The sequence below is a fragment of the Pan paniscus genome, chromosome 4, assembly GCF_029289425.2.
Source record: "Pan paniscus chromosome 4, NHGRI_mPanPan1-v2.0_pri, whole genome shotgun sequence".
NCBI lineage: Eukaryota > Metazoa > Chordata > Mammalia > Primates > Hominidae > Pan > Pan paniscus.
The window spans coordinates 152,269,061-152,557,418 of NC_073253.2; the positions used below are offsets into that span (position 1 = coordinate 152,269,061).

Consider the following 288,358-nt stretch of genomic DNA (forward strand, 5'->3'; position numbering starts at 1 on the left):
ATCAAAAAGCTCTTTTCTGTATCATTCAGATTCTAGTGTGTGGGTCTGCTATATGCTTATTGCCTTTTATTTTAACTATATTCTTGGGGATCAGGCTGCCCTGCCATATTCTGACTTCCTTGAAGGAAAAACGTAAACCTTTTTGTGGTGCCTGTGTCACAGCTTGTGTTTGCAATACAGCAGGCATATGTTCATTCATTCATTCAGTCTACAAATACTTATTTCACACCCACTGTAAGCCAAGCATTGTACTAGGCCCCTGGGATAGAGGCCATGAATGATAGAGTTTACTTTCCAGTTGAGGGTTGGGGTGGATAGATCACACACACAGAAAAATGTAAGCAAGAGAATTTCAGATTGGAACCAACTATGTAGGAAATAAACTGAGTTAGAGATGGGAAGATAGTTACTTAGATTTGGTGGTTGGGGAAAAGCTCTTAGATGAAATTTAGGCTGGGCGCGGTGGCTCACGCCTATAATCCCAGCACTTTGGGAGGCCGAGACGGGCAGATCACTTGAGGCAAGGAGTTTGAGACCAGCCTGGGCAACATGGGGAAACCCCATCTCTATTAAAAATACAAAAAAAAATTAGCCGGGCGTGGTGGTGTGCGCCTGTAGTCCCAGCTACTCGGGAGGCTGAGGCAGAGAATCGCTTGAACTCATGAGGAGGAGGTTGCAGTGAGCTGAGATCACGCCACTGCATTCCAGTCTGGGTGACAGAGCAAGACTCTGTCCCAAAAATAAATAAGTAAAATTAAAAATTTAAATTAAAAAAAAAAGAAATTTAAACTAGAAACCAAAAGATGAGAAAGGGGAAGCTTTCTACAAACAGTCTTAGAGAAGTATTCTGAAGAGAGGAAATGGCCTGAAAAGGGACTGGAATCAGAAAGAACATGGGCTGTTCTAGAAGCAGAAACATCAGTGTGGCTGAAACAGAGAATAAGGAGTGGTTGGTGAGGTCAGCAGACTTTCAGTTCAATGGCAAGCTATGGAAAGGTTTTAAATAAGAGTAATTGAATCCAGTTAATGATTTAAGAAAGAAAAAAACGACAGGTGCGGTGGCTCACGCCTGTAATCCCAGCACTTTGGGAGGCCTGAGCAGGCGGATCACGAGGTCAGGAGTTCGAGACCAGCCTGGCCAACATAGTGAAACACCATCTCTACTAAAAATACAAAAATTATCTGGGCAGGCATGGAGGTGTGTGCCTGTAGTCGCAGCTATTTGGGGGGCTGAGGCAGGATAATCACTTGAACCTGGGAGGCAAGGTTGAAGTGAGCCGAGATCATGCCACTGCACTCCAGCCTGGGTGATGACAGAGCAAGACTCTGTCTAAAAAAAAAAAAAAAGAAAGAAAAAGAAAAAAAGAAAAAGGAAATACGGAAATACTTAGGCTACTGTGTGAGGAGAATGAACTACCAGGAGAGCAAAAGTGGACTAGGTGGCTACCAATTAGGAAGCCATTTCTTGGATGGATGCATGGACAGATGGATGGAAGGAAGGAAGGAAAGAGAGAAGGGAGGAAAGACAGAAACAGATGAATGAGAGATAAAAATAACTCTGATTACAGGTTGGGGCCGGTGGCTCATGCCTGTAATCCCAGCACTTTGGGAAGCCAAGGTGAGTGGATCACTTCAGTTTAGGAGTTCAAGACAAGCCTGGCCAACATGGTAAACCCTGTCTTTACAAAAAATACCAAAATTAGTCAGGCATGGTGGCAAGCACCTGTAGTCTCAGCTACTTAGGAGGCTGAGGCTGGAGAATTGCTTGAGCCCAAGAGGCGGAGGTTGCAGTAAGCCATGATCAAGCCCCTGCACTCTAGCCTGAGTGACAGAGCGAGATCTTGCCTCAAAAAATAAAAATAACTCTGATTACAAAAGAGCAAGCCTCATGAGACTCACTTGACCTAGATTTTTTAGCTTAAACTGGTTTTTAAGTCAAATTTCAAAAAGCAAAACCAAATTATTTTTAGTGAAGGAACATGCTGGAATTAAAATGTGGTTTTCTAAAATGATTGCCTCGAAACAGATGGTATATATTTAGCTATACACTTGCTAGCATATTGGTTTGAAATATATATTATTGTTTTATAGTCATAATACTTCCACCAGCATCATAACCTTTGACAAAGCAATTCTATATCTAGACCTCTATACCTTGAAAATACACAAATGCATGTAAGTTTTTGTATAAAGGATGTTCCTTACAGCCTTATTTGAAACAGAGAAAGAAAATAAATATATTTCAATAGGGAAATGATTTAATAGAACATACATGTTTATTCTACTCAATACTATGTAGCTATCGAAATAAAAGGTATTCTCCCAAATATTCTGACATGGACTAATAGCCTTCTACAAATGGTTAAAAAAAAAAAAAGTAAGTTACAACCTGTATCTGTTTGTGTGTACATGTGTGTATGAGAGACAGACTGGGCATCGTGGCTCACTGTGACTCATGCCTGTAATCCAGCACTTTGTTATTTTTGGAGGTTCTTGTTTTGGTTTGGTTTTTTAACTTCTACCCAAAAGTTACTATGCAATCTCAGCATTTTAAGAGGCTGAGGTGGGAGGATTGCTTGAGCCCCGGAGTCAGAGGCCATCCTAAGCAACATAGTGAGACCCCCATCTCTATTTTTAAAAAACAGGGCCAGGTGCAGTGACTCACGCCTGTAATACCAGAACCTTAGGAAGCCGAGGTGGGAGGATCACTTGAGGTCAGGAGTTTGAGACCAGCCTGGCCAACATGTTGAAACCCTGTCCCTGCTAAAAATACAAAAATTAGCAAGGTGTGGTGGTGGGCGCCTGTAATTCCAGCTACTCGGGAGGCTGAGACAGGAGAATCGCTTGAACCTGGGAGGCAAAGTTTGCAGTGAGCCAAGATTGCACCATTGCACTCCAGCCTGGGCAACAGAGTGAGACTCCGTCTCAAAAAATAATAATAATAAAATAAATAAATAAATGAGAGAGAGAGAGAGAGAGAGTGAGAATAGAGAATGGTGCAGAACTGTGCTGTCTAATACTGTAGCCACTAGCCACACGTAGCTACTGAGCACTTAAAATGCAGCTAGTCAGAACTGAGATGTGCTTTAAATGTAAAGTGCACACTGAATTTTTACTGAATTCTGAAAATTTACAATGAAAGAACATAAACTCTCTCCCCCATTTTCTTTTTTGAGACAGGGTCTTCCTGTGTCATCAAGGCTGGAGTGCAATGGCGTGATCTTGGCTCACTGCAGCCTTGACCTCCCAGGCTCAAGCAATCCTCCTACCTCTCAGCCTCTCAGGTAGCTGAAACTAGAGGCACACATCACCATACCAAGCTAATTTTTGTATTTTTATAGAGATGCGGTTTTGCCATGTTGCCCAGGCTGGTCTCAAACTCCTGGACTCAGGTGGTCTGCCCATCTCAGGCTCCCAAAGTGCTGGGATCACAGGTGTGCACCATCACGCCCAGCCCTCATTAATTATTTTTATCTTTATTCCATATTGAAATGATAATAGTTTAGATGAATGGAGTCAAATAAAATATATTCTTAAAATTAATTTAATGGCCGGGCACGGTGGCTTACGCCTGTAATCCCAGCACTTTGGGAGGTCTAGGCAGGCGGATCACGAGGTCAGAAGTTTGAGACCACCCTGACCAATATGGTGAAATCCCATCTCTACTAAAAATACAAAAATTAGCTGGGCATGGGGTGGCACGTGCCTGTTATCCCAGCTACTCAGGAGCCTGAGGCAGGAGAATCACTTGAACCCGGGAGGCGGAGGATGCAGTGAGCCAAATCCCACCACTATACTACAGCCTGGGTGATAAAGCAAGACTCTGTCTCAAAAAACAAAAAAATTAAAATTAAATAATAATAATAATATGCACATTTAAACAGATGAGCTCATACCACCACCACCACATGTGAATAGTTTAAATAGCCTTTTTTTTTCAGTCTCACTGCTCTCTTTGTAAAAAGAGTCACACCTTAAGCAAAAGAAATTGGAATGTTAATTCACGAGAGATTCATGACTATGAGTAGGTGAGTTGCTTGGAATAACCTTTGTAAATGCAGTCTATATGGCTGAGAAAAAGATACAGAGGCTCTATTAGGTTGGTGCAAAAGTTATTACGGTTTTTGCCATTACTTTCGATGGCAAAAACTGCAGTAATTTTTGCACCAACCTAATAGAAGCCTAAAATTAACATTTCTGATTGATATTCTCCCTTGCACAGGTTTTCCACTGAAAATCAAGCAAAATCCAAGCCCTCCTAAAACTTAAGAACCTCCCAGCCTACTGGGTAGCTGCCTCTCTCCTCTGCCCCACTTTCCAACTGAGTTCCAGAAAATGATGATAGAAAATCTTGCAAGTGACTACTCTAGGGCATCTCTACTTATCTCTAGAAGCATCCAGACTTTTTCAGTAGAAATCAGGACACAAAATTAATTTGTGTTCAGTTTAATTTTTTAAATCAATAAATTATCATTGGAAGTAGATAGGAGGGCCCTTTGAACTTCAAAATATATTTTGAGATGGTGGAAATGTTTTATATCTTGCTTGGGGTAGTATTTACATAGGTGTATATTTGTGGAATTTTTTTTATTTTATTTATTTTATTTTTATTTTTTATTTTTTTTGAGATGAAGTCTCACTTTTGTCCCCCAGGCTGGAGTGCAATGGCACGATCTCGGCTCACTGCAACCTCCGCCTCCCAAGTTCAAGCAGTTCTCCTGCCTCAGCCTCCCTAGTAGCTGGGATTACAGGCGCCTGTCACCACGCCTGGCTAATATGGAGTTTCACCATATAGGCCAGGCTGGTCTCGAACTCCTAACCTCAGGTGATCTGCCTGCTTTGGCCTCCCAAAGTGCTGGGATTGCAGGCGTGAGCCACCGTGCCTGGACTATTTGCGGAATTTAAATTGTCTGCTTAAAATGAGAGCATTTTGGCCAGGCGTGGTGGCTCATGCCTGTAATCCCAGCACTTTGGGAGGCCGAGGTGGGCAGATCACTTGAGGCCAGGAGTTTGAGACCAACCTGGCCAACATGGCAAAACCCTGTCTATACTAAAATACAAAAAATTCACCGGGCATGATGGTGCGTGCCTGTAATCCCAGCTACTGGGGAGGCTGAGGCACGAGATTAGCTTGAGCCTGGGAGGCAGAAGTTGCAGTGAGCAAGATGGCGCCACTGCACTCTAGCCTTGGAGACAGAGGGAAAATCTGTCTCAAAGAAAAAAGAAAAAAGAGAGAATTTTAATGCATTTAAATTGTTCCCGTTTAAAAATTTATCCACATGATGGCAGAATGAAAAATAATAATAAAAATAAAAATTCAGGCCAAGCACAGTGGCTCACTCCTGTAATCCCAGCACTTTAGGAGGCCGAGGCGGGCAGATCACGAGGTCAGGAGATCGAGACCATCCTGGCTAACACGGTGAAACCCCGTCTCTACTAAAAATACAAAAATTTAGCCGGGCGAGGTGGCGAGTGCCTGTAGTCCCAGCTACTCAGGAGGCTGAGGCAGGAGAATAGCATGAACCCGGGAGGCGGAGCTTGCAGTGAGCCGAGATCACGCCACTGCACTCCAGCCTGGGCGACAGAGTGAGACTCTATCTCAAAAAAAAAAAAAAAAAAAAAATTCAATAAGTGATTTCCATATATACATTCTCTCATAACATTAAAAAAGGAAAAAAAACAATTTTCATTTACATAAATTGACTTGATGTTATCTGAATCAATTAATGAGCAATTGACCTGCTTGGAATTTCTGCCTTGGGAATTCTAAATCTAGAAGTGATGGGCAGATAAAACACAGTAGACTTTACTTTTTTTCAGTCTAAAAAAGATCAGGGACTCTCCCCCTTTTCAGAGCCTGTGGGCTTTCTGTGGGCAGCTCTGGAAGAAAAATCCTAAGGCATTTCTAAGAGCAAACCACACATTCAATTTTATTGCATTTTTTAATTTTAATTTTATATGAAGTTTTATGCTTCAAATATATAAAACACACACACACACACCAAGGGACTAAGATGTTATTTCACAGCACTTGCTTGCCTCAGTCTTTATGAAGAACACAATTCCAAACTAATGGACAAGTTCCTCCCTGTACTCTAGGTCATTCAAAGGAGGCAAGCTCCTTTGTCAAATCAGGAGCTCCATCAGCCGATCAGGAGCTCAGATGCCAGCGTGGGAGTTTCTTAGTGGGATCTAGTATTGCTAGAAAAGCCTTGCTTATGCAGCAAAAGACAGGCACATGGGCCTCTTCCCTTAGAATGTATCTGTCTCACATGCTTGGGAACTGCTGTGCAGGAACACCTGGTGTGGCCTGAGGCAGTGTATATGTGGCTCCCCAACATTGGTCTATGTTGCACTGTTTTTAATTCTTTTTTTTTTTTTTTTTTTTTTTTTGAGACAGAGTTTTGCTCTTGTCCTCAGGTTGGAGTGCGATGGCACGATCTTGGCTCACTGCAGCCTCTGCCTCCCGGGTTCAAGCAATTCTCCTGCCTCAGGCTCCCAAGTAGCTGGGATTACAGGTGCCCGCCACCATGCCTGGCTAATTTTTGTATTTTTAATAGAGACGGGGTTTCATCATGTTGGCCAGGCTGGTCTCAAACTCCTGGCCTCAGGTGATCCACCCGCCTCGACCTCCCAGAGTGCTGAGATTACAGGCATGAGCCACCTCACCCAGCTGTTTTTAATTCTCTAAGTTATCATTTGCCATCTCCTTGGCCCTTTGTAGTAATTCCCCTCCCTTTTTTGTTTTTCTGTGTCCATCTTTCCCATTCCAAATACTTGATGTAAAGGGAGATTCCACCTTGAAAACCAGGGTTCCAGTCCTGGCTTGTTGCTACACTCTACTGCTGACCTTGATCTTGACCTTGACCTTGTCTTCATTTATTACTTTGATGAGGAGGGCAGACAGAAAAACATTGCTATAGTGCTTAAATTTTTTTTATTACAAAAGAAAATGAAGAAAATAATTCAAACTATAGCAAAAACATGAAAAAGGGAAAAGTGAGTCTTTACTATTTGTCTCCATCAGTAACCATATTCATTTGGGTATATTCTTCCATGTTTTTAAGGCAAAAACAAATTCAACAGATATATATATATACTATTATGGAACCCTTTTTATTTTCCTTTGAACTTAACTACGTAGCATTCTCTGATAAGTAATGTAAGCTCCAGACAGCAAGGATTTTTGACTGCTTCATTCACTGCTATATTTCTGGAGACTAGAATACTGTTTGGCATAAAGTAGGTGCCAACAAATATTCACTGAATGCACCGGACGTGGTGGCTCACGGCTGTAATCCTAGCACTTTGGGAGGCCAAGACGAGCAGATCACTTGAGGCCAGGAGTTCAAGACCAGCCTGACCAACAGGGTGAAACCCCGTCTCTATTAAAAATACAAAAATTAGCCAGGTATGGGGGCGCACGCCTGTAATTCCAGCTACTCCAGTGAGTATCTGGACAGGAGAATCGCTTAAACCTAGGAGGCGAAGGCTGCAGTGAGCCAAGATTGCACCACTGCACTCCAGCCTGAGCAACAGAGTGAGACTCTGTCTCAAAAAAAAAAAATTAAAAATTAAAAAAAAAAAACAAAACAGAAGGGGACCAAATATACACATCCCTGGCTCCATGGAACTCCCAGTTGACCTGACGGGGAAAAAAAAAAAAAAAAAGAAGAAGTAGTATATATACATATATATAAGTAGTATATAAATATATATAGTAGTATATAAATATATATATATATATTTTTTTTTTTTTTTTTCACTGAATGAATGAAAGGACATGAATCCTCCTTCCTGTCAGATCAACTAGGAGTTGAATGGAATGGAGCCGGGAATGTGTCTATTTGGTCCCCTTCTGTGGTCCCAGCACCAAACAAAGTGCCTGGCACACAGTAAGCATTTAATAAGTATTTGTTGATGTAGCAAAAAAGCTTAATGATAAAACCACCTAATTCTTTTTACTTGCACCAGTGTATTGACATAACACTGTAATCAACAATTCCCTTATTCATTGTAAAAATCTCCGCAAACGCCATTGCAATGATCAGCCTTGTACACATACCCTTATTTGAAGATTTTGGTAGGATAAGAATGTCTTTTGAGGGGGACCATTGATCTGCTTCAAATGTGTCCTGAAGTTTCTTCTCACTAGGATTTCATGGCATTAAGACACTTATGGGCTGGGCACGATAACTCAATGCCTGTAATCCCAGCACTTTGGGAGGCTGAGGCGAGTGGATCACCTGAGGTCAGGAGTTCGAGACCAGCCTGGTCAATATGGCAAAACCTCATCTCTACTAAAAATACAAAAAATTAGCCGAGTGTGGTGATGTGCACCTGTAATCCCAGCTATTTGGGAGGCTTTGGTAGGAGAATCACTTGAACTCAGGAGGTGGAGGTTGCAGTGAGCCGAGATTGTACCATTGCACTCCACCCTGGGCGACAGAGCAAGACTGTATGTCAAAAAATTTAAAAAGACAGTTAAGATTAATTTTTTAGCCTGTATGAGAGCTGCTCCCTACAATTAATTTTGCAAAATGATCTCCCTTACGTATCTCCCTACAGAATATCGATCTGTCCCGAAACTATCTAGATGCAGCCCAACACTCTAATTCACACGAGACTGTCAGAAAGACTTCTAGAAACAAGCAGGCTGGCGACAGCCTTGCTGGCCAACATCTTCTGCATGAAACACAATCACAGCTTAGTCATCACCTGGGGAGGACCGGTTTTTAGGCAGTGATAGGCCCATATTGTTAATTCATTCCGATGTGCTGAGGATGGCTCAGCAGAAAGAAGGAAATAGACAAAAGAGTAAGACCCCAACAAAGGCCTGAGTTGAACAATGTTGAGAAACAAAGGCCACTTTGGCCTGGATAAGAGTTAATATGGGGCTGGGCACAGTGGGTCACACCTGTAATCCCAGCAATTTGGGAGGTCGAGGCGGGCAGATCACACAGTCAGGAGTTTGAGACCAGCCTGGCCAACATAGTGAAACCCTGTCTCTACTAAAAATACAAAAATTAGCTGGGTGTGGTGGTGCACGCCTGTAGTCCCAGCTACTTGGGAGGCTGAGGCAGGAGAATCGCTTGAACCCAGGAGGCACAGGTTGTGATGAGCCGAGATTGTGCCACTGCACTCCAGCCTGGGCAAAAGAGTGAGACTCTGTCTCAAAACAAACAAACAAACAAAAGAGTGAATATGGGAGCTTCTGGGTATTTGTGAGTTCCCTAAGAAGTGAACTTGCAGTCACACTCTCTCTGAGCTGTCTAATGGAAGTCTTCCAGAAAGCTACCTTTCTGATTATTTAATTTTTTCACTCCAAAAATATTTAGTCTGGGCACGGTGGCTCACGCCTCAAATCCCAGCACTTTGGGAAGTCGAGGCAGGGGGGATTGCTTGAGCCCAGGAGATTGAGACCAGCCTAGCCAACATGGTGAAACCTTGTCTCTACTAAAACTATGCAAATTAGCTTGGCGTGGTGGTGCATGGCTATAGTCCCAGCTACTGGGGAGGCTGAGGCAGAAGGGTGAATTGTGCCCAGGAGGTCAAGGCTGCAGTGAGTGAAGATCATGCCACTGCACTCCAGCCTGGGCGACAGAGTGAGATTCTTTTTTCTTTTTTTTTTTTATTATTATTATACTTTAAGTTTTAGGGTACATGTGCACAGAGTGCCTGTTAGTTACATATGTATACATGTGCCATGCTGGTGTGCTGCACCCATTAACTCATCATTTAGCATTAGGTATATCTCCTAATGCTCTCCCTCCCCCCTCCCCCCACCCCACAACAGTCCCCAGAGTGTGATGTTCCCCTTCCTATGTCCATGTGTTCTCATTGTCCAATTCCCATCTATGAGTGAGAACATGCAGTGTTTGGGTTTTTGTCCTTGCAATAGTTTACTGAGAATGATGATTTCCAATTTCATCCATGTCCCTACAAGGACATGAACTCATCATTTTTTATGGCTGCATAGTATTCCATGGTGTATATGTGCCACATTTTCTTAATCTGGTCTATCATTGTCGGACATTTGGGTTGGTTCCAAGTCTTTGCTATTGTGAATAGTGCCACAATAAACATACGTGTGCATGTGCCTTTATAGCAGCATGATTTATAGTCCTTTGGGTACATACCCAGTAATGGGATGGTGGGGTCAAATGGTATTTCTAGTTCTAGATCCCTGAGGAATCGCCACACTGACTTCCACAAGGGTTGAACTAGTTTACAGTCCCACCAACAGTGTAAAAGTGTTCCTATTTCTCCACATCCTCTCCAGCACCTGTTGTTTCCTGAGTTTTTAATGATTGCCATTCTAACTGGTGTGAGATGGTATCTCATTGTGGTTTTGATTTGCATTTCTCTGATGGCCAGTGATGATGAGCATTTTTTAATGTGTCTTTTGGCTGCATAAATGTCTTCTTTTGAGAAGTGTCTGTTCATATCCTTTGCCTACTTTTTGATGGGGTTGTTTTTTTCTTGTAAATTTGTTTGAGTTCAAACAGAGAGCCAAATCATGAGTGAACTCCCATTCACAATTGCTTCAAAGAGAATAAAATACCTAGGAATCCAACTTACAAGGGACGTAAAGGACCTCTTCAAGGAGAACTACAAACCACTGCTCAAGGAAATAAAAGAGGATACAAACAAATGGAAGAACATTCCATGCTCATGGGTAGGAAGAATCAATATCGTGAAAATGGCCATACTGTCCAAGGTAATTTATAGATTCAATGCCATCCCCATCAAGCTACCAATGACTTTCTTCACAGACTTGGAGAAAACTACTTTAAAGTTCATATGGAACCAAAAAAGAGCCCACATTGCCAAGTCAATCCTAAGCCAAAAGAACAAAGCTGGAGGCATCACGCTACCTGACTTCAAACTATACTACAAGGCTACAGTAATCAAAACAGCATGGTACTGGTACCAAAACAGAGATATAGATCAATGGAACAGAACAGAGCCCTCAGAAATAACGCCGCATATCTACAACTATCTGATCTTTGACAAACCTGAGAAAAACAAGCAATGGGGAAAGGATTCCCTATTTAATAAATGGTGCTGGGAAAACTGGCTAGCCATATGTAGAAAGCTGAAACTGGACCCCTTCCTTACACCTTATACAAAAATTAATTCAAGATGGATTAAAGACTTAAACGTTAGACCTAAAATCATAAAAACCCTAGAAGAAAACCTAGGCATTACCATTCAGGACATAGGCATGGGCAAGAACTTCATGTCTAAAACACCAAAAGCAATGGCCACAAAAGCCAAAATTGACAAATGGGATCTAATTAAACTAAAGAGCTTCTGCACAGCAAAAGAAACTACCATCAGAGTGAACATGCAACCTATAAAATGGGAGAAAATTTTCGCAACCTACTCATCTGACAAAGGGCTAATATCCAGAATCTACAATGAACTCAGACAGAGTGAGATTCTATCTCAAAAAACAAACAAACAAACAAAAAACAGTAAAAAAATTTTTTTAGTAAGTTCCAATTGTGTGTCAGAATTGTGCTAGGCGCGGGGGGCAACAATAAGCAAGACAGATCAAGTCTATACCATCTTGAAATTTAAGTTTAGGGACCACTCTCTGTCAAAGGATCCGGCACTGGCAATATAGATTGCTGAAGGCCTTTGCCTTCTTTCCACCAGGCAACAGAATTTGTGTCCCCGTCACTGCTTCTTCTTCTGTGAAAAATATAGCTTCAGTTTGGTCCACGAATAGAGAAGTTGGTCAGAGATATTTTCTTTCAAGCACACAACAAGCAAAACTTGGCCAATACACACCAATGAAATGCACTTGCTTTTTCCCTGGGAGCTCCTGCCACATCTCAGCCCTGCAGGGCAGTCTTCATAAGGGGGGCAAAAGAAGGGCTGTGCACTGGCACTGACAGTTGGGCAGGTAGTGCTCAAATAAGCCTAAACCTCAACATTCCAAGGGAATCTTCAAGATCAAGGTAGACCTGGTCCAGTCATCTCTTAATCTTTTAAGGATCACTGGCTGGATGTGGTGGCTCACGCCTGTAATCCCAGTGCTTTGGGAGGCCGAGGCAGGCGAATCATGAGGTCAGGAGTTTGAGACCACCCTGGCCAACATGGTGAAACCCTGTCTCTACTAAAAATACAAAAAATTAGTTGGGCATGGTGGTGCATGCCTGTAATCCCAGCCACTCAGGAGGCTGAGGCAGGAGAATCGCTTGAACCCAGGAGGCGGAGGTTGCAGTGAGCCGAGATTGTGCCATTGCACTCCAGCCTGGGCAACAGAGCAAGACTCCATCTCAAAAACAAAAAACAAAAAACAAATAAGGGATCACAGATCTCTTTGAAAATCAGTGGCCCCTTTAGACTTTCTGTGCCAAAAAAGTTATGCTTTCACCTCAGCACCCAGTTTTCCCTAGTTTATCTGAAGTTTCATGGACATATGATGTGCCCGAATTTCCTGGAGCTCCAGAGACCCCACGTCAAGAATTCCTAGTGTATATAAAAGCCCGTTTGAGCTCTAACATCCATGATTAACAGTCTCTGGGTTGGGTAACTCTGTTGGCTTAAATACAGAGGCAATGACATGCCTGTTTAAGTTCAGTGCAGGTCCCAGTTCAATTCCCATGTGAGTCATTATCTTCTGAAAATGGGAAAACTCTGCCTCATAGCAGTGGACAGAACCTCCAAAACCAGTCAGCTGACACAGCTCATAGTTTCTGAAAAAGACAACACCAAGCTCAAAAATAAGGTGGTTGGATCTATGGCATTGCAAAGCGACAACCCAAAGGTTGTGAGGGTTGCTGCCCGCTGCTGACATAGCAATAATACTCATTGGGCTCCTCCACTTCATATACGTTCTCTTCAATGGTATAGATGTTTTCTTCTGAGCGAATTCCCTCTGCTACTGCATTTGCCAATCCTGAGGGAGGGAGGTTGGCCAAAGAGATGAGGCTGTGGAAATAAAGGGTTGCGGTTGAGTTAAGCATTTCCCAGGTAACACGGAATAGAGTTAAGAGAATAGGCTTTCCCAAAGAGACAGCAACTAAATATAGTGCATGATCTTTGATCAGATGCTGGACAAGGGGAAAAGCCAAGAAATAGCAATAAAATACTATGGGGAAACAATTGAGAAAATGTCCATTAATTTTAATTTTCTTAGGTATAACAACAGCATTGTGATAGCTAAGAGAATATTTTTATTTCTAGGAGGTGCAGGCTGAAGTTTAGGTGAAGTATCAAGATGTCTGCAATTATGTACACATTTAGATTTTTAAAAAATGGGCCGGGTGCCGTGGCTCACGCCTGTAATCCCAGCACTTTGGGAGGCTGAGCCTGGCAGATCACGAGGTCAGGAGTTCGAGACCAGCCTGGCCAACATAGTGAAACCCCGTCTCTACTAAAGATACAAAAAATTAGCCAGCGTGGTGGCATGCACCTGTAATCCCAGCTACTTGGGAGGCTGATGCAGAGAATCGCTTGAACCCGAGAATCAGAGGTTACAGTGAGCCGAGATTGTGCCACTGCACTCCAGCCTGGGTGACAGAGCCAGACTCCGTCTCAAAAAAAAAAAAATTATTAATGCTTTAGATAGCATTCAATGGACAGAGGTTTTTGTTTTGTTTTGTTTGATGCTGGGTCTTTCTCTGTCACCCAGGTGGGAGTGCAGTGGCACAATCATGGCTCATTGCAGCCTTCATCTCCTGTGCTCCAGCAATCCTTCCACCTAATGTTTCCATTTTTTTGTAGAGAAGAGGTCTCATTATGTTGCCCAGGCTGGTCTCGAACTCCTGGGCTCATGTGATCCTCCCACCTCAGCCTCCCAAAGTGCTGGGCTTATAGGCGTAAGCCACAGCACCTATCCCAGAGTCATTTTTGTAATCCAAATATATTGTATTCCATTCATGTGCCAAACATCACTAAAAGTCTAAAATCTAGTAAGTTATGTAAGCCATACCTATTTGAAATGGATGTGTGGGTGTGCATAATCAGGAACGAAGGTCAAGACAGGAGTCTATAACAGACTAGCAGTTCTTAGCCCTGACTGTTCACCAGAATCACCTGGAGAGCTTTTAGAACAATTTCTATGCTTAGGCTTCATCCCCAGAGATTCTGATTCAGTTGCTCTGGGATTGGCCCTGCATTAGTACACTTCAGTGCCCGGGTGATTCTAATAGGAAACTAAAGTTGAAAATGCCTGGGCTGGTTTACAGAAATGCTGAGAACAGATACTGGGTTTCTTGCTCACTTCTGTAATGCCTAAGTTCAGCCCAGACCCTGGATATAATAGGAGCTCAATCCGTTGATGTTTCGGTTCACTGGAAAAACCATTAATATCGAGATGAATAAGCATGTTGTATTATTAGGGTGATAAATTCTATACCTTAACTTTAGAACTAAAGAAGGTAGAGGTGTCAGGAAGTACACACAGCAGCATATTACATTTTCACTTCATAACTAGACCTAGAGAAAGAAGGAAGTATAAACTCAGATCTCAAAGCCCCAGGACAGGACTTCTCAGAGAAAAGATCAGACATGTTAGAGTAGGGACTTCCAAGATTCTCACCTTTCCCCAACCCCATTCCATTATTCTTACCTTAAATTCTGTGTCTTCTCTTTGCTATGAGAATACCCTAGTAAGGGGGAAAGAAAAGCCAATAAAAATGCCTTCATAAAATAAATGAGACAAGAAATCAAATAGGTTCACCGGAAGCACGCATTGTTTAGGGAAATCTGGTCTCATCTCAGATTGAGTTAAATGAAACTCTCAACGTGTGACTTAGATAGTTATATGGGCTGTGCTCGAAAATAATAATAAAGATGCATTTTTCTTATTTAACAAATATTATGAGACCTCTACTATGTGTCTGGCAGTTTGCCTGGCACAAGGAACACAGGAACATAAAAGTGAATTGTGAGCCCTAATTTCACGAAGCTCACGCTCTCCTGCGGGAGACCAAAGAAATAAAAGAAAACAGTACCCCAGACCCAAGACCAGCCTGACCAACATGGAGAAACCCCGTCTCTACTAAAAATACAAAATTAGCTGGATGTGGTGGCCCATGCCTGTAATCCCAGCTACTCGGGAGGCTGAGGCAGGAGAATCACATGAACCCGGGAGACAGAGGTTGCGGTGAGCCAAGATTGCGCCATTGCACTCCAGCCTGGGCAACGAGAGTGAAACTCCGTCTCAAAAAAAAAAAAACAACAACAACAAAAAGGAAATAGTAAATAGGAAAACAAAATAATTTCAAATTATGATGTATTATAAAGGAAACCAACATCATAGTGAAACAGATAATAGAGAGGGTGGTCAGGGAAGGACCCTCAGAGATGAACTTTAAGCTCGTTTCTGAAATGAGTCAGCCAAGTAAAGAGCCAGAAGGAGCATTCCAGGACGAGGGAGCCCCTTGTAAAGATCTTGCTGAGTGCCTGAAACTGAAAACGTGGCTGGATTAAGGGAGCCGCCCAAGATAAGGTCTGAAAGGTAGGCTGGGGCTAGGTCCAATAAGACCTTTCCAGCCATAATCAGGAGTCTGGATTTTATTCTAAGACGTGTAGGAAACCTTAGATTTCCTTGAAGGGCAGAGATGTGATCCTTATTTGTTTTGGGTTTCTTTTACCCTCTGAAAACAACTACGTTATCTCATCATTTCTGTGTTGTGGGTCAGGAATCCAGGTGTGGCTTACTGGGTACCTCTGGATCAAGGTCTTTCAAGGTGTCTTCTGGGGATGCAGTTTCAAAAATTTGAAACTTAAAATTTTCCTTTCTTTTCTTTTCTTTTCTTTTTTTTTTTTTTTTTTTTTTTGAGACAGGGTCTTGTTCTGTTGGCCAGGCTGGAATGCAGTAGTAAGATCATATCTGATTGCAACTTTGAACTCCTGGGCTCAAGGGATCTACCCATCTCAGCTTCTGAGTAGCTAGAACTATAGGTGCACACTACCACAGCTGGATAATTTTTTTTAATGTTTTTGGGCTGGATGCAGTGGCTCACGCCTGTAATCCTAGCACTTTGGGAGGCAAGGCAGGTGGATTTCTTGAGCTTGGGAGTTTGAGACCAGCCTGGGCAACATGGTAAAACCTCATCTCTACTAAAAATATAACAACTAGCCAGGTATGCTGGCACATGCCTGTGGTCCTAGCTACTTGGAGGCTGAGGCAGGAGAGTTGCTTGAACTTGGGAGGTAGAGGTTGCAGTGAGCCATGATCACACCACTGCACTCCAGCCTGGGTGAATCTCAATATGTTGCCCAGGCTAGTCTCAAACTCCTGGCCTCAAGTGACTCTCCTGTCTTGGCCTCCCGAAGTGTTAGGATTATAGGCATGAGCCATTGTGCTCAGACATTGATTTGGGTTTTAATATTGGATTCGAAGGAGGAATAAAGAAATGAGAAGATAAATTAAGTAGAAATAATGGTGTCTTGGAGTAAGGAATGGCCAAAAGAGATGCAGAATAATGAAAAGACTTTAGATGTATGTTGGAGGAAGACGGCAGGAATCTTCTGTTGTTGTTTTTCTCTGAGACAGGGTCTCCCTGTGCTGTGTCACCCAGGCTAGAATGCAGCAGCAAGATCATAGTTCACAGCCTCAAACTCCTGGGCTCAAGTGATCCTCCTGCTTCATTCTCCTGAGTAGCTGGGATGATAGGCGTGCACCACCATACCCAGCCCTAAGGAATCTCAACATCTAAGGATCAGGCAGAAGAAGATCTGAAAAGCAATGGATCAAATAGAAGAACGTCATTTCAGAAGCCAAGAGAAGGAGAACTTTCTAGAATGAGTGATCAATTTAAAAGGTTGACTATAATAAAGATAAAGGTATCAGGCTGGGATCGGTGGCTCACGCCTATAATCCCAGCACTTTGGGAGGCCAAGGCGGGCAGATCATCTGAGGTCAAGAGTTTGAGACCAGCCTGGCCAACATGGTGAAACCCCCGTCTCTACTAAAAATACAAAATTAGCCAGGCATGGTGGCGCATGCATGAAATCCCAGCTACTCAGGAGGCTGAGGGGGGAGAATCACTTGAACCCGGGGAGGCAGAGGTTGCAGTGAGCCAAGATCGCACCATTGCACTCCAACCTAAGCAACAAGAGTGAAACTCTGTCTCAAAAAAAAAAAAAGAAAGATAAAGGTATCTGTTAATATTTAATTTAGAAAACTGAAGGTCAGTGGTGAGCTTGACCATTTCCGTTGTGCTTTGGAGCAGAAACTAGATGATGGTGGGTCAAGGAGTGCAGATGGGTGAAAAGTAGAGACAACTCCTTTGAAAAATATGGCTGTGAGAACGAGTTGAGAAATGGGACTAGCTGGAGAGGAATGCATGGACTAGAATATATATTCTGCTAAAGAAAATAGCATAAACAGAAAAGGAGAGAGATGACTCAGAAGAAAGGGATAAAAAGAAGGATGAAGTCTTGGCCTAGGCAATGGAGATTAAACAGCCCTTTCATATTTCATCAGTTAGGAGAGGGGCAAAGAAGTTTTGAGCAGCACTGAGGTATGGATGGTCATCTCAGAGAGTACACTAGAAAGATGGAAGATTGTGGGGCATTATTGAGTGTCAGTTTGTTTTTGTGAGGTCATGACTTAAAAAGCTGTCACCTTGATTTTAATATTTTCTCCAGCAACTTCCAGGGAAAAGATTGGAAACGAAAGAAGGCCTTTCTTATGTGTACTTCTCAGTAGCCATGTTTTTTTGGAGTGGCATATATGTGTGTGTACAAAGCATCAGATTCCCTCTAGATCCCATTACTCTTTATACAAACTAGAATAATTGCTAATATGTATAAATTATGGTCATATTATATATATATATACACACACATATATATATATAAAGTGGTCTCTAATATATATAATAGTAAAGCTCAAAGTTTTACTTTGAGCCATGGCAGAAGTCAAAAAAGTAGTGAGTGTTATCAATGCTCCTTAACATTCCCTAGTCTGTTTTGAAAATACTCAAGTGAGGCTAAGTGCAATGACTCATGCCTATAATCCCAACATTTTGGGAGGCTGAGGTGGGAGGATTATTTCAGCCCAGGAGTTTGAGACCAGCTTGAGCAACATAGCAAGATCTCATTTCTATTTCTATTTTATTTTGTTTTATTTTATTTTATTTTATTTATTTTTTGAGATGGAGTTTCACTCTTGTTGCCCAGGCTGGAGTGCAATGGCACGATCTCAGCTCACTGCAACCTCTGCCTCCTGGGCTCAAGCGATTCTTCCGCCTCAGCCTCCCGAGTAGCTGGAATTATAGGCATATGCCCCCATGCCCGGCTAATTTTGTATTTTTAGTAGAGATGAGGTTTCTCCACGTTGGTCAGGCTGGTCTCGAACTCCCGACCTCAGGTTATCCACTCACCTCGGCCTCCCAAAGTGCTAGGATTACAGGCGTAAGCCACCGTGCTCAGCCTCTATTTTTAAGTATGTATATATTCATCACGCCTATAATCCCAGCACTTTGGGAGGCTGAAGTAGGAGGATCGCCTGAGCTCAGGAGTTTGAGACCGATTTTCTGGGCAACACGGCAAAACCCCGTCTCTACCAAAAAAAAAAAAAAAAAAAACTAGCCAGGTGTGGTGGCATATGCCTGTAATCTCAGCTACTTGGAAGGCTGAGGCACAAGAATTGCTCGAACCCAGGAGGCAGAGGTTGAAGTGAGCCAAGATCACACCACTGTAGTCCAGCTCCCAGGTGACAGAGTAAGACTCTGTCCCAATAATAATAAATATATATATATATGTGTGTATACATATATATATGTATTCATGTGATCAATTCAAAAATTCCATGGCTATCTCTGAATAAACCCAGGTAAGTGTGGGTGGGGTAGTTTCTTTTTCTGAATAATCCATTTAACAATAATGGCAGAAACCATAAAGATGAGGAGCAGGACAGTCCTGGTTTCAAATCCAATATCTCTCAATTAACTGTGTAAATGCAGGCAAGCGACCTAACCTTTTAGCATGCTGATTCTCCATTAGAAACATATTAGTACCTATCTCATAGGGTAGTTACGAGAATTTAATGCACGTACAGCACTTGGCAGCTTCAGTCCACAGTTAGTGGGGTGACCAACTCACGTTTTTCTTGGACTGTTCCAGTTTTAGCCCTAGAAGTCCCATATATCTTAGGAACACCCTTTAGTCTTGAGCTAATCTGAGGTGATTGCTCACTCTACACACACAGTCCCTGTTTGTGTATTAGTAAGAAAGGCTGCTATGTCGTATTACGCTCTGGGGCATAAGGACTTGGTTTCTGCCCTACAAGAAAATAAAATAGACACAATTATAAAAGTGTGTGAGTGGCCAGGCGCAGTGGCTCACGCCTGTAATCCCAAAACTTTGGGAGGTCGAGGTGGACGGATCACAAGGTCAGGAGATCAAGAACATCTTGCCCAACATGGTGAAACCCTGTCTCTACTAAAAATATAAAAATTAGCCGGGCGTGGTGGTACATGCCTGGAGTCCCAGCTACTCTGGAAGCTGAGTCAGGAGAAACAGTTGAACCCGGGAGGCAGAGGTTACAGTGAGCTGAGATCGCGCCACTGCACTCCAGCCTCCATCTCCAAAAAAACAAAAGTGTGCGAGGTTTTTGGGGTACTGGAAGTATTTAGATCTTGATTGTGATGATGGCTTCCTACTGTAATTCTCCATCAAAATTCATCAACTTCAACTTTTTTTTTTTTTTTTTTTTGGAGACTGTCTTATTCTGTTGCCCAGGCTGGAGTGCAATGATGCAATCACCGCTCACTGCAGCCTCCTGAGCTCAAGTGATCCTCCCACCTCAGCCTCCTGAGTAGATGGGACTACAGGTGTGTGCCACCATGCTCAGCTCATTATTATTATTATTACGTTGTAGAGCCAGGATCCTGCTTTGCTGCCCAGGCTGATCTTGGTCTCAAACTCCTGGGCTCAACTGATCCTCTCACCGCAGCTTCCGAAAGTGTTGAAAATACAGGCATGAGCCACTGCACCTGGCTATTGTATTTATTTATTTATTTATTTGCTTATTTATTTATATTTTATTACTTTTTTTTTTTAAGACAGTCTCACTCTGTCACCCAGGCTGGAGTGCAGTGGCACGATCTGAGCTCACTGCAACCTCCACCTACCAGGTTTGAGTGATTCCTCTGCCTCAGCCTCCTGAGTAGCTGGGATTACAGGCATGCGCCACCACACCCGGCTAATTTTGTATTTTTAGTAGAGATGGGGTCTCACCATGTTGGCCAAGCTGGTCTCGAACTCCTGACCTCAAATGATCCACCCCCCTCAGCCTCCCAAAGTGCTGGGATTACAGGCGTGAGCCACTGCGCCGGGCCTGTTTTTTTGTTTTTGTTTGTTTGCTAGTTTAAAAAAAAAGGGGGGGGGATAAGTAACTTAGAAAAAGCTATGTGCTAAGTACCATGATGGAGGAAAACATTCCCTAACCCCAGTCATGACCCAGTGTTAAAGGGACTTGCAGTCTACTGCCAGAGAGGTATGCCTGAGAAACCAATAACAGAAAACTGCACAGAAGGAAGTGTTTTTTGTTGTTGTGTTTCGTAACAAACCTAGACATATTCATGAATTAAAGAAATTAGTTTACTGGAATCAGCCTGCCTGGATTTGATTTCCGGTTCTGCCAGGTACTGATGTTGAAACCTCGGGAAGGCAGCTTACTCTAAGCTTGACTTCCCTTCACTGTAAAATGGGGATGGTACTATTCCTTATCTCATAAGACAGTAATGATGATAAAATGTATGTAAAACATTTAACGCAGTGGCTGCCTGACACACAATAAATATTAAATAAAAATTAGCCATTATTGTTAGGATTTGGATGGACAAAAGGGTATTTAGTCTAATCATCTTTGGGTATAAACATGAATTTGCATTTCTATCTAGGTTTTTACTGGTTCTCACTGAAGAATTTGTTATCAGAGGGAGAGAGAAACAAAAACACTTACATTTGAAAATTAAAGCGCCGAAGATAAGAGCCAGAGCCAGCCCAGCACAGATCCCTGCTCCGATGTAGATGCCTATTCTGATGGTTGCTCCAGAGTCCCGTAAGTCATTGGCCAATCTAGAGTCCCGTAACTCACTGGCCAATGTGGATATTTGCTATGGAAACACAAACAGGATTTAAGCAGAAAACAGCTAGAAATCGCTTGTGTAATCAGTTTCAAGATTTGTGAATTGGACCATCCCTTTTACAACATCACAGGATGGCGGAGTCCTTCAAATCACCTTTGATCTGTCACCTTGTAGCCAACACTCAAGCCAACCCAAGAAAGGGTCTCCCTTAACCTTTGGAGTTAGCAAGGAAACAAAATGTGCCCTTCTGTGTTGTGGGTAGAGAAGGAGCTCTTAAAAAAAAAAAAAAAAAAAAAAAGAGAAGAAGCTCTTAAGACCCTTTCCCTGCCCCTGCAAAAATTGGCTTTAGAGTGGAGTCTTGTTGGTTCAAGATCCCCTAAGATTCCCCAGAGAGTTTTAGAGTAGTTTACATTTAGTGTCTTGCTATGAAACGTCTATTTTTCACAAAAAGACAGTGATTCAATAGCCAAGACTTTACAGCTAGACGGTCGTGGATTCAAATCCCAGCTCTGAGGCCGGGCGCGGTGGCTAATGCCTGTAATCCCAGCACTTTGGGAGGCCTAGGCAGGCGGATCACCTGACATCAGGAGTTTGAGACCAGCCTGGACAACATGGTGAAACCCTGTCTCTACTAAAAATACAAAACTTAGCCAGGCGTAGTAACACATGCCTGTAATCCTAGCTAGTGGGGAGGCTGAGGCAGGAGAATCACTTTAAGTGGAGTACTCGAGTTGAGATCATGCCACTGCACGCCAACCTGGGCAAGAGAGCGAGACTCCATCTCCAAAAAAAAAAAAAAAAAATTCCCTGCTCTGCCACTAAGGGCTGAGTAATCCTGTAGAGTTATTAGGAAAACTAAGTGAGAGAAAATGTAAAATGCTTAGTACAGGGCCTGGTACATAATAAATGTTCAATCAATCGTAGCTATTATTGCTATTGCTCTAGTTAACTTGATTTTCTGATAACTGAGAGCCACACAAAATAAATCCTGTTTCTAAAATTTCAGTCTATGGGTTTTCTCTTTTTCTCTCTTTAAAAACAATGATTAGGCCAGGTGCGGTGGCTCACGCCTGTAATCCCAGCACTTTGGGAGGCCAAGGCAGGCAGATCACGAGGTCAGGAGTTCAAGACCAGCCTGGCCAACATGGTGAAACCCCATCTCTACTAAAAATACAAAAATTAGCCAGGTGTGGTGGCGGGCACCTACAGTCCCAGCTACTTGGGAGGCTGAGGCAGGACAATCGCTTGAATCCGGGAGGCAGAGGTTGCAGTGAGCCAAGGTCGTGCCATTGTACTCCAGCCTGGGCGACAAGAGCAAAACTCCATCTCAAAAATAAATAATAAATTAATAAATAAATAAATAATAATTATAGGCCAGGCTCACACCTATAATCCCAGCACTTTGGGAAGCTGAGATGGGAGGATCACTTGAGACCAGGAGTTAGGGACCAGCCTGGGCAACATATTGAGACCCCATTTATACAAAACACACACACACACACAAATAATTATAAGCATTTTTAAAACAATGAATTTAAGGAAGTTAAATCTTCCATTTATTCAATATACATTTACAAATTGATTCAATACACATTATTCCTGCAATAACAGGAGTCCTATATGCAAGATATTGTGCATTAAGCATTGTGGGCACATACAGGTCCTTAAAAAGCACTGTTTGATTGCAAAGAGAGAAGGAGCAAATACAAGATGCTGAGCATCAGTTGTGAATACACAAGCAAGAAACTGAGTCAAATAAATGTGGGCTCCTGGATATGTCCTCAAGTAATTTTTTTTTTTTTTTTTTTTTTTTGAGACAAGGCCTTGCCCTGTCACCTAGGATGGAGTGCAGGGGCATGATCACAGCTCAATGCAGCCTCAACCTCCTGGGCTCAAGTGATCCTCCTGCCTCAGCCTCCCAAGTAGCTGGAACTACAGGTTTGCAGCACCATGCCTGGCCAAATTTTAAAAAATATTTTTTGTAGAGACAGGGTGTCACTATGTGGCCCAGGCTAGTCTCAAACTCCTGGTCTCAAGCATTCCTTCCACCTTGGCCTCCTAAAGTGCTGGGATTACAGGCATGAGACACTGTGCCCGGCCTCCTCAAAGAATTTTTAAGTCATTGCTGCAAGCTTGCCTTCTAGTGGTTTTTCTTTTATGAGGGAGTTTCGCTCTTGTTGCCCAGGCTGGTGTGCAGTGGCGCGACCTCAGCTCACTGCAACCTCCACCTCCTGGATTCAAGCGATTCTCCTGTCTCAGCCTCCTGAGTAGCTGAGACTACACAGGCACACACCACCATACCTGGCTAATTTTTTGTATTTTTAGTAGAGATGGGGTTTCACCATGTTGACCAGGCTGGTCTCAAACCCCTGACAGGTGATCCACCCTACTTAGCCTCCCAAAGTGCTGGGATTACAGACGTGAGCCCAGCCAGTTTTTCTTTTATTCTGAGAAGGTAGCAGGGACAGTAAAATTGAGGTTAATTAAGGTATGGCTTTATTTATGGTTAAATACATAAAATTGGCTGGGCTCCATGGCTCATGCCTGTAATCCCAGCACTTTGGGAGGCCAAGTTGGGCGGATCACCTGAGATCAGGAGTTCAAGACCAGCCTGACCAACATGGAGAAACCCTGTCTCTACTAAAAATACAAAATTAGGCCGGGTGCCATGGCTCATGCCTGCAATCTCAGCACTTTGGGAGGCCGAGGCTGGTGAATCACCTGAGGTCAGGAGTTCAAGATCAGCCTGGCCAATGTGGTGAAACTCCGTCTCTACTAAAAATAAAAAAATTAGCCGGGTGTGGTGGCTCATGCCTGTAATCCCAGCTACTCGGAAGGCTGAGGCAGGAGAATCGCTTGAACCCGGGAGGCGGAGGTTGAGGTGAGCCAGGATCACACCATTGCACTCTAGCCTGGGCAACAAGAGCGAAATTCTGTCTAAAAAAAAAAAAAAAACCTCTTCACTTTGAATATTCCTGACTGGTGTCTTGCCATATTTAAAGAGATAAATTTAAATACTCTTTCCCATTAGGGTTGCAATGGAAGCAAGAAGAATGGTATTCTAGGGAGATGAAGAATCTTTGAACCTTCCACAGGGTAGACAGTTGTGAAATTGAAGAATAAGAGGGACAAAATGCTAATGTTTCTTCTTTGTGGTTTTCAAGCTCTTACTATATGCCAGGCACTTTACACACATCACGTCAGTCCTTCATTACAGCAGGCCTATGAGGTTAGAACTGTCATCATCAGCATGTTACAGCCCAGGAATCTGAAGCTAAGGGAACTTAAGGCTTTTTACCCCAAGGACAAGGTGGGCATGAAGGAAGTCTAAAGCCATAATTTCCCCTCCAAGTTGAGCAAAACATAGCTCACAAAAAAAGTTACTTACTGTTAGATTTATATCAGGGAGGCTCCCCAGTGTCTGTGTCTCTGCTATAAAAAGAGAGAGAGAGAGAGAGAGGAAAAATAGCCAACAGTATAGTTAAGAACGTTTTCTTTTATCTGAGTTTTTAAAAAATCTTAATGATGCCTATAATCCTATTTGAAATGAATTCTACTCCGTACTTGTCACAATAATTAACGAAGAGAGACAAAATTTACTGAACACCCAGGAATCAACTTTAGGATGGCCACATTTTTTCATCTAGATAATGAACCGTACTGTTTTATGAAATAGAGACTTCTGCCAGGAAGTCCTACATTAAATATGTGCTTTGTTTTTTTCACAGGACCCTAATGAGTTCTACAAACATCTAGCAATATTGATAAGACTCAGGCATTATTTATTTATTTATTTATTTAGACACAGAATTTCACTCTGTCACCCAGGCTGGAGTGCAGTGGCATGATCTCAGCTCACCGCAACCTCGGCCTCCCTGGTTCAAGCAATTCTCATCCCTCATCCTCCCAAGTAGCTGGGACTACATGCATGCACCACCACGCCCAGCTAATTTTTGTATTTTTAGTAGAGACGAGGCCATGTTGACCAGGCTGGTTGTGAACTCCTGACCTCAGGTGATCTGCCCACCTCAGCCTCCCAAAGTGCTGGGATTACAGGTGTGAATGACCAGGCTTGGCCTCAGGCATTATATTCTAATTAGATTTTAAAAGACAACAAAAATTCATTTCCTTCTTTTTTTTTTTTTTGAGACAGTCTCACTCTGTTGCCCAGGCTGGAGTGCAGTGGCACAATCTCAACTCACTGCAACCTCCATGTTCTTTTTCTTTTTTTTCTTTTTGCGAGACAGAATCTCACTCTATCACCCAGGCTGGAGTGCAGTAGCATGATCTCTGCTCACTGCAACCTCCGTCTCCTGAGTTCAAGCGATTCTCCTGCCTCAGCCTCCCTGGTAGATGGGACTACAGGGGCGCACCACCACACACAGCTAATTTTTGTATTTTTAGTAGAGACGGGGTTTCGCCATGTTGGCCAGGCTGGTCTCGAACTCCTGACCTCAAGTGATCCACCCGCCTCGGCCTCCCAAAGTGCTGGGATTACAAGCGTGAGCCACCGTGCCGTGCCCAGCCTCCATTTTCTTAAATAAGTTTTGCATTTACTCATGAGAAGGGAGAGGGTTGCCTACAAATGAAAATAATCACTGTGGCCACAATGTAATAGGAGCCAGGCCTTGTGCTAAATAAACACTTACAGTGAAGAAGCTCATTTTAGAGATACTTAGAAGCACTTACTTTAGAACTACGCTTCTAAAGTAGAGACTGTTAGTCCCATTGCACAGATGAAGAAACTGAAAATTAGGGAAGTGAAGTGACTAACCCAAGGTCACATGACTTAGCAAATGACAAAATGGCCTTCCAATTTAGGTCTGCATAGCCTTAAATGCACATTCTTAATTATACTGCCTTCACCAGACCTTACCTCAGTGCTGTCATTATGAAGAGGGTCATGTTGCCCAGGCACCCGCTCACCATCTTTCCTTCCTGTTCATTTGTTTATTTCTTCATCTGCTGATCCATTCCATGAATATGCACTATGCCCTTACTCTAGGCACAGGGGACAGAGCAGGAAACAAGAGGGGCACAGGCCCTGACCTCATGAACACTGAATTCTAAAAGTAAGTACATTGCCAGCTTTTGGAAAATTAAGCATGCTTACTCATTTTTATGGCTGAGTCAGAGATGTTGAAACTTCTTAAATGTCACTGTCACCTTCTGGAAGCCTTAATGTGTATAAAGGGTTTGACTAAATGCTGGTTTAACAAACTATAGTTTAAATATTATAAAGGCATAGCCTCAGCCTAAAATTATTGAAGGAAAGAAGATTATGTTCCAATTACTTTTGCCCTAATTACCAGAAAAAAATTTAAAGTATAAAAACCACAGGCCTGGTGCAGTGGCTCACACCTGTAATCCCAACACTTTGGGAGGCCGAGGGCAGGCAGATCACGAGGTCAGGAAATCGAGACCATCCTGGCCAATATGGTGAAACCCCGTCTCTACTAAAATACAAAAAATTAGCCAGGTGTGGTGGTGTACGCCTGTAGTCCCAGCTACTCAGGAGGCTGAGGCAGTGGAATCGCTTGAACCCAGGAGGTGGAGGTTGCAGTGAGCCAAGATCACACCATTGCACTCCAGCCTGGTGACAGAGCAAGACTCCGTATCAAAAAAATAAAAAAAGACCCTCATCAGTACAACTGCTAAGTAAACATGAATCTTAAGTGCACATAAGATTTTCAAATGTAAATCCAGTTTCAGACTCCTTATAATTATTTTTCTTGATAAAAATGGTAAAACTAACTTTTTAAAAACTTCATTTTGCTATGAAAATGATCAGTAAAATCAAGCACTGTTGTGTCATTACAGCTTTTTTTCACACAGATTTGGCCACCAACCAAGACGGATGGGACAGTTGAAGGGAGTGGCAATGTTCTTTCTGGAGAAACCAAGATTTGCCTGGTGGGGCAGGTAGCAGCGGAGGTGAGATGTGATGGCCTTAACAGTGTATAAATTTAGTAGTTACCATCTATTTGGCACTTATTAGGTGCCAGACATGGTGCTTAGCACCGTATACATACAATCTCATTTAATCCTCAACCACAATAAGTAGGTACTACTGTTTTCCCCATTTTTCAGATGAAGATACTGAGTCTGAGAGAGCCACTTTGCCCAAGATCACACAGCTATTAATTGGGAAAGCTAGGATTTAAAGCAGATCTACTCTAGAGCTGAGGACTCACCTGTGACCCAGTCCTTACTCCTTCAGGTAGAAGACAAGTTGCATTTGTTCTGTGTTCAAATTCCAGGCCCTTGGATCTCTTACTTTTAAAGGCTCTACTCCATTTTTTTTTTTTTTTTTTTTTTTTTCTGAGAAAGGGTCTCGCTCTGTTGCCCAGGTTTGGAGTACAGTGGCACCAACTCGGCTCAGTGAATCCTCAACCTCCTGAGTTCAAGCAATCTTCCTGCCTCAGCCCTGCCAAGTAGCCGGGACTACAGGCACATGCCATCATGCCCGGCTATTTTTTTTTTTTTTTTTTGAGATGGAATCTCGCTCTGTTTTCCAGGCTTCAGGACAGTGGTGAGATCTCGGCTCACTCCTCCCAGGCTCAGACAATTCTCCTGCCTCAGCCTCCTGAGTAGCTGGAATTATAGGCATGCACCACCATGACCAGCTAATTTTTGTATTTTTAGTAGAGACAGGGGTTTCACCATCTTGGCCAGGCTGGCTTAAACTCCTGACCTCAGGTGATCCGTCTGCCTTGGCCTCCCAAAGTGCTGGGATTACAGGTGTGAGCCACTGCACTCAGCCTAATTTTTTGTATTCTTAGTACAGATGGGGTTTTGCCATGTTGCCCAGGCTGGTCTTGAACTCCTTAGCTCCAGTGATCTGCCTGCCTTGGCCTCCCATAGTGCTGGGATTACATGTGTGAGATACTGTGCCCAGCCCCATTTTTATATTAAATGCTCCCACATCCCACATTTAGAGTTGGTTTGCCAGCAGCCAATTTACATAATGTTACATATTATAGACAAACCATTAAATATTCATTCATTTCAATTTTTTATTTTATTTTCCTATTTAGGAGCTACTGACCTATTTTTGGTTGTTTCAATATTTTTTCTCAGTCAGGCCCTTGAGAAGCTTAGAGGTTCGAGGTATTATTCCTATATTCCCATTTTTGTTGCCCTAGAGGGAAGGAACTAACAAGCAAAAAATAAAGGGAAGGCTGGGCGTGGTGGCTTACACCTGTAATCCCAGTGCTTTGGGAGGCCGAGGCAGAGGGATCACCCGAGGTTAGGAGTTCGAGACCAGCATGGCCACCATGGTGAAACCCCGTCTCTAATAAAAATACAAAAATTAGCAGGGCGTGGTGGTGCGCGTCTGTAATCCCAGCTACTTGGGAGGCTGAGGCAGGAGAATGGCATGAACCTGGGAGGCAGAGTTTGCAGTGAGCCAAGATCGTGTCATTGCACTCCAGCCTGGGTGAGAGAGTTAGACTCCGTCTCAAAAAAAAAAAAAAAAAAAGGAAAGAAAAACTAAAGGAAAGAAGACTTCTGTCTGTGGTAGAGACAAGTATAAGGAAATGCACCACCTCGACAGGGAGTGAACTCCGCCTACAGCAAATGCCCATTCAGTGGTGATGTAGTAAAAAGTACTGGCCGGGCGCGGTGGCTCACGCGTGTAATCCCAGCACTTTGGGAGGCCGAGGCGGGTGGATCACAAGGTCAGGAGATGGAGACCATCCTGGCTAACACGGTGAAACCCTGTCTCTACTAAAAATACAAAAAAGAAAAAAATTAGCTGGGCTTGATGGTGGGCGCCTGTAGTCCCAGCTACTCTGGAGGCTGAGGCAGGAGAATGGCGTGAACCCAGGAGGCGGAACTTGCAGTGAGCCGAGATTGCGCCACTGCACTCTAGTCTGGGTGACAGAGCAAGACTCCGTCTCAATTAAAAAAAAAAAAAAAAAGTACTGAAGCACAGGATGGGAAAGTGAGACTAAATGACCCTTGAAGTCCCTTCTAGCACTATGGTTGTAAGATTCTTTAAAATATAACAATGGCATACAATAAGTATCTGGTATAACTTTATTATTTTCTGTCCCCACCATATTTAGTTTCCTCTCTAATTGCATAAAAGATGTTGGCTACCAATCACTAAAAACTAACCAAAGACTGAAACTTTGGAGAGCTAAAACCAGTAACTATAGTAATAATAAACAGTTGAGTGCTTTTTATGGGCCAGGTAGTATGCTGAGCATTTTACATACATTATCATGTTTATACATTACAACCACCTCATGACATGGGCACTGGAATTATCCTCATTGTAGAGATGAGTAAACTGAGCTTCAGAGAATTTGAGCAACTTGACTGAGGTCACAGGGCTATCAAGAACAGCTGAAATTAGAACCCATTCCACCTGTCACTGAAGTACTTTAACCATAATCTCACTGTGCCTCCTGATCTTATAATATTAACGACAACAGCTAACATGTACAAATTGTGGTCAGACATTGGGATAAACGTTTTAGACATTTTCTTATTTAAAGCCCATAAGGTGTGATTTATGAGATTTATGACATTATGAGGTGGGACTCACCTATTAACCTCATTTTACAGAAGAAAAAAAAAATGGAGCTCCAGAGAGTTTAGAAGAGACCAGGACACTGACAAGAAATACCTTAAAATTAACCTTCATGATCAATGTGACTTGACTTCTGCTTTATGCCCAGTGTTCTCTTCTGGAGCACCCTGAGTACGTCCTTGCTGAATTACATGAAGAATTTAACTATTCTTTCTGTGGCTGGAATCCAGGGAAGCTGATGGGCTTTATTCTAGCTAGAAGGCATCCTAGAAATCACCTAATCCAATGTGTCAGTTCCTAAACACAGACTGGCACCAGTTCATGACCAAACATCACCAGTCCAGGGTCAGTCAGAAAATGTGGACAAAGTAATGAGCATTTCATTCAATTTAGTTAATATTTAAGTAAAATTAAAGACTATAAAGTTTATTAACTTTTTTTCAAGTTAAAATTTAAGTAAAATAATCCTAAGCCAGACCATCTTTTTCCCAGCACAGGTGTGTCTCCACCACTTCCCTCTTTTCAAACACTATTTCAGGTGCGCGGAGATATCCATGCCTCCACTCTCACACTGTTTTCTCATCTTTTTTTCCCACATTCAAAATCCTCTGAATTCAGAGCCAGCTAAAGATTCCCTCCTCTGCCCCATGCATAGTTACCTGGGCCATGTCCCCTGGTGGTAAGCATCCTTGGAAAGGTTGCAGTAAAGTCTCTCTGCAGAGTCGGTGCAGGGGTGACCTTGGCTAATGTCAGAAACAACATAAGGATGAAAATTATCTGAGAGCAGAAAGCTTATTTCAGGGAATCAAAGGGGCAGCAAGAAAAAAATGCGAAAGACAATTAAGAAAGAGAAATACACCCTCAGTTTCCAAACCTGCCTGGATACCTACATTGAGAGTGTATCACACACTTCAAATGTTTGACAAAGGTAAGATGCAGTCATCATTGTTACATTCTGATTATTAATAGCAGAACTAACAGCCACACAAATGGCCATAATTACAGGTTGAAGACTCCTTATCTGAAATGCTTGAGATCAGAAATGTTTTAGATTTTGAATTTTTTTTTTTTTTTTGAAACGGAGTTTTGCTCTTGTTGCCCAGGCTGGAGTGCAATGGCATGATCTCAGCTCCCTGCAACCTCCGCCTCCTGGGTTCAAGCAATTCTCCTGCCTCAGACTCCTGAGTAGCTGGGACTACAGGCATGTGCCACCACACCCGGCTAATTTTGTATTTTTAGTAGAGACAGGGTTTCTCCATGTTGGTCAGACTGGTCTCGAACACCCGACCTCAGGTGATCCACCCACCTCAGCCTCCCAAAGTGCTGGGATTATAGGCATGAGCCACCACGCCCAGCCATGTTTTTATTTTTTTATTTTTTAGTATCTGCACTATACTTATGTTCCAATGAGCTTTTCCTTTGAATGTCATGTCAGTGTCCAAAAAGTTTTGGATTTTAGAGCATTTCAGATTTTGGTGCATTTTAGGTTTTAGATTTTCAGATTTGGGATGCCCAACCTATAAAGGCTTTTAATAAAATATTATCACATAAAATCCTTCTAATGGCCCACATGATCGGTATTATTGTCATATTTTATAGAAGAGGAGCTCACAGCGTTTCAATAACTTGCTCAGGATTATATAGCTAGTAAGAGGCAGAGTTAGATGTAAACTCAGCTCTATCTGGGCACAAAGTACATGTTATAGAAATCTCAAGTCTGTTCACCTCCCAGCATACATGCATAACCCAGCAGTTCACCATGCTGGCTGCACCTGGGGTAAAATCACCTGAGGTAGACTCTGTAAAAAGCTAATGCTTAGCATCTACCTCCAGAGATGCTGATTTCTCTGGTTTTTGGTAGTGGGGTTTTTTCTTCTGCTTTTTAAGAGATAGGGGTAGCCACAGTATATCGGCCAGGCTGGTCTCAAACTCCTGGCCTCAAGTGATCCTCCTGCTTCAGCCTCTCAAAGTATTGGGATTATAGGCATGAGCCACTGTACCTGGCATCTATAGTTGTTTAAAAACTCTCTATGTGATTCTAATGAGATCTAGGCCTTTCTTCCCATCTATACATTCCACCCATGAGTTTTGGCTTTTCTTTTTTTTTTTTTTTTTTTTTTTTTTTTTGAGACAGAGTTTCACTCTTGTCAGCCAGGCTGGAGTACAATGGCGAGATCTTGGCTTACTGCAACCTCCGACTCCCAGGTTCAAGTGATTCTCCTGCTTCAGCCCCCCGAGTAGCTAGAATTACAGGCTCCCGTAACCATGCCCGGCTAATTTTTTGTATTTTTAGTGGAGACAAGGTTTTACTATGTTGGCCAGGCTGGTCTCGAATTCCTGACCTCATGATCCACCGGCCTCAGCCTCCCAAAGTGCTGGGATTAGAGGTGTGAGCCACCGCGCCCAGGCACACCCATGAGTTTTAAAACAGAGAGAAGGTGTTAAATATCACTGAGCATCACCAATGGGGCCTGTTAAACTTTAGGTCTTGGTGGCCCTCCTCCAGGGCTATAATTAGGGAAGTCAGAGGTGAGAACCATCAGTACCTTTAATATGATCCACAGATAAATCTTATTCATAAAGACAGCATGCAAATGTCCACTCACCTGGTTTGATGACCAACTTCAGGTTAAATTTTTCATCATTCATTAGGCCTGGGATTTGGATCCGGCAGCAGTAGATCCCACTGTCTGCTAGAGTCACATTCTCTATGGTCAGGGACATATCTCCTTTGCGGAAATCCCCATTTAGCCAGTATCTGGATGTCCGATAATTCACATCCCTTTCATCAGTGCTGAGCACCACGTTGCCACATTTAAACACAGGACAGGCTCCTTTGCCCCAGCAGACGGGCACGAGGTTCCCTGGGGCGGCTGGGGTGTACAAGCAGGGCAGATAGGCATTCTGACCCACCTCTGCTCTGTATTCCACTTCTGAGGACCCTGAATAGAGAGAGAAGGAGAGCCAAGACTCAAGCGGTGAGTGAGGTTACTCCATTTCAGGAAAACTGCAAGCCATGTCTTACAGAATAAAGAGGAAGCTACTGCTGCAGTCCTGTTTGGAGGATGATTCGCTGTGACAATGCTTCTCAGATGTGAAGGCCATCAGAATCACTGGGAAGCCTTGCAAAAACACAGATTGCTGGGCTCAACTGCTAGAGTTCCGGACTCAGTTGGCCTGTGGTAGAGCCTGAGAACTTTTATTTCTAACAAGTTCTCAAGTGTTGCTGAAGTGGCTGGTCTCAGAACCTCACTTTCAGAAACACTGCCCTAGGAGAGAATTGTGGCCCAATTCTGTGAACACGGGAGAACAGGGCTGATGGAAACAGACAATCAGAAAATTGGTCATGGTCAGCCAGGAAATGGCCCGCCCATCTGGGCTGCTTGCTTGTTCATCAACAAAGGGAGGCTCTCCTAACATACTTCTCTTTTTAAGCAGCAAGTGCACAGTAAATAAAAACCCTTGGTTAAATAAGGATCTTGTGTATTTGAAACTACTCATGGAGTTGTTTTAAGGTTTAAAGTTGTGAAAAGAAATTAAATTTTGGGACCCCAAACTCATTCAGTCAAAGGGAAAAGTCAAGCTGGGAACTGGGTCACAGAAACCTGCCTCCTCTTTTTGATTCCTGAATAAGATGGCTACAGGATGAAAGGCTGCATACCTCCCCCATATTTTGCCCACAAGGAAATTCCTGGTCAGCTGTGCAATGCAGATTGATAGCTCATCTTTACCGGTGCGGTCACCCTGGCCAGACACAAATGCGTTATCTGATTGTTTCCCTACCCCATTTTGTCTGTGTTATCTAATGTAAAATGCAGATTCCCCATATTTTTCCTCTGCCCCCCTTTTATGTGAAGACTGAGTGCTTCTCAATATCCCACCTTGTCCCCTTTAAATCTGGAGCCCTCAAAATCATCTTCTGAGAAAGTCGTAGACCTGTCTCCCAGGTGCCTCCTTAACTTTGGCAAACAAATCTCCTAAAATGATTGAGACTTGTCTCCTCATTTTCCTCAAATGACAAAGTTAATTCCATTAAAAAAAACTATATATATTTTATATATGATAAAACATTCATTATATATTTTCTTTTGATTTTTTATGTCCCCTATGTTTTCATATGACTCAACTACAGTAAAAACATTCAAACACTATCAAAGGTGTATGAAAAAGTGGCCGGGCACGCGGTGGGTCACGCCTATAATCCCAGCACTTTGGGAGGCCGAGATGGGCAGATTACTTGAGGCCATGAGTTTGAGACCAGCCTGACCAACATGGTAAAACCCTGTCTCTACTAAAAATTAAAAACATTAGCTGGGTGTGGTGGTGCACGCCTGTGATCCCAGCTACTCGGGTGCCTAAGGCAGGAGAATCACTTGAACCTGGGAGGCAGAGATTGCAGTGAGCCAAAATGGCGCCACCACTGCACTCCAGCCTGGGCAATAGAGTGAGACTCAATCTCAATTAAAAAAAAGAAAAAGAAAGGAAAGAAAAAGAAAAAAAGGAAAGAAAAGAAAAGAAAAGAAAAATATGCCTTACTCTCCCAACTCTTTACCATTCCCTGGTTCCTTTTCCTAGAGCCTATACATTAAGAAATGTCCACATATTCCTGCTCCCCGACAATGCACACACACAAATAGAAGCCTAACATATGCATTATTATGCAACTTTTTTCTTTAATAACATTATAATTTTGAGACATTCTATACCAGTATGTTTTGTCAGACTCACTGTTTGTATCATGATTATATCGCATTTATTTACCCACTCCCTCATTGACGGACATTTAGGTTGCTTCCAAGCTTTTGCTATTACAAACAACATTACAATGGCCATCCTTGTATCTCTCCCTTGTCCTCTGTACAGCACCATTATGTCATTGTAAATATCCATGCCGAGACTTACTTGTAAGTAGCAGCAGCAGCAGCAGCAGGACACAGTCAAAGGGAAGATGTGAAAACATGGAGCTTGCAGAAGAAAAGTCAGAGGACACCTCTGTTAGGCACAGTTTTAAGTCTCCAAATGGACTGGGTACTTCTTCCAACTGTCTACTCCACAATCACATGAGCAGTAGCCGCCCCCGCTGAGTGCTAGCTCAGCACACCCGGGTGTCTGATTGCCAATGATTCTTATAGTAACACTGCCAGGTCTACAGTCACATTAAAGGAAACCAAAGTTCTCTGTCATGCCACACTACACACATCCTGTAAGTGTTCTGATGTCTGTCCTGTGATATCAACAAAGAGGAAGCAATACTTCAGTGGAAGAAAACGTTACTCAGTCATGGCACATAAAGAGAACCCTCTAATAATGTCTCAGATGAGATAGACCTGAAATGGAGCATGTCCGAGTCCATCTGACTAGCGGGGAACACAAAGTACAGATGCATCATCCATGGATTCATTCACTCAAATCAGTCCCTTCATCAGGCCTGTGACCAATGTTTATGAAGCCCCTACTTTGCACCAGGCACTGGACTAGGAAGTGGAACACAACAGTGAATGGCATGTTCCTTATCCTCACATTTACAGACCATCGCAACTCTCAGCATAAGCCTCACTCTCATCCTTCTTCTGACACAGATTAGGTTGTATCCTATAACCTTGCTGAGTCTCAGTTTCCTCATTTATATAATTTATAAAATGAGAAAATTGTATTAGATAATACATGCATGGCTCTCTGTTCTAATATTCTGACTTTGACCTTCAAACTTCCAACTCTTCAATTTAGAAAAAACATGTTCCTTTTGGCAACAGTTCCTTTCCTCTACTCCGAGTGGAATTAAGAGGATCTTGGTATCCTGTTTCATCTCATGCATACAAGGTGCCCCCTCTCCCCTACCCCAAGAGGCTTTGGCCATGAATGATCAGAAAGTGTTGAGTTCCAGCCACACTCCCATAACTGAGGTAACAGCTTAGACTCACGTAGCCTCAGCTCTGGGAGTGTGACCTTTATCTGGACACCTTAAAAGCAAAAGCTTTTTTTTATAAAAGGGAAGTGAGCTCACAGGCTGAGTGGTTTCTGAAAAGCCAGTGGCCTTCCTCTATGTCTTGCCTTCCTGAGTTTCTTTGTCATTCACATTTATGCCATTAAATGCATTGGGTATAAATACCAAATGTGTTCAATATAAACAAATGGCATTTAATATAAATATGCAACTTGTTCAATGTGTGTACTTCCCATAGCATTGCAGAGTGGCAGTTACTCAAGAGATCATAATCAATTTCTCATTTTATTTTATTTTATGTTTATTTATTTATTTATTTTTTTGAGATGGAGTTTCGCTCTTTTTGTCCAGGCTGGAGTACAATGGCATGATCTCGGCTCACTGCAACCTCTGCCTCCCGGGTTCAAGCAATTCTCCTGCCTCAGCCTCCTGAGTAGCTGGGATTACAGGCATGTGCCACCACCCCGGATAATTTTGTATTTTTAGTAGAGACAGGGTTTCTCCATGTTGGTCAGGCTGTTCTTGAACTACCGACCTCAGGCGATCCACCCGCCTCGGCCTCCCAAAGTGCTGGGTTTACAGGCATGAGCCACCGCGCCCGGCCAATTTCTCATTTTATAGACAAAGAATCTGAGACTTCAGAAAATTGATTTGCCGAAAGGCACATGATTGGTGATTTAGAATGAGAGCATAAGCCCCCTAAATGACAGATTTTTTCCACTATAAATTATGTTTTATTAATTTAATGTTTGTCTTCCCACATAACTAATAACCAGCAAATGCCCATATTCAAGCGTAAGGTAGAATAGATTAAATATGGGGTCTGGGGTTATTTTTATTAGCAGCATGAACTTGGTCAAGGCTCTTAAAAGCATCAGCCCTCAGTTTCTGTGTTTTGTTTTGTTTTGTTTTTGTTTTTGTTTTGAGACAGAGTCTTGCTCTGTCACCCAGGCTGGAGTGCAGTGGCGCGATCTCGGCTCACTGCAAACTCCGCCTCCTGGGTTCAAGCAATTCTCCTGTCTCAGCCTCCCAAGTAGCTGGGACTAAGAGCGCACACCACCATGCCCGGCTAATTTTTGTATTTTTAGTAGAGACAGGGTTTCACCATATTGGTCAGGCTGGTCTCGAACTTCTGACCTCAGGTGATCTACCTGCCTCGGCCTCTCAAAATGCTGGGATTACAGGCATGAGCCACCGTGCCCAGCGATGTTTTGTTTTTACCACTTTGTTTTCTGCTCATTTCTAGAATTGCTACTGAGACCAGCTTTATAAAACATTAACAATTTATTAGTTCATTAAAGTCTAGATATGAAGGGGTCTAGAGATCTCCTTTAACTCTCTTGTGTGTGTAGGGAGCTGGTTCTGAACATTTTCATGTTCACTTAACTTTTATTTCCTGTTTATTTTCTTAAAAACTTTAGATAATACATTCAAATAGTTAAAAAGTAAAAGGAATATAAAAAGCTCAAGAAGCCTTGATCCCATGATCCCATCCTTCCATGTTTACCCCCATTTCTCCCACCTATGCTATAGGTTTTCATTTTTTTTTTTTTTTTGACATAGAGTCTCGCCCTGTCACCCAGGCTGGAGTGCAGCGTCACGATCTCAGCTCACTGCAACCTGCGACTCCCAAGTTCAAGCGATTCTTATGCCTCAGCCTCCTGAGTAGCTGAGATTATAGGCACCTGCCACCGTGCCCAGCTAATTTTTGTATTTTTAGTAGAGATGGGGTTTCACCATGTTGGTCAGGCTGATCTCGAACTCCTGACCTTGCAATCTGCCCACTTCAGCCTCCCAAAGTGCTGGGATTACAGGCTTGAGCCACCGCACCCGACCAGGTTTTCATTTTCGTAAGTTTCTTGTGTATACTCCCAATGAAAACCCAAGAAAATAAAATATATATTCTCATACTCTCTTTTCTTAGACAAAATACCATATACCTTTTTTGAAACTTGCATTTTCCTATTGTTATTTTATTTGCTGAAATTTTTATTTTTTAAATTTTATTTATTTTATTTTATTTTTATTTATTTATTTATTTATTTTTTGAGATGGAGTTTCACTCTTGTCTCTCAGGCTGGAGTGCAATGGTGCTATCTCGGCTTACTGCAACCTCTGCCTCCCCTCAGCCTCCCAAGTAGCTGGGATTATAGGCACCTGTCACCATGCCCGGTTAATTTTTGTATTTTTAGTAGAGACAGGGTTTTACCATGTTGGCCAGGCTGGTCTCAAATTCCTGACCTCAGGTGATCTGCCCGTCCCAGCATCCCAAATTGCTGATTACAGGCAGGAGCCACCGCACCTGGCCCTTTATTTTTTTTTTAATTTGTTTTAATTTATTTTTAGAGACAAGGGTCTCACTAGGTTACCCAGGCTGGTCTCAAACTCCTGGGCTCAAGGGATCCTCCTGCCTCAGCCTCCCAAAGTGCTGGGATTACAGGTGTGAGCCACCATGCCGAGTCTGCTGAAATATTTTTAAACGAATCCCAGACATCGTGCTATTTCACTTTTACGTACTTTAGTGTGCAATCTTCCTTTTTAAAAAATGGGCATTCTGAAGCCGGGTGTGGTGACTCACGGCTGTAATCCCAGCACTTTGGGAGGCCGAGGCAGGTGGATCACCTGAGGTCAGAAGATCGAGACCAGCCTGGCTAACACGGTGAAAACCCCATCTCTACTAAAAATACAAAAAATTAGCCAGGCATGGTGGTGGGTGCCTGTAATCGCAGCTACTTGGGAGGCTGAGGCAGGAGAATCGCTTGAACCAGGGAGGCAGAGGTTGCAGTGAGCCGAGATTGTGCCACTGCATTCCAGCCTGGACAACAAGCGCAAAATTTCGTCTCAAAACAAACCAACCAACAAACAAAAATGGACATTCTGCTAATATAATCATAATATCATTATCACACATAACAAATTTAATGATGCCTTAGAAGCACCTAGTACTTCAGTCTATAGCCAAATCTCCCTGATTATCTCAAAAATGTCTTTTTTCAATCAGTTTGTTTAAATCCAGATCCAAACAAGTCCCAGCATTGCATTTGTTTGCTATGTCCCTCAAGTCTCTTTTAATCGAAGACAGTCTGCCCTCCACCCCCTTGCCATTGGTTATACAAACCAGTTATACAAACCAGGTTTTGTCCTGTGAAATGCTCCACATTCAGGGTTTGTCTGTTTCCCTGTGGGGTCATTTACATTATTCCTCTTTTCTTCGAATTTGCTGAAAATGAAAGTTTGCTCTAGAGGTTTAGTTGGAACGTGGTTTGACTTCTTGGCAAAAACACGTCACAGCTGGTGCCTTGTGCTTCACATTTCATCACAATTGTCTGGTTGCTCCACAGCATGCAACTTTCTTTTTTAAATGTATTTAAATTTTTTTTTTTTTTTTTTTTTTTTGAGACGAAGTCTTGCTCCATCACCCAGGTCAGAGCACAATGGTGCAAACTCGGTTCACTGTAAACTCTGCCTCAAGCAGTTCTCCTGCCTCAGCCTCCTGAGTAGCTGGGATTACAAACACGAGCCACCATGCCCAGCAAATTTTTTGTATTTTTAGTAGAGACGAGGTTTCACCATGTTGCCCAGGCTGGTCTCGAACTCCTGACCTTAAGTGATCCAACTACCTCGGCCTCCCAAAGTTCTGGGATTACAGGCGTGAGCAACTGCGCCCAGCCTAAAATCTTTTGTTTCAGCTCATGTAGAATGTCCTCATTCTTTTTTATTTTTTCGCTCTGTCCCCAGGCTGGAGTGCAATGGCGCGATCTCGGCTCACTGCAAGCTCTGCCTCCCAGATTCATGCCATTCTCCAGCCTCAGCCTCCCGAGTAGCTGGGACTACAGGTGCCCGCCACCACGCCCGGCTAATTTTTTGTATTTTTAGTAGAGACTGGGTTTCATCGTGTTAGCCAGGATGGTCTCAATCTTCTGACCTCATGATCCGCCCGCCTTGGCCTCCCAAAGTGCTGGGATTACAGGCGTGAGCCACTGCGCCTGGCCGAATGTCCTCATTTTTTTATTACAGCTCTGTAGACTCCATTAGATGAACTCACTGGGCCAGGCACAGTGTGCATAGAGTGTAACTCTAATTATGCAAAATTAGAGTTACTCCTTTATAGATAACTAAAGGGCTACTTGACAAAGTTCATAAAATGGAAGTTAGAGCCAGATCAGGAGACAGGATAATATGGGTTATTTAGATGGCAGCACCCGGAAAATCTCAGTCCAACTAGAATCTTCCCTACACAATTGGGAAGTGGAGTGGAGTAGATACTGGGGAGTAACCACAATGACCACTTAAGGTGGGGACCCTATATGTACTTAAATTGAGTTGATAATTAACTTGGTTAAATCACATCTCAGGTTACATAGACCTAACTGAGATTAGTTCAAAATTTTGCAAAGGAAGAAACAGGTTGAATATTAAGGGTAAGAGGTTAAATTAAGCAATTGTGAGCTAGATGTTCTGACTTCCAGATTGTAACTAGCCACGTGAGTTCCCATGAAGGGTACTGTCACCTTGTGTGTTTGTATAGTACTTTAAAAACCTTTTTAAAAAATTATATAAATCATATTCACTGCAGAAAATTTTGAAAAATACGAATTAAAAAATAAATAAGTAAAACAAATGTTGTCATAATCTCAGTACCATGAAATAGCCACTTTCAACTTAATGAGTCTTCTTTCAGATTCTTTTTTTTTTTTTTTTTTTTTGTAGAGATGGGAATCTCACTGTGTTGCCCAGGCTGGTCTTGAACTCCTGGGTTCAAGTGATCTGCCCATCTCAGCCTCCCAAAGTGCTGGAATTATAGGTGTGAGCTACTGGGCCCAGCTTAAGTTAACTTTCAACACTTTTGCCCTCCTCACCAGGTCCCAGCACTATGAGGGCTACGTCAGACCACCAAGATCCTGGGCATACCTGGAAGAAACTTCAGGTTTTTCAGGGTCTTCAGAATAACGTGTTTACAAAGATAAATAAATTTCCCCTTTGCTATTGACTACCTCTCACAGCATGACTATGGCGTGTTGTTATACTGATTTTGATGCACCCATATGCCAACAAAACTCTCTTACCAAAGACTCCATACATTATTATGCTGCCAATGAGAGAAAACCCAACTCAAGCTGGCTTCAACTATAAAGTGAATTTATTAACTGACATTATGGAAAAATCCAGGTTCAGGCAAGGCTTGATTCAGTGGCTCTCAGAGAGGTCACCAAGAACCTAGTTTCTGACTGATGTTAACATTCAGTTGCCTCCAGGGCTGCCTCTTTTCTCAGATTCTACACAGTGCCCCTCTCTTGCACCCACAGAGCACACATCTGTGTGAATCACTCCCCTATTGGTTAAGGGATTTATATTCTTTCAAAGGCCCAAGTCTGGGTCTGAGTCACAGACTCATTCCTGAAAAATCACTGTCCCCAAAGGGTCAAAAAGCATTAATAGGCTTAGGCCTGGGTCACCTCCCCACACTTCATGTTCTGAAATGAGAGAAGAGTGATTCCCCCAAATAAAAACTGCAGTGCATTTCAGGAGGAGAGACAGAAGTTGGACAACAAAAACAAACATCCACTAGAGACCCCTTACACAAAAAGGGATGAGGCAGGAGATGGGGAAAGAAACTTTCTCCTCCAAGTATATATGGTTTTTTTCTTACCTAAAAATGACATTTTACTAATGCAGCGTTTTTTAAGTTACAAGGACATGCTCTTCACAACCCTGAAGAGATGATAAAGAGCTCCTGTGTTTATAGAGAGTTTTTTATTTAGTAACCATGAATGGATGCCAGAGAGATTAAGCTTGACGTCACACTCAAGTGAGTGCAAGGCCAGCTTAAAGCCCCTTCCAATATAGAATACAGTGGCCCAGGAAGGACAAGTCAGCATTCTGAGCTATCACAACATTTATCCAGCAAGTAATTTTTTAAAAATTATTTTAGTGACAGAGTCTCTCTCTGTCACCCATGCTGAAGTGCAGTGGTGCAAGCATTACTTACTGTAGCCTCAAACTCCTGGGCTTAAGCTCAATACTTACAGTTTATAAGTACTTACAAACTATAAATTTATGCTATGTAATGTTCTTTATTCTGTTATATTTTTCCATTAAACAATAGTTTAACCTTAAAGCCATATTGTGGCATCTACATATCCATTGTTTTATAAAAAATTAAAAAGTCTGATGGTAGTAATACTGGCAGTGGCATGGAGCAATGCCACTGAGCATTCCCTATTCAGCCTCCTGAGCAGCTGGGACCACAGGCATGAGCTACCACACCCTGTTTGTTATTTTTATTTTTGTACAGAAGGGGTCTCACTTTGTTGCCCAAGCTGATCTTGAGCTCCAGGATTCAAGCAATCCTCCCACCTCAGCCTCCCAAAGTGCTGGGATTACAGGCGTGAGCCACCGCACCCAGCCTTATCCATTAAGTAACTTCTAAGGGAAATTGACGCTGCTCCTGCCTGAGTAACTAAATGTCTTTAGAGTAGAGGAAATGGAGAGGGGTGTAGAAATACTACACCCTTAATAGCTCAGCTAGGCTCCAATGACAAAAATGAAAAGAATGAAAAGGGGTTCCTCACCCAAAAAATTCAGCTGAGCTATGTGAGTTACTGTGGGAAATCTTATCTGCAGTCTCATCTTGAAAGTGAAGGTCCCACAACCTCCTACAGAGGCCCCACTGGTGGGGGAGCAGCATGAGTGGTCTCTCATTCTGAGCATGTTTTCCAGTGTGGCATCGCCCTTATCTTTCTGTTTGCTGGTTATTAGCCTTTTACCCTGGGTTCAGATAGTTAAGCTTATCATAGTCTTCAATACATGGACGTACTCATCGTCAGTCCCTTGAGGGCCTTTGCTTGTTTTTGTTTTTGTTTCTGTTTTTCACTTTACTATTTCCCCCGCATTGTCTCTGACCCACATTCTCATTTTTCTCTTCTCAAAGGCATCCACCTTACAGGGGAATGTTGAGCAGCTTTCAAAAGCTCACATTCCCACCGACAGTGAGAACTCTTTTGATGTTCTATGCTGCTGCCAATATCAGTACCATCAGGCTTTTTCATTTTTTCCAAAACAATGGATATGTAATGATGTCACAATATGGCTTTAAGGTCAAATTACTGTTTAATGGAAATACAACAGAATATAGGACGTTATATAAACATAAATTTATAGTTTATAAATACTTTGAAGCAAAAACTCAAGTAACTAGGACTCCAAAAAACAAATAATACACTGCTAGTCTCCATAAGTCTCTTCTATTCCCCATGCCAAGACCATGTACTTCTTCCTGATCACAAAATCTTCCCAGCTTGGCACAGTGGCTCGTGCCTGGGAGGCTGAGGTAGCAGGATTGCTTGAAGCCAGGAGTTCAAGGCCAGCCTAGGCAACATGGCAAGACTGTCTCTCCAAAACAAAGTAGCTGGGTGCAATGGCTCACACCTGTAATCTCAGCACTTTGGGAAGCCAAGTGGGAGGACTGCTTGAGGCCAGGAGTTCAAGACCTGGACAACAGAGTGAGATCCCATCTCTACAAAAAAAAAAAAATTATTTATAAAAATCTTCCCTCTCTCCTACAGGAAATCACCCTGAATTTTGCAATTATAGTCTTTTTTATAGCTTTACCAGCTATGTGTGTATCCCAAAATTATATGTATAGTTTTCCTTGGGTTTGAACATTATGTGAATAAAATCATATAGTCTGTAGTCTTTTGTGTTTTATTTAAGTCAATAGTATATTTGTGAAATCCATTCATGCTGTTTGTATCCCTGTAGGTTGTTTATGTATTTTTACTAAACAGTTTTTCTGGGAATGAATATACCTCATATTCTTTGTTTATTCTAATTTATTTATTTATTTATTTAGAGACAGAATCTTGTGCTCTGTCTCCCAGGCTGTAGTGCAGTGGCTAAGTCTCACCTCAGCACTACCTCTACCTCCCAGGTTCAAGCGATTCTCCTGCCTTAGCCTCCCGAGTAGCTGGGATTACAGGTGCGTGCTACCACGATCAGCTAATTTTTGTATTTTTGGTAGAGATAGGGTTTCACCATGTTGGCCAGTTGGTATCAAACTCTTGACCTCAGGTGATCTGCCCACCTTGGCCTTCCAAAGTGCTGGGATTACAGGCATGAGCCACCACACCCAGCCACGTTCATTCTACTTTAGAGGGACACTTTATCTTTTGTTTAGTTATCATAAACAATGCCATTCTGCACATTCTCATAGATGAATCCTGGTACACAAATAGAGAAGCTTCTCTGGACTACATTTCTAGAGCAGAATTACTGTGTCAGAAGGTATAAACATCTTGAACCTTACTAGAGAATGCCTAATTAGTTTCTAAGACTCCCAGCAGCAGTATACAGCAATTTCTTTATCCTACATTCTCAGCAATGCTTGGTATTATCAAAGTTGGCTTTTTTGTCTTTTTGTTTGTTTGTTGCCAAATTGGTAAAGGTATAATAACATCTCACTGTGGTTTTAATTTGAATCTTCATAGTTATTAATAAGTTAAGAATCTTTTGTTTCTTATTTTTATTTTTTTAACCTTTTTCATTTTTTGTTTTTTGAGACAGAGTCTTACTCTTTTGTCTAGGCTGGAGTGCAGTGGCACTATCTCGGCTCACTGCAACCTCCACCTCCCAGATTCAAGCAATTCTCTTGCCTCAGCCTCCCAAGTAGCTGGGATTACAGGGGTGTGCCACCACATCCGGCTGATTTTTATATTTTTACTAGAGACGTGGTTTCACCATGCTGGACAGGCAGGTCTCGAACTCCTGACCTCAGGTGATCCACCCACCTCGACCTCCCAAAGTGCTGGGATTACAGGTGTGAGCCACTGTGTCTGGCCATTTTTTTTTTTTCTTTTTGAGACAGAGTCTTGCTTTGTCACCCAGGTTGGAGTACAGTGGTGTAATCTTGGCTTATTGCAACCTCTGCCTCCTGGGTTCAAGCGATTCTCCTGCCTCAGCCTCCCAAGTAGCTGAGACTATAGGCACCCACCACTACACCTGGCTAATTTTTGTATTTTTAGTAGAGACAGGGTTTCGCCATGTTGGCTAGCCTGGTCTCGAACTTCTGACCTCAGGTGATCCACTCATCTTGGCCTCCCAAAGTGCTGGGATTACAGGCATGAGCCACCGTGCCCAGTCAGGATCCTTTATTTTGATTAGGAACTATTTGGACTTTTTTGGACAAATGCTTATTCAACTCTTTTGCCCATTTTCCCATTGAGTTTCTATATTTTTCTTATTATCTTATACAAATAATTTATATATTCTGGTACTAGTTATCTTCTGTTTTAATCCATTGCAAATATTTTCTCCCACACTGGGCTTTTCACTTTAAACTGTGTTTTCTTTTTTTTCTTTCTTTTTTTCCTTTTTACACTATCCATGTGGAAATATACGGTATGTTTTCTTGAACTTTCTTAATTTTAATATAGTAAAGTTGACTAATCTTTCCTTTTCTGAGTAGTACATTAGTACTTTTTAAGAAATTCCCCTCTTATCCAGAGATTATAAAAATATTTGCCTACATTAACTTAAATCTTTATAATTTTGTCTTCCATGCTTAAGCCTTTAATCTTCCTGGAATTTATTTTTGCATGTTTTATCCCAGCCCCATTTATTGGAAATTTCTTCATTTTCCCACTACTTTGTAATGACATCTCTACCTATTTCAGAAATCACATAGCGCAAGATGACTGACTAGAGATGCCTGGCACTCCTCTCCCCCAAAAGAAAGGACCAAGGCAATAAATAATAACTGAGATTTGACCAGATGTCAAAGGGACAGCACTAGAGTAGAGTGGGAAAGTAGAGAGGCACCTGTGATGACTAGCAACCCAGGAGGACACTATGGATGCACCCAGCTTCTGCAGCCCCCATCTCCCCAGCCCAGACTGGCCAAGAAACAGAAGAGACTTTCCCTTACAAGGAAACAGTAAGTAGAAGAACCCCAGCAGCCCCCACTGCCACCAAAAATACCTACAGTTCTTACTACAGGAGAATCCTACAAGGTCCTCACAAGCCCTGAGCCCAGTTAGGAGAGGTATAGGGAATTAATGCAGCTGTGTACTCTGGATTAGGATACAAGGTATGCACTCCCCACCCCTACTCAGTCCCCCGACCTGGTGTGAGCCAAACTGGTGCAGCATAGTGCCATCTTGAGACCAGAGCCACATCTGGAGTGCATCCTCCTCTGCGGGCCAGTAGCCACTACATCTCTCCAGCTAGGGCTCCATCTTCATTCTGCCAAGCCCACACAGGTGACTAAATGTCACAACCCCAACTCTGCAGAGGCTGGGCCCAGGATTAGCTCTGACTCTGGCCTTGCCCAGCAGGGAAACCAACCCCTGCTGCTCACATATTCAGCTAGAAAAATAGAATAGTCTGGCAGTCCTGCCCCCGGCAAACCCACCCTAAAGCCAGCCAAACTACTGTAGGCCCTCCCCTGAGCAAGAGAGGTCCCTGAACCGTCCAACAGCTGACACATTTGTAAGCTAGCAGGGTGGCTACATGCCTGCACCCAAAGCCTGAAAAACAGCCCTGTGGCATCTAGCACCCCCTCCTACAATTGCAGACATACCTCTAGCTTGCCCAAAGGCCCTGCACCCCAAATCAGGACCTCAGAAATAGCCCTGTTGACTGCCCATGGCAGGCGCATACCCAGGCAGGACAAGCAGCTGTGTGACCATGTCTCAGGCTTAGAAAACAGCCCAATGAGCCATTCCTGGCAGTCAAGCCCCCAGGCCAAATGAGCAGCTGTGCACCCACATCTTGGGCCAGGGAAACAGCCCCACAGGCCACTCCTGTCTGGCATGCTCCCAGGCTGATCAAGCTGCTATGTGCCCATGTCCAGGGCCTAAGAAATAGCCTTGCAGGCTGCTCCTGGCAGACATACCTCCAGGCCAGCCAAGCAACTGTGTGTCCCCTCACATCCTAGGCCTGAGAAACAGCCCCATGGTCCACCCCCACCAGACACACACCCAGGCCAGCTGAGCAGCTATGCACCCCATCCTGGGCCTGAGAAATAGCCCTGTGGTCCACCTCTACCATACCATATGGCCAGCCAAAAAGCCATATGGCCACATCCCAGGCCTAAGAAACAGCCCTGTGGACCACCCTAAGGAGACACCCCCTAGGCCAGCCCAAATAACCTTTACTCACTTCTCAGAACTAAAAAACAGCCCCAAGGACCATCCCCAGGAGACACACCCCCCCAGGCCAGCAAAGCAACCAGTGTACTGGACTCAAGAAATAGCACCATGGGCCACCCCTGGATGATCGGCCTTCAGGCTAGCCATGAAACAGCACACTGATGCCCTTAGTTAAAGTAAAAGCTCTGTGGTCCCAACCCTGATGAGTGAGACCCCAAGTTGGCCAACCTACCATGGGCATGTAGGCACACTGACCTGAGAAATAACCTGAAATAACCTGAAAGCCCACTTCCAGCAGAGCTGCACCACCACTGCCACAAACTCTCTTAGCCTATGCCACTGAGACACATGCAAACATCACTAACATGGATTACAGCTGAAGAAACTACATGGACACTGCACTACTGCATCCACCTAGAACCAAAGCCAATGCACCCCATTGAACCAACACTCCAAGACCATCTATGCAAATAAGTCATTGCCTACTAAACCTACTGCATAGAATTGGAAGAGGCAAATGTTTCACTGACTTGCATAGAAATCAATGTAAGGAAAAGCAAGAAAACATGTCTCTTCCCAAAGAACACAATAATTCTCCAATAACAGACCCCAATACTAAGGAAGTATTAAAAATGCCAGAAAAAGAATTCAAAATAATAATTCTAATAAAACTCAGTGAGATACAAGAGAATACAGATATACAATTCAATGAAATCAGGAAAACAGTTCATAATTTGAATGAGAAATTCAACAGATATATATCATTTAAAAAAGAACCAAATAGAAATTCTAAAGCTAAAGAATTCAATGAATAAAATAAAAAATACAATTGAGAGTTCTGACAATAGAATGGACTAAGCCAAAGGAAAAAAAAAAAATCCCTGAACTTGAAGACAGGTCTTTTGAAATAATATAGGCAGACAGAAAAAAAAAAAAAGAAGAAGAAAGAAAGAATAGAAAGCTTACAGGGTTTATGAGCCATCACTAAGCAAACAAATATTTGCATTACAAGCATTCCAGAAGCAGAAGAAAAGGGAAAAGTTATATTAAAAAAAACATATTTAATGAAATATTCCAAGTCTTGGGAGAAAGATGGACATCCAGATCTAGGAAGCTCAAAGAACCGCAAATACATTAGATTCAAACAGGTCCTCTCTAAGGCACATTATGTCAAATTATCAAAAGTCAAAGATAAATACAGAATTCTAAAAACAGCAAGAGAGAACTGTTGGGTCATATGTAAGGGAATCTCTATAAGACTAACAGTGAATTTCTCAGCAGAAACTTTACGGGCCAGGAGAGAATGATTTAAGGATTTGAAAGAAAAAAAAAAAAGCCTGCCAGCCAAAAACTTCATACCCAGCAAAGCTATCATTCAGAAATGAAAAAGAAATACAATCTTTCACAGACAAGCAAAAATTGAGGGAACTCATCACCACTAGATGAGCCTTATAAGAAATGTTCACGGGAGTCTTACATCTGGAAGTGAAAGACAAGAACCACCATCATGGAAAGATACAAAAATATAAAACTCATTGGTATAGCCAATACCCAAAGAAGAAATAGAAAGGAATAATACCTTATCACTAGAGAAAACCACTCAACTGCAAAAATAGTAAGAGAGAAATTAAGGAACAAAAGATACACAAAACAAAAAAAATCAATAAAATGGCAGGAATAAGTTCTCATCTATCAATAATAATCTCGAATGTAAACTAATTAAATTCCATATTTAACAGATAAAGACTGGCTGAATGGATAATAAAACAAGACCCAACTATAGGCTGCCTACAAGAAACTCATCTTATATGTAAAGACATAGATTGGAAATGAAAGGATTGAAAAAGATATTGTTTTGCTTTTGGACAAAGATTTTTGCTCATGGAAAAAGATATTCTTTTTCTTTTTTACTCCTGCTTGCTTTTGAAAAGCAAAAATATAAAACTCATTGGTAGAGCCAATACCCAAAGAAGAAATAGAAAGGAATAATACCTTATCACTAGAGAAAACCACTCAACTGCAAAAATAGTAAGAGAGAAGTTAAGGATTTCTGATTTGGAAAGCAAAAGCAAGCGAGAGTAGCTATACTTACTTATATCAGACAAAACAGACTTGAAGTCAAAGCTGTATAAAGAGACAAAGAAGGACAGTATATAATAATAAATGGATCAATTCAGCAAGAAAATCAAACAATTGTAAATATATATGGACCCAACACCATGCACCCAGATATAGAAAGGAAATATTGTCAGATCTAAAGGGAAAGATCGATCCCAATACAAAGCAGTTGGGGACTTCGACACTATACTCTCAGCACTGGACAGATTTCTAGAAAGAAAATCAACAAAGGAACACTGGATATAAATTGCACCATAAACCAAATGGACCTAACAGACATTTACAGAACATTTCACTAGATAGCTGCAGAATACACATTCTTCTCATCAGCACATGGAACATTCTCCAGGATTGTCAGCCAGGCTGGAATGCAATGGCAAGATTCGGTTTACTGCAACCTCTGACTCCCAGGTCCAAGCAATTCTTCTGCCTCAGCCTCCCAAGTAGCTGGGATTACAGGCACCTGCCACCACACCCAGCTACTTTTTTTATTATTATTATTTTTAGTAGAGATGGGTTTTCGCCATGTTAGCCAGGCTGGTCTCGAACTCCTGACCTAAGGTTATCTACCTGCCTCGGGCTCCCAAAGTGCTGGGATTACAGGCATGAGCCACCACACCTGGCTAAAAAAAAATTTCAAAATCAAAATCATATCAAGTATCTTACCTGACCACATGGAATAAAACTAGAAATCAATAAAAAGAGGAATATTCAAAACTATACAAATAGAGGGAAACTAAAAGACACGCTCCTGAATGACTAATGCATGAAGAAGAAATTAAGAATAAAAATTTTATTTATTTATTTATTTATTTATTTATTTATTTATTTATGACCAGGTCTCCATCTGTCTCCCAGGCAGGAGTGCAGTGGTGTGATCATGGCTCACTGCAGCCTTTACTTCCCAGGCTCAGGGGATCCTCCTGCCTCAGCCCACTGAGTACCTGGAAATACAGGTGTGCACCACCACACTTGGCTATTTTTTGTAGAGACAGGGTCTTGCTATGTTACCTTGGCTGGTCTCAAACTCCTGGGCTCAAGCATGTCTTGCCTCGTCCTCCCCAAGTGCTGGGATTACAGCATGAGCCACCGCACCTGGCCAAGAATGAAATTGCAAAACAAATGAAACAAATTAAAGAGCAAGTAAAACAAATTAAGAGAGAAATTAAGGAACAAAAGATATATATAAAAGATATATCACTCTTGGCCAGGCACGGTAGCTCATGCCTGTAATCCCAGCACTTTGGGAGGCTGAGGCAGGCAGATCACCTAAGGTCAGGAGTTTGAGACCAGCCTGACCAACATGGTGAAACTCCATCTGTACTAGAAATACAAAAAATTTAGCCAGGCATGGTGGTGCATGCCTGTAATCCCAGCTACTTGGGGGGGCTGAGGCAGGAGAATCGCTTGAACCCTGGAGGCGGAGGTTGAGGTGAGTTGAGATCATGCCACTGCATTCCAGCCTGGGCAACAGAGCGAGACTCCATCTCAAAAAAAAAAAATATATATATATATATATATCTTTGTTTCCTTGAAACAAATGAAAATAGAAACACAACACATCAAAACCTATGGAACACAGGTAAAGCAGTATTAAGAGACAAGTTTTTTGTTGTTGTTTTTTGGGGGCTTTTTTGAAACAGAGTCTCCATTCTGTCACCAAGGCTGAAGTGCAGTGGTGTGATCTCGGCTCACTGCAACCTCCATTAAGAGGCAAGTTTATAGCAATAAATGCCTACACTGAAAAACTAGAAAGAGGGCCAGGCATGGTGGCACATATCTGTAATCCTAGCACGCTGGGAGGCCGAGGTGGGAGAATTGCTTGAGGCCAGGAGTTCAAGACCAGCCTGGGCAACATAGTGAGACCCTATCTCTACAAAAATAAAAAACGTTATTAGCTGGGCATGGTGGTGCATACCTGTAGTACTGCTAGTCAGGAGGCTGAGGTGGAAGGATCCCTTGAGCCCGGGAATTTAAGGTTGCAATGAGCCATGATTGTGCCAACAATGCAGCCATGATTGACTCCAACCTGACAGAGTAAGAACCTGCCTCAAAAAAAATAGCAATAATAAAAATTAAAAAAAAAATTAAACTAGAAAGATTTCAAATATGCTATCCTACAAAATAAATTCAAGAGAGAAAAGAAAAAAAGAAGGATTTCAGTAAACAACTTCATGATATATCTCAAAGAACTACTAAAGGAAGAACAAACCAAATCCAAAATTAGAAGGAAAGACATAATAAATACCAGAGCAGAAATAAAAATACAAAAGATTAATCAAACAAAAGGTGATTTTTTGAAAAGATAAACAAACTTAATGAACCATTAGCTAGACCGACTAAGAAAAAAAGAGAGAAGACCCAAATAAAATCAGAAATAAAAAACGAGATGTCACAATGAATACCACAGAAATACAAAGGATCATTAGAGCCAGGTGTGGTGGCTCACACTGGTAATCCCAACACTTTGGGAGGCTGAGGTAGGACAATCGCTTGTAGCTAGGAGTTTGAGAACAGCCTCTAGCCTGGGCAACAGAGTGAGACTCTATCTCTACAAAAAAATTAGTAAATAAAAAAAAAATTTTGTTGTTGTTGTTTTGAGATGGAGTCTCACTTTCTTTCCCTGGCTGGAGTGCAGTGGCACGATCTCGGTTCACTGCAACCTCCCCCTCCCAGGTTCAAGTGATTCTCCTGTCTCAGCCTCCCAAGTAGTTGGGATTTCAGGTGCCTGCCACCATGCCTGGCTAATTTTTGTATTTTTCATATAGATGGGTTTCACCATATTGGCCAGGCTGGTCTTGAACTCCTGACCTCAAGTGATCCACCCACCTCAGCCTTCCAAAGTGCTGAGATTACAGGCATGTGCCACTGCACCCGGCCAAAATTTTTTAAAAGGATCATTAGAGACTACCATTAACAACTATATGCTCCTGAAAGCAAAGGCAAACAGGAGTAGCTATCCTTACACCAGACAAAACAGACTTCAAGTCAAAAGCTGTATAAAGAGACAAAAACCTAGTGGAAATGGATAAGTTTCTGGACATATACAACCTATCAATATTGAACCAAGAAGAAACAGAAAACCCAAACAGACCATTAACAGATTGAATCAGTAAGAAAAATTATCCCAACAGACTGGGCATGGTGGCTCACATCTGTAATTCTATCACTTTGGGAGATCAAGATGGGAACATTGCTTGAAGCCAAGAGTTCAAGAGCAGCCTGGGCCAACTAAGCAAAAGCCCGTTTCTTTAAAAAAACAGAAGAAAGGAAAAAAGAAAGACAGAGGAAGGGGGGAGGGGAGGGGAGGGGAAGGGGAGGGGAAGGAGAGGGGAAGGCGAAGGAAGGGAATTCTCCCAACAAAGAAAAGTCCAGGATCAGAGGGCTTTACCACTGAATTCTACAGAAACCTTTAAATGATAATTCAAACCAATTCTTCTCAAACTATTCCTAAAAATTAAAGCAGAGGGAACTCTTCCTAACTCATTCTATGAGGCTAGCATAACTAATAACAAAACTAGACAAGGACACAACAAAAAAAGAAAACCACAGGCCAATATTCCTGATGAACACAGATCTAAAATCCTCAATAAAATATTAGTACACTGAATCCAACAATACATCAAAAAGATAATACACCATGATCAAGTGGGATTTACCCCAGGGATGCAAGGCTGGTTCAACACACATAAATCAATAAATGTAATATATTACATTAAAAGAATGAAGGACAAAAACCACACGATCATCTAATAGAAGCAGAAAAAGCATCTGGTAAAATTCAACACACCCTCATAACAAAAACTCTCAATAATTAGATATAGTAGAAAAGTACCAGGCTGGGCATGGTGGCTCATGCCTGTAATCTCAGCACTTTGGGAGGGTGGATCGTGTGAGTCCAGGAGTTTGAGACCAGCCTGGACAACGTGGTGAAACCCCGTCTCTACAAAAAGTTTTCTAAAAGTTAGGTGAGCACGGTGGCCCATGCCTGTAGTCCCACTACTCAGGAGGCTGAGGTGGTAGGATTACCTGAGCGTAGGAGTAGGAGGTTGTAGTGAGCCAAGATTGTGCCCTTGCACTCCAGCCTGGCCAACAGAGCAAGACCTTGTCTCAAAAGAAAAATAAATAAAAGTACTTCAACACAATAAAGGCTATACATGACAAACCCACAGCTAAGATCATACTGAATGGGGAAAAGCTGAAAGTTTTTCCTCTAATAATTGGAAAAAAACAAGGATGCCCTTTTACTCAACATAGTGCTAAACACATTCAGTAAAGTTGCAGGACACAAATCAACATACAAAAATCGGTCACATTTCTATATAAAAACAACAAACTCATCAAAAAAAATTTAAAAGTCAATCCCACTTACAGTAGTTACAAAAAAATACCTAGGAATAAATTTAACCAAGGATATGAAAGACCTCTACAAGGAAAACTACAAAACATTGATGAAAAAAAGTGAAAAGGATAAAATAAATGTAAAGACATCCCATGCTAATGGATCAGAAGAATTTATATTGTTAAAATGATCATACTACCCAAAGCAACCTACAGATTCAATGCAATGCCTACCAAAATACCAATGACATTCTTCAGAGAAATTGTTTTTTTTTTTTTTTTTTCTTGAGATGGAGTCTCACTCTGTCGCCCAGGCTGGAGTGCAGTGACACGATCTTGGCCCACTGCAACCTCCGCCTCCCAGGTTCAGGCCATTCTCCTGCCTCAGCCTCCCAAGCAGCTGGGACTACAGGTGCGCACCACCACGCCCAGCTAATTTTTTTGTATTTTCAGTGGAGACGGGGTTTCACCATGTCAGCCAGGATGGTGTCAGTCTCCTGACCTTGTGATCCACCCGCCTCGGCCTCCCAAAGTCCTGGGATTACCGGCATGAGCCACCACGCCTGGCTGAGAAATTGTTTAAAAATCTTAAAATTTGCATAGAACCACAAAAGATCCTCTGAACAAAAAGAACAAAGCTGGAGGTATCACACTACCAGACTTCAAAACATACTACAAAGTGGTTGTAACCAAAACAGCATGATACTGTGTGTCAAAAACAGACACATAGACTAGTGGAAGATAATGGAGAACCCAGAAATAAATCCATGTATCTACAGCCAACTGATTTTTGACAATACTCACTGGGGAAAGGACAGTCTCTTCAATAAATGGTGCTGGGAAAACTGGATATCCATATGTAGAAGAATGAAACTAGACCCTCACCTATAACCCTATACAAAAATAAACTCAAAATAGATCAAAGACCTAGATATAAGACCCCAAACTATAAAACTACTAGAAGAAAACATAAGGGAATTGCTTCAAGGCGTTGGTCTGAGAAAATATTTTATGAATAAAACCTCAACCACACAGGCAACAAAAGCAAAAATAAACAAATGGGGTTATATCAAACTAAAAAACTGTACATCAGGGCCAGGCATGGTGGCTCATGCCTGTAATCCCAGCAATTTGGGAGGCCAGGGGGCGTGGATCACCTGAGGTCAGGAGTTCGAGACAAGCCTGGCCAATATGGCAAAACCCTGTCTCTACTAAAAATACAAAAATTAGCCAGACATCATGGCATGAGCCTGTAATCCCAGCTACTCGGGAGACTGAGGTGGGAGAATCACTTGAACCTGGGAGGCGGAGGTTGCAGTGAACCAAGATCGTGCCACTGCACTCCAGCCTGGGTGACAGAGTGAGACTCTGTCTCAAAAAACAAACAAACAAACAAAAACTGCACATCAAAGGAAACAATCAAAAGAGTGAAAAGACAACCTACAGAATGGGAGAAAATGTTTGCAAGCTATTCATTCATCCAGTGGAGGATAAATGTCCAGAATACACAAGGAACTCAAACATCTCAATAGCAAAAAATAAACAATCTGATTTTACAATGAGCAAATGATCTGTACAAACATTTCTCAAAAGAAAATATATAAAGATGGCCAACAAGTATATGAAAAAAATGCTCAACAACACTAATTATCAGAGAAATGCAGTCCGGGCTCAGTGGCTCATGCCTATAATCCCAGCACTTTGGGAGGCCAAAGCAGGTGGATCACTTGAGGTCAGGAGTTTGAGACCAGCCTGACCAATATGGTGAAATCCCATCTCTACTAAAAATACAAAATTAATCAGGTGTGGTGGCACACACCTATAATCCCAGAGGCAGAGGTTGCAGTTAGCTGAGGTCACGCCATTGCACTCCAGCCTAGGCAACAAGAGGGAAACTCCATCTCAAAAAAAAAAAGAAATCCAAAGCAAAACTATAATGAGATATCGTCTCACCTCAAGACGGCAATTACGAAAAAAAGAAAACATAAATGCTGGTGAGGAAGCAGAGGAAAAAAAACTTTTTTTTTTTTGAGACGGAGTTTCGCTCTTGTTGCCCAGGCTGGAGTACAATGTTGCAATCTCCTCGGCTCACCTCAACCTCCACCTCCCAGGTTCAAGCGATTCCCCTGCCTCAGCCTCTTAAGTAGCTGGGATTACAGCCATATGCCACCACGCCCGGCGAATTTTGTATTTTTAGTAGAGACAGGGTTTCTCCATGTTGGTCAGGCTGGTCTCAAACTCCTGACCTCAGGTGATCTGCCCGCCTCGGCCTCCAAACTGCTGGGATTACAGGAAAAAAGAACACTTAAACACTTGGTGGGAATGTAAACTAGTAGAGCCACTATAGAAAACAGTATGGAGGGTTCTCAAAAAGCTAAAAATAGAACTACCATGTGATCCAACAATTCCACTACTGGGCATTTATCCAAAGGAAAGGAAATCAGTATATCAGAGAGATCTGCACTCCCATGCTTATTGCAGCACAATCACAATAGACAAAATATGGAATCAACTTAGGTATCCAACAACAGATAAGTGGATTAGAAAATGTGGTATATATACACAATGGAATACTATTCGATCATAAAAAAGAATTAAATCTTGTCATTTGCAGCAATGTGGATGGAACTGGAAGATATTATGTTAAGTGAAATAAGCCAGGAATAGAATATTAAACACTGCGTTTTCTTTTCTTTTCTTTTTTTTTTTTTTTTTTTTTTTGAGACGGAGTTTCGCTCTTGTTGCCCAGGCTGGAGTGCAATAGCACGATCTCAGCTCACTGCAACCTCTTCCTCTCAGGTCCAAATGAGTCTCGTGTTTCAGCCACCTAAGTAGCTGGAATCACAGGCTTGTGCCACCATGCCTGGCTAATTTTTTGTATTTTTGGTAGAGATGGGGTTTCTCCCTATTGGCCAGACTGGTCTCAAACTCCTGGCCTCAAGTCATTCACCCACCTTGGCCTCCCAAAGTGCTGGGATTACAGGCATGAGCCACCATGCCCAGCCTGGATTTTGTTTAATATCTCTTAATAAAATTTAACAATTTTCTCAATGGAAACCTTCAATTGACTTTTTTATTTATTCCTGGTACTTCATATTACTAATCCTATTTTATGTAGTATCTTTTCTTCCCCCACCAAGACAGGCCACTCTGTTACCCAGGCTAGAGTGCAGTGGCATGATCATGGTTCACTGCAGCTTCAACCTCCTGGGCTCAAGCGATCCTCCCACCTCAGCCTCCCAAGCAGCTGACACACGCCATCATTCCAGCTAGTTTCTTTATTTTTCATTTTGCAGAGACGAGGTCTCAACTACATTGCCTAGGCTGGTCTTGAGCTCCTGAGCTAAAGCAAGCCTCCTGCCTCAGCCTCCCAAAATGCTGAGATTACAGATATAAGCCACCACTCCTGGCTGAGTATCTTATTTTTAAGTTATTGTTTGTTGCTGGTATACCAGAATAAAATTGATTTTCGAATATTTTTTCCTCAGCAATCAGTAAACTCATTAATAAGTTACCTGTGGGTTACACTGAATTTTCTATGTTAACAACCATTTTCTGCAAATAACGACAGTTTTGTTCCTTCCTTTTCAGTACTACTTTTTTTTTCCTTACCATGCTGGTTAGGAAATCTAGTATGTATTTAATAGAAATTTTGATAGCAGGCATCCTTGTTTTACTCCAGCTCTCAAAGGAAATTTACAGGTTTTCATCTTGAGTATAATACATGCTATAGGTTTTATGGAGCTACTATTTATTATATTAAGGAAGTCTTCTTCTATTCCTAATGTTCTAAAGGTTTTTTCTTTTTCATGGATAGACGCTAATTTATTTATTTATTTATTTATTTATTATTTATTTTTTGAGACAGAGTGTCACTCTGTCACCCAGGCTGGAGTACAGTGGCGCGATCTTGGCTCACTGCAACCTCCACTACCTGGGTTCATCCAATTCTCCTGCCTCAGCCTCTCAAGTAGGTGGGATTACAGGTGTGGGCTACCAGGCCCAGCTAATTTTTTTGTATTTTTAGTAGAGACAGGGTTTTGCCATGTTGGCCAGGCTGGTCTCAAACTCCTGACCTCAAGTGATCCACCCGCCTCAGCCTCTCAAAATGCTGGGATTACAGGCATGAGCCACCACCCCTGGCCAATGCTAAATTTTATAACTGCCTTTTGCATATCTTTTGAGATGACCAAGTGATTTTTCTTCAATTTATATTGTTGTGACATATTACTTATCTATTCTATATTCCTGAGATAAACACAGATTAACCATAATACATTACCTTTTATTTTTACATATTATTGGGTCCAATTTGCTAATATTTTGTGCTAGCCTCATAAAAACAGTTGGGACATACTTCCTGTTTTTCTATTCTCTGAAAGAGTCTGTATAAGACTGAAATCATTATTTATTTATTTATTTATTTATTTATTTACTTCGTATTTTTTTCTGGCAATGTTTGGCAGACTTGCCAGCAAAGTTATTTTTTGTTTGTTTGGTTTTGTGTTTTTGTTTGCTTATTTGCTTTTGCTAATCAGCTGACTTTAAGATTCACCAGTATAGCTATTTGAACTTTTAAGTTTTCTTTGTGAGAAGATTTTGACTATTGATCCATTTTTTTTAATTGTTAGAGAATTATCCTGGTTTCCTATTCCTCAATCTGTATTGGTAATTTTCTAAGAATTTGTCCATTTTGTCTAAATTCTCTAACTTATTAAAAAATCCGTATTTTACTTTTTTACTATAATAATGTCCCCCCTTTCATTTCTGCTATTATTTGTGCCTTCCTCTTTTTTTTTTTTTTTTTTCATTATCACTCTCCCCTGCAAGTAGCAGTGACTCAGAGCCCCAGAATTAAGCACCACTTAAGCCTCCAGGGCACTCCTGCTGCCCTTTCAGATCAGATGCTTCTGCACAGATATTTAGCGGGCCCTGAGTATGTCGCCTCGAGGCAAATGAGTTTCAGAAAGAATTAGGATGGGTCTCCACGGCACGTGTTACCTATGCAACAAACCTGCACGTTCTGCACATATACCCCAGAACTTAATATAATAAGTATAATAAAAAAAAAAACTAAAAGAATTAGGATGGGTCTTCTCTTTCATTCTCAGCATTAGATGGTACCTACGCTATGGGGAGATGTGTATTATGTTTACCATAGTTAAGGAAATTGAGTTTTATGGAAGTTTTTTCTTTTTTGAGACGGAGTTTTTCTCTTGTTGTCCAGGCTGGAGTACAATGGTGCAATCTCAGCTTGCTGCAACCTCTGCCTCATGGGTTCAAGCAATTCTCCTGCCTCAGCCTCCCGAGTAGCTGGGATTACAGGCATGCGCCACCATGCCCGGTTAATTTTTTTTCTTTTTTTTTTAGACGGAGTCTCACTCTGTCGCCCAGGCTGGAGTGCAGTGGCACAATCTCGGCTCACTGCAAGCTCCGCCTCCCGGGTTCACGCCATTCACCTGCCTCAGCCTCCCGAGTAGCTGGGACTACAGGCGCCTGCCACCACGCCCGGCTAATTTTTTGTATTTTTAGTAGAGATGGGGTTTCACCATATTAGCCAGGATGGACCCGGCTAATTTTGTATTTTTAGTAGAGACATGATTTCACCATGTTGGTCAGGCTGGTCTATGAACTCCTGACCCCAGGTGATCCGCCTGCCTCGGCCTCCCAAAGTGCTGGGATTACAGGCATGAGCCACCGCGCCCAGCAGGAAGTTAATATACGAAACCGAGATATACAGCTGATTAAACAGTAGAGCCCTAGGATTCTGGGGTGTTTTCCAACACCAACCATTTCTCTAATTCAACAGACAAAGTACGTATCTAATGATTCAATTTAATTCTGACACTAACTACCCAGAGTTAGGGTAAGTTAGGGTAAGCAGTACCTCTGAGTTTCTTCATTTTAGTCTACTCTGCAACCAGCTACAGCTCTTAAATCTGAGGTAAGAGTGCCACTTACTGGTAGCCTCATCACAACGCAATTTGAAACCCGCTCACAAATTTAATTCTAAGTGCCAGTGGTATGCAAAAGAAAAAAGGCTCAGTACAGTATGCATATATTAAAACATTACATTGTACCTCACAAATAAACAATTTGTCAATTAAAAATAAAATAAAACTTAAGTGCTTTGTAGCCATTCTCCTATTTAATCCTTGGATTAATCCTATGAAGAAGCTTCTGTAATTTATATTTCTGTGATTTTTTATTAGTAGCTTTGTGAAAACACTCCAAAGTTTAGAATCCAATTACCTACATCATAGCCCACCAGCCAAATCCAGCCTGCTGTCTGATTTTGTACTCTCACATCTAAGAATAATTGTACATGCTAAATAGTTGGAAAAAATCAGAATAACTCACATATGAAAATTATTGAAATTCAAAATTCAATGTCCATATAGAAAGCTGTATTGGAACCGAGCTCTCTTGTTTATGCATTGTCTATGGCTGCTTTCAACCCACAGCAGTTGAGTAGCTGCAATGGAAACTGTACAGTCCTCAATGCCTAAAATATTTACTAATTGAATCTTTACAAAAGAGTTTGCCAATTCCTGACCTAGATTCCAACCTGAGCAAACCTAAACTCTAATCCTCAATTTTCATTACTCATAAAATGGGGATAATACCTACTAAGAGTTTTTAGGAAGATTAGAATTATAAGCACAGAATCTCCTTAAGATACTCATAGAAGTCTAAGCTAAGACATAAGCACCTTAATATGTTCAAAGGGAACTCATAGTTTCCATCTATAAATCTGTTCAGCCCAGTATCAAGTAGTATTTGCAAGCATGGATTTTAGGGTCAAAATATTGGCTCCGCTCTTGGTTTCGCTACTTACTTACCTACATGACTTAGTAACAACATGAGGGAATGGAGAGGCAATGAAGTATGAAGGTTGAGTGTTCAGGCTTGGAAAACTAGAATGCCTAGTTTCCATCCTGGCTTTGCCACCCACTAGTCAGTTAACCTTGGGTAAATTACATAACTTCTCTGAGCCTCCACTTCCACATCTGAAATATGAGTGTAAAAAGAATACTGATTTCATTCAGTAGTTGTAAGGCTAAAATGACTTTATTTACACAAAGAGATTAAAACATTGCCAGCAACTTACAGCCATAAATACCATCAGATTTAGAAGGTTCTTCACAGGATTGTTCTAAGGATTAAATAAGAGAATGGCTACAAAGCACTTAGCACCATTTGCAGTACTTAGAAATCTATCAGAGGACAGCTAGTACCCTTCCTACTGATTCTCTGTATTTTAGTAAAATCTGATGAGAAATCAATTGCAAACATAATTTCTCATCAGATTTCAGATAAAAACCCAACTCCTTCCCTTGGTTCTCTAAATCATGCACATCTGTCCTCCACCTGCTTCTGAAGCTCCAACCTCCTCCCTCACCATATTGCAGCCATAGTAGCCTTTCTCATCCAAATTATGCCAACTTTCTATCTCCTCATGAGATATTTGCACCTGCCATTCCCAGTAACCTCAGGGCTCAGTGCATGAGTTGAAGCTGCCTTTCTTTATGTTTTTGAGACATGGTCTCACTCTATCACCCAAGCTGGAGTGCAGTGGCATGACTGTGGCTCACTGCAGCCTTGACCTCCTGGACTCCAGTGTCCCTTCTACTTCAGCCTCTGGAATGGCTGGAACCAGTCATGTGCCATCACGTCCAGCGAATTTTTAAATATTTTTGTAGAGATGGGGTCTCCCTATGTTGCCCAGGCTGGTCTCGAACTCGTGGACTCAAGTGATACTCCTGCCTCAGTTTCTCAGTGATGGGATCACAAGTGTGAGTCACCGTGCCTAGCAAAGTTGCCTTCTAAATTCCTTAACAAATGTGAGGTTAGGCATGGTGGCTCACGCCTGTAATCCCAGCACTTCGGGAGGCTGGAGGATTACTTGAGCTCAGGAGTTTGAAACCAACCTGGGCAACATAGTGAGACCTCCTCTCTACTTAAAAAGAAAAAAAAAAGTTTTAGGCCGGGCATGGTGGCTCACGCCTGTAATCCCGGCACTTTGGGAGGCCAAGGCGGGTGGATCACGAGGTCAGGAGATCGAGGCCATCCTGGTCAACATGGTGAAACCTCTTCTCTACTAAAAGTACAAAAATTAGCTGGGCATGGTGGTGCACGCCTGTAGTCCCAGCTACTCGGGAGGCTGAGGCAGGAGAATCACTTGAACCAGGGAGTCGCAGGTTACAGTGAGCCAAGATTGCGCCATTGCACTCCAGCCTGGTGACAGAGTGAGACTCCATCTCAAAAAAAAAAAAAAAAAGTTTTAAAAGACAAAAAAAAATGTACACATTCCTTGAAAAGGGAAGATAATGTGGACAAGGTGCTTTGAACAGGCAATAGGAACATAACTGGAAGCAAGATTCTTCTGAAGGTGCTGTAATGGCTGAGTGGTTAAGACACAAACTTATCACCTTCAAAAATTAACTCGTCTTATTATCTTTCTTACATTTTCCTTTGCCCTTCCCACACATCCCACACTTAAACTAGTATCAGGCAGAGTGGGGACCACAGTAAGTATTCATCAAATGAATATCATGAATAAATGAATAGCTGGGGAAAAACTACTCTCATAAAGAGAATACAAATTTGTACAATCCGTTTATGTTTGTTATTTATATTAAGTTCACATGTGCCTGATTTGTAGTAGATCTCTCGTTATCGTTAGCTCAGCACCGCTTCCTTCCTCTGAGAGACAGACTGACTCTTCCATAAATAGACATAGCAGGGACTGTGAAATTCTTATGGGATCCAAGTCCCAGTTGATTTGCCCAGTTGGAATCAAGTATACAACCCCTAATTCCTCATGTCTAGCTCGTTAATTAACCTCCCCTCATTTTTTTTAAGTTTGCATTTGAGAGGGAACTCCCAGACAGTGGTAAACATAGAAATGCTTAACCCTTGGGAACTGTCAGCTGCCATGTTCTCCACCTACATCATTAAAGAAGTTCATCTGTAAAGAGAATGAAGCTAACAGGAAGGATGGTCTCCAGGGCTACTAACTCAAAACTTCATCCACTTTCTGACCTTCTCATGGTTTATATATTCAACTTATCCTTCAATCAACATATCCCATATCCTTTCTTTTTTTTAATTAAATTGTAAGAGAGAGAAGGTCTCACTATGTTGCCCCCATTGGTCTCAAACTCCTGAGCTCAAGTGATCCTCTCACATCAACCTCCCAAAGCACTAGGATTATAAGTGTGAGCCACCGTACCCAGCCCATACCCCATATCCTTTATATAAATTCATCTTTTTGCTTAAATTAGTTCAAGTAGGGTTTTTGTCAGCAGTAACAGAGCACTGATTAATGCAACATTCTGTAACCACTGCACAAGAGAATCATCTTCTGATTTCTTAAAACCAATGCTAGTACCCCAGTCCAAAAAATGAAATCAGAATCTCTGCAGTGTGGGACCTGGGCATTAGTCATTTCAAAAGCTGCTTAAAAAGGTGATCCTTCCAGATATCTCACTTCAATGAATCAATCTTTCAAGAATATTCATTACAACCAGATGTGCAGAGATATATTTTAACACAAGATTAAAAAGACCTTATATAAGGCCACTAGAGCTTTTTTTTCATTCCACTCTAATAGCAAGAGTTCATATCAGAACACTTTAGGAATTTATGTCAGGTCCTAGTCACAGACCTGCAAGATCAGATCCTCCCCAATAGCATTTTTTTTCTAATTTGTTGTAGAGACACGGTCTCGCTATGTTGCCTAGGCTAGTCTCAAACTCCTGACCTAAAACCATCCTCCTACCTCAGCCTCCCAAAGTGCTGGGATTACAGGCATGAGCCACTGTGCCTGGCCCCCCAGTGGCATTTTAATCCCTCAACGCCCCTCCCCCCAACACACACACGTTCATATATAAGTAGTGTTGTGGCTCTTAAGTGATTCTGTTTTTTACATGCAAAGATTTTCAAAGTAGCCAAAAACTGGTTTTGCACCTCAACCCAACACCTTCCTCAAGGTTCTCAGAGTCAAAGAAAGAGAATTTTCTTTGGAGAGTTGTTCAAGTGCTAAGCAATTTCCACCTTTCTCCCTCACAAGGTGATGCTCCCCACTTCAATTTAAGCTTGAGAGCCTGAACTATGTCCTCTGGAGTCTCTGAGGCCCAAAGGTCTATACCAAACACATTACGTACCAGAAAAAAACAAAAGTTGAGACTAGCCAACCAACTGCCTATCTGATAAAGAAGTGTCTACCTAGGGATAACTTACAGTCCCTGGATCTGTGAAAGCACAGTATGCACATTTCATAGAGAACTGACCTGTAGTCATATATATATACATACATACACATATATATATATATATACACATACATACACATATATATATATATATATATATATATATATATATATATTTTAGACAGAGTTTTGCTGTCACCCAGGCTGGAGTGCAGTGGCACGATCTCGGCTCACTGCAACCTCCACCCCTTGGGTTCAAGGAATTCTCGTGCCTCAGCCTCCCGAGTAGCTGGGATTACAGGCGCCTGCCACTATGCCCGGCTAATTTTTGTATTTTTAGTAGAGACGGGGTTTTGCCATGTTGGCCAGGCTGGTATCAAACTCCTGACCTCAAGCAATCCACCCACCTCAGCCTCCCACAGTGCTAGGATTACAGGCATGAGTCAGTGCGCCAGGCCCCTTATAATCATTTTAATGTGAATTTTGCTAGCTCTAGGACCAATGAAAGTTTAATTGAGCAAATCCCTATGCTAGAAACCAGGGGCTACGGAAGAAATAAAAAAGTAGACATCTGGGGAAAGGCATTGCCTCTCAATGGTGCTTTTTTGTTTTTGAGATGGAGTTTTGCTCTTGTTGCCTAGGCTGGAGTGCAATGGTGCAATCTCAGCTCACCACAACCTCTGCCTCCCAGATTCAAGTGATTCTCCCTGCCTCAGCCTCCCGAGTAGCTGGGATTACAGGCATGCGCCACCAAGCCCAGCTAATTTTGTATTTTAGTAGAGATGGGATCTCCCCATGTTGGTCAGGCTGGTCTCGAACTCCTGACTTCAGGTGATCCACCAGCCTCAGCCTCCCGAAGTGCTGGGATTACAGGAGTGGGCCACTGCACCCAGCCTCAATGGTTCTTAATCTTGAGCATGTATCATAATCACATAGGCTTCTTAAAATACAGCTTGCTGGGACCTACACCCAGAAGTTTCTGGTTCAAAAGGTCTGGGATGGAGCCAGAGAACCCTCATTTATTTTTTATTTTTCTGAACCTATGGATTATACTAAAACTTTTATTTCTAGTAAGTCCCCAAGTGATACCAATGCTGCTGGTCCAGGACCACACACTTTAAGAACCACGGGCCTACATTAAGAAAACGGCAGGCAGAGATCCTCAGACACAAGGTCAACTCTCCACTAACACCTTGGTGGAAGAGCAGATGGACAGTCGGGGGAAGAAGAGAAGAACGTGCTCATATAAAGTCCAATTAGCTAGGGGCAGAGTGGAGTTACTGAAAGGAAGACTTAGTCCTCACGGTCATTCAAAGAACCAGACTGACAATCTTTGCCATCTTCGGTGGCTTCCAAACTTATCCTGGATACGACCGTCCAACCAGCAGCTGGGAGAAGAGAATGGAGGATCATGCAAGAAATGTTTATGGGGCAAGCCTGGATTCCTATGCCCACATTTCACCGCCTACAACTTAGTCGTATGTTCTCACAGAGATGCTGTGAGTAGGGAAATGTCCCTGGCTGGGTTGCCACATCTTGACAACATATCTTCAAAGAGCAAGAATCTTTGGCAGACACCTAGCAGTCTCTGCCATCACACCCCTTTCCCATTATGGACTTAAACAAGTCTGAGCTTAGCTTTAAAGAAAATGTGTAGCTAATGACACAGACATCTTAATTACTAAAATTAATGTCTGTAACTTAAAATGACCAAAGGACTTATTACCTGAGTGACTGAAAAAAAAAAAAAAAACAATTTATGGGACTTCCCTGCAACAGTCCATTCAGGATAGGGAGAAAAGACTGAGCTAGTGGGTTTACAGAAGCAGTCATGAGGAAAAAATGAAGTTTCTATTTTATAACTCTACTGGGCTCCTCTCTATCAACATGTTACGCTACTTTTTGGAGCTTAAGCAAAATTTTTAATGGAATAAGTCTAAAGATTTCATAGTTTTACATTTATAGAGCTTGATATCCATTTATCTATCATTCTTAAAGCAAATGCTAAATCCCCTTTTCAAAGACGAAAACTTTGCTATTATTGAGGTTATCATCAAAGTTTTACTGCAACTCTAAAACATAGGAATGTCCCATACAACAGCAGCTAACACTTTGCTTTTTAAAGTGATTCTTCTTAGTGCAGGGATACTCATTTGTCTATGCTTGTTATACAGCGAAATTACTGCCTATGACATCTCATAATTGAAAAAGTTGGAGTCAAGATTAAAGCTGTTTACATTTTTAGTGAAACTTCTCTTAAGACTGTCCAAAAGAAAATGAACTAATATATGATGCTATTATCAAAAGGAAAAAAAGAAAAAGAAACATCTTTCATGGTCTTTCATTCATCTCATCAATTAGGACACACAAGGCAGCATCTTTCTCTATAATCTGATCTCTCCTATGACCTGAATTTTCTCTTTGATGTTCATTCTGTCCAGTACAATTGTTGCTATCATCAGCATCCATTGGTTCAGTTTTTACTCTCATTCCTGCTTCTGAATGAGGCAAATCATCAGGCAAAGAAGCCAAGCAATTCTGAATCATTTCAATTACTCGTTCCAGGTGCTTTTGAAATCTCTCAGCTGTTTCAAGCCGTTGACGTTTCTGGACCTCCATCATGACTCTCAAGGTCTCTCTTGCTTGGTGGGGTCGGTATTCATTTATAAGATGATGCACGTGTACAAAAAGCAGCTTAAGATCTTCTAGTTTCTCTTCTCGCTTTATACTCCCAGGGCTCCTTATTAAAATATCTAAAAGGTCCAAGAAATTAATAAGGATAGACATATTAAGTTTTCTCAGTTCTTTCTTGTGATCAAACTGCATAGGATGAAGCCGTTCGATGCCCTGACTTTCCAAAGGGCGGATGATAAGATCATCACATTGGAACTGATTGCCAAACATCATGTAACTGTCTTTTATTGGAGGGGGAGGCTTGGGAGCTAAGCCTTCTTGAATATTTTCATCCGTATATTCCTTGATATATTGCATTGGAGGTGGTGGAAGTGCACTCACTTGCTGTGGTTCACCCATTGTGGACTATCAAGAACCTATGGACACAGACCAAAGATTTATTAGAGCCACAAGACAAACCTGTTACATTCCATAACTACAGATGGAATATTTTCTTCCTTTTCTTCCAGCAGTTTGGGGACGAAGACAAGATGATCTCCTTGGTTTCTAAAACTAACATTTATGATAGGGAAAGTCTGCCATCTTTTCTAAGTAGGCATTATATTCTCAACCATTCACATATTTTCCATTCTCTAATAATTTCATCAGCATTAAAAAATATGTAGCATCTTCTCATCTCTAAAGAAAATCTTCTGGACTCCATGCCCCTCACCACTTATGCCCCATTTCTTTACTCTTCCATAACCAAACTACACAGGTTGTCTCCCAATCTCATATCACAATCACTTTTGTTTTATGTTACAGATTTATTTCCAATAGCAAATACTTAATTGTATCTCTCATAAACACTCTGACAAAATTAACATTGCTAAATCCTAAACACATTATTATCCAAAGTTCCTGAATGAAATGATGATTCAGTTCCATACCCTTTTTGTCACAGTATACTATGCAATTTTATATGGACACATTAACTTTTGTTTGTTTTTTGAGATGGAGTCTTGCTCTGATGTCCAGGCTAGAGTGCAGTGGTGCAATCTCGGATCTCAGCTCACTGCAACCTCCGCCTCCTGGGCTCAAGCAATTCTCCTGCCTCAGCCTCCTAAGTAGATGGGATTACAGGCATGCACCACCATGTCTGGCTAATTTTTGTATTTTTAGTAGAGACGGGATTTTGCCATGTTGGCCAGGTTGGTCTCTTTACTCCCCACCTCAGGTGATCCGCCCACCTTGGCCTCCCAAAGTGCTGGGATTACAGGCGTGAGCCACTGCGCCTGGCCTGTATGGACACATTAACTTCTCTACAACTATCACAGAAATGTCAAACCCCAGGTTCAAACCCAGTATCTATGGCCATAATAACCTCTACTTATTCTACCTTAAGCCTAGGTATACCATCCAATGAGAAGATCCTTAAGTGCTCCTTTAGATTGGTGTTATCAGAGTTTCAAGATACAACACACTCTAACATCGGGTGGGGCAAGTATTCTACTAGAAGCAATATTATACTTAGAATTCGTGAGGTACTGAGGGCAGCTATGGCGCAGCCCTGAGTTTTCACTATGCCACAGTGGTGCATAGGATGATGCAGCCTCGCCCTCCTAGGCTCAAGCGATCCTCCCACCTCAACCTCCCAAGCAGCTGGGACTACAGTAGCATGTCACCAAGCCCGCCTAATTTTTGTATATTTTGTAGAGACAGAGTTTTGCCATGTTACTCAGGCTTGTTTCGAACTCCTGAGCTCAAGCAATCCTCCTGCCTTGGCCTTCCAAAGTGCTGGGATTACAGGCGTGAGCCACCACACCCAAACATTTTAAAACTTTTAACATAAATTCAGATTACAGAAAAAGTGCACGAATACACAAAAAACACTTCATATTCTTCACTCAGATTCTCCAAATGTTAACATTTTCCTTCATTTGCTTTATTGGTTTTTCATTCCTTTACCCCTGAATACTTCAGTGTGTTTTCTCGTGACAAGAATGTTTTCTTCTACCCAAAGCACAATTACCAAAATCAAAGAATTAACAGTGATCTGGTACTTCAAAATACATTTTTTTTTTTTTCCTGAGACAGTGTCTCGCTCTGTCACCCAGGTTGGAGTGCAGTGGCGCGATCTCGGCTCACTGCAAGCTCGGACTCCCGGGTTCACGCCATTCTCCTGCCTCAGCCGCCTGTGTAGCTGGGACTACAGGCGCCCGCCACGACGCCCGGCTAATGTTTTCTATTTTCAGTAGAGACGAGATTTCATCATGTTAGCCAGGATGGTCTCGATCTCCTGACCTCGTGATCCACCTGCCTCGACCTCCCAAAGTGCTGGGATTACAGGCTCACGTGAGCCACCACACGGTCCCACGAATTAAGTTCTATTATCAATTTCATTTTAGAAGTGAGGATCCGAAGTCTCAATGAGGGGAAGGGTTGCCCCAGATCAAAAGGTTAATAAATGGCACAACAGGAATTCTTATCCCAGGTCCCTTTAGCTCCAAAGGGCAAGCTCTCTTATATCCCTAAGCCGTGAAGCATCTAACTGTACAATAAGGACTTGCGTATCACAAAAATTATATTTCTTTCTCTACTGTCTCTCTAGATGGAACTTTTCAAAGGTGATGGAGGTCTTATTTTTAATAAAACCAGAGCCAAGCATCAGAGCTGGTTCTTAACTCAAGATCCAACATCTAGTGTTTGTTCTACTGGGGGAGAAGGAGCTTCACCAGAAGACGACAGACATTCCAGGGTCCCAGCCCCAGAGATTTGATTCATTCTGTCTACTGTGAATGGGCCCTAGAATGTCGCTTTTAAAACCTCTCCAGATGGACCTGACGATTAGGCTTGGGATCTACCGCCCTCGCCTGCCCCCATATCTCAGCTGTTTCATAACTGCTCCCAGAAGAAGGAAGGGCAGGGAGGGCTACTCTCATGTTACAAAGAGCCGGAGAGGGCAAATGACTCGCCCAAGGCCACACACCTTAGAAAAACAGCGGCGCGGGGACTAGACGCCGGGTCTCCCAACCTCCACTCCGGCTCGGCGTCCCAACACGGAGGAAGCCCCGAGACTGCCGCGCTTGAAGCCCCGAGACTGCCGCGCTTAGAGCCCCCTCCTCCAGGCTGTCCACCCTGAGGCCTCCGCGCTCTCGGAGAGACCGCACTCTCGGAGAGACTCGGGAGAGAAAGACGAGAGACCGCCTTTGGAGGCCGAACTCAGTCATGCCTCCCCAGTTCCCAGCCCAGCACAGAGGAAGCTGCGGGGTCCGGAAGAAAAAAACGCACACAGGCGGCGGCCCCAAACCGTTGCCGCCCACTCACCTCAGCTCTGGCTTTACACTGGTAGCCGCCTTCCCCTCTGCAGCCGAAACCAACTTCCGGTCTCCTCCGGGAAGAAGCCACCGACTCTGTCCTTGATTGGCTGTACGAGCTGTCCTTTAACGAAATTCTAGATCCGCCTCAGACCGATCCCTCGCTGTTGCGCCTACGTATATTTGACTCCTCCCATCCCCCCGTTACTGACTCTTAAAAGTCGTAGCTGAGGGTTCCGTTTATTTCTTTTTTAATTAAGGTATAAAATTAAACAAGACACCTTATTGCTTTATTTTTTATAGACCCCTTATTGACCAGAAACAATCTTATGTTTTAATGTTTAACATGCTCTTGTAAGACAACGTGAATTTAGAAATTTATGACACGAAAATAACCTCCAAAAGAAACGCTTGCTATTGCGCCTGTGTATATTCCACCCCCTTCCCAATTACCACTCTTTTACTGACTTAGTCGCTGCTGGTAGTTCCATTCCTTTTGTCCTTTTTTAATTTAACGCATACAATTAAGACGTCTTACATACAAATTCGAAAATATAGACATGCAGGGTTTTTTTGTTGTTTTTTTCTTTGAGACGGAGTCTCTTTCGCCCAGGCTGGACTGCAGTGGCGCGATTTCGGCTCGCTGCAACCTCAGTCTCCGGGATTCAAGCTATTCTCGTGCCTCAGCCTCCCGAGTAGTTGGGGTTACAGCTATTTTTTTTTCTTTTTTTGTATTTTTGGTAGAGACAGGGTTTCACCGTGTTGGCGAGGCTCATCTCGAGCTCTTGATACCAAGTGATCCGCCCGCCTCGGCCACCCAAAGTGCTGGGATTGTAGGCGTGAACCACCACTTCCGGACTCCCCCATTTTAAATCCCCCGCACGTATCAATTTATTTCCTGAAGAAATCCATCTACGTTGAGCATAACCCAATCCAGCTTTTCTTCTCACCGCTGACCGCAATGTATCCTGCACCAGTGACTTCCAATGGTCGTTCGCAGTCCTCATTTTACTCCATCTGTCAGCAGCATTTGGCACATTTGATTATTGGATTGCCCCAGGACTCAGTTCTCCAACCACTTCTCAGTCAGATATCAGCCGGATGATTACATGCAGGCCCTGGAACACCGTTTCCTCTGCACTTCAGACCCTCATATCCAGTGGTGACAGACATCTTTCCCCAGTAGCACTTTACTCAATTGCAAATGTTCAATCGAAGGAATCACCTTTTTCTCCTTTCTCACATACCCCACCGAAACTGCCATACCAGCCTTTTGCATTAGATCTATTTAAAAATAAGTAAATAAAGTTCCAAATATGACTGACCACCGTTCCCACTGCTATGGTCCTATGCCATGCCACCATTATCTCTCACCTGGACTTCTTTGATTTTTTGTCCTCCCTTAGTCTATTTACCACACCTTCTTAAAATATAAGACCGGTCTTATCACTCCTCTATTCAAAATCCTCCAAGGCTTTCTATGACTTTTAGAATAAAATCTGACATCCTTCCCCTGGCCTATATCACAGGCCCTACAAAATTGCCAAGTACATCCCGGCCTTGGGGCCAATGCATTTCCCTGGAACTCTTTGCGTAGATATTGACACGTCTCATTTCCTTCTTTCTTTCTTTCTTTTTTTTTTTTTTTTTTTTTTTTTTTTGAGACGAAGTCTTGCTCTGTCACCCAGGCTGGAGTGCAGTGGCCCAATCTCGGCTCACTGCAAGCTCCACCTCCCAGGTTCACGCCATTCTCCTGCCTCAGCCTCCCCAGCAGCTGGGACTAGAGGCACACGCCATCACGCCCAGCTAATTTTTTTGTATTTTTAGTAGAGACGGGGTTTCACCGTGTTAGCCAGGATGGTCTGAATCTCCTGACCTCGTGATCCGCCCGCCTCGGCCTCCCAAAGTGCTGGGATTATAGGCGTGAGCCACCGTGCCCGGCTTCATTTCCTCAATTCATTCAGGTTTCTGGTCAAATGTGACTTCAAAGAGTTCTTCTGGGGTTACAGTACTCTATACAAAATAGCGCATCCCATCCCAAATCTTTCTCTTGGGAGATGCCCCTGAAACCCTTACTATGTATTATCTTTTTTTCATAGAACCTCTCATCATCTGAAATCATCTTATATAGTATATTTATGTATTTTATTGCCTTTCTTATCCATCAAAAATATCAGGTTTATGAGCATGGGACCTTTGTTTCATTTACTGCTGTTGTGTTTGAACCTACATACAACGGTGCCTGAAATTGGCAAATACTCAATAAGTGTTTATTGAATAAGAAACAAAATGAATACAATCATCACTTTCAAATAAATTCATAGTGTGGCTTTGGTGGTTATACCACAGTCTCTTTAGCCAAATCCTCATTGTGTTAAATTATTTTTCTCCAAATTTGAGCCAGTGTAACTACACAGGATGATGAGCATCCCGGTGCATATATGTTTGCATGTGTCCAATTTTGTTCTTTGAAATAAATTTCTAGAAATAGAATTACTGGGCCCAAAGGTGCAGTGTCTTAACAGTTAGTAGCAGAATCAAGGCTAGAATCTTGGACTCTTGACTATCAATCTAGTGTTCTTTCCAATAAACTTCAAATGAATAATGGATATGAAGTCCATATCATGAGAAGGGCTAGTGACAATATGATGTGTGTTAAACATTTAATTATATGACTCTATTGGTAAAATCTCAATGGAAAGCTTATTACTTAAAGATGCCTACTACAGCTTAACAAGGAATATGCTCATTGAATAAATCTGTATATTGTGTGTCTGTTGTGCCAGCACTGGTCTAGAAGGCTAAAAAGACAGACAAAAGCCAGTGGGGCCTTTGAAAAAAGTGTTCTTTCTAGAAGGTGTTCTAGAGAGACACAGACAAGAAGTATACAAACAAGTAAAAACTTCGAATAGTGATAAGGGCTATGGGGGAAAGTATAATACAGATTAATGTGATAGTGATGTGGGTTGGGGAATAGCTACTTTACACAGGGTGGTCAGGGTAGCCTCTCACTGAAGGTTAACTTTGGAAACAAGATATGAAGGAGTGAATTGTGCAGAGATCTGGGAGACAGCAAATGCAAAGAGTGTGGGGCTGCCATGATCTTTCTGAATTAGAGAGAGGAAGGGAGCCTGTGTGCTCCATAGCTAGTGAGTAAAGAAAGAAAGAGCGGGGGAGATGAAAGGGTAGAAATGGGCAAAGACATACAGTAACCGACTTCTTGCCTCCCTTAGGATCTTGGCACGTTATAAAAAACATCGCTGTCATTTGAACCTAAATGACAAGCAGAAATTTTTAGTTTCCACCCTATTGATTTTTTAAAATTTAGATTTATTGAGGGATACTTTACATAGAATAAAATTAACTCTAGGTGAATAGTTATAAGAGTTTTGATAAATACATACTGGCATAAAACCACTACCACCCGGATTAACATGTAGAATATTTCATCACCCCGAACAACTTTTTTTTATTTCAATTCCTTCCCTTTATCCCCATCCTCTAGTAACCACTGATCTGATCCCTGTTCATATAGTTTTACCTTTTGCAGAATGTCATATAAATGAAATTAGAAAGTATGTAGTTTTTGGTGTCTGGTTCCTTTCACTTAGCATAATACTTTTGAAGTCCATCAGTGTTGTTCAATGTATAATACTTTGTTCCTTTTTACAGATAAGGAATATTCCATTGTATGAATATACTGTAATTCATGTATCCATTCACTGGTTAATAGACATTTGGGTTATTTCAGTTTGAGGTGATTCTTAACAAAGCTACTATAAACATTCCCATGCAAGTCAATTGTATGGACATATGTTTTCATTTCTTTTGGATAACAACATAGTGACAAAATTGCTGGACATTACAATAATTATATGTTTAACTATATGAGAAACTACCAAGCAGTTTTCTAAAGAGGCTGCTTATTTTTCATTTCTCAGCAATCTATCGGAGGTATAGTTGCCCTCAATCTGCAAATTGGTATTATCCTTTTAATTTTTACTTTTTGCTATTCTAATATCTGTATGATGATTTTAATTTGCATTTCCTTAGTATTGGGTATCTTTCATGTGTTTACTGGCCATGTATATCTTTTCTTTGGTGAACTGTCTGTTCAAAATTTTTGCCCATTTTTTAAACTGGCATGTTTTCTTACTATTGAATTGTAAGGGTGCACACACACAAATACACACAAGATATAAGTCCTTGATAAGATATGTCTTTTACAAATATTTTCTCCTAGTCTGTGGTTAATCATTTCATTTTTTAAGTGTCTTTCAGCAAGCAGAGTTTTTTTATTTTGGTGATGACCAGTTTATCAATTATTTTCTTCTATGGCTCATACTTTTTGTGTCCTTTCCAAGAATCTTTGCCTAACTCAAAGTCACAAAGATTTTTCCTCTGTTTTCTTCTACAAGTTTTCTAATTTTAAGTTTTACGTTTAGGTCTATGATCCTTTTGGGGTTAATTTTTGTATTTGATGCCCAGTAAGGGTCAAAACTCCTTTTATTTGTTTATTTATGCTTATAGAAGTCGAATTGTTACAGCAACTTGTTAATTTTGTTGGCCTTACTACCTCTGTCATTGGTAGGCAGGTTTATAGATAATAATCTCTGAGAGTCTGTTAGTCAGTTACATTGTGTCTTTGGCTTGCTGATCAGCCCGGCAGAATCACTGGAAGATAGCAAGTAAAATTTTTTATCTCCAAGCTGGGCATGGTGGCATGCACCTGGGGTCCCAGTTACTTGGGAGGCTGAGGTAGGAGGATTGCTTGAGCTGATATAGCGCCACTGTACTCCAACCTGAGCAACAGAGTGAAACTCTGCCAAAAAAAAAAAACGGAAAAAAAAAAAAGGCTGGGCATGGTGGCTCACGCCTGTAATCCCAACACTTTGGGAGGCTGAGGCAGGCACATCACCTGAGGTCAGGAATTCGACACCAGCCTGACCAACATGGAGAAACCCCATCGCTACTAAAAATACAAAATTAGCCAGGCATGGTGGCACACGCCTGTAATCCCAGCTACTCAGGAGACTGAGGCAGGAGAATCACTTGAACCCGGGAGGCAAAGTTTGCAGTGAGCCGAGATTGCACAATTGTCCTCCAGCCTGGGCAACAAGAGTGAAACTCCGTCTCAAAAAAAAAAAAAAGAAAAGAAAAGAAAAATTTCATCTCCAGTCCCTGTTTCTTCCTGATTTTTATAAGCTCATATACTGTATATGGTTTTAACGATGCACTTTTTTTTTTTTTTTTTTTTTTTTGGAGACAAGCTCTTACTGTGTCACCCAGGCTGCAGTGCAATGGTGTGATCTCGGCTCACTGCAGCCTCTGCCTCTCAGGTTCAAGTGATTCTCCTGCCTCAGCCTCCCGAGTAGCTGGGACTATAGATGCACACCACCACGCCCAGCTAATTTTTTTACTTTTATAGAAATGGGGTTTCACCATGTTGTCCAGGCTGGTCTCGAACTCCTCACTTCAGGTGATCCACCTGTAGCAGGACGAGCCGCTGACAAAACTCCTCAGACACCGGATTAAAGAAGGAAGAGGTTATTTATTCAGCCGGGAGCATCGGCAGACTTGCGTTTTAGGAGCCAAGCTCCCCGAAAAAGAAATTCTCGGCCTTTTTAAAGGCTTACAACTTTAAGGGGTCCACGTGAAAGGGTCGTGATACATCAAGCAAGCGTGGGAAATGTGACTGGGGGCTACATGCATCAGCTAACAGAACAAAAAGTTTTACAATGCTTTTTTCATGCAGTGTCTGGAATTTACAGATAACACAAGTAGTTTAGGTCAGGGGTTGATGTTATTGTTACTTTTTTTAACTCCTAGGGCTGGGTGGTGTTGCCAAGGTTGTCTGGCTATTTATCTTACTTTTGTTTTTTTCCAACTTGTTGCTTTTTCTCTCTTTCCTCCTGTCTTGTGAACTAGGCAAGGTGAGGGGAGGAGGGCAGCAGGAGTAGTAGTGGTCTCCTGCCTTATACCCACCTTGGCCTCCCAAAGTGTTGGGATTACAGGCATGAGCCACCGTCCCTGGCCTTAATGATGCACTTTGGTTGAGAGTCATTGCTAATGTATTTTTTTCTGCAGTCTGCAGTATAGTTTCAATTCCTAATCACTATTTTTTTGTTGTTGTTACTTCATGGCTGCTAATGACCTTATCACTAAAACGTCAACAATCCAGATCTGTGTGCAGCACATGGGTGGGGAGAGTGCTTGTGGTTTGCTTTGCCTACAGCATTTTTTCTTACCAGCAGGGGGAGCAGCAACCTTGGCATTTGGAAATATTCCCCAGCTTAAACTTTTCTATGGGAAAGATTTGTGTCTCACATATTGGGTCCTCCTGAGTTATCACTTGCAGGCTGAAGAACCTAAAATGAATTTGTAATCCTACAAAAAGGCAGGTAAGCCCTTTTGAATTTGTTGTAGCTGTTACTATTAAAATCTACATTTACCTTATGTGGAATTTCACCAGAGGAAAAAAATAGCCATGCCATCATCATACCTGTTCTTTGAATTATCACAAAATATACCCATTACGGCCGGGCACGGTGGCTCACGCTTATAATCCCAGCAGTTTGGGAGGCTGAGGTAAGTGGATCACCTAAGATCAGGAGTTGGAGACCAGCCTGGCCAACATGGCGAAACCCTGTCTCTACTAAAAGTACAAAAATTAGCCAGGCGTGGCTGTGTGTGCCTGTAATCCCAGCTACTCGGGAGCCCGAGGCAGGAGAATCGCTTGAACCCAGGAGGCAGAAGTTGCAGTGAGCTGAGATTGCAGCATTGCACTCCAGCCTGGGCAACAGAGCAAGACTCCGTCTCAACAACAACAAAAAATAACTGTTTTATTGATTTATTGATTGATTGATTTTCTATACACTCCCTAAAGGATCTGGGCTCTGTCCGATCCATTTAAGTTCCCTCTTTAAGATCCATCTCAAAGATGGTCTTCTCCAAAAGGTTTCTCTCAGTTCACCCAAATAAAAATTACCTCTCACCAACTCAAAGCCTCTTTCCTTTACTTCTTACAGCACTCCTCTAGCTGAAGTTGTAATTATGCGCCTGTTTTATTTCTATGGCTGTAGCTAAGTTCCTGACTTATCTGGGCATCCCCTTAACAATCCCTGGAATTACCTCACACATGGCCAATGTTGAATATATTTTTGTTCAAAGACAGATTTGAGCAAAAGCAAAAGAAAAGAAAAAAATCTCCTGAATGGTGTGTGTACAAATGTGAACTACCTGCTTTCAGTGTAGCTTCATATCAGGATCAAGACTAAGTGGAGGTGTGTAAGGAACACGCCTCATGCACAAAATTAAGGAGGAGCAAACTCAGTAATCAAGATAAATAATATCGGCTGGGCGCGGTGGCTTACGCCTGTAATCCCAGCCCTTTGGGAGGCTCACGCAGGAGAATTGCTTGAACCTGGGAAGCGGGGGTTGCGGTGAACTGAGATCACACCATTGCACTCCAGCCTGGGCAACAAGAGCAAAACTCCGTCTCAAAAAAAAAAAAAGATAAATAATATCTTAACACAATATTTTAAATAAAAAAATTAAGGGAAAAACTCATGATCTACAAAATATTACAATTTCTTTTCAGCTCTCGCAAACTCCACCTCCTTGGTTCAAGTGATTCTCCTGCTTCAGCCTCTCGAGTAGCTGGAATTACAGGCATGCGCCACCATTCCCAGCTAATTTTGTATTTTTAGTAGAGACGGGGTTTCTCCATGTTGGTCAGGCTGGTCTCGAACTCCCAACCTCAGGTGATCCGCCTGCCTCGGCCTCCCAAAGTGCTGGGATTACAAGTATGAGCCACCACGCCCAGCCAAAATATTACAATTTAAATAAAGACAGGATTAGTAGTTCACATACCACCATTTAGAGAAGAGAGGTTTTTCATGCAACTGTAAAAGGCCAGAATTATTTTCCCGAGGGTATGGGTGGTAGTGCCCTCTTAGACAGGATTTTAAAGTTTAATGATGCATTTATTCACCCCCTATATATATTATATATCATATATATTTTAATATAGATTTGTAATGTATATTAAAATATACATTACAAAAATACAATATATATTTATATATTATATAAATTATATATTATGTATTATATATTTTATATATTATATATTATGTATTATATATTTTATATATTATATATAATGTATTTTATATAATTATATATTATGTATTTTTATATATTATATATCTTTGGCGAATGGATGTATTTATTAGGAAATAAATATTTTGAGAAAGGGTCTCACTCTGTCACCCAGGCTGGAGTGCAGTGGCAGGATCTCAGCTCACTGCAACCTCTGCCTCCCAGGCTCAAGTGATTCTCCTACCTCAGCCTCCCGAGTAGCTGTGACTACTGGCATGTGCCAACACGCCCAGCTAATTTGGATATTTCTTGTAGAGACAGGGTTTTGCCATGTTCCCCAGGGTGGCATTCACCCAATATTTATTGCTCACTTACTACATGCCAGCTACTTTCCTAGGTGCTGCAGACACAGTGGCCCAACCCATGGCAAGTCCAGGTGCTACTTCCCTACAGTTATCTGGGAAAGTCTTTACCCACTTGATTCCACCCTGCTTCAGGTCCAAGATGAACTTCTCTTAGAACTTGGGCTTCTGACAGAGACAGATTTTATGAATTCTGACCCCTGGGGGTTTCTTTACCCCATTCAGTCTCCAGTCTATGTATTGCACAGAATTTGACTATCTTCCTTCTAGTCTCCTTTCCTTTGTCTCCTTATCATCTTCCACCACCTCTGACACCTGAGTCCCAGTTTGTCTTCCAACATGTGTTAACCTGAGAATCCCCCCAAATCAATCAGGGTAAAGCAGAATGGAAAAGAGTCTGGCCTGAGATTCCATAGACCTGATTTCAACCAGTCAGATGGGTAACCTCAAGCAAGACACATTATTCTCAGTAAAGTGAGAATCTCAGGTCAAACCAGTGGCCTCCAAGTCACGGAAATGCATTCCAGGTGTCCCCTGAGGCAAAGGGGAGCCAAGCTGGTGGGGCTTCAGGCTGCCCACTCTACCCCTACTTTCAGCCAGAGGACCCTCACCTTCATCTCTTTTGTTTACTAAGTTCCATTTATGATTTTATATTTTTAATTTTTTTAAAAGAACAATAGGTGCAAAAGTTTGACAAACACTGAATCATATAATCTCCAAATTTCTTTGAGATTTGATATTGATTAGTACTGTTATTATCTCCCTATGTATTTATTGTTGATTACATACAAATTAGAGAAAGCAATCTCACAGATTTCAAAGCGCATTTGAAGAGTCATGTCTGATGAGGGAACAAAACTTTTCTTCCAAGGGGTTAAAAAGATGCCCTGTAATTCCATAACCAGTCTACCTTTTTCCCTTTTCCTATAATTAAAAACTATTTTTTTTTTTTTTTTTTTGAAATGGAGTCTCGCTCTGTCACCCAGGCTGGAGAGCAACAGCACGATCTCAGCTTCTGGATTCAAGCAATTCTTCTGCCTCAGCTTCCCAAGTAGCTGGGATTACAGGTGCCTGCCACCACACCCAACTAATTTTTGTATTTTTAGTAGAGATGGGATTTCACCATGTTGGCCAGGCTGGTCTCGAACTCCTGACCTCATGTGATCCTCCCACCTTGGCCTCCCACAGTACTGGGATTATATGCATAAGCCACCGTGCCCAGCCAATAAAAACATACTTATAATGGAGACGGGGTTTTATCACGTTGCCCAGGCTAGCCTTGAACTCCTGGACTCAAGGGATCTGCCCGCCTCAGCCTTCCAAAGTGCTGGGATTACAGGCGTGAGCCACCGTGCCCAGCCAACCACTCTACTTTACTTTTTAAATAGACTATTCTTTAGAGCAGTTTTAGGTTAACAGCAAAGCTGAGTGGAAAGTATAAAGAGTTCCTATATACCCGCTCCCCCCACACACTCACAGCCTCCACTATCATCGACATCCTGCACCAGAGTGGTGCATTTGATTTTGATGAGCCGACATTGACACATCATTAGTACCTGAAGTCCATAGTTCACAATGGTCTTCACTCTTGGTGTTGTACACTGTGGGTCTGACAATATATAATGACACATATTCACCATTATGGTACCATAGACAAAGTTTCACTGCCATAAAAATCCCTTGTGCTCTGGCATGTCCTCCCTCTCACCAAACCCCTAGATATCATTATCTTTTGTTTGTTTGGGAGTTTTTTGTTTGTTTTGTTTTATTTCATGATTTAGATTCATAGTCTCACTCTGTTGCCCAGGCAGTGGCACAATCATAGTTCACTGTAGCCTCAAACTCCTGGGCTCAAGCATTCTCCCACCTCCTTCTCCTGGGTAACTGAGACTACAGGTGTGCACCGTCATTCGTGGGTAACTTTAAAATATTTATTATTATTTTTTGAGACAGGGTCTTACTATTTCACCCAGGCTGAAGTGCAGTGGTGTGATCATGCCTCACTGCAGCCCCAACATCTCAGGCTCTGATGATCCTCCCACCTCAGCTTCCTGAGTAGCTGGAAGTCAGGAGTTTGAGACCCACCTGGCCAATATGGTGAAACCCCCTGTCTCTACTAAAATTTAAAAAATTAGCTGTGCATGGTGGCACATGCCTGTAATCCCAGCTACTCGGGAGGCTGAGGCAGGAGAATCACTTGAACCCAAGAGGCAGAGGTTGCAGTGAGCTGAGATCACGCCACTACACTCCAGCCTGGGGAACACATTGAGACTCTGTCTCAAAAACAAACAAACAAACAAAAAAACTACCAGACTGTTTTCCTCATTGGCTTTCTTTACATGCCCACTAGAAATGTGTGGGTGGTATAGTTTCTCTGGTTTTACATCATAATTTGGTGTTGTTCCTTATTTATTATTTTTGTTTTAATCATTCTAATATGTGTATAGTATTATCTATATGTGTATAGTATTAAACCATTGTGGTTTTAATGTGCATTTCCCTAATGACTAATGATGCTGAATATTTTCTCATGGGCTTATGTACTATCTGTATATCCTCTGATAAAAATTTATCTTGATATCTTTTCCCCATTTTCTAATTGGACTGTTTGTTTTTTTGAATGTTGAATTTTGAGAGTTCCTTATATATTCTACATACTAGTCCTTTGTGGAATATGTAGTTTGCAAATATTTGCTCCAGTTTTTAGCTTGTTTTTATTCTTTTCCCCGGGTCATTCATAGAGTGAAAGTTTTTAATTTTGAAGGAGTCTAGTTTATCAATATTTCCCTTTACTAGTTATACTTTTGGTGTTGAGTTTAATAACTCTTTTCCTAGTCCTAGTTCCCAAAGATTATCCACCATGTTTCTTTCCTAAAAGTTTCATAGTTTTCTGTTTTTTAAAGTAAGTCAGTGATCTATTTTGAGTTCATTTTTTAAATAAGGTGTGAGCCTAGGCCAGGTGCAGTGGCTGACGCCTGCAATCCCAGCACTTTGGGAGGCTGAGACGGGCAGATCACCTGAGGTCAGGAGTTCGAGACCAGCCTGGCCCACACGGCAAAACCCCATCTCTACTAAAAATACAAAAATTGGCCAGGTGTGGTGGCGCATGCTTGTAGTCTCAGCTACTCAGAAGGCTTAGGTGGGAGGATTGCTTGAGCCTGAGAGATTGACGTTTATGTGAGCCAAGATTGTGCCACTGCACTCCAGCCTGGGCGACAGAGCAAGACCCTGTCTCAAACAAAAACAAAAAAACAGAAAAGAAATAAAAAGAAAAAAAACCTCTTTGTCTTTTCTAGAAAGTGTATGCATACAGTGCTAGTTCCTTTATTTACCTGTATCCCGCACGTTTTGATATGATTTCTATTTCTATTTTATTTCTGGAGTCTCACTCTGTTGCCCAGCCTGGAGTACAGAGGCATAATCATAGCTCATTGCTACTTTGAACTCCTAGGCTCAAGCAAACCTCTTGTCTCAACCTCCCAAAGTGCTGGAATTATAGACATGAGCCACCGTGCCCTGCCAATTCAATGTAATTTTTATTTCCCTTTAGACTACCTTTTTGACCCTCTTTGACCTCTTAGATTCTAACAACACAGTTCTAAGTGTTTGGAGATTTTCCTGTTACCTTTCTGTTATTGATTTCTAGTTTGATTCCACTGTGGTCAGAAAACACATTATATTATTTCAATTCTTTTAAAGTTGTTGAAGTTTCTTTTATGGCCCAGGATGTTGTCCTGATCTTGGTATACGTTCTGTGGTATCTTGATGAGAATGTGTATTCTGCTGTTGTTGAATGGAGTGTTCTATTAATTTTGATTAAATCTTGTTAGTTGATAGTGTTACTGATGTCTTCTGTATACTTACCAATTCTCTGTTTAATTGTTCTTTAAATTTTTGAGAGGGGGTGTGGAGGTCTCAAACTACAAATTTGGTTTTGTTTATTACTTTCGGTTCTACCGAAAATATACATATTTTGCAGCTCTTATAATTGGTTGAAATACTTTTAGAATTGCTATGTCTTCTTCTTCCCTTTAATATCCTTTTTATCATTATGCCACCCCGTGGTAATTTTCTCTGCTCTGCAGTCTATCTTATATTAATATAGCTATTTCTGGTTCACTTTGATTAATGTTTTTGTAATGTATCTTTCTTCATTGTTTTACTTTCAAAATGCCTATATCGTTATATTTGTAGGGAGCTTTTGTTGACAGCATGTAGTTAGGTCATGTTATTTTGTTCATTCTGCCAATGTCTTTTAATTGGTGTATTTAGACCATTTACATTTAACGTGATTATTAATATGTCAGGGCTTATGTATGCCATTTTATTTTTCGCTTTATGTTCTCTGTGTTTTTGTTTCTATTTTATTTTCTTGCCTTCCTGTGGTTTACTTGAGCAGTTTTTAAAATTCTTTTCTGGTTTATCTATAGTGTTTTTGAGTATATCTTCTTTTTAGCTTTTTTAGTGATTGCTGTAGGTATTCTATTATGTATACATAACTTTTTTACAATCTATCGTGTCATTTTACTAGGTTGAGTGAAATATGGAAACCTTACCTCCCTTTCTATCCCTTTACTCTCCCACATTTATAATATAATGGCCTTAGATATTTCCTCTACAAAATTTTAATCCCATCAGACAGCTTAAACTGTCAAACATAACTTAGAAAATGCAAGAGAAGAAAAATCTACTGTGTTTTCCCATGTTTTTGCTTACCATGTTCTTTCTTCTTTATCTTCCACAATCTCTCCCTACTTTTTATAAATCATTTCCTTACTGTTTACAGAACTTCCTTTAGCCATTCTTGTAGGATAGGCGTACTGATGACAAATTTTGTTTTCCTTCAACTGATGATGTCTTGATTTTCCCATTATTCTTGAAGTATTAATTTGCTGGGATGGGATTCTGGGTTTTCAACTCTTTTCTTTCAGCACATGAAAAACAATGTGTCACTTAACTTCTGTTTTCCATGGTTTCTGATAAGAAATCCACTGTCATTTGAGTTGTTTTCCCCTGTAGATATTACACCATTTTTCTGTAGCTACTTTAAAAAAATAATTTTTTTTTTTTTTTTTTGCTACAAGGTGTTGCTCTGTTTCACAGGCTGGTGTGCAGTGGTACAATCACAGTTCACTGCACCCTCAGCCTCCCAGGCTCAAGCAGTCCTCCCAACTCAGCCTCCTGCGTAGCTGGGACTACAAGTGTGAACCACCATGTCTAGCTAATTTAAAAAAAAAAAATTTAGAAACGGGTTCTTCCTATGTTGCCCAGCCTGTTCTCAAACTCCTGGGCTCAAGTGATCTTCCCACCTTGGCAACATTTTTTGTTTGTTTGTTTTCAGAATTTAATTGTGCTTTGTCTTAGCATGGATTTCTCTGAGTTCACCCTATTTGGTGTTATTTCAGCTTCTTCAATCTGTAGATTTATGTCTTTTGCCAAATTTGATGGCTTTCAATCATTATTTCTTCAGCCTTACCCCTTCTTCTCTCTTTCTAGGACTCCAGTGACACAATGTTAGATCTTTTGTTATAGTCCCACAAGGCCTTGAGGCTTTATTTTTCTTCTAATCACTATTTTCTATGTTGTTTAGATTGGGTAGTTTCTATTATCCTCTTTCAGTTCACTGATTTTTTTCTCTTCTCCTCCATTCTGCAGTTCAGCCCAACCACTGAGCTTTTTTCTTCAGCTATTATAGTTTTAGTTCTAAAATTTTCATTTGGTTCTTCTTTTTCATCTTCTTTTTCTTTGCTGAAGTTTTTTTATTCTTTGCTGAGGATTTCTATTTCTTTCATTTGTTCCAAGCACATTCCTAACTCCCTTTTCATGGACGCCTTAACATTTTTATGATATTAACTTAACATCTCTGTCTTTTTGATGTTGTCACCTATAGGTTGTCTCTTTTCATTCCATTTTGAATTTTCCTATTTCTTGGTATGACTAGTGATTTTTGGTTTAAGTCTGGACATTTATTCATTGGGAGACTCTGAATCTTATTTAAATTTACTTTTAACAGGCTTCTTCTGACTCTATTCCAGCAGGAGATGGGGAGGGGGGCGCCACCTTGTTGCTTCTATAGCAGTTCAGGTTCCCTACTTGGCCCCCAGGGTGGACTTACCATGACTACTGGGCAAGGGTGGGAGTTCCAACTCCCCATATGGACACCACTAGCACAGGGAAGAGGAGGGAAGGGCTTCATTACCAGCTATCAGGAGTGAAAGTCAAAGTCCAAGCTCCTTCCTTGGCATTCTCTGATACCACACACTTGGGGTATAGGAGGCCTCGTTATAGCCTCATGAGGATGTTAATCTCAACTCCAGCTCAACCTTTGCTGTCATGAGTAAGGGTGGGGCCACAGGGTTTTTGTTTTTTTTTTTTCTTTTCTGTGATGTTTGGCTGAAGTCGACTTGTAATTGTGTAAAAGTTTTCTGCTTTTCTTGGCTGCCCCTGTCCTGGTCCTTTATTTATTTATTTATTTATTTTTTCCTGATCATATTTTTTGTTGGGATTTTTTTGGTGTAGGTAGTTCCAGCTTCTTCACCTCCAGGTTGTGGAATATATGAGGCAAAAATTAACCAAACAAACAAAAAACCCAGGGAAATAACCAGCATGTTGTTCCTCAGTTCCTGAAGTTCCTAGCTTTCTTTCCACCTTTCAAGTCTTCTGCTGTTTGTTTTATATGTAATGTCCAAAATCTTTAGTTGTACTGATCAGGAGGAACAGAGAAAAACACGTCTACTCCAACTTTCTGGAAGCAGTAAGAAGTGAATTGTCGAAGCAATCAATTAAATATTTGTTTCCTTTTTTATCTCTACATGTTTAGAATTTTCTAAAATAGACCAATTAATTTGGGAGTAAGCAAATATACCTAGTTTTAAAATTATTTAAATTCAAAATTGTATATGCTACGTTATATCCTTCCTGGTTATATCATCAACACTTTTCATAAGGTTAGTGAAGTCTCAAGGAGGTGACCCCAGCGCATTACACTGACATAGTGTTGTAAGTTGTGTTCTCTGTGAAGCAGATTTTGAGACAGAGTTTTGTGGGAAGGATGTTTGTTAAGGAGTGCCCTTAGGACCAGCACCTGTGGAAGGGAAAAGGGTGGAAGTAGGAGTACACAGGGAAGGAAGGTGAATTTTGATGCAGGCTCCTCAGGAAGCTCTGGAACTAGAATAGCCCTTCAGACTTGGTCTGTATTGGGCTGACAGCCAGACTTTCATACTCTGCATCGCTCAGTTCTTGATGTGGGCTCTGGAAAGAGCATCACATTGGGTGAAAGAAATCTCTGCAACTGGCACAATTTCCAAACTCACTGCCGGCTGAAACTTGTCTGCGGGCAGCATTCTCAGCAACTGAGGACACAAGTCCTTCATTGAAGGAGGGTCTGGATAGTGCATCACCACATATACCCCACATGGATATTTCTTTTTTTTTTTTTTTCTTTGAGACAGAGTACCGCTCTGTGACCCAGGCTGGAGTGCAATGGCCGATCTTGGTCACTGCAACCTCCACCTCCCAGGTTCAAGAGATTCTACTGCCTCAGCCTCCTGAATAGCTGGGATTACAGGCATGCACCACCTGCCTGGCTAATTTTTGTATTTTTAGTAGAGACAGTGTTTCACCATGTTGGCCAGGCTGGTCTCGAACTCCTTACCTCAGGTGATCCACCAGCCTCAGCCTCCGAAAGTGCTGGGATTACAGCCATGAGCCACAGCACCCAGCCATCACATGGATATTTCTAATGGGAACGTGTCTTTCAAAACATCTCCTCTAATCTCATTTTATAGATCCTGCAGCAAAAGACAGGAATTACATAAGGACACATATTAACAACTACCTTCCCAAATATTTTTTCTCACAGCAACTACAGTGACCTTTACAAAATACAAATCTGATCAAGTCACTCCTCAACTTAAAATGTTTCAGTGGCTTCTCATTACTAAGGACAGAAGTCAAAGTAGCATATGCGAACCTCAAAGCCTTGCACAGTCTGTCCCCTGCTGCTCCCTCTAGCATCTCGCCTTCCGTTCTTGCCCTGCCAGCCATGATGACATTTGACATTTTGAGGCACCTTGCTTCTTCTCACTATAGACCAGTTTCCTGTGCTTCAAAGACTCCACCCTAACATGACAACTGCATGAGTGATCTTATACTGCTTTTGGCAAAATATCGCTTTGTCATCTTTGTTCTTATGTGTGTAATGCCAGACTTTAAGTTTGGAACATTGGTTAGTAATCGACCATCCACTGTCTCATTGCACTTGCAGCAGCAGAATTGTTACCATGGTGACAAATATTGCTGTTAAAAATATTGGCTTTTATCTGATAGGGGTATTGACTTGATGCCCCAATTGATAACTCCCTCTGAGGAAGAGGCCTGTTGCTTTGAAATACATAGGTATTTATGCATCTATCTCTTGATGAAGTATCAAGATAGAAAAGGAAATGCAGAGAAAGTGCATGGCACAGCACGCTGTGGTGGGCAAGTCCCCATCTCTACTTTACTTAAATTGCATTTGGGTGGATAAACTATATTCATGCTGAAGAAGCCCTCAGACAGGGGAGGGTGTATAAAACAAGACTAGAAGAAAGACAAAAGATAAAGCCATAGTCTACACAATTATGAGATTAAACTGTTTGTAGCTAGGATAATTCAGACTCTGGCATAGCTGTAAATCTGGAACTCCAGACCAAAGGCTTTGAAAGGAGTTTCCTTTTATCTCTCTCCTCTACCCCACCTGCCAACCTTTCACACTCCCGGGTGGCTTTCCCAAAGGCCCTCTCAGACTTTAGAGCATGTGCCTCTCTCTCTTTCTCTCTCCTTCTACCTGTACCCACTGTTTCAAGAGTCAACTCCCAGAACATCTTAATCTCAGCCTCTATGGTATTTATCAAAAATCACAAGATGAGATTTTCCAGCCACCCACTAGAGCAACAGAGAAGGGATTCCCCTGATACTGACAAGCCACCGCTCCTCCCAGAATACATCGTTTCTCACCTCCTCCATCTTGGCTACACATATTTGGTGTTCAGAAAAGGTCCCTAAGTTTTGCCGGAAACCCAACTTCTGTCCTCCAAGGTACTGCTGCTGCAGAGAATGAGCAAAGACTTGCAAGGCTGGGCAGGTGCTCCCCTCCTGGACTTACATGGCTCTCAGAATCATTTTTCTCAAATCCAAATTTTATTATTTGGTGTTAATAATTTAATGTTTTCCATGGACTCATTTTACAGGTTTTTTAAAAATGGAAAGACAATTTTTTTTTACAGTAAAGGTTTTTAAAATTTATAATCCCATTTCTAATGTAGTGTGATTTTTTTATTCTGGGAATTAACTTGCACACGAACACATAATTTACATCATGTTAGTACACAGCATTTTGGACTATTTTACTTCTTAATATATTTAAACATTTTTCCGTGTTTCTGTATTCTGAATACTTTTTATGTCACTTAGAATTTTTATTTCGTGCTTATTGAAATATATCTTTCAGATTTAGATATTCTGTCATAAATCTCTCGTGTGTATGTGTAAAAAGGAAAACATTGGTGAAATAAATTGATTAGGGCATTTCTAAGGCAGTGATAGTGACATGCAATTGACACCTTGCTGACAGAGATTTAAAAACAATCCTGATTTCAGAGATATTAAAATAAAGATACAATAACAACACCCCATGAATACAACCTCTTCTTTAAGAAATAGAATAATCACTATTCTGTTGAAACTCCTTGTGTGTGCCCCTCAGATCAGACATCTCTCCCTTTATCCTGTAGATAGTCACTATCCTTAATTTTGTGATTATTATTTCCTTGTTTTTCTCTATACTTTTAGCAAATATATATCCCATTGTTGAATCTTATTTTTGAGCTGTTCTACAAATTGCACTATATCATATATATTTTTGTGACTTGCTTTTAGTATCCCGCATTATGTAAGATTTATCCATGCCAGCCATGCATGGTGGCTCACGCCTGTGATCCCAGCACTTTGGGAGGCCGAGGAGGATGGATTGCTTGAGGTCAAGAATTCGAGACCAGCCTGGCCAACATGGCAAAACCTTGTCTCTAGTAAAAATACAAAAATTTAGCTGGGCATGGTGGTGCATGCCTGTAATCCCAGCTACTCCAGAGGTTGAGGCATGAGAATTACTGGAGCCTGGGCAGCCAAGGTTGCAGTGAGCCAAGATTACCCCACTGCACTCCAGCCTGGTCAACAAACTGAGACTCTGTCTCAAAAAAATAAAAAATAAAGATTTATCCATGCTAACATGTATAGCTGCTATTCATTTTCACTATTGTAGATTATGCACTGTAGTCCATTCCACAATTTATTAACTCTCCTGTTTGATGAACATTTGGGCAATTTCTAGGGTTTTGCTATTACAACTTGTTTTACTGTAAACATTCTCCTAGTTGTCTACTGGTAAGCATATGTGAGAATTTCTCCACTGTCTACACCTTGGAGGAAGACTTGTTGAGATTAGATCAAGAGTCAGCACACATTTTCTTAAAGGCCCAGATAATATTTTAGATTCTGTGGGCCATATGGTCTCCATTGCAACTACTCAGAGCTGTCATTTTTAGCATGACAGCAGCCATAGACAATATGCAAAGGAAAGTCTGTGGCTATATTCCAATAAAACTTTATTTACAAATCCAGGCAGCTGGTAAGATTTGGACCTCAGAACATGGTTTGCCAATTCCTGATCTAGAAGAATAGATTTCCTACTCTAATTGCCTACAAATACTGCTGTATTGCTCCTTCCTACCCTGAATATCCCCTGAGGGGATGTGAATCCTGTCTCTGCGGAGGCTAAGAACTGGACTGAATGTCCATGTTCAGGGGCATTCAGGGAAAGGAGGAGAATGGGTGAGGGGACATGGTGGTGGCCATGCATCCCATCTCTTAGTCTGTGGCTTTGACAGTCTCGGGGAAGCAAAAGGGATTGAGGCAAAGCCGAACACTCACATTGGCTCTGCTGGCCGTGGGCGGGTGGTGGAGCTCTACTTGCCTGGAGGCTGGGGTCTCCAGCTGTAGCATAGCCACCATCACAGAAGCCACTGTGAGGTCACCACCAGGCTATGGGCAGAAAAATTCAAGCAGGAGATTGTATTTCTTTTGGAGTTGTATGATTTCCTTTATTATTTGAACTGCAGTAAAGAAAGCTGGGATGGGCTCCTCTAGGGATACTTCCAGATCCCTGGGCGGTTGTAGCCCTGGCTCCTCTTTAAATGGATTTGGTTTCAAAGATGATCATCTCCGTCTTCTCGGATGTCATAGTGCCACTGATCATCTCCAGCTCCTGGCCACCCTGGGCTTTCTCCACTTTGGCCTCTATGTTTTGCTTCTCCACCATCTTAGCTACGATATCTACCTCTCTGTCATGTGATGTGACCCTTGTTTTTGAACCAGGAGTGGCCCTGAGGCTCCTTAAAAAAGAGCTGATCTTACTGGCTTTCTTATGTAAAGCTCCTGTGCTAGATGCAGATTGGTTCTTCCCCAGTTCCTGAGTTGTTCTCGACTCCTTTTTGGTGGAGCTGTGGGTGGAGCTCTTGCGAGAGGAGCCATGTCGCTTGCCCCTTACGTTGCTGTGCCCTTTTTCTTTTTTGTCATCTCTCGTGTTTTTATGGCCAGATGCGGACCGGTGGGAAGACGCTTTCTGATTCTTGTCCCCCGCTCTCCTGCGGTGACTTTCACCTGCCTTGTGGTGATGAGAACTTTTCCTACTGGGATGTCTGTCCTTCTTTTCTCTTCTTTCCTTTTTTTCATTCCAGGCTTCAGCACTGGGCTGGGAAACTTTCTGGCTTCCATCTCGTTCACTCATGTAGCCTTCGCTTTGCAAGGTGGAGATGAGGGGTCCCACTGCTGGTCCTTCAGTTCTTTCTGCTGCACACTTGCTGGTCGTCATACTGCCTGCAAACGCCGCACTCAAGCTGCTGTCTTGGGAGAGACTGGCGGCCCCCGCCATCGAGGTGGAAGTACCTTCTGAGGAGGTGCTTGCAGCACCTACCAAGGCCAAGCTAATACCATCTGAGGATATGTTGGCAGCACCTGCCATGGACTTGCTGGATTCGTTTTCTCCTGGATTTTTGATGGCTGCTCCCGTCAGCACTGTGGTCACTTGGCCTGGGCCTGCAGATTTGGTTGTTGCTATGCTCATAGCACCTGTTACAGGACTCGTTGCTGCCCCTGCTATTGCCACATCTGTTCTAGGGCCTGTTGCTGTTCCTGCCACTGCCATGCCACCTGCTGTCCTTGCTGCTCCTCCTTCAGCAGCCCCTGGAGTGCTCGTGGATGGAGAAGCCGCACTAGCCGTTCCGTGGGAGGCATGTTGGATTCCCTCTCCCCCAGCATAAGCAGAAGAGGTGGCTGCAGATACATCACAAGGCTTGTAGAGCCCAGTCTCACTCTGATCCCCTTCTCTGTGGAGCTCTGCAGCCTATACCAAGGGGAAGAGAAACAGATGAGATAGAGATGACTGAAAGGGAGATCAGAACTTTCTGCTCCTCTCTTATCCTGGAGTTAATTCAAGGGCTTATAATTAGAAGAACCTGGGTCAGGTGTGGTGGCTCACGCCTGTAATCCCAACACTTTGGGAGGCCAAGGAGGGCAGATCACTTGAGGCCAGGAGTTCGAGACCAGCCTTGCCAACATAGCAAAACCCCGACTCTACTAAAAATACAAAAAATTAGCTGGACAGGATGGTGCATGCCTGTAATCCCAGCTACTCGGTAGGCTGAGGTAGGAGTATCGCTTGAACTCAGATGGCAGAGGCTGCAGTGAGCCAAGACTGCGCCACTCCACTGCACTCCAGCCTAGGCAACAGAGACACTGTTTAAAAAAAAAAAGAAAGAAAGAAAGAAAAAAAAGAAGGAGAAGGAGAACCTCTAAAATCATTAAGTCTAAGTCTTTTGTCTTTCTTTTCTTTTTTTTTTTTTGAGACAGAGTCTCGCTCTGTCGCCCAGGCTGGAGTGCAGTGGCACGATCTTGGCTCACTGCAATCTCCGCCTCCCAGGTTCAAGGGATTCTCCTGCCTTAGCCTCTTGAATAGCTGGGACTACAGGTGCCCACCACCATACCTGGCTAATTTTTTTGTATATTTAGTAGAGATGAGGTTTCACCATGTTGGCCAGGCTGGTCTCGATCTCCTGACCTCTGGTGAGCCGCCTTCCTTGGCCTCTCAAAGTGCTGGGTTTACAAGCATGAGCCACCGCACCCGGCCTAAGCCTAAGTCTTGCTCTCATTTGTTGCCAAGTTCCATCTACAGCACCCCTTCAATGGTCACTCAGTTTTGGTTGAGCAATTCCAGTACCAGAGAAAGTACTGATACAATTCCTCATCCTTGGACATTGTATTTTACACACTTATTTTTACGTGCTCTGCAGGACAGAGTTCCAGAAGTGGGATTGCACAGTCAAGGGATACACTCACTTTACATTTTGGTGACTACTAAGATTGTGCACGTGCATACACACACACAGGGTGTGCTGACTGACACAGAAATCAGTGCCTGGTAGTCACAGGGAGACAGACTGTGACTCAAATCGAAGAAAGACTTCTTCATTGTTAAAAATATGGTACAGCACTTTGGGAGGCTCAGACAGGTGGATCACCTGAGGTCAGGAGTTCAAGACCAGCCTGGCTAACATGGTGAAACCTCATCTCCACTAAAAAAAAAAAAAAATTATAAAAATTAGGTGGACGTGGTGGCAGGTGCCTGTAATCCCAGCTACTCAGAGGCTGAGGCAGGAGAATCTCTTGAACCCAGGAGGCAGAGGTTGCATTGAGCCGAGATCGTGCCATCGCACTCCAGCCTGGGAGATAAGAGCGAAACTCTGTCTCAAAAAAAAAATTGCACAAAAATCTGTACAGTCTCCAGTTGCACATTGGAGACTCAGAAGGGTTGGAGGGGGTGAGGGATGGTAAATTACTTAGTGGGTACAATGTATATTATTCAGATGATGGTTACACTAAAAGCCCAGACTTCACCAGTATGCAATATAGTCACACACACAAAGCTACACCTATACCCCTTAAATTTATACAAATAAAAGTTCCACAGCAAATCAGACCACTTGGGTTGGGGTATTAAGTGTTCAAGAAAAGATTGACGATCAGGATGGTGTAGAAAGGATTTCAACCCTGGGTGTGAGACCAGAGTAGCTGATACCTAAGGTCTCTGAAATTCAGCCTTATGGGACACACAAGCCCTCCCACCTCCCAGTGTGGTAAGTGCCCTAGTAGTGGCTTATTTGGTCCTGAGCCCTTGCACATGCAATACTTTTTCCAGGTGGGCCTCAGAAGGCACCAAAGGCTTTGTAGGACTGGCTTTGAACTGCTCCCCCAAAGAACCTGCCCCATGTTCTCGAGCCTTCAAGAGGCTTACCACTAGGCTTTTGTTGTCTTCGGATGGTGCGTCCCCAGATAGAAGTGTTGGGGTACTGCAGTAACTCTCTACTGGTGGCCTCAGGAGATAAATAAGTTTTTCCCAATAGCAAAAGAGATCTTCCCGTGTGTCAGAAGAGGGACACAACTGCAGATAAAAAGTACGGCCAGTGGCGAGTTTCAGGCGCAGCTGCTGTTTCTCACGATCGTGGATGGAGATCTTCACAAATTTCAAGGGAAGCAGTCTTGTGAGCTCTAGAGTCTTGACGGGCCTGCGACCTCTCCCCTTGGCAAACCGGCCCCGTCTGACATGCTGTTCACAGATTTTAGTTGGTTGGGCCAGAACCATGACGTCAGGCAGTGGGAGGATGGGGCTGGTGCAGACGATGCCCACTGTCACCATTCGGACACGGTTGTGTACATCAATCACCTCTCCCTTTTTGTTTATCTGAATAAAATTACTCTCGAACATTGGTGCATACTTGAAAATGTCGTACTCTCCTCTGTTGTACAATTGTCGTTGCAGGTCCCCCATGGAGGTTTTGAACGCACTCATTGAAGAGTAGCTGTGGGCTGTGTAATAAGGTAAACAAGATTCATTGCTCATGGTTCTCTTCGTTTAAGACAGCTCCACCAGCCACAAATAGAGTCCCCGAGAGAGAGAGGGAGAGAAGGTAACTGCCCATCTCCCTACAGGACTTCTGCCTAAATCTCCTGGCACCACCACATTCATCCCCTGCAGTCCTTTGTGACCTGTACGCATCTCACACCCCTTTGTCCTAGCCTCCATGTAGCTATCCCCTCAGGTCAGTGTCACCAGCCTCCCCCACAAAACAAATCAATGCCTCCACAGGGGAGAGGCTGACCCTGCCTGGGGTGTAGGTGTGGGTAGGCTGGGTGTTCTTTTCAATCAAAATGCTGGGACACATAATTTATGAAGCCATTCTGCTTTTATAAATATCTGGGTTGTTTCCAGTTTTGCTGTTGTTATAGTTACCCCTTCAAGGATCATCTTCTTGCAAAAATTTTTTTGCTTGGGCTGAATTACTTCCTGGGGCTAAAATCCTGGGTGTGTATGGTGTGCTTGCTAAGGGCAGAGATGCTGATCTCTGTGTCCCCAGTGTGTAGGTAGCACAGTGCCAGCAGGCACTCAGGGATAGGTGTTGAATGAATGGTCTGAAGGGACTCCTGCTCCCCATCAGAACTACAGAACCAGGGTTCCATCTGTGTGCTGATTTTCATGATATGGAGGATTTTCTCACCTAGTCTCTCATTTGAAGCGGTTAATTTTTTTTTTTAATGGAGTTTCACTCTTGTCACCCAGGCTGGAGTGCAGTGGCACAATCTCTGCTCACTGCAACCTCTGCCATCCAGGTTCAAGCGATCCTCCTGCCTCACCCTCCCAAGTAGCTGGGATTACAGGTGCCCACCACCACACCCAGCCAATTTTTGTATTTTTAGTAGAGTCAAGGGTTTTTCACCATGTTAGCCAGGCTAGTCTCGAACTCCCGACCTCAGGTGATCCACCCTCCTCAGCCTCTCAAAGTGCTGGGATTACAGGTGTGAGCTACCCCACCCGGCCGGAAGCAGGTTTATTTTTTAAAACATCATTTTAAAGTGAGAAAACCGAGGCTCAGGATTGTCTTACTTGAGGTCAGAGTCCAAAGCTGGATTCTAGGTCAGAGCTTTTTCTCTTCCTCAAGCTGCATGGCTCACTGATAATCTCATTCTGCATCATAGCTAGTGTCATTGGTAGTTAGTGATGTGTGTGGGGATTTACTGGGAACCACAGGAATTCTTGGAGGTCTTGAATCACCGTAGGATTTCCCACACTGATATGTCTGCTGCTTCAGTCTTGATGCCTGCTTGATAAACCACTGACGTTCTGTTTCTTTTTAAAGCTCTTCTGAGAAATGGTGGCAAAGACATCTTTCTGGAGTTTTTGTTTTGTTTTGTTTTACTTTGCTCAAGGTGAAGAATCCAAATTCCCCCTCCCCCAGCTAGAGAAATACTTCTGAAATAAACATACATTCCGCCAAACTCAATCATTACCATGTGGAGGTCTTGAAATAAACTTCAACCACAAAATGTTATTTTTATATCCCCCAGTGCCAACTGCAGTGCCTGGCACATTGCAGCTTCGCAGTAAATATAAACTTGCTTGTGCCCATTGAGATTCATTCTTCCATTTATTTATTCAAAAAAGTTTAATGAGCAAGTATTTTGTTTGGGACCAGCTAGAAAGTGGAAATGCAAAGATAAAGTTTCCTATCTCTGAAAAGCTGAAATATTTTTTCTAAAGATATTGAATGACTTTTTGGGGAAAAAAAAGAAAAAACAAAGTGGCATATATTCTGTTATAAGGGAATCATAACTAAAAGTCAACACAATTATGTTAAAAAGTAAGAAGTTAGAGCTATATATAGATGTAGCCATATATTCTTCTCATATGTTCATTTCTGATGAATAATTAATAATGACAGAACTATAATTGTATGATTGAGAACCTGCTATAAGCCAGGCATGCTGTTGCCACCATACATTCTTCTAAACATTTTAATTCTGGCTGGGTGCGTTGGCTCACATCTGTAATCTCAGCACTTTCAGAGGCCAAGGCAGGAGGATCACTTGAGACTACGAGGGAGAGATCAATCTGGGTAACATCACAAGACCTTCAGCTCTACAAAAAATAAAAAATATTAGCTATACATGGTGGCATGTACTCAAGAGGCTGAGACCTGTCTCTAAAAAAATAAATAAATAAAAATTTTGATCCTTACAACAAGCCTAAAATGTACAGGTCTCTCCGCATTGCACCCCCAGCCCTCTTTTTCTGGAGAGTCTCGCTGTGTAGCCCAGGCTGGAGTGCAGTGGCAGCATCTCAGCTCACTGCAGCCTCCACCTCCCAGGCTCAAGCGATACTCCCACCTCAGCCTTCCCAGTAGCTGGGACCAGAAGCACAGCACCACCACATGCCTGGCTTTTTTGTAGAGATAGGGTCTCACCATGTTGGCCAGGCTGGTTTTTTAACTTCTGGCCTCAAGTGATCTGCCTACCTCAGCATTCCAGAATGCTGGGATTACATGCGTAAGCCACCACACCAGGTCAGGTTTCTATTTTATAGAGGGAAAATGAAGGCTCAAAAAAATTACAGGCAGATTGGACACAGTGGCTCACTCCTCTAATTGCAGCATTTTGGGAGGACAAGGTGGGAGGATTGCTTGAGCTCAGGCGCTCAAGACCAGCCTGGCCAACATGGCAAAATCCCATCTCTACTAAAAATACAACAAAAAAAATTAGCTGGACACGATGGCACATGCCTGTAGTCCCAGCTACTTGGGGGAGCTGAGGCAGGAGGATCGCTTGAGCCCCAGAGGTGGAGGCTGCAGTGAGCCAATACTGCACCACTGCACTCAGCCTAGGTGACAAAGTGAGACCCTGTCTCAAAAACAACAACAAAAAAAGAAGTTACAAGAAATTTCAGCAAGGTCACATAAGACCAAAAGCACACCGACATCCCAAAATATGGCAATGGTTAAACTATACTAGACTGACTAGACTGGTGACACTAATAGGACAGATAGAATACAAACATACAAATGCAAAGCAGCATAAATTTATCCATTCACACCATTAATATAATTAATTGCTTACTTTGTGCCAGACCCTGTTTTAGGTGCAGGAATATAGCAATGGACAAAATAGACAAATGTTCTTGGTCTCATGGAGCTGGTAAACAGACAGTAAACAAGTAATTTTTTTCCTGGTACCTGTGTTCTCAATGATAAACCAATAAATTGAATGGCATCTCCAATGCTGGTAAGTGCTGCAGAAAAGTAGGCAAGCAGGATGAGAGTGTGTGTAGGGGAGGGGAAGGTGGTGGTTAAAGAATGCTCAGTGAGAAAGGTGTTGCTGTTGTTGTTTTTGTTGTTTAAGAGATGGGGTCTTGCTCTGTCATGTTGCGGGAAGTCAGGGACCCCGAACGGAGGGACCGGCTGAAGCCATGGCAGAAGAACATAAATTGTGATGATTTCATGGACATTTATTAGTTCCCCAAATTAATACTTTTATAATTTCTTACGCCTGTCTTTACTGCAGTCGCTGAACATAAATTGTGAAGATTTCATGGACACTTATCACTTCCCCAATCAATACCCTTGTGATTTCCTGTGCCTGTCTTTACTTTAATCTCTGAATCCTGTCATCTTTGTAAGCTGAGGAGGAGGTATGTCGCCTCAGGACCCTGTGATGATTGTGTTAACTGCACAAATTGTTTGTAGAGCATGTGTGTTTGAACAATACGAAATCTGTGCACCTTGAAAAAAGAACAGGATAACGGCAATGTTCAGGGAACAAGAGAGATAACCTTAAACTCTGACTGCCGGTGAGCCAGGCGGAACAGAGCCATATTTCTCTTCTTTCAAAAGCAAATGGGAGAAATAGGGCTGAATTCTTTTTCTCAGCAAGGAACATCCCTGAGAAAGAGAATGTGTCCCTGAGGGTAGGCCTCTGAAAGGGCCGCTTTGGGGGTGGCTGTCTTTTACGGTCACAGCTGTAGGGATGAAATAAGCCCCAGTCTCCCGTAGCGCCCCCAGGCTTATTGGGACGAGGAAATTCCTGCCTAATAAATTTTGGTCAGACCGGTTGTCTGCTCTCAAACCCTGTCTCCTGATAAGATGTTATCAATGACAATGCGTGCCCGAAACTTCATTAGCAATTTTAATTTCACCCTGGTCCTGTGGTCCTGTGATCTCACCTTGCCTCCATTTACCTTGTGATATCTTATTACCTTGTGAAGCATGTGATCTCTATGACCCACACCCTATTCATACACTCCCTCCCCTTTTGAAAATCACTAATAAAAACTTGCTGGTTTTATGGCTCAGGGACGTCACGGAACCTGCCAACATGTGATGTCTCCCCCTGACACCCAGCTTTAAAATTTCTCTCTTTTGTACTCTGTCCCTTTATTTCTCAGACTGGCCAACACTTAGGGAAAATAGAAAAGAACCTATGTGACTATCAGGGGCAGGTTCCCCCAACACTGTCACCCAGGCTAGAGTGCAGTGATGTGGTCACAGCTCATTGCAGACTCAAAACTCTTGGGCTCAAGTGATCCTCCTGCCTCATCCTCCCAAGTGGCTGGAACTACAGGTGCACCACACCATACCCTGTTAGTTTTTAAATTTTTCTGCAGAGGCAGGGTCTTGCTATGTTGCCCAGGCTAGTCTCAACCTCCTGGCCTCAAGCGATCCTCCCACCTCAAATCTTCCAAAGCGTTGGAATTACAGGAGTGAGCCACTGTGATTGGCCCAGAAGTGACCTTTGAGCAAAGACATAAAGGAGATCAGAGAAGAAGCCATGAAGATGTCTGGGGAAAGAGCTTCTCAGTCAGAGGAAGCAGCAAGGGCCAAGACCCTGATATGAGAGCATGCCTGGTATGTTTAAGGAGCTCCAAGCAAGCTACAGTGATGAAAGTAGAGTGAATTAGGAGGAGGGTCATTGGAGATGAGGCTGAGAGGCAACTGGGGTGGTGGTGGATAAGCAGATCATGTTGGATAGACCTTGTAGCGCTCTGAGAGGTCTTTGGCTTTGCTCTGAATGGTGGATGATCCAAACCATAAATATAGAAGATGATTCTGGTCACCATATTAAAAAGAGATTGTAGAAGTGCAGGGAAGACAGTAGTAGAGATGGGGCAATTCCTGCAAGAGATGATTTGGGGTAAGACGTGTGTGATAGCAGTGAGAGTAATGAGAAGTGCTCAGCCACCATGCATACTTTGAGGCAACTATTAGGTATGCTGATTTGAACAATTTCCAATAAATATTAGCAAGTAAAAAAGCAAGTTGCTTGGCCTGAGATACTGGGCACACAAAAAAGTATGTCGCAAAATAGCATATGTGGTACATCATATGTTATTTAATGAGAAATTTAAAGTGTGCGTATGTGTGCGTATGAGTGTGTGTGTGTGTGTGTGTGTGTGTTTGAAAGGAACTGGTAATAGGAGCTACCTTCGGTCAACTTGCTCTCTCAGGGAAGTAGCAAGATGGAGACTTCATTTCTAGGACATTCCCTTCACAGAGTAAGACTTTCATCAGTCATGGATAGCCTTCTTAGGGTGTTGAAAATGTTCTAAAAATTAAATTGAGAGGGCTGTACAACTCTGTGAATATATACCAAACATTACCAAACTACACACTTTCAATGGATGAATTTTATGGTCAATGAAACATATCTCAATAAAGTTATTGAAGATAATAGCAACACATCAGTCTTGACTTATAGATCCAATCCCATTGTCTTCCATCATTCTCTTAGATAATTAAATAATCCCTGGGCAGGCATGTTAAACAAGGCTTTAATATGACATCAGAAGTACATATTGCCTGCTTTACTTGATTTTTATTTACAAGATTTGGGTAATGTTTCTTGATGAGGAATGTGGTAGAGCATGGATAAGCTAGAATCCAAATTTTAGAGAGCTTACAATCAGTAGAACACACACTGAAAAAACAGAAGAAAACAGGAGGGCAAGTAAATACACAGTAGAGTGATAACAAATTGGTTGAATGAACGGTGACTCTAATACCCTTTACCACTATATTCAAAACCAACAATAATTGTTTCTTAAGAAGAAAAACAATCAAAATCACAATTCTAAGGATAGTTTTGCATACATTTTAAGTGAGCCTAAGGTTGAAGAGCTGTGAAGAGTGATAACACAAAACAGTATATACAAGGCACAGTATATGCAGACATACAAGATTATAGAAGGCTGAAGTCTAAACGTGCATTGTGGGAAGTGGTTTCAAGTCAATAACTTTTATTCTTCATCTATGATTTTGAAAAGCAAGGGAAGTAGACAGCTATATATAGCCTTTTCAATGAGTGTGCAGCCCAGGGGAGCATTGTGAGCTAGGCAGGATGTGAGGGTGGGGAGATTTCCATACCATACACAGCATGTACAGGCTGGGTAAATCCCCTGGCCTAAAATACAATCCACAGTGCTTTTATGTCAATGTTGCTCAGCAGAGGTGGCGTGGGCTGAGCTGCGGTCAGCCTGGGGCACCTAGGACTTCAGGAAGCCAACCTGATTTCTGCCTTATCTTCTGGCTCTGAAAAGACTACAGTCACCTAACTCTTCCCCTGAGGACCATATGCAAATCAGCCTGCCTCTCTGCCTTGGGTTGAAAAGGAAAATGAACTGGTATACATACAAAAAAGAAGTCAGACAGGGGATCAAAATAATTTTATTTCTCAACATGATGATCCAACTAGCTCCGCCTGTCTTCCCCCTCCTATCTCTCATCCTGTCTTGCTTCTTTCCTGCTCCCTGCTCGGCATATTTGGCCCCACTACCAAGCGGAATCCTTCCCTGCTCACACAGGCTTAGGACAACTTCACTGTCTCCACTCCCTGTTTTGCTCTGTTTACAAATCATGAGATGTCCTGCCTCCGTTTACATATTATTTATTTAATGTTACATTGAAGAAACTTGCAGCTAAATTCACACACACAGACACACTCGCACCATAATAAAACACTTAACATTAAAAATAAAGATCAGGCTGGGCGCGGTCACTCACACCTGTAATCCCAGCACTTTGGGAGGCGGAGGCGGGTGGATCACTTGAGGCCAGGAGTTCGAGACCAACCAGGGCAACATGGTGAAACTCCATCTCTAATAAAAATACAAAAATTAGCTGGGTGTGGTGGTGCGCACCTGTAATCCCAGCTATCTGGGGGCCGAGGCACAATAATCGCTTGAACCTGGGAGGCGGAGGTTGCAGTGAGCCAAGATCACGCCACTGCACTCCAGCCTGGGTGCTGCACTCCAGCCTGGGTGACAGATCGAGACTCTGTCTCAAAAAAAAAAAAAAAAAAAAAGATCAGAAACTGTCTACAGGTAGAAGGAGGTAACTGATCCAGTAGCTGGGATAAAATGATTATTCTAAGTAAATATTAAATTTAACTCTGAAAAAATACTGGAAGAATGTAAAATAAATATTAACATTGATTATTTCTGAAGGATGAGATTAGATGTAATTTTTATTTATTTGCTGGTCTGCTCTTTCCACCAAGAATATATTTTACTTTTGTTACCAGAAATATATATTTCAAAAAATTAGCTCTAAGTTTACTAGCCATTTCAGTCATTATTGTCTTCTACGAATCAAACCAATGATTTTTGACAAATGACATATTTTTCTTTTATTTTAAATTGGAAAGTAAAAAATCCTTCCATTTTATCATCTTTTAAATTATGTAAATTAAAAAGCAAAACATTTCTTTACCTTTCCAGTTTTATATGCTGGAATTTTGATATACAAACTTCCTGCTATCACCATGTACATTTAAACATACATTAATATAAACACAAAATATACCTGGAAAAGGTATAGAACAATATGTATGGCTTGTATATAAAAACAAAACATAAAAACATACAAGCCAAACATATTGTTCTGCACCTTTTCCATGTTAACAATATATCCTGAAGTTTTTTAGGTTGATACATTATGAATATACATTATTGGTTTCCATAACCTTGTAGTGTTCCATTGTAAGGATGCACCATAGATTATTTTACTTGTCTCTCATTGATGCACAGAGAAGTAGTTTCCATTACAAAAAAATACTGCAATAGCCAGGCGCGGTGGCTCACCCCTGTAATCCCAGCACTTTGGGAGGCCGAGGCAGGTGGATCACAAGGTCATGAGATCAAAACCATCCTGGCTAAAGCGGTGAAACCCCGTCTCTACTAAAAATACAAAAAATTAGCTGGGCATGATGGCACATGCCTGTAATCCCAGCTACTCGGGAGGCTGAGGCAGGAGAATCACTTGAATCTGGGAGGCGGAGGTTGCAGTGAGCCACGATCACACCACTGCACTCCAGCCTGGCGACAGAGCAAGACTCCGTCTCAAAAAAAGAAAAAAAAAACACTGCAATAAATATCTTGTACAGATACCTCTCTGTGCTCATGCTATTTTTCCCCCTTAGAATTGATAGCTCTAGCAAACGTAAGGTGTTGTTGTTGTTGTTTTCAGAAGAAAGAAGTTATGTAGGTGCCAAAATATTCTGGATATGATTCTTAAATGGACATTAATAAACCTGATTAAGTTTGGATGGGAACCACAAGGAAATTAAAGGGCTTCAAAGCCACATCCAAAGAGGACAATTGAAGGATGTCTTTGGCCTGGACACAAGAGGGCCCTGGAGTTATCCAAAGGGCAAGTCCTCGGTCTAGAGAAGGTTGGAGTTGTAGGACTTCAAAAGATAAAGCAACAAAGATGGGTTTTAGGTAACAGTAAGAGAGCAATCATTTATCAATGATCCAGCAGCCATTCCCCTACCTCTAGTGGCAACACTCTAGTGTTCCTCAGAGAACCATCCCTCCCCCATCTGTGGATGGGTAGGTCCATGTGGCTGGGTAGGGCTGACTCCACCCCACTCCCAGATCCAGGAGTGTGTCCAGGCCAGGAAAGGGTCAAATGAATATTCCATTGTCTTGGCTCTAATGATTGAGGTACCTGCGAGCATATCATGTGAGCTAGGCCAATGACTCAAAATTCTGGGACTTTTACTAGAACTATAAGGAAAGAGATCTAGCTCCACTGATAAGATGTTAGCCCAGCAGCCATTTTGCTGCCATGGAGGACAGCTTGCCCATGCATGAAACCAGCTCAGAACTAAAGAATGAAAACCAAAACCTCTGATGTCGTCGTTAAATACCAGCGGACCCAGCAGTGCCAGGTTGAATTGATTTTTCCTTTGTTACAGAAATTGGGTTAAATTAGGTTTTTTCCAACCCAGTTTCAGTTGCGGCCCCAAAGCCCTGTATTAATGTGATAAAGGGAATGAAGTACCTCCATCCACACTTGACGCATTAAGAGGCAAAACAGATTCTGCCAGTAATAGCGTTCGCCCACCTTCAGCCTTTAGAAAACAAGGCATGAAAATGCAAGAGAGAGAATGTTGGGGGCTCTGTGTTTCCTCTCACCACTAGCCCACAGGGGAAGGTGGGTGGGTGCTTATCTACCAGAAGCCAACCAAAAGGGACTTTAAGAGACTCTTCAGGGAGCTTGGTGTGAGTCCCAGAGTTTTGCAGCTATAAGGACTAGTGTCTAAATCCCATTGGAGAAACATAATGGTGGAAGTTTGTGGAAGAGCTACTTATTCGGTGTCAGAGGGAAAGGGGGCTCTACTTGGGGCAAATGGTATATCCATCATTGGCTGGGACAGGAGGCCTGAGTCTTCCAGTAGAACCATGGGAGGGAATAAGTGGTATGTGGTTCCGTTTCTTTTTTCTTCATTTGAGATGGGGTCTCATTCTGTCCCCCAGGCTGGATTGCAGTGGCATGATCTCAGCTTACTGCAACCTCCACCTCCCAGGTTCAAGCAATTCTTCTGCCTCAGCCTCCCAAGTATCTGGGACTACAGGCGAATGCTACCACACCCAACTAATTTTTGTATTTTTAGTAGAGACAGGATTTCACCATGTTGGCCAGGCTGGTCTTGAACTCCTGACCTCAAGTGATCAGCCCACCTCAGCCTCCTAAAGTGCTGGGATTACAGGCGTGAGCCACCTTGCCTGGCTCTTTTTTCTCTTTATTTAATAGAAATGAGGTTTCCCTGTGTTGCCCAAGCTGGTCTTGAACTCCTGGGTTTAAGGGATCCTCCCACCTCAGTCTCCCAAAGTGCTGAGATTACCAGCGTGAGCCCCCATGCCCAGCCTCTGTGGTTCATTTTCAAGGAAATTTTACCCAAGAGGACGACCTATGTCCCGACAGGACAAATGAATCCCGACAGGAGCTGGAACAGCTAAAGCCCAAGGGCTGGCTGAGGGTTGGGCTCCTTGGCCAAGGAGAGTGGCATCTCCTACATCAGGGAAACAGTTGTCAGAACCTTCAGCTGGAAAATCTCTGAAAACAGCAAAGCACATGAAACATGCAAGAAAAAGCAGCAACTGTTCATCCACCACATCCCAAGGACATCATCCCCAGATTACTGCTGCAGCTTCATGAATGTTGCACCCTTTACCCCTCTTCCTCTTTTCCCTCCAGCCTGAGCTTCCGACTCAGGTGTGTCAGAAACCAGGTTTGTGTGTGGGAAAAGAGAGGTTAGGACATGGTGGAAAAGCCAACATGCTTCAAATCCTGAAGAAAACCCATGCAAAGTTAAGGAAAAGCATCAACTTGAATACATGTTTGGAGTTTTGATTATTACCTTGAACTGAACTGGGCTTTCTTTTTCTTTTCTTTGTATTGTTGTTGTTGTTGTTGTTGTTGTTTTGAGACGGAATTTTGCTCTTGTCACCCAGGCTGGAATGCAGTGGTTCAATCAACTCACTGCAACCTCCGCCTCCCGGGTTTAAAGCTATTCTCCTGCCTCAGTATCCCAAGTAGCTGGGACTACAGCCACCTGCCACCATGCCCAGCTAATTTTTGTATTTTTAGTAGAGACGGGGTTTCACCATGTTGGCCAGGCTGGTCTCAAACTCCTGACCTCAGGTGATCCACCCGCCTCGGCATCCCAAAGTGCTGAGATTACAGACATGAGCCACCGCGCCCAGCCCCTTTTTCTTTGCTTAACTTTTTATTATGGAAATTTTCAAACGTGCGTCGGTGCAAGGAGAGTAGAATAATGATGTACCCATTAGCCAGCTTTAGCGATTGTCAAGTCATGGTCAAACATTTTTCATCCCTTCCCCTACCAATTTCTCCCCCTCCACTGGATTATGATGAAGCAAATCATAAACATTTTATTGTTTTATCAATAATTCAGTGTATGTTTCTATACAAAATAAGGACTATTTTAACATGATAATAGTGCCATTATTACATCTTTTTTTTTTTTTTTTTTTTTTTTGAGATGGTGTCTTGCTCTGTTGCTCAGGCTGGAGTGCAGTGGTACCATCTCAGCTCACTGCAACCTCCGCCCTCCAGGTTCAAGCGATTCTCCTGCCTCAGCCTCCCAAGTAGCTGGAATTACAGGCACACAGCACGACACTCCACTGACTTTTGTATTTTTAGTAGAGACAGGATTTCACCATGTTGGCCAGGCTGGTCTCGAACTCCTGACCTCACGTGATCCGCCCACCTTAGCCTCCCAAAGTGCTGGGATTATAGGTGTGAGCCACCACACCCAGCCCATTATTACATCTTAAAAAATAACAAGTTTCTCAGTATTATCAAACATCTCTTTAACATTCAAATTTGTCTAATTGTCTCATAACGTCTTTATACAGTTGATTTGCTTAACTCTTAATCCAAAGTCCAAACATGCTCATATGTCTCTTAAAGTCTCTTTTAATCTAAGGGTTCCCCCTTTGATTTATTTGTTGTTTTGTTTTGCTTTTGTTTTTTGAGACAGAGTCTGGCTCTGTTACCCAGGCTGGAGTACAGTGCTGCAATCCCAGCTCACTGCAACCTCCACCCACTGGGCTCAAGTGATCCTCCCACTTCAGCCTCCCGAGTAGGCGGGACTACAGGTGTGTGCCACCATGCCTGGCTAATTTTTTGTAGAGAAAGGGTTTCACCATGTTGCTCAGGCTGGTCTTAAGCTCCTGGGCTCAAGCAATCCACCCCCTTGACCTCCCAAAGTGCTGGGCTTACAGGCATGAGCCACCGTGCCCTGCCCTCTATGACTTATTTGTTACTGATACTGAGTCATTTGTCCTTAGCATGTTTTGTATTCTGGACTCATCCAATTGCATCTCCACAGTGTCATTTGTCAGGTTCGTTTATCTCTTGTATTTCCTGTAAACTCGAATTTATATCTCGAAGTTTGATTAGATTTGTGTTTGATTTTGTTTTCTCTTGGCAAGACTCCCGAGTTGCCAGTTTTGTGTACTTCCTCTTGCTTCACCTCAGGAGACATACAATGTCTGGTTGTCCTTCTTTTAAGATTAATCAGTGTGTTACAGTGCTGTCAGCTTCATATGACAGTTATACATTTTCCTATTGGCTTTTTGCGTAATAATTTTAACAGCCATTGATGATCATTGCCTACATTTATTATTTCATTGGCATTGCAAAACGATAGTATTCTGTCACTCCTTCATTGATTAGTTTCTCGGAAAAAAGAACTTCCTCATTAAATACTTGATTACTGAATTGAAAGATAATTCTTCAAGAAAAGCAAGCAATATGTTTTATTTTTTTCCTTTGTTTCCAGTTTTCAGAAAAACAAGTTGGTTCTTCAGCATCCTCCAAAAGTGGTCAAAAGGTTGGGATGCTTTTTTCAATTCTCTTTTGAACTCATTGTTTTAACATTTTTGCTGTTGTTCTTCAATTCATGGCAATTATTATTCCTTTTGATACTCAAATTGTTCCATCTTTGGCAAGTGGGAACTCCTTGAATTTGGCTCCTATGAAGTGAACTTTTTAAAACCAAAACAAACAAAGGGACTATTTGTTTTTGTTTATGTTTTCCTTAAAGTGAGAAAAAAATATTGAGCCTCCTAAGTTTGCATTTAAAAGTTGGCAAAGATGAGTCTCAGTTAGTGGGTTTGATGGCTCTATGAGAAAGAGAATAAAATTACTTACGATGACACTCCATGTAGACTGAGCAAATGAAAAACTCCTAAGTATTGCAACAGCTACTGATGATATTTTGTTTTCCCGGATGAGAACACTTTGTGAAGTCTGTAAATCTTTTCATCTGAACCAAGCAGGTGTAAAATGTACTTTTCTCAGAGGAGTTTGTAGTCTAGTTTGAGAAGATAGCACTGTATTATCTAGGTTTGCTGGTAGTGACAGAAACCTCAAAATAACTGAGACTTAGAAAATAGATATTAAAAAATGTAATCCAGGGCTGGCATGGAAGATCCATGGTCACCAGGGTCCCAGGCTCTTTCTATCTTATACTCCATTGTCCTCAACATTCAATTTCCACCTCATGATACTAGATAGCTGCTTCAGCTCCAACTGTTACCTCAATATTCTAGTCAGAAGGCAGGAGGAAAAGGGAAAGAAAAGGGGATGACAGATCCCACTAAGGAAATTTCCTAGAAGTTGTGCACACGACTTCTGCTACATTCAGTTGACCAGAAGACAGTCATACAGCTACACCTAGCTACAAGGGAGGCTAAAATTTGTAGTCTTTATTCTTGCTGGCCAGATGCCCAGATAACTGTCAGGGATTCAGTTACTCTAGTAAGAAGGAGAGAGTAGCTATTTGGGAATAGTAGCAATCCCTACCTCAAGCCCATACTCAGAAAAAAAAAATACTATCTTGTTTGGGCAGTGTATTTCCACACATATGTCTTAAGAATCTCAGAATGGGGGAGGTAATTTAAAATATATCAGTACCGTACCCTCCTGGGTGTCTTGATTATGCTGGGGCATCCAGTATATGAAATAAAATTAGGCTGTTGTCTGGTAATTTACATTTAAAAATAAATATTGGAGAATTTCACTCCTATACAGCAATAATTATTGTTTCATTTATTATTTATCCCTACCCACTACATGCAATATCTGCTTACACTAAAATCTCTTGATTATTAACATAGTAGAGGTAACTGTCACACATTATACTTCAACTATGTACTAACTCTAAGGTAACATGTATGACTAGCACCTACCATTCATAAGATGTATGGGATTCAGTCCTCCAAAGGACCCTCACAAGGAAGCTAAGGATCAGAGAAGTCATGGCTTGCTCAAAGAGAAACAGCTTAGTAAGTGACAGAGCTGGGAATCCAACACAAGTTTGTCTGTTTTCAAAGCCCACATATACTTTGTTTATTATGCCATTCTGAAGGATTCACTTATTTTTCACTCTTCCACAAAACGTCAGGACAGAAAGGCAGTCATCTATATGTAGCATTGAGAAATTTCTATGGGCTTTAATTTAAATCTTAAAAACTAATAAACTTCAGCAACATATTTCTTCACTTTAATGTGTGAGGGTTTTGTGCTCATTACCTCTTTTAATTGTCCAACCCAATTTGGTGATGATCCATTCAACAAATTTTTCTTGAACATCTGTTTTATGTGTCAGGCACTGTGATGGTTGCTGAGTATATCATGGTAAGCAAAACCACACATTGTCCTTACTCCTTGTGCTACATGTTTTAACTGCTGGATGGATTAAACCAGGAACTATAAAGATTAAACTGTAATCCTTACCACAATTTTGAGTTTACAGTTTTTCAAATATCATTTCAAGCCATTAGCAAAGGCTGTATGTATTTTTTACATATGCCTCCTCGTTTTGTGAATTTTGAAAGGATGTGGTTTCGGCCTTTGACATCAGAGGAGAAGCTCAGCTATGTTGGCTGAACGTTGATAGAAAGATAACGTTGAAGGCAAGTTGCCCTTGAGCAGCTCTCTGAAGATCAACTGCCTCCACATTGCATTCTTTGCCCCAAAACTCTTTCCTTTGGTTGTGCTAAGAGGTGATGCCCAAGGTGCACCACCTTTCAAGAACTGGATCATGAACAACTTTATCCTCCTGGAAGAACAGCTCATCAAGAAATCCCAACAAAAGAGAAGAACTTCTCCCTCGAACTTTAAAGTCCGCTTCTTTGTGTTAACCAAAGCCAGCCTGGCATACTTTGAAGATCGTCATGGGGTATGTGAGCAGTTTCATTTGTCTTTTTTCGCATAGCATTTTATGTTTGGACTGGGCTAATGCAAAAGTATATACATAGCATAAAATAGAACACAGGAAACACAAACATGCTTATTGTAACAACATAAAAAGTACAGTAAAAGTAATCAGAGGAGAATGCAGAGAGCAGTCAAGAGGTGAAATGGTGGTGCTAGGTGATTTCAGTTCTAAAAACTGTAAATTTAACATTCATCAGCTTTTTCCCCCTGCAAGGTTATGTTTGGTTTTTAAATTATGAATAACATTTTAGGTAGCAAGTATTATGATTCGATAAAACTTGAACTTTCTATGAAACATACTAAATTTAATGAAACATACTAAATTTAATGAAACATAGATTAATACAACACTAGCATTCAATGGGATGATCTACCCCAGCTTTCTTATTTTTTAGTGGAAGAAACTGGTGTTTAGAATGGTTAAGTTTTGGATTCGGTGTTAACGTTTTCATGAATGACTCTGTTTGTCTCAATACTCGTCGCTTGCCTGATCTTGAAATAAGATTTCCCAGGCATTTAATTATCTAAAAGTTGTAAGGCACAATGGCAAACCTCTTCATCTCTTGATAGACTTCTTAGGACACCAGGGTTATTAAGAACAAAGTTTCTGCAGTGCAGACCAGCGGTTCTTACCCAGAAGGAGTATGGCTGCTTTGCTAGGTCAGTCTATCTCTTTATCTAAAAATAGTCTCGTGCTTCTTAACATCACTAATAACAAAAGCAACAGGAATAATCCTAATAATGTAGTTTGGTAGAAAAAGCATTGGACAAAGGGTCAGGAGACCAAACTCTACTTCTCAGTAGGTGATCCAGTCTGGGCAAATATCTACCTCCTATTTCAGGTTCTTTCTTCATAAAATGAAAAAACTGGAAATAACAACCTTCAAGATCCCTTTCTTCTTCAAAACTTCTTTGCTTTATGCAGTGGCTCTTGTTTAGCCCTATGCTGCAATTTTTCAAAGCATGTTTGATTTCTTACTGTATGGTTATATTATTTTTACATCATTAGTGGGGTAGGACAAGGATTATCACTTATATTTTACTGAAGGGAAAATAATATTAGGTGCCTGATGGTCACTTAGAAACAAAAGTGCTCCAATTCTTTGTTGGAGTCTGACTTAGTAGGTGGTGGCATGAGTTTGGGATTCTTTGGCGTGCCAGGGTTTAAAGCACTTCATGAGATGGAGCTCCAGAGGAGGTCAGGCTGGGTATAGAGCCTATGGATGCCTCACTTTTTAAAGTTGCAGGTGTTGCATGTCTTTTGTGAATTACAAAAATACAGAAAACAAAAAAGTTGCAGGCGAAATAGCTCTGCCTCTTTAGAAGTGAAAAGAATTGCTTGTCTTATTATCAGACTCTTACCGATAACAATTTGCCAGTCAATCAGAAAACACATGGAATTACGTGCAAGTCCTCTTTGCTAGGTGGCCAGGAGCCCAGTTTGTGAACTTGGGGGATTTATCATGTAGAGCTAATAAATTGCATGGCATTACTCAATGCTTTTTTGTGAATGGAACATTTAAAGTTTTTGTTTCATATTGAAAGAACAGTCATGTACCTTTAAATATTTTTTCAAAGTCCATTTTGCAGTTTTCACCAGTTCGTTTTTCTGATTCAACATAGTATCATCTCATTTAGTTAGTATTAATAATTGCTTAGCCCAACTGCTATTTGTGAACTGATTGTGAATTCAGCTCAATATTATTTGCAAATAATCACAAAACCAGATGGCCTTAATTCAGAATATTATTGGTCATAATTTGCATGTAGACAAGGTTGTAAAATCACCCTACTTCTTTATCTGAGCATTATGGAAAATTTCAAGACAATTACTTCATTCTGGGGAGCCCTAGGCTACAGTTTCTAATTCTTCCATGTGAGATATAGAGAATACATGTCCAAACATCAAATTTCTTGTTTTCTAATGCCTTTTTTACTCTTATAAATAACATTTTAAAAGTATTTCTTTAATTATTTAATTATTATAGAAGTTTATTAATTAGAAATTTATCCAAGTTCCCTGAGAAAGGTAATATATGTGAGTTATTATTGTTCATGTCTTAGGTATACTACATGGTTTCAGGCCACCAATTTGCACACAAGGCTGCATTAATATTACTCATAAGTAAATAACATTACACTTATGGGAAGAACATTTTCATTTTTAAATTAAAGGCTTCATTTTCAATCTGTAAAATGGGTGTGATAATAGTACCCATTTCATAGGAAGATGGCAAAGACTCAGAGGTATAATGTCTTTAGGCTGAACTTTTTGAAATTATTTGGCAGATCGAATATCAGATATTAGAAGTTTCAAACAATTCAACTTAATATATTAGGTACTTAGCATAGGCCCTGTCATCTGGTAAGCATCTAGTAAAAATTAACCATTATTTGTATCCCTTTCATGTCTCTACAGAAGCTAGCAGGCTGTCATAACAATTCATTTTCAAATTATGGGAGATATTCAAGGATTCTTCAAAGTCAAGCTAAGATCAGGGTCCTGGATTCCTTCTATTCTGTGGCTAAATATAAGTTTTGTGGGGTAGATATACACGCATTATGAGCTGTTTGGCCAGTTATTGCCCCTCTTAGGGTGTCGGGTGTCAGAGCTTCTTTTTCTCTTTTCTCATGTGTAAAATTATGATTCTTGCAGTTCTCATATTCTATGAATTTATAACACCATATGAAAAATAACCCTTCTACATACTCAAGAACACATTCTGTAATTCTAGAAATCAAGTATGTTTATTCTAACCTAAAAAATCATGCCTATTGTCATTATAATACTAATTGATTGAGGTTTTACTTTAACATGGACTTAGTTCTGGTGTTCGATGCCTGTTTTTCCTGTTGAGATGTGCAAGTGTTTTCAGAGGGGCCAAGAAGCGCCTTCATCTTGCTGGAGCCGTGGGCCAGAGAGAAGCATAGATTTGGCAGGTGGTAGCTTGCAGACAGACATGATTTCAGAGGCTCTCCTGTGCCTGTCAATTTTTTTCCAAGTTGTCCCTGATGCCTGAAATTCTATGACAGAGGACAATGAGAGATAAGGGCACATGGATGTGCTGGTAAATGCTTAGGAATCCGAGTACGGGGCTTGTTGGAGAGCCCTGATTCATAGTGTTTGCCAATTCCTTTGGTGTAAATATTCCCATCATGGCCCATTTTAAACTATCAATGTGATGTCTGCTGGCTCACAGATTCCTGAAAACTTAACAATTAGCTACCTCGGGCCAGTACAAGCCGAGTCCAGCACACCGTTGGCAAGCCTAAGTACAAATGATCCTTGGAGAGGTAGCCACCAACTAAACAGCATACTTATTTGCACGTGACTGATATCGGATCCTTTTCAGTGGTAAAGGGAAAGTGGAGAGCCTCAGGCACTTTGAGTAAGCACAGGATGGAAGAGGCAGCCTAGATGGGAATAAAGCATCATAGATTGGTGTGGCTCATGTGGCCACTTTCTAGATGTGGGATCTCAGACCAGACATTTGACCTCTTTCTGCCTGTGTCCTATTTGTAAAGTAAGGACCCCAACACTACCTACTTCAAGTGATGTTGAGTATTTCATGAGAAAAGTGTGTTATAAGCTTTTTACCAATTGCTACATGGTAAGGTGATTATTACTCACAATTTTGCCCAAGCACCACCTTGATCTTCTGAAAGCCCCTCTGGAGAACTGGAAAGGTTCTCCTATTTTGATGACTCTTTGCCCCTTAGGGATCAAGTGTGCTGTGCTCCTTATGATGTGGGAGGCATTATCATTTACATGGAACAAGAGAAACAGTCAAGATCACCATTGCAGTAAGCATCTGGGTGAGGGTCTCCACTCCTCACGGCCTTTTCCCTTTAGCCTACAGTCTTATCTAGCAACAGAACCATCTCCTGCTTGCAGCAAGCATCCTTTCTAAATTAAAGATGGTAGGTGGGGAGATGGTCCCCTTTCCTTGCTTTTGAAAGCATTACTGCTAGTGATCACAAACACTGCTTCTGGAATCAGACAGATCTGGGTCAAAGACTAGCTCACATTTGATCTGTGTGATTTTGTGTAAATTATATAATGCTGTGCAATTCTCTAAAAAACTACCTTTTTTTGTTTTTTAGACAGAGTCTTGCTGTGTCACCCAGGCTGGAGCACAGTGGTGCCACCTCGGTTCACTGCAACCTCTGCCTCCCAGGTTCAAGTGATTCTTCTGCCTCAGCCTCTTGACTAGCTGGGACTACGGGTGCGTGCCATCATTCTTAGCTAATTTTTGTATTTTTTTTAGTAGAGACGGGGTTTCACCATATTGGCCAGGCTGGTCTCGAACTCCTGATCTCATGGTCTGCCCACCTCGGCCTCCCAAAGTGCTGGGATTACAGATGTGAGCCATCGCGCCTGGCCTATGTTTTTAAAATAATTAAGCAAGGCCAGACACAGAGACTCATGCCTGTAATCCCAACACTTTGGGAGGCCGAGGTGGGCAGATCACTTGAGCCCAGGAATTTGAGACCAGCCTGGGCAACATGGTGAGACTCCGTCTCTACAAAAAAAAAAAAAAAGCCAGATGTGGTGCTGCATGCCTGTAGTCCCAGTTACGCAGGAGGGTGAGGTGGGAGGATCCCTTGAGCCCAGGAGGTTGAGGCTGCAGTGAGCTGTGATCACGCCACTGTAATCCAGCCTGGGCAACAGGCTGAGACCTGGTCTCAAAAATAAAATAAAATAATTAAACATTCTTTCATGATCTTATTTCCTTTTAATAAGATGGAGGTCACCTTTATTCTAATAAGATAGTAACTAACATTTACTGAGCACTTACTACATGTCCAACACTGTGCAAAAATGTGAATTATTTCACCTAACCATTATAACCACTCTGTAAGTTAGGAACTGTTATTACCCCAATTTGTAGGTCAAGAAATTGAGACAAAGAGGGTTTAAACAACTTGCCTGATGTCCCACGTCTCTAGAGTCTACATTACTCTCTGATAAATAGTACTTATTACCATAGTTGTTACTCATAGGTAATCAGGGATTCCATTGGGTTATTACACAGTATGCAATACATTCTTGCTCTGAAGTCCCCAATGTAAAGGACAGTCCTGAAAATTGGTACCCCCTGCCAAATGGGTCTTCTGCAATGAAATATTTTAGGACCTCTATGTTTTCCACAAATGCCCCAGGACAAATCTTTGTCTTTATTCACTTCAAGAAGCCCCGCTATGTGTCTTAAAAAAAAAAAAAAGAGAGAGAGAGAGGCCGGGCACGATGGCCCATGCTTGTAATTCCAGCACTTTGGGAGGCTGGGGCGGGTGGATCACCTGAGGGCAGGAGTTCACGAGCAGCCTGGCTAATATGGTAAAACCCCATTTCTACTAAAAACACAAAAAGTTAGCCGGGCATGGTGGCAGGTGCCTGTAATCCCAGCTACTCAGGAGGCTGAAGCAGGAGAATTGCTTGAACCCAGGAGGCAGAGGTTGCAGAGAGCCAAGATTGTGCGATTGCACTCCAGCCTGGGCAACAAGAGTGAAACTCCGTCTCAAAAAAAGAGAGAGAGAGAGAGAAAGCCTTGGCAAGCTTTGCCTCCTAAAGTTCCCCTAGAATCTCCCCAGATTCCCACAGGATATCTCTCACCTGGGACAGTCAGGATATCTCTCACCTGGGACTGCTACCACCTCTCATGGTCTCCCTGCACCCGCTTCACCCCTGCCTGCCACTTCATCCTCCACATGGCAACCAGCACCAGCTTTTCACATGTGACTGTAGTCAAGTCCTGATGACCTTCATCAGACGCTGATGTGTCCCTCCAGCGGCTCTCCCCATTGCCCTAAGGATGGACACCAGCAGAATCTACCACATGGTTTCGTCTGTCTCAGCTCATGTCTCACTTTCCCTCATGTCTGGAATCCAACCACACCAGGTTTTCTTCAATGTTAAAGCCTCCGTTTTAAGTGTCACTTACTTGGGAAAGCCTTCCTTGATGTCCCTAGACTAAGTCATGTCCTCCTGTCCTGTTCTACCACAGCACCAGGTGTCCTTTCTTCACAGCACATGCTGAAGTTGTAACTACTCATTTGTTAATGTGATGATGTATTAATGTCATTTACCCACCTCACCCTCCATTGAACTATCAGTTTTATGAGAGCAGGCACCCAAGTTGATAAAGATGGCCTTGCCAGTGTCTACAAGAGTGTCTGGCACACACTATTCACTCATGCATCATTTGTGGAAGGAATAAAAGGAGAAAGGGAGAAAAGAAAGGAGGGAGTAAGGACATAAGGTATGGATTCAGCTGGAGAGGTTAGAGACACAAACGAAGCTCAAATAGAGAAGGTTCAATACCCAAATAATAGAGACCAAGGCAAGTGACATAGGACTTCAAAAGGGAGATTACTGGGTGTAGAAACAAGTAACAAAGACTCCCTGGAGGCAGTAGTGTGTGGCCTATCCTTGGACAAGGAAGAGGAAGATTCAGATATTCAGGTGGTTGGAATTTCAAGTGCTGGGTCAGAAAGGCACATGTAGGAACTAGCAGGAGGGCCGGGTCCCAGCCCTCAACTCTTTTTAGGAGAATTAAGCAACTCTTTTCTCCTTTTTCCTCTGCCTGTCTTACCCCTCCTTCCTTGCCTTTTACAGCTAAAGCCTCTGTAGATAATATTCTTTTTTTTTTTTCTTGACCCAGAGCCTTGCTCTGTTGCCCAGGCTGGGGTACAGTGGTGTGATCACAGCTCACTGTAGCCTCAGCTTCCCAGGCTCAAGTGATCCTTCTGCCTCAGCCTCCTGAGTTTCTGGGACTAGAGGCATGCACCATCATGCTTGGCTATTTAAAAAAAAAAAATTTATAGAGACAGGGTCTCACTATATTGCCCAGGCTGTTCTCAAATTCCTGGGCTCAAGCAATCCTCCTGCCTCAGCCTCCAAAAGTGCTGGGATTACAGGCATGAGCCACCATGCCTCGCCATGCAGATAATATTCTTAAAACTACCCAGGCATTTTTACTTGTGACATTGAGCAGTCATGGGCTCTCTTCTCTTCATTCCCATGTCATTCAGTTGCCTTCCAGCTGGGCTTCTGCTGGCATTTGAAGTTCTTTACAGTCTGTTATCCGCACAACACCTAGAATGAACCTTAAAATTTTAAATCAGATACTACTTTCTACCTTAAAACCCTCCATGGCTATTTAGGGTATTTAAATAAATTCTCAACTATGCCCTTCAAGACCCTTCATCCTGTGGTCCAAGCCTGCCTTCTTTATTTCACTTCACACCACACTCCCTTTATGTGCTTCTGTCACATCTGCCTTCTTCCTGAACCATAAGCACTCCAAGCTCAAGGTCTCAGCAGGGCCTTTGTACAGGGCCAGGACTAGGGTGAGACAAGTGAGACACACACATAAAATGGCACTCATTCTCAGGATGCAGGATCTTTGCATTAGCTGTTTCCACTGTCTCAAACACCCCAGATTTTTGCAGGAGGGTTTGTTTGTTTGCTTGTTTGTCTGAAACATGGTCTTGCTCTGTTACCCAGGCTAGAATGCAGTGGCGGAATCTTGGGTCACTGCAACCTCTGCCTTTCAGACTCAAGTGATCCTCCCGACTAGCTGGGACTACAGAAGTGCATCACCACGCCTGGCTAATTCTGTTGTTGATTTATTTCCCACCTCTTCAAAGCACATAGATACCTTAGTATCTGCATTTATTTGTTAGGTTTATGGATCTGCTTCCCTGTTTAATTTCTGTCTGTCCATCTAATGGAAGGGCAGTTCCATGAAAGCAGAGATCTTGACTGTCTTCTTCATCACAGTATCACCATCATCTAAAACAGTTCTGGGCACTGGTTAGTTGTAGTAGGTGGTCAGTAAATATCCGGGAAATGAATGAAGGTCACATAACTCATGTTGCATTCAGAAAAGCATCTGAAAGCTAAAAATGTGGGCCTTGTCTAGCCACACAGAGACAAGGAAGGGCCCAAGCAAAGTACTTTGCAACTGAGACATGCACAGTTTGCATCTGTTTTAATGGAGTGTCATCATGAATTGATCTTTGCCTGTGTAATGTGAGGTTAATGTTTTATGGAGATAACCGTTGTATTGATATTTTCTTTTCTCACAATAAAATTAGATTTGATTCCTACTGTTCAGGGACTGGTACACCCATTCATCAGTTTCTGCAGTAGAAATAGCCCACAGAGAAATACTGTAAACATGAGAGTTTAGATTCTGACTCAGTCTGAAAGAAAGCAGAAGAGCTCAGTTTCAGGCTGGGCACAGTGGCTTATGCCTGTAATCCTCGCACTTTGGGAGGCCAAGGCGGGCGGATTACCTGAACTCAGGAGTTCGAGACAAGCCTAGCCAACATGGCGAAACCCTATCTCTACTAAAAATACAAAAAATTAGCCAGGCGTGGTGGCATATGCCTGTAATCTCAGCTACTTGAAAGGCTGAAGCAGGAGAATTGCTTGAACCCAGGAGGCAGAGGTTGCAGTAGGCTGAGATCGCACCACTGCACTCCAGCCTGGACGACACAGCAAGGTGCTGTCTCAAAAAAGAATAAAGGAAAAGAAGAAGAGCTCAGTTTCTTGAACTACAAGCTCCATGTAAAACAAGACATGTAAATATCAAACGTGGAAATCGTGTCTACAAAAAACTATTTTAAAGCTCTTCGCAAATGTTCATGGACCAAATAGTAAATCCTCATTCCACCCTCATTTTCTTAACCAACTAATAATACATTCCTCCCATTCATCAGTGAATTATGAGGCCTACTGGAAAAAGTAGACCTTCCAGGACATAATTTTCATCCAGAGGTCAGTTTGGGTTTGGCTTCATGACACTCAGAGGCCTCACTAAAAGTGATCCTAAGGAGAAAACAGGTCTGTAATGCCTTCCCATGCATATAAAAGTCCCCTTTTGGATCAACAGTCTTCTCAGTTCCTTGAAATTCAGTAAAAGTTTTCTGTATTTTAATAAAATAAGAGCTAGATACAGGTTCTTATGTCTTATGTTGCCATATAATTCCTATTAACCTAAAGTTATTTGTAAGTAGGCTTCTCATTATATTTTTCCTTTTCTGATATTTAAAAAGTCACAGAAATTATAACTGTTTGTTATAAAAATTCAACTATAGGGATTCTTCCCCCCAAACTTCATATATTGTGCCATATCTTTATTATGATTATTATTGGTTTGTTTGTTTTTATTGACTCTGTATCAAGGAAACGTTTCTGTGTTGGTACATTTCAATTTATTCATTTGTTCAGCAAACATTTTGTAAATAGCTGCTCTGTGCCAGGCACCACCCTAGATGTGAGGAACGCAGTGGTAAGTAATGGAGGCAGGTGTCTTAGGTTGGTGCACAAGTAATTGAGGTTTTTAATTGAGGTCAATTACTTGTGCACCACCCTAATAGCTTGCATTCTAGGGGATGGGACAGACAGCAAGCAAGTGTATAACTGCATAGGGCAGATAGAGAATGTGGTAGGTTCTATGGCAAGACCAGGCAGCCACTCTGGCTGAACTGGGAGGTGGGGTGGTCAGAGAAGGAATTTATAGCTAAACTGAAGTTTGAGGAAATAACTAGTTAAATGAAGAAATGGGAAAGAGCATTCTGGGCAGGGTACGGCAAGTACAAAGACCCTGAGGAAGGAAAAAGCTTGGCTTGTGTGAGGAACAGAGATTTGAACATGCAGAGTTCAAGAGAGGGGCACAAGACGAGGGGCAGAAGCCAAACTCTGCAGGCCCTTGTGGATCATGGCAAGGAGTTTGGATTTGATTCCAACTCCCATGAAAAGTTTCCAAGGTTGAAGCAGTGGGTGTGAGTCCCTCCATCTAGAAGTGAACTGACAGCTATGGGGTCAGCAGATTATACAATGGCCAAGAATAGAAGCCAGGAAGCCGGGTACAGTCTCCTGCAGTGGTCTCCTGGGCCATTGTGTAGTGTCCCATCCTACGAGTTGTTCTTCAGTTGTCTTATGTTTTTTTATTTATTTCTTTATTTTATTTTTTTATTTTTGAGACGGAGTCTCACTCTGTCACCCAGGCTGGAGTGCAGTGGCACAGTCTCGGCTCACTGCAACCTCCGCAGTGGTCTTATGTTTTAACTTTTTTGTGGCATCCTTCTTCCTGGGGGTACTTTGTCCAGAATCATCTCACTCCATGTTTTGATGGGAAAGTGCCTGGTGTATAACCTGCGTCAGGATCAACACTGAGCTCAGATAGACAGTAGCAGCAAAGACTGAAACCAAATTAGAATTGAGTTAAATCAGCTTTGATTAATCTCAAGACAGAGCAAGGAATATTCTGATCCTCATATTGTCAAAAAAAATTAATGAACCAAGTACATTCAGAATGTTTTCTATAATTCAGTCTGAAGACATCAATTTACTATCTGTGTCAGCACTGGTCTTTTCCCTCATGCAGACGTATCTTTTGCAGAGTTATAATCATAATGCATGACAATTTTATATTCTACTTTTCTATCTATTCTTTCATATAAATGTATTTCCATATATCTACAATGCCTCCAAAGTAATCATTTTTTATATATATGATTTTTTAATGGTTGAGTCAGTTCATGGCAAGAACATGCTTATCTATTTTATATACGTGGAGGAATAGGTGAACTTATCTGTTAGCTATGGTTCAACATTCAGGTTGTTTCCAGGTATAATGAAAACACCAAAAAAAAGCAGTACACATAATATAGGGCTGTCTCATTTTTAAAATCAGCTTCTTAGGATAGAGTGCCCCAAATAGGATAATTGTGTCACAGGGTAAGAACATTTTCTGGTCTTGATCATTTGTTGCTACATCATCTTCCAAAGAGATTGAAGAAGCAGTGCGTGGGCCACCAAAAGCGGCACCATGTTTGTTTTCAGAACCATTAGAGAAGATTATGTTTCTAAAAAGGAACTAATAGAAACAAAAGAATCTCACTGATGTGTTTTTCAAGTACTCCATTTTGAATGTTTTAGTGAGAGAGAGGGGAAAATATGTGATCTTTTATACATAGGTGAGATGGTTTGATTTAAAGTCAGTGTCACATGTATGTAGATGAACCCACCACCTGCATAGTTGGATTTAAGGGGTGCCAAAAGGTCTCCTACTCTGCAAAACCTGAATCCCCGAACTGACTGTCACAGAGTAAGGGTGGTCTGAAAGGTTCCCATGAATGAGCTCTTTGGGTTAGGTCATGAAACACCTTATCAAGGAGCAAATGAAATACAAGAAGGTGTCACAGGAGCCACTTTTGACTGTTCCATAGAAGTTAGTTTTAGTTTTAGACAGGGCCTATGACACTGAAATTCTCAGGCTGTAATTCCAGAAAAGCAGATGAGGTGAGCAAGGAACAACAGGGCAGCCTAATAGAAAAGAGATTTGGATCCGGGTCACCGGGCTAATTCTTTACTCTCTCTGGGATTTAGCTTTCTTGTCCATAAAATCAAAGGATTCAGCTGATCAATGCTTTTTCAAAATTTAAAAAACATTTTAATATAAAATTATACAAGTCATCACCATCCCCACATATAAAACAGAGAGAAGTGGAAGTTCTCTGCTTGAAGCAGGGCAGGGAAACTGCCCAGAACCCTATGCCCCTTGGCCTGTCCCTTACTTTCAGGGATGAACAAGTTATCTTCCAACTCTGTGACCCGTCCCCCCGGGGTGTAAATTGAATAGTAGAAATGAAAAGACAAAGCCAGTTTAGAAAGTCACCTTGAAACCTCATTGTCCTCATCTCTCACGTTATAAAGTTGGACTGAATGATTTCTAAAGACTCTTGCAGTTCAAAAACATGGAAACTTGGCTCACATTTGTAATACCAACACTTTGAGAGGTTGGCGTTACAGGATTTCTTGAGGGCACGAGTTTGAGACCAGCCTGGGTAACATAGTGAGATCCCATCTCCACAAAAACAAAAAATAAAAAAATTAGCTGGGCATGGTTGTGCACACCTATAGTCCAGCTATTTGGGAAGCTGAGGGACGAGGATTGCTTAAGCCCAGGAGTTCAAGGTTGCAGTGAGCTATGATTGCACCACTGCACTCCAGCCTGGGCTACAGAGCGAGACCCTATCTCTCTTTGTTTTTAAGTGGAAATTGTGTATCTCTGCCAATTATATCAGGAATTCACAAAAAGTGATGGAGATTAGCCAAACATGGAAATCTTTCCAGGAAGTAATACCTTTAGGGTGATTAATAACTGTGTGTCTCATAAGAAAGCATGTTGTCAAAATACAAGCATGACCCCAAGAACGCACCCTAAAAATGAAGTCAGACATTTCATGTGTAACCAATATAAAATCTGAAATAATAACAGCCAATATTTAATGAGTTCTCGCTGTGTTTCATAGCATCAAGGTTAAGTGTTTTATATGTCTTATATCATAAATATTCACAATAACCACATTCATTATGTTATCCTATTGTTATCCCCATGTAATTTATGAGAAGGCTGAGGTTTAAAGAAACTAAGTATCTCTATCTAGGTTACACATATAGGACAAATATTAAAAGTTGGATTAAATGTTCTTCGATGGACATTTTCAGATCTAAGCTTGTTTGGGTCTGATAAGTTTTTTAATAGAAGCTGAAAAGGCAGAGTTGGGGCAAGGATTTCTTGGTGAGTTTCTAACGTAATCCAATAGAGGTGTTGAGTCGGGACCAGCAGGCTTGCTCCAGATTGCCCAGCAGACTTACCCGAAAGACAGCAGAAACATCATCAACAGCAACAATTTTTTTTTAAAAAACCACAATAGTTAGCATCACTACAAGAAGAGGACTGAACACTTTGTTAAGTATTTTCTCATTTCCTCCTTACAATTCTTTGAACAAGATAAAAGTAAAATTTTGTTTTGGTGAGGAAGCAATGGAGCTATGAGGACGGTAAGTAATTTGCCCAAGGAAGCAAAGTGAAAAGTGTAAAGGCAACAGCATGCCTTAGGACATAAGGATTCCCTATACTTTGCTCCTACATACATTAGTGTGACCTGTCCTGATATCTCTGTGGTTACCCAAGTAGAATTACATTTTGCAAGAAGGTAATTCTACTTACCTTCACGATTGCGAGCATCTCAGCCAGTTTCTCGCTGCGAGTTTGTGAATTCGCCAGTCTTTGGTGACTTTGCAGAGTGTGTTTCCATTCACCTGAACTCTATGGGCTGACAAACATGAGTTCCTGGGCTTGTAAACCTGAGGATCTGTTCCTGGGGTGGCCTCTGACAAGGAAAGATGCTGTATCTGCCTCAGCACTATTTAGTTTTCCAGATTAACAACTAATAGCAGCATTAACCACTTATTGAGCCTTTTCTGGGAATAACATTCTGGGAAAGCTATATCCAAAGTGGTAATACAAGGAGTACCAGGAGGAAGCATTAGCCTAGCGAAGTGACCCAGAAAGGGAGTTTGAGGGAGCTAATACCAAACCTCACCCTTTTCCACAATCCATGCTGAGGCCATTTCCATGACAATGATCCAATTTGGTGTTTCCCAAAGTGGGGTACTATCAGGAGCACACAAGATGGCACATGGACAAATCTGGTTTTAACATGTCTTTAATAGTTTTGTATCTACTATAATTTATGTTAGAAATAAGTGTTTTAAAATTTATGGTGGTGATTTAAAGTTTCCTCCTAGAATAAATTTGTTTATGTGGAAAAAATAAGTCAATTGAAAGAATACTATTGAGCAGACAATACTATTTGAGGGAACTAGGGTATGGTAGAAATTGCCAAGCTAAGTTGGAAACTGAAGTCTGGGAGCACTGAATCCTTGGGATAACAACATGAATCATAATTCATTATAATTTGCTTTTAAGTAGTTCCAAGAGTGAAATGTATTTACCTCCACTGGACATTTGGAGACGCAGAGGTGATCCACAGAGTCCAGGGCACTTGAAGATATTGGGTTGCTGCAAAAGTAATTGTGGTTTTTGCCATTAATAGATATAAGCACAGAGGAGCAGGGAAGATGGTCAAAAGAGATCCCAGGCCCCCACGTTCTGCCAGAGCACAGCGAGCAAATGAGCCTCCTGCCACAAACTGAACCCACATTTCTCTCAATCCAAGAAAAAGCTGTTCTAATTCCAAACAAGCTCATTGTAAACCTCAATAACATGAAGTTAGTATTGTTCACATTGCTTTCCAACTGTGTTTCAGATTGATATAACTGGTTCCTAACACATAATTAACTGCTGTTGGAATGAATCCTTGTCCCCTTGCCTCCGTGCCTGCTGGACTTCATATCTGTGTATTAATAGTCAGTTTTGTTTGGCGATCTTGTGAAAAATGCACACTAATTTTTAATCCTTAAAGAGATAATACATTCACATAATTTTATTTTTATTTTTTCAGATACGGCCTTTCGCCGTGTGGCACATTTCAATAATTTTAAAAAAACAGTTGCAAAATGTTATGCAGTAACAAATCTCCCATCTTTGTCCCAAGTCACATTGCTGTCCTACATCACAGCAACCATGATAGTTAATTTCTTATAAATTCTTCCAATAATACTTTATATATATACTTGTAATACTAATAAACATTCTTCTTTTCTTCCTTTTTAAATAGTAGTAACATACTCTGCACACACTTCTTAACTTTTAGTTGGTTAACAATGTATCCTGGAGATTGATCCACACTGATACACAAAGATATTCTTCATTCTGTTTATAGTTGCATAATACTTCATTGTATGCATGAAAAATTTCTTTTAATGAAGGTTGGTCTGTTTCCAGTTTTTGTTATTATGCACAATGAGAAATGAACAGCCTTGTAGATGTGTCATTTTCCATAAATACTTTTATAACAGTGGTTCTCAACCAAAGGTGATTTTGCCCACCAGGGGACATTTGACAAAACCTGGGGAAATTTTTGGTTGTTATAAGTGGGGAGGAGGGTGCCACCAACATCTAGTGGGTAGAAGCTGACGGTGCTGCTAAATATCCTACAATTCACAGGACAGACTCACAACAAAAAATTATTCAGCCCAAAATGTCAATAATGCTGAGGCTGAGAAGCTCCAGTCTGTAGAAAACATTTCTAGAAGTGGAATTGCTGAGTCAAAGGATATCTGCATCTGTTATTTTGTTGACTATGAGCAAATTACTCTCTACAGAAGTTGTACCAGTGAACATTCCCCAGGGCCACATGTGAGAAGCATGTTTTCTCAAAACCTCACAAACACCATTATCTTATGTTTTGATCTTTGCTAATCTGATAGGGGTTTAAAAAATAGTACTTAAGTATAATTTATTTGCATTTCTGTTGTTATAGTGACATTAAGCATCTTTCCATATGCTTAAATATATTCCTTTTGTTCATTTTCCTATAAGTTTATTAGTATTTTATTTAATTTGTAGGAGCTCTTTAACTACCAGCTAAACACTTTGGGCAGACTAGTTTTAACCTACATTTTCATTGTCAAGAGATTTTTATCCACCTGCCAATTTTTCTGGAAATCTTATTCCAAATCATTTCCATTAAAAGTTTTGTCACAGGGTTCACAATAATCACTTTCTGCTGCATACTTGGTTTTACTTGCTGTTCCTTCAATCAATTAACAGATATTAATTGAACATCGCCTCAGTGCAAGCAGTTATTTCCTGAAATGCAATGAAGTTTTTATGCACTTATGTATTCTGGCTACTGGTCCTTCAGTGCTTAAAAAGAAGACACAAAAAACACGTTCTTTCAAACTCATTTAACATTTCATATTTCTTATTCTGGGAGGAAGGTCTTTGAAGGAACATTCACAGCTCAGAGATACTGAGAGAAATAATACAGAGGATGCCTTGAGAATCTACTTTATGCTTGGAAAATATCACTTAGTTCTTGCTCTTAATTTCCACATAAGTCCTTTTCTCTCTGCTCCCTTTTGTAAGAAAATCTAAACACACATGTTTTCAACATGCTAGGATCATATTACCTTGATCTAGTAAGAATGGGGCTTGGACATTATTCCTGAGTTATCATTTCACTTATAAGATAAATATACCCATATAAAAGCACACTGAATTACTTTATTAGACTCTATGAAGAAAAAGGCTATCCCTCAAGAAGAACATGAGACAGACTGTCATGTACTTGAACCCCCATGGATACAGATGAGCAGGTGGCAGGTGCTCTCTAGCTGCTGCTCACTGCTAATGGGGTTATGCGGTTACAAGGGCGTGCATCATTTTGCACACCCAGCATTTGATGCATACCCCTTATTCCTCTCCCATAATCATCTAAGTTGACACTGTGATGTTTTTGAAACTTCTAACTGTATTAAAATATTATTTTCATTTCTCTGCTTTTCCTCCTGCTTCACACTCTCTGTAAAAACTTCAAATATCATAAGAATATATAACTTTGTGAAATTCTGCCACAGTGGAACCTACAACAAAGAACCAGTGTTAGCAGCTTGGAATGTTTTTCTTCTTGTATTATTTCTTTGGATATTGCATATACTAATACATAATCTCTTCTTCCAAAAATGGGATGATGCTCCATCTGTTGCTTTAAATCTGCTATTTAACACTTGGTATATACTTTTGTCCCTCTGTATAGATGAACTTTATTATCTGTTAATGGTTACAGAGTAGTCATTATGTATGATGATGAATTTAACCATACATAGATGGATGTTTAACCATAACTAATTTAACCATTTGTCTATTGATGGATATTTAAGTTTTTCCAGTTTATTTTAGTGTAATAAATAATGCTTCTGTGAAAATCCTTTTTATTACATCTTTATATATTTTGAACAAATGTTTCCATAGAATAAATCAGATTAGGGAAATGTATTTATTCATTTTAGTTAACTGTTTTTAATATTATAAAAGAAATACACATTCATGGCAAAATATTCAAAGAGTACAGAAGGATACAAGGTAAAAAGAAAAGCTCCTTGGGAGGCCAAGGCGGGTGGATTGCTTGAGACCAGGAGTTCAAGGCCAATCTGGACAACAGAGCAAGACCCTATCTCTTAAGAAAAAAAAAAAAAAGGAAAGAAAGAAAGCTCTCTTCACACTCCCTACTCCCAACCCCCAGGACCACCCACACAGGTATCTGCTCTTAATAGTTTCTTATGAGAAAACACATTTTAATAGACGATCCTAAATTGCCCTCTGAAAACTGTATGTAAGAATAATTCTTTTTCTTTTCTTTTATTTCCTTCTTTGTTCCTTTCCTTCTTTCCTTTTGAAAATTCTCAATTTTTTCATTTGGGTGGCCAGGGTGTTACTATTTTAAAATGGCAGGTTTTAAAGGAAGTGAAATTGTTTTCCTCATAGCACATCCAGCCACATGGTAACCCACAGTGCGAAATGCTGAGGTGGAGAAAGCCAGCCAACGGTGGGCCAGTGATGAGTAAGAGGTCTTATGGAAAAGAAGAGAGAAACTAAGGCAGGTGTGGGATGGATCCGTTTCCTGGCTTTAAGGTGGTCCAGGGAGCCTTGAAATTAATGGTCTTAGCTCCAGACTTTCCCAGAGCTTTAGAATAGAGGGAGGTTAGGTCTAGCTGAAGATGGGCTGGGGAGGGAGGAACTAGGAACAGCTCATTGCAAATTGCTCTGGTGTTTTACAAGATGCTAATTTTTCCATAGAGACAGTAATGAGCATATCTTTTTTGTTTTGTTTTATCTTGTTTTGTTTGAGACAGTGTCTCACTCTATCACCCAGAGTGCAGGGACATGATAATGACTCACTGCAACCTCAACCCCCCAGGCTCAACTGATCCTCCTGCCTCAGCCTCCTGAGTGGCTGGTACTACGGGCATGTGCCACCACACCTGGCTAACTTTTAAAATTTTTTTGTAGAGACAGGGCCTCACTATGTTACCCAGACTGTTCTTGAACTCCTGGCCTCAGGTGACCCTCCTTCTTTGGCCTCCCAAAGTGTTGGGATTATAGGCATGAGCCATTGCTACTAGCATTTGCTAGTAGTTTTATGTACTTTTTAAAAATTCTCTTAATTAACTTAATGATTCAGAGACTATTCTTATGTCGCTTTTGAAAAATGAGGCAACTGAGAGGTTGAGGCACTTGCCTCAGGTTGCACAGCTGGTAAGGAATGAGGTTAGGATGCAAACCTGAGTCTGCCCTACTTGAAAGCTCCAGTTCTCCCCTACTCTGCCTTACCAGAGGAGAAAAGTGAAAACTGCTATTTTTTTAGAAATGTGGAGATGTCCTTTCCCCATGGGTAGCAGACACATAACTTCTCATCGACACATCTGCTGGGCTAGTCCAGCAGCAAAAGAGCCAATGTTGTTGGAGCAAAGAGGAGTGGCTATTCTGAGGAACCAGGGAGTGTGTTCCACCTTTGCAATCCAGCATAAGCATTGCTCAGTCAAATGGGACAGAAACAAAGCTCTGCGAGGCCATGGCTTGGTGAAATGGTTCACACAATTGATTTTCCAGCGCTGAGTTCAGGGAATGATAGCCTTCTGTGGAAAGTCCCAGCAAGTGCTAAGCCAGGAAGCGTAGTAGTTAGGTTATCAGGCTCTGGAGTCATAGAGTGGAGCTTGTACGCTGCTCTTCTACGTATTAAGAGGGCTGGCCTCTGTGAACTTCAATTTTCTCATCTGTAAAATGGGGAGATAATATGTTGTAGGATCGTGATGAAACAGGATGGAGTGTTGAGTGCCTGGAATATAGAAAATTTTCAAAAATAGTATCATTTTCATGTTTTTTCCTGCTTCTCTCTTTGAAACTTATAATCCAAGGTCTATTTCATACAAAATATTAACATAAAAAGCCGCCCTGCCCCCTCATCTATCTATCAAGCAATGCACATTTATGGGAAACCTGATGCTGACCCATTTGTAAACAACCTGTTTCTGGGTTGGGGTTTTGTACATAGCAGAGCAGCTCCTTCTCTGTGAGATCTATTGAAAGTCAGCCCTTAATACAAGGGTTTGTTAACAAAGAGAGAAAGAAAAAGAAGGAAAGAAAGAAAGGAAAGAAGAAAGGAAAGAAAGAAAGGGAAGAAGAAAGGAAAGGAAAGGGGAAAAGAGAGAGAGAAATAGTAACATAAAAAGAAAAAAGATATAAAAGCTGATTGCACAAGCTTACCCTTGTGAAGATTTGTAAGCATCAGCATCTTGAATTGTGTCTGACACGTGTCAGATGCTTGGGATGAAACATCAGACTATGAGGATGGCATATCTTTGAACGTGGCCAAGAAAAGAGACGAGGGTAAGCAAGGTCCCGTGACTTTCGCCCCAAGTAATGCAGACAGAATAACAAGTAAGAATGAGAGCAGGTTGTACTTGGCCTCTCCCTTTCTCTGGTGGCTTTTGTGTGGTTTCCTTGGAAAGTTTTACCCTGGCATTTTTCAGAAATAGCACAGTTGTTTGGGATGATTATAGGCAATCACCCTTTCCCAGAGACTGAACTGTGTCGGGCTCATTGACCAGCCACTCCCCAGGGACCAACTAGGGAGGACATAGCTGGTCCTGCTGTTTACCAAGTATTGGATTGTGTGAGATGCCAGAAGAACCAACCTCAGGGTCTTTGGAAAGACTGACCAACCAGTCAGGATGGATTGTGGTGGTGGATCCCAAGCACTCATTTGGGAATGAGAGTGACATTGATGGTGGAACATGAAATCCATCCCAACAGAAGAGCAAGCCTGAGAGCAAGCTCATCTGACAGCCTGTTAAGGCACAGGCACAAAGGAGGCCATGTGAGTTGGGAGGAGAACTCCTCCTTGGAAATCTTGGAGTCTCGCTGTCCACTAAGGTAACCACTAGCACCTGAAGTCTACTGGCATATGGGTCTACTGAGCACCTGAAGTATGGCAAGTGCAAATTGAGATATGCACAAAATATACAATTTCAAAGACTTAAGTACAAAAAAACTCATTAATTTTTGTGTGGATAACAATTTTTTTAATATACTACAACCAAGTAAGATTTTATTTTCACAAATGCAATGTTGGCTCACTATCCTAAAGTCAATTAAGATAATATACAATATTACTTGAATAAATGTCAAAAAAGAACATTTCAATAAACAAAGAAAAATATTTGACAAATCCAACACTCTTTGTGATAAAACCCCCAGTACACTAATAGAAAAAAAATTTTGAGTCTTGCACAAAGTCATCTATGAAAACCTACAACTAACATTATACTTAATGGTGAAAGACTGAGTGCTTTATCTGTAAGTTTGGGAACAAGACATAAATTTCCACTTTTTTTTTCTTTTTTTTTATGGAATCTTGCTCTGTCACCCAGGCTGGAGTACAGTGGCACGATCTTGGCTCACTGCAACCTCCACCTCCTGGGTTCAAGGGATTCTCCTGCCTCAGCCTCCCGAGCAGCTGGGATTACAGATGCGTACCACCATGCCTGGCTAATTTTTGTATTTTCTTAGAGACAAAATTTTACCATGTTGGCTAGGCTGGTCTCAAACTCCTGACCTCAAGTAATCCACCTGCCTCAACCTCCCAAAGTGCTGGGATTACAGGCATGAGCCACTGTGCCTGGCCAGTTTCCACTTTTAACACTCTATTCGACACTGTTCTGCAAGTACTAGCCAGATAAATTATACTATAAAGTGAAATGAAATTCTCCAGATTGAGAAAAAAAAGTAGAACTCTTTTTCATTGCACACCACATAATTTTCCACAAAAAAAAAAAAATTGTAAGGAACTTCCTAAAAACCCACTAGGACTATTAAACAAATTCATCCATGTCAAAAGATACAAGATCAACATATAAATTAATTTTTTTAACTTTTATTTTAGGTTCAGAGGTACATGTGCAGGTTTTCATATAGGTAAATTGCATGTTGCAGGGGTTTGGTGTACAGATTATTTCATCACCCAGGTAATAAGCATAGTACCCAGTCAGTAGATTTTCAATTCCCACCCTCCACCCTCGAGTAGGTGCAGGTATCTGTGGTGCCCTTCTTTATACCCATATGTGCTCACTTTTTAGCCCCCACTTACGAGAACATGCAGCATTTGGTTTTTAGTTCCTGTGTTAGTTCACTTGGGCTAATGGCCTCCAACTCTACCCATGTCGCTGCAAAGGACACAATCTCATACTTTTCTATGGCTGCATAATTCTCCATGGTGCATGTTTACCACATTTTCTTTTCTTTTCTTTTCTTTCTTGAGACAGAGTCTTACTCTGTCACCCAGGCTGGAATGCAGTGGCACGATCTCAGCTCGCTGCAACCTCTGCCTCCCGAGTTCAAGCAATTCTTGTGCCTCAGCCACCCAAGTGCCTGAGATTACAGGTGTGCACCATCATGCCCAGCTAATTTTTATATTTTTAGTAGAGATGGGGTTTCACCATGTTGCCCAGGCTAGTCTCGAACTCCTGGCCTCAAGTGATCTGCTGCCTTGGCCTCCCAAAATGCTGGGATTACAGATGTGAGCCACCATGCCTGGCCTCACATTTTCTTTATTCATTCTTTTGTTAATGGGCATTTAGGTTAATTCTATATCTTTGCTATTGTGATTAGTGCTGTGATGAACATATGTGTATATGCGTCTTTATGGTAGAATAATGTATATTCCTCTGGGTATATACCCAAGAATGGGATTGCTGGGTCAAATGGTAATTCTGTTTTAAGTTCTGTCAGAAATCACCTAACAATTTGAAATGATAATATTTTAGATATTGGGTTAAACAAAATTTATTGTTAAAATTATTACTTGTTATGTTTTGCATTTTTGAATGTGCCTACTGGAAAAAATTTTAAGTTACATATATGGCTCATGTTACATTTCTATTGGACAGTATCACTTTAGAACTTCACATAGAATTTTTATCCCTGTTCACAGTTCCAGTTAATATTTGCCTCCACTATCTGCCCTCATCACAATGCTGCTAGGCTGTTAACAAGCCAGACTTACCCAGTATTTTTCTACCCCAGGATTTTGCCCTGGCTACTTGCTCTACCTGGGATGCTCACTCCCCCAGACCTTCTCCCGGATGGCTCCTGTTCGACTTTTTGGTCTCTTCTTAGATGCCCTTTCTTTCTCCGGAGAGGTCTGCCTTGGCCACAGTTTGGTCACATCGACTGTTCTATTCTCTTTCCAGCACTTCTTTGTTTTGTCTGCCTTCCCAAGTATACTACGAGCTCTGTGAGAGTCTATCATGTTCATCTGTTCATTTCCTGAACTCAGAATAGCACCTCACTCATAGCTGGCCCTCCATAAATATTTCCTGAATGGCTAAATGTACTAGCCTTAAATCTGTTTAAGATTGTTTAAACTGTGTTCCAACCTGACACCCTTTGTTTTGAGCTAATTAAGCTCCACTGAGGGCCAGCCACTGCTGGGCACTGGGTATATGGGAAGATGCCCTGGTCTCTGACCTTAGGGAGCTCAGGACCTAGTAGGTTCCAAAGACAAAAATGTCAGCAAATGGAGTTGTCATATCACATGCCATGAGCCTGTTGTTTTTATTTCACTATGCATGCCCTAAAGAAAGAACCCAACAGAGGTCAAAACACAGCAACCTCAAGCTCATGCACCCTGTTTACCAGTAGCTGCAGACAGTTCTTGAAAAGGCAGCTCCGCTGTGCTCTACTATTTGTGAAAAACAGGTTAACCATTCCAAAGAACTGTGATTATGGTCAGGACCAGAGCAGGCATTTCTAACAGTAAATGAGAAGATAGTTTGAGCCCAAAGGGCACGTTTGCAGAGGCTTTTGCGGGAAGACAAACCTCCTAATTTAGCATTAGCCTACAAAAGCAAGTTCTAGACTGATATGTAGAGCAGACACTCATTTTCCTTTATATATACCCTATAAATGTGCAGGGAAAAGACAAATATACTCCAAATGATTAACCTTGGCTACCTCAGGGTTATGGGGAAGGGTGGGATAATAACACACTATAAGTATTTTCTTCACATGCCTCTGTAGTATTTTGTTTTGTTTGTTTGCTTGTTTGAAACCATGTCCTGCTGAGTCACCCAGGCTGGGGTCGACAGCACCATCACTCTCACAGCTCACTGCAGCCTGGAACATATGGACCCAAGTGATTCTCCCACTTCACCCTCCCAAGTAGCTGGGACTACAGGTGCACACCATGAGGCTTGGCTAATTTGTGTAACTTTTTGCATTGTCTCACTATGTTGCCCAGGCTGCTCTCGAATTCTTGGGCTCAAATGACCTCCTACCTCAGCCTCTCAAAGATCTGGGATCGGCTGGGCATGTTGGCTCATGCCTGTAATCCCAGCACTATGGGAGGCTGAGGCGGGCAGATTGCCTGAGCTCAGGAGTTCCAAGCCACCCTGGGCAACATGGTGAAACCCCATCTCTACTAAAATACAAAAAAAATTGGGGACCAGCGCAGTGACTCACGCCTATAATCCCAGCACTTTGGGAGGTTGAGGTGGGTGGACCACAGGGTCAGGAGATGGAGACCATCCTGGCTATCACGGTGAAACCCTCTCTTTACTAAAAATACAAAAAAATTAGCTGGGCATGGTGGCACATGCCTGTAGTCCCAGCTACTCAGGAGGCTGAGGCAGGAGAATCGCTTGAACCCAGGAGGTGGAGGTTGCGGTGAGCCGAGATCGCACCACTGCACTCCAGCCTGGGCGACAGAGCAAGACTCCATCTCAAAAAAACAAAAAAGAGAAAAAAAAAAAGATCTGGGATTACAGGCATCAGCCACCATACTGAGCCTCTACAGTGTTTTTATTTGTCACAATAAACATAAATAGATTTTGTACTTTCAAAAATGGATAAAGTTGTTTTTACTTAAAAAACTAAAAGCCAAACACCACAAAGCTTTCCTGTATTTGATAGGGTCTGCTTCTCGCATCTTGAATTTTTTTTATCTCAGTTCTGTTCCTCAGCTACTAAATCAAAGATCAGCTTCCGGGCTGAGGACCCAAAAACAGGAAGTAAAGACTGAATTCACTTTGGGAGAATTTGATGATGCAATGGGTCCCTGGATACAAACCAAGCACGCTCATATATCACAAATCTCTTGCGATAGTTAAGGTTTCCTTAACTTCTTTAATTGGGAAGGTACCCTTTATTGAGGGCACCTGTTATAAGCCAGTTAATTTGTTTACATCATCCCATTTTATTCCCCAATCAACTCTCAAAAGGTAGGTATTATCCCCACTTATCAGATGTAAAAACCAGGGTTCTGGGAAGTTTAATGAATTGCCCAAAGTCACAGAGCTCTTATAGTAAGAGGCAGAGACCTACTTTGAACATAGCTTTCCCAAACGTGTGCTCATTTCACCATCATTTGCTACCTCCTTAAAAGAATAAGGTAGAATGGGGTTTGGGCCACAATCCTGAACACCATAATCCCAAATATTGAAATACAAAACATAAAAATACCCAAAAATATAATTCTGGAAAAAATAATTTTAAAAACTTTTTAAAAAGACATTTGTTTACATTTTAAAGTGGATTTATTTGAGAAACATATAAAGACATGACGAAACGCTTCATAGGCCACTTTGTGCAATAAAATAGGCAATAATAATATACATTTTTTTGCAAACATAAACACCCAAGTATACTAAGGACAGTCACATGGGTATAACAGTTATGAGCAGACAAACTGTATTCCTAAAGAAACAGCTGGTATTCAAGGGGAACGCCTTCAGCTTTCGCCCATTCAGTATGATGTTGGCTGTAGTTTGTCATAGATGGCTCTTATTATTTTGACGTATGTTCCTTTAATATCTAGTTTATTGATAGTTTTTAACATGAAGCAATGTTGAATTTTATTGAAAGCCTTTTCTGCATCTATTGAGATAATTGTGATTTCTGCCTTTAGTTCTATTTATGTGATGAATTACATTTATTGATTTGCATATGTTGAACCAACCTTGCATCCCTAAAGCCTACTTGATCATGTAAAAAAGGATTAGCCTTTTTTTTTTTTTTTTTTTGAGTCAGTCTTGCTCTGTCACCTATGCTGGAGTGCAGTGTCATGATCTTGGCTCACTGCAACTTCTGTCCACCTCAGCCTCCCGAGAAGCTGGGACTACAGGTGTGCACCACCATATCCAGTTAATTTTTGTAATTTTTTGTAGAAACAGAGTTTCACCACGTTTCCCAGGCTGGTCTCGAACTCCTGGGCTCAAGTGATCCACCCTCCTCAGCCTCCCAAAGTGCTAGGATTACAGGCATGAGCCACCACGCCTGGCTGGATTAGCTTTTCGATGTGCTGCTGGATTTGGTTTGCAAGTATTTTGTTGAGAATTTTTGCTTCGATGTTCATCAATATTGGCCTGAAGTTTTCTTTTTTGTTGTATCTCTGCCAGGTTTTGGTATCAGGATGATGCTGGCCTCATAGAATAAGTTGTGGGGGAGACGCTCCTCCTCAATTTCTTGGAATGGTTTCAGTAGGAATTACATTGGCTCTTCTTTGTACATCTGGTAGAATTAGGCTGTGAATCCATCTGGTCCCAGGCTTTTTTTGGGTGGTAGGCTATTTATTACTGATTCAATTTGGGAGCTTGTTATGGATTTGTTCAGGGAATTAATTTCCTCCTGGTTCAGTCTTGGGAGGGTGTATGTTGTCCAGGAATGGATTCATTTTTCTAGGTTTTCTAATATGTGTGCATAGAGGTGTTCATAGTAGTCTCTGATTATTTGTATTTCTGTGGGGTTAGTGGTAACATCCTCTTTGTCATTTCTAGTTGTATTTAATTGGATCTTCCTTCTTTTCTTCTTTATGAGTATAGCTAGTGGCCTATCTATCCTATTAATTGTTTCAAAAAACCAACCCTTGGATTCATTGATCTTTTGAATGATTTTTTATGTCTCAATCTCCTTTGGTTCAGCTCTGATTTTGGTTATTTCTTTTCCTGTATCTTAATTACAGAGGTTATGACACAAATGTATACATTTGTCAAAACTCACTGAAATGTACATTGGTAAATTTTATTATATGTAAATTATACTTTAATAAAGCTGATTTTTAAAACAAAAAAACTAATATGCAATATATTTCACCTTCAAATTTTTTTAAAAAAGAAACAGCTTATATAACCATGGTCATCTGAAATACTATGATAGACAACCTAAGTCTTTTAATGAGATTAATCAAAAACAGCAGAAGAAAATTCTGTCCCAACTCTCAGAGACAGACTAATTTGCCTTCAGTATTTGTTCTCTTAGGGTCCCTGGCTGATTCAATGGTGTCCACCAACACTGAGGGCAGATCTCCCCCATCTCGCCCATTCTGATACACATACTAGTCTACTCTAGAAACACCCTCACAGACACACCCCAAAATAATGCTTTATCACGTATCTAGATACGTCTCTTTTTTTTTTTTTTTTTTTTTTTTTGAGTCTTGCTCTGTCGCCCAGGCTGGAGTGCAATGGCATGATCTCCACTCACTGCAAGCTCCGCCTCCCGGATTCACGCCATTCTCCTGCCTCAGCCTCCAGAGTAGTTGGGATTATAGGCGCCCGCCACCACACCTGGCTAATTTTTGTATTTTTAGTAGAGGTGGGGTTTCACCATGTTGGCCAGGCTGTCTCGAACTCCTGATCTCAGGTGATCTTCCCGTGTCGGCCTCCCAAAGTGCTAGGATTACAGGCGTGAGCCACCATGTCCAGCCTTAGATACTCCTTAATCCAGTCAATTTGACACCTAAAATTAAGTCTACAAGTCCACCCCTTGTCGATTTGGCACCCATACATATCTTAAACGACACGTAATTTCCAAATGAAGACAATAACAAAGTAATAGTTCTGCCTAACAAGATGCAACTAACATAATGAGGCTATCCTGTGTACAACAGAAAATTCACTAATCGTGATTTTTGAGATTTTAGATGTTAAGGACTTAGACTTTAGGGATTTTTATCATTCAGGATTTCAGCATTCAGGACTATGACATTCAGAATCGTGTCTTTTGGGATTGATTGGTAGTGGGTATAATGACGTATTTTGCAACTGGTTCCATAGCTGAATTCCATAGCTGAATTCTCAACGGCAGCTCAAATCTAGGTACCTGTGAGAGGCTTCTTCCATCCAGAAGCACTTTCCTAACTGTCTTTCCTTGGAGCCTGATAGACCACCAATGGAAGTTGTTCCATTGGCTAAAGCATCAAATCCCCTGAGATCCATTCTCCAAGCACAAGGATCCTTAGAAATAGGTAACATGTAACATCATTATAAATCACAAATACCATCATGTGAATTAGTTATCAGGGAAATACAGCTAGCAAGTTTCCAAGGAAATGAGACACAGGCCCAGTAGTATTTGATGGGGAAGTTGGGGAGGACATGGAGAAGGGATAGTTGTAGAGCAGAGTCAGGAATGTCCTTTGGGAGTGTCATTGTGGGACTGCGGATAATTAAAGGACATGGAGAAGCCAGAGGCAGAAAAAAAAAGGTGCCACTAAGGGTATGCACCACAATCCAGGTCAGGTCCGAGCTCAATTACTATGCTAATATGGTCATGGATAGACACAGAGAAGAGAAAATTGTCATATGTGTGTCCATGGATTTCTCTACGCATCTCAGCTACAAGTTCTGCCAATGCTGCCATTTGTCACAAGGGCAGTGGGGTACATGACCCCGTGTCTCACTGAGTGGAAACCTGTCACCAAGAAGAAGACTCTAAAGGCATGTGTCCCCAGGAGTCTGCTCAGAGTGTTTATCCCACACTTAGGGCCAGGAGGCAGTTTTGGATATTTGGTTTGGAGGGTTGGAATTGGTTTAAAAAGCCAATGGATCTTATCTAGCAGTAGATTTCTGGAGCAATCTGGACAAAAATATTGTCTTCTTTCTTACATGAATGGGATGTTCTTCTCTCCCCACAGAAGAAGCGCACGCTGAAGGGGTCCATTGAGCTCTCCCGAATCAAATGTGTTGAGATTGTAAAAAGTGACATCAGCATCCCATGCCACTATAAATACCCGTTTCAGGTAAGTCCATCAGGTGGGTAGTTCCCCATTCCCTGGACCGTGGTTAAAATCTTCAGTCACAGCCGGGTGCAGTGGTTCAAGCCTGTAATCCTAGCACTTTGGGAGGTTGAGGCAGGCAGATCACGAGGTCAGGAGTTCAAGACCAGCCTGGCCAACATGAAACCCCATCTCAACTAAAAATACAAAAAATTAGCTGGGCGTACTGGCGGGCGCCTGTTATCTCAGCTACTCAGGAGGCTGAGACAGGAGAATTGTTTGAACCCAGGAGGCAGAGGTTTCAGTGAGCCAAGATCGTGCCATTCACTCCAGCCCGGGCAACAGAGTGAGACTCCGTCAAAAAAAAAAAAAAAATACTCAGTCACTGTGAGAGAGGGTGGACACGGATGACTCTCTGCCTCTCTGCTCCAAGGTTAGGACTTAGACAAATCCCATTAGGAAACGTATGTGTTCCTTCCATCAGTGACATTTATTTGTTAATTCTTTCACTTATTGAACAAAAATTAAGCACAAAATCTTGAAAAGGTGGTTATTCCTTATACCCCTTTCCCTCATGTCTTCTCTTCCTCAAGGAAAGTCCTAATTAGTGAAGGAAGAAATAAAGCTGCTATCAGGGGCCCAAAACCTAATTGCTTTAAGTGCAGTTTACCTGTGATTTGAGGCAACATATTGCAATTGCTGGGTATGAATTGCTTGGAGATTCTGAGGCAAAAAGATTCAGATTTTATAATCTGAGAACTATCTGGAATCGCACTGTCTAGTACAGTAGCCACTAGCCACACATGGATGTTCACATTTAAATGTATTAAATGATATTAAAAATTCAGCTTCTTAGTCACACTGGGCACATTTCACATGTTCAATAGCAGGACATGGCTGGCAGCTACTGTACTGAAACAGCACTGGTTATAGAATGTTCCTATCACTACAGAAATTTTTTTTTTTTTTTTTTTTTTGAGACAGAGTCTCACTCTGTCACCCAGGCTGGAGTGCAGTGGCGCAATCCTGGCTCACTGCAACCTCCACCTCCCTGGTTCAAGTGATTCTCCTGCCTCAGCCTACTGAATAGCTGGGACTACGGGCGTGTGCCACCACTCCCGGCTAATTTTTGTATTTTTAGTAGAGACGGGGTTTCACCATATTGGTCAGACTAGTCTCAAACTCCTGACCTCGTGATCGATCCGCCTTGGCCTCCCAAAGTTCTACTGAACAGAGCTGGTGGAGGGTATCTTTAAAGTCCTTATCTTATATATGAATCTTGGCACTTCTGGCTTCAAAGGCATGGATATCTCCTTGCACATCCCAGGGTACCATTCTTGCTTGCCAACCTGAGGGATGAACATATTTTTAACATGGCATAGAAAAGAACTCTTTTTCTACTAGAAAAGTGACCCTCATGAGTTGGAATTTTGAGGACTGAAAATAAAAGGAATAGCACGTATTTTTCAGTTGTTCAAAATCCCAATGATAATGAGTGCCTAAAAGAGAGGTGAAATATAAAGAAGACTGCAGTTTAGATAACAGTATTGTACCAATGACAATCTCTTGGTTTTGAAAGATGTGTTGTGGTTATGTAAGATGTCATCAGTGGAGAAAAGTAGGTGAAAAGTACACAGGAACTCTGTACTATTTCTGGAACTTCTTGTGAGTCTTAAACTATTTCAAAATAAGAAGTTTTCAAAACTCTCATTGCACATTTGTCATATAATATCTTTCTCTTCCATGTGCCAGATATATTTTTTTAATCACTAAAAACTTAAGATGAGAAATAAATGTGCTTTCTAGTCAAGAGGAGAACTTTCTCCTGCTGTCTTAGTTTAGCGATTGCTCTCTTGGGGCATGGAATCTGAGACGAGCAGCTGAAACTGCTTACCCTGTGTTTTTGTAGCACCCAAACACCTGGATAAAAAGGATACTGGCCCCCTAATTACCCAAATGTTTGCCTATATGACGATAAACACCCGAGACCCCACTCTCAGCTCAGTAGGTCTGCTGTCAACTATCTCCATGCACGCTGCTCACCTTGAACTCTGTGTGTGTGTCTCCAGGTGGTGCATGATAACTACCTCCTATATGTGTTTGCTCCAGATCGTGAGAGCCGGCAGCGCTGGGTGCTGGCCCTTAAAGAAGGTAATTAAACTCCTTTGCCATTGAATCACTAACACTCTTGATCCTATAGTAGGGTTGGGTTCCACAATAGAATAGAGTGTGGTGGGAGAGCAGCTGATGGCTGATTTCTCTTCTGGGGTTGGTGGAAGTTCCCAAGTTTTCATCCTGGGCCCAGGAGGCAATAACTGGTATCATTCAGGGATTGACCAAATCCAGCCTGCTGTCTGTTCTTGTCAGGCTCTGAGCAATATTTGTATATAACTCATTTCAAATAGTTTAATAAGTACCTACATAAGATGCTTGATTTTGTCTCATGGTCAGTAAAACCTAAAATATTTACTGTCTGGCCTTTTAAGAACAAGTTTGCCAACTCCTCGTATGGTATGAAGAAGCAGAGCATAGGCCCTCATGTGAGATGACCTGGGTTTAAATCCCAGTCTGTCACTTGCTATGTACACTTGGGTGAGTTCCTTAATTGCCTGTGCTTCAGTTTCCCATCTGTTTAAAAGGAAGAAAAGGAAGGGATAACAGCACCTGCCTTTGGAGCTGATGTGAGCAAAGTCCTAGAAACTAGGTTGGCCCATAGACAGCACGCAATAAATATCAGCTAGCTTTCAAGCTTTTCAGACCATTGGTAAGGGTATTTCTTAAGCCTTACCTGCCTGATGGCACAGTTAGAGGCAGCAGTGTTTAAGCACATGGGATGTGGAGCCAGGCATGAAGGTGAAAATCCCAGCTCTGCCAATGATTAGCATGTGACCCTGGGTAAGTTCCTTGACCTTCGTGTGTCTCTATAAATTTTGACTAAAAACAGTCATGGAGCTGTTGTGAGAATTGAATGATTGAGGACTTAGAAAAATACCCATCTCAAAGAAAGCCCTGGATCAATGTTACCATTATTGTTCTTTAGCCTGAAGCACTGGATGTGTCAGAAGATCTGGGTTCAAATACTAATCTGCCTCTACGAAGCTATGAGGACCAAGGATAAGCAAACTATTTGTTATCTCTGGAGCTGCAATTCCTCTATCTGAAAAAAATGAGAATAGAAATACAAGTTGTATCTTATCCCGAGGTTGTTGTGAGCCTTAAATGGGTTATGAGCAGACAAGTGCTGGGTGAATGGGGAAGTGCTCTCCGTTCTTACAGTCTTGGTACATACAGCAAACACAAAAGTAAGAAGTAATCAAAATGGGCTGGGTGCAGTGTCTGACACTTGTAATCCCAGCACTTTGGGCAGCCAAGGTGGGAGGATCACTTGAGCTCAGGAGTTCAAGGCTACAGTGAGCCATGCTCATGCCACTGCACTTCAGCCTGGGCAACATAGTGAGATCTCATCTCTACTAAAAATGAAAACATTAGCCAGGCATGGTGGCACATGCCTGTGCTCCCAGCTACCCGGGAGGCTGAGGTGGGAGGATCACCTGAGCCTGGGAGGTCAAGGCTGCAGTGAGCCAAGTGAGCTGAGCCTGGGTAACAGAGCAAGACCCTGTTCTTACCCCACCAAAAAAAAAAAGAAGAAAAAAAAGGAATCAAAAGGGCCCCAGCTATGGTCATTGGCCATTTGCCCTCTGTGAAGGGATTTTATACACAGGGTGTTAAAACTGGAAGGAATATTAGAGATTAGATATCTAGTTCTGTGGTTGGTTCATTTATTTATTTATTCATTGAGACAGTGTATTAGTCCATTTTCACACTGCTATAAAGATATGCCCGAGAGTGGGTAATGTATAATGAAAAGAGGTTTAATTGACTCACATTTCCGTATGGCTGGGGGGCCTCAGGAAACTTACAATCATGGTGGAAGGTGAAGGGGAGGCAATCACCTTATTCACAAGGTGGCAGGAGAGAGAATGACAGAAGGAGGAACTTGCCAAATACTTATAAAACCATCAGGTCTCATGAGAACTCACGTATTATCACAAGAACAGCATGGGGGAAATACCCCGTGATCCGATTACCACTACCTGGTCTCTCCCTCAACACGCAGGAATCATGGAGATTACAATTCAAGATGAGATTTGGGTGGGGACACAGAGCCAAACTATATCAGACAGGGTCTCACTCTGTTACCCAGGCTGGAGTGCAGTGGCACAAGCATGGCTCACTGCAGCCTCAACCTATTGGGCTCAAGTGATCCTCCCACTTCAGCCTCCTGAGTAGCTGGGACTACAGGTGCATGACACCATGCCCAGCTAACTTTTTTCTCTTTTTTTGGTAGAAAAGGGGTCTCACTATGTTGCCTAGGCTAATCTAGAACTCCTGGACTCAAGTGATCCTCTTGCCTTGGCCTACGAAAGTACTGGGATTACAAGCATGAGCCAGTACACCCAACTCTGTTCTGTGCCTTATATATGTATTTGTTTCAGTAGCAGACCCCCCTTTTTTTTCCAACCAAAATCTTACTTCAAAGCCACAAACCTAGAAGGGAGAAAACCAAAGTGGCTGTGGTTAAAGGTAGGAGAGGTGGGGGGTGGTAATTCCACCTTCTCAACCTTCTCATTACCCTTAAGGCACCTTTGTAGAGCTCAGTGTTTAACAATCTCATTGCATAGCGGGGGAAACTGAGGCTCAGATAAGGGTTTGCCCAATTTAAGAACACAAAACTAATGCAAGGCAGAGCCAGACGCAAGCCTAGATGTGCTGATGCCTAAATGTAACATGAACTACCCCAGTAAATAGCACAGTGCATTTATGCGCTCAGATCAACCCATGCTTCTGAGTGGTCTGGGCAATACTCATTCAGGCTCACTCAGCCAGGTCTAATCTCGAGGTGTTATAAAATTGGTAGCCCTTGATAGGCTGACCTGGAAATAACTCTTCTGTTGGTGCCAACCTGTTTCAGAAACAAGGAATAATAACAGTTTGGTGTCTAAATATCATCCTAATTTCTGGATGGATGGGAAGTGGAGGTGCTGTTCTCAGCTGGAGAAGCTTGCAGCAGGCTGTGCCCAATATGATCCAACCAAGAATGGTAAGAGACTGGGAATTCCCTCTAGTTTTTGTGAAATGACCATAAAAAAGTAAAAGCTTTTGGCCTTTAATCATTGAGGGTGTCAGGAACAGAATGCAAAATTCTACATTTTCAGAATTTTCCAAGAGGAATCATCTGTCTTTCCTACCAGCCTGTTGGTGCTTCCATCTCAAAGCTGATGTCTACAGCTCCTAACCACTTGAAGTGTGCTCTTTGGACCAGCAGCATCAACATCTCCTAGGAGCTAGTTAGAAATGCAAATGATCTGGCCCCACTCATGACCTACTAGATCAGAATTTTCATTTTAACAAGATCCCAGGAGACTTATGTGCACAGTACAGTTTGAGGAGCCCTGCTATAACCTGCATTTGAATGGCATGGTCTATTTAAATCTTAATTAAAGAGGCAGCCTTAAGAGATATAAAATATTTATGTCTTACAGTGACATCATGTCACACATAAATTTAATTACACAAATTCAACTCTATACCCTTAAAGGTGAGAGGAATTTTTTTTTCTTTTACATTTTACTCTGTGATTTCTCCTTGCCTCCTCTTCAAACTTGCCCTTGACCTCCACAGTCTCAGAGAGGAGAAGGCCACAGTCTAAATGCAAAGTGAAAACAAAAAAAGCTGTTTTTTTGCCTTTGACAGTAAAGGCTCAGGTCCAGGGGATTGGGCTGCAACTGGATTTTATTGATGACTTTGGAACCCTAACCTCCAGTCGAGTACAACTCCACTCAAATGCATTTCACATTTATTATGCTCTTGTTCCTCTCAACCATCTGGGGTACATGGTGTGATGTTAAGGGAATGGGCTGCCTTGAGCAATTCAGTATGCTCCGGGTCACACCACTGGAAGTGCTCTGCAAATCCATTGTCGAATAGGAATAATGGCCCATGTGGATTGTTTTCCTTCCATTTTCCTCTCTTCTCAACCTCTTTTGCCATAGTTTCCCTTTCTCATTTATTCTTTTGTGCACTAAAACTTAATACTGAAAATTGGCAACCCAAGGCGGATGTAACACATGGCTAGGTTTTCTGTGGCTTCCTGATTCATAGGCCCTCTCATTGCCACTTTAAAAACCACCACTTTTCACCCTGTACCTTGGGGAAAAAAGCTCTTAGACATAATCGATCCCTGGGCCCAGAAGAACAATACTTAACAAGTTTTAGAAATTGGTAAGTATTCAAGTGATCCTACACATTAGTCCTGTTTACCATATTCATGTGGGCCAATATTTAATAAAAATGAAATGGAAAGTTTTCTATGGATAGGATCCACCATAATAACAGAACGGCATGGGCTTACCTCTGTGAGTGAAAGCCCTTTCCAAAGTCAGTGATCTGGTCTCCAAATTTCTGCCAATGCCTTGCTGTGGGCCCTCAGATGAGTCACGTGGCCATCAAGGGCCCCAATGTCCTCATCTCAAAAATGGCAGGGAGTTCTGAGGGGCTTAGGATGAAATAATATCTAAGCCCTTTTCCAATTCTGAAATTCTTTGACTTGGTATTTCCATTTTGTAGTTTTCACCATGCATGCTGCAGCTATTCCTCTTCGGGGTGCAAGTATTTCCCTCCTCCAAGTGATACACATGTGACTGAGGTGCTAGGGACATCTGAATGACTCACCAGAATGCCAGTGCGGGAGGACTGGTCATGCAGAGCTGTTCCCCATGTGAAACCAGGGCCTGAGCACTCTTGGGGTCCTGCTGTGGTTGTCATGCAGTCACTGTGCTAATGGTTTTGCTTTTGCATTGCAACCCATTGCCATATCCTCCTCTGAGCATCTCCTCACTCTACCCTCTTCTGATTTGGTTAAATAACTTCATGGATCTGAGTTTTGCACAGTTGAGAGCAGAGTTTTCAAGAAGCACACTGCACTGTGAATGCAGCTTATGGTCATCACCCTGGGTGAAGGCTCACAGGATTCCTGGTACCAAGCACATTGGCAGTGCGGGTCTATGAGCACTGGGCTTTGGATAATCCCTCTGAGCCTCTAAGAGCATTTTCTCACCTGCAATATGGGGATAATGATAATAGGTAGCTATGTATAAGGCTGGGAGATTCAATGGTGTTGTGGAAAGCAGTACAGCTGCCAACATTTACAGAGTTCTTGATAAATGGTAATTGTGTCTACTTGTCTTCCTTATTGGTGGATGAAAGAATCTGAGGCTGAGATATAGCCTCAGAACTTGTGTGTGTCTGGGAAGCAGCAGAAGTGGATGAGTAAAAACAGACCCAGCCACACCCAACCCATAGTAACACCCATTTCTGCAACCAGAACTGGCCCTGATCTCCCCACTGTGGGGAGGGAAAGGAAGGAAGGGAAAAGCAAGGCCAGAGGACGAAGAAAGAGAGACCAGTCATAGAATGTCCAGGGCTGGAAGTGGCCAAGGCTCACAGCTAGTATTGGTGAAGCCAGAGTTAGAACACCAGTCTCCCAGCTCCAAGTTGAGTTCTAAATAGGAACCATACTTCCTATTACAGGGGTTTTCCTTCTTCTGTGGTCATTGTATACCCAGATCACTACCCCAGCCTACTCTTTCTTGCCAAGTCTGCACGGGACTGGGCTCCAGTGTCAATGTGTGACTCTCCTCTACCACATCCCTGATGTGAGCTGTCCAACTTCAAGTCAACCTCATACAGAAATGAGGAACTCATCGTCTACCTATGCAGCCCATTCTCTTCCCATCTCTCGTTATTAAGGATGTCTTTGTATTAGCCTGAAGTCTGTGCAGTGCCTCCCGTACCACAGAGAGCCCCAGACACAGCCACACACCTTTGATTCATTGAGTCCAGGAATGGCCTTTGCAGAGCTACAAAGGAGACATAGTGAGAGATGCATATGAAGAGATGAGAGGAAGGAGAGAGAGAAAGAGAAAGAGAGAGGAGAAGAGAAGAGAAAGGAGGAAAGAGGGAAGAGAGAGGAGAGCTAAACAGACGGAGACATGGAAACAGAGATAAGCAGAAAGACAAAGACGGAGAGATGCTGGGGTTGGTATAGTTTGAAAGAGGCAGAAAGAACACATATTCAGATGCCTTAAGGCAACTAAAAGTGGATTCCAGCCCACTCAAAAAGCAGCACAATGACCTCCCACCTCAGCCACCCCCTCCTCAAGCCCACAACCATGTCAGGAAGCTAGTGAGTCACTGTCCCCCTGAGTCACCAATTCCCACTCCTGAGCTTAGCAGGTGGCAGAGACATTCCCGGAAGTCTCTATGCCTACAGGGAAGGGTGCAAGTCTAACCCCACTGGCAGGCTTTTCCTGGGAATACAGAGAGAGAGGGCCCCCGAATATGGACTTCTGGAAGCTTCTGGTGTGTACTAGAAAAGGGAATCAGAAACCAGCAGGCCCAAGGAGATAAAAGACAGCTTCTGACAAGGCCAAGTCAGGTTTCACTGTGTCTTATTGCTCCTTCTGGCCCCCTTTCTTCTGTTGTTTTCCCTGGGCACTTTTTCTCAGAAAAAACCCCTGGCTGCTCACTTCCGGTTGGGTCCATTAGTTTTCATGCTCATTTTTTCTTTTCCTGTTTTTCTCTTTTCAGCTTCAAAGAAGCCTCTTCCTCCTACTCCTGAAGACAACAGGGTGAGTGAAAGCGCTAGCTCCGGGTGCAGGTGGGCCCACAGGCTACCTGATTGGCATGTTCCTATTTGCATGTCCCCCTCTCCCCACAGTTTTCAAACCCTGGCTGCATGCAGCAGGCTGTCATGATTCAGCAGAACTCAACACATTGGGTATTTTTGGGCTTGAACTCTCTTGGGGGGTCTGTCCACTTAAAGGACCATTCAGCTGCTAAATCTCCATCTCACTTTATTTATTCAACAAATACTGATATCAAATTGGGTGGCCATTCACCTGACCACTTTGGAGTATAGTAGCAGCTCACTCTACATAAAAGTGTGTCTGGCATGGTGGCTCACGTCTGTAATCCCAGCACTTTGGGAGGCCAAAGTGGGAGGATCACTTGAGCCCAGGAGTTCGAGACCAGCCTGGACAACAAAGTGAGACCCCCATCTCTAGAATAAATTTTTAAAAATTAGCTGGTGTGGTGGTGCACACCTGTAGTCGCAGCTACTTAGCAAGCTGAGGTGGGAGGATCACTTGCTCCCAGGAGGTCGAGACTGCAGTAAGCCATGACTCTGTGCCACTGCACTTCAACCCGGGTGACAGAGCAAGACCCCGTCTCCAGAAAAAAAAAAAACAAACAAGGTGCACATCTACTCTTCGCAAGCATTTTGGAGACATACATTTGTTGATATTTTATATATTTCAAAGCACTTCCACCCCTTTATTATCTATTTTTAAACTTACTATCCGTTCTATCCACTTCAGAGGGTTTTAGTTTTATTCTCATTGTAAAGCTTGGGAAATCAAATCCCAAGACAGGTCTTGAGGCTTTTCCAAGGCCATTCAGCAACTTAGTAGGATGTAAGGTTTCTGGCGTGGTGGTCTTTAACTCGAGTGGTGGTTCTCAAAGTATAGTCCATGGACCAGAAGCATCTGCATCACCTGGGAGCATGTTAGAAATACAAATTCTTAGGCCCCACCCCCAGACCTGCTGTGTCCAAAATGCTGGGGGAGGGGCCCAGGAATCTGCATTTTAATAAGCCTCCTCACTGATCTATAATATACTGACTTACAAGTCTTAGATGGCATAGTACCTACTCTAGGGCAGCTTATTTTGTTAAGGAGATGAAAAAAAAAAGATGGGGGAAAGGATCATGACCTTTAGGTAGGGGATATGACCCTGACCTTATGATAATATTAACACCAATATCCACTTTTCTTTTTTTTTTTTTTTTTTTGAGATAGAGTCTTGCTCTTGTCACCCAGGCTGGAGTGCAATGGCATGATCTCGGCTCACTGCAACCTCCGCCTCCCAGGTTCAAGCGATTCTCCTGCCTCAGCCTCCCGAGTAGCTGGGATTACAGGCGCTCACCATCATGCCCGGCTAATTTTTGTATTTTTAATAGAGACAGACTTTTACCATGTTGGCCAGGCAGGTCTTAAACTCCTGTCCTCAGGCAATCAACCCACTTCAACCTCCCAAAGTGCTGGAATTACAGGCGTGAGCCACTGTGCCCGACCAATATCCACATTTGAGTACTCGCTCTTCATTCCAGAGCAAGTTCTTTAACAAGAGCTTTCAGATTCCATTTCCTCATGCTTCTTCCTGAAGAATGAGCTCTGCCTTTTTTCCCTTCAGCCAAAATGGTGACATTTCAAAACTGGCAGCGTCCCCATGAAGGAAGCTCTAAATCCTCAAAGCCCCAGCCTGGTGTTTAGATCTTTCATCAGCCTACTCCCTCACAACAGGAAAGAAATGTACTGAAACTGTAGCAGAGAATGAGCTCTCTCTCCTTTTCTTTCACTGACCTTCTTCTGCAGAACTATTTCACCAACCCCTTTGAAGGCCTGGTTCGGAACCCTACTGCCCTCCCTTGCAGACGGTTCCCTCAACAGTCCCGCCTAAACCCACACCTCCCATCTTAAGTGAGGCTGCTCTTGTGTCTTTATTTTTGGTATCAATGAAGGTGAAAGCCATAAAACACTGCTGGTCCTTCTCTCCCTACACTCTGCCATTTGGCTTTTCAGCCTTCTTGGAGGAGCATCGTGGATACTGTTTTGAGTGTTCTGACCACAAAGGTTTTGGAATCATTGTTCTACTTTCAACCACATGTCTAAATCCAGTGCAACGGTTCTCTTGTCTGAGCCACTTGAAGTCATTTCTCTCCTCACCTTCTTGTTCTGCTGCCTGAGTGGTAATGACATCTCAGGTTGTCATACAGAGAAACTGTTTTTAATCCAGTCTGAGCCAACAGGTCTCATGCTCTATGTGAGAAACACTGTGAGCAGGGCCAGTCCTCCGGGGTCAGGGGATGGCTATTTTGGTTCAAGATGGAGAATATCCATGGTCAGAGTGAAGGACAATCCTAGGCCTCTTTTGCCTATGGATACAAACAAGGTCGTATGTCACACTGAAGTACAAATTCCAATTCTTCTTGGCCCCCTGCATCCATGGGAACTCAACTCTTCCTCTTACAGTCCCTCCCAGTCAACCCAGGGCTTGCTGAGGGGCCACTAGAATGTGTCTGCACGTATCCTTTCTTGCTGGCTGCCTACTAAGGCACCCTATCCCTGCCACTGCTACCTGGGCTCTCTGTGAGGGCCCCTCAGCCCCGTGGAGCTCTTCCCACCTGGGGCCAGCAGAGGTCCTGGGGGGTCAGGTTGTGCTGAGGCCTGCAGCAGAGTGGCCAGGAGGCAGGATCCTCATTCCTTTCATGCCTCACCACATCATGGAGGCTCCCAAACAACCCTTCCTGAGCCCACAGACTCAGTTTCTCCAAATGCCATCCCTTGATTTTCTCACTCAGATCTAATGGTTCCCAACCTTATCAAACTCAATGCTGCCTTTTAATGACAGATATTTTGTAAGGCTCCTTTTGTTATCCGGAAAAGAAATTTATAACTAATATAACATATAAATACACAATTTTTTAAAATTAAAGTACTTAATTAAAATTTTTTGTTGCTTTGAGACAGAGTGTCACTCTGTTGCCCAGGCTGGAGTGCAGTGGTGCAATCATAGCTCACTGCACCATCTGTCTCTTGGGCTCAAGCCATCCTCCCTCCTCGGCCTCCGCAGTTTCTGGGACTACAGGCACTTGCCACCACACCTGGCTAACTTTTGTATTAAACATACTTTTTAAAAAGAATCAACAAATGTTCTAATGTAATATTTAAAAAGGAAAGAAAAATAATATATATAACAAAATATGTGTTTCTATATAAATATTGGGACATGACTGCACTGGAAGACAGAATGAAATAGTCGATTTCTTGCACCGGTAGGTAGGATCCCATTGGATTTGGCATCTTGAATGCAACTGATACAAAATGTGGTATTGGGACTCAACTACAGCATTACCACCAGTGATATAATTTTCCAAAATGATGAACAACTCTTAGTAAACTTCTGAACCAAAGCATAGTCTTCCCTCAAAGTACAAGGTAGTTGCATTCTTGGGAAATCCAGTACTTTGGATAGGGTACAGCTAGGATCTAGGCTCAGGATGTTCTCATATAATTACTGTATAAGCTGGTTTCTCACCACATGAATGTTTACCAGGATATTCGAAAGTTGTGGGGAATGAGGGACTCTACAGAGCATTTTGCATTAAAGGCCTATAGCATACCTCAAACTGTGATGTTCAAAATAACCCCCATATTCCAAGCTTGCATGATTATTAGAAAAAAAAATACATGTCCAGTGTGCCCCTACAGAAAGGTACTATCATAATTTGAGGGCCCTGCTCTGACCTTTCTCTTCACAGGTATTAACCAATGAGTTGACCTGCAGTGGGATGAATGCCATAGCTCTGTTTCTTCTTCAAACATCCTTGAACACTATTCCTCCCTCCATAAGCTCTTAGAGCAAAAGCCTCAGGCCATCCACTCTTGTCCATAGCACCCCATTTACACATCCTCACAAGCTCCACAAATATCTAGATTTCAAATTCCAATCTGCAGCCGGGCACAGTGGCTGATTCCTGTACTCCCAGCACTTTGGGAGGCCGAGGCAGGAGGGTCACTTGAGCCCAGAAGTTTGAGACAAGTCTGGGCAACATAGTGAGACCCTGTCTCTATTAAAAAAAAAAAAAATCCGATCTGGGCTCAGCTGAGATGACATACTACATCAAAATGACAAGACTCTTTTTTCAGCTCCAGTATTTTTATGCCACCAAATGCTTCAATGTACTCAGAGAACTTGTGACTTCCTAACACTAAACCACATTCTAGTGAGGAACTTAATATTTCCCTACATTTACTCTCACAAAGTCTGCTAACCCATAGCAGGCATGCCCATCCTGAACTCTGGCGACTGTGTGCTTTGTGGTCTTTCCTTCATGTCCTCAATATGGACATGAAGAAAGGGACTGAGGAACAGAGACATCAGCAATAGAGCCTGTAGGAGAAGGAAGGGAGACAGGTGCTAGAGTAGAGAGAGTCTTAGGGCTAATTCAAGTGGTAGATTGGCCAGGTCCATTTCTCCATCTGGGCCTCAGTTTCCTCATCCTAAATGAAAAAGTGTATTAAATGATCTGTTAGAGGAATTCCAGCTCCAATAACCTATGATTCCGTAGATCTAGATAAACCCACAAATCATATTAGTAAAGCACAAACTGAAAGATTTCATGTTGACTGCATCTCCTTTGCCAAGGGCATGATGCATCCAGCAGAGAGGCTGCTGCATATAACATAGTGCAGATAGAGAAACCAGCCGACTTTTGTGAAAATCACGTGGCTGCTTGGAATTCACTGTGGTCAGAATTTACCTCATAGAATGAGCAATGTGATGAATTCCAAGCACTGATGTCTTTGTGTCATGTTCAGCGCTGTAACTCTAACTCATAAAGAAAGTCAACCAGAGGAAGGCAGACTGTCTCCCCAGACACCCCGAAGAAAGGAGGCATTTTACCTCCTTTTTTATGTCTTTGCTTGGTTTTGTTGTCTCTCTTCCCCAGCGACCACTTTGGGAACCTGCAGAAACTGTGGTCATTGCCTTATATGACTACCAAACCAATGATCCTCAGGAACTCGCACTGCGGCGCAACGAAGAGTACTGCCTGCTGGACAGTTCTGAGATTCACTGGTGGAGAGTCCAGGACAGGAATGGGTAAGTCATCTTTGTGGCTGGTGTCCCCGTGTTTGAGGTGTGGTGCGAACAAATAAAATGCCAGGATGATTTGTCCTATCTCCCACAGTGTGACCACAGCACTGAGGTGGGAGAAGAGAGCAGAGGCAGAAGGAAGAGGGAGGAAGAGGAAGTAGTTGAGGCTCATTTTTCCTCTTCTCAGAAGTGGCTCTGAGGCAGTCACTTGCTATGCTTGCTCCCTGCACCCCATATCAGGCACTCCAGACCCAAACTCATCTAAAAAACCCCCTGGATTTTTCCACTGACATCTATAATTTGGGAGCTTGGCAATTTGTTGTGCAAAGTGCTATTGTTCCTGAGTGTTAAGTGAGGCTGAAGGTACATCCCATTAGGAAGTGCTTATTTTTGGTGAAAAGAAAAGGTGTGTATAGAGATGGTACAGATTGATAGTTATGTTAGGACACATCAGAAAGAAGATACTAAAGATTTAGTTACAATCGCAGTCATCGAACTAGCCATCCACATGACTCAGGGAGAAAATAAGGTTGTACAAATACCACTTTCCCACTATGCAACTTTTGAATGAAAAAAAATACCGAGCATGAGATTCACACTGCCTTTTAAGGTTTTATTTTTTTTCCTCTTAATATATCCGATGTATTAACCCATGCTCTGGAATATTTTCCAGAATCTGAGTTCAATAGTTGCATCAATCCAGCCATAAATGTACTCTAAATTGCAAATTCCCTTGTTGAACACTTAGGTTATCTCCAATATTTTGCAAATATTAACAACACTGCAACGAACATCTTTGTATATTAATATTAAGGGTTTAAATGTTTTCAAGGTATGAGGTTATTATTAATTTTAAAATATAAAAAAGAAAACTGTCCTTGCAACATATAGATCACTTATGTCAACATTTTACTTAACTAACAGTAGAGAGAAATATACATAAAAAATAAGCCACCTTCCATTTGCCCCCATGTCAAGTCCAAAAGTAATCCCTATTCGGCCGGGTGCACTGGCTCATGCCTGTAATCCCAGCAGTTTGGGAGGCCAAGGCGAGTGTATCACTTGAGGCCAGGAGTTTGAGACCAGCCTGGCCAACATGGTAAACCCTGTCTCTACTAAAAATATAAAAATTAGCATGGTGTGGTGGCTCAAGCCTGTAATCCCAGCTACTCCACTGGCTGAAGCATGAAAATCACTTGAACCCAGGAGGGAGAGGTTGCAGTGAGCCAAGATAGTGCCACTTCACTCCAGCCTGAGCGACAGAGCAAGACTCTGTCTCAAAAGAAAAAAAAAAAGTGATCACTATTAATACCTTCTTGTGTATCATAAATAAAAGTTATACCTATGCAAATGCATCCTTTTTTCACTTGTACCAAGTGGATCCATTCTGTTCTGCATCTTGCTTTTAATTTTTAATGATATTAATACACTTTGAAGATCTTTTCATACCAGCACATGCAAATCTACCTCATTTTTAAAATAGTTGCATGGGCCGGCCGCAGTGGCTCATGCCTGTAATCCCAGCACTTTGATTGGGAGGCCAAGGCGGGCTGATAACCTGAGGTCAGGAGTTCAAGACCAACCTGGCCAAAATGGTGAAACCCCATCTCTACTAAAAATACAAAAAATTAGCTGGGTGTGGTGGCAGGTGCCTGTGATTCCAGCTACTTGGGAGGCTGGGGCAGGAGAATCACTTGAACCTGGGAGGTGGAGGTTGCAGTGGGCCAAGATCGCACCACTGAACTCCAGCCTGGGAGACAGAACAAGAGTCCATCTCAAAGATAATAATAATAATAATAATAATAATAATTGCACAATCTTAGAATGTATGATTGTATTATAAGTATTTAAATAATCCTTTATGGTGGGACATTTAGTTGCCAGTTTATTTGTTTCCTCTGCTGTTTCAAACAAGGCTTTAATGAAGATCTTGTATTCATGTATCTTGGCCATCTTTGGAATACAAACATATATATATAATATATATTTATCACATTAGTTTTCCTTTTCTTTTTTTTGAGACAGGGTCTTGCTCTGTCACCCAGGTTGGAGCACAGTGGCACTCTCACAGTTCACTGCAGCCTTGACCTCTCAGGCTCAAGTGATCCTCCCATCTCAGACCCCTACAGAGCTGAGACTATAGGCATGCACCACCATGCCCAGATAATTTTTAAATTTTTTGTAGAAATGGGGTCTCATTATGTTGCCCGGGCTTGTGTCAAACTACTGTACTCAAGAAATTCTCCCACTTTGGCCTCCCAAAGTAGTTGGGATTATAGGCATGAGCCACCATACCTGGCCTATATGTCACATTTCTAACTGTGCAACAGTTAAGTCAGAGTATGTGATATCTTAATTTTGCCACATAATTTCCTCACAAAGCTTGCCAAATTTACCTTCCTGCTAACAGAGTTGTGGAAGTGCCAAGACTGGGTATCACTGAACTTTTTAAAAAAAGCCAATCTGATGGGTTAAAAAAAAAAAAAAAGAGGGGCACAAATATCTTTAAGGATAAGACTTTACCTTTTACATACATCAGAATTTACATTTTCAAGGTGCCTTCTCTTTAAGTAGGCTTATCAACCCCATTACAGGGGGAGGAAAGACAGAAGTGAGACAGGGTAAAACGTGATGAGATTCAGAACCATGGTTTGAGAGGCAGTGTAGTTTGCTAGCTAAGAACAGACCCCAACTCCCCTCATCTGGAACCTCCCTTTCTAGTTGATTCATGAAGACAATTGAGCTGGTCACATCACCTTCTCTCTGTCCATTATAGACAGGCCCATATCCGAAATAGGTTCAAGACTGTCTACAGGGTCTACAAACACCTAAGGGACCTAGGAATTCATTAGTTCAATCAACTGACTTTACTTAGCACACCTAATGTACCAGAAAATTTCTTCTCCTAGGTCTTACTTCCCCAAATGACAGTCAAACCCTTCATTTGGTGACCTGTGGAAAGGCTTAACTATGCACTTCAAAGGGCATCAAAGAGGACACCCCAGCAGCCAGTCAGCATTATGGGAATTTCCCCAGTTTGCTTTGTGATAGTGTGGTATAGTGGAAAGCACACAAGATGGGGAGAAAGAGGACTTGGACTTTATCAGCTACTCTTGTCATATGTAGCTGAGGATTCACAGATGACCATGTCATATGTGTGACCATGTCATTCACAGATGACCAAGTCACTTTTCCTCTGCGAATCCATTTCCTGAACTGTAAAATGCAGATGATAATGTCAGCTTTGTCTACGTCACAGTGTTGAGAAAATCAATGAGATAATGGAAGTGAAAGAGCTTTGGAAATTCTACATATCCACATACAACTGTGAGAGTTACCATTTGTGTAGATGACCCAGCTTTGGGTGGCATATTCTATTCAAAAGCAAAATATTATTCGATCCATTAATATAATTGTAAAAGTATAGTATGGCAAAAGTAGACATAATTAAGGGGATTCCAAGAGTGATACAGAAGGAATGGCAAATTTCAGAATAAGCTGACTTTCTTCCGTTGGAATGGCTGCCTTGAGCACTGTATGAAGGATGATTCTGAGGGCAGATGTCCAATTCTCCAAAGAAAGTATGCCATGATTGATTAGCAATGTCTGCCAGAGCAGTAAAATATAAGATGATCATCCTGTATTTGGCATCTACAGTCTTGATTTCTTCACTCTTCACAACTCTGCACTGTTTACACATTTCCCATAAACATAATCACTAGATTGAAAATTGGCCTTATTATAAGAAAATTAAAACATGTTATGGAATAAAGAGCAATAAACTATCAGGCATCTTTTTTTGTTTTGTTTTGTTTTTTTGTTTTTTTGAGACAGAGTCTTGCTCTGTCACCCAGGCCGGAGTGCAGTGGCACGATCTCAGCTCATGGCAACCTCCACACCACCGCCCCCACCCGCCACCACCCAGGTTAAGCGAGTCTCATGCCTCAGCCTCCCAAGTAGCTGAGACTACAGGTGCATGCCACCACACCTGGATAATTTTTATATATTTTCTAGAGACAGGGTTTCACCATGTTGCCCAGGTTTGTCTAAAACTCCTGAGCTCAAGTGATCCACCCACCTCAGCCTCCCAAAATACTAGGATTACAGGTGTGAGCCACCACACCCAGCCTATCAGGCATCTTTTTACAGATTGACAGAGTATGGAGTATCTGCTTAAACTAGATTTTAAGTATAATCTAGTTTAAGCCCTTCATTTGACGGGTATAAAGTCAGAGGTCCAGAGAGTAGAAGGGATGCCGCTTTCACCCTGTGGTATTAAATGAGATAATGAATGTGAAAGTGCTTTGAAAACTACAAAGTTGTACACAAATGTAAAGAAGTTTGATATTCTTATTTTGTTTATTATGTTTTTTGTTTATGCACAATTATTAATTCTTGCTCAAAAGTGACTCCTGATCCCCAAATCTAGCCTGGCTTTATCCTTTTTTCTCGTGTTTATACCGTTCATATCTGAAGAAGCTCAATTAGGGAGGCCTTAAATTAAAAAGCTTACAATGCCAACTGGTAGTGTCTTTTAGAATCTGTGGTTGGAAAGTCATCTTTTATATTTTAATTATTTTGGTTTCCTGACTATAAAATGATAGTACTAAAGTGGAAAAAATGTTGATTATCACACAAAAATGTTTCCTTATAGAAAATAGACACTGAATATTAATCTTTTTTTCCAGTAGAGGAAATTTCACAATGAGGAGAACAGCAAACAGAGCTTTTTAAGTAAAATCGCCACTTCTTTTTTTATTATGTTTCATATTTTAGTAGTGAAATCAACCTGCCTTTAACAGACAAGTTGCTATTATTTTTTACCAATTCTTTTTTTTTTTTTTTTTTTTTTTTTTTGAGACAGAGTCTCGCTCTGTTGCCCAGGCTGGAGAGCAGTGGCACAATCTCGGCTCACTGCACCCTCCACCTCCTGGGTTCAAGCGATTCTTGTGCCTCAGCCTCCCGAGTAGCTGGGACTACAGGCATGTACCACCACACCTAGCTAATTTTTTTTTTTTTTGTAGTTTTAGTAGAGACAGGGTTTCAGCATATTGGCCAGGCTGGTCTTGAACTCTTGACCTCGTGATCCACCTGCCTCGGCCTCCAAAAGTGCTGGGATTACAGGCATGAGCCACTGCCCCCGGCCTACCAATTCTTGTATTCTAAACTTTAAAATGTCTTATCGCAAATGCCAAATAATGTGATATTCCCCGATCTTTAAATGACTTTTAATGGATTAAACCTATAAAATGATATAAAACTTAGTTCTATGTAAGTCTAAACATTAATTTTCCTTTTAACAGGCATGAAGGATATGTACCAAGCAGTTATCTGGTGGAAAAATCTCCAAATAATCTGGAAACCTATGAGTAAGATATTTTATTTGTTTTTGGAAAATACAGTCCTAAGGAATCCTCCTTAAGTTAGGAATAAATTATTGGTTGACTGTAAAAATACCAGATGATCCCTACTGCAACAGCAATGTTCACACATACCATCCAGCTCTTGATACCTAAATAAGGCTTTCCACTAAAAAAACCAGGACTTTCTGGAGAAAAGGCTTGGGGTAGGGATAGAACAAAAAGGAACTTGGAACATCTTTTTGTGCCAGAAAGTAAAGAAGTACTTAAAAAGAAATTTTTCTTTTTTAATTTTTTTTTTTTGAGACAGGGTCTCACTGTCACCCAGGCTGGAGTGCAATAGTGTGATCTCGGCTCATCGCAACCTCAACCTACTGGGCTCAAGCAATCCTCAGCCTCCCAAGTAGCTGGAACTACAGGCACATGCCACCATGTCCAGCTAATTTGTAAATTTTTTGTAGAGACAGGATCTCACTAGGTTGCCCAGGCTGGTCTTTAACTTCCGGGCTCTAGTGATCCTCCCATTATGGCCTCCCAAACTGCTGGGATCACAGGTATGAACCGCTGTGCCCAGCCAAAAAGATGTGGGCGTGCCAAATGAGCACAAAAGTTGGCTCTAACAGGCTCCATTTGATGAAATCTGGGACAATTTGAGTATCAAAATAAATAATGACTATTAAAATAAGTAATAGACTACAAACCATTGAATAATATAAGAATCTGTAATAAATAGATAGACTGATAGATAAATAAAGAAGTAAATAAATAAAAAGGAAAGGGTTTTTTCTTATAGTAGAATGCCAACTAATGAATGATAAAGTTTAAAAATCATCATTTTGTAACCCAGAGTATCAACTGATTCAGGCAAGAATCCTCAATGAATCTCACCACTAGCAGGTTAAAGTTTGATGAGCTATGGCATATTTACATAGTCTCAAAGTATCTCCTCAGAAATCACTTGTAATTACAAAGTGGAGGTAACTAGTAGGCCCATCTTTAACAATCAATCCAAATGCACATAAATAATGGAGCAAAAAGATATCTTGTGTCCCCTTATGTGATGCACTGAGAAGGCAGTCCCCTTATGTGATGCACTGAGAAGGGCACACATCACTTCCGTGATATTCCTGCTCAAAAAATGCACAACATGAATTTATTTATGAGGATATATTCATAAGGATATATTAGACAAATCCAAATTAGGGAATATTCTCTAAAATTAATGTCCTGTGCTCTTCAAAAAAAATGTTAATATCATGAAAGACACAACAGGCTGAGAAATTGGTCCACATTAAAAAAGACGAAAGAGGTCGGGCACAGTGGCCCACGCCTATAGTCTCAACACTTGGAGGCCGAGGCAGGTGGACCACCTGAGATCAGGAGTTTGAGACCAGCCTGACCAACATGGTGAAACCACCGTCTCTACTGAAAACACAGAATTAACCGGGCGTGATGGCACACGCCTGTAGTCCCAGATACTTGGGAGGCTGAGGCAGGAGAATTGCTTGAACCCAGGAGGCAGAGGTTGCTGTGAGCCAAGAGTGCACCATTGCACTCCAGCCTGGGCAACAAGAGCGAAACTCCATCTCAAAAAAAAAAATAGTAATAGATTAAAGAGACATGGTAACTAAATACAGTGGTGATCCTGGGCTGGATCTTGACCCATACAAAAAAAATATTTTTTGTTATAATATACATTATTGGGACAACCGATACAATTTGAATAAGATCTGCAGTTAAGTAATAGTGTTATGTAGATCTTAAATCTCATGACTTCGGTAATTGTACTGTGGTTAGATAAGTGTATACTCTGTGTCTTAGGAAATAGACACAGAAGTACTTAGGAATAAAAGTCAATTCTCAAATAGTTCAGAAGAAAAGTCAATCTATGTCTATCTAAAGGGAATAGTAAAGCAAATGTATAAAATATCAGCAATTGGCTCATCTGGGTTATGTGTATATGATGGTTCTTTTACACTATTTTACAGCTTTTCTGTAAGTTTGAAATTATTTAAAAATTTTAAAAAATTAATTACTCACTAAATATAAGATACCAGGCCTAAACAATAAAGCTAATGAGGACACCTATTAATGCATTAGGGTTCTTAATTCAAATGTGGTCGAGTTATTTGTTGCTGAAATTCTAGTAGATTCTTTAGTGAAGAACCGTCATTTTCTGGAGTCTCTCAACCTGGTTTGTTTTGATCAAGTATGTGTGAGTAGCCCTTCCCTCAGTGAACAGAAGAGTCATCAGTTCTAAGAATTTTTGAGCTGAAATAAAACATATAGGGTATATGCTTAAATAAAATAAAAAATATTTATAGGTAATACCTTTGAAGAAAAAACAATAAGCATTTATTTCAAATGACCACTAGGCTATGTAGTTTTGTTTGTTCAACTTTGCTTTTAATCAGAATCTCTTTGTTTATGATCAAAGGAGCAAACTCAAAATTCCAACAGGATAAGCAATAGGAAATGGTGAGGTCTGGAGCAAATAAAAAAAGTCATTCACCCACCTAAAGGTATTTTAAGCCATTTTAAAAATAAAACACTATACCATGCAAACAAAACAATCTAGTTATACTGTGCACTTTCAGTTTGCATTCTCCAGATTATGAATCTCAGCTGGAAAATAACATGACTTACAAGCAAACATTCAGATATTTAGTATATAACTGGATATATGAAAGATTCCAGTATGATAACTTTTTATTCGTGAACTTAGTGTTGTCTAGTTTCAGGTGAGATCTGCCTAAGTACTTAAAAATGTACCACCTGGTAACATAGTCATGGGTTGGTAAATTGAATGGATTCAGGTCTCCTGCCTTGGTTTGCAGCCATGACCTTGGGCAAGTTACCTCACCCTATTTGAGTTCTGATCCCTTCTCCATAAAATGAAGGCTCAGACAAGATGAAGGAAGGCAAATCATGACTCTCTTGCTGGCATTCCCTTCCCATGCACTGAACTCAGGCAGACATCACCCTTTGATAGTGAAGCTATTTACCCACCATGCTGGTGACAACATTTTCAATGCACAGCTCTAGGCAGCCACTACTATCGCTGATGGCTTGTGTGTGAGATGAAGCCTATATTTTCCCAATCCTCCATTAGATAATCTCTAAGAGCCCATGTTGGTGTCATGTACTGTTCTGTCTTATAATGTTCAAAACCTCTAACGAATCCATGAATTCCTTTAGTCATGGCTACTCTCAAGTAGCCAAACAAGTTTGTTAAGTGGTATTCCTTCCCTACCCAGAACTTCTCTCCTCCTGCATTTATTAATTTTCAAAACTGATTATTAACTGATGATCAGTCTGCCTCCTCTTACCTAAAAAGCAGCCAGAGAGGTAAGGATGTGGCTCAAATATTGTTAACAACATTAAAAAAAAACTTCATCCCTAAAAATCATTTATATTCTTCTTTATCATTTTATAGTTGTTTTTCACCAGACAACAAAATTATAAAAATAATGCAATTACTTGGCAGAATGTCTGGAAGAGCAGTCTTAAAGAGGAAAATACTACAGTTGTTTTAAAAGGATATTTGCTAAACTTTCAAACTGGTATTACAATTTTATAGCTGCACTAGCACCCTCCTCCTTATAACGAACCGCCTACTGACTTATGAAACGAAGAGGAAAATTAATGTTTTCTAAAACTGTATTTTAGAAAATTTCCAACATATACAAAAGTAAAGATAATAATATAATGAATATCCATGTTCCCAAAATCCAGCATCAGCAATGATCAATATTTTGCCAATTCTGTTTCATATGTTTCTTTCCAATTAAACATTTTAATACCTGGAAATGAATCATGCATTTGCTTTTGAGTTTAAATGCACATATGTGTGCAGGCTTGTTAAATAAATAAAATACACTTAAAATTTTTTAAAGCACTGGTAGAAATAGAAAATGACCATATGATTTTCTAGCATTGTCTTTTATAAGTAAATAATGAAACTTTATAATATGTCATTGACATATGACTTTTCCTTGCTTTCAGGTGGTACAATAAGAGTATCAGCCGAGACAAAGCTGAAAAACTTCTTTTGGACACAGTAAGTCTCCTTAACCTGTCTTTTGACATAAAATAAAATGAATTAAGTGCAGTGTCTCATGCCTGGAATCCCAGCGATTTGACAGGCCAAGGTGGGAGGATCACTTGAGCCCAGGAGTTCAAGGTACAGTGAGCTATGATTGTACCACTGCACTTCAGCCTGGGCAAGATCAAGACCCTGTCAAAAGAAGAAAGGGAGGAAGGGAGGGAGGGAGGGAGGGAAGAAAGGTAAAAAGGAAAGAAAGAAAGAATTGTACTGTTTTTTCAGCTTTGCTGTTTTATGCCAGTGCAGTGGGTCGACATGTTGGATTAACGATAGTTTTCATGTCTGGTGAAAATATTCTGGGAATTTACAGGACTAGCAAACCACAGGATAAGAAACCTGGGCTTGGCATTGACATGCAGACATCACCACTGCTGCAGCAGTCTTTGAGAGTGGTGATGGCTGGCCATGGGGTGCCATCAGGGCTGGTCAGTCATGCCTTCTTCTCGGTGTGGGTCAGAGGTGCCTGTGACTCTGATTCGGCCTGACTGGGCTGTGAGTCCAGAGGAAACATAGCACTTGTTTTAACTTACATTTCATCAACAGTTATCCTCTAAAGCCATGCAGTGTGCATAGCAGGACCGATTTTACTCAGGCATGTCAAGATTAAGGGCAAAAGGAAAGAGAAAAGTAGAAAACACAGTATGGTGGGGCGGGTACTGGGCTCTAGTTCCTGTTATGTCACCAACTCAGTGTGTGACTTTGGGGACCTCTCTTCTTCCTTCTGGGCCTCGGTTTCTCGGTGAGTAGAAGGAGAGAATTGGATTAAGTCAGGGATCACAGTTACCCAGCCCTCATCCTGCCACTTTCTGCTCTTTGTCCTGTGAGCAACACAGCTGATCACAGTCCACGGCATTGGGACTTTACTGGGAAACAAGACAAATGCAGAAAAAAGAGCAAGCGAATAATCTAAAATAAACTAAGGTAAACTCCAGAGGAGTTGGGAAAGATTCCATGAAGGAAAAGAAGTTGAGCTGAGTCCTTGCTGAACTCTGGTCTCTCCTTGGCTCTACATCAACTCAGCACTTAATTATTTCCTGTGGGTTCCCCCAAAAAACACACATTAGAATTGCTAGGAAATGTTCAAAAATACAGATTCCCAGGTCCCACCCCAGATCCACAGAATCAGAGTCTCCAGTGTTAGTTCCCGGGAATCTGTACTTTCTCAAGTTAAATTTACAATGCAAATGTAGCCAACTCAAACCTGGCGCCGCCAGGCTGTGTTATTGGATAAAAAAGTAGAACTTGATTAATATGAACTAATTGAGTGGAGTGCAAAATTAGCTAAAACTCTGAATTACACTGTGTTTAAACAAGTGTAGTTTTGTTATATTAATCACACATCAGTTAATGACGTCTATGGAGCACTTCAAACAGCCCACATTAATGACTTCTAAAAGATGATTCCTGTATTACAGCAGTTCTTGTGAGGTGCTAAGTGCTAAGTACATTTTGCTTGCTCTGGCAGTTGAAACATTCCTCCTTACTGATATATATATATATATATATATATTTTTTTTTTTTTTTTTTTTTTGAGACAGAGTCTCCCTCTGTCACCTAGGCTAGCATGTAGTGGCATGATCTCGGCTCACTGCAGCTTCCACTGCCTGGGTTCAAGTGATTCTCCTGCCTCAGCCTCCTAAGTAGCTGGGATTACAGGCATGTGCCATCACACCTAACTAATTTTTGTATTTTTACTAGAGATGGGGTGTCGCCCTGTTGGCCAGACTGGTCTCGAAACTCCTGACCTCAGGTGATCCGTCTGCCTTGGCCTCCCAGAGTGCTGGGATTACAGGCATGAGCCACCATGCCCAGCCTCCTTACTAATATTTTGAGCTACTTTACCAAATTCTCTTCTCCTCCTTAGGTAAATATGAGGGCAAACTTCAATGGGTCCCTGTCAGACTCAGCCCAGATTCTGGATAGAATTGAATGACATTTTCTTGCTATTTTTCACTTTTTTTGTATGCTGTTTTTGAAACAATAGCTGTATTATTTCTAGGTGTATTTAGAGTCTTTTTATCTAATAAGTATAGGACCTTTAAGAGATGAATTGCTGCATAGTATTCCATGGTGTATATGTGCCACATTTTCTTTGTCCAGTCTATCATTGATGGGCATTTGGGTTGGTAAAAGGATGAGTTCATGTCCTTTGCAGGGACATGGATAAAGCTGGAAAACATCATTCTCAGCAAACTAACACAGGAATAGAAAACCAAACACTGCATGTTCTCACTCATAAGTGGGAGATGAACAACGAGAACACATGGACACATCACACACCAGGAACATGGATACATCACACACCAGGGTCTGTCAGTGGGTGGGGGGCTAGGGGAGAGATAGGATTAGGAGAAATACCTAATGTAGATGACAGGTTTATGGGTGCAGCAAACCACCATGGCACATGTATACCCATGTAACAAACCTTCATGTTCTGCACATGTACCCCAGAACTTCAAGTATAATAATAATAAAAAAAGAGATGAATTGATTCATTACACCTTTTTATGAACTAAAACTCCTGGTGTACTGCCCCATACATATTTCGCCACTAGACTATAAACAATTTATCTTGTTCCTGCTGTACTTAGGCACCCAAAAGTGTATCTAGCCCCTTGTAGTTGTTCAATAAATATTTGTTGAATGAATGAATGAATACATTGAAGGCTTAATAAATGTTTTTAAACTAACAACTCCACTTAAGGGGGACCTGGGTGATCATAAGCATCACTGCAGGAGCTTTTTAAAAATACAAATTCCTGGACTCCAGGCCTATCCAGTCAGAACCTCAAGAGGTGGCACCCAAGTTATTCTGGGACTTACCCACATTTGGGAGCCACTAAAAAGCATCTCCTAATGTGCCATATCAGTTCTTCCAATGTTGCCTCCTCCCAGAAGTCTCTCATGCCTTCCCTCGCCCTAGCTATGGAACGTGGTTTTTCTTGCCTTTGAACCTTTTTGGGTCAAATGTTATTATCAGTATTATTACTTCTCCAGTGGCTCTGTTCTCACTCTGCCTCCAATCTCAGCAGTTTCTCTTCTGTCTTTACCCATCTAGGTAGAAGGTAAATTCCTTGCAAGCGGGTAACTCACTTAGAACACCTTACAACATCTCACACATAGGGTGACCTGAAGTTCAGACATTCTAAAGTGTCATTGAAGACTCAATGTTGACTTAATAATTGGTTTGTTTCAAGAGAAGAAAAGCACCACCTCCAGAATGAAAGATGGTGGTATGTCAGAGATACTCTTAAAGTATAATGCAGCGTAACAAGACTATGAATTATCAGTCCATCTTTTCACAATAACTTACCCTGTGTGTTGAGATTATCTTCTGAAAGGTCACCTTCAAATTATATGAACAGAAAGAAAGAAAAATACTCCTAACACAACCAACATGTCTCACATGGAGACTGACAATGGAATAATTACTTCCAATAAGTAGCAAACATAGCATGTGACAATAATGGCCAATAATAACTCTAATAGTTCTTGTCCTAGTATTGTATTCCAGGAGAAATTCTAGGCACATTACCTTAGTTCTCCCAACAACCTTCCAAAGGTCATTTTACAGATGAGGAAACTGAAGCTCATACAGTTACTCATCTTTATAAGTTCCTTTTAAGGCCAGGCGCAGTGGCTCATGCTTGTAATCCCAGCACTTTGGGAGGCCGAGGCAGGCGGATCACTGGAGGTCAGGAGTTCAAGACCAGCCTGGCCATCATAGTGAAACCTCATCTCTACTAAAAATACAAAAAATTAGCCAGGCATGGTGGCGGGCACCTGTAATCCCAGCCGAAGCAAGACAGTCACTTGAACCCAGGAAGTGGAGGTTGTAGTGAGCTGAGATTGCGCAACTGCACTCCAGCCTGGGTGACAGAATGAGACTCCATCTCTAAAAAAAAAAAAAAAAAAAAATCCTTTTAAACCCAGAGATTCTGGAATTCAAACAAATAGCATGGGCCACTGTCTGTGTGTGTACACAGATATGTGCCCACAGGCAAACCATCATTTTAGTTGTGGGATAGAAGGATTTGTGTTGTTGTAGTTTCTATATACTTTGTTCCTTATACTCCAAGTGTATGCCCTCCGCACAAGGATCTTGTCTAACTCTGACCTTCACTTAGGGCCCTCATTGTGACTAAGTTAAGTGAATCATAATATTTGGTTTCACAAATGTTACCAGCGCAAATTTACAGCGGGGTAGGAACAGAGTGTTAGATATGAAGTACTTAAAATAGACTTCAGATTTTTTAATTTCCACCAAGAATGAATAAAATGGTATGTCCATTTATTAGTGCTTATTTCATCAGTGCTGGCAAAACTGTCAGGGTGGCGAAAGTTACATTCTCAGGGCACTCCCTTCTTCCCACCTCTCTCATGAAACCAGGAGCTTAATGTTCTTTTTCCTTCCGCCCTGCAGCCAAATTCTCATTCTGGAAAGGGCCTAAGAAATATATTATCATTAAGAGAATCCTTATACACTGTTGGTAGGAATGTTCATTAGTTCAGCCCCTGTGGAAAGCAGTTTGGTGATTTCTCAAAGAACTAAAAATAAAATTATTATTCAACCCAGCAATCCTATTACAGGGTATATACCCAAAGGATAATAAATTATTCTACCTAAAAGACACCTGCACTATTCATAATAGCAAAGACATGGAATCAACCTAGGTGCCTATCAACAGTGGATTGAATAAAGAAAATTTGGCACATGTACACCGTGGGGTAATATGCAGCCCTGAAAAAGAACAAAATTGTGCATTTTGCAGCAACATAGATGCACCTGGAGGAATTATCCTAAGTGAACTAACACAAAAATGGAAAACCAAACACCACATGTTCTCACTTATAAGTGAGAGCTAAACAGACATCAAGATAGGAACAATAGACAGTGGGGACTCCAAAAGTTGGAAGGAAGGGAGAGTGGCAAGGATAGAAAAACTACCTATTGGGTAATATGTTCACTATCTAGCAAATGGGTTCAATAGAAACCCAAATCTCAGCAACATGCAATATGTCCATGTAACAAACCTGCACACATACCCCCTGAATCTAAAAAATTTTTTAAAGTTATATATTCCCATTAAGACACTGATGAAGTTTTCAGGACAGTTTTGTGCCTTTGTAGGGAAATGGAGAAGCAGCTTCTAACATTCTTTGAAAGGAGGCATCCTGGAGTAGTAGACCAAGGCTGGGCTTTGCTCACATACCAGAGTTCAAATCCCAATTCTGTCACTTTCTAGTTGTGGGTCGTGGGAATGCCACTTAAGCTCTCTGGCACTCAGTGTCATTGGCGGTTAAGGATACCAATATCCAGATGGCAATATTGTGGTAAGAGTTGGGAAATATCTGTAAAGAGTCTGATACATGGGGAACTCTAAAAGGGCAGAGCTTATGTCTCTGTCTCCATTCATGGTTCATGTCACACGAGAACAGTCTGGGATCCATGTAGGAGACCAAGAAATATCTACGGAAGGACAGGAGTAAATGAAACGGTAGCCATTCTTACTGAAATCTGCTCAATGCCAAGTGGGCCTACAGTATTTCCTCCTTCTGTGGGCAAGAAAGTGGAGCTGGAGGCATAAGCCTGGTTTCCTGAGATCACTAATTTTCCATTCTTTCTAACCATTCTAGGGCAAAGAAGGAGCCTTCATGGTAAGGGATTCCAGGACTGCAGGAACATACACCGTGTCTGTTTTCACCAAGGCTGTTGTAAGGTATGGAGTTAACTCTGCTCAGGAAAGTGGAGAGAAACACTTCTGAAGTGTGTGAGCACTGGGGTACAGACAACAAAGTTAGACAGTGCAAGAGGTAGAGGCTCACTAGAAATGGTCTGTTTTCCCTCTTTACTCCAAGAAAACCAAATCCATGGAGATCAAGGATAGAACTTAAGAGACTTAGAAAGTGACAGAGCTGGGAGTGGATGCCAGGTCCTCTTTCAATTAGCATCTCCAATTTTAGAGTTCTAAAGACATAAAATACTTGGCACTGTATTGGATGAGTATATAATTTAATACATAGAATAACAGAAGAGATATTTCTATCTGGAAGCAAAAATATATGAACTCCAGTTCTGGCTCTGCTCATAAAACTACCTACCATTAACTGAGTCTTTATTATGTGCCAGAAAATATGCAGACCATTTCCAATCCTAAGAAGCCCTGAAGGCAGGTATTACTATGCTCATTTCACACAGAAGAAACCGAGGTTCAGGAGCTGATGGTGCCTCCCTATGGCCATGGGTCTGAAGGGGCCAAGCCACATCCAGGCTCCAGCCAATTGGACTGCAAGATCCTTCCTGCTTTTCTGCCCCTCTGTACCTGTTTCTTCTCTGTAAAACAATGTCTAAGAACCTATCTAGGTCTCAAATTCCCTTCTAATTAGAACACTAGTTAGAACTAAGCTGTTTGACAATGACCAAAGTGCAGTCAGAATTAAGCAAAGAGACAAATAATTTTTAAGGTGTCTTCGGAAAATTTTTTTGGAAGACTGAGGATGTGAGCAGGACGTGGAGCAAGGGCAGGTGGCAAAGAGGAAGGGCCCGATCCAGGGATGGGAGGGAACACAGTGTACATCACAGAGGGGCCGTGCCTCTACCATGGCTGGGAGACAGTAAGGAGGTGACCTGCAACCCCACAGGTATGACGGAGAAGGGATGAAACATAAAGTCTGTGTCGAGGCTCCCCACAACTACCCCCAGCTTCAGGGATTCACTAGGAGGCCTTCCAGGACAAAGACTTATTGAGATTTAATACAGCAAAGTGATACAAAGCAAAATCAGCAAAGGGAAAAGACACATGGGACAAAATCTAGAGGAAACAAAACACAAACTTCCGAGAGTCCTCTCCCACTGGAGCCAAACAGGACGTGCTTAATTCCGCCAGCAACAAGTTGTAACCACACGTTAGCAGTCTACCAGGGGAGCTCATTAGAGACTCAGTACCCAAGGCTTTTATTAGAGGCTGTTTCCACAGACAGCCCCTGCCTAGCACATGCCAAAGTTCCAGATACCCAAAAGGAAAACAAGCGTTCACCATAAAACACATTGTTTCTAGCAGACGGTTTAGGCACAGCTCGCCACCCTTATCAGTTAGGGAAAGAGCCCTCCCAAAATCCAAGTTCCCAAACACCAGCCAAGGGTTAACCATGCAAGCAGGTCTTTCTAAGGAGGGTAGTCAGGCCTGTTATGTTCATCCTCTGCAGCTTATTTGACTTAGGCTTTCTCAATGTATGCTAACAATCAGTTAAATTCATAGAATAGGCAAGGCAAACACATAGCAAATATTTCCATTCCCTCATTTTGTGGCAATGGAAGAACCATCACCAATCCATCACAGCATTGCTGTCCACTGGGTCCAGACACAACCTCAGAGTCCTTTTTAACACAGTACTGCAGCACCCAGGCCCAATCTGTCAAGACAGACTTATAAGTTGAACAATATCTGCCACCTTGTGAGAGGTTATAAGACAAAGATAATAAGAACTTAATACTAGTAGACTTTTTTGTGTCTCAACGTTGCTTCTTAATAATCATTACATTTGTGTTTCATTTGTTTAAGTGAGAACAATCCCTGTATAAAGCATTATCACATTAAGGAAACAAATGACAATCCTAAGCGATACTATGTGGCTGAAAAGTATGTGTTCGATTCCATCCCTCTTCTCATCAACTATCACCAACATAATGGAGGAGGTAAGCTCTAGAGCAGGGGTGGACCCGGGCCGCCCAGCAGGAGGTGAGCAGCAGGTGAGCAAGCATTACTGCCTGAACTCTGCCTTCTGTCAGATCAGCATCATTAGATTCTCATAAGAGTGCAATCCCTATTGTGAACAGCACTTGTGGGATCTAGGTTGTGTGCTCCTTATAAGAATCAAATGCCTGATGATCTGAGTTGGAACAGTTTCATCCTGAAAGCAACCCCCTGCCACACCCATCCATGGATAAACTGTCTTCCACAAAGCCGATCCCTGGTGCCAAAAAGGTTGGGGACTGCTGCTCTAGAGGACAAAGCCAGAGGGCACCTGGGTTAGGCTTTTTTGAATTGCTATCAAGGAATACCTGAGGCTGGGTAATTTATAAAGAAAAGAGGTTTAATTGGTCCATGGCTGTATAGGAAGCATGGTGCCGGCATCTTCTTGGCTTTTAGGGAGCCCTCAGGAAGCTTTCAGTCATGGCAGAAGGCAAAAGGGGAGCAGGAGTATCACATGGCAGGAGCAGGAGCGAGGAGGGAGAAGATGCCACAGACATTTAAACAACCAGGTCTTGCATGAACTCAGAGTGATAACTCATTTATTATCACAAGGACAGTGACAGCACCAAGGCATTTGTGATGGATCCCACCTAATGACCCAAACACCTCCCATCCCACCAGGCCCCACCTCCAACATAGGGCTTTTCTTTTCTTTCTTTTCCTTTCTTTTCTTTTCTTTCTTTCTTTTTTTTTTTTTTTTTTTTTTTGAGACAGAGTTTCGCTCTGTTGCCCAGGCTGGAGTGCAGTGGCTCAATCTTGGCTCACTGCAACCTCCACCTCCCAGGTTCAAGCAATTCTCCTGCCTCAGCCTCCTGATTAGCTGGGATTACAGTCATGTGCCACCACACCCAGCTAATTTTGGTATTTTTTTGTAGAGACAGGGTTTCACCGCATTGGCCAGGCTGGTCTTGAACTCCTGACCTCAGGTAATCTGCCCGCCTCAGCCTCCCATACTGCTGGGATTACAGGTGTAAGCCACAGTGCCCAGCCAGGGATTACATTTCAACATGAGATTTGGAGGGGACAAACATCCAAACTATATCAGCACCCACACAGGAGACTTAATGAAAACTGGCAAAAGCTCACCCTGGCTTCTTTTTGACTATAAATAATAAATAAATATACAAATAGAAAAATATGACAAATATTTAATTATATTATATATCTTCTATTAGCAAGCTATCTTGTGGAAATAATGGAATTTTACCGCCTGCCCATCTGTGCTTATGATGTTTTCAAGGAGGATATGATATCAATAATTAGGCTTTGGGATTTGTTTCCAGAATAAAATTAGCTTTTGCGTCTGATTATTATTATTTTTTTTAGTGATTTAAGTTAGATGGTTGCTAGAGCAAAGCCCTAACCACTGCTTCTTGGCTTTTCAATCAACCCAGGCCTGGTGACTCGACTCCGGTATCCAGTTTGTTTTGGGAGGCAGAAAGCCCCAGTTACAGCAGGGCTGAGATACGGTGAGCAGTACAATCAGGAATGTAAACTCATGTCCCTAAAGGTCTGGGGCAAATTCTGAATAAACTGGCCATGAGCCTACCTGTTCCTCAGACTACAAATCACCATTAAAACAAGTATATTATATATCTAGAGATGATGGCACTAATGAATATTTACATTGTGTGTAAGAGAAGTACATATACAAGCACATTTCTCTAGGTCAAACCAGTGGCCATTGGTTTTAGTGAAGAGTTCATTAATGAAGTGTTTATTAAGCACCTACTTTGTACAGAGCACCCTACTAAATGCTATTAGAAAAATATTAGAAAACCATGCCTTAGCACTGTGTTTCCACCTATCTTCTAGAACTTTTATATCATCTAGTTGGTTGAGTAGCAGACTATTGCCAGAACTGCAAGTTGAGAGCATCTAGAAGTGTTTCTCTGCATAAGAGAGTGTTAAAATTCTTTGGAATGCCTTTAGGCATAGCATGATCTCCAGTGCTACAGCCCCTACTATGTTTTCTTGCCCTATGGAATTGCTTCACTCACTTGGGATTACCTGCCTGGACTCTGAAGGCATTTGGCTTTGCATCCCTTGGTCCCAACTGTGTGCTGCCTGTGGAGAAGGCTGGTCTAATTTTCATTTCTTATCTCCTAGCTTGGTCGTTCTCAAATTTCAGTGTGCATCAAAGTCTTCTAGAATGCTTATTAAAAATGTTGACTCCTGGCTCCTATCCAAACACTCACCAAAACACAATCCTTGATAGGGTCCTGGAGTCTACTTTTTTTTCTGGCATGATCTCCCTCTGTCACCCAGGCTGGAGATGCAGTGGCGTAATCACGGCTCACTGCTGCCTTGACCTCCTGGGCTCAAGCGATCCTCCCACCTCAGCCTCCCAAGTAGCTACCATGCCTGGCTAATTTTTAAAATTTTTTTTGTAGAGACAGGGTCTCACTATGTTGCCCTGGCTGGTCTTAAACTCCTGGGTTCAGGCAATCCTCCTGCCTCAGCCTCTCAAAGTGTTGGGATTACAGGCATGAGCCACTGTGCCTGGCTGAGTCTACATTTTAAACAAGCATGCTAGGTGATTTTGATACAAGTGGTCAGAGGGCAATACTTTGAGAACCACTGCCATGCATGGGCTTCTTTATCCCTAACCAGCACCATGTCCGGCACACAGTAGGTGCTCAATACTGCCTGCTGTTGAGTCTCTGCCTCAAAGCAGTGGAAATCTGGCTGTTTAGGTACCAGACCAAGCACTGGGGAAAGATAGTGCCTCTTTAGCCTCCTTATGAAAATAAGTGTATTCTAATAAATGTAGAATCTTAATGTGTCCATGCTGGATGGGAGTTCAGATATTATCTGGTCAGCCCACTCATTTTGTTGGTGAGGAAATTGAGCCTCGGAATCTCGTACTTGTTTGTTAAACATTTCTTGAGAGCCTCCCATGTGCCAGACACTGGGCTAGCTTGTGCCTCTGCACAAATTCTCTTTAAATCTTTCTCTTTAACTGCCCCTCTGCCCCAGTAAGGCCTAATAGGGTTCTGTGTATATAGCAGGTGCTCTTAATAGATGAATGAATGAAAGAATGATCAGCTCAAATGAAATTTACTTAGTGTGAAAAATGACATAGAAAATGGGACATTGCAAGAACCCTTTCTTTAATATTTGGTTAATATGGTTTCTTTAATATCTTGATTAATGCCACTCTCCTTCTTTCCATGTTACCTTCCCACACATATTTTCATAGTTTTCTAGCATATCCTATGTTATTATGTGGGGAAAGGATAATTTATTTGCCATCTTTGAATTATATTAACAATAGGCTAAAATTCTAGTTAGGGCTTTATAGTCCCCTGGTATCCCAATACCTTATATCTACTGCTTGCTGACCCCAGAGAACTATCTCTCTCTCTTCCAGGGAAATGGGTAATCGATCCCTCGGAGCTCACTTTTGTGCAAGAGATTGGCAGTGGGCAATTTGGGTTGGTGCATCTGGGCTACTGGCTCAACAAGGACAAGGTGGCTATCAAAACCATTCGGGAAGGGGCTATGTCAGAAGAGGACTTCATAGAGGAGGCTGAAGTCATGATGTGAGTGCTCAGAACAAGGATATGCAGAAACTCTGGGGGGAACTTCGGTTCCGTGTTCTTGAAATGCCATTCAAACGCCAGGGGGTACTATCTCCCTGTGCAAACTCCCAGCAGTGGCTTCCTATTGCACAGAGAATAAAATCAAACTCTTCACAGTGGTCTCCAAGGCCCGCCATAATCTGATCATGCCCACCTCCCCCTTCTCAGCTCCTACCCATCTCTCCTCCGGTCCATGATATGCCAGCCACACTGGCCTCTGCTCATCTTCACACACACAGCTGACTCCTTGCCATTTTTCAGGTCTCAGCTCCAATGACATGTTTTTGTTTTGGGGAGGGAATGAATATTATTTTCATCCAAACCATAAATTAGACAAAATGACCATTGGCTATTTTGGTACCATAATATTTTCGGCATTTTTGGGAGACTGAGTTTAGGCCATCTCACCCCTTGTCTTTTTCCTCCAGGAAACTCTCTCATCCCAAACTGGTGCAGCTGTATGGGGTGTGCCTGGAGCAGGCCCCCATCTGCCTGGTGTTTGAGTTCATGGAGCACGGCTGCCTGTCAGATTATCTACGCACCCAGCGGGGACTTTTTGCTGCAGAGACCCTGCTGGGCATGTGTCTGGATGTGTGTGAGGGCATGGCCTACCTGGAAGAGGCATGTGTCATCCACAGAGACTTGGTATGAGCATGCAGGGGGAACACCCACAGGTCCAGGGTAAAGGGACAGTTCTCACTGAAATGACTGGTAATGCATTAATAAATAATACATTACAGACAATCTCCTTTCCTTTCTCAACTTCTCCCTTCCTTCACCTACTTTGGGTGGTCCTAGTGGAAAGGGCTTCATGAGGACTTACTTCTGGGCTCTGATCCCAGCCCAAACTCTTTCACCTCCTGCATTTCAGTTTACATTCTTCCAAAATGGAGATAACTGCCACTCCTTCTTAACCTCTCTGTGACTCAATTTCCTCCTGGTAAATTGAGGAAACTGAGTTTGTCTGAAGGTGTTATTCAAGGGTCTACCAGAATCACACTGGGGAAGCCCTTAAGCTACTTTCAGAATCTCTGGTGGCTGGGACTCAGGAATATTCATTTTAACACATTCCCCATATGATTTGTATGCACATTAAAATTTGAGACACGCGGCCGGGTGCGGTGGCTCATGCCTGTACTCCCAGCACTTTGGGAGGCCGAGGTGGGCGAATCACAAGGTCAGGAGTTCGAGACCAGCCTGGCCAACATGGTGAAACCCCATCTCTACTGAAAATTCAAAAAATTAGCTGAGCTTAGTGGCGGGCACCTGTAACCCTAGCTACTTGGGAGGCTGAGGCAGGAGAATCACTTGAACCCAGGAGGCAGAGGTTGCAGTGAGCTGAGATCAAGCCACTACACTCCAGCCTGGGTGACACAGTAAGACTCCATCTAAAAAAAAAAAAAAAAAATTGAGACACACTGGAGTGTTATCTCCAATGGCTCTTTCAATGCAACAGTCTATAATACTAATTAGGGGTCAGGTACTCTCCCTATTGAAGAACAGTTTTAAGAGGATTAACAACATCAAAACATTCTTAATTTAGTCAACTGGGAGACGCTTTCTTCCTCTTATCCCTGATGTTAACATTTCCTATCACATCAGGTTGCATTAGAGCCTATCTTTGGTTAGACAACACCAAGGATTTCTAATTAGAACTCAAGAATGAAGATAAACTTACTCATCTTGATAGTGGATCTTACACATTCAACTTTCCAGTTAACTTCCAGCGGCATTTGTGAGGCTTAATTAACATTTGTAAAGCTCCATGATGCCCTTGTATGACAGCACTGCAGTAAAGCAAAGGACTGTGATTATAGGAGACTCCTTAACTACTGATGACTCATCAACAGTTTTCCTCTCCGCCTTTGTTTGCCTGTCTCCTCTCCAGGCTGCCCGAAATTGTTTGGTGGGAGAAAACCAAGTCATCAAGGTGTCTGACTTTGGGATGACAAGGTAAAAGAGGGATGTGGTGCCGGAGAAGTCTCAGGAATGGGACTGAGGCCCCCGGAACATTCTGACCTTCTCCCTCCACTCTCTTCCCAGGTTCGTTCTGGATGATCAGTACACCAGTTCCACAGGCACCAAATTCCCAGTGAAGTGGGCATCCCCAGAGGTTTTCTCTTTCAGTCGCTATAGCAGCAAGTCCGATGTGTGGTCATTTGGTGAGTGTCATGCTGGGCCCCACTGCCCCATGATCTGGGTTGCAGGCCAGCTGTTTCCTTTATCAAATGCAGACAACCCTACCCACACCGAACCCTGTATCATATCATGAGGGTGTCCCACTGGAGGGTTGTGTAAGAAAGGCCCTGAAAACTATGAAAGGGCCTTCATTATTTTGTTTGTTTTTAGAGATACTGGACATGGTGGTGGGAGTTAACTAAAAGTGGAAACAAGAGTTCTGGTGCCAGCTGCTGTGAAGTCAAAAGCTGGAGAAGTCAGGAGATTCAAATATGAGCCCCTTGAAGGCAGGGACCATGTTTTGTCCAACACTACATTTCCATACTTATCTCTCAATAAGTATTAATATTTATTCATTCATTCAACAACAATTAACTGATCATCTATTCTATGCCAAGGGCTAATCTAGGTGCTGAGGATGCAGTGGTTCATAGAACAGAAAAGACTTCTGTTCTTTTGGAACTAAATTTGAGATGGGAGGGGAGACAGAAAATCACAAAAGATCATAATAACAGTCATAAACAATAATAATAATAAACAAGCTAAGGGATAGAAGATAAAGCCAGGCAATCATAAGTAGGTGCTATGAATAAAATAAAACAGTAATGGGGCAGAGTGACTAGGCTAGAGAGAGGGTCTGCTTTGAATAGTGTGGTGTGGGAAGGCCTTTCTCAGAAGGTAATTCTTCAGCAGAGACTTGAATGATAGGAGGGAGCTGTCACCATTTGAAGAGCCAGGGAACAGTGTCCCTGACAGAGGGACCAGCAAGTGCAAAAACTTGGTGCATCCAAAGAACAAGGGGTACTGACTTATTGGGAGAACAACAGGCAATGAAGCTGGTAGGCCATCATAAGGAATTAGAATTTCTAAAAAGTGCAAATGGCCATGAAGGGATGAATGATGTTGGTATTGCAGGATGTGCCAAATGTTCTTGCTGGATTTGCCATGTCACCTGAAGTCATAGTTTGTGCATACTAAAGTGTGCAAAAAAATATACCAGACAACCTCTTTGATTTGGATTACAAGAATTATACTGTGGACAGAAACTACTTGAAGATTGATTTTTGCCATTCGGTATGAAGGAAGGGTTTGACAAGGGCTTACTAGTAGTAGAAACCAGGGGGGAGTTTGGCTAGGTAAATCTTTTAGGAGAAGAATGAGTGTTAAAAATCTTCTGCAGCATTTTAGACTATCCATCCCTTGGAGCCAAGTGGTTTGTTCATTATGAGTCCTACCTGTTTCTTAAAACAGTACCCTATTAACTAACCCTTGCAGCCACTTTGTTAACCAGGTTTAAGTTACAGAATGGACTTGAAAGAAATTGTACTAACAGCATTCTTGGATGACTCTCCTCTCCCCAGTGTGTATAACTAGGAAGGTTGGGGCTGATGTGCAGTCATCTCACTATGGGTGATGAAACTGATCACACTGCACCAAGCAAGCAAGGGCCCCACAATGAGAAATTTGGAGCAATGGCCACTTTAGCACATTCACCTTCTGACTCTGAATGGGGTTTATTCAGCCAAAGGGTGTCAGCCTGGGAATTTCCTGTGGCATCTTACCATTACAGGGTTGGGCTGAAATTAGTCCCTGCCTAGGATATATTATTTGAAGAGAGTCCAGAAATGAGTTGATGGATAGATGCAGAATTGAGAGATCAATGAAAAAAAGTGTGAAAAAACTGGGGGTACCAGCCTAAGCAACAGAAACCTGGATGAGCTGAAAACTCCATGCCTGCATCAGCCCACTGGACTTTGTCCTACATTTTAAGTTTCTTTGCCCTAATTAGTGGTGTGCTATTCAGAACAAGTCAACCTCTTTGTACTTCACTCAATTTTTTTATCTATACATTTCTCATCTATGTATTAAAGCAATCATTCTGAAACCATGTTTTAGCATCAGCACATTTTCAAAAAAATTTTCACTAAAAATTATGGTGTCTTGGGGTGATAAGCATTCTTATTTAGGGTCAGGTTCTGAATTTCCAACTCCTGAGGCACCTCTGAGTAACACCTAGAGATTCTGATCCACTGGGTTTGGGCTAGGGCCCAGGAATCTGCCATTTGAACAAGACTCTGAGATGACTTTTATTCAGGTGTTTTGGGGATCATGCTTTGGGAATGTCTACTCTAAGATTCTCTGGAATAAACTTTGAAAAGCTCTGAATTAGCTGATTTGCAAGCAGCCTTCTTGCTCTGACAACCTGTGAATATATCAGCACATGATAAAGACAAAGCTAGGTGTCACATTTCTACCAAGGGCAGAAGAGGAAAAGAAAGGGATTAAATCAGAGGTCAAAAATCGACAAGCAAAAGATGTGTTTTGCTTGGTCTACATGGTATTTTTTAAATTCAAGAATTTCAACTCTTAATTTTTGACGTCTTTTTTAAAAAAAATCAGAAAATGTGCCAATTCTGATCCCTCATTTTCATGTGCCATACTTTGGTTGGAGTCAAATCATAGCTGTCTCCTTAAGACAGAACTGTTTATCTCATTTTCCACAATCCTCCCCAATCCCAATAGTGTCACACCTCCTGCACTCCATTCATTTACATCCTGCATCTTGGCATTTGAGTCTACAACTCTTAGTTGTAGCATTTCAGTTTGGTACAACAAAGGGTCCATCTTGAAAACCCTTCTCCACTACAAAGGTTGGGAAATTTCAGTTCTTTAAAAATAGGACAGGCCTAATAAGCCTCAGGTAGACTTGATGCACTTCTGGAGGTAGCACATGAATCCTAATGCAAGGAGTCTGTAATTTCTAGAGGCAGGTTGGTTTGTTTGCTATCTGTGGGCTTTGTCATTCACTGTGCTGTGCTCACCATTTCTTGTAGGTGTGCTGATGTGGGAAGTTTTCAGTGAAGGCAAAATCCCGTATGAAAACCGAAGCAACTCAGAGGTGGTGGAAGACATCAGTACCGGATTTCGGTTGTACAAGCCCCGGCTGGCCTCCACACATGTCTACCAGATTATGAATCACTGCTGGAAAGAGGTCAGTGGAGGAAGTGCTTCCCCATGCATTGTCGTATACAGTTTGAGGCCCTCCCTCCTTCCCTAGAGAAAGGAACCCTCTCGGAAGGATGAGGCAGGAGGGATAACTAATAGAGATTAGCAACAACATGACTTTGAGGATCTGTTAACGGGATAGATCCCCCATCCCTAAAGGAGCTGAAGGCGACCTTAAATATTATTTGGTTTGCTACATAATGTCACAAGCTATAAGCATAGCTTCAGAGAGGAGGATGGGGTGTGGCCTATGCCAGCTTCCTTCTCGATTTTCTGAGAAGAGAAAAAAAGTCTGTAACATCATAAAACCATTAAAAGCACAGGAAGTTAGTTCTATAACTTGGGGAACAAAGTTCACTTGCACTATGAAAATATTAAAATGGCTTAATTTGAGTTCATTTTATTCATTCTGCATTTAAAATGGGGAGCCAATTCCTCCGTACCTGCCCAGGTGGCTCATTTACCCCAACCTTGGATTGCAGGCCATGGCTTGAGCCCCATCACTATGAGTCTTAGTCTTTGCTGAGTTAGAAAATCATACATTTCAGCCAAAGTGGAAAGTTGCTGAAACAGACAATTAATAAAAATTCTGATCATTGTACGACAACAAGGTGGAATACAAAAAATTTAGAACCCTAGGATTTTGTCTCAGCTTTACCATTTATTTGCCATTTATCTTTGACAATTCTCTGAACTTCCTTTTTCTTACTGTTAAGAGAATTAAATAATGCTTGGTCTATGAGTTCATAGAGCTTTTATAATCAGAAACAAAGAAACAATGGAGACATAAAGGAGGGCATAAAACAAATCTTATCCACTTCATAAGGATTAGCTACAATAATAATAATGATGGCTGACATTCAGTTGGCACTTTTTCCCTCTTTTAACCATCATTTATTGATTTTTTTAAATTAATAGTCTTTATTTTTTAACAAAGAGTACAGAGTTCTCATATGCCCACCTCACCTGAACAGTTTCCCTGTTCACTAACATCTGGCATGAGTGTGATACATTTGTTACAATTAGTGAACCTCTATTCATACATTATATTAACTAAAGTTCATAGTTTACATTAAGGTTCAGTCTTTGTGCTGTAGAGTTCTGTAGGTTTTCACAAATTCATAAGGCCATGTATTCGTCATTATAGTATCAGACAGAATAGTTTTACTGCCCTAAAAATCTCCTGTGCTTCACCCATTTATCCCTCTCCTCATCCCCAAACCACTGGCAACTACTGATCTTTTCACTGTCTTCATAGTTTTGCCTTTCTCAGAATGCCATATATTGGCATCATACAGCATTTAGGCTTTTTGGACTGGTTTCTTTCACTTAGTAATATGCTTTAAGGTCCCTCCATGTCTTTTCGTGGCTTAATAGCTCATTTCTTTTTGTTGCCAAATAATATTCCATTGTATGGATATATCATGGTTTATTTATTTACCTACCAAAGGAAATCTTGGTTGCTTTCAGTTTTTGTGTTTGTTTGTTTGGGTTTTTGGGGTTTTGTTTTGTTTTTTTGAGATGGGGTCTTACTCTGTTACCCAGGCTGGAGTGCAGTGGCGCAATCTCAGCTCACTGCAACCTCTGCCTCCCAGTCTCAAGCGATCCTCCCACCTCAGCCTCCCAAGTAGCTGGGACCACACACATGTGCCACTACGCCCAGCTAATTTTTTGTATTTTTGGTAGAAACAGGGTTTTGCCATGCTGCCCAGGTGAGCAGGCAATCAATCCACCTCAGGCCTCCCGTAGTGCTGGAATTATAAGTGTGAGCGCTCAGGCAGACTGGTTTCCTTCACTTAGTAATATGCCTTTAAGGTCCCTCCATGTCTTTTTGGCTTGATAGCTCATTTCTTTTTATTGCTAAGTAATATTCCATTGTATGGATATGCCACAGTTTGTTTATCTATTTACCTGCCAAAGGAAATCTTGCTTGCTTTCAGTTTTAAACAATTATGAATAAAGCTGCTATAAATGTTTATGTGCAGATTTTTGTATATAAATTTTCAACTCAATTGGGTAAATGCCTAAGAGTATGCTTGCTGAATCATATGGTAAGACTATGTTTAACTTTTTAAGAAACTGCTAGAATGTCTTCCAAAGTAGCTGTATTATTTTACATTCCTACCAGCAATGAGAGTTCCTTATTTGCATTCATTGTTTTGGATTTCAGTGGTTCTAATAGATGTGTAGTCATATTACATTGTTGTTTTAACTTGCATTTTCCTAATGACATATGATGTTAAGAACATTTTCATATGCTTATTTGCCACCTGTATATCTTCTTGGTAATATCTATTCAGATCTTTTGCCCATTTCTCAATCAGGTTGTTTGTTTACTTATTGTTGAGTTTTAAGAGTTCTTTGTATATTTTGGATACAAGTCCTTTATCAGATATGTGTTTTGCAAAATTTTCTCCTAGTCTGTGGCATGTCTTCTCATTCTCTTGACAGTGTCTTTCACGGAGAAGACTTTTCAAATATTTTAACAAAGCTCAACATCAACTTATTTATTCATGAATTTTGCTTTTGGTTTACATCTAAAAACTCATTGCCAAGCCCAATGTCACCCAAATTTTCTCCTATGTTATTTTATGGAAGTTTTATAATTTTGCATTTTACATTTAGGTCTATGATCCACTTTGAGTTAATTTTCCTGAAAGGTGTCAAGTCTGTGACTAGAGTCATTGTTTTACATATGGATGTCCAATTATTACAGCCCTGTTTGTTGAAAAGACTATACCCTTTCTCCTCTGTTCCTTTGTTAAATGTTAGTTTACTATATTTATATGGATCTATATCTGGGCTGATCCATTAATCTGTTTGTTTATTCTTTCACTAGCACCATCCTCTCCCATTACTGTAGCTTTAGAGTAAGTCCTGAAGTCAGGTAGGGTCAGTCTTCTAGCTTTGTTGTTCTTCTTCATTATTGTATTGGCTCTCTGGGTCTTTTGCCTCTCCATATAAATGTTACAGTCAGTTTGTCAATATCTAAAAAATAACTTGCTGAATTTTTATTAGGATCGTATTGAATCTATAAGTCAAGTTGGGAAGAACTAATATTTTAACACTATAGTGTCTTCCTGTCCATGAACATGGAATATCTGTCCATTTATTTAGATCTTTTTTGCTTTCTTTTATTAGAATTTTTAATTTTTTCTCATTTAGATCATGTAGATATTTTCTGAGATTTATACCCAGATATTTCGTTTTTTGGTGTTCTTTAGCATTAATTTCTTGATGTATTTTTATATGTGATTTATTGAATTCTCAAAACAATTTCATGAGGTAGTTACTATTATTATCTCCATTTTACAAATGACAAAACTGAGGTTCAAAGAGGTTAAATAACCTGCTCAATGTCACACAGCTAATTACTGGTAAAACTGAGATTAAACACTCAGTTTTAATGTCACACAGCTAATTACTGGTAAAACTGAGATTAAACACTCAGTCCCTTGGATTCCAGAATACCTGCTGTTAACAACTAGGACAATGTATCTGGAATACAGTCAACATGGAAGCACATACAAAAATCCACAGGGGATGCTGCTATTAAATTCTGGTTTGTTTTGGATTTACCTATGACGCACAAGTACAAGGAACTTACAGAGTTCTTTTTTCCCTCTCCAGAGACCAGAAGATCGGCCAGCCTTCTCCAGACTGCTGCGTCAACTGGCTGAAATTGCAGAATCAGGACTTTAGTAGAGACTGAGTACCAGGCCACGGGCTGCAGATCCTGAATGGAGGAAGGATATGTCCTCATTCCATAGAGCATTAGAAGCTGCCACCAGCCCAGGACCCTCCAGAGGCAGCCTGGCCTGTGGCATCAGTCCCTGAGTCACCATGGAAGCAGCATCCTGACCACAGCTGGCAGTCAAGCCACAGCTGGAGGGTCAGCCACCAAGCTGGGAGCTGAGCCAGAACAGGAGTGATGTCTCTGCCCTTCCTCTAGCCTCTTGTCACATGTGGTGCACAAACCTCAACCTGACAGCTTTCAGACAGCATTCTTGCACTTCTTAGTAACAGAGAGAGACATGAGTAAGACCCAGATTGCTATTTTTATTGTTATTTTTAACATGAATCTAAAGTTTATGGTTCCAGGGACTTTTTATTTGACCCAACAACACAGTATCCCAGGATATGGAGGCAAGGGGAACAAAGAGCATGACTCTTTTTCCAAGAAAACTGGTGAGTTAAGTAAGATTAGAGCGAGTGTGCTCTGTTGCTGTGATGCTGTCAGCCACAGCTTCCTGCCGTAGAGAATGATAGAGCAGCTGCTCACACAGGAGGCCGGATATTCTGAGAAGCAGCTTTATGAGGTTTTACAGAGTATGCTGCTACCTCTCTCCTTGAAGGGAGCATGGTGAGACCCATTGGATGGATTGGGGTGAACAGTTCAGGTCCCATGCTTGGAGCATTGGGTATCTGATGTCTGCACCAGAACAAGAGAACCTCTGACGGTGGAGAACCATGTGGTGCAAGAAGAGATCTTAGGTCTCTTCTTTTATACCAAGCTCATCTTTTATACCAAGCTGTGCAGGTGACTATGCCTCCTCTTCTGCACAGAATGCTTCCACCAGCATCCTGAGAAGAAATGATTACTTCTGAAAAACATCCTTTTTTCCAGCCTCTGGGAATCAGCCCCCCTCTCTGCACTATCCGATCCTCATCAACAGAGGGCAGCATTGTGTTGGTCAGCGTTCCCTTGGTGAGCAATTGAAACTTGTTTAGGCCCTAGGGTTGAGCAATTTTAAGGTTGAGACTCCAAGTCTCCTAAAATTCTAGGAGAGAAATAAAGAGTCTGTTTTTGCTCAAACCATCAGGATGGAAACAGTCAGGCACTGACTGGGGTGCTTCCAAGAGGCATGAGAATGCCTACTCTGGCTTGAGCACTTTTATATGCAAGGTGAATATGTACTGAGCTAGGAGACTTCCCTGCAAAATCTCTGTTCACCCTGGGTTCACATCCCCATGAGGTAATATTATTATTCCCATTTTACAAATAATGTAACTGAGGCTTTAAAAAGCCAAGACATCTGCCCAAAGTGATGGAACTAGAAAGTCTAGAGCTGGTATTCTAGCCCAAATCTGTCTGACCGCAATACACAGATTCTTTATTCCTATTCGACACTGCCTTCTACTGAAAATGAAAGGGATTGCAGAGGGAATAAATACAAAGATGGAAAGCCAGTAAAGAAGTCAGTATAGAACCACTAGCGAATAGTGTTGCTCTGGCACAGACCACTGTGGTTGATGGCATGGCCCTCCAACTTGGAATAGGATTTTCCTTTTCCTATTCTGTATCCTTACCTTGGTCATGTTAATGACTTTGGAGTTATTCAGTTAATGACCCTTTAATTCTCACAACCAACCAGTCATGTTGCTTGAAGCCATTTATAGACGAGCTTCTAAGCAACTTTAAAAGATTCTTCTGTAGAAGTATGAGTTCTTCCTTTAATTATCATTCCAACTTTCAGCTGTAGTCTTCTTGAACACTTCATGAGGAGGGACATTCCCTGATATAAGAGAGGATGGTGTTGCAATTGGCTCTTTCTAAATCATGTGACGTTTTGACTGGCTTGAGATTCAGATGCATAATTTTTAATTATAATTATTGTGAAGTGGAGAGCCTCAAGATAAAACTCTGTCATTCAGAAGATGATTTTACTCAGCTTATCCAAAATTATCTCTGTTTACTTTTTAGAATTTTGTACATTATCTTTTGGGATCCTTAATTAGAGATGATTTCTGGAACATTCAGTCTAGAAAGAAAACATTGGAATTGACTGATCTCTGTGGTTTGGTTTAGAAAATTCCCCTGTGCATGGTATTATCTTTTTCAAGCTCAGATTCATCTAATCCTTAACTGTACATGTGTACATTCTTCACCTCCTGGTGCCCTATCCCGCAAAATGGGCTTCCTGCCTGGTTTTTCTCTTCTCACATTTTGTAAATGGTCCCCTGTGTTTGTAGAGAACTCCCTTATACAGAGTTTTGGTTCTAGTTTTATTTCGTAGATTTTGCATTTTGTACCTTTTGAGACTATGTATTTATATTTGGATCAGATGCATATTTATTAATGTACAGTCACTGCTAGTGTTCGAAATAAAAATGTTACAAAGACCTGTTATCCTTTGTAGAGCACACAGAGTTAAAAGTTGAATATAGCAATACTAAAGCTGCATTTTAATAAATATGGTGCATAGGGCCTCGGTTCCATATTTATTTAAATCGCAAACTCTCAGAACTTTTCCTTAAGTAAAAATGGTTACATTGTTTCATTTTCCACAGACAAGTAAAGACTACATATCATTGAACAACATTCATTCAACAAGTAAGTATCAAACGTTCCTATGATTCATGCACACAGTTCAGTGTATGCATCCTCATGAAAACAAAGATGGAAAAGTCATAGTCTTTACTTCTAAATTCCTAGTCTGATTGAAAAGGAAAACATATAAAGAAATAAAATTATAATAGAACAATTAGGGCAACAACAAAAAACTGTGGTCAAAGAAGAAAAGAGCCCAGAATAAGTGATGGAATCTATCAGGGAAAGGATGACATCAAGGGAAACTTCTTAGAGCCCTGCTACTCAAAGTGTGGTCCCTGGACCAGCAGCAATAGCATCACCATGTTGTGAGAAATGCATATTCTCAGGCTTCTTCCTCACCTACCGAGCAAGAATTGTCATTTTAACAAGATCTGCAGGTAATTGTATACACATTAAAGTTTAAGAAGCACTGTCGCGAGGATATACTGTCTAAGCCAGTTTTGAAGATAAATTTATGAGTTATAAGGTAAGTAAGTGGGCAGAAGTAAGAGAAATACTTTCCAGGTAGAGAGAACAGGAAGTATTGGGAAGCTATTGTCAGTTCACTATTGCTGGAGCATGTGCGCATGCGCGTGCGTGCTGTGTGTGTGTGTGTGTGTGTGTGTGTGTGTGTGTGTGTGTGTGTGTGTGTATTTTCTCAGCAAGGGTAAGGATGATAGAAGAGGTGGGTAAATTGAAACTGAATCTATAAATCTAGGAAAGAACTATACTTTAAAAGACCAAGAAGTTGGAATTTCACCCTATAGGTAGAAAAGATGTCATTGCACAGGAAGAGAAGGTCAAATTTGCGATGTGTTTAAGAATATATTCTGGCAGCAGCATAGTGAATGGATTTGAGAAAGGCAAAGCCAGTGGAAAAGAAACTAATTTGGAGATGATCTTTGCCTTGTTCACAGTACCATATTATTTTTCCTAATCATTCACTGTCATCTGTTGTGTGGGTGACATATGGAAATTGTAATTTGGAGTACGTCATTCACTTTAGATAGCAATAAAATAGCTTTCCTTCTTAAAACCCCAGTAATATAAAGGCTGGGTGGTTATAGTTTTGGTGTGCTGAGCACTCTGTGCCTTTCAGTCCACCAAATGCCCAGCTCCATTGCAGGAGCCAGGTCATGAGCCAGTCAACCACTGAGCATGGAAGAGAAAGCCCAAGGCTTCCATGCAGTCCTTCCTAGAACTCACCTCTGTGCTTGAATCCCACTGCCAAATCATCCACATGAGAAAGTCAAAAGCAGATTGGAGGAACAGATCTGCTTCTCAGAGGATTTTTCCTGCAGACCCTGCTCTTCGCAGAATCTCCTAACACCTAAGGCCACCCTTTTGAGGAAAAGACAGAAATACCTCATTCAGCAAGAAAGGGAGTATGTGCATCATCAGGTGCAGAAAGAGCTGCAGATTCCCAATTAGAGGGCTTGGGAAGGTGGCCTGGTCAGGAACAGAGGGCTAGGGGTGGAAGCTGCATTTGAACAGTAAGCACATGGTTTTACTTTAGAATAGATATTAATTTGCGTGGGCTTTAATGGGGAAGGTGCTGAAATTTTGGTGCACTGAGGCTCACTTCCCAGAGCCACCCCTTGGTACCAGCACTAGGGGTGTGTGTATGGTTGTGTAAGAGTGTGTCTGCAATGACTTTGAGATTCTCCCCAAGGTACAATGTATAGTTGGCTTGTAGGATAACAGAGTCATACAGACAATGAGTGGTAGAAGGAGTTTTAGAGTTCATTTACTTATTTCATAAATGGTTACCATTCATCTACTATGGCTCTTTGTTAGGTACATGATCTAAAAAGATGACTAAGATATCTTACCAGTTAGGGACCAAGCACGTCACAATCAAATTAGTATAATTCAAGGAGAGCTTTTTCACAAAAGGACTATTTAAAACTGTGTGGGTCAGTTTAGGAGAACCTTAGAAAGTGGTACAGAGGAAAACCACAGCGGAGCACTCATGCTATGGTTTGAATGTTTGTGTTCCTCCAAAATTCCTATTGAAACGATCTCCAGTGCAATAGTATTAACTGGTGGGGCCTTTAGGAGATGATCAGGACGTGAGGGCTCTGCCCTTATGAATGAGATTACTGCCCTTATGAAAAGGTTTGAGGAGGTAGTCCCTTTCTGCCCTTTACCCTTCTGCCATATGAGAACACAGCAACAAGGTGTCATCTGTGGAGCAGAGAGCAAACCCTGACCAGATACTGAATCTGCTGGTGCCATGGTCTTGAGCTTCCCAGTCCCCAGAACTGTGAGAAATAAATTTCTGTGGTTTATAAATTACCCAGTCTAAGGTATTTTGTTATAGCAGCTTGAGTAGCTTGAAACAAGTAGTTATCACCCCCTAGGCCTGAAGGGATAACAAGGGAGAGTGGTCATTTAAATATGGAAGGAGAATATTGGAGAGGGCTGCCTTAAAGGAGAAGACCTTTAGTAAGGGACAGAGGAAACCCAAGGCAACATCACAGGGAAGAAGCCAGGGGCATCAATACCCTGCCTCACTCTCCTTCCTTTCTCCCATCAACTGGGTCTTCTATTGGTCAAATCCCACTGAAAACAGAGGACAAGGGAGCCCTAGTAGGGTAGTCCATAGAGGTCAGTCTCCAGGACCAGAGTGCAGGGTGAGAGAGTGGAGTGGATCTGGGGAGACAAAGAGAAGATACCTAGTACAGACACCAATCCTTCCTATAAGAGGGCTCAGCCTAGTGAAAAAGCTCAACACATAAACCAATGCAATCGATTCTCATTGCTTGTAGACTCTGTATTGGTAAGTTTGTCTACTGGATAAAATTTGTTTATAACCCTAAAATCAATCCTGGAGGCTTTTCCTGCAGTCGTTCATGACATGCCAAAGTGTGGAGCGGTAAAAATTTTGCGTTGCTCCATATACACATTCCCAACTGAGGTCAAACAGAGTGGCGTTCAGCTCTCATGCTGCAAACAAGTGGCTTTTCTCAGTCTATTTAGTGACACATTTTCTGCATTTCTGTACTTTTTTTCTGGTGATTTTGCTGTTTAAAATGGCCCCCAGCCAGGCACAGTGGCTCACACCTATAATCCCAGCACTTTGAGGGGCTAAGGCGGGTGGATCACCTGAGGTCAGGAATTTGAGACCAGCCTGGCCAACATATAGTGAAACCCTGTCTCTACTTAAAAAATACAAAAATTAGTTGGGTGTAGTGGTGCATGCCTGTAGTCGCAGCTATTTGGGAAGCTGAGGCAGGAGAATCGCTTGACCCTGGGAGGCGGAGGTTGCAGTGAGACAAGATCCCACCACTGTGCTCCAGCCTGGGTGACGGGGCAAGACTTCATATAAATAAATAAATAAATAAATAAATAAAACGGCCCCCAAATGTAGTGCTGACATGCTGTCTAGTGTTCCTAACTGCAAGAAAGCTGTTAGTTCAATAAGTTTAATGAGGGATGAGTTATAGTACTGTTGACTGTGAGTTCAATGTTAATAAATCAATAATATATATTAAATAAGGGTTTTTTTTAACAGAAACATGCATAAAACAAGGTTATGTATTGATCAGTTGACAAAAGTGTGGTGAGCAGGGGCTTGTAGGAACCTAACCCTTTATTTCCCCTAGAAGCAATGGTTCAGTATTTGTTAACTTAGTGTTCACAGCAACTTTATAGAACATAATTACTGAATAATAAGAACCAACTATAATTGCAAAGAGCTGTTGTAGGTTATGCGATGTAGCTATAGTCACAGTACAGCAAGAGCACAGAGAATTAAGTAAACACATCTAAGGGATCAGGAAGGGCCTCACAGGGGAAGTGAAGTTTGAGATGTGCATTGAAGGGTAAATAAGAGTTCCCAAAAAGGAGAGGGTCTAGAAGGACATTTCAGGTGGAGAAATTAGCAGGCATAAAAATGCATCTTATTCCAACTTCTTCCCCTGCATTATTTTCATGTTACGTCTAGGACCCTTGAGGCCCAAACCAAGTGCTGGCCACAATCACATGAGAGACAACTGAAGGAGTCAAGCACAGTTGACCTTGAACAACATGGAAGTTAGTGATCTCAACCCCTTGCACTGTCGAAAATCCACATATAATTTTTTAATGCTCCAAAAACTTAACTGCTAATAGCCTACTGTTGACTGTACGCCTTACTGATAATGCAAACTGTTGATTAACACAATTTTGCATGTCTTATATTTATTATATACTGTATTCTTATAACAAACAAAATAGCTACAGAAAAGAAAATGTTATTTAGAATATCAAATAGAAGAGAAAATATATTTAGTATTCATTAAATGGAGGTGGATCATCATAAAGGTCTTCATCCTCATCATCTTCACATTGAAAAGGTTGAGGAGAAGGAGGAAAAGGAGAGTTGGTCTTGCTATCTCAAGGCTAATAGAAGCAGAAGAGGTAGAGGAGGTGGAAGCGGAGGCAGGAGAGGCAGGTACACTCAATGTAACTTTACAGAAATACATCGTAATTTCTGTCTGAATTTTTGCCTTCTCATTTCTCTAAAAATGTTTCTGTATAATACAAATCCTTCTTTCACTATTTGCCTCAGTTTCAGTGCCCACATCATAGAAGGGTCATGTCATAAAAGAAGTCAAAAGTCATCTTGAGTAACCAAAACCCTTTGCCAGATTGTCTAACATCAATTTGTGTTCTGATATTGCTTCTTCTACATCTTCTTCCTCATTGTCTGGCGCTGGTTCAGTAGCACTCATCTCCATCAAGTTGTCATCTTCTGTTAATCCCTCTGGAGTGGCATCTATTAGCTCTTGATTCCTCCAAGATCCATATGTTGAGACGCTTCACACACACCCCTCACCCACCTTTTTGCCATATGCTCAATCTCTTTCATGATTTTCTTGATTGGCTCTGCTGTAAATCCTGTGAAGTTATGCACAACATCTGAACACAGTTTTCTCCAGCAGAAACTTGTTGTTTTGAGATTGATGACTTTAATAGCTTTTCCTGTAACAATGTGGCATCTTCAACAGTGTAATCCTTCCAGACTTTCTTGATGTTCTATCAGGGTTCTCTTTCATAGCATTGACAATCTTTTCCAAAGAGTACCATATATAATGGGCATTAAAGGTCCTTATGAACCCCTTATCTAGAGGCTGGATTAGAGATGTATCTGGGGGCAAGTAGACCACTTTGATGCCTTCAGTGTTGAACTCATGGGGTTCTAGATAACCGAGGGGCATCCTTCAATATCAAAAGAACCTTGAAAGGCAGACCCTTAGTGGCAAGGTACTTCCCGACTTCAGGGACAAAACATCAATGGAACTAATCCAGAAAGAGTTCTCGTTGTCCAGGCCTTCTTGTTGTACAACCAAAAGACTGGCAGCTGGTGTTTAACATTTTCCTTCAAGGCTTGGGGGTTTTCAACTTTATGGGTAAGGGCAGTCCTGATGATAATCCTAACTGCATTGCACAAAACAGCAGAGTTAGCCTATCCTTTCCTGTCTTAGATCCTGGTGCTTGCTTCTTTTCCTTACTAAGCAATGTTCTTTGTGGCTTTTTATTTTCCCCCAGAATAGGGTACTTTCATCCAAATTAAAAACCTGTTCAGGCAATTAGTTATCCTTTCTCCTCCATGATTTTGTTAATGGCATCTGATAACTTGTCTGCTATCTCTTGGTCAGCAGAAGCTGCTTCTCCTGTTATCTTGACATTTTTTAAGCCAAACCTCTTTCTAAAATTATCAGACCATCTTTGCTGGCATTAAATTCTTCAGCTTTAGATCCTTCACCTTTCTTTTGCTTTAAATTGTCATATAATGACTTCACTTTTTCCTGACTTATATTAGAGTCTATGGGTACGTCTTTCTTATAGCAATCTTTACAGCAACGCACCCACCTAAAACCTGCATTTTCAATATGAGCTAAAATGGTATTTAACAAAAAGTGCAAGGTTTTCATACCTGCTGGGAGCCGCAGCTACGGCTTCATGAATTTTCTTTCCTTCTTTCTCTCTTTCTCTTTCTCTTTCTTTCTTTCTTTTTACAGTGGTCCTTATGCTAAATTCATTCATCTTAAAATGATGGACAACTGCAGCGGCAGACCTCAATCTATGGTACATATCAAGCAATTCAGCTTTTTTCTTGTAATGTCATGACTTTTCTCTGCTTTTTGGGAACACTTTCAGCATCACTAGTGTCACTTCATGTGGGTTCCATGGTGTTATTCAAGGTTTGCTGTATTACACTAAACATGATGAAAAATGTTTCATCATGAGAACCAGGAGATATCACATTTTACTCTGATATCCAATAACTAGAGAGATGAATTGCTCACTCAGAGATGATTAGCATCACACAGCACTTGAAGTGGATACTGGCAACACTTGAGTTCACCACAATAGCAACAAGAGATGGCCACAGGCCAGGCGTGGTGGCACACACCTGTAATCCTGGCACTTTGGGAGGCCGAGACGGGAGGATCACCTGAGATCAGGAGTTCGAGACCAGCCTGGCTAACATGGTGAAACTACATCTTTACTAAAAATACAAAAATTAGCCAGGTGTAGGGGCACATGCCCATAATCCCAGCTACTCGGGAGGCTGAGGCAGGAGAATCACTTGAACCTGGGAGCCGGAGGTTGCAGTGAGCCAAGATCATGCCACTGCACTCCAGCCTGGGCGACAGAGTGAGACTCTGTCTCAAAAAGAAAATCATAATAATAATCCCATTTTTGAGCATTTATTATGTACCAGACTCTGCTTAGTGTGTTACATTATCATTTCATATAACCTTCACAAGAATCTAAGGGATATACTTTCTTGTTTTGTTTTGTTTTGTTTTGTTTTGCTTTGTTTTGATACAGTGTTTTGCTCTGTTGCCCAGGCTGGAATGCAGCCGCACCATCTTTGCTCACTGCAACCTCCACCTCCTGGGCTCAAGCAATTCTCTTGCCTATAAAATGAGGCAATTTTGAGCAAGTGGTCAGGTTCTATCTACAGAATGGCCAATGTAAATTCTGTAACTGACCATCAAGTTTATCTTTTCCTGCCACCCACATAAATACTTAGAACCAAATGTGTTAGCAAGCTCATAGCAGGTAGAGCTGTGATTGATTTTTGTTTTGTTTATATTTTGGTCTTATGTACATTCGATTCTCCATCTCATCTCTCTAGTCTTTTCCTTCTTTTTAAAAAATTTCTTGCTGATTTTTAATTTTTTAACATAATGTATTCCTGTAACTGACATTTAATATGTTTTTAGAATAAGGTAGCATATTAGTAAACAAATGGACTTAGCTTGGAAGAGGGAAAGTGAGGCTGTATGAGATTGTGGTAAAAAGCATAGGTTTGACTTCACTACCTTGGGCAAATTATTAAACCTTAATTGCCTCAATTATAAAAATGGGAAAAATGATTGTATTTTCCTTATAGAAAAATTACGAAAAATTAAATGAGGTAATGTACTTGGTAAATGTTAGCCATTATTATTATTATCATTATTTATGTTTTCCCTTCATGCCCATTCCAGATACTTCATTACTGGTGTCTACAAAGCAGGGTCTCCTGATAGTTTTAAAAAATATATATATATATATATATATTTTTTTTTTTTTTTGAGACAGAGTTTTGCTCTTGTTGCCCAGGCTGGAGTGCAACAGTGTGATCTCGGCTCACTACAACTTCCACCTCCCGGGTTCAAGCAATTCTGCCTCACCCTCCCGAGTAGCTGGGATTACAGGCGCTCGCCACCATGCCCAGCTAATTTTTTGTATTTTTAGTAGAAACTGGGTTTCACTATGTTGGCCAGGCTGGTCTCGAACTCCTGACCTCAGGCAATCCACCTGCCTCGGCCTCCCAAAGTGCTGGGATTATAACTTGAAGCTTTTCTAAAACACAAGGTAATGTTGCCACATGGACAACACGTGGGCCACAGCTTTGCAAGTACCAAAGCAACTCTTATTGATATCCTCTACCATTTCATTGCTGATGCACAGCTTGGGGTTGGATGTGAAGGAAATCTGAAGGCAGTAGACAGACAGCTATACATTTCAGTGGCAAAGTTTAAAAATGTCACCTATGGGTGTTCATTCCATCCATTTTTACTGAACTCCTGTTAAGTACCAGGCTCCAAGGATGCAATGGGAAAGCAAGACAGACATATCCCTGCTCCCTTAGATTTTATGGTCTCATGGTGGAATACAGGCAAGTGTGTTGACAATTATAATGCAGACTAATACATGGGGTGATAGAGGGAGCCCAGGCAGCTAAGGACACATAGACAACTAATCTCAAGCTAACCCAGACATGTAGGAATCTTGGAGGAAGCGACATCTAGAGGAATACCAGGAAGATGAACAGAACTTCATCAGGTAAACTGGGAAAAAGTGTGGAATGTGGAGGGAGGGAACGGGGGGACAGAAACTGCCATTGAAGAAGCCTTGCCTGTACGAATGTCAAGCACAACAGAGAACACAGCAAGTTTGAGGAACTAAAAGCTGTTCCTTTTAGCTGAAGCACAGCAAGCTTGTTCACATGGAGAGATAGCTGCCAGCTCTTAAAGACCCTCTCCGGCCACTGGAGAGAGTTTGGGCTTCATCGGGGGGCAGTGGGGAGCTAGGGAAGTGCCTTAAGCCTGGGAGGGACGTGCCCTTTAACTCATGTAATTTTCCACATTCAGAGGGAAGTTGGAGAGCATCCAACTTACTTCACTTAACAGGTGAGGAAACAGGGGTGAGGCTCCTTGCCTAAGATCATTCTTCTGTTAGTTGCAAAACTAGAACCAAAAGGCAAGCCTCTGGATTTCCAACACAGTGGCTTCAAAAGACCATACTGCTCTCCTTTATACACAAATAGAACTCAGAGGTCGGAGTTATTTTTGCCTAAGATCTAACCAAATATATATGTAATAGTCTTTTCTGTTTTTAGGCAACTTGTTCCTGAAGGTGAAAAGACAGGGAAGGAACAACAGGGAGAAATACGTCTTCCAAAAAACTATACCATCTGCAATAATATGCCCCTTAGAATGAAAATCTGATTTATTGGGATTCTCATTGTTAAGTATTTGTAATCGCTGAACTTGAAATCCCAAGGATCACGGTGGAAAATGAAACATTTTTTAAAAAGGAAACCTCGGTTCTGTTTTTAAACCCATCCTCCACAAACACCCCCACAGCTTTTCACACTGAACCAGGGAAGAAATGTATGTGTGTATATATATATATAAAAAAGTCATTTTTTTCCGAAATAGCAATTTGAATTGGAATTAGCGATTTAAGATCAAACCACAAGGAATTATGGATTCTGAGCACGTGGGAAATAAGGTGAGATCAGTAAAGGCAAGCAAAGGTTTCCACAAGTCCTTTGCTGGAGCTTGAATAATGGGGCTCCTCCACAAATTGCCCTTATTAGGAACAGCTGAGTGATTAAGTATAAATTTGTGGGCCTTAGGAAACCATTCCTTATATCTACATACACTCCACAATGTCTCAAATGTTTTCAAATTATTTACCCTGTAAGGTATAAAGGGCAACTGTTATTCCCTGTGTTGCAGATACGGTGACCTCTGTGTAGCAGAGTGGTGAAGTGACCTGCTCAGGTGTCTCAGGGTTAGAATTTGGTGCAGCCTGACTTCAGCCTGGTCTGAAGGCCTACCAGGCTGGATTTCAATGAGAATTGTTTCTTTCTCTTTTTCTTTTCTCTCTTTCTTTCTCTTCTTTCTTTCCTTCTCTTCTTTCTCTCTTTTTCTTTCTTCCTTTCTCTCTCTCTCTCTCCCCCTGTCTCTCTCTTTCATTCTTTTTTTTTTTTTTTTTTGAGACAGAGTCTCACTCTGTCACCCAGTCTGGAGTGCGGCGGCAGGATCATAGCTCACTGTAGCCTCAATCTCCCAGGCTCAAGCAATCCTCCCACCTCAGCCTCCTGAGTAGCTGGGACCAAAGGTGGACGCCACCGCACCCATCTATTTTTTTTTTTTTTAATTTTTAGTAGAGATGAAGTTTCGTTGAGTTGCCCAGGATGGTCTCCAATTCCTGAGCTCAAGCAATCCTCTCTCCTCGGCCTCCCAAAGTTTTGGTATTACAGGTGTGAGCCACCGCTGGGCAGATAATTGCTTCTTTAAAGAGCCCGACACGGCAGATAAGCCTTGAAGAGAAAGGTACCTGTCCTCTCAGTGCTTCCTGTCACCTATTTGTCCGTTAGGCAATTCTTCCAGAATGAAGTTGAGGCAGGCCCCTGTAAAAGAGGTGGCAGCTTCAGGGACTCTTCTCCAGGGAACTGGAAGGGAGCGGAAGAAGTTATTCTTAAGCGAAGGAGCCCTATCAGCGACCAGGCTCAATTGGTGGAAGGCCCCTTCCCCTAGCCCCAGTTGCATCTTCTGTCACTTCACCCTGCTCCTTCTCCTCAGAGCACTTTGGGCTGTAACTGGACGTTTGCTAGGTTAATTTACACCTGTTTCTCCTGGCAGGTGATAAAACTCCAATGGGGGCAGGGACCCTGTCTTTTGTACACCAGTGCACACCCAAGTCCTGGCACGGTACTTGGAACAGGATAGGTAATCAATAAAGACTGGGTTGATAAAAGAGCACTTGGAAATCATGTGGGGCCAATAAGATCCGAAAGCGGCCGAAGCTCTCGTCCTCGGGTTGCTGCAGGTGTGGTTCCCGGTGATGGAGGCCGTGGAAGAAGCCTTCCCTCCCTTTCCCGCCCCCAGGGCAGGAAGCCTGGGTGCTGAGCGGTCCTCCGAAACCGAAAGGCAGGTCCTGGGTGCGCCGGCGGTACAGTGGGGAGCGTGAAGAACCCCTCGCCGCAGCCATTTCCTGCCCTTTGTGTGACAGCCGCTGCGGCGAAGGGGCGGGCGCTGGGTGGGGGCGGAGCCGCGGCGGGCGGAGCAGCGGGGCCGGGGCGGGGCCGAGCGCGGCGCAGCGGAGCGGGGCAGAGCATCCTGCGCCCCGGCGCGGGGCCCTGCGGTAGCCTCGGGCCCCTCCCCTGGACCCACCGCAGAGCCAGGTAAGCGGCCCGAGCGGGGACTAGGATGCTGCCGGGGACGGGGATGAGGCCGTGAGGATGCGCGAAGGGCCGCCCCCTCTCCCGGCCCGCGGGGGGCGCTCGGCGCTGTGCCCGGGCTAGCGCGAGGCCCGGCCTCAGGCCCCATGCGGCCCCTTTCCCCCTCGGACCCACCGTGCGTCCCGCGGCACGGACCCTCTGCCCGGGAGGCGCGGGCACATCGCGGAGCTCCGGCGCGGCGGCGGGGGAGCCGCAGCAGCAGGTGCGCGGCCTGGGCCGGAGCCGCCAGCCCGGGAGGAGGCGGTGCTAATCTCAGGGACCGGAGACACCTGCAGCGGCCGCGAGCCCGGCAGCGGCGACATCCTCGGGTCCAGGGACTGCAGAGCGCTGGCCCCTGCCTCTGCCGCCGTGACCACCGTCACCTCCCCCAGGGCCAGCGAGAGCCGCCTGGGCCCGCCTGGCAGCCGCCTCGGGCACACAGAACGTGTGATGGGTGGGGCGAGGGGCGCAGCGTCGATGTTTGGGGGCGGAGGGCTTTGATGAGAGAGGAGCAGGTCTGACCCGCTTGGAAGCTTTCTGGCCTACACTAGCATCGCTCACCAAGCTGGCTGCGGGCACGGTGGAAGTGGGGGAAGGGGATGAGTGGGCTGACTCCTGGGGGAAAAGGTTGTTTTTTTCTTGAGCTCTGAAGAACCAGGAAGATGCTTGCCTGTCTGTTGTGGCGTCTACTTTTCAGGACAGCCCTACCCCTCACCCCAAAGAACAGCCCACCTATGTGCAAAAGAAGAGGAGGAGGTGCTCTCTGCTTGGGGATGGGGGCAGGTAGCATGTTCCACAGAAGTATGGCCCTCTATATCCAGAACCCAGCTGGAAAGGACACTGACAGCCCCGGTGCCTCCCCAGCGCATGGAATCTGATTTTGACCTTTGCTTGCCTACTTTCCCCAGCACAGTGGAAACACTCACCAGGGCTGATGAGCCATCAGCTGTCCTTCCAGCTAGGCCAAGAATGGGACAAGGATCTTTTTCTGCTAGTTCCTGGGTGCCTGTGCCCTCAGCATGGGCAGGGAGACGGAGGCAGGCCTGCTGGCAGGAGGGGCAAATCAGGAGAGTGTCGGTTCCTTTGTTCCCATTTCCTGCCTCCTGTCTGTGTCCCAGTTAGGGCAGTGGGTCTCACCTTACTCTTGGATACAGGCTGTGCCAGCAACCTGGGTCCCTGAGATCTTAGAGGGCAAAAATCAGGTCCATATCTTTGGGCAGGCCTGTGAAGGCCTTGATGGTTGCTTTCTCCACCATTAGACCCTCTCTCTGTGGCCCTCCTGGTGGCCTCCCACCTCCACTTCCATACAGTGCCCTGCCCTTCCCCCAGTCTCCAGTGTCAGAAATGGTTTTCAAGAAAGGAGCCAATGATTGTGTTTATCTTGAAGAGCTAAATACAAAAGAAGTTCCCATTTGATGCAGAGCAGGTGCTTTACAAGTCATTTGACCGGAAAAGAAACAGAGGATGGAGGCATTTTAATGGGAAACAAAGCTTTAATGGGAAACACTGTAGAAATATTTGCTATCACTAATGGTAGAATTTCAAACAGTGAGCTGGAAGTGGAGGTGGGGAGCTGGGTAGTTCTTTTGGGAATGGGTCCCTGAAATGACAATATCTAGCAGCTGTCAGCTCTGTATTTGGCAAGGGCAGCTTTGGCCCTGCAGGCAGGAATGCTGTTAAGAGTGTGTATGCATGCATGTGCATGCGTGCATGTTTGTTTGACTGGTCAGGTGTTACTGTCACCAGAAGGCATTTTTTGAGCACCCAGTGTCCACTTTCGGGATGAGAAACTTGTGTACACAGGGTTCCTCGTTGGCATTGGCTGCCCTTTGCCAAGGCAATTATTAGACCTCAAGAAGATAGTGTTGTTGCTTACAAAGTCAGTGCCTCTAGCTAGTTGTGCGCACTGAGCCTCTGGCTGGGGGCATTAGCTCTCTGCTCACTAAGCTTCTTTATTATATTTCCTGGCCAGTTCTGACCGGTTCTGTAGGCACCCAAGGCTGCCTTGTTCAGTCCCTGCTGGAAAATGAAAAAGGAAAAACTTGCTTTAGGCATTAGGCCAAGAGTCGGATGTACAACCCAGTGGGGTTGGAGAGTTTTACTCAAATCAGATGCTGGCCCAGAGAAGGACGTAGACATGAATTCAAAAACCGGTAAAAGGCCCTGGGAGAACACTACATGACCCCTCTGATAAATCATGCCCTCTCTGATGTTCAGTGGCCTCTGCTGCTGTCATCAACCAGAAAGCTGAATGAGATGATGAACAGGCTACAAGTTAATTAACGGGAAAAGCGCTCCTGGAAAACAGTACGGGTTCCAGTCCCTACGTTTAAGGATTGGACTACACTCTCAACGCAGCTTCTTTGGACCACTGTTGGCCCCAGGGGTCCACCAAGAGCGTCACAAAATGGCCTTTTGTAGCCTCCATGTGGCCACCGTAACAATGAGTCTATTTCTTTACTGGCAAGTATTAATTATTCACTTGTAATTGACAAAGCCAGACATCAGTCACCTCACTGGAGTCTTTATGAAAGGCTTTTGGTCCTGTCATTCTGAGGAGCAAAGCCATGCCTAGGGTCCAGGGGATGGCCCCTGCATCAGTAGTGAGATGGTGGGAGAAGGGGGGCAGGCTGCTGCCTTCTTGGCAGTGAATGGAGGCAGGGGAGGAACTAGAATATGTTTGGATGCTCTTACTACCTGAGGGGTGCATGAAAGTGCCAAGCAGAATGCTTAGCACATAGTAAGTACTAGCATATTTATGTATTTATTGTTATAATGTATTAATTACATAATCATTAGGAATTTGGCTCATGTATGTAATCAACCCTTGGCTATTACCAGCCCCTCTCCCTCCAGAGCTTTCCTGAATTTTGCTTTTTTGAGGGAAGTTGGTCTCTGTGACCAGTAAACCCAGCCCCAAGTTTACCGGCGGAAGGAAGGGAAAGTTAAGAGTGAAAGGGCATGAAGTGAAAGGCTTCAGGTGGGAAGTGCTCTTAAGTAGCACAAGAGAGGTGGGTGGAACCTGAGTAGGCAGGGAGAAGTGGGAGGGAACAAGCCAAGCAGAAGCCCAGGGCCATTCTCACATTTCAACACGTAGAGTTAAGGAAGGGCCTCTTCCTCTGTGAGAATTCAGCATTTTGCAACCATCCAAAAATGTTGAGGGCATGCTTTGCTTCCAGGGCAGACAGAGCAGCACAGTGAGCATGGGACACAGGATCCCTGACTTGCTGTGTGCCCTTAAACCAGCCACGACCTCTCTGACGTTCAAAATTGAGCAATGGAAGGCAGCCTGCCCAACTGTTACCTGCCTGTCATCATGAAAGCCTGCGGATGAGGTAATGTCTGTAAATCCCAGTCTGAGAAAAAAAAAAACCGTGGAAATAGAGAAGGAGCCTCCTGAATGTGTGACTCTTTTGGGTAAATGCCCTCCATTCCTTAAGAAACAATTTATTAATTATATATTGTGTGTCACTTTAAGAAGATGGATCTGTGGCCTCTCTGTACTGTTGAGCCAATGGGAAGCTTAAAGGCACTTTGTGATTCACAGATTCTGTCAAGGCCCCTGGATGGCCTTGTCTGTACAAAGACACTTCAGAATTCAGTCAGTGGGTATGGGACGCCTCCCAGGATGCAAAGAGCTTAGATATTGGCTTTCTAGCCATGGGCATTATGCTAAGGGCTGTGTGTGATGTACCTCAAAAAATAGCCATTTAAGCCATACTTGGGCCCTGGCAACAGAGGGTGCAAATTCTTGAAAGAAATTGTTTTGAGAAGGCAGAGCTTGAGTTCAGGCAGAATTTCTTGCAGGGATCATTCTGGTTGCGTGGCATTTTGATAGACTTTGGGCAACTCAGATACAGGCAGTGAGAGAGGGAAGTAAATAGGACCTTCTGGCGAGATGCCTGAGAAAGACCCAGTGATGACTTCATCAGTAGACCTTTTGATTCTGTTTGCGTCATTATTTGGTCATTGTAGAGCAATGCTTCTTAGGCTTTAATCTCTAGGTAAAACAGAGGTGTGTTTAGTCTGTCCATGTTCTCTGTTTTCTAAGTAAGGCAGGAGGTGAGGTCCTCTGCAGGAAATAAAGGTGATGGACTGGTTAGGAAACTTCAGGAGACTTCAGGGTTTGGAACAGTTGCCTCTGTGGGTGGAATAAGAAATCAACTGGGGAAGAATGAGAGAATTGTCTAACTTCACTGAAGGCCTGGCTGAGATCAAAGAGAATTTGCAGGGCTGACCCTCAGAGAAGACATGCAGTAACTCTTAAGGAATATCCGAGAACTATTTTTGATTTGTGCTTTTAAAATATGATGCTTTAAGATTTGTTTTGGCAAGATATGAATGGCAAGATAAGAATTCAGAACTAGAGGTCAGCCCCCTATCTCCAAGTCTGTTATACTTCCATATGGGAAAGAGAAACGAGGACCTGCTTCTTAGGGTTTGAAGTGGAAACTATACGACAGAAGGATTTTCTAAAGAACTCTCCTCAGATTCTTATATTGACAAGGCAGCCTTGGATATGGGACCTTAGAGAAGCATGATATTTTAACTTTCTTGTTAATTTTTTTAAACCAGAAGTTAAGAATTTTGGTCATTGGCTCATGCATTCAACAAATCATTCATGAAGTATTAATTAAGCAAGTAATTCCTGGTGTGTGCCTATCTCTGTGCTGGTTGCTATGGGTCAAACTCAGATAAGATGACTATCCTTGGCGTTCTTAGCAATCCAAAGAATTAGTGAAATATAAAGCAGTTTGTCGTGCAGTTAAAAACTGTGGACTCTAGACTGTGAGTGCTAAGGGAGTGAGAGAAATAAAGGTCATTATGGGGCTTGGCTGGTCAGACCTTTGTGGAAAAGGCATGTCTTGATGTGGGCCATGATAGATCGGTAGGATTTGAGAAGGGAAGAAGACAGTCCATAAGGGAGTGGAGACAGTTTAAGCAAAGGCACAAAGGAAGACTATCCTTGGACAGGTTTATTATGCCCTGTATACCTTGGCCACAGAGAATGGTCTGCATGATCCTTAACACGTGTCTTTAAGGAAGCCCTTTGGATGGAATGTCTCAACTGTAGTCATGGTCATTTGCTTTAGAGTTGGGAGGGTCCTGAGAGAGGCCCAAATCCAGTGATTCTTAACTGGTTGCTGTTGTGGTTTTTTTAGTACACAAAATGGACAATGTTGACATGCTGAACACATCAGCCCCCACAGCCAACCCCCCAACTCTGCTCCATTCCTGCCACTCAAGGGAAGAGATGAACATGCAAGCAATAATGTCACACAGAGATCTTGAACCCTCGCCTCACATACAATAAAATGTACCTTGTTTGCAAACCTCAGTGCTTAAGCTATTATTAGCACAAGTTACCCGCAATAACCTTCACAAGGCAGGTTTGGACATCATGGTTGAGAGAGAACCAAGGCTAACCTCCACATTTTACAGACAGAGAAATTTGCCCTTTTAGAGTGAGTGAAAATGTGATTTGGGGGCCTTTGTCTTCATACTGAGCCATGTTCGAGTTGTGGTTTCACATCGATGGAGCTGAGTTCCACGTGCTCCGATCTGGTGGCCAGACCTGAAGCCCTCCTCTTTGTTTCCGTAGCAGATGCATGGCTTCCCTTGTGAGTTTTAGCAGGTGCATCTGAGAGGCAGCTCCTCTCCCCACATACGCGTCATGTTGGTGTTCCTCATATGACAGCCCCAGGGCCCCAGGAGGAGCAAATCAGCAAGCCACCTTGGTGGCATGACTTCCCCTCCTGAGAGCATGAGGCCGTTCCCCTGAGCTGCTGGTAGCTGCCTGGTTTGGTGTCACCACAAAGGCCGCCTCAACCCTAACAACACAGGAAGCAGCTGGGCAAAATGGCAAACGAAGGGGCAAGTCCTTTAGCCCCCACCAAGATCTTTTTCTCTGTCTACTCATAAACAACGAGGAGGATAGGCCTTCTCCAGTGGCCCAAGTCGAGGCTGACTTGATTTCTCGGCTCTGACTGCAGGTCCCCTGTGTGGAGAGAAGCTGTAGGTGATAGGGCCTCTGGTCCCGGAAGACAGGAGCAAGGGACTGAAACAACAAAGACCACCTTGCCAGTCAGTGCTAGGTACCGGCCAGGTGTCTGAACTGCTAACAAGGAGACTTTGGGCGGTTGTCTTCTAAAGCAAATTATTAAATTTTGATCAAGACGATATATACAAATGTTTTAAAAAATCAAATAGTATTGAAAGCCTTATCATGAAAAACAACCATCCAGCACCCACCCTCCCCTAGAGGCTGCCACTTTTAACTCACTGTTTCTTCTAGTAGCTGCCTCCAGATCTCTAAATGATATGCTTACACTGCTGTTTCTTGATTTATCTATTCTGCACGTTGTCTATTTACTTCCTGCTGTGATGGATGGAGATTTCGCTTTCTTACACCATCTCCCTCCCTCCCCTGCCCCCGTCTCTCAAGATAGGAAGAGCTCTATTTTAACCTAAATCAGGTTTAAAGTGTCTACATTATTAATATATATAAATGATGATCACAGACAGCCAAGTAAAGTCCTTTGATTATATTTCCTTTCTTAGAGGGCTTTTCATTTCGCTGCAGAATTTTTGTTGCAATACTTGTCTTTTTATTTATCTATTTATTTATTTTGAGATGGAGTTTCACTCTTGTTCCTCAAGCTGGAGTGCAGTGGCGCGATCTCAGCTCACTGCAACCTCTGCCTCCCAGGTTCAAGCAATTCTCCTGCCTCAGCCTCTGGAGTAGCTGGGATTACAGGCGTGTGCTATGACACCTGGGTAATTTTTTAATTTTAGTGGAAATGGGGTTTCACCATGTTGGTCAGGCTGGTCTCGAACTCCTGATCTCAGGTGATCCACCTGCCTCGGCCTCCCAAAGTGCTGGGATTACAGGCACGAGCCACTGTGCCTGGCCCTGTCCTTTTCTTTTAAAGCTCTGTGTCATATGAGTTATTCTATTGCAGTCCCTTGTCTTCTCAGGAAGTGCAGTGTTAACCCTAGCTCCACCCCTAACTAGCCCAGTGACCTTGCATAAGTCCCTTCTCTTTTCTGAGCCTTGGTTTCCTCATCAGTAGAAAGAGAGCTAGGCTCTCTTCTTGTTCTCATTCTAAACCTCAGAACCTATCACCCCACCCACCTCACAGGCAGTAATATTATTACTCCTCAGTTAATATTATCTGAGGAGTCTTTACTCCAGGGTGGGGCAGCCCCAGGACCTGACAGATGGCAGAGAAACCAAAACAGGCAGGGGCAGGGGGAGGGAACAAACAAGCTAGCTGGGCCTGCCCTGTATGGTCTAGTTCACCCCTGCAGTTTAGGGGGCTGCTCTGTGGGGTGGTATGGTTGTATCTATTACTCTTTTCCTCCCCTGCTATCCCCGTTGGTTTTTGCTCTCCACAGCCTCTGCTTGTAGGGGCATCATTTACAGTCCCCAAACTCCCCAGGCTCCTACTCCACCCCCAGCTCTCTTTATACCCCTTCTGCTTATGTTACACTCAAAGTTTCCCAAAAAGTAGTTATAAAAATACTAACTTTTGGTAGCAGCTTTATTGAAATATAGTTTGCATACTGTACAATTCACTCATTTAAAAAATACAGTTCAGGGCAGGCACGGTGGCTCATGTCTGTAACCCCAGCACTTTGGGAGGTCAAGGTGGGTGGATCACCTGAGGTCAGGAGTTTGAGACCAGCCTGGCCAACATGGCAAAACCCTGTCTCTACTGAAAATACAAAAATTAACCAGGCATGGTGGCAGGTGCCTGTAATTCCAGCTACTCGGGAGGCTGAGGCAGGAGAATCGTTTGAACCCGGCAGAGGTTGCAGTGAGTGAGATCATGCCATTGCACTCCAGCCTGGGGAACAAGAGTGAAACTGTGTAAAAAAAAATAAAAAAAAAAACCGTTCAGTGGTTTTTAATATATTCACAGAGTTGTACAACCCATAATCATAGTCAGTTTTAGAGCATTTTAGCACCCCAGAAAGAAACCTCATGGCCTTTAGCAGCACCACCTATTTCCCCCAACCCCACCCCTTGGCAACCATAGATTTGCCTATTCTGGGCATGTTTAATAAATGGAACAATAAAATACGGGGTCTTTAATGATTCGCTTCTTTCACTTAGCATAATATTGTCAAAGTTTATTCATGTTGTATCAATATCAGTACTTAATTACTTTTTATGGCTGAAAAATACTCCATGTGGCTATAGAATTTTTTATGTATCAGTTGATGCATATGTTAGTTCTGCTTTTTAGCTATTACAAATAATGGTGCCATGAACATCCATGTACAAGTTTTTGTGTGGACCTGTATTTTCATGTCTCTTGGGTTTATGCCTAGGAGTAGAATTGCTGGGTCAAATGGTAACTGTGTGTTTAAAAATTTGAGGAAATACCAATCGATTTTCCAAAGTTACGGCACCATCTTACATTCCCATTAGCAACGGTATTCCCAGTTTCTCCACATCCTTGCCAACACTTGTTATTGTCTGTCCTTTTCATTATAGCCATCCTAGTGGGTGTGAAGTGGTATCGATTTGCATTTCCCTAATAACTAAGGATATTAATCTTTCTGTGTGCTTATTGGCTATGTGTATATCTTTGGAGAAAAATCTGTTCCTTGCCTATTTTTAAAATCAGGTTCTCTTTATTAATGAGTTTTAAGAATTCATTTTTTAAATTTACTTTTATTTAAAATAATTTTTTTGTAGAAACAGGGTATCACTCTGTTGCCCAGGCTGGTCTTGAACTCCTGGCTTAAGCGATTCTCCCATCAACCTCCCAAAGTACTAGGATTACAGGCAGGAGCCACTGTGCCCAGCCAAGAATTATTTACATATTTTATATACTTAGCATATACATGATTTGCAAATATTTTCTTCTATTCTGTGGACTTACTTTCTTGATGGTGTCCTTTGAAGCACAAATTTTTTTATTTTGATGTTTAGTTTATTTTTTATTTTGTTGCTTGTGTTTTTGTTGTTATTACATAATTCAAGGTCACAAAGATGTACTCTTATGAGTTTTATAGTTTTAGCTCTTACATAGATCTTTGATCCATTTTGAGTTAATTTATTATATATTACATTATTTATACCTCACACCATAAAACAAATTTTGCATGTGGGTATCCAGTTGTCCCAGAATCATTTGTTGAAAAGAATCTTCTTTCTACATCTCTTGTCAGTTGACCATAAATGTGAGGATTTATTTCTGGATTCTCAGTTCAATTCCATTAATTTATCATTGTTCATTGTCTTCATGGTAACACCACACAATTTTGATTACTGTAACTTTGAGTATGTTTTGAAATCAGGAAGTGTGAGTCTTCCATTTTTGTTCAGTTCCTCCCACCCCCAAGATTGTCTTGATTATCCTGAGTGAGTCCCTTGAATTTCCATATGAATTTTAGGATCAGCTTGTCAATTTCTGCAAAGAAGCCAGATGAGATTTTCATAGAGATTATGTTGAATCTGTAGGTTAGTTTGGGCAGTATTGCCATGTTAACAATATTAAGCCTTCCAGCCTATGGACATGGGATATCTTTTTATTTATTTAGGTCTTCTTTAATTTTTTCAACAAGGTTTTATTGCTTTCAGAGTGTATGTTTTGCACTTATTTTGTTAAGTTTATTTGTAAGTATTGTATTATTTTTGATGCTACTATAAATAGAATTGTTTTCTCCATTTTATTTTCATATTGTGCATTGCTGGTATATAGAGATACTACTGATTTTTGTATGCTGATATTGTATCCTACAAACTTGCTGAACTTGTTTATGACTTTCAATAGTTTTTAGTGGATTTTTCTCGGATTTTCTATATACAAGACTATGTTATCTGCAAATAGGAATAGTTTTACTTTTTCCTTTCTAATCTAGATGTCTTTTATTTAATTTTCTTGCATAATTACCTTGGCTAGAACTGCCAGTACAATGTTGAATAGAAATGCTAAGAGCAGACTTATTTGTCTTGTTCTTCATCTTGGTGAGAAAGCATTAAGTCTGATATTAGCTAAGAGTTTTTTGTGGCCACTTATTGTCAAGTTGAGGATATTCTCTAATCCTAGTTTTTTGAGTGTTTTTATCATGAAGGCGTTGAGATTTTGTCAAATGCTTTTTCTGTGTGTATTGAGATGATATGGTTTCTGACCTTTATTGGTATAGCTTATTACATAATTGATATTCTGATGTTAATGTTAATCCAGTCTTAACATTCCTGGGATAAATCTCACTTGTTCATGATGCATAATCTTTTTTATATGTTTCTGGATTCAGTTTTGCTGAGGCACTAACTTTTATCGAGCACTTTCTACCAGCCAAGCCATTTACATGGACTAACTCATTTAGTTTTCAAAGCCTAAGAGATAGGAACTATCATTATCCCTTATACCAAAATGAGGAAAGTGAGGCTCAGAAAGGTTATGTCACCTACTCAAGGTCACACAACTAGGTATTGGCAGAGGTGAGATTCTAACTCAAGCTATCCAGTTCACCTCCACACTAAAATGCCTCTCATATGGATATCAGTGGTGGACATGGGATGATTTTCAGATAATACCCAGACCTGTGTTTATGTTCATTACTATGTTTTTTATGGCTCCTCTGTTTATGGAATATAATATTAGTTTTCTCTCTGTGATTGTGATATAAAACTTCCTTCTAAAATGAAAAGTGGCAAAAAAAGAGAATCCCTAGAAAAAAATATTAAGTAAGAATTATCCTGGCAGTTTATGGATATGACTATGTATTCTATACTGATTTAAATTATCTGTGTGGGTTTTTTTTCCTTTTTTTTTTCTTTTTTTTTTGTGACAGAGTCTCGCTTCATCACCCAGGCTGGAGTACAGTGGCTCGATCTCAGCTCACTGCAGTCTCCACCTCCCAGGTTCAAGCAATTCTGCCTCACCCTCCCGAGTAGCTGGGACTACAGGTGCGCACCACTATGCCCAGCTAATTTTTGTATTTTTATTAGGGATGAGGTTTCACCATGTTGGCCAGGCTGGTCTCGAACTCCTGACCTCAGGAGATCCGCCCATCTTGGCCTCCCAAAGTGTTGGGGTTACAGGCGTGAGCCACCGAGTCTGGCCTTATCTGTGCAGCCACCAAGTCCGGCCTTATCTGTGTAGCCACCGAGTCCGGCCTTTTCTGTGTTATTAATAGTGAAGGAGAAGGAATGGAAAAACTAGAAGTAAGGACATGGCCAACTTCAGGTCGTCTCCTCTCTCCTATGTTGTCAGGAGATTGAGGTGTGTTCATGAATTCTTTCATTCAGTACTTCCCCAGTGCCTAATCTGTTTGCGGCACTCTGCTAAGGTCTCTGCATTTTCAGTGATAGGTAAGAAAATGGTCCCTGACCTTGAGGAGCTTTCACATGCATGGTTCTACTCCAGAGAGGGCATGTTATGTTTTATTTCATGGGCAAACTCAGATTGATTGCTGGTGGCTTCCTGGAGCTCAGTATTTCATGAGGATTCTGAAGCTGTCTGTGGACTTAGTGGAAAATAGAGTCATTACCAATTAGCAATGTCTGCCCTGGCATGGTAGGAAGAAGTAGCAGTATTTGGGTTTTATTCTGGGGTCAAGAAAACATCATAGAGTGCATTTACACAAACCTGGATGGCATAGCCTACTACACACCTAGGCTATATGGTATATAGCCTATTGCTCCTGGGCTACAAACCTGTACGGCGTGTTCTTGTACTGAATACTGTAGGCAATTGCAACACAGTGGGAAGTATTTGTGTATCTAAACATAGAAAAGGTACAGTAAAAATATGATATTATAATCTTATGGGAACACCATTGTATATATGATCCACTGTTGACTGAAACATCATTATGAGGCAAATGACTGTAAATTTTTTAATAGGAACAACCTAAATCTCCCTTTTATTTATTTTTATATTTATATATCTATATAATATTTTCTTTGTACTAATATATGTATACATATGTGTATATATATGTATATGTGTGTGCAGTATGTTTGTGTGTGTGTACGTATACTTATATAGCCTCTGGCTGGAGCGCCATACGGACATGGAAAATATTTCCTGGCCTCTTGATGTTCATGAAACACAAAGGTGACAATTACCTAATCTTTCTAGCTTGGCAGAGTTGTGTTCTTCTTGAGGAAGGAAAAAGCAGCCAAATTGGGAAAAAAATATGTTTGGCACCTTTCAAAAAGGTACAAAACCAGGTGTGGTCTAGAAGAAAAGGCATAGAATTGGGAGTCAAGGTATCCTGTTTCTACCCTACCTCTGCCACTAGCTGACCATGTGACCTTGAATAAAAGTGTTTACTTCTCCATAACACAGTGTCCTCAGAAACACAGCAAAAATTATACCTGCTGAATTGAATTTGCAGGATAGTTGTGATTGAGAAAATCAATGTGAAAGATCTATAGAACTGAGATATTAGGGTAATAATAATAAACCTTCCTTTTTTTGGTAGGAGAATTGTTGCAGTATTTAATTCATCCTCTCTATTGAAAACAGGCCACAGACTAGCGAATGTTAAACGAAAGTATGGGAGGCCATTGTTTAAGACTAAGCTCCTGTACTAGGCCCCTAAAAACCAGACCAAATCAAAATGGAGTCACTCATGCTAAATGCCACTCTCTACCTGAGTCAGCATAATAAGCAAATCCTCTCTGCCTTAATCCTTACAAAAAAGTAACCTGAAGTAACTTGATGTTAACTAATCATTTATTTTTCTATTGTTGTGTTTCCTTTTTCCCACCTTACAAAACCCACGGTTTTGCTATTGCCCAATGGGAGCTTTCATTCTATTGTATAGAAAGGAGGTGCTTCAATTCATAAATCACAAATTAAGGACAATTAATTATATAAATTTATTGTAATTTTGTCTTTTGACATATCTTTGCTGGCTACTGTGTTAAGTATTCTACATGCTGTAGTTATATAATCAAAATAAACATTGAGGACAGGCACTATTGTAAAATGTCACCCTTACAAGGTAAGGAAACTGAGGCTTGGAGAGGTTAAGGAACATGCTATTGTTTATATAGCTCATAAGTGGCAGATGACAGATTGAAACCCAGAACTCAAGCTTACCCACTACACTAGCCTAATATTTCACTTCAGTAAAAAGTCTTAATATTTCATTTCTTTCCAGAAAAATCAAACAGATAATGACAATGCATGTATTTTGCTTACAGAGAAGCAGGGTTTAAGCTGTGAATGTCAGAACCTGCATTTCCAAAGCCATGTTCTCCTGGCAGTCACCCTGCATTTATGGGACCCACCCCCCTCTTGCTTGGGGTCTGTCAGTCATGTCTGCCTGGGGGGGCACCTAAAGCCCCCCTTCTCAGAAGCAAATTGCTTGTGTGCCCAATGTTATTATTACTTTTGGTGAAACCAGGCCACCGACTGAGTTTGTTATGAAGACACTGCATTTAAACCGGTCATGAATGCCCCCCACTGAGAAGTTGCAGCTGTGTTTGGTAAATGATGCTCCCAGAACACTGTTAACTTTTAAATATTTTATTAATTTCTTTTTCAAAATGATGAAATGGTCACATGTTCGTAGACCGAATATAAAGAATCATTCTCACTTGGAAGATTGCGTAACAGGCAGGACACTTGGGCAGGAAAGAAGTACGTTCTTATTTTCATTTATACCTCTGTTCAAATTTCCAGAATATTTTTCCTTTCTGATTGATGTGGATTTGGCAGTGCCTACCAGCACTTGAGCTAAAAATGTCGGATTTCCTTCTCCCTTAGGCACTGAATGATCTACCAATGCTCATAGAAATCCACTATAGAAGTTGTATTTGCCAGGGGAGAAGAAAGATAGCATTAACATAAACAGACTCCTAATTTATTTGCTTTGTAGGTTGTTCACTTACTTATTGATTCTCTTCAAGGGATGTTCAGGGGTACTATTATGCTACAGAGGAAAACTTAATGGTTATTCTGGTAAATGAGTATTTTTGTGTGTGTGTGTGTGTGAGATGAAGTTTTGCCCTTGTTGCCCAGGCTGGAGTGCAATGGCATGATCTTGGCTCACTGCAACCTCTGCCTCCTGGGTTCAAGTGATTTTCCTGCCTCAGTAGCTGGGATTACAGGCACCCACCACCACGCCTGGCTAATTTTTTTTTTTTTTTGTATTTTTAGTAGAAATGGGATTTCTACTAAAGAAAAATTGACCAGGCTGGTCAGGCTGGTCTCGAACTCCTGACCTCAGGTGATCCACCCGTCTCAGCCTCCCAAAGTGCTGGGATTACAGGCGTGAGCCACCACACCCGTCTGTAAATGAGTATTTTTTAAGTTTGAGTAGCCCAGAAGAAACCTAGTTACAGGAGAAAAAAAGGGAAGTTGGATAAGAGCTGGGAGCTTATAAACTGATCTAGGGGATTTTATGAAAAATTTGAAACATATATAAAATTGGATGGAAAAATACAGTAATTTCTATGTATGTGTCACACACAATCTATAGTTACTAACTCACTGCTGAATTTGTTTCATTTCTATTCACTCTTCCCCCATCTAGTATTATTTAGAAGCAAAACCCTGTGTCCTTTTATCTATATTTTAGTAGATCTTTCTGGAAGATATAGGTTCTTTTAAAACATAACCTTGATATTATCAAACCTAAATACAATATTTCCTTCATATTATCAAATATCCAGTCAGTACTAATTTTCTAATTTTCTCATAAAGTTATAATTTTATTTGTATGGTGGTTTGTTTGAAATAGGATCCAAATAAGGTCCACACGTGATAGTGTGTTCAGTCTCTTCAAAATCTATAGACTTTCCTCCCATCTCTCTTTTCTATCTTTGCAATTTATTTGTTAGAGGTCCTGAGTCATTTGTCCAGCAGAATTTGTCATAGATTGCATTTTGCTGATTACATCACTGGGGTATAGCATGTTTTTCTGCCCTCTTATATTTCCTGTGAGTTGGCATCAAAGGCTTAATTAGATTCAGGTGTTTTGTTTTGGATCCAGCATTCTTGGTGTGTTTTTCCATCATTAAGCACATAATATCTGATTGTCTTTCATTTAGGGATGTTAACAGCTGATGATGATCCGTGCCTAGATCCATTTGTTTGTAGAGGTTGGAAAACAAGGATATTATCATTTTTCTGTTAAAAAGGAAAAAAATACTTTTATGGAAAGAAACATCCATCTCTTCTATAGTTCGGTTATCTAGTGGTATAGTTTAAGAAAGACAGGTTAAATGTTTGCTTTTATTTACCAATTCTCAACAGAAAGGTTGGTTCACAGGCTTATCTAAGAGTAACGAGGTAATAAAAACCAAGCTTTTATTAGATGTCTTTGTGATCCATCAGGGCTCTTCCAGCACATCACTCAATTTTAAAATCACTTGGAATAATAGTCCCTTTCTGTGGAGTTACTCTAATAGTACAACATATATATACATTCATTTGTTTCATTTTACTTTTCAATTTAGGGGCCACTTTTTATAAATTTAGATTTTATTTTTAAGTATGTAAAATGTTTTGATGTTTTCAAAGTCAAATCTACAAAATAAGGCATATTCAAAGGATTCTAGCCCCTATCTCTTAACTGTTTTCCCTTCTTTTCCTGTTTTCCATAGGTAACTGATTTTTAAAAGCATATGGCTTGCCTTTCCATTGTTTGTTTTTTAAGTAGAAGATGTGTGTGTAGACATCTGCAGCCCCCTCTCCTGGGTAAATGAGCACGTGCTCTCCATACCATGTCCTGGAGATCACCCGTAGTTGCGTGTAGAGAGGGTCCTCATTCCATTTTCCTGCTGCTTCATATTTCCCTGTACAGTGGCACCGTAGTTTATCCAGACAGTCCTCTGTTAATGGATGTATTAGGCCGTTCTTGCACTGCTATAAAGAAATATCTGAGACTGGGTAATTTATAAAGAAAAGAGGTTTAATTGACCTCACAGTTCCACAGGCTGTACAGGAAGCATGGTGCCAGCATCTGCTCAGCTTCTGGGGAGGCCGCAGAAAGCTTTCAATCATGGCAGAAGGCAGAGGGGTAACAGTTATACCATATGGTGAAAGCAGGAGCAAGAGAGTGGGCAGTGTGGGGGAGGGAGGTGCCACACACTTTTAAAATGACCAGATCTCCTGTGAACTCAGAACTCACTCATCACCAAGGGGATGGCCCAAGCCGTTCATGAGGGACCTGCCCCCATGATCCAAACACCTCCCACCAGGCCCCACCTCCAACATTGGAGATTAGAATTCAACATGAGATTTGGGTGAGGGCAAGTATCCTAACTATATCAATGGATGTTTGCTGTTTTCAGTTTTTGCTATCACAAGTAGTCCTGCTGTGGATGGCCTTGTGCATATATCTTTGCGTATTTTTGTCAATGCATCTTTGGGACAGATTCCTAGAAGTGGGATTGCTGGTCAAAGGGTAAAATGCTTATGGAAGTTTGTTAGATATTGCCAGATTTCCTCCCATGGGAGTTGTGTCATTTTGCCATCCCTACTAACAGTGTTTGGGAGATCCTGTTTCTCCATAGTCTTGCCAACAGCATGTGTAGTCAAACTTTTGGATTTGAGTCGATCTAATCAGTGAGAAATGGTGTATCTCCTTGTAAGTTTCATCTGGATTTTCCTTATTGAAAATGAGATAGGACACCTTTCAAATGCAGTCTTCCTGGTCCCCTGGTTGGAACCCAGGCATTGTGTTATTAAGAAGCTGTGCACATGATTTTTTGGCACAAGCAGGGCCAAGAACCATTAACACAGAGTGTTTGAAAACACCTAGCGTAGAGGTTGGTATGAAATAAACCTCCACTTATCAAGTGTAATCTCAAAATGTGAGCGTGAGCCCTTGGAAGGAAGTATGTAGTAATGAAGCTGACTTCAGACTATGGAGCTGGACAAACCTGGGTCAGCCCTCCCTCCACCACTTGCCAGCACTTGATCCTATGAAATTAAATGCCGAGGTTCTGTTTGTTCATCTATAGACTGGGAATAATCATAGTACCTATCTTTATAGGGTGGATGCAAGATTGAAATAGTCAAGTACTTCGCATAGTGTCTGACACAGAGTAAGGGCTAAAGAAATGTTTCACTATTATTATAATTGGAATTAATGAAGAGAATTACTAGGGCTTTGGAGGTTGAAGATCATTATGCCCAGTAAAATCATTACTCCCTCCTGTAAAATGGACTTAGTAATAGTGTAAGAAGGAAGACAGTCTTTTTTTTTTCTTTTCTTTCAATGGATCAGTGAAGTGGTTTTGCTGTAGAACTGAATGCCACACTTAGAATTGTGGGGGAGAGAAGAGGAAGAAGCTTAGGTGTGGAGAGGACCTGAAACCACCGTAGGAGACCAGCCTTCTGCAGAGGGCAGATGGGGAAGTTACCTCTGGGCTCAGTGAGCCCTCACTGGATGCAGCATTTGCTGTTGTCATGGTACGTGATGGGAAGGTGTGTTTGAGAACTCAGTGAAATGTGAATCTAGTTAGCTGCACAGCAGCCAGTGAAGGCTCAGCCCCAATCTGCCCTCCCAACCTTGGGCCTAAGGCAGGTATTAGTCTCGGGGCAGCAGGACCTTAGGTATATTCTGCAGTTGTTTTAGTCCTTTGCAGCCCCTGGATCAAATTCTTGTGTTGATGGTCCTTTTCCCCCCTAATGTTAGACACTGTATTTCCTAACAAGCAAAGCAAACTCACTGACATTCACAGCAGAAATCCCAGCCCCAGGATCTCACAACTCCCTGGGATCGAAGGTGGTCAGGAAGGGATTCTCAGACAAGCACAGTGGCCCTTCTCTTTGTGTCCCTCTTAATCATGTGTGTTTAGGGTTGGCTTTATTATTATTAATAATATTTTTCTGAAACTCAGCTTTTAGTGTTTTTGTTCACCTCTACTGTTACGTTTTATTTTGCTTTGCTTTTTGCTTTATGTCTGCCTTTGTAACTCTCAGTCCCTCTGTTCTCATTTCTCTGGGCTGATTTTTGTTCTCTTAAGGTTTTTGAGTGTAACATTAACTTCATTTAGTTCCACTTTTCTTTCAGCTAAATGTGTTGAAGACATGTATTAGTGCTTTCCATCTTTCATTTCTAAAGATCTTATCATTTCTATTTGAATTCCTCTTTAGTTATGAATGACCTTGAAGTATGTCTGATCAATTTTCAAAGGTATGGGATTTTATTGCTACAATTTGCATTATTGATTTCTAATTTCCTTGAATTATATTTAATAATAAGTGAATGTGACTTGTAGGCCATCATTTTTGAAGAAACTTGGGGGAACCTGATTTATAGCCTAAATCATGATTAGTTTTTAAGCAGTGTTTCACATATGTTTGGGGGGAAAAATGAGTATTCTGTTTGCTGGGTGCTGAGTTCTTAAAATAGGAATTAGCTCTAGTTGGGTAACTGTGCTGTTCAGATTCTCTTCAGCTTCTAATCCTGCCAAACATACTATCAAAGCAGCTGCGCTGTGCCAGGGTCTAAGACACAGAAATATCCATTTAGGGCTGATTTGTTTGATGTGGCTCACAAAACATACCCAGGTCAAGGAAGACAGTGGCTCCTCCATCTTTGCAAAGAAGGTTGATTTGCAGGAATTGAGTTATTTTAATCCCAGTTTAATTAGCCTAAAAACCTGGGCTCTGGTTTTCAGTTGATTATCTTGGCTGTCACGATCCTGGATAATTGTATTGCATGGTAATTTAAGAGTGGAACTCATAAATATCCTTATGAAGAACAAAAGGTGGAGAAACTAACCATGACCTATGTTCTCACATCCCACTTGAGGTCCCTCGCTTGTGGTCACGTGACTGTGTGGGCATCACATAATTTCTCTGAGCCTTGATTTTTCATCAGTTATATGGATAGGGTACCACCTTCCATGTTGATCACAGAGGGTGGTGGTGAGGCTCAACCAAGTGCACACAAAATACCTTGTTAGCCATAAAGAGATCCTGAGATATAAAAGATACACATTGAGAGCACCTTGGGAAGAAGTGGTGAGTGGAAGTGGCCTCAATGCATTTTAACTCTCTTTATTCTCCCAAAGGATGCTGGACATGGTGCGGTTAAGAGGAATTTTAGAGGCCCCTGAAATTCTCCACTGACCTTCTCTTCCTTCCCTTCAGTGCAGAATACAGAAACTGCAGCCATGACCACGCACGTCACCCTGGAAGATGCCCTGTCCAACGTGGACCTGCTTGAAGAGCTTCCCCTCCCCGACCAGCAGCCATGCATCGAGCCTCCACCTTCCTCCATCATGTACCAGGTAATGGAAATGGTAGATAGCACCAGGGGGCCCAGGAATTCTGGGGATCCCCTAAGAGAGTTTGCCCTAAGGCAGAGGGAAGGGGAGGTCTGCATCTAGAAGGTGAAAGGTTGTGAGCTGATGGAGTCCCTTGTGCGCTGGTAGAGCCGAGTATAAGGAACAGATTAGCTACTAAATGTGCCGCAGGACTGTTTCCCTCCCTCCCCCAGGGAAGTCTTGTTGATCTGCTTTGACCCCAAATACCTTCCGGGCTATTCTTGCTGCTGTACCAACCAAGGTTTTGGCAGCTCTGGCCTCATGAATTAAATATTGCAATTTAGAAACTCCAGAGCCTGCCTGGGTAATTACTTTTCCTTCATGCATGTGAGGAGGGCACTACAACACCCCATAGCAGCTCATGGCTCAGGGAAGCTGGTCACAGTTGTTTGCTTTTGCCTAAGAGAGCAGAGCTTGTGATAAACCACCATCAGATTGTTCCAAACTATGACCTATCAGGGCCGGGAGTCGGTATAGCCCCTTGTCTGGGTGTGCCAGGCCAGATGCCATGTTAAGAAAGGATATGCTAATTTGAAAGTCTTAGCTGTGTTTGACCTTTTGATAGTTCTCAGATTGCTACAGGAGACTAAATATAAATACATAATAAATTCTTAAATTTCATTCAGTGGATGTATGAAGTACATGCTTGAAGGTTCGGCCCATAAACTTCATTGATTCACATCTTCTAACCCAGATTAAAATTTTAATTATACAAATACCTTTTTTATTATAAGCAATACAGAAAAGTATACAAAAAAGTATACAAAAACATATAAATTTTTTCTATAACTATGCAGATATATACCTTTTTTACCAAATATACATATATATGTGTGTGTATATATATATGCATATATATACATATATATGTGTGTGTATATATATGCATATATATACATATATATTTTTTTTACCAATAGAGAACCATACTATATTTATTGCTTTGTGAGTTGGCTTTTTAACTTAAAATTTATTATGGATATTTTTCCATGACAATACCACAATACTACCACATTAGGCTTAGCCACCTCATGGTACTTAAAAGTCCATTTATGGATATGCTATTTTATGTATATATATATATATATATATATTTAGCCTTTCACTGTTGATGGATATTTGGGTTGTTTACAGTTTGTTTTAATCACAAAAAACAGCCACAGTAATTATTCTTGTACCTATATATCCACACCCTTGGGTGAGTATTTCTGGAACTGCCGAATCAAAGCAATGCACATCTTAACTTTTAGCAGCTATTTGGGCTTGTGGAGTTTAAGCATCTGCTTCTGAAGCTCAGATGAGTGAACCTGATTACTGATGGGAAGCAGACGGCGGGCCCTGTCATCGCCAGCTCCTGCCCAGTGTGATTGAGAGTGGGACTTTGTGGGGAAGGGGCAAGATGAAAGGTGACGCAGCAGGAGGTTTCCACAGAGAGCTTGCGTTGTTTGTTGGCAGCAGTTTGCCCTCTGGACACCCAGCCAACTTGGAACTGTTTTCTAACAACCAAAATGTTCCTGTCCTCTAATTCCACAGGCTAACTTTGACACAAACTTTGAGGACAGGAATGCATTTGTCACGGGCATTGCAAGGTACATTGAGCAGGCTACAGTCCACTCCAGCATGGTAAGTCTCTGTGACCCACGTGTGCAGACATGCTCCCTGCTGGGCTGGCAGGGGCCGCGGGCAGCTTCTCACACCAGAGGCATGTGCTCAGCTACTCTAAGAACCCCCTGCCTCAGTCAGAATCATCTGCTTAAGCCCACTCTTACATTCTGCCCCGTCCCCTCTCGGTGCCTAGAAACATACAGTTCCCCTTTATCGTCCAACTTTGCGAATCCTACTCAACTGTTAGGGTCCAACTTAGTCTCCACTACTCACTTTCCTGAGCTCCTATAGCTTTTTGGGTTAACATGTGATTGGATCTTGCCTTGTTTATAGGTTAATGAATGTGTGGAATTTTGTCTCTTGAGCAGAGCAAAAGGTTCCTTGAAAAAGGGACATTGGCTTTGGTTTTGGAATAACAGTTACTCAAAAAAGCTAATGGCCTAAATCATTTGCAAATAGGGCCAGTTATTATTTTCTCTCTTAGAGTCTGATTCATCTGTGGAGGGCTCCTCCCCTTCTCTGTTGGGCTTCCACTGATTTTATTCTCATGCAGCACTGCAATTTAAAGAATTCCAAATTCCGTGTTCATAGACCCTGCCTGTGGTTCCATAAACCCTGCCTGTGGCTCCATAGACCTTTGACAGTATATGTCTTAGCTCGTTTTGTGATGCTATAACAAGGAAACTGCAGACTGGATAATTTATAATAAATAGAAGTTTAGGCTGAGTATGGTAGCTCATGCCCATAACCCCAGCACTTTGGGAGGCTGAGGTAGGAAGATCCCTTGAGCCCAGGAGTTCAAGACCAGCCTGGGCAACATGGCAAGACCCTGTCTCTACAAAAAATTTAAAAATTAGCCGGGTGAGGTGGCACGCACCTATAGTCGCAGCTACGTGGGAGGCTCAGGTGGGAGGATTGCTTGAGCCCAGGAGGTTGAGGCTGCAGTGAGCCATGATCGTACCACTGCACTCCAGCCTGGGCAACAGAGCAAGACCCTATCTCAAAAAAATAAGAGTAGCGGCTTATTGGCTCATGATTATGGAGGCTGGAAAGTCCAAGATTGAGGGGGCAGTATCTGGTGAGAGCCTTCTTACTGTATCATATCATGGCAGAAGCCATGACATGGGTGGCAGAGAGAGGGAAGGGGTCCAAACTCATCCTTTATGAGGAACCCACCCCCATAATAACAGCATTAATTCTTTCATGGGGGTAGAGCTCTCGTGACCTGATCACCTGTTAAAGGTCCCACCTCTCAACACTGTTGCACTGGAGATTTAAGTTTCTAACACATGAACTTTGGGGAACACACTCCAACCACAGCACTGTATTGGTTATCTCCCGTAACCTTGTGTTGACAAACCCTGCTCATTCATTCAATAAGTATTGTGTGGCTGGTGCCCACAGAGGACTGTGTAAATGCTGGAGAGGTATGCAAGGGCAGATAGGGGCCAGTCCTGATCCTCAGTGAGTCAAGTGGGAAATAGATAAGCTTACCATTTATCGAATGCTTTCTCTATACAGATATTTTAGATGCATTGTCTCATTTGCTCCTCACATCAACCCTGTGAGGTAGGTTCTATTATCATATCCATTTTGCCGATGGGGAAAACTGGAGCCCAGAAAAATTGCATAACTTACTCAGGGTCCTGCAGCTGACAAGTGACAGCGCTAGATCAAGGTCTGCCTGACTACAAAACCTTTGCTCCAGACTATGCCTTGCAGACAAACAAAAATACACGAAGTTAAGGGTAAATGTCATGGTAAAAGTTCAAAGTTCTGTGTTTTTGAAGGAACCTTGAGAGAGTCAGAGAAAGCTTGATGTAGGAAGTGGCTTTTGTGTGAGGCCTTGTAGGAGGATAATGATACCTTGTAGATACAGTATACTTTAAAATATATGTAAGGCATTTTCATATATTATATTATTGGAGCTTTATAACAGCCCTGTGACTTGCAAAGGGATCATTATATCCATTTTAGGGATGAGAAAACTGAGGCCTAGAAAAGTTAATAAGCAGGTTGCTCATGATCCCACAACCAGTAAATCACAAGACTGGACCTGAAATCCAGGACTGATTGCCAGTCCTGATCTCTTTCTCCTGTTCCGTGCTGTCTCACACAGTTAGAATTTTACCAGTCAGAGATGAGACGGGGAGAGCACACCACGTGGAAGAGCCGGTGTGAGCAAAGGCACAGGGCAAGGATTTTCAAGGAGTGACTGGTTTGGACTGTAAAGTGCATATAGGGATATTGTTTACAGATTCCCTACAAATAAAGGGTCAGGGCATAGAGGGTGTATTCGTTGGCTTGGATACCATAACAAAGTGCCACAGACTAAATGGCTTAAACAGCAAAAATGTATTTCCTCCCCGTTCCGGAGATTAGAAGTCCAAGATCAAGGTGTCTGTAGGTTCGGTTTTTCCTCAGACTTTTTTCCTTGGCTCCCAGATGACTGTTTCTCTCTGCATCCTCACATGGTCTCTTCTCTGTGTGCACACATCTCTGGCACCTTCTTTCTGTGTGTCCAGATTTCCTCTTTTTATAAGGACACCAGTCAGATTAGATCAGGGCCCTCTCTAATGGCCTCATTTTAACTTAATTACCTCTTTAAAGGCCCCGTCTCCAAATACAGTCGCATTCTGAGGTCCTGTGGGGTTAGGGCTTCAACCTATAAATTTGGGGGGCACACAATTCAGCCCATAACAGAAGGCTTTAGTTTATTTAATAAAAAATTAAAAGCAATGGAAAAATCTTTATCCTTAAAAGAGATATGAACAGAATGCTGCTTGGGGGACAGATTCCATGTGTTAGTCATATGTAGAATGAGTTGCAAGTAGGAATGAGGCAAATAAATTAGTCAAGATAATTAAAGTTATCTACACTGCAGGCATTCAAGGCCGAATGAGGGTGATGGCACTGGGGTACAGCTAAGAGGATATGGATGTGAGGGACACTGGCTTAGCAGTCAGCTGAGACTGCACTGACTGAGTTCCCAGGAAGACCAGGTCAAGACACCAACAGAGCAGTCGGAAGGAGGGGTTAGGTTGGAGAGTGATAGTGTTCATTTTCTGTTGCTGCCCTAACAGAGTGTCACAAACTTAGTGGCTTAGAAGAACACTGATTTATTTGCTTATAGTTTTGTAGGTCAGAAGTCTGACGTGGGTCTTACTGAGTTAAAATCAGGGTGCCAGCAGGGCCGCATTCCTTCTGCAGGCTCCAGGAGAAAGTCTGTTCCCTTGCCTTTTCCAGCTTCTAGAGGTGTCTACATTCCTTGACACGTGGCCCCCAGCCAGCAGTGACATCACTCTGATCTCTGCCTGCATCTTCAAATCTCCTTCTCTGACTCTTCTGCCTCCCTCTTTTGCTTATGAGTACCTTGTGTTTACACTGGGCTCCCCAGGATAATCCAGAACAACCACCACCACCCGCCTACCCCCATTGCAAGGCTCTTAATTGGTCACATCTGCAAATTGCCTCTTTCCATGTGAAGGAACATATTCACAGGCACCAGGGATTAGGATACAGACATCTTTGGGGGACCATTATTCTGCCTACACAGGGAGAGTGTTGATGTGGCTTAGGCATGAGTCATGAGTGGCATGCAATGCTGACATTCCTGGATAACACCAAAATCTCCCTTCAGTCAACAGTGTCTTCCTCGTGCCTTCCCCAGTCTTTCTAGGGTTGCTTATCAGCAGCATTGTGGGTGTATGAGATGCTCATCTTCTTGTATGTCTCCTGTCCCCACTTGGGCAAGGTGAATCTCTCAAAGGACAGGATAGCCAGAGAAAAGAGGAGGAGGGGAAGTACGTAAACCACATAACTGACCAACTATATGGAAGAGTTGAGGGTTCTTTGCTGGGGTGAGATGGGGGCTGAGTGATCACTGGATCTGTCACTACATAAAATTTGAGCTACACTCACATTGGGTTTAAGTCATGGACTTTCAGAATATTAGAAATGTAAAGGACCTTAGAGATCCTTAGTCCTGAAGCTGTCAATGTGGGCTGCACAAGAGAATCAACCTGGGGATTGTTTAAAAACACCAGTGCCCCACCCCATCCCCAGGGATAAATATTTAGTTAATCTGGGGCATGGCTTAGGCATCAAATTCCCCAGGTGACTCTAATATACAACAAGGGTTGAACACGAATGATTCAGGCCAACTCTTTACCTCCAAGTAAGGAAACTAAGACATTACAAGTTAAAAGGTGGGCCCAAGAAGAGTGAGGACCAGAACTCAAGTTTCCCAAGACCCCACCCAGGGCTCTTTCCACTGCACCATCCTAACCTCTACATTCTAGCATAATTGCATGACAGATCTGGCTGATGGCCAAACTGTCCGTAGGGCAGAGTTCACATTCTTCTTGTTCACTGCGCTGTTTGCAGCACAGAGCACAGAGCCTGGGACCCATGAGTGCCCAGTTAAACATTCACTGAATGCATGAGTTGGAATTAACACCCGTCGGCAGGCAGGTTGGTGCTAAAAGTAGACACGTGTTCCTTACATGACCGTCACTTCCCCTTTTTGACATGTGTTCTGAGGCAGATGACTGCGGGACCCACGGGCTTGATTGGTTCTCTCTGTTCTCAAGGACAACATGATACTGATTTTTAAAGTTCTCTAAATTAATCATTGAAAGTGTGACTTGTCAATGACATTTGCTGTTGAAAACAGAACTGTCATAAGTAAATTGATCTGCTGTTGTACTAATAAGATATTATGAAATGGTGATATGTGGATTTAAAAATAAAGTTCATTTTTTAATATAGATATAAACATTTATAAAAAGAGATGGCCTAGTAAAATTCTTTCTTTGTTGATTTTTTTTCAAAGTGTATTTCTATTTAAAGTGTACAATTCACTAACTCGTCATCTAGCATTAGGTATATCTCCCAATGCTATCCCTCCCCCCTCCCCCCTCCCCACCACAGTCCCCAGAGTATGATATTCCCCTTCCTGTGTCCATGTGCACGAGTTAGTGGGTGCAGCGCACCAGCATGGCACATGTATACATATGTAACTAACCTGCACAATGTGCACATGTACCCTAAAACTTAAAGTATAATAAAAAATAAAAATAAAATAAAAAAATAAAAAAATAAATAAATAAATAAATAAATAAAGTGTACAATTCAGTAGTTTTTAGCATATTCACAATGTTATACAGCCATGGCTACTACCTAATTTTCATCACCCCTAAAAGATGCCCTGGACCTGTTAGTAGTCAATCCCAATTCCTCTCACCCCACCACCTCCTGGAAGTCACTAATATACTTTCTGTTTCTATGGATTTGCCTATTTTCATCTAAATAAATAATCCAATATGGACCTTTTGTGTCTGGCTTCTTTTACTTAACAGAATGTTTTCTTTCTTTCTTTTTCTTTTTTCTTTTTTTATTTTTATTTTTATTTATTTTTTTTTTTGAGACGGAGTTTTGCTCTTATTGCCCAGGCTGGAGTGCAATGGCACAATCTTGGCTCACCGCAACTTCCACCGCCCGGGTTCAAGTGATTCTTCTGCCTCAGCCTCCCGAGTAGCTGGGATTATAGGCATGCACCAACATGCCCGGCTAACTTTGTATTTTTAGTAGAAACAGGGTTTCTCCATGTTCATCAGGCTGTCCTCGAACTCCCAACCTCAGGTGATCCACCTGCCTCGGCCTCCCAAAGTGCTGGGATTACAGACGTGAGCCACCGCGCCTGGCCAGCATAATGTTTTCAAAGTTCATCCATGTGGTAGCTTGTATTGGTAGTTCATTACTTTGTATTGCCAAATAATTAATCGTATGGATATGCCACATTTTATTTATCCATCCATCCATTGATGGACATTCGGGTTATTGGGCTATTTTGAATAATGCTGCTATGAACATTTGTGTTACATGCAAATCTTGAATCTACACATTTTTCTGTGTGGACATATGTTTTCAGTTCTCTTGGGTATACACATACCCAAGAATTACTGGGTCGAATGGTAACTCTGTGGTTAACGTGTTGTGACACTGCCAGATTATTTTTCTGACTCACTTCACAGATTACCAAGAGTATGTGTATGTGTTCCATTTAATTCTCATAAAATTCTATGAGATTATTATTATTATTATCATGATTTAACAGATGACTAAGTGGAGAATTTTAGGATAAGTGATTTACAATAGACTAAAGGGCTAATAAGTGGTGAAGCTGGGATTTGAGCCCAGATATTTATGTATGTATGTATGTATGTATGTATGTGTGTTTGAGATGGAGTCTTGCTCTGTCGCCCAGGCTGGAATGCAATGGCGCAATCTAAGCTCATTGCAGCCTCTGCCTCCCGAGTTCATGCAATTCTCCTGCCTCAGCCTCCAGAGTAGCTGAGATTGCAGGCACCAGCCACCACACCTGGCTAATTTTTGTATTTTTAGTAGAGACGGGGTTTTGCCATTTTGGCCAGGCTCATCTTGAACTCCTGACCTCAGATGATCCACCCGCTTCAGCCTTTCAAAGTGCTAGGATTACAGGTGTGAACCACCGCGCCCAGCCTTGAGCCCAGGTATTCGGACCTTGAGTTTAGGTCTCTTTCCACAGCAGTAATTCCTCAGTGAAATGAGTCATCACTGTATTTTTTCACGCTCGTTTTTCATGCTGTTGTTGGTTTTCCCATCTGCTCTGCTTATTATTAAAAATTGATATTAATCATTTTCCTGCTTATGAGATAGTACATGGGCTGTTATAAAAGTGTGAAAATTATAGTGCTATATGACTTTTTAAAAAGTGATGCAAAGCAATCCAGCCTAACAGAGAGCTTGCTATCCATAGCTTGGTACATGTTGCACTGAAATTTTTTTTTCAATACGTAATAATGTAATTACCTGATGGGTTTTTCCTGTCCACTGCACAGACAAAACCAATTCACTGAGACAGTGGTATTGCAGTAAAGAAAGAATTTAATCAATATGAGGCTGGCCACAAAGGAGACAGTTATTATGCAAATCAGTCTCCCCAAAGGCTTGGAGGTTAGACTTTTTCCAGGATAGTTTGGTGGGCATGGGGCTAGGGAATGGGTGCTGATTGATTGGGGATCCAGTCATGGAGTGTGGAAAACAGGCCTCATGTGCTGAGGCTGCATCTGGGTGGGGGCCATTGGACCAGTCGAGTCCCAAAAGTCCAGGTGGAGTCAGTCTGAAGAACTTCTCAAAAGACCAATCTTACATTCTACAATAGTGTTGGTATTTGTAAGAGCAATTGGGGAAGGCACCAATCTTGTGACCTCTGGTCACAAGACTCCTGAATAGTAAGGGATTATGGAAAGTATGCCTACATCTTCAGCAGAATTCACACACCTCTCATAATCCTAACCTTGTGGCCTGTCATTAGTTTTACAAAGGCAGTTTAGTTTTGGAAAGGGCTATTATCATCCTTGCTTTAAGGTTAAACTGTCGACGAAATTCCTCCCAAAGTTAGCCTACATCCAGGAATGACCAAGGACAGCTTGGAGGTTAGAAGCAAGATGGAGTCAACTATGTCAGATTTCTCTGTCGTAATCTTTGCAAAGGCAGTTTTGATAATATACTTTCATAACTATTTCTGTTTTGTTTTTTAACCTATCTGCTGTACATACTGTTTTGCTACTTGCTTATTTTCTTGCTAACATTATATCTGGGGGGCACATAGCTCTGCCCCATTCTTTCTAAGGTAGCCATCCATCTGTTTGGGAAAATGTGGCCTGAGGATGAGTTCTTCTCAAACTCATTGTGTATGTGAGTCATCTGGGAATTTTGTTGAAATGCACATTCTTATTGCATAGGCCCAGGGAGGGACCTGAGATTCTCCATTTCCAGTAAGTTCCCCAAGTGATGTCCATGCTGCGGGTCCATGGACCATACCATAAGTAGTGAGGATCTGGGGGCTTTTGCAGCCTGGTGGCACCCGTCTTGTTCCTCCCTGCTGAGGCTGTTTTACCATTTCAGAATGAGATGCTGGAGGAAGGACATGAGTATGCGGTCATGCTGTACACCTGGCGCAGCTGTTCCCGGGCCATTCCCCAGGTGAGACTGTCCTTGTTGTGTGTCTCTTTCCCCTCCAGAGGGCATTACTAACCCCTACTTCATCCCCAAACCAGAGAGCTGAGCTTTTTTTTCCACGTGGTAGGGAGTAAAGCAGGTCCTCTTATCCAAGGAAGAACCTGGAAGACATTCAGAGAGCTTCCCATAAAAGTGATGACAGGGACGCATGTCGAGGGACTTAAAACACATTTGTTCAATATATTTTATTTCCAAAGCAGTATATGGTAACTACATGACACCAAAACCACTGCAGGGGGTATGAAGTAAAAAGCAAGATGTTCCCACTCCCTCACCCCAACCACCCAAACCCACATCCTGCCATGGGATGGCCATGTACACTTTGTGACATATTTGTCTGGATCTTTTTCCTGGCATGAATATTATTTTGTAAATTATTATTTACAAAAATGTATTATTTTGTGTTTATATTGTTCTGCCACTTGCTTTTTTCCTCACTTAATTCTTAATTACTGACTTTTGTCATGTTGACACACATACAGATATTTTTATTACCATCAGTGCCATCATCATGTAATTAACGGGTCCTATGGCAACAAAATCAGCAAGCCACAGGTGTGTAAACAGAAACTATTCCTCCCCCTTCCTTCTAATTCTAGGCCCCAGCAATAACTACTATTAACAATTTGGTTTGCATCCTTTCAGATTTTCTATGCCTGTCTTATATATGAGCACACATGCTGTTTTGTTTCACTTAATAAAAATGGGACCTGATTATTCTGTCACTTTTTTCACCTGTTTGTGGTGACTTTGTTTCCTGGTTACATAAAACTGTCTCATTCCTTCTAACAGCTCACAGTGATACTATGTGATTGTAGCATATTTTATCCACTTAATCGTTGACTGGTGGATATTTAGCATGATGCTGCCACTTTAAGACTTTCTAAGCAATAGTGTGAAGAATGTCCCTGTGCTTACCTGGGCTCGCTCTTCAGATCCCGTGTATCCATTAGCAGCCTTGGCGTGTGCGTTGTGAGGATGTCTGCCATCGGATTCTGATGTGCACACTGGTGAAAACTGCAGAGCAAGGGAAATGGGCCTGGGTAGGTCTAGGGGAGCTTTGTCCCAGGTGTATCCAGAACAATGGAAAGAATATTTCTCTCTGCTTAGAATCCAGCTGGACCCCGCTAGAGTGCGGACAGGGGAAAGACTGAAGGAGGGAGAGCTTGCAGATAAATGTGAACATGTCAGTAACTCATGGACAGGGCACAGAACTGAGAAAAAGGAAGGAGGGTTCTGTTCTTGGGACCAACTGGTTCCTTTCCTGCAGCCAATGTCTGGGGAGCACTTCTGCCCCCTGCCAGATTGGTGAAGCAGGGGCTACCCAAGTCTCCTCACTAGGATGAGCATATCAGTTATCATCCAAAATCAGGTATATTTGAGAGTGAAAAAGGGCCCTATTAATAAGACAGCAGGGCCGTGCATGGTGGCTCACGCCTGTAATCCCAGCAATTTGGGAGGCTGAGGTGGGAGGATTGCTTGAGCCCAGGAGTTCAAGACCAGCCTGGGCAACATAGTGAGACGCCATCCCTACACCAACTACAAAAATTAGCTGGATATGGTGTTGCATGCCTGAAGTCCCACCTACTTGGCAGGCTGAGTTGGGAGGATCACTTGAGCCTAGGAGGTTGAGGTTTCAGTGAGCCATGATCATGCCACTGCACTCTAGCCTGGACAACAGAGCAAGACCCTGTCTCAAAAACAAAACAAAACAAAAAACAGTAATAAGACAACAGGTGTAAACCAGGATGTGTGTGTCCCCACTATCCCCCACAGGTGAAATGCAATGAGCAGCCCAACCGAGTAGAGATCTATGAGAAGACAGTGGAGGTGCTGGAGCCGGAGGTCACCAAGCTCATGAAGTTCATGTATTTTCAGGTGAGTGGGGAGGGCAGGTCTGTATCTGGAGAACTGAAAAGGCCCCTAGTTTTCTAACCACTGGGGTCTGCAGTTTTGTGCCATGTTATTTATTCACTAAGCAAATATTTTTTGACTGTGCCCTACACACCCCTGGGTGAGCAAGACGGATGAGTCTCCCCACCCTCGTGGAATTTTCATCCTAGTGAGTATGTGAGTGTGTTTTGTGTAGGAGGAGAGACAATAAGCAATACACATTAATATTCAGGGAATAATAAGTGCTGTGAGTAAAATAACATTTTGAAAAATTCTGGGTTATAGAGTGCCTGTGATGTGAGTGCTGCTTTAGGGACAGCTTCTCAGGAGGTGGCATTTGAGCTGAGACTCAGAGAGAGAGTCTGACATGTGATGACCAGGAGGAAAGGGTTTCAGGCAGAAGGTACCACAGAGGCAAAAGCCTTGAGGCTGAGGCTGGAAGGAGCTTGCTGTGTTGAAGAAATAAAATGAAGTGCCTGGGTGTGAGGGAAATGGGAAGGTGGGGTGTGGATATGCAGCCTAGGTGGGGAGCATGGCCTTTGGAGGCAGAGAAGCCCAAGTCACATCCCTGGCCCTTTCACTCTCTAACTGTGTGTTTGTGAGTTATTTAATGTCTCTGACACCTTGGGATTTTTCACCTTGAAAATGACCGGCTTCACAGGTTTATGGTGAGAATAAATGAGGTCTGTTTGTAAAGAGCCAAGTAGGACCCTGGTCAGAGTAGGTTTCACAAATTGCAGCTGCTGTTAGCATCATGGACCTGCCTTCGGGAGCCCAAAATCTTTTGGGGAAGGCAGGGCTAAGAGAGAAGAACTATCCAGAAACTGATTAACTGTGAAACTGAGAGTCTCCTGACAAGAGGTATTTACAGAAGGGAGGATCTGGAATAATTTAGAACTGTGCTGTCCAGTGCCATAGCCATTAGCCACATGTGGGTACTTACATTAATTAAAAAGTGACAACATGAAAAACATAAAGATTAAAAATAAAAATAAGTAAAAATAAAATTTTAAAATCAAAGCATGAGGTAGGTTGAAAAAAAATAAAACGAGACAACATGAAAAATTCAGTTCCTCAGTAATCCTAGGCACACTGCAAGTGCTGAGTGGCCACGTGTGATGGTGGCTGTCATATTGGACAGTGCAGATATGGACCATTTTCATCTCACAGAGTTTAGTTGGACTTAGACTCTGGAAGGAGAAAGTATGACTTAGTCTGGTCTTTGAAGGAAAGGACTGACTGGCTGGTTGGGCCTCTCAGGCCCGTGGAAGCAGAGTGGAGCTCAATCGGGGCCATCATTTCTCCTCCCCCTTCCTTCCCTGCTTTCCTTTTCTTCCTTCTCTTTCTTTCTTGCTCTTTCTGGGTTACTTCAGTAGCCTCTTTTTGTTGTTGCTGTTCCACTGCCTTTTAAAATTTTTGGTACCAGTTTTATAGAGATATACTTAACATATACCATATAATTTGCCCATTTAAAGTGGATAATTTAGCAGTTGTTAATATATTCACAGAGTTGTACATTCATCACAACAATCAGTTTTATTTATTTATTTATTTTTGAGACAGAGTCTCTCTCTGTCGCTCAGGCTGGAGTGCAGTGACACTATCTCGGCTCACTGCAACTTCAGCCTCCTGGGTTCAAGTGATTCTCCTGCCTCAGCCTCCCTCCCAAGTAGCCAGGACCACAGGTGTGTGCCACCACGACCAGCTAATTTTGTATTTTTTTTTTTTTAGTAGATATGGGGTTTCTTCATGTTGGCCAGGCTGGTCTCGAACTCCTGGCCTCAAGTGATCCACCTGCCTTGGTCTCCCAAAGTTCTGGGATTACAGACATGAGCCACCACACCCGGCCCACAATCAATTTTAGAACATCTTCATTACCCCAATAAGAAACCCCACACCCTTTGGCCATCACCCCATAATACCCTCATCTCCCCAATCTCAGCCCGAGGCAACCACTAAGCTACTTTATGCTGCCATAGATTTGCCTGTTCTGGACATTTCATATAAACTGAATCATATAACATGTGGTCTTTTGTGTCCATCTGGCTCTCTTCAGTTAGCATTATGTTTTTAAAGCTCATCCATGTTACAGCATGTATCAGAATTTCATTCCTTTTTAGGACTGAATACTATTCCATTTTATGGATATACCGTATTTTATTTATCCATTCATCAGTTGATGGACATTGGTTTATTTCCACTTTGGGGCTATTATGAACAAACATTGATCGTTCACGTACAAGTTTTTGTGTGGACGTATGTTTTCATGTCTCTCAAGTAGAGACCTAGGAGTGGAATTGTTGGGTCAGATGGTAACCCCACCTTTAAGCTTTTAAATACCCCCTTAACTATTCTCTCACGTCTATCTTTGCACCCTAGAGTCTGTTCTCCCCACAGTAGCCAATGTGACTCTTTTAAAATATAATTCAGGCCATGTTATCTGGCCTCAGAACCTCCCATGTCTCCCAGCTCAAGCATTGTCCAAGTCTGAGCCCTCACAAAGGCCTGCAAGAGACAGTGCCCTGACCCCATCTCTCTGCCTCCTTCCTGTACTCGCTCCGCTTCAGCCACCCTAGCTTCCTTCTCATCCCTGGAACACACCTCAGGGCCTTCACACTGACCATTGAGTTACCCCATAAGCCTCTTTTCCTTCCTCTTTCAGCTTCTTTTCCTGCAAGTCACTTCTTGAGGATTCCATCTCTGATCTTCCTCCTTAGAAGGACAACCCCTCTGAGCCCTTCTCCTCAAGCCTTCCTTCTTTATTTTTCTCCATAGCACATACCACATTCTAATAGATCTATGTATTGTTTTCTGTCTTCTCTCACTAGAATGTAAACTCCTAGGCCAGGCGTGGTGGTTCATGCCTGTAATCCCAGCACTTTGGGAGGCCAAGGCAGGCAGATCACTTGAGGTCAGGAGTTCGAGACCAGCCTGGCCAACATGGTGAAACCCAGTCTCTACTAAAAATACAAAAAACTAGCTGGGCATGGTGGTGCGTGCCTGTAATCTCAGCTACCCAGGAGGCTTAGGCAGGAGAATCACTGGAACCCGAGAGGCGGAGGTTGCAGTGAGCTGACATTGTGCCACTGCACTCCAGCCTGGGTAACAGTGAAACTCCATCTCAAAACAAAACAAAAAACTAGAATGTAAATTCCTGAAGGCAGAATTTGCTTGCTTGTCTGTTTTTCTCTTTTGTTTACTGCTCTACCCCGGGACCTAGAATGGTGCCTGGCACATAGTAGATGGCTATTAAATAGCTACTGGATGAATGAACCTCTTTTCCTCTCTGCATGTCTCTCACTCTTGGTCTCTACCTTCTTATCGACTGGTACCTGACACTGTCCTAGGTGCTGGGAATGCCAAAATGAATAAGACATAATGCTCAGCCAGTGTATGTTGAATGAATGCATTGGTTTGAGTCGCATGGAGGCAGGTTCCAGGCTCCCCTCAAGAAATCAGCTTCGGGCCAGGCACGGTGGCTCATGCCTGTAATCAGTCCCAGCACTTTGGGAGGCCGAGGCAGGTGGGTCACGAGGTCACGAGATTGAGACCAGCCTGACCAACATGGTGAAACCCTGTCTCTACTAAAAATAGAAAAATTAGCTGGGCATGGTGGCATGCGCCTATAATCCCAGCTACTCGGGAGGCTGAGGCAGGAGAATTGCTTGAACCTGGGAAGCGGAGGTTGCAGTGAGCCGAGATCGCACCGCTGCACTCCAGCCTGGTGATGAAGCAAGACTCCATCTCAAAAAAGAAAAAAAAAAAGAAATTAGCTTCGGATTTAAGGACTCCTCTGAGAAAAATTGCCTGGCAGATTTGCCTTTCTCCAGAGGGCTGGCTCTGAGGAGGGCCCTAGAGGAGCCTGGACCCTGCCCCCATAAGGGAGCACAGTGGACCTTACTCGCTGCCCCTCTGCCCCCAGCGCAAGGCCATCGAGCGGTTCTGCAGCGAGGTGAAGCGGCTGTGCCATGCCGAGCGCAGGAAGGACTTTGTCTCTGAGGCCTACCTCCTGACCCTGGGCAAGTTCATCAACATGTTTGCTGTCCTGGATGAGCTAAAGAACATGAAGTGCAGCGTCAAGAATGACCACTCTGCCTACAAGAGGTCAGGGCAACCTCCCCCTCTCCCCTTTCCCCATCCAGGCCCCTCCTCCAGGGCTGCCTGTCAAGTGGAGAAAGAGAATGGAGCCCCTCTCACCTGCTTTTTCTTTAATACCAAACTAGCCATCCCCCAAATATAGTGAGGCTTGGCCTGATTCAGTGTGGTTTGAGGAACAGGGCATAGAGCTGGGCCTTGGAAGAACTTGATCTTTGTAGAGTTTTATATCTCAAGATGGAATCAAACCCTCAGTTCCCCCATCTCTGGAGCAGCAGCATTTTATGTTGCCCCATGTAATATGGGACCAGTAAGATCATCACAAAATGGTTACATTAGTCATTTTCTGCAAGAATATAAAGCCAATTCAAACAGCGTATGTAAAAGAAGGAAATGAATTGGCTCACAGAAAGTCCAGGTACACCTGCACACAGGCATTCAGATGACAATGTTAGCCTGAGTGCCTCCAGCTCTCAGGTCAACCTCCTCCTCTACATTGGCTTCATTCTCAGGTCTGTGGTGGCTTCCAGCAGCTTTCCTCAGGCCAGTGCAGCAATCCCAGCTTCTAAGGAAAGACATGATGCTTCTCCTTCCAAATACTTTCATGGAAGTCCCAGGGAGGATTGCCTTTGATCAGCTTGAGTCATATGCTAAACCTTCTATCAGTCACTGGAGGTGTAGAGGTGGAGACACCCTGATGGGATGGTTGCTTGCCTTTGGAGTCCAGGGTCTCTGCCAGCTCTTAAGAACAAGAAGGTTAGCCAGGAGAGGTGTCTCACACCTATAATCCTAGCACTTTGGGAGGCCACAGCAGGCAGATCACTTAAGCCCAGGAGTTCAAGACCAGCCTGGAAACCATAATGAGACCCCGTCTCTTTTTTTAAATTAAAACAAAAAAGAGGACTGAAAGTGGGGGAGGAGTCATTCCAGAAACAAGTATACAGCCACCCGGAAGTCTCTTGAGAAGGATTTGCTGTGTCTCTGATAAAGAGAGACCCTCCTTGAATGACATCTTCCTGGGCTGCAAGGTAACTAGAGAAAACAGACTGATTCTCACAAGTTTACCCTCCTAAGTCAACTGTGAAATCTGGTGGTGTCCAGCAGGCTGGGCCCCATCTCAAGGCTGACTTAGAAGTGACAATTTTACAAAGTTGTTATGGGTAGCTTATTGCATAATATCTTCTATCAAATTTTCCCCACCTGTAGCCAGCCTGCTTCTGTCAGGGCCACAAATGAGATCCTCTGCCGCCCAGCTAGGTCATGAGCAAGGTGGGGTGTCTTGTCTGTTTTCACATCCCCATGTTAGGCTGGGAAGTCAGGCAGCCACAGCTTTCTCCCATCAAGTCCTGCTTGTGTTCCCTGTGCCCGTCATCCCATCACCTGCGATTCTGTGAGGTTCCATAGCCTTCTGTTTTCCATACAATGCTTTGCTTTGGAAACGTTGAAGTTTTCCTGTAAATAACAATACACAACAGGTGCATTCTAGCATCCTACCTGCACTGCTTCTCCATAACTTACTATGCAGCCTCACTGGAGGTCACAGGAGGGTACAAGGATGATCATTTCACTCCTGTTTTACCACTCCCAGCTGGTTGATGGGATGCTAGTTCCCCTTAAACTTTCTGAGATTTCAGAGATTCTTAGTACATTCCTGCCTTTTAATTTAAGGGGCCCTTATTACAAGGGTGTAGACAGCCCCAAAGCAAATGACTTCAGAACACACTCTGTTTTGACATTAGCGTTGCCTGGGATATTCAGAGCTCATTAACTTCCAGGATGGTGTCACTCTGTGTTTGGTGGGCGCGGGAGCCCGTGAGGCATGGTTTAGGCCGTTGCACTTGGACAGTCCTCTCTGCAGCACCCACTCTCTGCGTTTCAGGGCAGCACAGTTCCTGCGGAAGATGGCAGATCCCCAGTCTATCCAGGAGTCGCAGAACCTTTCCATGTTCCTGGCCAACCACAACAGGATCACCCAGGTGAGGGCAGACTCCTTGTTAGGCCTGGCCTGATGTCTCGGGGTTATAGGCAGGCGTGTAGAGGTTGGGTGGACCACGAGCCCAAGCAGACAAGCTCAGTCTGCAGCTTCCATCTCCATTGCCCTACTTGAGAGTGAAATGTAGCTGAGGACTTAAGTCTGTCCTCCCAACCCCAGGTGGCCGATTCACCCTCTCCAGTTGTCATGCTCGTGAAGCCCTCTCAGTCAGTGCTCTGACCCTGCATCAGGGTTGAGAACGTGGGGTCTGGAGTTAGGCAGCCTTTTTTTCTAATCCTAGACCACCACTGACCCACTCTGTAAGACTTGGGGCCAATCTAAGCCTCAGTTTCCTCATCCGTAAAATGGGTCTGTTATTTTGAGAATATTATGAGAACCCATCTCATAGGACTGTTGTGAGAAATAAATGATACCAGTATATGAAAAGTCCTTAGCATGCAGATCCTGACAGATGTTCAGGGCCTAGGAAGACATAGCTGTTATTGCTGCCACTGCTTTGCCAGGGTACACCCCTCAGCTGCCATTTTCCCATTTTGCCCAACATAAGCAAGACAAGCATAACTGTCACTTCGGCCTAAACAGTCTCTAGCAAGAATATCTGCAGGACTCAGGCCAAAACTGAGGGGATCCTCCATCTTCCAAGGGTGTTCACATTCAAATCCATATCACGGAGGCCCTTGGGTTGACAGGGCCCTTGCCACTCTTTGTTAACTGCAGAAAGCTGTTCAGTAACTGAGGCCTCAGGTTTTCTTTCTCTTGCCTGTGGGAAGTACCAGCAGTGCCCTCCTCTGCATACCCTGCAGGGGCCTGGTTGCTCCCTTTGGAGAGAAAGGGCCTAGGGTGGGGACCTCAGACCCTTCTCTAATAGATGTTTTTCTACTGCTGTGTCCTGCCAGGAGGGAGACACCTGCCTCCCTCCCCACCGCCAGCTCTCCTCCCCTGGGTGGGGTTTTGCTGCCGTTGTCTGAGAAGACATCCTAGATAAGCCCACATCCTCCAAGCTGAGCTGAAATGACAAGAAGCCTATTGCTGTAAAACTGAGCTGCTTTTTAGCTCAGGCCAGGATAGCACTTTCTAACCATCAGAACTGCCTGGGAATAAATTAGGGGGTGAGTTCCTTGCCATGGGAGGTGTGCAGGAGTAGTGTGGGGACATCAAGGAGAGGATTCAGGCATCAGGTGCCAGCTGGCATGCAGCCTCCCCTCCCTGGAGCTGTGATTCCTGGCCATCAGCGGGGACCACACCGGCCAGCTGTAGGGCTTCTGCAGGGGTGCAGGTGAGGGCTCAGGATACATGCGCTGCCTAACCTGAGGGTGGCGCTGCTGTTCAGTGTCTCCACCAGCAACTTGAAGTGATCCCAGGCTATGAGGAGCTGCTGGCTGACATTGTCAACATCTGCGTGGATTACTACGAGAACAAGATGTACCTGACCCCCAGTGAGAAACATATGCTCCTCAAGGTAAAACTCCCCTGAGGCCGCACCCATGGAGCCTGGGCTTACCCTCTCACCTTCTTATTAAAAATCCATTTTAAAAAACAATGTTTCTTCTTTCTTAAACATTGATACAGATCTTACGGCACATAATGGTTTATAACCTGTTCCTTTCCTGTAATATAATATACCGTAGTCACCTTTCCAGATGTCATTAAGGCTATTTCTACAATGTTATGTGTAATGACTGCCAAGTATTCCATTGTATTGGAACATTGTCATGTAACATATCCCCTGTGGTTGGATATTTGTTTGCTAAACTTCATTGAACACCCTTGTAGCAGTTTTTGTGCACATCTTTTTGTCAAGGCAAACTTCCTAGAAGAGAAATTGCTGGCTCAAAGGGTAAAACAGAATAAATCTTTTTTTTTATTTCAATAGTTTTTGGGGAAGCAGGTGGCTTTTTGTTGCATGGAAAAGTTCTTTGCTGGTAATTTCTGAGATTTTGGTGCACCCGTTACCCAAGCAGTGTATGCTGTACTCAAAGTGTAGTCTCTCACCCACCTCCCTGCCTTTTCCCCAATTCTCCAAAGTCTATTATATCATTCTTATGCCTGGGCACCCTCGTAGCTTAGCTCCCACTTATAAATGAGAACATACAATATTTTGTTTTTCATTCCTGCTGTTACTTAGAATAATGGCCTCCAACTCCATCCAGGTTGCTGTGAATGCCATTATTTTGTTCCTTTTTATGGCTTAGTATTTCATGATGTATATATATAACACATTTTCTTTATCTGCTTGTTGGTTGACGGGCATTTAGGTTGATTCCATATTTTTGCAATTGTGAATTGTGCTGTTATAAACGTGTGCAAGTGTCTTTTTCATACAATAACTTCTCTTCCTCTGGGTAGACACCCAGTAGTAGGATTGCTGGATCAAATGGTAATTCTACTTTTAGTTCTTTAAAGAACCTCCATACTAGAAAACAAAATAAATCTTCAAGCTTTTGCTACATTTTGCCAAAGTGATCACAATTGTTTCATCAGTTCACACGTTTCATTCCAGAATTGTCATATGTATTGTTTTAGAAAATCTGGAATATACAGCAAAGCATACAAAATTTAAATCTCTCACAATCTCTTCACCAAGAGTTAACACTTTTAGCATTTTCTTTTCCAAGGTGGAGTCTCATTCTGTCTCCCAGGCTGGAGTGCAGTGGCACAATCATGGTTCTAACTGCAGCCTCTAACTCCCAGGCTCGAGCGATCCTCCCACCTCAGCTTCCCGAGTAGCTGGGACTACAGGCACATGCCACCACACTCAGCTATTTTTTTTTTTAATTTTTTGTAGAGTCAGGGTCTTCCTGTGTTGACCAGGCTGGTCTTGAACTCCTGGGCTCAAGCAATCTGCCCGCCTCGGCCTCCAAAAGTGCTGGGATTACATGCATGAGGCACTGCGCCTGGCCTACTTTCAGCATTTTTATGTACGTCCTTCTAAGTTTTTTTCTATGCTTATATATTTTCAAAATTTGCAATCTGCATGACCATGTATCCATTTTATCTCATGTGACGAAATTTATTTGGCTATGTTATGCTGCTGTGAAATAATGTGATTTCCATGAGCCTTCCTTAGCCATTATTCCATTGTTAGCTTAGGTTGTCTCTAACTTATGCCCCACAGCTGTAGCACTGACATGAACAGCCTTCTCCCATTCTTTATGCATGCTGCAGAGCCCCTTTTGATTCTGTCCCAGATCCTCACCTCTCAACGTTCTGGTGGTTTTTCCTTTCTTCTCCTTCAGTGTCTCTCCTGCTATTCTGAGAATCCCAGCCCTGTGTTGGTGCTCCTGTTTTACATGTCTTAGCACCTCAGTTAAGTTTGCAGGGCTGGGTGCCTTTGAGACTTGTTCACTCTGGCTTCATCCCGACATCAGAAATCCAGAGAAGCCACTCACAGTTCACACATCCCTCTCACCCCTGGTGCTTTGCCTGGGTGATTGGTGTAACTTTCCACAAGCTAAGTCACTACCTACCAGCCCACCAAGTAGTCTTAATGCGGCCTTCAAATTCTCCAGCCCCCCACACCCGGACTTCCCTGCCTTCTTCCCTCTCTGTTCCCCACCCTCTTCAATCTGGCCTTCACATGGTTTTGCCACATGGTTAGTTTGTGTTAGTGAACTCAGATGCCACCGTGGAGCACTGTCTGCTCTTATGCAGAAAACGATGAAGTTCATTCTGCAGAACAAAATATACCCACAGAGTGGCTCACACCTGTAATCCTAGCGCTTTGGGAGGCGAAGGCAGGGGGATCACTTGAGCCCAAGAGTTTGAGACCAGCCTGGGCAACACAGTGGAACACCATCTTGACAGACAAATACAAAAATTAGCCGGGGGTGGTGGCGTGCACCTGTAGTCACAACTTCTTGGGAGGCTGAGGTGAGAGAATCGCTTGAGCCCAGGAGGTTGAGGCTGCAGTGAGCTGTGATCACACCACTGCACTCCAGCCCACGTGGGGTGGGGTAGGGAACAGAGTGAGACCATCTTAAAAAGAAAAAAAAACCGGAAATGCACCCACAGAGGAAGCAACCTTAGCAGTACCCTGCTCCACCCTGTTCGTGTCAGATGAGAAATAGAGGAATGGAGAGAAGTGACTTTCTCATGGTCACACAGCTGCTCAGGCCCCCTTCTGCATACATGTTAAAAGGAGCAAAACAAGCCAGCATTCAGGAGACTATTAGAAGGGTTGGAATCAAGAATGTCAACCCACTCAGAGGGCAAATTCAGGAAGAGATTTTTTTTTTAAAAATTAAAGTCACCAGCGGCTCCTTGGAAACCTTTACATTGTCCTTTCTGTGGAGAAAGAGGTGGATACTTTCACATTCACTAACTGTTCAAGTATTCATCAGATGCCTGTATTGTGCCACACCCTGGGATACAGCAAGGAGCTAGGAGCAGCCCTTTCTCTCAGAAAGATCTAAATGCGGAAATATTGTCAACAGATCCTGTTCAGCTCCTGTCTCTGCTGCTTCGCTGTGTGGCCTTGGCGAGCTGTCTAACCTCCCTGTGTCTCTGATTCCTCATCTATAGAATAAGGTTATTGCAGAGAACTTGACTCAAGAGAAAATCATGCTTATTAAAGCTCTGAGCACAGACTCTGGCCCATAGTAAGGGCTGAAGAAGTAGCTGCTGTAGTAATACACTAAATTTCTGGTTGAAATTAGACTTACATTTCCTGCCTTTATTTGAAGATGCATAGATTTTTATAATATAATGTGTGTCTCTACAGGGTGTGTGTGTGTGTGTGTGTGTGTGTATGTATGTGTGTGTGTGTGACACATATACAGACCTACCTTTTTGTTTTTAAACTTTTCCAGCAGATGTGATTAGTTTCTGTGCTCTGCCCTCTTCTTATTCTAGGTGATGGGCTTTGGCCTCTACCTAATGGATGGAAATGTCAGTAACATTTACAAACTGGATGCCAAGAAGAGAATTAATCTTAGCAAAATTGATAAATTCTTTAAGGTCAGCAACTGGGGCTGGGGCTGGGCAGAGGGCTGAGGTTACCAGCGCCAAGATGTCTCTGGGGGAAAGGGATGAAATGAGCCAGAAAACTGTCAGGTTTTTTTAATTGAGCTGTAGCTCCAAAGATCCCAAGAGTAGGAAGAGGAGGAGAATAGAATGGCAGGGCCTCCAGCTGCCATTGATGGAGGCATTTATGCCCTAGAAGGCTGCTGCATGAAAGTCACACATCGTTCCAAGTTGCAGGATTCAGCTGGGATTTGGCTAGGAGGAGGCCCTGTGATTCTTTTTTGAATGCTGCTTTTTTTTTTTTTCTGAAGTCCCTTGTCACTTAAAGAGGTACATCCCAGAAGACAGCACCTGCTCTAATTTCCAGTATAAATCAGAGCTCGCAGAAGTAGAATGATTAAAGACTGGATTTTAAATTGGTTCACATTTGCAAAATCACAGCCTCTCACCTGGTACACCAGGGGCCACCTCAGCTTGCCCTTACCTCTGGATAGAATGCCTCAGCAACGTTCATCATATACTCACTGTGTTTCAGTGCCTCTGAGAGTTGATCTTTTGGCCACAGATCTTTAAAAATTTGCAGTTAAACTAAGCCTCTTAGAATTTTGCAAAGGAATCTTACACTTTGGAATTAACTTCCCATGTTCTCAGTTTATTCTAGCATTGGGCACTGCCGACATGGAGCAAGCCTGAGAGGTCAGTCATGGGAAAGCCCAGATTAATATTCACAGCAGAACTCAGTGGTGTGACATAGAGGGCATTAGATCGAGCCTGAGTCCCACTGACTCTTCAAGGTTAAGGAAAAGGAACATAAGTCACTAAGAGGAATCCTGTGCCTTGGCTTTGCTTGTTTTCAAGGGTGGAACTTTTACTTTTCTCTAGAGTTGCCCCAGATGAGAATAGGGCTCATTTTGGGAGACCCTTGCAAAATCTTCCCTAAGTCAGCATGAATGAGATGAGGGTAGAAGAGAAATACAACCTCTCCCTTGGCAGGCCTGGGTGTAAGTCTGGCTCTGCCACTTAATAGCTGGATGACTTTGGGAAAGTCACTAAGTCACTGAAACTGAGTTCCAAGTCTGAAAAATATGAATACCAAGGGTATCGGCTCTGTAGGGTTCCCTGGAGGATTCAGTGGGGTTACATAGATGACTCAGAGCCCTGGGTTGTATAATCCTGGCTTCTTGACTTCTACCTGGTCTGACTTTATGAAAAATCACTTAAGCTGTTTAAGCTTCAGTTCTTCTTCTCTGAAATGGGAATGATAATAGTGCAGACTTCACAGGGCTATTGTGTGGCTTGAGATACTGTTTTTAAAGTGCTTGGCATAGTACCTAGTGCATGAGAAGCACATAATAAATACCAGCCTCCCCGCCATTTGCCCTGGTTTTTGGTCGGGAGTTGTTTGCCCTCTGGTGTTAGGTATTATTACGGTTTTAATTGCTTTGAAAGTACAGACTTTCTCAGGAAGACCAACAGCACTCAGACACCTGCTTCTAGCCTAGAAATCATAACAGCAAGGATGCTTTAAGCCAGGGAAGATTCGAGCGGAAAGGACCCTGCGCTGGGCAGCCATCCATCCAGTCCTTGGCCTTCACACATGCTGTTGGCTAAGTGACCTTGGACAAGTCACTTTGCCTCTCTGGGCTCCGTTGCCTAGAACATAGAGTTGGTTGGAGGCAGGGGAGGACCTATACGCTGGCTAGGGCTCTGTTTGGCTTCAGAGTCACATGGTAGCATCATCGGAAGCAGAAACTAGGGGTTGGCCCCCAGGCAGACACAGAGGCCTGCCTCCCACAGTGGGGTGGCAGCGAAGGCAGCCACCCCAACCCCTCCTCAGCATCTCACGAGCTGTGTTTGCTTCCTTTGCAGCAGCTGCAGGTGGTGCCCCTTTTCGGCGACATGCAGATAGAGCTGGCCAGATACATTAAGACCAGTGCTCACTATGAAGAGAACAAGTCCAAGTGAGTGCCTGCCGTAATGTCTCTCGGCTCCCGCAAGGATGCCCAGCCCGGGCAGAGAGCCGAGGGGCCACTTCAGCCCCTCCTCCCTCCCCAGATCCCTGGGCAGGTGGATTCCATCAGAACACAGGTGCCGGCCGGAGGGGAGCCGCGAGGGTGCTCTGAGCCCTTTTGTATCCGCCCTCTGCTGCCAGCTTCAAAAGGGCTCAGAGCACAGCCACGCCCCTTGTCCAGCCCAGCAGTGACTCGCATGTCCTCTCAGCAGGACAGCAGGAGTCCACCTCCTTCTCTGAAGAGTGGCCAGCCCTCAGTGGTCCAGTGAGGAGAGGTGGCGTTGTTCCTCCTCACGCTGATCCTCTCAGGTTAGGTGACCGTGCGCTAAGTCCATCGTGCAGTCGACGTGAATTGGGTGGGCAGCCTCACCTTCGGCCGCTTTATAAACCACAATTCTAGGTCATCTATGCAAAGGCCTGGGGTGTTAGTGCTTCACTGAAGTTGGGGGGCTCCAACCTCTGCTGCTCTTTTGGTCTCTGAGGCTGTTAGGGAGGTTCCTTCTGTGTGCTTCTCGCCCGAAGTTATGGCCTCTCCACACAGAGGGGAACCAGCCATCCTTTAGTCAAGGGCAAGTGTATTGGCATCTTAAAAAGATATGAATGGAGTGTCCTTGAACTGCATCCGCCTGGAGCCTCTGTGAACAAGTGTCCAAAGGAAAGCTCATGTAGTCGCTTCATCACCCTCTGGCTGCTAGCGCGTGACGGGGTTTTGCAGGAAAAGCAGGGAATGGAGAATGCTGAACTCATTCCTCACTTTTCCCTGCCTGACTTCTCGACCAGCTGAAGCTGGCTGGGAGCGGAGGCTAGGGAAGTGACTGGGGTTGGGTGTGAGGGGCCGTGTGCTCCCCTCTCCACAGGTAACTCTTTGAGTGATATTGAAGGGAGGCCTGAGGAAGGCTGTCACTGTTCTACCATTCTTGTGAGAACCATATCAGGGCTTCTTTTGAAATAGTAAATTCTCCCCAGAATCTTTTTTCTGCCTTGTCTGGTACTCATGCTTCATCTGTCTGCTGGGTCACCAGCACTTGAGGGTAGAAGAGGGTGAAGGGAGTGGTCATTTTTCTCTTGGGGATGGAGAGTGAAGATGTTCATTCATTCATTTCCTCTCTGACTTAGGATGGTTTTCCTAATGACATCTTTTCACAAGGCGTGGAAAAAAGGCGGAGGAAAGGAGGAAAGAGGGTGGAGAGAGAAGGAGAGAAGGGGGCGAGAGGTAGAGGGGGTGGGTGGAGGGAGGGGCCACCCCCATGTCTCAGAGTGGCCCTGGCTTCTCCCACCACAGTGTGCTTCCATGTTGCCAGGGCACTGTTGGAAAAGAGGCACAATCACATTCATATTTCCACAATCCCAGCCCAAAGGCCCCCCAAAGCCAGCTTCAACCGCAGAGTGTCTGTGCTGTCAGAGTGGGTAGGCTGGTTTTGGAGGTTGTCCACCTTGCCTTTTCTGTGCTCAGATTCCATCCCTTTGTAGTCCTAGAGAGGCTGTGTTCCCGCCCCTCTCATATTACTGGTAAGTATTATGGACCAGGTATCTGGAAAGGCCTACAGTTGGATCCTAGATGAGGCCGGCACCAAAGAGGAGGAGGAAGGACTGTTCCATTAGGCCTGAAGCTCCCACAGTGTTGGACTTAGCAGGCTTTCTTGCTGAGGCGGCTGGGATACCATTTGGTGTCACCCAGGGGAGTTGGCCACGTGGGCTGAGCACCAGGAGCAGCTAATGCCTGTCCCACCCAGGCGCCTGAGGCTGGGACCCTCTCCGACCCCATAATTTTCTACCTAGGTGGACGTGCACCCAGAGCAGCATCAGCCCCCAGTACAATATCTGCGAGCAGATGGTTCAGATCCGGGATGACCACATCCGCTTCATCTCCGAGCTCGCTCGCTACAGCAACAGTGAGGTGAGCATGCAGGCTGCTGGGGCACAGGCCCGTGGGCCCAGGGCCAGAAGGGGTAAGGAGCAGCCAGGAAAGAACATGGACCCACGGAACACTGGAGAGTAGAAGGGAGGGAGGCAGGAGGGTAAAGTGGCCAACAGCAGGGGTTTTGGAGCCAGGCAGACTGGGGTGAATTCTGGTGGTGCTGCTGCCCTTTGTAAGTTATTCAACATCTCTTTGCTTCAATTTCCTCATCTGTGAAATGAGGGTGGTAACAGTATCTATCCTGAAAGGTTCATTGAGAGGATTAAAAGATATGGCAGATAATAAGGGCCTGGTGATGGTTAGTTCTGCCTGTACATGATAAGTGATGCAAACCATCTCCAACCTGGTTGGCAAGAAAACAGAACACTTGTACTCATAACGCCACCTAAATGTTTTAAAACTAAACAGTAATAAATGATCATTGTAAAAAAAATCAGTAATATACTTAAGGGCAGATGAAGGCCATAAAAACCTCCACTAATCCCAATAATTACATTTCATTTAATTTTTCCTTTTTTAAAAACTTTTTTTTTTAATGGAGACATGATCAGCGCACAAACCTCAGGAAAAAACCCAGATAAGGGAAAGGAGAGAAAATCACATAAAATCCTACCATCCCAGAACCAACTAAGACTGATATTTGGATATATATATATATATCCTTCTGGTACTCATCCCATACATACCCTCCTAATAAATGAATATGCTGTTTGATGAACACTGATCCCCTGACTCAGATTCCTTTATTACATAGCACTCGTGGGTGACTGTGCACTGACCCACGTATGCTCACTGCTTCCACCATGTGGCTAACAGCCATGGTGACTGTACTTTCCAAACCCCAACTCAGGAGATGCCTTTGATCACAGAGCAACATACCTGAAATGGGGACTGTCTGACAAATGCAAGGACTTGTGGCCATTAGACCATGACTTGTGGTCATTAGACTTGTGGCCCACAGGGACCAAGATCAAGCCCAGAACTTTAGCTTTCTAAATATATGTACCAATCCGTTGAACTGAAGTTACAGGAATAACTTATTTTGAGTGCTAGAGCTCTTTTAAAAATTTTTTTTAATATTTTATTTCTTTTTTAAAAATAGATCTCATTATGTTGCCCAGGCTGGTCTTGTACTCCTGGACTCAAGCAATTCTCCTGCCTCAGCCTCCCCAAGTGCTGGGATTACAGGCATCAGCCACTGCGCCCAGCCAGAACTCTTAACTCCTACTCTCATTTTGGTGTGGTCTAAGAATGAGTCTGGCCAAAGATATTTTTTAAAATTATACGCTCTATACATGTTGATTCTCATTATTCACAGTAGTTCTGTAAAGTGGCCATGAACACTGAAGTAGCAAATACTGAATCACTGCTCCAAGGAGAAATCAGAGTTACAGCCCTGTGAGCCTCTGGTCACAACATTTTCATCAACTAATCCATATATAACCTTGTTTTATATGTGCTTCTGTTTAAAGACACTTGATGTGATCTCTGTTGTTGATTCATTAACGCATGACCAACAGAACTATAACTCACACCTGAACAAAGCTTATCTAGAACACGTATTTTTTTTCCATAAGGCATGTTACAGCTTTCTTGCACAGAGGAACGCTATATAGCGCATTAGCCCTAAGCTCGGGGGCCATTTTAAATTGAACAATTAGAGTAAAAAGCACAAAAATATAGAAAACATGGCACTAAGTAGACTTCAAAAAAGACACTTGTTTACTGTATGAGAGCTGAAACAAGAAGGCAGAGTCACTTTGTCCGACTTCAGCTGGGAGTGGGTGTATGTCTGCAGATGACTGAGAAATCACCGTAAGTGTTGATTTTGGGGTTACAAATAAATTTTAGCCAGTAAGGGAATTCACAAATACAGAATCTGCCAATAATGAGGACCGGCTGTATATGTATATATGTGTATGTACATATATACACACACAGACTATGTTTGTGCATACACACATATTCTGTATCATTGTGGAATATTATATAGATGTTTATCCACTGCCTTTCAATCAGTGAGTCATGTCTAATGAGTTGTGAAATCAACTTAGTGTTTGTGATTAGCATTTTTATATAAATATAGACTAGAAAATCAGAAGGAATCCCATATATTAAGAGTAAGATTGCTTTATAAAAAATATTGTTGAGGCTGGGTGTGGTGGCTCACGTCTGTAATCCCAGCACTTTGGGAGGTTGAGCCGGGAGGATTGCTTGAGCCCAGGAGACCAGCCTGGACAACACAGTGAGAGCCTGTCTCTAAAAGAAGAAAAAAAGAAAAACATATTGGTGCATACATAAATTTAATATCTCTATGTAGGTATATGTTCCTGAGTTACTATATCATGTGCACTTCAGTGATTTATAAACCTTCAGTGATTTATAAACCATGTGGCCTTCAGCAAGGCACTTGTCTGAGCCTCAGTTGATCTGTCAAGGGGATGTAATAATAGCACTTCCCTGCAGTGTTCTTGGGGGAATCAATGAGATAACATATAAAAGTGTCAGGCACATAGACCATGAGTATGACACCTGATGCTTCCCAGGTGGTGACGGGCTCAGGGCTGGACAGCCAGAAGTCAGACGAGGAGTATCGCGAGCTCTTCGACTTAGCCCTGCGGGGTCTGCAGCTTCTATCCAAGTGGAGCGCCCACGTCATGGAGGTGGTAGGTGTCTCTGGGTAGAGGGCCTCACATTGACCTCTCTTTCCTTGGAATCTGCCTCCATCTCCCCCTAGCACTCTCTTTTTAACAGATTTACGGAGTTACAATTCACGTGCCATACCATTTACCCATTTAAAGTGTAAGTTCATTGGTTTTTAGTATATCCGCAGAGTTGTATAGCCACAGTCAAATTTAGAACATTTTCATCACTTCAAAAAGAAACCCTGTGTTATCTCCCCTCCCATCTCCCTAGCCCTGAGCAATCTGCTTTCTACCTCTATAGGTTTCCCTATTCTGGATGTTTCACATAAATAGAATCATATGATATGTGGTCTTTTGTATCAGGCTTCTTTTCTTTTGCATACTTTCAAGGTTTTTCATGTTGTAGCATGAATCAGTACTTTATTCCTTTTTTCCAGCTGAATAATATTCCATTGCATGGATCCACCACATTCTGTTTGTCCATTCATCAGTTGATGGACGTTTGGTTTGTTCCCACTCTCCCCAGTACTCTTGGAAGCTGGTTCATCCCACAGACAAGTTCTGCAACAAGGACTGTCCTGGCACCGCGGAGGAATATGAGAGAGCCACACGCTACAATTACACCAGTGAGGAAAAATTTGCCTTCGTTGAGGTAGGTGCAGACTCCCTGCATCTCCCTCCCTCCCCAAGGCTGCAGCTCATGGTGGTTCCTGAGTAGTTCTGAGCAAGAAAACAGCATTGGTTGCCCTAATTTTCATGCTCTTCCCTGTCCTGCCATCTAAATTAATCCGTCAGAAGTTATTCTGCTACTCAGAATTGATTAGAAACTCATTCTGTTCTTAAAAATCCAAAGAAAAACATCCATTCCACTGGAAAAAAACGGGCACAAAGAAACCAACAGAAGAAACAAAAGAAAAACAAATGGCTACAAGAGGTATGAAAAATGCCCAAACTGGTCAGTGGTCAGAGAGCTACAGATTGGAATAAGATGGGATACAGTGTTTACCATCAGGATAGCAGAGATTTGACAGCTGGATGATGCCTGTTGCAGGTTAAAGTGCAGGGAATAGACATTCTCATGTCTTTAGTGGTCAGTCTACATTTTGTAGGCTTTCTATGAGAGCAATCTGATCATATGTACTCATGTTTTTAATGTGCATACCCTTTGGCCAAGTTCTTCTTCTGGGGATATATCCCAAGGAAATAAGCCAACTGTGCAGAGATATTTGTACGTGGATATTTATCACAGTGTTGTTTATAATACCAAAATATATGAAACAACTTAAATTTTCTTCAATATGGAACCAGGTTAATAAGTTAAGATTCAGCTATATCATTGCATGCTATGCAGTCTCTAAAAAAGGTATACCATGGCTCACACCTGTAATCCTAGCACTTTGGGAGGCTGAAGGGGGTGGATCAATTGAGGTCAGGAGTTCAAGACCAGCATGACCAACATGGTGAAACCCCGTCTCTACTAAAAATACAAAAACAATTTAGCCAGGCTTAGTGGTGTACACCTGTAATCCCAGCTACTCAGGAGGCTGAGGCAAGAGAATCATTTGAACCCGGGAAATGCATTGAGCCAAGATTGTGCCACTGCACTCCAGCCTGGGCGACAGAGTGAGACTCTGTCTTAAAAAAAATAAATAAATAAAAAGTAAAAAAATATACCTACATGGAAGGCTATGCTCAGCATATTGTTAAGTTAAAAAAGAAACAATTAAAGAACAGCATATCTGTAGTTTTCATGCATACAGGGAAGATGCAAAAATATCTCTAGAAATAAATATGCATATACACATAAATGTGGATATTTTTAAATATGTAAAGAAATATGTAATATATCTAAATACATATATCAACATATAAAAATAAAAATCCAAATATAGACATTTAGACCAAAAACAGAACAGCATATAAAATGATTCCACTTATACCAAAATATAATATACTTTTATATATTTGTGCAAAACTGAAGGACATAAATATTTATGATGTATACCAATCCATGAACAGTAGTAATTTCTGGAAACAGGTCTGTCTGATTTATAACCTTTTGTATTGTGTTTGGTTTGATTACAAAATGATGTTTCTATTTGGGAGGAAAACTCCTTTACACTAGGTTGTGAGTGACAGCTATTTCTTTGAGGACCATTTGACACCTACAAGAGACGAATCTAGAAATCAGAGACCTGGATCCCAGCCCCGGGCCCTCTGGTCACTTCAGCTCTCAGAGCCTCAGATTCCTTTTCTGTAAAATGGAGCTAATCAACCTTCCCCTGCCCCATCCCAGGGTTATTGTGGAGAATCAAACAATAATTGTCAAGTAAGATAATGGATGTAGATGAGCTCTGAAAACTTAAAGGGTCATACAAATGTAAGAGATTAGAGTCGTCATCTCTCCAAGCTTCACTTTAAAGGACTGAGGCTCGGTGGCATAATTTCATAATCACACTTGACATTGTCCTGAGTGGCTCCAGACCCCTTGGCACTTCCATTACTAATGGGCAACCTGGAAGAAAGTTTTGCAGTCATCACCAGAGGACAAAGTCATCCTCAAGCCTATTTAAAGGGAGACAGTCAGAGGGTAAATGCAACTTTATAAAACTATTTATGCACTTATTTCCTTAATAAAAGGGATGCGTATGCACTGTAAGTGATTCAGAAGATGCTCCCACAACCCACTTCTACCTTCACCTTCCCACAACCTTATATCATCATCCAAGCACAACCACCAAGAACATGTCACTCTATTTCCATCTAGTCATTACTTTGCTATACATTGGGAGGTTTTATCATTTTTATCTCATTAATAAAACATGTTTAAAAAAATTAAAAAGAAAAGTAGTTCAATGTGGCCTTTAATAATAAAACAAAGCAAAAGTAGTAACCTGCCTGCACCATGTTATTCCATTCTGAATCCCCAAATAGGAAACACCATTCAACTTGTTAAGCGATTCCTTGTGGTATTTATCTCCCTAGTTCTAACAGGCTTCTGAGACTATTTCTTGGTTTTTCAGTTTATGACATTTTCTGTTGATTTTCTACTTTGGGAAATGAGGATATAGCTCTCTCCTTCCTACCTCCCATCCCTGCAACACACCTGGTTTCCTTCCCCCATCTTCCCATCGTGGTAATTTTACACTTTTTGGTAAAAATCAATGGTTACCTTATTATTATTATAACTAAGTAACTGTTGTCCATCACTGAGCCACACGATCTAATGTGAATCCATTTATTTTCTTGCACAACTTTTTGTTCTTCATAGAATTAGCAATACTCTATTTTTTATTTTGTTTTCTATGAGTCTATCAAAAAGGCAACCCCAAACCTACCAACAAAATGTAAAACTCCTTACAAAATAGTCCATCACAGTCATCATTTGATGAGTTTTGGTATTATTCTTTTTTTCTTGGAGCCATTCCTCCACAAGCTCTCTTTCCAATCTGCATGGGTTTGTCTCTAGACCAGCCCCGCCACTGATCCAAGATTCTCCTCATTATTTACTATCTTGGGAATTCTCTTTACCTCTGTCCTGTCTTGTATCCCATTCATATATCTTCCTCTGTGAAGTATTGAGATCTTTTGCCCATTTTTTAAAAATTGGGTTTCTGTCTTCCTATTATGGAATTGTGAGAATTCATTCCATATTTTAGATCACAAGTCTTTAGTCAAATATATGTTGCAAATATTTTTTCTCATCAGTGACTTTGCCTTTTCATTTTTTAAGGGTGCCTTTTGAAGAGCAGCTGTTTTTAATTTTGATGAAGTCCAATTTGTCAGTTATTTGGTGGTTAGTGATTTGGGGGTTTCAGCTAAGAAATCTTTGCCTTGTCTAGAGTTGCAAAGATTTTACCCTTAGATCCAACAGGCCTGCCCACTCCTCTGTATTTGGAGCCATTCTGAGACATCTTCATTATTTACTCCTTCCTTTGTCCTAATGTCTCCTAGTTATATCTGTAGCCAGGGGCCCAGATTCTGTTATGATCTAACAGTCCTCTAATGCTTCTCTCCCATTATTTCTCTGCACTAAAGCTCATCACCAACAAAATTGTTGTACTGTTGGTGCCAATGAAAACCATCACCTCCTGCGTTGTTTTCATACCAATTCTATCTAAAAATGTTCTTTTTCTTCCTTTAAGTTTTAGAGAAAAAAACAGCCTTAGGGTCTGAGCTCATTCATTCATTTATTTGTTCCTTTTCAACAGAAAATGTGTCTGCCCACCATGGACCCAGACACTGGCAGTTGGGCGTGCACAGCATAGCTGGGCCCTGTCCTGTGTATTTCCAGTCTGGTGTAGAAGGTGGAACATGCCATTATGGGTGTGATCTGTGTGGCAGTTGTGAGGTGGACGATCTGCCACATGCCTTTCCCTCTGAATTCTGAATCAATTGAGAAATTAATATTAGAGGCCAATGTAGTCAAAGGCTCAGACTTACTGCTGGTAAAGCTGGACTAGAGAATGTGGTTTTCACCCAAGGCCACACCAGTGTTCCTATGCCTCCTACATCTCATTAAACTTGCCACTAGGTAATAGGCAAAGCAGCTGCATAGATACACGCCTCCCTTCCTCGGGATGGGCAGGGGGTGGTTACTGCAAGAAGCGACCAGAAACCTAGAAGGGAGGCCACATACTTGCAGGCAGGCAGGTCCCAAAAGAGCGAGCCAAGGTCAGGCCAGGCTCCTCTCATCACACGTGCCTGAATCCCCATCTCTCCAAACAGATAAGTGAGTTAGGGTAAGGAGAAGGGAAATAGAGGAGTAGAGGCATTCTCCCCCATGACTTCTGCCGGAGAAGTTTTGATTTTATAAACTCAAGCAGCAACTGACCAAATGGTTTCAAAAACAAAGGTTGTAAAAATTCTTTAGAGAATTTTATGTTAAAAAAGTTCTATTTGATGTTGTCTGTGGGTGCCTGGTCTATGGAGAGGCCTTCAAAAGCCAAGGCACTTCTCAAAATGCTCAAATTGTGGCCCATGGGCCAGCTGCTGTTTGTCAGCAGTGAACAACAAAATTGGGAGCTCATGCGAGGATGAAAATCAGTTGCATTGCGAAGAATGCTGTTAGTTGAGCTGACATTTGTGTTTTGTAGCAAGACTTTCTCAATGAATGAAGCCAAGTGCTGATATACGTACATTCTGGCACACATCTCTTACCTAGCCATGCACTGGCACTTTGAGTAGCACTGGCCTCATGCCTCTGGACATCTCACTCCCCGCCTCCCCTGGCAGGGCGGTGATGGGTAGTAGACAGCTGGTGTGCTGGACATGGTGAACATGACCCTTGGCCTCTTCCTGCCCAGGTGATCGCCATGATCAAAGGCCTGCAGGTGCTCATGGGCAGGATGGAGAGCGTCTTCAACCAGGCCATCAGGAACACCATCTACGCGGCATTGCAGGACTTCGCCCAGGTGACGCTGCGTGAGCCCCTGCGGCAGGCAGTACGAAAGAAGAAGAATGTCCTCATCAGGTGGGTTTTCAGATGCCTTCAGGAGCATATCAGACATAAGCATGCCAGGTACCCATCAGAGAGGATGTCCTGGCTCAGCCACTGAACACACATGGGTCCTTCCAGCAAGCTCCAGAGGGCTCTTCAGGAGATTGGGCATTTGGGATGAATTAAGCCTTCATCTCTAGAAGTCCATATCCACTGCTCTCTAGCTGTGTGAACTTGGTCAAGTTGCTGACCTTCTCCAAACCTCAGTTTTCCTCATTTGTAAAATGGGGATTATAATGCTACCTGCTGCCTGTTGGGATGATGAAATGAGATGGTCCATATATAGACCTAAGCACATGCAGCATGGAGTAAGTATGCAGCACATCTAAGCTATTATGAAAACTAAGCACACACAGATTTCATAAGACCGGTGAGACTCCCCTATAACCAGAAAGGAAATACAGACCTCTTGCCTCACACAAGTTCTGTCTCACTCAATGGGCTCAGAGCTGAGTTCTCAGACATCCCTTGGACATCAGAACCATGTAGGACACTTGTTTAAACACAGATTCCTGGACTGTACCTTAAATCTGTTAAACCAGAGTTTTGGAATTGGGGCAGAAATGAGCATGCTTTACAAGCACCCCAAGAATTCAAATGTGGGTGTTCCTGGGACACCATGGGCCCTAGAAACACAAGCTTGTAGTGACTTTTTCCCATGGTGAAACCTGGTCTAAGTCTTAGTTCTTCCTTCCCCAGTGTCCTACAGGCAATTCGAAAGACCATCTGTGACTGGGAGGGAGGGCGAGAGCCCCCTAATGACCCATGCTTGAGAGGGGAGAAGGACCCCAAAGGTGGATTTGATATCAAGGTGCCCCGGCGTGCTGTGGGGCCATCCAGCACACAGGTAAGCGGCTCCAGGCACAGGCCAGCTGCGTTGACTCAGAGGCCAGCCGGGCTATGGTAGATCATCATGGCTGGCCATGGGCAGTGGGACTGGGAGCCATCAGTCAGGAGGGGCAGGGTTGAGTGGCTGCTCTGGTCTTATTCTGCCATCTTGTTTTGATATAGGAAGGAGGACCACTGGCTTAAGATTCAGGAGACCTGGATTCTAGTCCTAGATACCTGTGTGACCTCGGGCACTTTACAGATCTCTCTGTGCCTCAGTTGTTTAAACTGGCTAATGGGGATAATACCACCACATCCACCTTGCCTGGCTATCTTCTAGTCCTATGAAGTATAGATGCCAAAGTGAAGGAGGAGGTTAAAGTGGAATCTATCTACATGCATCTATGCTGTCCCTCTTTAATAAGCCCTGGCCCTTTCCCCTAAAAGTTCTGCCTCTGACTTGCTGTGTGATCTTGGGCAAGCACCTTGAGCTCTCTGAGCTCTGATTATCTTCTCTGTAAAATGAAAACTTTGGATGAGATTGTGTTACTAACAAAATATTCCTTAGTTCCACATCCTTCCAAAAGTGCAAGTATTGAAAGCCCTTGTCCCCTTAGAGGAAGTCTAGTATTTGGAAACACTCAGAGTTGCCAGCCAGAGCTTCTGCACAAGAGGTCGCCTGTGGCTTATCCAGAGCAGTCATAACGTTACAGAAAAAGAAGTCAATAATCTGGGCATCTTCGTTAAATCCCTGCTACCTACTTAAGGATAGGTAGTTTCTGGTAATATTTTTGATGTACTGGAAAAAGCAGATGGTTCTCATTGCAAGTTTAAGGGTCTCACAGGCCTCACTTCCCATGACCTTTAAGCCTCTCTCTGTTCTCAGTCACCCAAGATGGACCATCTGAGGCCCACCCCCTGACCCTTCTCCCTGTGTGTGCGTCTGTGTCTGTGCTGGGGGCTGGGGCAGGGGAGAGGTGGGTTCTCGGCAGGGTCATCTTAACTACCCTTGGCTTCACAGCCCTCTGCTAGTTTGCACCAATCTCACCGGCTGGTTGTAGAACGCCCCAAGGAAGCGTCTGCAAACAGTTCTGTGTAGTATCAAGGGTTGAGGTCCGGGGGACACTGAGCAGGGCTTTCAGGTGTTTCTGTAAGTTTTAAGACATGAGTGAGCAAGAGACAGACAAGGCACAAAAGACACTGGAAAGGAGGAGGAGGGGACTTAACAGGCAGAGAGAAAAGGAGAGGAGAGGAAGGAGTATTTGTGTAGATAATGTGAGAGGGGTGGGTCACCAGCAGTAAATCCCGCCTCACCCCCAACCTCTACCAGGTCATGCTAGGTGGCACAGACATGTTGAATAGACTCGTAGACAACCAGAGCTGGGAGGGCTATTAGAGAAACCTAGGCCCTCCCCCTATCTTGCAGATGGGGAAACTGAGGTCTAGAGAGGGGAAGTGACTTGTCCAAGTCACAAGGTGAGTCCCAGGTGGAGGTGGGACAAGAACCCAGGTCTCCTGACACCCACCCAGGGCTCTGGTACGGTCTTCAGGACACAGTAGACATGGGCATCTTGCATAGTTGGGATAGAGACTGTTTTGGTGAATTAAATGCTCTGTTAAGTAAAAGTACGTGGGAAAAAAGTTCACCTTCTTATGGGTGAAACCAGTTTTCAGAGAATTAGAGTTGGATATCAATCGGACAGCACCCACAACAGATTAGACTTGGATTCTTCCTTTGAGGACTTGAGAGGCCGTCACGAGAAGAGTGCTTCTCGGCTCCTAGGGATGGTGAGACGGGCCCCCCAACAGGGCTGCAGATGGGGGGACTGTCTGAGGCACTGACGGCCACCGTGGCTGCTTTCCCACAAAGGAAGCCCTGTGGCAGGGATGGTGGGTCACACGTTTCTGTGGCTGCTCTACCCGCATCAGTGCCAGGCATGTGATGGGGGAGATCCCAGGGAAGCTCCAGAGGCAGTGAAGACGAACGCGGTTGCTGGGAGGTTGGAGTGTCTCAGAGGTGGCCCCCGGCAGTCGCGGCGGCTTTCCCACCGTATACAATACCTCTTGCTTTTCTCTCTCTCTCTCTCTTTCTCTCTCTCCCTCTTCCCTGTCTCTCCTGCCCTCCCATTCCCTCTTCCTTCTCTCCTATCTATGTCTTAGGCCTGCCAGTGGTCCCCGAGGGCTTTGTTTCACCCCACTGGTGGCACACAGGGCCGAAGAGGCTGCCGATCCCTGGTATCACACCGCCTGGCTGGGTTGGTTTGGGTACCCTTCTCGAGGAGGCAGCAGGAATGGACTAGCCTGGCTCCTCAAGGCCCCTTCCAGCCCTAAGATTCACAGACAAATGATGTGGAGAGATCTAGATTAGCAAAGAGAACCACCCCACCGCACTTGCATCCTTTGCACTTAAGGCACCCTGTAAGCGGGAGTTAATTGTCTAGTAGCCTCCTGTGTAAGTACCAATGTTAACCCGCCTTCCACCCTGAACTTCAGCAGGCTGTGCAGTGCAGCTGATGCCACCAAGGGGGCGCCATCGCTCAGCCACAGGGTCAAAACACTGAGGGTCAGGAACAGGTGTGGGAGGGGGTTCGTTCTGATCTTATCCCATTTCTCAGTTCCTCAGAATGTTAGTGCTGAAAGGGACTGGTGTGAGAAGGCATCTGGTCCAACCCCCTCATGTTAACATGAGACAACTGAGGCCCAGAGTGGGGGCTTTGTTGCCTAAGGTCACACAGCAAATCAGCAGCAGTGCCTGGCCTTGAACCCCGGTCTTTTGACTCCCAGTCCAGTGCTCCACCCATGGCATCTGTGGCCCTCTGGGAAAGCAGGGAGTGACTCCAGGGTGACACATAATGAGGTTCTCCTCTGATATACACGCCCTTGGCCAAGCAGAGCAGGGAGCTACCTGGTGTGGCCAGGTCCACCGGCCCAGGGATGCCACAGGGCCCGGGTTGGCCATGAAGGTTTTCACAGTTCCACATTTATTTCTCAAACCTTAAACTGGTGCTTCCTTAGGACAGTGCTTTTTAAGAGCAGACATCTGCAGAAAAAAAATAAATACATAAATACAACATGAAGCAACCTTTTTCCCTGGGGTAGAGGGCCAGCTTCTGACCTTCTCATCTTGCTTTCTTTTTCAAGCTGTACATGGTGCGGACCATGCTTGAATCACTCATTGCAGACAAAAGCGGCTCCAAGAAGACCCTGAGGAGCAGCCTGGATGGACCCATTGTCCTCGCCATAGAGGACTTTCACAAACAGTCCTTCTTCTTCACACATCTGCTCAACATCAGTGGTGAGCTGCATCCCATCCCTGCTAAGGCATGGGAGGAGGGGATGAGGGCTCTCAGAGCCGCTAAGACCACCAAGCCAGGCATTGCAAAGGGACGTGACCATTGACCCTAAGGGGCACATATCACCACCAAGGAAAAAACACATACACTTTCCAGTGGGCTTTTGGAGCTAGGAAAGGCCAGGTTCAACTCAGCTATTCTGACCTAGCTAAATTTGTCCAGGAGATACTTGTGGCTAATTTGTCATAAAGTCCTTAGTAGAGCGGGATCAAAAACAAGAATACGTACATACAGACACACGGATGCTAGACTTTTGCTACTCAGCCGCAACCAAGCGCTAATTAGTACTTGCTGCTGCCAGCAGGGGAGGCTCTCGAGCTGCATCCCAGTCCTGTGTTCTTCACACTTCCTCTCCTTTTAGTAAGATGTATGTTCAGAGCAGAGGAAGAGTAGTATCTCAGGAACATGAGTCTTCATATGTCTGCTGGCATTGAAAAGAGTGATTGTAACAAACAGTACAAACTTCTCCATTAGAGAATAGCCCAGGAAGGGCCTTCAAGGTCTCTAAAGTGTATGGGATCTGGCAATTATCACACACAAGGAGTCAAGGAGCCACAATCCAGTTGAAAGTGGGCACTCGGGGGCCTGTCTTGACACTGTGTTTGTATAATGAACACACTTTTTTTTTTTTTTTTGAGACGGAGTCTTGCTCTGTTGCCCAGGTTGGAGTGCAGTGGCACTATCTCAGCTCACCGCAACCTCCGCTTCCCAGGTTCAGGCTGGAGTGCAGTCGTGTGATCTCAGCTTACCGCAACCTCTGCCACCCAGGTTCAAAGAATCCTTCTGCTTCAGCCTCCCGAGTAGCTGGGATTACAGGCATGCACCACTGTGCCCGGCTAATTATTTTTTTTTTAATTTATTTTTTTTTTTTTTGGTATTTTTAGTAGAGACGGAGTTTCGCCATGTTGGCCAGGCTGGGCTCAAACTCCTGACCTCAAGTGATCTGCCTGCCTCAGCCTCCCAAAGTGCTGGTATTATAGGCATGAGCCTCTGCGCCCGGCCACGAGCGTAATTTTCATGCTTAGGTTGCAGGTTTTGTAGGAGGGTGATGGCTTTGTAGGAGAGGGATGGGAACTATAGGGGCATCTAAAGCTCTAAAACATCACTGCCTCCTCTTCTCCCCCACCAGCCCACAACCACTGCCTCTCAAGCTTAACAAATGCTTGAGAGGCAGTAGATGTTAGGCTTGCCTTTAAGTAAAAGAGAGCAGGATCTACTAATCAATATTAGTACCTGCTACATACCTAACACAGTGACAATAACAATGAAAATTAATAAAAACAATGAGAACTAAGGTCTTTTAGTGCTGAAAGTAACCAAAGGCTCGTTCCCTTATGCTTTCAGAAGCCCTGCAGCAGTGTTGTGACCTCTCCCAGCTCTGGTTCCGAGAATTCTTCCTGGAGTTAACCATGGGCCGACGAATCCAGTTCCCCATCGAGATGTCCATGCCCTGGATTCTAACGGACCATATCCTGGAAACCAAAGAACCTTCCATGATGGAGTAAGAGGCAGGATTGGGCCAGCAGGTGGCTCCTGGGGTACAAGTAGAGGGCAGTTTGCCAGGGAGATCCGTTCTTTCCAGAAGGAAGCACTGAGTTGACAAGAAATGAGGCCATATGTCCCACCACAGGGAGAGCTCAGCCAGACAGAATCATTTAATTCAGCCTTGCAGATAAATTCTGAAGTTTCCCAGCCCAACTGCCCTTCCTATGCCTTGTCAGCCTCATAACAGCTATGCTCAGAAAAGAATCATCTCAGGAGCAGGTAGCTTGTATTCTTAACTGCTACCTGATGTGTTTTAGTCCCAAATGAATTTTTACAAGTCTTGGTTTTATTTGCACCCTGGACTTTTTCTTTGGACTGACTGTAAAGTACGTTGCTTCTAAGTGGTGGAGGTGGAGGCTCAAGGAACATAAGAGAGGGATGAAAGATGGTCTTTTCCTGACTGTGAACTTGTTTCTATTTCCCAAGCAAGTATAAAGCTGTCTTCCTTAAGGGGGGTTATTAGCAAGCGGCTGGCTGTGTTTTTCCCTCTTCAGGTATGTCCTCTACCCTCTGGATCTGTACAACGACAGCGCCTACTATGCTCTGACCAAGTTTAAAAAGCAGTTCCTGTACGATGAGATAGAAGCGGAGGCAAGTGATGTGCTTCTCTTTTTGCTCCTTTAATCTTGTTCCAAATTCCAGACTTTTCCAGTCTTTTGCTATTAGCATGAAGTAGGAATATCAGTGACTTGTTCTGGAGAGGAATCTCTGTAACCATGGCCATCAGAAGGCCTGTGTAACCTCTGAGGGCAGAAGTACAAACTGAGACACCCAGCTCAGGGCCTGCTGCCTTTCTCTTCCCACCCACAAACTCTGTGCTGCACCATGAAGGGTTTCATGTGCATGTGTATAAATACCCAAGCTCTGCCTGCCAACTCTGCTCAAAAACAGTGGCCCTTGGCTAGGCCTAAACCCTAGGGTCACACACACCCATAGTGGAGTCCACCCTCAGAGGGGAAGCCAGGGAAGAGAGCACGTGGCCCTAGAAGAGGCTTGAGCCGCCTGTAGAAGGTTTCTCAGAACTGGTTCTAGAAGGGGAGAATGGGGCCTGAGTGCACACGCCCACCTTGACCTTATGGATTCTTTGCCTGGAGGGAGGTCCGCTGATGACCCTTGAAGCTCAAAGTTCAGGGCAGAGGCCTCGGTGACCTGGGTCTGAGGAAAGCACTAAACACAGCGCTGGGGTTTTGTGTTCTGCATACCACGTAGGGTGTGAGATGAAAGATCTGAAAGCTTTTTGAATCATTAACCTTATGGAGCCAAGAGTCTGGTGAAAAAAGGACCAAAGGTTAATCACATAAATATTAAACATGAAAGACTTAAAATATTAAATCTGACAGTAAATAGGATCTGTTTCCTTTGACTCTTACCTAGCTACTGCCTTTGCCCCATCTCATGGTCATGTCCTGCTCTTGCCATTTCTGAAATATTTGGTTTGATTCTTCATATCTGTGTGAATTATCTTCCCACCTGAGCATCACAGTCTATCACTGATGATGAGACCCTGAAATGGCAAGACTTTATTCATTAAAAACCAAAGATATGTAAGCAAAGTTTGAAGGAAGGCGCTTTTAAATATGACTATCAACTTCATAAACAAATTTGTGGCCACATGTGGTGGCTCATGCCTGTAATCCTAGCACTTTGGGAGGCCATGGTGGGTGGATCACCTGAGGTCAGAAGTTCGAGACCAACCTGGCCAACATGGTGAAACCCCGTCTCTACTAAAAATACAAAAATTAGCCAGGCATGGTGATGGGTGCCTGTAATCCCAGCTACTCTGGAGGCTGAAGGAGGAGAATCACTTGAACCCGGGAGGCGGAGGTTGCAGTGAGCCGAGATCACACCACTGCACTCCAGCCTAGGTGACAGAGCAAGACTCTGTCTCAAAAAAAAAAATTGCAAATCAAAGAAAAATACAATGAAAATAACATCCATCCGAAGAGATGGATGGGGAGGCTGCCGAGTTAGCGGACGAATTTGAGCACTGATGGGTTCTGACAGTCTGTCTGTTGCATCCCTCCAGGCAGGCGGCCTCGAAACAGCTGAGGAGAGGGGCCGTGGGGAGATTGGGTCCTTTTTGAACTTTGACTTGTCTGTTCACTGACTGAGGACCCTGAGAGCAAGGGACCAAACCTCCCAAACTTAGCCACAGAATATTTTTCCCCTTCAAAGCATCTTTCCCCAGAATGCACTCTGGGCAATCCTGCCTGACTGCTCTCTTTCAGTTGGCTCAGTTTCTGTGATAAAGCTGAACGGGCACCAGTGATGTTTCCTGCTTCCTCTCCACCAGGTGAACCTGTGTTTTGATCAGTTTGTCTACAAGCTGGCAGACCAGATCTTTGCTTACTACAAAGCCATGGCTGGCAGGTAGGAAAGCCCCAGAGCTGTGAGTAGCAATCTCTTAAGACTGCCACCTAGAAGACATGATTTTCTGTTGTGAAACCTCCCTTCTTCTTTAGCACCGTAGGAAAACAGAGCCATTCCACGGACCCGGACTGGGTGCTGAGATAGAGTGGAAAGGAAACTAGGCAGATAGAGGGCTAACCTCACACAGCCTGCAGTCTAGCAGGAAAGACAGACATTGACTAAAAGCCGATGAATGCACAGTGACAAGGAGGTTACATGCTGTCTTTGAGGGAAAAGCTCATGGGAATGTACGACGGTTAAACCTTTGGGGGCGGAGAACTAGAAAGGCCATCTTGCGGAAGTGGCATCTGAGTTCTTATCTGAAGTTGGTAGGAGTGAAGGAAGTAAAACGAGGTGAAGGATGGGGCAGGACGTTGCAGGCAAAAGGAACTGCTTGTGCAAGGACCCTGTGGTGGGAGTATGATGATAACAGCATGCCAACTTCACAGGGCTGTGGGAGGATTCCTGTGGATTAATACATGTCAGTGTCTCTTCACCACCACTAGAGGGGGCAGGCTGCATGCTAAGACTGGGGAGTGGGCAGGGCCAGAGCACACCAGCTTTGTAGCTGTTTCTCCCGGGAGTGGAATGCCTCCGAATGGTTTCAAAAGTACAACGGTGACCCGATTCGATTTTTATTTACTTTTGAAAGTTTACTCTCTTAAAAATACAAATGTATGGAGAATGAATTGGAGAGGAATGGGTGTGTGCAAACCAGACAGGAGGCCAGTGAAGAAGTCTGGATCAGAGATGTATCAAGCTTTAGAGGCTCCTTGGTATTGCCAGTATATGTTGATTCAGACCCTCGTGAGTTCTTGGGTTTCAAGGACCTGTAACAGCATTGATCGAGGAAAACCTCAAATTTTATATATAGGTATTTCCTTTCTTATTGGAAATCCAAACATACCAACCAGTAATTTCAAGGATAGTTCCTTACTTTAATAATTTTTCTATGAAAAGGATTTGCTTCATTTTGCTTTTAACAGCCAAAGTAGCCCTGATATATTTCAAAGAGGAGTTGATGTGCAGCACACACAAGTGTCTGTTTACATAGGATGTGCATTAAATAACGCGACTCTTAAATGCTGTAAAGTATTGAAAGCATGCACGTAGGATTTCAAGGAAAGCAGAGAACACAGCCTTTCACAAAGTAGTCAATAGGCATCTGTGGATTGAATGGGATGTGGTTCTAACAGTGAGTTGGGTTTCTGGCTTCTGTAAGACAATTCTGATTCCAAATACACTGTTCCATCATCTATATAAACAGACTCAGGTGTGTCGAACCCTGGGTCTTCCTTCATCAGACATATGGGCTTTTATCTACACCCTTCCCTGTAAGATCAGTGATTTTTTAAAGTGTGGGAAGTTGAGGAGGTTGAGAGATTCAGAGAAAGCCCAGGAAGAAAACCATGAGCTAGGTCGGTCCTGTTCATTCAAAATGCCATGTGGCCACAAATATGAGCCAGAGATGTTATTTTAAATTTTTTAGCAGACATATTTTAAAAAGGAAAAAGAAGCAGATGAAATTAATTTTAATAATATATTTTATTTAACCCCACATATCCAAAACATTATAATTTTGACATACACTCAATATAGACATTATTAGAGATTTTTCATTCTTTTCTTCTAAGTCCTCAAAATCCTGTTTACAGCCCATCTCAATTTGGACCAGCCACATCTCAAGTGTTCAGTAGGCACATGTGGCTGGTGGCTACTACTTTGGACAGTGTAAATATAGATGGTGTCTCTTTCTTGCGTAAAACATTTCGGTGCCTTTTGGTTATGTCTAGAATACACCTAGCCACTTTACTATGGCCTGTGTGGCCCTACCTGGTTTGGCCCTGGTCTAATGTTATAAATTCATTTTGCACCATGCTCTCCAACCTGCACTATACTTTATCCACACTGGCCATCTTTCCTTTTCTCAAATGTAACCAAGCTTGTTGTGTCAATGATAGTGTTCCCTTAGATCTTTCCAATTTTATCATTCAGGTCTCTGTTTAGCAAAACTTTTTTAGAGAGACTTTGGACTTCCTAACTCCAAATGATCCCATTTTCTTATTTTCAAAGCACTTCTCCTCTGCAATCCATGCCTCAGTGTGAAAGATAGTAACACTCTCAGCTCATAGGGTTGTGGTGAGATTTAAAATGATGTGTGTGTGTGTGTGTGTTTGTGTGTGTGTGCATGTGTGTGTGTGTGTGTGTTTGTGTTTAAAGTGCCTGGGAAATAATAAACACTATGCAACTGTTACCTATTATCTGAAATTATTCCATTCCTCTGTTTGTGTTTATATTATCAGTCTTTCCTCACTCGAATATAAACTCCATGAGGACAGGAACTTTGTATTCCCAGTACCCAGAATGTTTCCTGGGATACACCAAGCAGGCACTCAATTGCTTTTGCAGTAAATGAATAAAAGAGGAAAGTGGCTCAACTTCTGTGTTGCCCATCTTTAACTTAGAAACTCTGTTTCACATATTGAGCTTCTGTGACTGAAAAGAAATTTGATGTAACTTGTCTAGAGCAGAAAACAATTTTACTTAAGGTATATAAGATAGTGCTCTGTGGGTAGATCCTATGATCTGAAATAGATGTATCTGGGCAGTTGAGAGTCATTCACTATCTGTTTACTGGCCTTGTTTCACTTTTATTCCTTCCAGTGTCCTGTTGGATAAACGTTTTCGAGCTGAGTGTAAGAATTATGGCGTCATCATTCCGTATCCACCGTCCAATCGCTATGAAACACTGCTGAAGCAGAGACACGTCCAGGTATGGGGAGCGGAAGCCACCATGGAGATGGAAGGGGCAGGAGAGAGCAGCTGCAAAGTTAGCATAGAGATCAGAAATCAGGCCTGGGTATTGTCTGCTCGGCATGTTGCCAGTGTGGATTTCTGAGCCTGGGTGTAGCACAGCCTCAGGATCTCATAAACAATAAAGAGGCATTGGGCTTCCTTTGGCTCAAGTTCTGGGCTTCTCCACCCATCTATAGCCAACCTCTGACAAGTTATGGCAACCAAAGCCTTTGTCTTCTCATCATAACCTGCAGCCCACTTTTTTCAGCTGGGACTGCCACTTAGAGATGGGTAAATCTGTCCCTGAACAGGGCCCAAGTGCCGGTCTAAGTGAGGAAGACTGTGGCGCCTTTGAAATGGAAGCATGTCAGGGCAAATCCACGGTAGAAATTGGGTTTTTTGTATGCAGAGTTGGTTTCTATTAACATTTGACCCTATATATAGAGGAAATGTTGCTGGGAACTGAGAAACATCCCCATTTAACAATGTTAATGTGAGGCAGACAGACAGCATAAGAGATGCCCCAGCAGATGTCGAGCCCTCCTCCTACAGCCCTGCTGTTGGCCAAGCGGGTGGCAAAATGGCCTTTATGCTGTGATGTCTGTGTGCTTATTATGTGGTCCTGGTCTTTGTGAAAGGGCCAGGCTGAGGCTAAGATCATGCCAGAGGTGAAAAGGAAAGAATTCATCTCAAAAACCCTGGACATTCCCATTACTATGAGAAATCCAAGGGAAATGGAGAATCATTAAGAGGAGGGAAAAATAGAATTTGTACTTCTGTCAACAACAGGGGCTCAATGAGAGCTTTTCTTTCAGCCTTTCAGAAGATTACTGCTATCGGTTACAATGCAGCCAGAATTAGCCACAGGATATTAAATACTGAGGGCTTTATGTGTGCATAAGATGGCTATAAGGGGCCCTAGTCAGTTGGTAGAAAATTTATGCCAAAAGAGAAGTTGAAAAATAAAATAGTTAAGAATAATCATTTGACACCTAGCAAAGTGCTGTGGACACAGCAGGTACTCAACAAATGTTCATTGCTATCTACATAGCAGCTGCAGTAATGCCTGCGTGTACCCCAGTGGAAAGTACCTTAAGCTATATTTTCCATCCTGTAATCAGACCTTCATCCTCTTGCTTTTAAATTTTCCCTCATGAAGGCACAAAGTGGGCCCTTGCTGAGGCAGCTGCTGTGCCCTGGTAACTGAATTGAGCGCAAGAAAGATGGCAGAAAGAACCCCAGGGCTAAATTGAGGATGTCAGCAGAAACACTTATGGGAAGCCAGAGCCTACCCTGAACCTCTTCCCACAGCCTGAGTGAATCGTATTTTTCCTAAACTTCCCGTGTTTCAAGCCTACAGGGAAGTTGAAAGAATAATACGATAAACACTTATTTATCCCCTAGCCAGATTTGCAATTATTAATGTTTTACCATATTTAATTCACATTCTTTCTCTCATGTTTGTATTTTCTCTCTAGCACTTATACAGTGCGTATGTTTGTGTGTGTGGGATGAATATACATACTTTTGTTCTTAACTATTTGAGAGTTTAAGTTGCCAAATCATGACATTTCACCCCTGAATGCTTCAGCCTATATCTCCTAAGAACAAGGACGTTGTCTTATAAAAACAGAATAGAATGATGATACTCAGGAAATTTAACAATACTACTTTGTAAATACAGTTCCCATTCGTCCCAGCTATGTCCTTTGTAATTTTAATCCAGTTTCCTATCGGTGCATGCACATAGTTGTCAGGTGTCAGCGCGAATCTTTATTTATTTTTTAAGAGACAGGGTCTCTTTCTGTCACTCAGGCTGGAGTGCAGTGGCGCAATCATAGCTCACTGCAGCCACAAACTCTTGGGCTCAAGCTGTCTTCCCACCTCCAGCCTCCCAAGTAGCTAGGACTACAGGTGTACACCACCACATCTGGCTAATTTTTTTTATTTTTTGTAGAGACAGGTTCTTACTGTGTTGCCCATGCTGGTGTCAAACTCCTGGGTTCAAGCTATCCTCCTGTTGCAGGACTTTTTCTCAGTTCAGCTAAAGATGGGGTTCTTGTCTGTCCCATGACCATGAAAAATTAGGCTTGCAGACTGTTTAAAGGGTGGGTAAAGCAGGGTTTTATTGGGTGAAAAGGGAAAAAAAGGAGGGAAACAGGGACTCTCACAAGGCCAGAGTCCCTCAGCTAGAGAGCTTCCCGCCAGGCCGTTGGAATCCCAGGTTCCACACAAGAAGAGGAGGGGCCAGGCTCCTCCCTGCTGCAAACATCATAAACTTCCCGAGGCTCCACCTCAATGGACAGGCTGGTTGGAGTTTCTCCAGGAAACCCCTCCTACCTGGCAGTCTCACTCCCACCTTGGTCCCCCAAAGTGCTGGGATTACAGGCATGAGCCACTGCACCTGGCCAGTGTGAATTTTAAGTAACTTTTCTCTCTCTCTCTTCATCCAGCTGTTGGGTAGATCAATTGACTTGAACAGACTCATTACCCAGCGCATCTCTGCCGCCATGTATAAATCCCTGGACCAAGCTATCAGCCGCTTTGAGAGTGAGGACCTGACCTCCATTGTGGTAAGAGTCTGGGAGCGTGTGGGATTTCTGCTCTGTGATTTCTCAGACTAGAAGCCTAGATGGGGACTGTAGTTAGTCTAGTGCTGGGCCAGTTAAAGAGGGGCAGTGAGTCTCTTTCCCATCTGAATGGAGCTGGGAAAGAAAAACTTACACAGAATAAGAGTAATCTTACGTTCCTGATTGCCTTGGGAACGATAGCATGGAGGGGGTCTCCTTGAGATTTCTAGAGATGGCCAACCCTCAGACACAGCTGCATGTCCTTAGGATCCTGCAGGCTGAGCAAGTAGGTGAGGGGTCCTAAGAAGCTAGGGAAAATTGCACAAGAGGGTTGGCTTCACAGGTGTGCAGTAGTATAAGGCCCAGAAGGGCTTTGCAGCTGGTTTACCACTCTGCTTCACTATCTTGAAATTCTTAAACAAGGGGGCCCCACATTTTCATTAAACATTGCACCCTGCAGATTATGTAACTGGTTCTGATGCACAAGCCTGGAATAGGCCTACTCCTTTCTCCCAGAAAACAGCAATTAAAACGACTCTCTGCTAATTCTCTCTCTTCAAGAATTAGAGTAAACTTGACTGGTTGTTCTTTCAGTGAATCAAAGGAAGATTTCAGTGCTTTCAAAAGCAAATGAACAGAAGGAGTGGGAAATGGAAAATCACCGTTAGAACATAATAAAAATTGTAGGCAAGATCTGTCAATGGTTGCTAAAATAAGTGGGCAGAACTTTGAGAAAAATACTGTATGATTTCTCTTATATGAGGTTCCTACAGTAGGCAAATTCATGGAGACATAGGGTAGGATGGTGGTTGCCAGGGAAGAGGAAGATGGTGTTTGATGGATACAGAGTTTCAGTTGGAGAAGGTGAGTTTCACTTCTAGAAAAGGATGGTGCTGATAGTTGCACAACAATATGAATGTACGTAATGCCGCAGTACACCTAAAAATGGTTAAAATGTTCAATTTTATGTACATCTTACCACAATACAAAATTTTTTTAACCAAAAAATCTTTGAGAAGAAATAGGATACTTGCATAGTCTTAAAGTGTCTCCCCCAAGATGTTTATTAATTACAAAGGGAAGAATGACTCTACAATGGAGAAAATTAGCAGACACCATCTTAACCAAGTATCAAAGTTAATATCACCAGTAAGACATATTATTGTTATCATCATATATTCTTGCCAAAATGCACAATCTCAATCTAATTATGAGAAAATATCAGATGAACCCAAATCGAGTTCCATTTAAAAAAAAAAAGTGAATGATACTTTTCAAAAGTGCGCAGGTCTTGAGAGACAGGAAAGACTGAAAACTGTTACAAATTAGGAAAGAATAAGGGAACCTGACAACTAAATGCAACATGGAATCCTAGACTGAATCTTAGAACAGAAAAAGGACTTTAGTGGGAAAACTGGTGAAACCTGAGTAAAGCCTGTCATTCAGCTAATAGTGTTGTACCAAAGTTAATTTCCTTCATTTGATAATTGCACTATGGTTCCACCAGATGTTAACAGTGGGGAAGCTGGGTAAAGGATATGCAGGGTATGCTGTTTTTACAACTTTTCTGTAAGTCTAACATTATTTTTAAATAAAGTTGGTTTTTATTTTAAGTGGACAAAGTGTAAAAATAAAGTGACAGTGAACTGGGACTCTAGCATCATACCTAGGGTCCCAGTCCTCTCCCTGCTACTTACTAGCTGTGTGATCTTGTGCAAGTTACTCAGCTTCTCCAGGCCTGTTTCCTTATCTGTAGAAATGCAGGGAATATCAGAATCCACCTCTTAGGGTTACTATAGGGATAAAATGAGATACTACCTGTTTTTTTGTTTGTTTGTTTTTGTTTTGTTTTCTTTTGAGACGGAGTCTTGCTCTGTTGCCTAGGCTGTAGTGTAGTGGCGTGATCTCAGCTCACTGCAACCTCTGCCTCCAGGGTTCAAGCAATTCTCCTGCCTCAGCCTCCTGAGTAGCTGGGACTACAGGCATGTGCCACCAGGCCTACCTAATTTTTGTATTTTTAGTAGAGATGGGGTTTCACTATGTTGGCCAGGCTGGTCTCAAGCTCCTGACCTCGTGATCTACCTGCCTTGGCCTCCCAAGAGTCCTTTGTATACATAGTTAGCACTTAATAAATAATAGCTTATGGAAAAAAGATGAGAGAAAAATAAATTTGGGGCTGCAATGCAGTGATTTTGGGTGATTTCTTAGGGCTTGACCTACCCACCCACCTAAGTCCTGGGTCACTTACTTCAGGAGACTGTAGTACAGCACACATTTTTCTGAGAAATCATTTGGTCACCTCTATTTTGAGAAACAGAGTTATTCTTTATGCCAAATGGTTAGCAGTGATTAGCTCCAAGTGGCGGGATTTTTTTTTCTTTTTTGTTTATCTGTGTCTTCTAGTTTTCCAATAATGAGCATATCTTATGGGAAAAAAAAGATTTGGGATATGTGTGTCTCCATGGCCTCTTCCCACCTGTTCAAAAGCACTAAATGTTCTTTTAGCTGGGAACAAAATCAAAACAAGCAGTGAAAGCCCTTGTTTATCAGGCGAGGGCAGTGGCTCCCCAGAGAGCACCAGTTCCTGGGAAGCCCATGAAGAGACCTCAGGGAAGCGCTCTCCGGTGGGTCTGGATGGCCCCTGCTCACCCTGGCTGAGAAGCTTCTACTTCCTCCAAGAAACAAAGTGAGGAATGAGCTCCCCTCAGCCTTTCCCTCCACCTGAAAAACTCCATTCTGAGATGGGGAGGCAACTTGATTCTGAGTTGGGAGAGGTTGCAAAGATTTGGGGAGTTAGTCACCCTCATTTTACACAGCTGAGCAGAGTCTCAGCGAGACCCGATGCTGACGTTGAGAACGGGCAGCCCGCAGGCTGTGTTTTGTTTAGGCAGCATAGTACATTTGTAATTTTGAGCCAATGTTTAACATTTGGAAGAAATCAAATAAAACTGCAGAAGCTCTGGGAATGGCAGACCAGCATTCCCAGATGGTAACGATTGCCCATAAATGACTAGAAGTTCCTGTGAGATGGGCTACACTTTCTTCAGCTTGCCACAGCCCCAGTGGCAGGCTTCATTTATGTGTGTGACCTACGAGGCCTCACTGTACTGAGTTTGAGACCTTTGCTCTCTCACTTGCCTGAGGCCACAGAGCTGGTTGACAGTTGAATGTGGTTAACAATCAGGTCTTCTTTCGTTGACGAGCTCTTTCTCCCACTACTCTGAAGTTGCCCATTGGGGTGTTTTACTGCCCCAGTTCTGTTTCTCTGTGTTGCCCTTTAGTAAACCAGCCTTGCTGTGGAAAGGTGTCATCCTCTTAGGAGACCCCTAAACTGCCCACATGGCTTTTTAAGCCTTTTCCATGCTTTGGTGCATTGAGCCCTGCATCCAGCTGGCACATGCCCTCTTCTGGTTTCAAGGCCAGAAGAACAAATCCGAAATGTGTTGCAGAAATATCGTCTGGGTTACATAATCTGCAGGGAGAAGTGGACCTGTGGTTGCAGCAGCCTCTGCCTCTCCTTCAGTTTCCCTTGTGAACACGGATGTATGTTGTGAGACTGCTGAAGTCACAGAACGACAACACAGAAATTGTTCCCCAGCTTCTCAGTTGTCTTCCCAGTAACAAGGCACCACAGTGTGCCAGGGGACTCAGCAATCTTAGAAATAAACTCAGCGCCACTTACTCCATGTATTTTTTATTTATTTAGTACCCATCCTAAGTGAATCAGAATAAAGACATATTCCAGCTAGCCAGGCCCCCAAGAGACAGAATCAGAAAGCTGATTCTGTATTTCTGCCCTTCGTTTACTTCATGGTACACAATGACTGGAAACTTATTCCTCCGATGCTGTTCCAGAATTGAAATTCTGACCTTCTTTTGAAAAATTGCAGGATTTGCCATCACTAATCCCCCACTCCAACATGGCAGCGGTCAGACGGGGTATCGGAAGTGGCAGATCCACCTTTACCTGGGCAGGGACATCCAATTTGCCATAGATGGACCCACTCCCCGAACTTTCTCTTCACCCCAGTTGATCTCACTTACCTGGCCTGTCTGGTCTCTTTAGCCATGTGTGTTTGCAAGCCTTCAACCATTTCTGCACACTTCAACTTAGAGCCACAGAATCTGAGTTTCAGAGAGGCAGAGCTCCAAAAATTGGAAGCATAGCCTGGGATCTCCACCTGACCATGCTCTGGTCTCCATCTAAGGGTCTTTGTGGCTAATGAGTGAAATTGAATCCTTGGCATGAGGCTGCCTCCTGTGGACATATTCCAGCCATTACAGCCGACCCTTTGGTCATCCCACCTGGCCATGCTCTGATGAATTGGCCTTGCCGATGTTCTTTTAGCCTTTATGTTGTAAAGCCATCTTTGCCTTTCAAAGGACTTTCACAGCTCTTGCATCCTTGTTCCAGGGAACTGTGTCACAGGGACCAAGAACACATGATTTGGAATAAGGAGACTTGGATTCACATCCTAAGGCCTCTTATGGTGACCTTGGGCAAGTTACTTAACCTTCAGGGCCTCAACTTCCCCTCTCTGAATGAGGGACCATTGTACCGATCCTAAAAGATGGCTTAACCAAAACAGCACAGGAGTGGCCTAAGGTGCTTTCTGTCTCTACACAAGACTGTACTTTGATTCCTTTTGATAGCAGTGGCGGGGAAGTTGCAGGACAATGAGAGACCAAAGCGTGTTGAAAGAGTTACACTCTTCTTTCATTTCCCAACAAATGCCATGTCCTGCTGTGTGCAGATACTCTGTCCCACTTTGCCTGAAGATGGGATTCCTTCGTTCAGGGCCCACAGTGCACATAGATCCCGGTCATCATGAGCTGACTGCAGACTGCAGACTGCTTGCCCATGGCTTGTAGCCACGCCTTTGCCAACCCCATGTGATACCTCAAGGGGCCTACACTCCAAAGGATGAGGCATTCTGCTCCCACCTCTTTTTAAAACTTCTATAGCAGTTAGAGCATATCGTGGTTAAGAATGTGCACTTGGGAGCCCAGTTTCCTGGATTTGAAGTCAAGTTACATAACTTCTCAAAGCCTCGGTTTCCATATGTATAAAATAAGAATGGCAGCAATACTGACCTCATAGGGTTTGATAAGCATTAAACAAGTTGACACATATAAAAGTGGCACATACTAATTTGGTTGAACCAGGCAAAATTGCCAATATTTGGCCCTAAAAATCAAGTAATGTCATAGGGTTCAACCTAATAGTAAACCCTTAATTAGTGGTAGCTCTTAGTATTGCTTTTTTCTCACCAACATAGAAACTGGAAAGCAAGTAAGCTTGTTCTCTACCCAAAAGGGATTTGCACATGGTCTATGGTCTCCTTCCAGGGGGTAGGCGTGCAACCTCCCCTTCCCCTACCTTGCCCTTAACCTTCTGGGCCTCCATTTCTGTCAGCATAGTCTGACAATCCTTCCACTTCTCAGAAGAAGGGAACCTTGTCACCTGCTACTGTAAGGGTCCTAGTTCCCATGTAGATGGCCAGGAGGTTGTCTGAGCAGCTGTCACTTGCATGAACAGAAGCAGTAAGATAAAACACACACATGTAATGCTTACAAGCAAGTCCTCAGCAGTTGTGGGCTCTCTCTCTGTACAGGAGCTGGAGTGGCTGCTGGAGATTAACCGGCTCACGCATCGGCTGCTCTGTAAGCATATGACACTGGACAGCTTCGATGCCATGTTCCGAGAGGCCAATCATAATGTGTCCGCCCCCTATGGCCGTATCACCCTGCATGTCTTCTGGGAACTGAACTTTGACTTTCTCCCCAACTACTGCTACAATGGGTCCACTAACCGGTAAGGGAGTCCCTGTGCAGAGGGGGCCGGGTGGGGGTTGGGGGAGTGGCCAGCTGCCTCCTCCAAACTAGGCCCAGTACATGTGTGAGTGGTTCCTGTAACAGGTGTCTCTCAGAGCCCCTCCTGGGCACAGGCTTTGTGCTGTCTCACTTGCCTAAGGTCATAGAGCTGGTTGACAGTTGAATGTGGTTAACAATTAGGTCTTCTTTCATTGAAGAGCTCTTTCTACTGCTACTCTGAAGTTGCCCATTGGGGTGTTTTCCTGCTCCAGTAAAACATGGGGCATGCCATGGTGAGCAGATACCTTCCTGCCTCTTGAGTCTTCAGACTAGAGGAGGATGTGGGTGATCAATCACATGACAAATGTACCATTACAAACAGTGAATAAGGAGATGAAGGAAATCCCACAGGGCCATGACAGTGGTAACAGTACCACCTATTCCAGTCCAAAAAGTCATGCAAACCTCAACGGAGGCTTCCTCTTTGAGGAAGTAATGCTGGAGTTAAGATGCAAAGGATGACTAGGAATAAATAAGGCAAAAAGGCAGGAGAAGAATATTCCAGACAAGTTTCTAAGGGTTTCTCCAAGAAGTTGATGAGGGTAAAACTAGTCGGGTGGGAAATGGTGCTGTGAAAGATAACACAGGAACAGATTGTGCAGTACTCTATAGGCCAGGGCAGGATCGTGCATTTTTATTAACCCTGAAAGAGTTTGAGGAAAGGAGATGACATGATCAGATTGTATGTTTGTAAGGATATCCACATATCTGAAAGCATGCCTGCAAAACAGCATACATTTGCAGAGCACACATACGCATGACAAAGTGGAACTTGCCTCCTGCAAGGTGCACACGGCCCTGGGCCAGGCACTGAGGTAGAGACAAGACCTAATTTCTTTATCCCCACAAAGTTTCATAACCTGGTGGAAGAGTAAGGCATATATATTCACATACAAAATAAGTATGTAAGGATGCAAAAAAAATGTATTCATCTGCAGATCTTCTAGGTATCTCCAAGCCTTGGCTGAGGGCCAGTATTGAATGAGTGTGTGTTGAATGAATGAAAGGGTATGGGAGATATCCACAAATGCACCTGGATCCACACACTAAGTGAGATAGATTTCCAGTTCTATAAAGATTTAGGAGCTTTAACACTCTTGAGCAGGGAGCAGCAAACTGTGGCTCACAGGCCACATCTAGTTGCTGACTGTTTTTGTAAAGCCCATGAGCTGAGAATAGCATTCACACTTTTGGGTGGTTGAGGGGAAAAAATCCAAAGAAGAATAATATTTGGTGACAAGTGAAAATGATTTGTAATTGATAAAGTTTTATTGGAACTCGATCATGCTCATTTGTTTATTATTGTCTTTGGGTGCTTCCATGCTGCAACAGCAGAGTTGAGTACTTGCAACAGAGACCATCTGGCTTCCAAAGCTAAAAATATTTGCTGCCTGGCTCTTTTGAGAAAGAGTTTGCTGAACTCTGCTCTTGAGAAACCAAACTGGAGGTAGAGGAGTGGAGCCCTAGAGAAAGTCCACTCTTAGTTTCTTGCCTAGTGTCATTCTGAGCAGCCACAAGCCCCTGGTTGAGCCCAGGAATCTAGATTGAATTTTTCCCATCTATAGAAAGGAGACGGCAGTTGAATGGGAAGATGTCAGAAGAGTTTAGTACCTTTATAGTCAACCACCTAACAAACAGTGCACTTGTACCAGTGCAAACCTTCACCTGGCCAGGAAGCACTCCTGTTATCTGTGTCCCATGAAGAATAATATTAGGACCATATTAACTCTTTCCCATCCCTATGCTTCTACTAGTTTTGTGCGGACTGCCATTCCTTTCACCCAAGAACCACAACGAGACAAACCTGCCAACGTCCAGCCTTATTACCTCTATGGATCCAAGGTAAGTAGTCCTGCCCTACCCTGCCTAGAAGAGGGTTGGTGAGAAAAAGCAAATAGAAAAGTGTCCCTTAATTAGAAGAGTAAGAAGGTGCAGAGATAAAGGCAGCAATGAGGTCAGGCACAGTGGCTCATACCTTTAATCCCAGCACTTTAGGAGACCGAGACCAGTGGATACTTGAGGCCAGGAATTTGAGAACAGCCTGGACAACATAGCGAGACCCTGTCTCTACCAAAAAAATAAAAAATAAAAAATTAGCTAGACATGGCGGCATGCACCAGCAGCTACTTGGAAGGCTAAGGCAGGAGGATCCTTTGAGCCCAGGAGTGTTATGCTGCAGTGAGCATGATTGTACCACTTCGCTCCAGCCTGGCTGACAGGGCGAGACTCTTATCTCTAAAGAGAAAGGAAAAAGGCAGCAATAAGATCCAGGCAGAAACAGCTGTGAGTATATGAATCTTTATTTGTTCACAAGTAGCAGGAATGGGGGCAAAAGTCTGGGTGCCGAGCAGGGAATGCATGAGGTAGGCAAGGGAATAGGGATGTGGGGCTTCTCGTCTTGGCTTCTCAGCTCCTGCTGTTTCTTAGTTGATTCACTGCAGTGTCGTCCTGTGATTCTGGGATTTTGTGCTCTATAGATATAAGAGGGTACTGGGAAGGTCTTAGGATGATGCTTGGAGAGTACAGGCGTCTTCTCCAGAACAGCCTGCCTAGTCTGGTCAAGACAATTTTCTCAAATCAAGGGAAGCTGACTGACAGCATTTGAGGTGGTTCACAGACATGGCATTTAACTAACACTGACTCGCAAAGTAAAAACAGCACTTCCCTTTTCGATTCTCTTTCAAACCTTATGCTATATCAAGGAGAAAGACAAATATTGGTGCTAATATGTCTTTATTACCTCTCCAACACTGGATCTCCCTTTTTATCAAAGACAAGCAAGCAGGCATTAAGCTCAGAATCACTGGCAGGCAATAGAAGCTAAGTCAGATTTAATATTATGTTGTTTTCATGATGTTTATTCTTATGTCTCTTCCCTTCTGTTTGTAGCAGGAGGGTGCTGGTTTTTCACTTATGGAGTAATATAAGGCTGTCTTTGAAAATAAGTTTACGCTTAAAAAATGAGTCAATTTAAAGGAAAGTATTATTAATAATAGTGAAGATAATCCATGGTTTTAAAAAATAGAGACCGGTGGTATGTGATTGCCTAAAAGTTGGAAAACACTCCAGAGCAAGGGTTCTCACACTTTTCCAAATAATCCCCTCAAGGGCAGAGGAAACTGGACATCTACATTTGCCCAAAAGTGTACCTCTGAGAGCCTACTTGTAACTCAAGCGTTTCCTTCAAGTGCTGTGTTTTATTTAAGTCATGCAAATTTTTGCTTTCTACTTTATAACATATCCATGTTTGTTTTAATGTTAAAACAATGCTTTCAATTCTTAACTGTGTCCTCCGAGTGGACGCTGCTGCAGAGATGCCTTGTTTGTGCCTTGGCATACCCTGGGGGATACATTTTCCAGCTTGAGAAGCTTTGTCATGGGGCATTCATCCAACCCAGGTGACCTACAATAGCAGTGACATTTGATGGGAGAGAAATGGGTAGTCTATAGACACATTTGTACAAACGACCTACTGTGTGGAAAGCTTTAGGCTACATCATGCGGGCGCTCTCCTCCCCACTCTCATTCCCCACAATGAGGCAGTATAGCGGGTTGGTCACCACCCCCCCTCTGTAAGGCACCCGCATCAGGGGCATCCTGGTTGGCTTCGGGATCCAGTTCAGCTCCATCTCTGGAGTTCTTGCGTGGCACTTCCACCAGGGGGAGCCCCTGCAGGTCTTCCTCCCTCTGACCAAGATCCGGGGCCTCCTCTGGCCATCTCACCAACCCATTAGCCTCCTCCATGTGGCCAGCCCTGTAAGACCATCGCGGCTCATGGCAACGGACACACCAGAACTGGAGACAGATGAAGGCCAAGACGGCTGTGAAGCAGGCCAGCAGAATGGCCATCAGCACCCAAAGGGAGATCTGGGGGTCTACCAGGGAGCTTCCAGGAGCCAGCGGACTCTTATCCAGGGTGTGGAACATGGTGCAGTAGTGCCTGTAAGGGAAGGCAGCCTTCTTACAGCTGATGCACAGGAAGTAGAGAGTGGAAGGGGCGAGATGTTCCAGCACCACGGAGCTGATCGTTCGAGGCACCTTCTCCTCGTGGTGGAAGCTGTAGCGAAGATAGCCAGAGAAGATGCTGTTCCAGTTGGGCCTGTACATAATATGGTAATAGTCCTCCAGGCAGGGCTCCGAGGACGACCAGGAGATGATGGCTCCTGTATAAGAAATGTTCCCCACCTCGATGTTCATCCTGATTCTGGAACCAGAATCAAAGTGAAGAGTGACATCCCCTGATTTAAGTATGTATTTATCATAATCATAGCCACCATTTATTGCACATTTGAGATGGGCATTCATGTTGCCCTCATCTTACAGACAAAGAAATGGAGGCCGAGAGGTTCTGTTATTTAGGCATAGCGAAAAAGTGGCAGGACAAAAGTTAAAACTGGGGCTGTCCCATGCCAAAGTTCAGGCCTAAAAAGAGATGCACCCATGCAATCCCAGCCACATCCCACCCTAGCTGAGATCCTTCAGATAACAAAGGGGATTTTCTTAAGGGGATTGTTCTCATCCCCTTAAGAAAAAAGAAGAAAAGGTAAGGAGAAATCAGTAGAACCTCAGAGGTTCCACCTTTATTCTCAGGTCTGTGACCTCCCCTCAGGCAATTGATTCACCTCAATTTTCCTTCTTGACCTCCTGTTTCTGCTCCAAGTACTGTGAGCTCAGTGATCTAGAACGTTCTGCCCACTGCTTTGTTTAGCCTCCTGGTTCTGTTGCCCATGGTGAGTGGAAATTCGCTTTGTCACTCTTTGGCAGCTGATTTCACCCCAAAGCTTCTGCTCTTGTTTTGTTTGTTTGTTTTTTCAAAGCCAGCGGTACCAGGAAATTTGTTTCATAGGTAGAGATAATCAGCCCCTAATATCAGCATAACTACCACTATTTAATTCTGCTGGTATTATGAATGTTAATCATGGTAATAACCACTCACAGTAAGTGGTTGCTATGTCACTTGTCATGCTAGATGATTCACAGGCAGTAATTAATTTCCTTTATTCTTCATCACATCCTCTGAGCTAGATTCCCATTTTACGGATGAGCAACCTGATGTCACACTGCTAATACATAGAAAAAGGACTTAGTGCCGCCTAACCACTACATTTCCTAATGCAAGGCTGCCGGGTTTAGTTACAGACGTTATCGCAAAATGAGGTGCCAGGACTGAGACCCAGTTGCTGTTTTTCCAGACAAATCAAATGAGCCCTCTTTAGATTGCCAGGCCCCGCTTTGATAAGAGAGAGCCATCTTCAAGTATTTTAGTTTCTCTCATGCAGTTCCCTCTACTGATTGCCCCTGATCAGAAATACAGAGACAGTCATAGTTAGCCTACGCATATTCACATAACGGTCTCACCCTGCTTTGTCTTCCGCCTCTCCTCCCTCACATGAAACCCCGTAGGTTTCATTTTGGGTTGCAGTGACATAGTAAACAGCTGTCAACTGGATTTTCGCCTGCATTGGATATTAAGCCAAACCAATGGCTATTATGACCTGCCTTTCTCTCACCTCTGCTTTCCCCCATCCTCTTGTGTTTGTGCCTATTTTCCTCCAGGAGTGGAGCTGCAGAAAGGTGCACAGCATTGAGTAATTTCTTAATCCTTGGTTTTCTTCTGTAAGGGTAACAGTGAACTAAGATACTCAGGAAGGTGAATAGTGTCTTTCTATGTGGCTGAATATTTCTTCCCAGTAAATGGGGAACGAAAGGGATGAGACAGATGTGCTCAGACCCTTCCAGGGAAGGTCATCATGAAGGAGACCGAATGTTTATGTTTCCTGGCTTGGTGTCCTCTACACACTCATCCTCCCCACACCACACATCACTATAAATACACTTTCGACCACGATGGAAAGAGGTTAATTCATTATAGGCAGCCACCTGTGTAAAACCTTTCCATCAGGAGTAATCAGGAATCCTGTTTCTTGTCACGCATAAATGTTCTCTTGGCTTCCTATCTGCCACTAGCTGTCTGTACAGATGGAATTACCTCAGCAGACATTTTTAAGAGCTTTCTGTCAAGACGCAAATAGCATCCTCACCTTTTAGGACCAGGTCCATCTCCCTTATTGATTTTTCTTCCTCTGTTTCCGTTTCTAAATTCTCCCCTATTTTTAACTATTCATTTGCCCGGCCCTTCTCCAAGCAGAGTGTGAAAAGAAGCCATTTCCATTTCCAAGAAGAGCCATCTATATGTCTTACCTGATGCTTGCAGCGTGTCTGGTTAGAGCTCTGCCCTCCGAGGTGCAGTAGATTAAAGCTGAGAGAATGGTGCCTTCTCCCTCCTCCGCTCTGGGCTTTCCGTGTTGTTTCTCTCAACACTGAGTAATCCCACTGCCGCCCCTAATGCTCACATTATTCATTTCTTCAGATCAGCATCATTCACCATGGCAACCAGCAGGCATCTGTACGCACGATGCTTTCAGGGACCAGCCTGGAAAGGCTTTTGCCCAGTGAGAGGAGCTCTCATTCCTTTGGCTGAAAAAGGGCAGATGATGCCCTGAAAACTGGTCCCCAGTGCGGTACTAATTCTTCTAACACTCCTACATTTTCTCCCCAGTTGGCTGGTTATTATTTTCTTGTCCCATCTAGATCCTCTTTGGCCAGTGGTTTTAAATGCAAAGATGCTCTTCTCAGTTATTCCACAACCAAAGCAGTAATATTCATCTTCATCCCCTCCCACTCCTACACTTCCCCATCCCAACTGCCTACCCCACCTCTTTATCTTCATCTTTCTTTATTCTTGACTCGTGTGCCGTTACGTAGTTATATGGTACTGGTCAACACCCTTTTATTTTTATTGTCTGAGTCTCAGTTCCACCATCATCTGTAAAGCTGTGGGCTTGGGCTACATCAGGATGGCAGATCAGAAGGCAGAAGACCTGAGCCCTATCCCTGCACAGCCCTGAACCCCTGACAAGCTTGCTAAACCATCATGGCACTCTCACTGGGTTGAATAATGCCCCCCCAAAATACATATCCATCCAGAACCTTAGGATGTGACCTGATTTAGAAATAGAGCCTTCGTAGATATAACTAGTTAAGGATCTCAAGATGAAATCTTCCTGGATTTAAGGGTGAGCCCTAAATCCAATGACTAATGTCTTTGTAAGAGAAAAGACAGAGAGGCTCAAGGGGAAGAAGCCAAGGGAAGACAGAGGCAGAGAGTGGAAGGATGCTGCCATCAGCCAAGGAACACCGGGAGCCATCAGCAGCTGGGAAGGCAAGGAAACATTCTCCCCTAGAGCCTTGGAGAGGGCATGGTTCTGCCAGAGCCTTGATTTCAGGCTTCTGGTCTCCAGAACTGTGAGAGAATAAATTTCTGTCATGTTAAGCTGCCACATTTATGGTAATTTGTGATAGCAACCCTAGGAATCTAATGCAGCACTGCTTGCAGCTGGGTGCAGAAATAGCCCCAGAGTTCCTCTGAACACAAGCGTCCCAAGAAACTGCTTCCCAATCAATCAGTTGGAGTTGACGCCAGAAATGGAAACTGTTTGCTACTCCTGGATTGAATCATCCCCAGCGTTCCCTTCCTTTCAAGAATCCAGACTGCTTGCCTCCCCTTTTCTCATAAAGGGCCGTCTGGCTTTGAGGTTCCATCCCTTCCTGTTCCTTTCAACCTTGTAAGAACCTATTGCCACCATTCTATTGAGGAGATCACAGGGTGTGTCTGGAATAGAGGGTGGAAAGTAGCTCAGATAGATGTAGACCTGAATAAATTTATACAAATTATATGTTTTTAAAAGTCAGCTTTTCTCTTCTTGGTTCTTGGCCAAAGTATCCAAGTTAACTCATGAAGGTCTCTTTCTGATTCACATTAATGATAAAAGGTTAGAAAGAAAGCCAGGCACAGCGGCAGTGGTGTGCACCTGTCGTCCCAGCCACTTGGGAGGCTGAGGTGGGAGGATCACTTGAGCTTAGGAGTTCCAGACCGGCCTGGGTAACATAGAAAGACTTTTTCCCTTGGAAAAAAAAAAAAAAAAAAGAGCCGCCTTGGTGAGTTGTGACCCTACCCTTGGCCAAAGATCTCCGGGAGGCTTGGAGTCTCGGGAACTCGGGAACAAGCCAGTGTTCCTTGATCAGAAAGTTGCTCTGCGGCTTGCCCATGGCATTCAGTCTTCCCAGGCGCCTGTCTTAAATCTGCAGCAATGCATGCAGCATGTCTCTTCCCATGCGAGCACAGCCAGGTCAAGTGCTAATGGTGAGTCCCCACAGAGCATAAAAGCATCCTCCCCACAGAAAGGCCACGCAGCTGTTTGCGGATGCCCTTTGAAAAGGTTATTTTGCGGGGAGTAAAAATACCAGAGTTAAGGGGTCTGAGGAGGAACAAGGTAGAACTCAAGCCTTTTTCCACAGAAAATTGGAATTTATTTTTAATATTCTTGGATGACATTTTTAACCATGAGAAATTTTCCTCTGTGGAATTAAGATACTCAGAGAATGTGAGGCCTCCAAGCCCTCTTGTTTCACAGTCCTGGGAGAAGACATGGCATTCCTCAGGCCGCTTGACTGATGAGTGGCAGAGCTGCCAGTGAAATGGGGTGGGGCCCCAGACTCGGAGGCCAGGGTTCATCCCGCTCCTCTGAGCTGTCACCGCTCACCAGCAGCACCCAGAGGAGCCAGTGCAGCCGTTTGTGAAGGAGATAAAGTATCTGGGACACCTGCCACAGGACATTACACCTCAGCCAGGCTCACACTTTCTCCATCATCAGGGACAATTCCTCCAGAGTCTGTGCAAGTTGTAGCCTCTTCGCTATCAGGCCAGGTGAGCCCCAGCTAGTTGACATCAGTAGTAAATTACTGCTAGAGGAAATCAGCTAGGAGCAAGGTTCTTCCACCCTTCCTGAAGGTGGCAGTGAAGGGATAACATGGGGCAAGCCCCATTCCCAAAGCTGGATTGGCACATGGGGAAAGTGAGTGGCTCACAGAGCATGCCCTGGAATTCCCAGGCTGGAGTGCAGTGGCACAGTCATGGCTCACTGTAGCCTTGACCTCCCAAGGCTCAGGAGATCCTCCTGCCTAAGCCCCCTCAAGTAGCTAGGACTACAGGTGTGCACTACCACCCCTGACTAATTATTATTACTTTTGAGATGGAGTCTCGCTCTGTTGCCCAGGCTGGAATGCAGTGGCAAAATTGCGGCTCACTGCAACCTCTGCCTCCCGGGTTCCAGTGATTCTTCTGCCTCAGCCTCCCGAGTACCTGGGACTACAGGTGTGCACCACCATGCCCAGCTAATTTTTATATTTTTAGTAGAGACAGAGTTTCACCATGTTGGCCAGGCTGGTCTTGAACTTCTGACCTCAGGTGATCCACCCACCTCAGCCTCCCAAAGTGCTGGAATTACAGGCATGAGCCACTGCCCCCCGCCTCACCTGGCTAATTTTTGTATTTTTAGTAGATATGAGATCAGATAGGTGCTCTATGGCTTTCCCATGGCATTCAGTCTTCCCAGGGGCCTGTCTTAAATCTGCAGCAATGCATACAGCATGCCTCTTCACAAGAGCTAGTGGTGAGTCCCCACAGAGCATAAAAGCACCCTCCCATTGCAGTGAACCAAGATCGCACCACTGCACTCCAGCCTGGGTGACAGTGGAAGACTTCATCTCAAAAAAAAAAAAAAGCATCCTCCCCACACCGTGTTGCCCAGACTGGTCTCGAACTCCTGGGCTCAAGCAATCCACCCACCTTGGCCTCCCAAAGTACTGGGACTACAGGCATTAGCCACCGCGCCTGGCCAAATTCCCTCACTTTATGTATTTATTTATTTATTTACTTATTTCAGTTATTTCAGTTTTTTTTATTTCAATAAATTTTGGGGGAACAGGTGGTTTTTGGTTACGTAGATTAATTCTTTAGTGGTGATTTCTGAGATTTTGGTGCACCCATCATACGAGCAGTATACGCTATGCCCAATGTGTAGTCTTTTATCCCTCTCCCTCCTCCCACCCTTCTGAGTCTCCAAAATTCATTGTATCATTCTTAATGCCTTTCTGTCCTCATAGCTTAGCTCCCACTCAAGTGAGAACATAATCATGTTTGGTTTTCCATTCCCGAGTTACTTGACTTAGAATAATGGTCTCCAACTCCATCCAGGTTACTGCAAATGCCGTTTTTTCATTGCTTTTTATGGCTGAGTAGTATTCCATGATGTATACATGCCACATTTTCTTTATCCACTCATTGATTAGTGGGCATTGGGCTGGTTCCATATTTTTGCATTTGCGAATTGTGCTGCTATAAACATGTGTGTGCAATATCCTTTTCGAATGATTTCCTTTCCTCTGGGTAGATACCCAGTAGTGGGATTGCTGGATCAAATGGTAGTTCTCACTTTTAGTTCTTAAAGGAATTTCCACACTCTTTTCCATTATATTTGTACTGGTTTACATTCCCACCAGCAGCGTAAAAGTGTTCCCTTTTCACTACATCCACACCAACATCTATTATTTTTTGATTTTTGATTATAGTCATTCTTGCAGGAGTAAGGTGATACCACATTGTGGTTTTGATTTGCATTTCCCTGATCATTAGCGATGTTGAGCTTTTTTTTTTAATGTTTGTTGGCCATTTGTATATCTTCTTTTGAGAATTGTCTGTTCATGTCCTTAGCCCACTTTTTGATGGGATTGTTTGTTTGTTTGTTTGTTTGTTTTTCTTACTGATTTGTTTGAATTCCTTGTAGATTTTGGGTATTAGTCCTTTGTCAGATGTATAGTTTGCAAAGATTTTCTCCCACTCTGTGGGTTGTCTGTTTACTCTGCTGATTATTTCTTTTGCTATGCAGAAGTTTTTTAGTTTAAGTCCCATTTATTTATCTTTGTTTTTGTTGCATTTGCTTTTGGGCTCTTGGTCATGAAGTCTTTGCCTAAGCCAATGTCTAGAAGGGTTTTTCAGATGTTATCTTATAAAATTTTTATGGTTTCAGGTCTTAGATTTAAGTCTTTGATCCATCTTGAGTTGAATTTTGTATAAGGTGAGAGATGAGGATCCAGTTTCATTTTTCTACATGTAGCTTGCCAATTATCCCAGCACCATTTGTTGAAAAGGGTGTCCTTTCCCCGCTTTATATTTTTGTTTGCTTTGTCAAAGATCAGTTGGCTGTAAGTATTTGGCTTTATTTCTGGGTTCTCTATTCTGTTCCATTGGTCTATATGCCATTTTAATGACATTACCATGCTGTTTGATGACTATAGCCTGATAGTATAGTTTGAAGTCGGGTAATGTGATGCCTCCAGATTTGCTCTTTTTGCTTAGCCTTGCTTTGGCTGTGTGGGCTCTTTTTCAGTTTCATATTCATTTTAGCATTGTCTATTCTAGTTCTGTGAAGAATGATGATGGTACTTTGATGGTGGGAATTGCATTGAATTTGTGGATTGCTTTTGGCAGTGTTGTCATTTCCACAATATTGATTCTACCCATCCATGAGCATGGGATGTGTTTCCATTTGTTTGTGTCATCTATGATTTCTTTCAACAGTATTTTGTAGTTTTCCTTGTAGAGGTCTTTCACCTCCTTGGTTAGATATATTCCTAACTATTTTAATTTTTTTGCAGCTATTGTGAAAGGGGTTGAGTTCTTGATTTGATTCTCAGCTTGGTTGGTGTTGGTGTACAGCATGAGCCTTTAGGGTTTTCTAGGTATACAATCATATCATCAGCAAACAGTGACAGTTTGATTTCCACTTTACTCACTTGGATGCCCTTTATTTCTTTCTCTTGTCTTACTGCTCTGGCTAGGACTTCCAGTACTATGTTGAATAGAAGTGGTTAAAGTGGGCACCCTTGTCTTGTTCCAGTTCTCAGGGAAAATTCCCCCACTTTAAAAACGAGAATATTATAATGCCTGCCTTGTAGTGTTATTTATAACAGATGAACCCATGTCTGTAAAGTCCTGGGCTTAAGAACAGTAGCTGTTATTATTAAGAAGAAAAGGTCAGTGGTTCAGAGCCATTTCCTGAGTTGGTCATAGCTTCATCCAGAGGCTATAATGAGGAAAGTTTACACTCTGAATTGCATAGCACTTCCTTGCTTTTCCTCTCTTAAATCACTTTTATTGTTTTATTTTTTAATGTATATGCTCATTGTACATAAATAATATTGAAAAGTTCAAAGATGACAGTAAAACTCATACAACTCAGAAACTTGGGAACTTTTTCTGCATTTAACATGTGTGTTCTTGTTTTACAAACCACATGACAACTCCTTGAGATCGGCCTTCTTATCACCATTGTACAACGGGAGAGATTGAAGCTCAGCAGGGCCGGCTTGGCTGCTCTCACAAAGCAAGGTCCTGGCAAACAATGGTGTAAGCCTGGGCCTGTTGGCCACTAGAGCTGGAGATCCTGGCTGGCCTCTTTGATGCTCTGCTGCTCTGCTTGTACCATCCTGTAACCTGTGATTCTTCAGTCCATAGTAGCCCTTTGCTTTGTGATTAGCTTCCCTTGAGAGGTAGGGCCAGGACTTCACAGTATGGTGGACTCCAGAATGCTGGAGCAGGTGAAGAACTAAAAGCTCTTACAGAGAACATCTAACCACCTGATGTGGTAGCGTCAGGGAAGACATCAACTCATTTGGAGAAATATGACCAGCAAGTGTTTCCTCTTCTGAACAGGCCCTACTCTGGAGTCTAAGTTCTTCTGTCCAAGAGCTCTGTCACTTAGAGATGATGCTCAATAAAACAAAACCTTAACAACTGGTCAAATAATCAAAATTAATATATGAATCAAAACTTTAAGAATATATTCTCTAAATAAAGTAAATTATATAGAGTCTATCCTAAAACTGCCTTCCAAGTGACATAGATTGTGGCATAAAGCATTCATTCAATTATTCTAATAACTTCCTGGTAATTTTTTGGCCCTTAGAAATTGTTGGTGTGATCTGTTTGGCCTGGTTGTCACAAGCCCCCATCTGAGGCACAGTTTGACCTCAGGCAAATGCATCATACTGTCATACTGTCACAGTGCCTCCCTTATTAAATCATATCCTTAGGACCCAGAACCCAGTGCTTTGCTACAGCAAGCTGGGCACAGCTCAGCTGGGTACACACCTGGATGCCAACACTGCCTGCCTGGGCTGACCAGGGGAATCTTGGTCCCTGTGACACCACCACCAACAGCACCTCCCACTTCCCTGCCACCACCCCACCCTTCTGTCTGCATGGTACCACTTCTACAAGGTAGTTTACCCACCAGTCCAGAAGGCTTTTGTGATTTTGGCAACCAATACATATGGAATTTCCTATGCAGAATTTCATCTTGTATCTCACCCCAGACAAGTCACTTCATTACACTTGGGATTCAGATTCCACTTCTGCTAAATGGGGATACTTGCACTGCCTTACCTGGTTTAGAAGGCTGAGAATGGTTCCCAAAGACATCAGGTCCTAATCCTGGAACCTGTCAATGTAACTTTCTTTGGAAAGAGGTCTTTGGAGATGTGATTAACTGGAGGACCTTGAGATGGGAAGATAATCCTGGATTATCTTGGGTTATGCTGGGTCCTACATGCTATCATAAGTGTCATAAGGGAGAAGCAGAGGGAGCTTACACATGTAAGAGGAGAAGGCCATACGAAGACCCAGCAGAGAGATGGGAAGATTGGAGTGGTGCAGCTGCAAGCCTGGGAATGCCGCCAGCCTCCAGTAGCTGAAGAGGCGGGAAACAGATCGTCCCCTGCAGTTTCTGGAGGGAATGTGGCCCTGCTGACACCTTGATTTTGGCCTAGTGATACCAGTTTGGATTTCTGGCTTCCAGAAGCCTGAGAGAATACATTTCTGTTGTTCGAAGCCACCAAATTTGTGGTAATTGTTAGAGCAGCCACAGAAAACAATGTGGGCGGCTATGACGGAATTCGTATGTGAAAAATTCACAGAGAAGCTTGATATACTTGTGTGTCATCACATGAGTACTGATTATCAAGAAAAGTGATGACATTGGTTCCCTTCAAAAGTTTTAGCATCTCTGAGTGTGACAGTGTTGATGTGATCTCTCAGAGCCGGAAGGCTCGGCTCCTGTTCCCCTGCTTGCCTTTTCCAACGCACCTTATTCATAGCCCAGGAGAGAAAGGAGCGTCATTTCTTGAGATCTGCATAGCAGCTCTTTGGATCTTTCAGCCTCTGAGCTGAGAAGGCCAAGAAGGAACCCAGATGTTGGAGACCCAGCCCTATGGCCCCCCAAATGTCAAGAACAGACAGACAGACACATAGACACATTAGTAGTTTTACCCAAGCGTTTACAATGGATTTGATCCTGGAACTGAGAATTGATCAGTCCTTGGCACTGTCTTGCTCTGTGATCTTCCCGACAAGGACGATGCTGCTGTTTTATTTTTGCCGTCGCCTTTATTTACCTGCAGTGATTTTAGGGAATTGAGCTGCAGCCATTCCACCTAAATTAGAGAGCTGTGTTTGTGTTTGCGGGCTGATGATATCCATTAGAGAAATTGTAACAAAAATAGGAAATTAGGAACAGTTTAATTCCTCTTGGGATCTCTGAAAACAGCAATTGTGATTCCAGAGAGCAGAGATGCAAATTGCTTACAAATTCAGTTTACCAAGTAAATAGGCCTTACTGTTTGAAGTGGCTGGCCGTGTTTACCATCTGATGAGATAGAGGCCTATCTCAACAGATAGATGAAAAGTCTATATACAACATTTAAACATGGCTAAAATGGTGAATTTTATTTGTATATTTTACCACAACATTTTAAAGTTCATCTACAGATAATATTACAGTGCCCAGGATCTGCCAGTAAAACTCACCATCTTTTTTTCACTCCTTAAAAATACTTTTTTGCTTTTTTTAAGAAAATGCAGGTCTGCGTCACACAGTAATAACATGGCTCTAATTCCTGAATCAGGGTTGTTTATTTCTTGAGATCTCATAAAGCTATCTATTTTGTGTAGTGTGGATTTAAATAAGCTTGATTTTAAGTGAGCCATCCTAACCAGGCAGGATACATAATTAGTTTCCTATGAGGCCCATTGATTGGAACCTATCAGTTAGCAGAACTGGTTCAATGGCAAGTTTCCAATGGCTCATGTCATGTTGCATTCTTGTTTTTCCTTGCCAACCCTCAGAAAATGCCCAGGCTCCCCTATTCCCACATTTTCTCAATAGGGCCCAGCCTCCTATTGAGCCAGCAGGTCAGATGGGTGCCCTCCGGGGATGAGTGTGCGTGTACTTTTCAGCATGCGTGTGCATTTCTTCTTGCATGCGTGTGGTATATTTGGGGGAATGAGGGGTCGGGGGAATTTTTTTTAATCTTAGGAGGAGGATTTGAATTCTCCTCATTTCATGCTGGTCCTTCTCACATGAAATGCATCTTGGAACATCAACGGAAGCCTAAACTCCCAGTCTAGACCAGAATCCAAGACTGACATAGGAATGTCAATCAGGGGCCTCCAAAGTGAACCGAGTGGGTGTGTAGGGGGCATTTTAAAAATCCTTACGTGGTAAAACAGTTCCAATACTATTCTCCGCCTCTGCCTAGATCTGGGAATTCCTGCTGAACAGTTTCCATATATGTAAATGTGTATTTATTTGTGCTTGCCAGGAAGTGTTCAGGGAAGCTTGGTACTAGAAGCTCCTTGGGTGGCGGTGAGGGTTTAGGACACCACTCAGAAGGATGAGCGTCCAGGAAGAATGCGTTTCAGCTTGATCCTCTAGAGGGAGCACATCTATCCCCACCTCCAGCCCTTGATGGGACCCCTTATAACAACCCTGTTGTTATAAGATACCTGCAGTGAGGAGGGACTCCACCCAGTACAATCTGTTACTGAACATCTCCCATTTTTATGATGTTCTTAATGTGGAATAAAATGCATTTTTTGGTGCATTCTATCAACTAGTCCTGGCTCTCACCTCTGTCCTATCACTTTGTGGGGTACATGCTGTGTTGCATAAAATTACCCCCCACATATGCACTCCCCTATTTACAATCAGAGAATCGTAGCTGTCGCCAAAGCTGCTGGGGGAAATTCGACCAGAAAGCTGTGTTTTTGTCTTTATTTACCAAGTCATCAAACAAAATAATATTAATGGCTATTATTTCAGTGAGCGTTTCCAGTGTGCCAGGCACCATGCTGACTGCTTTATATATGTGATCACATTTAAACCTCAAACAACTCTATTAGATTTGGTATTATCATCTCTACTTAGGGGAAATTAAGGCTTAGAGGGTTTAGGTAATTTGCCCAAGAGCATCTAACTAGTACATTTACAGACCTAGAATTTGAACTGAGGTGTGCCCACCCCAAAGCCCATCCTATGGACTCAGACAAGCTAGAAAAGAAGTCAGAGAATCAGACAGAAAATATAAGTAGATGATTCCTTTTTGTCCCCTCCAGTGATATCCATTAGAAAGCTGCCTGCTACTCAGAAATTCCTTTCTGAAATATTTGAAAAGGGGACAAACGAGAATGTGCTGAGAGCTTTGCTGGGTTTACAGGAGAAGCCTAGAGTCCCTGGTGTGAGTGGAGAATGAGAAGGCTGTCAGGGCAGTCCATGAGCACTATGTTCCCATGGCTGTGAGCACAGCCAGGTCTTTGTCACCTGGTGCCTGTGCTGGCTGAAGCTGCAGCCCTCTTCAGGAGAAAATTTAAAGCATGTTTCTGCTTTTTAACCTTTGAAAATCATGTTGGGAAGGTGAATTAAGCTATGACATAGCTCAGTGGGATTTTTAAATTTACTTTTTTATTGAAGTATAGTCATATTCAGTAAGATGCACTGTCTTTGTCAGTTCAGCCTGCTATAACAAGAATACCATAAGCTGAGTGACTTGAATAACAAACATTTATTTCTCACAGTTCTAGAGGTTGGGAAGTCCAAGATTAAGGTGCCAACAGATCCAGTGTTTGGTGAGGGCCCACTTCCTGGTGTGCAGATGGCCCCTCTCCTCACTGTAGGCTCCCATGGCATAGAGGAGAGAGAGACAGCAAGCACTCTTGTCTTTTCTGATGAGGGCACTGATCCCACTCATGAGGGCTCCACCCTCATGGCCTGATCACCTCTCAAAGGCCCACCTCCTAATACTATCATATTGGCGGTTAGGATTTCAACACAAAAATCCTAATTTGTTTGTGATTAAGATTCCAAATCCTAATTTAGAAGGGACGCATTCAGTGAACACGGCACAGATCATAATTGTATGTACAGTTCTGTGAGTTTTGACAAACACATCTATGTAGTCAACAGCCCAATCAGCATGTAGAGCTTTTCCATCACCCTAGGAAGTCCTCTCATGCCCCTTTCCAGTTAGTCTCCTCCTCCCACCAGAGGTAAGCCATGGCTTGTTTGGTGATTGCTATGTATTCATCATCTCCAGAGAGGGAAACAGGAGAATACAGAGTGGGGCTTTGCTAACAGGGCAAAAACTAAGCTGCACTCGCTTAGAAGAGTACATGCCTCCTAGCATTTTGCATATCCTACATGCCTCAGTCACCTCAACCTAGTAGTCCTGGCCCCATTTGACAGGGTGGCCTGTGACAGAGGCACTCAAATAGATTTGCTCCACACCTAGAAAATGACATGGCCTGGCCCCACGGTTAGCTAAATCAACTCAGCAAGTCATACATTCCCAGGATTTGCTGAACATCAGCTTCAGTGAACATCATACTCTTAAGTCAGTTCCATTTTCTCCCTATGTAAGCTATTACTGGCCCATACATTTCGAAGCTAAATACAATAAGTACCTCCCCTAGGTTCAGGGAGAGTTTGCTGTGACAGCTTCTCAGTGTCATGTACAAAATTTTGCTCCTTCTCACGTTCCAGGCCTCCCAATATCTAGGCATGAGCTCACCAAGTGAACTATTACTGAACCTGGTGAATGAGTGGGTGTTCTGATTCTTCACAAGTCCTTGCTATTAGTGGGCACTCTAATTGTGTTCTTCACGGATCCTTGTTATTAGTGCATACTTGTGATGCTTGTTTTGTAAAGTTTAGAATAATTCATACGTACGTACCTAATTCAAAACTTAGACTGAACTCAATTAAATATTTTCTTGATGGCTCCAAAGGGAGTTGAAAATCTTGCAGTACTCCAAAAGCATCATTAGAATTTCCATTTAACTGATGTATAATTTCTAACTAGCTAGCTAATAGAGAATTTCAGTGAATGGAATATCTTATGTGGTCATCCCATAAATTGATGTTCCATGTACAAGATTTTTGCAATTCCAGTTGGGAGAACTACACTCAGAACTAAGTTTTGGGCTGGGTGCAGTGGCTCATGCCTATAATCCTAGCACGTCGGGAGGCCGAGGTGGGAAGATCACTTGAGGTCAGGAGTTTGAAACCAGCCTGGCCAACATGGTGAAACCCCACCTCTACTAAAAATAGAAAAAAATTAGCTGTGCATGGTGGAGGGCACCTGTAATCCCAACTACTTGGGAGGCTGAAGCAGGAGAATTGCTTGAACCCCAGAGGCAGAGATTGCAGTGAACCGAGATCGCACCCCTGCACTCTAGCCTGGGCGACAGAGCAAGACTCTGTCTCAAAAAAAACAAAGAAAAAAACCTAAGTTTTGAATTGAAACCTTATGTAAAAAACAGTATCATTTATATAAGAATTCAACTTCCAAAATACACCATGATAGGTGGAACATGGGCTTTGGAATCAGCCGTACCCACTTCAGGTGAGTGCAGGCTTTTTCCCACCTGAGCCTCAGTTCCCTCATCTGCGAAATGGGGCTAATAATGATATAGATCACATAGATTTGTCGGGTGGATTAAACAATAGTGCACCTGGAGGGTTTCACAAAGCCTGGCATTAGGTGCTCCGTAAGCGGCAGCATTTCCAGAACAGAGCGTTAGAGTCAATGATAACTTTTCATTCTCACCAACCAAGTGAGACCAGTTTAGGGCCCTGTAGCTTGGTTGTATATACTCAGACAAAGATCTTAAAGAGATCCTTCAAATTCAGTTATGGTGTTTCATGGGGTTCAGCGGATAATGGTGGTGGCCAGGTCTCTGGGTCCCCAGCCAGCATCAAGCCAGAGCAGCTCCATTTTGCCTGCTTCACATATGAGGTTCTGTGGCATCTTTCCTTTGGATTGCTGCTCTTAAAGTTGGGAAACCACTGACTTAATCCAACCCCTCATTTCATAGATGTGGAAACTAAGGCTGGAAAACTGTAGGTGGTTGTCCCATGCACTCAGCAGAGATCTCCTGACTCCCAGGCCTGTGTGTTCCCAGGACCCTGCCTGTCATAGATGGAAACAACTAACAGTAGAGGAAAGATGACAATGTTGAACCAGCTGTTGAGTTTTCACATGGTTCTTCCAGCCAGTGTCTAGTACTAGTAATGTCTCTTAAGAAAGGATATCGGCTATTTATCTTTTCCCCCATGGCTCAATTTGTAAAACTCCTGGTTTGGGTGTGGAACGTCATGGGTGGCAGGAATCCCTGTAAAAGGGGTATTTGCTTGGAAGCCCTTTATCCTCTTCTGCTAGGGAGTGGCTGCTCCATCTGGTGACTGTGCGCCATCCTGTAGTCACTGACCACACCTCTCTCTATGACCACCATTTTGCAAACATATTCATGGGGCTCCAGTGAGCACGCTCGTAACACTGGGTTCCTAATGCTTCTGTCAGCAGAACATCTGCCAGGACTCCACCAGTGTCCATTCAGTACTCAGGCACTTATTTGCCACTACCTCTGTTTTCCAGCCTCTCAACATTGCCTACAGCCACATCTACAGCTCCTACAGGAATTTCGTGGGGCCACCTCATTTCAAGACTATCTGCAGACTCCTGGGTTATCAGGGCATCGCTGTGGTCATGGAGGAACTGCTAAAGATTGTGAAGAGCTTGGTAAGGGAAGGCCTCAGTGTGGCTTGAGATATGCCCATGTGGGTTTGACATAAACAAAGTTTGCTTTTACTTTTTACCTGGTCTGTAAAAACAAATCCCAGGCACTGCAGCTCTACCTGTAGAAACCACTCAAGGAGTTCCCTTGCCCATATCCCTGGATTGGTCTTACCTGTCATTCTGTTACATTTCTGTGCACATTTTGACCTATAGCTGTGCTCCTCATTTTCTGACCCCTAGACTCCTTGTATTTGATGACTGAACTCAGAAATCCTGATTTTGTCCTTCAGTGCTTGCCACTGACTGCTCATCCTCCCCAGCTGTGCTCCATTATCTAATTTGAGCAGGGCAAATTCATGACACATGTGCTGCCATTTTCCACACCCTTACCCATGGCAGACATCTCTAATCAGTCACCATGCTTCTTTCCCTTGGGACTTCTTGCTGAACACTGCTTCCCATACTGCACTGGCTTCAAGAGACTTCTGTATCCCTTTACCACTATTCTGAATCTGCCCCAAATATGGTCATCTGAATTTCATTTAATTTCCTGAAACACTGCTGAAGGCCAAAACATTTAAGATGTTTATGAAAATTTCAAATGATGAAAGAGAAAGTAATATATAACCAGGTCAGGAATAGCAAATAGGATTAATCTGCTAACTCCAATTCTTTGGCAGTAGCTTTGTGGAACCATGGGTTGTTACAGATTGTGGAGCTAAATCCAGAGTAAAACAAGAAAATGTGGTAATTGATTAAAGATGTCTGCCTTGGGCACAGGAGGGATGAACGTGCCATGAATTTTCCAGGCTGAAATTAAATAGCATGTTTCAATCTCCACAATTTCCTGGCTCCATTTCATTTTAGCTGTTTGTCTGAATCTGCTATAAGCATCCTCAGCCCCAGGAAAGACCCTACACCTAGAAATGTGCCCTCCTTGAAGTCTGTAAGCCCAAGACAATGAGAGAGCTCCTTTTTCAGTCTTATAAAGGCTTATTTTCCCTTATAAAGGTCAAAGGGACTGTTCCCCGCCTTTAGGCAAGAGCCTGCCCCATCCTCTCAGAGGTCTCAGCATAACCTCCATACCCCGCATAGCCCAGAATTCAGCCCACTCATCTGTACTCTTCTTTTGTCAGCTCCAAGGAACCATTCTCCAGTATGTGAAAACACTGATAGAGGTGATGCCCAAGATATGCCGCTTGCCCCGACATGAGTATGGCTCCCCAGGTTGGTGATAGCAAAACAATCCAGACCCCTCCCATGGTGGGGAGGGAGGCTCTGACCATCCACCTTAGAGCGTTTGCTTCTCTAACATGCCAGTGAGCTGGCAGAGTACTGGCTATCCATCCTCCCCCGCCACTAGCTAGATAGCCTTTTAATCCCTCTGAGCAATGTTATCATCTTGTCAGTGGAGGGAGATGATGCTTGCGGGACCTGCCTCCTGGGACTGCTGGGAAGTTGGAAGAGGACAGCAAATGTGAGCGTGTTTAAATAATGCAGAGCCAGGTTATTAGAAAAGGTATTTATGAGCTCAGCACCTCCAGGAGATCTTCCTCCATCTGCATATTTGGGGAGACTGAGGCTCCAGGCAGTGGTGCCAAGTTGACATATCTAAGATAAGTCAGGAAATGGACATCTTTGCTGTTTGACCGCTGGGCAGAGAAATAATCATTTCCTTCCTTAATAGTGAACTGAAAACAGGGCCTGGAGAAGAGGGAAACATGGGGACTGTGAATTGGCATCTGATGTTTCTTTCCAAAACCAAGATGTGTAGTGCTGGATCTGTGTGATTCACAATAGGAAAAAGATAAGGCTAAAATTTCTGGTGTTCAGTCCTAGCTGCCCTACTTACTACCTGTGTGACTATGGGCGTGCCCCCTTACCCTCTCTGAGCCTCATCTGAAACCAGGGGTAATAGTGCCTAGTTAGTGATATTGTATTAAATGAGATATTACAGATAAAGTGCTCAGCACAATATCTGACACCTACTAATAAATATTAATTCCTGTCATGATTAGGAATTCAGGCAACTTTGGAGGGACTGGGAAGGGTCCAATGGTGCCTCATTTGTGTGCCTGTGTTTGTGTGTGTGCATGTGTGTGCGTGTGTGTGTTCTGAAAAAGACATGAGCCAGCTACTCGAACTTTGTCCAGTACTGAGCCCTGAAAGAAATCTCACTCTGGGCCTGCAGGTAAGAGGGATGCGTGGTTTGGCTTTTTGCTATCCCAGAGTCAGGTCTGGGGCTGCCACTCAGTCATTGTTTCCCATAGACCGTACTGAGCAGTGTCAACTTCCCACTGACCACCCCGCTTCACCTCCCAGGGATCCTGGAGTTCTTCCACCACCAGCTGAAGGACATCATTGAGTACGCAGAGCTCAAAACAGACGTGTTCCAGAGCCTGAGGGAAGTGGGCAATGCCATCCTCTTCTGCCTCCTCATAGAGCAAGCTCTGGTAAGTCCAGAGCCCAAAGGAAGTGGGGTGTCTCCAGGTTGGAGGGGATGCCAACCCCAAGCAGATATTGAGGCTCCTGCAGCATCGATTTGTGCTTTGAGTACAAGCT

General features: G+C 42.7%; 6 protein-coding genes across 12 annotated transcripts in view; 2 read left to right on the top strand and 4 right to left on the bottom strand.

Annotated features, from left to right (window-relative positions):
• Positions 1-11,476: 11,476 nt before the first annotated feature.
• HAVCR2 (hepatitis A virus cellular receptor 2) lies at positions 11,477-43,443 on the bottom strand. Of its 2 annotated transcripts, XM_008972399.5 has the most exons (8): positions 38,680-43,203; positions 34,507-34,828; positions 32,211-32,546; positions 30,264-30,347; positions 24,454-24,497; positions 20,939-21,092; positions 14,588-14,624; positions 11,477-12,945 (listed from the first exon to the last, which is right to left on the bottom strand). In XM_008972399.5, the coding sequence occupies exons 2-8, from the start codon at positions 34,562-34,564 to the stop codon at positions 12,753-12,755; spliced, it is 906 nt and encodes a 301-aa protein (XP_008970647.3). In that variant the 5' UTR covers positions 34,565-34,828; positions 38,680-43,203; the 3' UTR covers positions 11,477-12,752. The 2 variants fall into 2 exon arrangements, with proteins under 2 accessions (XP_008970647.3, XP_034816766.2); XM_034960875.3 differs by lacking the exon at positions 30,264-30,347 and having other exon boundaries at positions 38,680-43,443.
• Positions 43,444-65,412: 21,969 nt separating this feature from the next.
• On the bottom strand, positions 65,413-71,264 carry MED7 (mediator complex subunit 7). Of its 2 annotated transcripts, none has more exons than XM_003818983.6 (2): positions 69,312-71,264; positions 65,413-66,421 (listed from the first exon to the last, which is right to left on the bottom strand). In XM_003818983.6, the coding sequence occupies exon 2, from the start codon at positions 66,402-66,404 to the stop codon at positions 65,703-65,705; it is 702 nt and encodes a 233-aa protein (XP_003819031.1). In that variant the 5' UTR covers positions 66,405-66,421; positions 69,312-71,264; the 3' UTR covers positions 65,413-65,702. The 2 variants fall into 2 exon arrangements, with proteins under 2 accessions (XP_003819031.1, XP_008970648.1); XM_008972400.5 differs by having other exon boundaries at positions 68,974-69,345.
• A 9,381-nt stretch (positions 71,265-80,645) lies between these two features.
• GARIN3 (golgi associated RAB2 interactor family member 3) lies at positions 80,646-93,094 on the bottom strand. Its single transcript, XM_003818982.6, has 3 exons — positions 92,153-93,094; positions 88,735-90,205; positions 80,646-85,556 (listed from the first exon to the last, which is right to left on the bottom strand). The coding sequence occupies exons 1-2, from the start codon at positions 92,756-92,758 to the stop codon at positions 88,994-88,996; spliced, it is 1,818 nt and encodes a 605-aa protein (XP_003819030.3). The 5' UTR covers positions 92,759-93,094; the 3' UTR covers positions 80,646-85,556; positions 88,735-88,993.
• Positions 93,095-95,815: 2,721 nt separating this feature from the next.
• Positions 95,816-181,561, top strand: ITK (IL2 inducible T cell kinase). 2 transcript variants are annotated; one of them, XM_055112829.2, is made up of 17 exons: positions 95,816-95,970; positions 135,510-135,614; positions 137,660-137,741; positions 140,563-140,691; positions 144,240-144,280; positions 149,221-149,372; positions 154,670-154,735; positions 158,732-158,786; positions 164,469-164,551; positions 166,394-166,527; positions 167,980-168,054; positions 169,959-170,130; positions 170,598-170,814; positions 172,058-172,122; positions 172,213-172,331; positions 175,182-175,339; positions 178,984-181,561. In XM_055112829.2, the coding sequence occupies exons 1-17, from the start codon at positions 95,953-95,955 to the stop codon at positions 179,053-179,055; spliced, it is 1,743 nt and encodes a 580-aa protein (XP_054968804.1). In that variant the 5' UTR covers positions 95,816-95,952; the 3' UTR covers positions 179,056-181,561. The 2 variants fall into 2 exon arrangements, with proteins under 2 accessions (XP_054968804.1, XP_003819027.1); XM_003818979.5 differs by lacking the exon at positions 95,816-95,970 and adding an exon at positions 107,564-107,736.
• A 10,923-nt stretch (positions 181,562-192,484) lies between these two features.
• Positions 192,485-288,358, top strand: part of CYFIP2 (cytoplasmic FMR1 interacting protein 2) — a 129,749-nt gene continuing 33,875 nt past the window's right edge. The window contains exons 1-27 of one of the 4 annotated variants that reach the window (XM_034960877.3): positions 192,485-192,629; positions 211,751-211,890; positions 213,460-213,549; positions 221,482-221,559; positions 223,372-223,473; positions 227,411-227,592; positions 229,463-229,559; positions 230,907-231,035; positions 234,428-234,532; positions 236,408-236,499; positions 238,329-238,446; positions 241,014-241,133; positions 241,639-241,764; positions 246,419-246,585; positions 247,312-247,459; positions 249,601-249,675; positions 250,582-250,735; positions 252,138-252,294; positions 252,833-252,929; positions 254,632-254,708; positions 257,412-257,520; positions 259,997-260,116; positions 265,729-265,928; positions 267,742-267,829; positions 285,656-285,799; positions 286,933-287,023; positions 288,119-288,249. In XM_034960877.3, the coding sequence (XP_034816768.2) occupies positions 211,774-211,890; positions 213,460-213,549; positions 221,482-221,559; positions 223,372-223,473; positions 227,411-227,592; positions 229,463-229,559; positions 230,907-231,035; positions 234,428-234,532; positions 236,408-236,499; positions 238,329-238,446; positions 241,014-241,133; positions 241,639-241,764; positions 246,419-246,585; positions 247,312-247,459; positions 249,601-249,675; positions 250,582-250,735; positions 252,138-252,294; positions 252,833-252,929; positions 254,632-254,708; positions 257,412-257,520; positions 259,997-260,116; positions 265,729-265,928; positions 267,742-267,829; positions 285,656-285,799; positions 286,933-287,023; positions 288,119-288,249 (3,114 nt within the window). In that variant the 5' untranslated portion in view covers positions 192,485-192,629; positions 211,751-211,773. Of the gene's footprint in view, positions 192,630-192,737; positions 192,889-195,862; positions 196,001-211,750; positions 211,891-213,459; positions 213,550-221,481; positions 221,560-223,371; positions 223,474-227,410; positions 227,593-229,462; positions 229,560-230,906; positions 231,036-234,427; positions 234,533-236,407; positions 236,500-238,328; positions 238,447-241,013; positions 241,134-241,638; positions 241,765-246,418; positions 246,586-247,311; positions 247,460-249,600; positions 249,676-250,581; positions 250,736-252,137; positions 252,295-252,832; positions 252,930-254,631; positions 254,709-257,411; positions 257,521-259,996; positions 260,117-265,728; positions 265,929-267,741; positions 267,830-285,655; positions 285,800-286,932; positions 287,024-288,118; positions 288,250-288,358 lie in introns of those variants that run through there. The other 3 variants (XM_034960879.3, XM_034960878.3, XM_003818984.6) reach the window with 3 other exon arrangements.
• On the bottom strand, positions 268,270-272,478 carry FNDC9 (fibronectin type III domain containing 9). Its single transcript, XM_003818990.6, has 2 exons — positions 272,189-272,478; positions 268,270-270,191 (listed from the first exon to the last, which is right to left on the bottom strand). The coding sequence occupies exon 2, from the start codon at positions 270,182-270,184 to the stop codon at positions 269,510-269,512; it is 675 nt and encodes a 224-aa protein (XP_003819038.1). The 5' UTR covers positions 270,185-270,191; positions 272,189-272,478; the 3' UTR covers positions 268,270-269,509.

What these genes read in the sequence shown, in the direction of transcription:
- ITK (XM_003818979.5), top strand. Translation starts at nt 107,599, where the DNA reads ATGAACAACTTTATCCTCCTGGAAGAACAGCTCATCAAGAAATCCCAA. An exon ending in AAAAACTTCTTTTGGACACA is followed by an intron (nt 158,787 to 164,468) that starts GTAAGTCTCCTT and finishes TAACCATTCTAG; the next exon opens with GGCAAAGAAGGAGCCTTCAT. An exon ending in GTGTCATCCACAGAGACTTG is followed by an intron (nt 170,815 to 172,057) that starts GTATGAGCATGC and finishes TCTCCTCTCCAG; the next exon opens with GCTGCCCGAAATTGTTTGGT.
- FNDC9 (XM_003818990.6), bottom strand. Translation starts at nt 270,184, where the DNA reads ATGAACATCGAGGTGGGGAACATTTCTTATACAGGAGCCATCATCTCC.
- MED7 (XM_003818983.6), bottom strand. Translation starts at nt 66,404, where the DNA reads ATGGGTGAACCACAGCAAGTGAGTGCACTTCCACCACCTCCAATGCAA.
- GARIN3 (XM_003818982.6), bottom strand. Translation starts at nt 92,758, where the DNA reads ATGAGCAATGAATCTTGTTTACCTTATTACACAGCCCACAGCTACTCT. An exon ending in AAGACAACAAAAGCCTAGTG is followed by an intron (nt 90,206 to 92,152) that starts GTAAGCCTCTTG and finishes CCCTTGGTATAG; the next exon opens with GCTGCAGAGCTCCACAGAGA.
- HAVCR2 (XM_008972399.5), bottom strand. Translation starts at nt 34,564, where the DNA reads ATGTTTTCACATCTTCCCTTTGACTGTGTCCTGCTGCTGCTGCTGCTG. An exon ending in GCTGCTGCTGCTACTTACAA is followed by an intron (nt 32,547 to 34,506) that starts GTAAGTCTCGGC and finishes CTCTCTATTCAG; the next exon opens with GGTCCTCAGAAGTGGAATAC. An exon ending in CGGCGCTTTAATTTTCAAAT is followed by an intron (nt 14,625 to 20,938) that starts GTAAGTGTTTTT and finishes CCCCCTTACTAG; the next exon opens with GGTATTCTCATAGCAAAGAG.